Raw genomic sequence first — 288358 nt, 5'->3', positions numbered from 1 at the left:
AGAAGGCGAGAACGAGATCTACCGCCTAGCCAAAAGCAGACACAGGAAGACCCTGGACATTGACCAGTTTCATGGGATCAACGACGAAAGGGGAAATTTGATCGTCAACCCCAGAGACGCTGCGGAGAGGTGGCGGCAATACTTCGAGAAGATCTCCACCGAGGAGTTCCCACACCCACGAACCCCGCGAGGTGACCCAGTTGAAGGCCCAGTCTCAGGCATTTATGCCAGTGAGGTCGCCGACGCCATCAAGGCCATGAAAAACGGTAAGGCAACAGGACCAGACGACATCCCTGCCGACTTCTGGAAAAAGGCACTACCGGGCTCGGCATTGTGGCTGTGCGAGCTGTTCAACAACATCGTCTCCACGGGAAAAGTGCCACACGACTGGTACCGCAGCACCACTGTTCCGATCTGGAAGGAGAAAGGGCAGCCCAGCGGACTGCTCCAACTACAGACCGGTCAGGTTACTGTCACACACTATGAAGATCTTTGAACGCGTCCTTGATAAGCACATTCGGGACATCGTCGACATCAGCGTCAACCAGGCTGGATTCATCAAGAACTGCGGCACCACCGACGCCATCTTCGGTGTGCGGATGCTGATGGAGGCTCACAGAGAGAAGAAAATCCCGCTCCACACCGCCTTCCTAGACTTGGAAAAGGCCTTCGACCGAGTCCCGCACGATCTCATCTGGTACGCACTGCGAGATCACGGCGTGCCTGAGCTGCTCGTACAATGGGTCCAACTCCTATACAGATGTCACAAAAGCCGTGTAAAGCGGCAGCTGGGATATCAGAGGAGTTTAATATTACCGTCGGCGTACACCAGGGCTCTGCTCTCTCACCACTGCTGTTCATTCTGGTGATGGACACAATTACACACGACCTGTACACGCCCGCCCCATGGACGCTGCTCTACGCCGATGATGTGTTCCTGGCCAACCTGTGCAAGGCTGAACTCGAGCACCGAGTCCAACAGTGGCACGACCGCCTCGAGCAGTTCGGGCTCCGGCTGAACCTAAAGAAGTCCGAATACCTGACCACTGACAATGAAATGACAGGCTCCATCCACGTGAACGGGCAGGAGCTACCGCGCGCCTCCATCTTCAAGTACCTGGGAACTACTCTTGGGGAAGAAGGCCTACTACAAACTGAGGTGGCAGCCAGGATCAATGCAGCGTGGGGCAAATGGAAGTCCGTCACGGGCGTCCTCTGTGACAAGAAGATGCCGATGCGCCTGAAGGCGAAAATCTATAACTCTGTGGTGCGCCCGTGGCCATATACGGCGCAGAGTGCTGGCCGACGACCAAAGAAGTCGAAAGCAGACTCAGATAATGGAGATGCGAATGCTCCGATGGTCGGTAGGCCTCACCCTACTCGATCGCGTCAGGAACGAAGAAGTGCGTGAGCGGTTCAACGTCGTGCCCATCCCCACGGTCATGAGGCAGTCCCGGTTACGATGGTTCGGCCACGTGAGCCGCGCCAAGGAAGAATCCATCATCAAATCTGTAATGAAGGTGACTGTCGGAGGAGCGAGACCGCGTGGTAGACCTAAACAATGCTGGATGGACACGATCAAGGCCGATCTAGAGATCGCGAAGGCAGACCCGACACACGTGGCAGACAGAGAGGCGTGGAAGCAGTACTCAAGGACATTAGCGGACCTCGCCCGAGCGCGAGACAAACGCTGAAGAAAAAGAAGAAGAAGATACAATTATAAAATGGCATTTGTTTGCAAGTTTGCTTGTTTTGTCTAGCAGCAATTCTATTTGCAGCAATTCTATCTTGTTTCAAGTTGTGAGAATATTCTCCAAAAAAAGGACTAGCTATTAAAATTAACAAGTTGACTCATCTGTGGAGTTTGTCATTAAGTTAATCAGTAGGAAACGATTGTCTGTAAGCTTCAAAGAGAAAAATAATTCTCTAGAAAGTTCTAAGAGAATTGTTTGATCATTGTCAATATTGTGCTCTGAATTCAGAACAATCAACCAGATAATAAATATTACTGATTTGCTTCTGTGAAAAACAACTGTGCACTGTTAAGGTCCCCAAACTGTTGCAATCATGATAAACTTGAGAAGCAGTGAAAACTGGATAGCCTTCTAAGTAGTACAAGCTCCCACCAATACATCGTCCCATTGTATACAACAGGGCTGCAAAACTCCTGGCCCGCAGGCCAGATGTGTCATGTGCTGGCCACATGCCTGGCCAGTTTAGCGAAGGGGAAAAAAGTTCCGATACATCATATGACACCGCCGTGACGATGTGAGTTTGACACTCCTGGTAAACAAGCACGTGCTTCTGCAGTACTCCAAAACTGATCCCTTTGGGAATTGTGTATAAAATTGTGGAAGTGTTAGTATCCAGAGGAATAAAATTAATCTCCTTTATAGATTCTTCAACTCAATTTTGTCACCTGGAGATCATTTCCATCTTCACCATTCCAGTCCAAATGAATACAAGAAGACTTCTTGTTTTTGAAAAATCCACAACTTCTAAACAAAAAGGTAAAAGTTTCCCTGTACAGTCATGTACAAGTCTTAGGTGCAGGACTCATCTCTGTTTCTGAGCTGAGGGAGCCAGCATTGTCTGAAGACAGTTCTGTGGTCATGTGACCAGCATAGATAAGGAAATAAGGAGACACAGAACAGCATTTGTAAGGCCTGGAATCAAATGTGGATTTGAGGGCAAATAACTATGCTTCTATGTGCAGTTTTAGAAACATGGAACAGACTTGCATTTTGAATGCAAGTAAGAGTTTTGTGCTGATTTTTTTTATTGAACTGTCAATGCTGCCACAGGTCTTATTGCAGAATGCATTTTAACAATTTTTTCATTATCCAATTTTCTCTATGCTGAATTTTTTTTAAACTTCCGGTTTGAGCTTCTTTGGCGACAGACTGAAACTGCATCTCTGCGCAGTTTCGATCCGTGCTCGCCGCTGGAGCGCCCCGAGCCGGCTGGTTTCAGGGCTAAGCCACCCCGTAGAGGTGGTGAAGAAGGGGGAGACTGCCTGCAGGGTTGAGGAGAGCCACATCTCTCCTCCCCAGCTGGCCATTATTCTCTTTCCCGAAGGCGTTTGTAGCGGTGGTCAGAAATGGCCACCACAAAGAAGAACTCCACCTGAAAAGTATGTGCAGGAGGAAGATAAGAAGAGAAAGTTTTGGTTGACCGGGTCAAACAGCAAAAGCAACAAATAAGGTACCCTGGAACTGAAACTATTAAAAAAAAACAATAAAATTGTTCCCTAAGAAGATTTTAAAGCTGCGAAGGAGAGAGAAAAGGGAAAGGATTTGGTTTTTTTCTCCTCTTCCTATACTGACAGCTAAGAGACTTAAGCAAGAAATTGGAAAAAAATCCACTTTGACATTAATAGGCATTTAATGCTGAAAATAAAAAGTCAAAGGGATAATAAAGATTTCTGGATAATTAAAAGCTTTTGAAAACAGGAAAGGAGAGAAAAAGAATAAAATGGCCGGATCTGGAAGGGAGGAGATTGCCTGGAATTAAAAAGAACTTACAGCAAAATCTCAACAAGACTTCCAAAAAATACATCTTAACTGAAACATCGCAACAAAGTAGTAAAACCCCAGGAAGAGAAAGTGGAAAAAGAAATAAGAAGAAACAGCTTGGGACTATTTGGATTACTTGGTGATCTCTGGATTCTTGGTTATTGCATTTGAATGACTAAAATCAATCGGGTGGTTGTTTAAAACTGTTTAAAATGACTCCACTTTTAGAAGAACTGAAATTGGAACTTAAAAAGTACAAAGAAGATGCACAAGAAGGGAGAGGTTCTTTTGGCTTCGTATTTCAGTTCTTAGAAATGGAGATTTGGAACTATGAGAAACAACAAGAAATGCCTGCAGAACAAGAAGATTGCGACCAAGAAGAAGCCATCTTTAATGAACAAGTAATCTTAGGTGGGGGAAAAAAGGAAAGGGGGAAAAGAGAATGGAAAGTTTAAGATTGCGAAAAACAAACCCAAAAAAGAATAGAGTGAAAAATAAGTATAAAATCAGAAAGCAACAGAAGAGAGAAATGCAGAAGAGAGAATTAGAAGTAGAGAGACAAGGGGGTAAAAAGGGGAGAGAGAAGAAGAGAGGGAAGAAAGAAAGGAAAAGAAGTTATAAAGGACAGAAACAAAATATAGAGAAACAGGGCCTATTTAGAGATAATGGGTGAAAATCTAATGGAAAAAGGGATTCTGCAAAGGTACATAAGATAGTATTGTTATATTAGAAATAGAAATAATTTCAGAAAATATGAAACAATGTATGATTAAAATGTTTGATAAAATAGTTATTGTAACTTAGTGGAATGCTTATCAATAAATAAATGTAACAAAATGAATATTTAATGATTTACAAAACATGTGAAGAGAAATAAGAGAAATTAATTATGGAGATTATATGTGTCTTTAAAGAAGTATGATATTTAATTGAAAAGAAATGTTAAAGATGTTAAGATTTTAATGATTATTAATGATAGAACTGAATTGGAATGGAATGAGGGTTTATAATTACATATATTTATAATCCTTTTTTTTAAGAATATAGTGTGTATTATAAGAATGTACCAAGCAGAATTCAATTGGAAGTTATGTATTATGTATTATATTGAAGGTCATAACCTTAAGGTATATATTGAAGTTTAAATAAGAGTTGAATGGATATAATTAAAAGATATAAAGCTGTCATGCTCCAATTAGTAACTACAGGAGAAAATTTGTTTAATGAGAAAAGATAATATGAAATTGAAACAGAACAGACAAAAGTATAAATATAATGATTTGAATTGAGATGAGATAATCAAAATAAAATTGAGAAAATTAAAAGAGGGGAAAAACTATATAGAAAATGTAGAATAGTATAAGATATGGAATAGAACACAAAATGAGAATGAAATTGAGTTTGTGTCTATATAAAGAAGTTCAACCCAGGACCATGCTATTTTCAAAAAATATGGGTTTTGTGTGTGTGAAAACCCAGATAAAACTTTATTAAAAAAAAAAAAATCTTTTATTTTGGCAGCCAAACAATAATTTACAAGGCAACCTAAACATTTTGATCTTTGATTTTTTTGATTACCTGCCTCCCATGAAGATAAGGTAAAGTGGCCTTGAAGCCATTTCTGCTGGAATATCTTTCAGAACTTGAAAGAGGAATCATACTGAAGAGCATGGACCTCAAGCCAGCCAGGCAGTGCCTGCCTACACTACCTTTCTAATGCTTGCCACAGTAGCATATTATTACTTCCTGCACCATATTACCAAATAAGCACCAGGCCGCCAAATCTCCTCCATGGCTCAGAAGGTACAAAAGGCTATAAGAACAGCAAGACATTTGATATCTGGGATGCTAGTGCAAGTAGAGAAAGAAGGAAGATGACCCCCTCAAAATAATAAAAAGTGAACATGAAAAGCTGTAATGGATACCCCTTCATTTTAATGATCATTCTTTTTAAATACAATTAGTGCTTTATTTATTCATTTTACAGTTATTTGTATCCACCCTATCCAAATGGTTCTAGGTAGCTTACAAAAATTACATTCATGAAATCCACACCTCTTAAAATCTTCAAACTGTTAAAATCTCCTGCAGTCTTCCATTCCATCCCCTTTAAAATTCTGCAGAAGAGGATTGTTTTTACCTATGTCCTGAACAATAAAAGAATTGGGATCCATGACCCCTTCTACTGGCCCAATTGTCTTGGGTAGGCAGATTCTGCTTGGTGAAGATAGACCTGAAGGTAACTAGGACATAAGTCATATAGAGCTTTGTAAGTAATAATTAGATCCAGAAAACCTGCTGGCAAAAATAAATGCAGTGCTACTCAAGCTGATTTACCCATCTAATAAAAGTAATAATTTTCTGGTATTTCAAAGGACAATCTAGTTTGACATCTACTTTAAATATGGAATTATTTTTAAAGTCATATCAGTTTATATTATTCTAATATCCATATGTTAACCATGTATCCTAGATTTCCCAGCATGCCACAAATTCCTATTCACTTCTGTTCAAACTCTATCTGTTTGTTGCTTTTGAGTTATTGTTGACAGTTTTCTTGGCAAGATTTAGGAAGCAGTTTTCCATTGCCTTCTTTTTAGAGCTGAGAAAGTGACTGGCCGTCCAACTGGCTTTGTGACTAGGGACTAGAATTCTCAGTTTACTGCTTGTAGCTTAGCCACTACACTCAGTTTACTGTTTGTAGCTTAGTCACTACACTTGACTCTCTTCTTTATAATTATTCTGGAAAAACAGTTCTCATTTAATGACCGTTCATTCAATGATTATTCAAAGTTATGATGGTGCTGAACAAGTGGACTTACAACTGGTCCTCAAAGTTGTAGCCATCACATCACCCCCTTAGTCCCATGATGACAGGCATGCTAACAGATAACAGATAATCAGAGTAGAAGGTACTTTGTAGGCCATCTAGTCCAACCCCCCACCCAAGTGGGAGACCCTACACCATTTCTGACAAATGGCAGTCCAATCTCTTCTTGAAAATCTCAAGTGATGGCACTTCCACAACTTCCGAGGGCAAACTGTTCCATTGGTTGATTGTTCTCACTGTCAGAAAGTTTCTCCTTATTTCCAAGTTAAACAACTAGGCATGAAAAACTAGGTCTACACATCAGAGGTGGGATTTAAATATTTTTACCACCGGTTTGGTGGGCGTGGCTTGGTGGGCATGCTTTGCACATGTGCATACACTTTGCACATGCATGCCAAACGTGCCCTTTGCACAGGTGCACAGGCATTTGCACAGGTGCAGAGGAATTCTAACTCACCTCCTGCAAGACTGCAAAGCAGCTACGCTTCAAATTCAGAGGATAATGGTAAGTATGGGAGCCTAGGCAGGCGGGTGGGTCCAACAGCAGAGTGGTGGAGAGAACCAGTTTGGTCTCCGCTGCTCATCACTGCTGTCGGCTCTGCAGAACCAGGCCGAACTGGTTGAATACCACCACTGCTACACATGAACATTCAGTTTAATTGATTTGTTATTAAAAGACTATGTACAGGGATATTCTCAACTAACAATAAGCATCTGGTTAGAATTCGATTAGGGTCAATGACAATAAAGGAGGGTTGGATTAGTTCATTTTTAGCTATGTAACAATTCTAGGCTGATCCCTCGTTTTATCCCTCCACCTGGCTCTGCTACTCTTTCTCCTACGCATGAACTTGATTGGCAATCAGCTCACACTTACAATGGTTGCAGCATCCCATGGTCATATGATTGCTATTTGTGATGTTTCCTGCCAGTGTAACAGTATGTAAGAATGACCTTAAGGATTGAAGGGGAAAATGCTGCCTAGGAAACAGACAAGAGAGAAAGGAGCCCCAATGGTTTAATCGTCAGAGTAAAAAGCTCTGGAACTGACCATCCTAATTGGTCAGTTGGTTAAAAGTAATGGTGGAAGATTTGTACTTTCAGACTTGCAAGGTTCTGTTAATGTAGCTTTACAACAAAGTAGAATTAGTTCATCTGGTCATGTTTGCTGTCTGGTTTACCTGGGAGGATTGGTAACTGGCTTCCCATGAGCAATGTCAAAGGGGAAGCTACCAAGAAAGATTTCAAGTTGGTCCTGCTCATATTGCTTTTTTCTTCTGAGAAATCCCAGGAATCTCATATTCTGTAGTTTATGCATGCTTGCAGAATGACTCACCACACTTTGTAGTGCTTGCCTGTCAAGGTCATGCCAGGGTAGCACCCATCTATGCTCCTTCCAGAAATGCATAGTGCTCATCCTACCCACAGGGCCATGTTGGGCCGGGCCATAGCACCCACGTCCCACCCACTAGTCATTACTTCATGATACTGCAACCTTTTCCCCACCAAATTGCCCCCTGTAACACTCACCCAACTGCTGGCTTATAAATTACCTACAGAAAGGCCTGTCTTGATCAGGCTTGCAACTTCCTGTCAGCTTCCCTACTGATACTGCTTGTTAGAAGCTGGCAGAAAGTTGCAAGTCACAGTCCTGTGAGGTTCTCACTTAATGACACACAATCCTTAATAATGGCAAATTGCACAACAAAGCGATGCAGCCATATGATATTATTCCTTACAACAGAAATGGCAATTCCAACTGCCATTGTTAAGTGAGGACCTACATTTGACATGATGCCACATTGCGTTCTTAGAGATGAATGCACTACAATTAGGGGGGCTTATTCTTAGAAAAGAGCTCATTGAATTCTAGCTATAATCACTTTCCAGGCTGTACGATATATATTATATATATATAAGTCATACAAGCTCTCAAAATTTATTTCCTCTCTTTTTTTACAAAGTATTTTAATTTTGTATTGTCAGGAATATAAGCAGAAATAATTTAGGACTTAAAAGTAGTATCATATATCAAGAACAGAGTTTCTCAAATTTCTTTTTGTAAAACGGACACATATTTGGAAAGATTTTTTTGTCAAATATAACTGATGTAGTAAATTTAGGCAATTGAATGAAAGCTTTCAAACAAAAGTAGCAGCTCTGTCTGCAAACAAATATTCTGCCATGGAAGAATATATTTGAGAGTCAAATATACACTAAAAAATATGGACTATGATTTTCTGCTAATTGGGAGGAGAAAAAAGCTGTCATTTTTAAATATATTGAGAAGATGAAACGTTTATTGGATTTGACCTCCAGTTTCCAACAGTGGCCAACTAGGTTTTCCTTGCAGAAATTGAAGCCAGTAGTTCTTCCCTATTGTTTATCCCCAGCATCTGATTATCTAGTGGTATATTGATTCTAAACACATAAATTCCAATTAGCTATACTGTCTCAGTAGGCCTACCCTTTATGTGTAAGTCCCAATTAAAAATATCTATACCAATGCTATCGTTGCAAATTGTGTCAGTAGATTTAGCAAGTTAATTATGCATTATGTGAAGATGTAGTATCTATGTTAGTCTTCATTCTTCTGCTAATCAATTTCATTGAGTGCCTCTAGCTCTAATATAACAGGACAACTCCAAAAATGTAGATTTATTCTGCATGAAGCCAGGGTGTAGAATTATAAACAAGGAATTTGATTCAAAATGGAAAAAATAAAGTTATTCCATCCACCCCACTGCTGCCTTTCATATCCTTAATGTCAGTAATATAAAGTTGGGGGACCTTCCAAAAGACAGGCAAATAAAAAAATGCAAAGGGAGAATTCTTGTTATGCGAGAAGCCTTCTTGCACACTTTATTTTCAATATTCAGTCTCTAATTCTTCTTCAATCTCTTTCTTAATCATTGGAATTTGTATTTTTTATTGCCATCACACACTGAAAAAATATTTCACATAATTATCCACAAGAATACAGATGAGTTTTTCCAGGAAAATCCAAAGATGTTTTATTTTGATTGCCTCTGATAGTAACCTATCAGAGAGCTAGTCTGGTATAATGGTTAAGGTTCTGGCCTAGAAACTAGGAGACCATGAATTCTAGTCTCACCTTAAGCCCAAAAGCTGGCTGGTGATTTTGGGCCAGTCATCTCTCTCAGCTAAACCAACCACATATGGGAAAATATGAGGAGGTAGCAGTATTATATATTTGTAAAGTAAATAAAGTGTGGATAAAATGCAATAAATAAATACATGTACATGGAGGGTTTTAACTAATGTTATATCACCTAGTTTGAGAGTCCTAATGAATTTCCCGGTTATGAGTGAATAGTTCTTATAATCTGTATGCATTTACATGGATAATAGTTTCTATCAGTATTCATCTAATTGAAAACAATATGTTTTGACTTGTTGGGAAGTAGACATGTGTTTCTGAATGCTGTCAGTTTTGTCCATTTCTATTACTTGACAAGCTTAGACTATTTTGTATGGTTCCTAGTGCAGCACGGAGCCACTGGAGCCATCTTCGTTTACTTGGATGCATTTTTTCTTTACTTAAAAAAAAATCAAATGGTTTTGATATAAATTCATCCAGTCCTACATACTTCAAATGCCAGAATCCCTGCTCTCTGTCCTGAATATTAATAGCTCACTTGGCAGCATGGGGAATGGCTGCCATGCCAACCAGTTAGTTAGCATTTCATTTTCAATTGAGAACATTTTCCATTCTTTTGACTTTCCATCTTTTTCTATGAGAATAATTAGAAAGCAATATAGCAATTAAAGCCAAACCTTTCTTAGGCCCTACAACCTTCTTTTCAACATTATTTTTTGCAGAAACTTTTTCTTCCTGTCTACATATTTATAGCATCAGACTACAGTGTGGTTTTGCCTTTAATTAGTCCTGTGAGGTACAAAACTTTAGTTGCTTATATAAGATAAATGGAATTGTAAACATATAAGCACATGCTCCACTACATCTAGTCTGTCTTGTTTCTTAATTTACATGTTGCCTTGGGCTACAGGGAGGTTATCCAGAAATGTTGACCTAGAGAATTCCGATCATTTACTATTTCCCAGGTTGCCTCTATTTTCCTGATTTAAAAATGATTCAATGGTGTAAATCTTTGACCGTACATTTGTTTAGAAGATGAAATAAATATAATTGGATGGGTTCGGAAAAACATGAAGATACAGATTTTGAACATACATGAAGCATTAGAAGCTCAGTAAATACAAGTCATTTCAGAGTCAATACTTGCCCAATTGGTATTATGCTGTTCAGTCCTTAGAGGGGTGCCAAACAATTGAATGATACTACTAAATAAAAAATGTTTGCTGCAGTTATGTATATGTTAAGAGTCAAGTAGTTCAGGAAGAAGCTTAAAGAGTTCAAAGGCTGTTTACCAGGCATGAATCAACTCTGATTCAATTTACATTGGAAATTTAAATTGAGTTTGAGTTAGGAGAACAAAATGATTCAGTCTGAGCTGTTCCAAAATTTGATTAAATATAAAACAAAGAAAGAAAATTTCCATTGGCTATGATGAGAAAATGGCAAAATATACCCAATGAGCCATGGTGGCGCAGTGGTTAGAGTGGTTACTGTAGGCTACTTCTGCTGCCTGCCAGCTGCCTGCAATTTGGCAGTTCAAATCTCACCAGGCTCAAGGTTGACTCAGCCTTCCATCCTTCTGAAGTGGGTAAAATGCGGACCCAGATTGTTGGGGGAAGATGCTGACTCTGTGAATCAGTTTGATAGAGCTGAAAAGCACTGCAAAGTGGTATATAAATCTAAATGCTATTGCTATTGCTATTTGGGGGAGTGAATTGGGGTGGAAATATCAGGGATAATGACCATTTAGAGGACACTTGTCTTGCCAAGATTCAGTTGGATACTTGCAGGGATTTTACTGAAATGATTTTTTTGAAATGTTCTTTGGGATCTTCTGATAATTAGGCACAACTTGATTTTGTGGTTTGCTGGCAAGACTCCATTAATTAGCTGGCAGAGACATAGCGATAAAAAATGCACAGTCCACAGCACAAGTTAGAGACAGCAAAAGTCTCTACTTTACTGTGGCTCAGTAAAGAACTGTGAATTAAGAGAATGGCTGAAGAAGTCTGAAGTAGACCTAAACAACGGTAGACTTTAGGTAGACCTAAACAACGCTGGATGGACACGATCAAGGCCGATCTAGAGATCGCGAAGGCAGACCCGACACACGTGGCAGACAGAGAGGTGTGGAAGCAGTACTCAAGGACATTAGCGGACCTCGCCCGAGCGCGAGACAAACGCTGAAGAAAAAGAAGAAGAAGGCTGAAGAAGTCTGAAGTAAAAAATCGCCTTCTCACTTGTCCGCAAAGGGGAGTCAATTCATTAGCTGGTTATCCAGATTAATGTCAAAGTATGGATTAATGTTTGCTTTGCTACTCAGCTCAAATGTGACTCTGGATATTAGTGTTCTATCCAGATAAGATAAGATAAGATAAGATAAGATAAGATAAGATAAGATAAGATAAGATAAGATAAGATAAGATAAGGCCTTTATTGTCACTTTTTTCTGGCACACATTTAAAAATGAAATTTGGATGCCCACTGTCAAAATATATACATAAATAATACACACATACAGCATTCAGAAAGTATTCAGACCCCTGTACTTTTGTCAGTTTTGTTATGCAGCAGCCTGATTCTGCAGTACCTCATAATGACAAAGAGACAGAAGGGTAAAAGAGCTGATGGTGGGGAAGAACTCTCAGTGGAATCTGATGCAGAAATTTGATATTCCCTTAATTTAAAAAAAGAAAGGTTGTCACATAAGACTGTGTTCCATCTTGCAGTCAAAGTCAGCTAGCCAGAAAAGCACAGAGCTAGATGAGAAGAATAGACCCAAGAGTGAGCCAATTGGAGTCCTACTAGTCACTGATAGGCTGCCTCCTCTTTGTGACATAATAGAATAGTTGTATTTGAATGACACCAAAGGCTGAGAGAATCTCTTTAAGATAAGAACACTGATCTCCTCTCATGGTGAGACCTAGAATAGAAATAAGTTTAGACCAGCTTCACATCATCAACAAGTCCCTTGAGCCATCCATGTTACAGTCTTCTGATTGACCCCCCCATTCCCTGATGGCAGCAAGAGAATACTGGACAAATGTCCATAGGGAGTGGGGGAAAAAAGGGGGTGATGGTATATGTTGATTGATATAGCCTTGGTTTGGAGAGGGGCTTATTGGATTGCATCTTTGGTTTTGAAAAAGATATTATAATAGTGTGTTACTGAAATAAATATGTTGTGAGAAAAGCATAAATTTAGAGACCATTACAATGTCATTTAACAATGCAAAAGGGTGTGTGGGTGTGTATAAGTGTTAGGATATTCAGCCACCGGAATAAAAAAAATGTAACCAGAGCCTTCAGTGGTTGACCAATGAGACTCAACATTTCTGCTTTCATAAAGTTGAAAATACAATCCTTCTGGATCTTTACTATATGGGAAGAAAAGGGACACCCTAAGAAGTAAAATCTTTTTCTTTTCCAGTCATTTTGCTACTAGAAAAGAAGCATGTAATAAGATGTCACCTTTCATAATGTATCAGCTACTCAGGCACCAGAAGAGTTCAATACACAGTACTTACGAGAATATATCTTTTATACTTACCATGGCCTAGGAATTTTGCAGACCATCATGTATAGAATGCTTGCAATGGCCTTCAAGGACATACTACAAGCATTTTTTTTTTCCAAATGCTGTTATGTGGATAAAAGCAATTGAACCTTTAAAAATGCTGACCAAATGCATACAATACGGTCTTTTAGTCAAAGCTTCTCTGAATTCTCTTTAAATCTGAATCTATATCAAAAATGTTTTCCCCTAGTTCTGCTTTCTTTACTTTCTTCTTTACTATTTATTACAGATTAATGTAAGAAAGAGATTTTTAATCTGAAGCTTATTTAGCAGCAAAAATAATGTGAAACAAATTTAGGATTTGTTCTGTACAGACATTTGCATACTCAAAATCCGCAGCCCGGATTGGCCAAAGCGCACGGCCACCGGATTGGCTGAGTGCGCGGCACTGATTGGTCGTTCGGAATCGACCGCGATTGGCTGAGCCGATCGCGGGCGATTCAACGACCCCAATTAACCACAGCGCTTGGCGCAAAATGCTTTAAGCCGCGCTTCTTCCCGACAGCCCCACTTGTATTTTTCCCAAATAAATGAGCTGAACCAAGTCACTGCCTCGCGTCCTTTGTTCGTATGAGAGATACGACACTGGCGACGAGGTGGGATTTAAAACAAGTCCCACACCGCACGTGGCCACGGAACCGCAACCGGCAGCATGGCCAGCGGCACGTGCCACCCGCTCCCTTCAACCAAGCTACAGGAGGACTGGGAATCATACATAGACAGATTCCTCATGTTCTTGGAGAGTAGCAACCTCAGGGACGCGAATGGGCAGAGAAAACGAGCCGTTTTCCTCACGCACTGCGGGCCCGCAGTGTTTAAAATGGCAAAAGCCCTCGCCAAGCCTCTCGACGTGAAGGCCATGGACTGGGCCGATCTCGAACCGCTGCTGAGGAGCCACTATGCGCCCGCCGTGCCCACCCTCATCCGCCGGCACAAGTTCTACCGCCGCGACCAGAAGCAAGGCGAGAGTGTCAGCAACTTTGTGGCTGACCTCAGGGACCTCGGGGCCTGTGCGGGTTCACCGATCTCGATGAAGCCCCTGCGGGACCGCGTCGTCCTCGGCCTCAGGGACCCCGTCCTACAGAGTCGGATCATGGCAAGGGCGACATCTCCTCGCCGACGCTCTTGCCGAAGCCACCGCAGCAGAGGCGACCGGAAATCAGTGGCCCAATTGCGGCAAGCCAGCACCGCGGAGCGGCCCGCCACGGCCGAGACGACTGCGACCCCGAGAATCGCCCGAAATCAACCACCGAGCGGCCGCATCCACGCACCACGGCGACCTCGAATCCCCTCCGAATCGGGGAGGCAGCGAGGAAGACGTCTACTGGCTGCAGACGGGCGCGACCGGCGCGAACCACGGAACCGAAAATCAAAGTTTCAGTGTGCCGGCCGTGGCGGCGAGCAGCCGCGGTCGGAATGCCGGTTCTTCGATGCGATATGCCGGCATTGCGACAAGCGGGGCCACATCGCCAAGGTCTGCCGTTTCAAACGAAACCACAGCCCCCGACACCGAGACGGCAGCCCGAGGAGACGCGACAACACCAGACGCGACAACACCCCCGAGGAACCGCGACCGAGATCTCGAGAGCCGGTGGAGCCGGGAAGCAAGGAGCTGCCGTTTCAGTGAAAACCGCCAGCGCGAGGAAACGCACCAGACGATCGTCGTCGGCCAATCCTGATAATGCTAGATTTAGCTAAATTTCACTATGGTTCCATATGTTCTCTGATTTGTCTTTACATTAGTAGAGGTCCAATATTTCTTGTACAAAATAACTAGTATTAATAATTTTCATACAGTTCAAGAAGTTCATAGAAACTATATCAGTGCTCTTCTACAAAGAAAGAAGTTTCCTTTGGGATTTGTATTTTCAATAACTTCCTTGAAAGATCCATTAACATATGAAGTTAATTATAGAATCAAGTATTCAAACTTAGTTTTCACAATTTACCAAACACACCTTTCTTCCTGGAATTGGGAAGGTCTGAATTATCCACTATGGTGCATTCATGTTTTTGTACTTATGGTTTTTGTCATCCCAGTTTCATGCAGTCTGAAGTGTGCATTCTTTTGTCCCTTACTGTTGAGATGCAATCTTCCTTCCTTTCTCCCTCTCTCCCTCCCTTCACCCCCTCCCTTCTCCCTCTGTCCTCTCTCTCTTTCTTTTTTTTCTTTCTTCCTAGGATTTGCTGCAATTTTCTCCTTATCCAGAAACACCTTCCTAAGGTATTTAGAACTAGTGAGCTAAGGTGGTTCACTTACCATTGATCCATATAGCGAGTGAGGCTGTTTCCCCAAAGACACCTGCAAATCCCAGAAATAATGGAATGGCTGTCTCTCTTCCTCCGAACATAATTGTGCTAATAACAGGATCTGCCTCAACTAAGCCTGAGGTATGGCATGCCAAGAAATGGCATCAAAGCTGTCTGAAATCCAGAGAGGGGAGTGGTATCAGACATAATTTGATATGGACAAAAAGAACCCCCAAACATTAGGAAGTATATTGGCATTCTGAGGGGTGAAGGATTGGCAAATCCAAATAACTTCTGGATCATAATTAATGGGATACTTACATTTCTTACCAAGAGATTCTTTTTTTCCTGAAGAAGTTCCTTCTGAGGTTTATTTATTACACCTATTATTTAATGGCAGCTTTGACACATTTTTAAAATATAATACACACACACACATACACATATACAAATACTACACATATATGCATACACAAATATGCATCTACATTTGTTTGTTTTGTAAAAACTAATAAGATAATTACCATAGTTAAATAAAGAGCAATAGAAAACTAAATCATTTACATCGGATTTTTTTTTTTAAGCCAAAGCAAAGCAACCACCATTTAAAATCATGCATTTCTGTAGCTGGTCACTGAGGACTCTATTCTGGAAAACCGGGTGCCATTGTCAAATGGCAATTGATCTGTTTAGAGTAAACAGTCTCTATATCCTTTCCAAATCGTTGGGCAGCTATTAGAAGAACCATTGCTGGTGACTTTTGTAGCATTCAAAGAGGAGCTCTCCCATTAAAAACAGCATGAATAAGCATTTTATTTTCAACATGGTAGAAACCCAATCTTAAATGTTTTCTTTTTGTTGCTTAAGCCTGAAAAAGACCTGATTTATGGCATAGAACCATCCTGTTCAATTTTAACACAGATGTTTCCAGAACATCATTGTGGCAATCCTGGTGTTTGAGAATTCACTTCAAAGAAAAATAACCTATATGTGTTTGGAGTGTGTGCGTGACTGCTAAACTAATCCCTTCTTCCTAAATTCTGGTAAACGTTTGAGAGCAGGGATGAAAAACTGAATACAGGTAGTCCTTGACTTATGACCACAGTTGAGCCCAAAGTTTATGTTGTTAAGTAAGACATTTGTAAAGTGAGCTTTGTCCCAATTTTTATGACATTTCTTGCCTTAGTTGTTAAGGGAATCACTGCAATTGATAATTTCGTAACCAGTTGTTAAGTGAATCTGGCTTCCCCATTGACTTTGCTTGTCAGAAAGTTACAAAAGGGAATTTTTGTGACTTTCATAGCAACAATCACAAATTGAATGGCTACCTCAGATGCCAAGCATCTGAATTTTGATCATAGGGATGCTGCAAAGGTCATAACTGTGAAAAACAGTCATAAGTCACTTTTTTCAATGCCGTTGTAACTTTAAACGGTCACTAAATAAACTGTTGTAAGTTGAGGACTACCTGTAGTGAACATCTTATCCTGCTGACTGGAAACTGTGAGGGCCTGGATGGGGAACAACAGGCTTCAGCTGAACCTGTCAAGACTGAGTGGCATTAGATTTGGAGCACACTGGTCCTAGGATTGTGCCATCTTTGGAGCTGGATGGGTTTCCCTGGGCCCAGATGGACCGAGCATCTAATCTGTAATTGGGGGTTCCTCCTGGATTCATGACTCATGCCCAATGAACAGGTGGCGGCTGGGTGGGGGGGCTCTGCTCAACTTCATCTTGTGTGCCGGTTGTGCCCCCTTTTAGATTGGCAGGCCCTGCTTACAGTTACTTATGCCCTAGGTAAAGGTAAAGGTTCACCTCATACACATGTGCTAATCGTTTCTGGCTCTAGTGGGTGGTGCTCATCTCCATTACAAAGCCGAAGAGCCAGCTCAGTCCAAAGACATCTCCATGGTCATGTGGCTGGCATGACTAAACACTGAAGGTGCATGGAACACTATTACCTTCCCACCAAAGTGGTCCCTATTTTTCTAATTGCATTTTTACATGCTTTCGAACTGCTAGGTTGGCAAAAGCTGGGACAAGTAACAGGAGCTCACTCTGTTATGTGATGCTAGGGATTTTAACCGCCAAACTGCTGACCTTTCTGATCGACAAACTCAGCGTCTTAGCCACTGAGCCACCATGTCCCTACTTATGCCTGACTCTCCCCCAAATTGGACTTCCACTCTGTGCTCTACCTGAAGCAGACCTTGAAGAGTATCAGAAAACTTCAGCTGGCAGAGAAGGCAACCAATGTGTGCTCCAAGCTGCATTTCCTTTCAGGTCAGGTCAGGATGCTGGCTTTAATTTTTAAAACTGCAGTTGAAATAGTTTGCTACTTATCATTTGCCTCTAATTTCCACCACTATCCACACTTGACTCCCAAACAATAAAATGAGCAAAATATGTTGGTCTAGCCCTGCTTAATAATGGTTATATAGAGATGGCAAATGATAGACAATTTTTTCTTTGTTATCATAGCCATTCAGAGATTCTAGTTGATACTGTAATCTGATATTTCCAGACTGATGTTTATCTTGTGATATATCACTGTTATCACTTAACTTGAGCTTTTGTTTTTAAACTGCGTTGTATCATCACAGTCATCATCTCCGCCATTATCTGTGATTCCCAAATACCATCCTTTCAATGCTTAATGCAGGCTATGCATAGAGAAGCTAAGTTTTAATGGACAAATCTATATACTCCTGAAAGTCTCCAAGGCAAGGATCTTCAAACTTGGCAAGTTTAAGACTTGTGGACTTCAACTCCCAGAATTCCTGAGCTAACATGACTGGAGGAGGAATTCTGGGAGTTGAAGTCCACAAGTCTTAAAGCTGTCAAGTTTGAAGACCCCTGCTCCAAGGGAATGAAATTTGGGGAAGTTGTTGCCACTTTAATACTGCTGCCATGGTCAACCCCTGTCATATGATCTTTCTTTCCAAAGTTCCCTGACAGTTACCCACAAGTGAATGGAGAAACTGGAAGAACTTGATATATTGCAGATGTATTGCATCTTCCCAATCCTGCCAGGGAAGTTGCAATTAGCTCAGATAAAAATCCCCTTCTGCCAGTCCTCCTGCCAGTATTTCCAACCACTTAATGCACTCTTATTCTATCCCCTACCCAACAGCAGCCATTTACCTCCCGGCTGGGAAGGGAAGGGGAAAGAAAAGGGGAAGGGGAAGGGAAGAAGAGAAAGGGAGGGAGGGAGGGTGGGTGCGAGGGAGGAAAGAAGGAAGCAAGGAGGAGGAAGGGGAAAGGAAGTCGGGGGGAGAAGGAGGGAGAGAGGAAGGAACAGTAAGGATGTGGGAGGGAGGGTGGAAGAAAGGGAAAGGTAGAAAAGAAGGAAGAGAGAGGGAGGGAAGAAGGAAGGAACATTTCCAACATTTCTGCAAGCTTTCTACAAGCAATAGCAAAGCTGGTGTGGAAAGGGAACTTCACAAAGGCAGTAGTGTCACTCAAACAGGAAAAGCCCAAGGGGAACATCAGGCCAGCCATAAAACAAACTTACATAGGAAAAGGAATCAAATAAAAGGTATTAAAGAATCCCTATAGACAAAAGCTTAAGTAATTAAGAAAACTAGACAAATAAGAAAAGGAAACCCTTACAAACACAGGACATACCAAATAAGAAAAACAAACAGACAAAAGACACAAAAAAATATAAATTACAGACAGGAGATTGCCACAAAACAAATATGAAAAAAAACATTATAAAGCTAAAAGAGATTAGGAAAAAAAACCAATAATACAATCTAACCACCCCGCAGAGTTTGCCTTCTGTACCCCACGGAGTTTGCCCTCCGGCGGGAATAAAGACAAACTCAAACAGGATTTGAAACATTAAGCACAAATACAAACATTCACACGAAATCAACTCACAAAGGGAGAAAGGGAGAAAAGGGTATAAAAACCAGGGACTTAGCATAAGAAGCCAGCTAGCCAGGAACACAGACTTCTTGCTGTCCCTCGCCTTCCTGAAAAATAAAAAGACCCAGCTTTCAAGCAGTTGTCTGTATCCTTGCGCCGGAGCTCTCCCAGCAGGAAAATTGAATCCTCGAAGGAAAGGCATTTTGACACCTTTCAACACTGGTAGGAAGTCAGAAGCTACTTCTACTCCCAATGAAAAATGATGATGCAGTGATGGATGAATGGACTAGTTTTGATTAAATTTGATCACTGTTATTATTGCTAGCAATATGTTGACATGATATGGCATTGGTTTTTTTTTAAACAAATTTTATTAATTTTTAAAAACAATACACAAACAAACAAAACATAGAATATAATAACATACGACATCTTTTCTGAAAAACAAATAAAACATCTTATTTAAAGACAGGATAATTCCAAATTATCACATTTCCATACAAGCACAATTTAATATGTATATTTATCTTATCTGTTCAACTTCATATCTTTTCCCAACTTCTCTTTATTTCTCCCTTTCCTTCTATTCAATTATATTTCTTTTGCCTTAGATTGTATATATTCATTGTATCCATCTGTCTTATTTACAATTTCGTTATTCTCTTCCAACATTCTTCTAGAGTTTTATTAATTCAAACATAGACAAACAAACACAAAACATAAATACATAAAACTTCTTTTTGGAAAGCGGCTTACCCCAGGTTACATCTTTTTGTACAGACATAAATCAAATTCATGCTCAATTAATATACTATTTCATATCTTATTTAACATTCTATATTTTCTATATATTTTCTCTCTTCTATTCACTCTCTTAATTCTATTTTATTTATTTCATCTCAGTTTAAATAATTATACTTGCATCTTTTGTCCGTTCTCTTTCAATTATCTATTTATCTTTTCTTTCTAATACAATATTTCTCCTGTAATCGCTGGTTGAAGTATGACAACTTTTTATCTTTCCCCTAAATTTAACACTTAAAATAATACATAATTTCCATATTGATTCTGCTTAGTACATTCTAAGTACTACATTTTAGAATAATAAAACAAAAAAAGAGAATTAAGTTTATAATATAGTAAAAACAATATTCCATAGGAAGTTAAACTCTATTGTTAAATCTTAAACATTTTTATACATTCCCTTTAATGCAATATTAACTCATATAATATTTCAGTTTTCTAACTCGATTTCAAATACTAATATCTACAATACAGTCTTATGTACTTTTGCAGAATCATTTTTTAAAATTATATTTACCCTTTGTCTCTGAAAAAAACCTGTTTTTTAACATCTTGTTTTAAACCTTTATGACTTCTCTTTCCTTTTTCCCTTCCTTTCTTATCAATTCTAGCCTTTTTGCCCCCCCCCCCATCTCTCAAACTCCACTCTCTTAATCTTCCCTCTCTGTTGTATTTCTCTTTTCTGTTGCTTTCTGACATTGTATTGATTTTTCATCTTATTTTTCCCTTTCTTGGTTGCTTTTTTAAGTTCTGAGTTCTCCATTTTCTTTCCCCCCCTTTTTTTTCTTCCTCAACTAAGATTATTTGTCCATTAAAGATGGCTTCTTCTTCTTCATCCCAGCCTGCTTGTTGTTGTATTTCTTGGTAGGTAGAAATCGCCATTTCTAAAAAATGAAAAATAGATCCAGAAGAGCCCTTGCCTTCTTGTTCCTCTTCTTTTAGCTTTTGAAATTCCATTTGCAATTCTTCAACAGATAATGCCATTTTTTTTAAAGAACAACCCAAATGTTTTTAATCTTTCAAGAAATAGTTCCCAAAAATCCCAAAGTCACAAAGCAATCCAAATCAGAACAAACTGTTTCATTTAGCACTTTCTTCTTTTTATATTTTCTCTTCCCGGGGTAGAATTCAATTACACAGTTCCAAAGTAATTTTTTAGAAGTCTTATTGCCATTTATTTCTGGTCTTATAAACTCCAAGCAATCTCCTTCAGTACAATCTTAAAATAAGTTCTTTACCTCTTCCCTTCCACTTATAGCAAAAAAAAAAATTAATTTTTAATTCCAATGTTCAGAAATCTTTTATCCCCTTGGCTTTAAATTTCAAGTTTGTTACCTTCTGTGCCCAAGCAGGTTTTTCAGATTTCCATCTGCAATTTCCGTGGGGAGGGAGAGTGAGAGAAAATAACTTTCCCTTTCAAATTTTCTTCTGCAGCTTTTACAGTCTTCTTGGGAAACAATGTATCATTCAAGCCATTAAATTTCCAGGGTGTTTAAAGGTTCCTTGTTGTCCAGGTTCAGCCAAAAACTTTCACTTTCTCTGACTTCCTCCTGCACAATCTTACCCGGCTGCAGGCTTCTTTGTGGCGGCCATTGCTGATCGCCGCCCCACCGCCTTGGGAAAAAGGAGTTTAGCTGGCTGAGGAGGGGGTTTGCGATAGTCCCAAGCCCCTACCCAGATCTCCTCTATCTTCGGTTGCCTCTATGGGGCAACCATATCCTCCAGATCCAGCTGGATCGGAGGCACTTCGGCGGCGAGAGCAGCAGGAACCACGCACAATCGCGGATTCCTGCCACCGCCGAAGCCTTGCAAACCGGAAGCCAGGCGATATAGCATTGTTTTTATTAGACTACTGATCATACAGATGGAAGGTGAGTTTTATAGCCCTTGGTTATCAAGGACAAACATTTTTTTTTAAATAAGGAACTTCATAACATGGAGATTAAATGCAAAAGCCTACGGTTTCCAGAAAATTTTCTGTTTTTATCTCATCCCGGTCCCACCCCTTACATGTACAGGCAATCACCGGTGGGAAGGCCCTTGCTTCACATGGAGCCATGCAGACCTCTTTTGTTCTGCCCTTTGCTCAGTCCTACTGAGGACTGGGAGGAAGTCATATCCCTCATTGCTGCTTCCTGCTGCTCCAAGGCTCTACAACCAAGTCAGGCCCAGGCTCTCCCTGCTGATCTCTGAGGCAGGGTGCTGTTCCTTAGGGACTTATGAAGATACCTCCTCTTTCTCTGATCCTTCAAAGGTACAGAACAGCAGGCCGTGAATTCTGTCTTATTTTTAAATCAATATACATATAACATTTCTTTGCTTTGTTGACATGTACAGTTATGTTTTAATATCTTCTTTATTAAGGTCACAGGCCATTTTTGAAATAGGATTTCCAGAGAGTCAGATGGAAAAACAGGGACATTTCTGATTAAATTGGGGGAAAATAAAACAGCAAAATAAAGTATAAACAACTAGATTAAAAGTTAAATATTTGAGGCTAAATTATTTAAATATAAGATTACAGCTAGTCCCTGCTTAATAGTCCTAATTGGGGCCAGAATTTCCATCACTAAATAAAGCAATTGTTAAATGAGACTTTGCATGACCATACAATTTACCAATGGAAATTCCAGTAGTCCTGGCTGCAATTTTTTATTTTTTTAAATGTATTTATTTTTATTCCACCTTTATTATTTCTATAAATAATTCAAGTAGTGAAACTACCTAATATTCCTTCCTCCTCCTTTTTTCCCCATAACAACAACCAGGGGTGGGATTCTACCAGTTTGCACCTATTCGCTAGAACCGGTTGTTAACATTCTAAGCAGTTCAGAGTTGTTAGAAGAAATCATTGGCCTAACCCTGTAAGGAAGGCAGGAAGGAAACATTCTGGTGTTGCTTACAGAAACTGCCTCTCTGTTACCCTTATTACGTTCTTGGCAGGACTAGACTTCCCATCTCAGGAATGTCTCTGGAGTTTTTCCCCCCTCCTTTGTGGTACTTTGCTTGTGTGGAGTGACCATTCAAAGTTACAGTGGCACTGAAAAAAGTGACTTATGACCATTTTTCACACTTACAACTGCTGCAGCATCCCCACAGTCATGAGAGGCCAGGCGAGGAGATGCATGCCTCGATGTGAGTGATATTGAGTTGGCCACGCCCAGCCAATAACATGACCACCAAGCCATGTCCACCCAGTCACATGACCACCAAGCCACACCTACAGAACCAGTTGTTAAAAATTTTTGAATCCCACCCCTGACAACAACCCTATGAGTGAGTTGGGCTGACTGGCCCAAAGTCTCCCAGCTGGTTTTCATGTCTAAGGCAGGACTAGAACTCAGAGTGTCCTAGTTTCTAGCCTGGTGCCTTAACCACTAGACCAAGGGTCCCCAAACTTGGCAACTTTAAGACTTCAACTCCCAGAATTCTCCAGCCAGCATAGCATAGTTAAGTCCACCAGTCTTTTAAGTTGCCAAGTTTGGAGATCTCTGCATTAGACCAAACCAGCTCTAGATTTGTTAGATGTTGGGTGGGGATCTCCCACTTCTCCTAACTTGTTGCACTTGTCTCAACTCCCCCTGTCCACCTATCTTCTCCCAACTCTGTCCTCCTGGCCACCCTGCACTCTCCCATCTTGTTGTCCCCTGATTGTCCAGAAGGAAAATAGGAAGGAGATGGGTTGACTTTCCCCAGCAATGTTCTCTGTCCCCTGGAAGAGTTGGAATATGTTATGAATACAAATCAACAGTGAAGGTACAAATACTGTGGTCTTCTGTGTATTTTGATAACATGCATTTTATGCTATGAGTTGGTCTTTTAGTCTTGCAGCCTGCATGCAGTAAGTCAGCTGGAAATTGATAGGGTAAATTGTTCTCCCTTTGAAGCTGCTGCTGATAACATGAAAGAAAGAAAGTGAAATGATTATAAAAGTTTTATAATCAATAATGAATGACCAGGAATTATTTATTGGACAGTAAATCCATGGAAGCAAGCTTTTACTCATTTTTGTGTTGTCACAAACATAACAGATAACTAGGCATAATCAATAAGAAGCTAATTTCCACACTTTCTAAGAAATGATTGATTTTATGAACATTTATATGCTTTATATATTAAACTGGCAAAAACTCCTTTTGAGCAATTTCAGAACTTTGCTCTCCTGTGACTGTTTCAAGAGCATGGATAACCTATGCATTTTATGACTTTAAAGAAAATATTACTGTTCTCATTGAAGACCTTGGTATTCTGTTAACATTTTCAATTTATTGGAAGCTCTGTGCGCTTGAAAAAGATTCAAAGCAATAAACTTTAAAACTGTATTTTCCCATTTCATCAGTAATTATTTTATTCATCACATCTCTTTGGGGGTAGGGAGTTTCATATGTATGTATAACATATAACTGTATGTACACACATTGACTAATCAGGGAAAAGTATTATTAGTACATTTCTCTACAATTATAAAAAAGGCATCAGTAAAGATGCTTACTAAAAAGATTTTTCATTTAGGTAAAATTAAAGCTGATATATACTTCCTGCAAGTAAATGTAATTTATTTTTAAGGAGATATGTAGAAGATTGCATTATAAGCTTTGTTCTAATGTAAACAGTTCTGCAAATAGCTCAATGTCTTTCTTTAAAAATGAATTATATCAGGATCATTTACTGTTACTTGTAAGTACAATGAATTGCAGTTTCAAAATTCCTTGACACTTCCTTTTTGTTTTGTTTTGTTGCTTTTAATCCACAGATTTATGAATGCCAGAACTCAGCAAGAAATATAATTTGCATAGCAATATATGGTAGAGAATCATGATTTCTTTAATCCTGCTGTTTTATACCAATTTTACTGTACACATTTTATTAAGCCACCTACCAAGTAGTGATGATTTCATAGTAACTAGTCATATTTTCCAGGGTTTGTTTGTTTTCCTTTCCTTTCCTTTTTCCTTTTTCCTTTTCTTTCCCTTCATTTCTGTTTCTGCTACTTTTCTGGACTTTCATTGGAAGAATCTCATTAATGCTTATCTTCACTTTAGAGTTGTGATGAAACAGTACAAAGCATTAGTGTCATACTTTGAACATATTTTAGTGGGCGGCTGAGCATTTTTATTTATGTGTTCTTTGATTATCCAAAGACTTCTGTCCTTTAAAAAAAAATTAATTTCAAATTGCTTGGAACAACTCAAAAGTGCTCTACAGCCAAAGTTATAACATGAACCATGCAATGGCAATTCATCATTACCTGTGTCCCTTCTTTCATAATTAAATGGGAAAAAATATGGATGTCCCCAGGTGTGAAGGGGATTATCTTTTTGTTGTTGGTGTTATTTCTGCACCATATGACTAGTCAACTGTAGTATGGTTTTTATTTCTACAGATGTCTACAGAGAAATTAAATCTAATTGGAAACACAGAAAATGCTCTGCTGTGGAGAATCTACTCTGTAATTCCTGTGAGTTCAAATGGTTTATTGTTCTCCAGAGTGGGTTCTCCAGGTCATATATAAGCACCATTTTTGTTATTCTCTATTGTCTTCAGAATGGCTGGATGGCTGCAATGTATATTTTTGCTTTTTAATAAACAAAAGCCATGAAATAGGTTCACCAAACCTATCATGATGTTATTGTGATGCCCTGAGGTCATTTTTGAAATATACAGTGTGGTTTCTAGCTATGAAAAGTTGCCAATTCCTGCTGCACAAGTGTGTCCTTTGGATCAAAGGACTTAAACATTTTATTATGTTTTCTTCATGTATGTTAAGTTTAATGTGTATGCATGTATATGATGGGTATGGTTTCTGGAATGAAGCACGGGAATTATAAAGAAAGTATACTATAATAATTCAGAAAACTTTCTTAATAACGGCTTGATTGTCCAGAATATTTCCTTCCTTCCTTCCTTCCTTCCTTCCTTCCTTCCTTCCTTCCTTCCTTCCTTCCTTCCTTCCTTCCTTCCTTCCTTTCATCCCTCCCTCCCTCCCTCCCTCCATCTTAGCATCATTCCCCACTCTTACCATGTGAATTCTTTATTAAAAGGAAAGTGTGTATGTTAATTTAAACTAAATTTCAATAAATTCTTTTAAAATGTTTTATGAACACTAACAAAGTCAGTTAGTTTCATATGTTTTATGCTTTCTCCATCTCTGAAATAACCAATTTTTAAAAATGTCATATTTGAAATAATTTTGCTCTCATATTTTTTCTTCCTGCTGTTTTATCATATTAAGAGGTCATAACTCTTTGTTTATGATCTTGCAGTCTGTTAATTTGGAGCCTGTGATGTAGACTAGAGATTATGTATGATCATACTATCAAGTAAGACACATATTCTAAGATACAACAAATCTTGATAATGATTCCAAGTATTTCTCAAGAGAACTTAATGGAAATGGCAACAGATTCCACTTGACTTTATGTATCAAATTTCAACTGATCTCTGATGCCATTTAGTTTGAGATAGGTAGGTAGGTAAGTAGATAGGTAGATAGATGCTTATTCTTTTTTAATCAACACAATTTCTATTCTTTGAGTTTGAACTAGTTCTAAAATTGGTTTTCATCCCTGAAATGCTCAGTTTATCACCATTTTTAACTCTGAAATCTTGTTTGAACTTTAAGCTGCCATTAGAGAGGAAAAAAATAAAAATGGCAGTTGAAAGTGTCAGTTGTTAGTGGGAGCTCAAGTCTGATAATGTGTCTTGTTATATGTGCTTTCTAGGAATTTTGCACTCTGCAACTGCTGTGGTGCTACTTACTTCTTTGATCATTGGTGGGGATGGAAGGAGACTGGTATCTTACTTACCAAGCACCCCAGAATACCACAAAGTCCTAGAAGCACCTGGAGTCTTGGCAAGATCTGGGCCTGGAGTTGAAGCTGGGGTCAATCCATTGTGAGTTGTGATTTCAGTTGGCTTTGCCAATGGTGTCCCCAACTCAGGCAAGTCCCAGCAGAGCTGAAGTCAACAATAAAACCAAAACTAGGGAAAAAGCACGATATTTACTGGGCTATTAGGGGCTTCTTCAATGTGGCTGATGACCAGGTAAGATCCTTCCAATGATGATGGTGATGATTGGGACAGTTGCAATGCATTTTGCTCCATGGGGAAGTATGTTAGAGGACTGTTCTGGATAGATGTAATAAGTTATTAAGTAGTTCTTGGTAGCACCAGCCTGTAGAAAACCGCATTTATTTAAAAGTCTCATTCTGCAATCTGAAGATTTCTCCCAGCCTTGACTCATTTTGTCCTGCTGGGACCCTTCTTCTCGTTTCTAGCAGATGGTGCCTTTCTTGTTCATGTAGCTATTCTGGGTTGTGACCTATATCGCTATATGGAAAAGTGGCATTGTGGATTGTTGGCTGTATGTATCACAGGAGACCTAATTCCCTAGAGGCTACTAAGTCTTTGTTGTTGGAATGGCTGGGATGGTTGAGTGACTGGGGACAAATGGGTTGACTAGGGCAATTTCCTGTGGCTTACATGTGATATGTGTGGAGAGCTTTGGTGAATATGTATTCTGATTTGGAAGGAGGGATTGAAGGGGAGGAATGGGTGAGGGAGTGAAATGGCAAACAAGAATCTCATGCAAGAATCTCATACTGGTGACAAGAGAGGTAGAAATGATGGGAACCTGGCATTGGCTGCACCACAAGACCAACACCCTAGACACCGTTTATATAATATTGCTTTGTTTTAAAATGTGAACATTTGCATCAACTGATATTTAAATTCTCCAAAGTTTAAGATATAATAGAAATATTCTATTGAGAAACATCTGATTCATTATGTATGAGCCTTAATGACACAGTGGTTGGAATGCAGTACTGGAGGCTACTTCCACTAACTGTTGGCTGCCTGCAGTTCAGCAATTTGATTCTCACTGGCTCAGGGTTGACTCAGCCTTCCATCCCTCCAAGGTTGGTAAAATGAGGTCCCAGATTGTTAGGGGCAATATGCTGACTCTGTAAACCAATTACAGAGGGCTGTAAAGTACTGTGAAGTGGTACATAAGTCTAAGTGCTATTGCTATTATTTTACAGTTTTTGTATTTTAAGGGGATTAAAAAAAGTAGAAGCTATCAATAAATATACTCTTGAAAAAGATGAAGTTGTCAGTTAAAGCTATGGATTCAGTTTTTCCAAATATTGTCTTTAAAACAAACAAATAAATAAACAAATAAACAAACAAACAAACAAATAAATAAAATAATCTGACTAGCACTAAATTTTGAATTCAGTATAAAATCTCCTTATATATATTTTTTAGAATATCCCCTCATAGAATCTTTACTTAATTGGGCTGATCTGGGCTCGAAATGTAATCAGTTAGACATAAATGCTATCACTATGATATTGATTCAAATATTGTACTATATTATAACTAGAAAATTGCATTTTGACTCTTTTTTCAAGCCAAATTGTCACGATGGGGTAATCCAGAGTTTAAAAAAATAATTTAATGAACTGTTACATGGAAAATTTGGATAGATGTTGAGATATTTTTATGGTAGGCCATTAAATGATAATGATGACCTATCATCATTTTAATGCTAAAGGACAAATATAAATTATCCTTTGTTGTCCGCTGGCAATATTTAGAAAAACATCTATTGCCATCTCAATTTGGCCAAGTTACTTTCATCTTCAGAAATCCTGAAATTATTATATTTGTGTTGTGTTATGACACTAAAATTCCACAATTAGTTTTTATAAATCCTTCTTAATAAATTAACTGTTAATTAAAATTTACAGTTGATCTGTAAATTTTAAAGACCAGATAAAGTAAGTAATTAGAGATGCCAATTTTATCAAAATAATAGGGGACTGCCTTATAGCTATTCAACAAAAATAGTACCTTGGATTTATGAGAACACCCCTTCCCCCTTGACAAAAGACTTGTTCCCCAAGAGTGGAAAATACATTTATGCCTTCAATTACTCAATGGATAGAAGAGCTGATGTTATGAACTAGCTGTTTAGCAAACTTTGTATGGATGATTATAATAACTGTTTATTAAAATGTTAGATTCATAAATATTATTATTTGTTGTTATTACTGCTGCTGTTGTTAATAAACAATTTTGGAGATTTGGTGCTTCTGGATTCTTTCTAAGGACCTAAGATAGCTAAATATACCATTGTAATATGTACTATGCCAAGCAGTACAACTTTTTGTAATTGATGTTTTGAGATTCTATCCCTTTTATGTACATGGTTGTTTTTTTTCAGATCATTTGGTATTGGCACCATTATCAACATGATAATCATCATGTTCCTGAATGGTTCAGGCAGACACCTGCTCGATTCACTGACATATAATGGAGAGCTGGGGAGGTACCATATAATCATCTATGGAAGATTTGGTTTTTATAGCCAATTGTAATAAAAAGTATTTCCAGTCTTCCTGTGCAGTTGATTTTCTGGTTTAGTGTACCTAGTGTGTCTGACAGATGAACAAGCACACAAATAGAAGTGTACAAAGACTGATTTTTTGGATTAGCATACCTTAATTTCCCCGCTAGATTTCTGAAACAATGTCCTGACCCAATTTGAAAATCAATCCCAGCAACTATTAGCTAGGAAGAGCCAACTGTTTGTTATGTGGTGGCGCAGTGGTTAGAATGCAGTATTGCAGGCTAATACTGCCAACTCAGCAGTTCAATTCTGACCAGCTCAGGGCTGACTCAGCCTTCTATCCTTTCAAAGTTGGTAAAATGAGGATCCAGATAGCTGGCAAAAAGCTGACTTTGTAAATCACTTAGAAGGGCTGTAAATCACTGTGAAATAGTACATAAGTCTAAGTGCTATTGCTATTACTACTAACAGTTTGGAATTCTTCTTTACCCATATGATAGATGGCTGAAGAAGACTGGAAAAGTTAGCATTAAATGAATCAGCACTATATAACGAAGATGTTATCAAGACTCTTCTTTAATTCATACTTTTTGATAATATCTGCTTTTACAAAGTTGATCTGAATTCTTTGTGGGTGGAAGTTTCATTTTGCCTACTCATATATGCAGCATGCTAGTTCTTTACTACTCTACTTGTTATCCATTTGGGCAAAAAAGATTGCTTGCTCAAATGAAATCCCAGGAAGAATAGAAATAAATATTTAGCTTTTGTAGTCTGGAATAAAAATAGGGATGAAGGGCTAAAATCCAACTTAATTACTCAAACTATACAACTGTGTTTCTCTCTTGTGTGCCTGAATGCACACTCACATAGAGATCAAGTGTGGGGTTCTTATAACTAACTGGGAAGCAATTTAGGACTCTCCAAATAATTTGGACTACTGCTCCTCTAATTCCTTTCCTATAGAGGCTTATTGGCAGGTAAAATTTAAAAATATCTGGAGAACTCCAATTTATTTAATCTCCCAGTTTTGTGTTTGTCTCCAATTTCCTCCTCAAAATGCAGCTCTAGAGATTACTGATTGCTAATGCAAAAACTACTCGAAGGTTTGACCCTCAAAGCAGGAAACGCAGAAACTGATTCTAAAAAGGAAAGGAAATTATTCTCAGAAGAATATTTTCCAATTGAATCAGTGTCTTACTCATAATGCTCTTCTTCCAAAAGACCAAGACTTATTTTAGTAGCCGGCAATCCAGGAGGATTTTTAGCTTGATGATTTCTGAAATCTCCAACTGATGTCATCTGTATTTGTCACCATTTGTAAGAAAGTAGAAATGGAGCAGGGATTTGGATCCATTTAAAACTACTGCTTTTTTTAGTTGGAAACACAAGTGACTGGCAAAATAGACTACAAATCAAAATTTCATGGCTAAACCAAGCTGTTTAAACCTATTTAAATCCATACCCTTGGGTTCCTTTTATTCATTCCTAATGTTTTTAAAGACACCCTGCATCATCTATAGAAAGTGTTGTACAAACAATTAAGGAGTCTTTTTTTTCTGCTTGCAATAGTATAAAAAAGAGGGACCTGAAACAAAGGAAAACATAGACGGATTTTCATAGAAGTTGCGAGTTACAAAGCTGGGAATGGTAGAGATCTGATCTGCTGTGTAGTTCTGGTGGGGCTAGATGGATGCACATGTCCATTGTTGAGTCACCATGAACAGGTAAAAGCCGCACTTTGAAATGCAACAAGGGAGGCCTCTTCTTAGGGAATAGAACATTGAGATGATCAGATACTGGAATCTTTGCAGTTTTCTCACCTTGGTGCAAAATACATGTCCTTGTTAAGCTGCCCTCCAACTGAATTCAAAATAGAGGTTCCACTGTTTTAGGGTGATGTGATTTCAGATGACTATGCCTGTGAGTGGGGATAGTTTGCTTGAGATTGATCAGATTATTCAAAGGAGGAAAAATGAAATTCTAGGTCAAAGCAAGGAGGAAAATCTAAGTCAAGGTGTGTGTGTATATATATATATATATATTACATACGTATATACTGTATTATAGCCAGATGTTTTCAAATTTAGCAATGTTTAGTACGACTATGCAAATATCACCTAAAGAGATATGCCTGTACTGTGGAAAGTGGCAAGCTTACCAGTTGGATGTATCTTATTTTATCTCATTTCACTGTATACGACTTTATCTCATTTTATTGTATCTTACTGTGACTGTTCATGCTTTGATATGGTCAACTGATTAATCAATGAAGTATTCTACTACTGCTGTGACAAGTTGGATGTGCTATTCATCTCAGTTCACTCCCATGTGATAAGTCCAGGGTACCATATAATTAAATGTTTAGAATTGTTCACTTTTCTTTCAATTGGGATGAACCTTACAAACAATAAAGGCCATTATAAAAGATTGAAGCATGTTATCTTTTTCCCCCTTTCCCTGTAATCCCTTTTATCGGCATAGAGTTGGGGCAACTGGAGTGAGCTGGCCTTCCTGATGCCTACATCTTTGTGCCCTGATAGAGAAACATCTGTCGCTGCCTAGGATTGAACTCTGAACCTCCCAAGTATGGGATGAGCATCTTCATTTCTAGGCAACCATGTCACTCAGATCGAAGCATGTTATATATTCTACTTCTGGCTTGGTCTTTAAAAATTAAAGGGTTGAATTTCAAAAGATGGCGGCCAGCATGTTTTAGAATAGAAGTAAATAACTGGAATCCCAAACTTGGATGCATACATGACAGCTTTGGTCAAAGCCAGCCTCCCAAATACTCAACTGCTGTCAAATAATTTTTAGTCCTACAGAAATAAATTATTGAATGCCGGACTTGTGAATCTTTATAATAAATATAATTGTGAAGGAATATAAATACATAAGAATATGGAGTGTTATTTAAGACTTCATAATCATATGTATTTATACTTCATCACAGTTAGAGTGAACATGTAAGATATTATAATAATTTATGTATAAATATATAAACATAAATATAAAAGACTAACATGACTTTTTTCTTACAATGTCTATAAATATTTATGAAATCAAAATTAATTTTTGACCTTGCTGTACTTATTCATTTTAGAACTAATTTCCTGGGATACCAGTTAAAAATACCTAGCATGGCTCTTGACCCAGGAAAAAATGTGCATCCTTTTTTTTTAGGACAGGAAAAGATAAAAATGCAAGCTGATAAGGGGCTGCCAGTCAAAAGGGTACACTCTGCCTTAATAATTATTGTTGTTGAAGATAGACAGCAGATATAGCCATTCAACCATAAAGTTATTTTTCTTAAATTACATTCCAAAGAGTACATCACACTTTGGCAGGAGGGAGGATAACCTTAGATCAATATAACTATGGGAATGCAGGTGGCTATGCGATACATGCCTTGAAGTAAGACTGAATTGATCCAGGTTCTTAATTCATCCTCAATCATGGAAATTTCTGAGTATTTTGGTCCTTTCTTTCAACCCATTCTATAATACAAGATTGTGATTAGAGTGTGATTATTTAAAGATGGACATCATGAAGTAAGTTATGGTGCCATCCCGAAAGAAAGATAACATAGATATGCCTTGATTTCTCACCACAATTGGGAACGGAAGTTCTGTTGTAAGTAATTGTGATTGTAAATTGAGTTGGGTTTGAGTTTACAAAATTGTATAGCAGTCATTAAGTGAACATCTGTTCTTGAGTCAGTTGCCAAGCCTCTGAATTTTGATCACATGACCGTGGGGATGCTACAACAGTAGTAAGTGTGAAAAGTGGTCATAAGTCACCTTTTTCAGTGCTATTGTAACTTCAAAGAAATTGTTGTAAGTGGACAATTACCTGTACAACTTAAGACACTCTTTAAAGGGTTCTGATACTTTTTTAAAATCAACATTAATGAATTCAAATTATTCTTGTAACTATTAAAAATCAACAAAACTATATTTTGTAGAATGAAAGCTGTTACACCTATAAATCTTGCTAAGTCAGATTTTATGCATTCATAATGTTTATATGTTGTCTAATAATGAGCATGGTAGCTTTCAAAAAGTAAAACAATTACATGCAGCATTAAAATAAGAACATCTACACACATTATAAAACCAGTTGCTTGTATATGTATGTGCCTTTGAGTCTGTGCTGATTCCTGGTGACCACCAACAATCTTTGTAGTTTTCTTGGTAAGGTTTTTCAGAAGTGGACATCCAGCTGGCTTTCATGCCTAGTGCAGTGCTACAACTCACAGTCTCCCAGTTTCCAGCCTGATGTCTTCAACACCACACAAAACTGGCTCTCTGTAGATTAAATAACACAATTTAAAACTTGCAGCAACAGTAACAAAATTGTTAAACACCAAGCAAAAGACTATTAGTTGCTTCAAACTTCCATGACACAATGCTTTAGGTTTAATTACAAGAAGAGATCAAAAAGGATTTGGGAAGGCTTCTGGTTTGAGCTTCTTCAGCGACAGACCGAAATCTGTGATTGTGCGCAGTTTTGATCTGTGCTTGCTGCTAGAGCGGCCCAAGTCGGCTGGTTTCGGGGCTTAGCCCCCCTGTAGAGGTGGTGAAGAGAGGGGAGACTGCCAGCAGAGTTAAGGAGAGTTGCATCTCTCCTCCCCAGCTGGCCATTACTCCCTTTCCTGAAGGCAGTTGCAGCAGTGGTCAGAAATGGCCACCTCAAAGAAGAACTTGACTGGAAAAGAATGTGCAGGAGGAAGATAAGAAGAGAAAGCTTTGGCTGACTGGGTCGAACTGAAAAAGCAACAATATAAAGTACCTTGGAATTGAATTATAAAGAACAACATTGTTCCCAAAGAAGACTTTGAAGTGGAGAATGAGAGAGGAAAGGGAAAGGATTTGTTTTCTTTTTCTTTTCTTCCCTATACTGACAACTAAGAGATTTAAGCAAGAAACCGGCAAAAATTCTCTTTGACACTAACAGGTATTTAAGCTGAAAATAAAATGTCAAAGGGATAATAAAGATTTCTAGATTCTCAAAAACTTTTAAAAGAAGGAAAAAAACAAAAAGATGGGATCTGGAAAAATGGAGGAGACCACCTGGAAGTGAAAGGAATTAACAGTGAAACTTTAACAAGATTCCTAAAAGATACATTTTAACTGAAACTTTGTAACAAGATAAGAGAACCCCAGGAAGAGAAAGTGGAAAAAAGAAGCAAGAAGAAACAGCTTTGGATTATTTGGGTTACTTGGTGATTTTTGGATTTTTAGCTATTGGATCTAAAGGACTAAAATTAATCGGGTGGTTGTTTAAAAGTTTTTAAAATGGTATCACTCTTGGAAGAATTGAGAATGGAACTTAAAAAACAGAAAGAAGATGCACAAGAAGGAAGAGGTTCTTTTGGCTTTGTATTTCAATTTTTAGAAATGGAGATACTGAACTATGAGAAACAACAAGAAATCCCTGTAGAACAAGAAGGGTGGGACAAAGAAGAAGCCATCTTCAATGACCAAGTATTTCTATGTGGGGAAAAGAAAGGAAAGGGGAGAAAGAGAGTGAAAAATTTAAGATTTGAAAAAACAACCCCAAAAAAGAATAGTTTGAAAAGTAATTACAACATTCGGAAGAAATAGAAGAGAGGATTACAGAAAAGAGAATCAGAATTAGAGAGAGAAGGGGTCAACAAAGGAAGGGAGAAGAAGAGGGGGAAGAGGGAAAGGAAAAGAAATTATAAAGGACAGAAACAGAACAAAGAGAAACAGGGAAAACATACAAGGATTAAGGGTATAAACCTATTTAGAAGACACAGAGATAATGGGTGAAAACTTAATTGAAAGGGGGATTCTGCAAGGGTACGTAAGATAGCATTGTTATATTATAAATAGAAATGAACTTGACAATGTGAAACAAGTGTGATTAAAATGATAGATAAAATACTCATTATAATGTAATGTAATGTTTAATAAATAAATGAAATAAAGAGAATGAGAGAATGAAATTAGGAAAGGAGGGGAACATTTTCATTATTATCAATATGTTATAAAAATTTAAGTGAAGAGGAATATGAAAGAAACATGAAAAAATTATGGAAATATTATAAGTGTTCCTAGAAGTATGAAACCCTATTGAAAAGATATGTTAAAGATGTCAAAGATTATAACTAACATTAATGATAGAGCTGAATTGGAATAGAATAAGTATTTTATTTTTTTATATATATATATATATATATATATATATATATATATATATATATATATATATATATATATATATATATATATATAGCATTCAGCTTTGTTGGGTATTTTTCCACGTCATTGTAGTTGTGCTTTTAAAGTTGTAGCAGCGTTTCGGCAGAATCTTAGCTGCCATCATCAGGCTTCTGTATAGTGTTCTGAACACTATACAGAAGCCTGATGATGGCAGATGAGATTCTGCCAAAATGTTGCTACAACTTTAAAAGCACAACTACAATGACATGGGAAAATACCCGAACAGAGCTGAGTGCCATGCATGTAAGTACCCGCAAAAACTTAAGAAATATATATATATATATAATTGAATTTAGGAAAGAATGAGATAATTAAGATTGAGAAAACTAAGGGAAGGGAAAAATTATTGAGAAAATGTTAAAATAGTAATAAGATATGGAATAGAACACAAAGATGAATATGAAATTGAATTTGTGTCTGTATGGAGAAGTGATAACCCGGGACCATGCTATTCTCAAGAAAAGAAATTTTACTTGTGTTATGTTTGTGAAAACCCAAATAAAAATTTTTATAATAATAAAAAAAGGATTTGGGAACATAGCTATAAAACGTGTCTGCAGAACCTTGGAGCAACTGTGTCTTTTCCTGAATTTATGTTGCATCTGAATCCAACATGTAGAAGACTCAATCATCCAGGACAAAAGTATCTGAAAAGGTTAAATCATGGCAGTTTATTAAAACTGAGATGTTTTGTTACTCATTCAGGTAAATTCTTGAGTCAAAATGAAATTTTGGGTAGGCAGAGAATTGAACCAGGCATTGGAATGAATCAACCCTTGTCATACAGACTGCAGGGTTTTTTTCCCCCAAGATGAAAAGCAACATGATGACTGAATATTCATTTACATGTTGCTTTTTTATTTTTGGGGAAAAACCCCTTGCAGTCTGTATGGCAAGGGTTGGTTCGTTCCAATGCCTGGTTCATTCTCTGCCTACCCAAAATTTCATTTTGACTGAAGAAGTCATTTGGATGAGTAATGAAATGTCTCAGTTTTAATAAACTTTGGGCCAGGTGCCATTATTTAATCTTTTAAGAGACATTTGAATCCAAATTTATTTAGGGAGATCCATTCTCTTTCTTTCATTTTTGTTTCTGTCTCTTCTGGCTTACATTGTGTATTTGCATTTTTAAAGTTTTTTTCTTTTACACTTTAGAGCATATGTTGGCCAATTCTTCCATTATATTTTAAAAGCAAAATGTACTCACAAGATTTTGCTTGGGGCATAAGTTTAAAAATAGTTTCCCCCCATTGTGACACCCTTGATGAAAGAACCAGTATTGACACTGCTGCAAGTAAAATGAAGCACTAAGTGTCTTTTGTAGAAATTATGCTTCTACAGCCCATGGACAGTCACACTATCTTGTGCATTCTCTGTGCAGTGCCTGCCCTGTGGAAGAGTCCCAACCCTGAAAGTTTTTTTTTTTCAAAGCAATGAAGATCTGACTTAGTCAAGAAGGTTAAGTAAACTCTGCAGCTGCCAAGATTTTTTTTTTGCAATTGGGATTATTATTTAATCTTGGGCATTGTGAGACAGATGTTGTGGTTTGAGATTTAATCCTTTTACCCTGTTTAGAACCACTGTTGTGAGATATACAGCTGTATAAATATTTTAAAGAAATAAAAATAAATCAACAAAAGATAACATTCAGAGCGAAAGGGAGTAAGACAATTGGGAAGATGCTGGACTGTGCATTAGAAAATGTTTCCTTGCATTTCAAATGTTCTGTTTTAGATGAAGGATGTATTTTCCTTCAGGCTCCGACAGCAAATTACTTTCGTCTTCCTCTTATCTATTTCAGGCAGGCTAACACTAGAATTTCAGTGGCACCAGATAAAAGGGCCTTTTCTATCTTTCCTCCCCTGTACCATCTTGCCCATCTGTCAGCCAGTTTACCACATGGTCAGAAAAGTCAGAGCGGAGCATCATAATCTCCTCCCTGAATGCTTCAATTTCCTGGATGTGTTGAAGCGGAGGTTGGCAAACACATTTTGAGAAGGATTTAAGATGGTACAATCCACTCCCTGGAAGTTTGGTACAGTCCACTCCCTGGAAGTTTGGCTGGATTTATTTAAAGCAGAACAGGCTCAGTTGGGGCGAGAAGCTTTTGTGCATTAATGCTCTTGCCTGTGCCTCATCTCAACTTCCCGAGAAAAGAAAGGAAAAATGTGTATGCTTTCTTTTGAATTCACTGCTTGCTGCAGGCAATGTCGTTTTTAGAGCCTTGTTTTTTCCTCAAACTTCTTTTGTTACCGATGACTTGTTTTTTTATTATTGTTATTGTTGTTATTGTTGTTGTTATATTATTATTATTATTATTATTATTATTATTATTATTATTATTATTATTATTATTATTATTATTATTATTATTACAAGTGAGGTTTTAGTTTTCATGAGCTGTACTTTCCAGAACAGAATACTCCTTTTCTAGGTTGGAAGGTTAATAATTTACATGCACTTCATTCAGCTTCTCTTAACAATCACTATTTTTAAATGGGAAAGGCAAAGTAAACATAAGTTTAACAAACTGTTTTGTATTAATAAGCTTACATAGACTTGGGCTAGAAAACAATAACCCTAATCCTCAGCTCCCTTGATGCAAGCCAAGGTCAGGCTAAATTGTTCTAATGTAATTCCTAGGGCTGGCTGATTATTTTGAGCTTTTCTCTTCCAAGAGAAAAAAAATGGTGCACACAGAAGAACCGGCAGCACAATACGAGACATCTGGAGCCTGAAACAAGACCCACTGAATTAAACAGACTCTTTTACAAGTAAGGTTGATTAGGAAAGCTTATATAGCCTTTTGCCTTCAAGAGTACATCAGTATGTTTTTTAACTGCACCTCCAACCCTACCAAATTTCCTCCTTCTGTGCTGTTTGCAATTTCTGTCCTTTCTGTCTGTTTTAAAACTGAACAGCAATTGCAATATAGCACAATATTACATTTATATAGCACTAGCACTTAGATTTATACACCACTTCATAGTGCTTAGCACTCCTCTCTAAGCAGTTTATAGAGAAAACATATTGCTCCCAACAATCTGGGTTTTACTGATCTCGGAAAGATGAAAAGCTGAGTCTACCTTGAGCCTGGTGAGAACTCCTGGAATGAGCAGTGAATTAGCCTACAATACTGCATTCTAACCACTGCGCCACCACAGCTCTTCATTGTGCATTACAGCACTCTCTGAGTGGTTTACAGTGTCAGCATATTGCCCCCAATAATCTGGGTCATCATTTTACCATCCTCGGGAGGATAGATGATCTTAGTCAACCTAAGTCAACCTACCAAGATTGAACTCCTGGCTATGGGCAGAATTGCTTGTAATTCTGCATTCTAACCACTGTGCCACCATGGTTCCTGAAGAAGCTTCTTTGATGAGAAGCAAAACATTTTCAAGGGAAAAAGTCAAGAAAGTCCAGTTGTTTTTGGGGAAAAGTACCTTTGGGACAACTGTGACCTGAATGATTGAGAATCTCCATAGACATTTTTCCACTTTAAAAGTGGTTTTGCACTGGTCCTGACTCTAATTTCTAGTAACTATCTCCAGTTGTGGATGATAGTTGTAAAGGAGCTGAAGGAAGCAGGTATGTGAAAAACTATGTAGAAAAAGACATAGTACAAAGCCTCATTGACCTATTTATTTTTCCCTAGAATTTTTAGATGCTGGATGGGAAGTTTGGAAATATAGAGCAGAAGAAGGAATCACAAAGAAAGTAAGCGTGAGCTGCATCAGTCAGCAAAAATAAAATAAATCATTTAAAATGAAATGTTTTTAATAAAACTATGTTTATAAAGTAGTGGGTTTTTCCCCCTATGGTCTATTGACCTTTACAAAACAGTAAGAGCCTAAAGAAATCCATAAATATAAATATTGCATTAAAAAGCAAGATGTTTTAAATCTGGAATTCTATGTCTACTTATAGGGAAAAGGGCACAACTGAAAATTGAATTGACACAAACATATTGTGCTGCAACAGGAGCCTACAAGAAGATTGGTTCTTCTTTGTAAAGAATTTACTGTTACCATATTCCCACAATAGACAGACCTTCATTCTTCTTGATTTTAAAAATGGAGGATTATTTGAGTAATAAACCAGCCTTGCTGAACTTCCCAAAGCTGTAAATGATACATCCTCTCCCATCTCACACTTGCCTTATTTTATGACTTATTTTTTTTACACACACACACACACACACACACACACACACACACACACACCATATTCACTGTGCTGAACAGAAAGGTTTCTAAGCATTGAGGAATGTGAACTCTAAACAACCGGTTAGGAGAAAGTCCATATTCACGAGGCTTCTAATGAACACCAAGGACATATTTATGTATGTCTGCAGAAGAAGGTAAGAAATGAGAATTCCTTATATCCTCCTAAACCAGAAGTATCTAACCTTGGCAATGTTAAGACCTGTGGATTTCAACTCCCATGCTGGCTGAGGAATTCTGGGAGTTGAAGTCCATAAGTCTTAAAGTTACCAAGGTTGGACATCCCTGTCCTAAATAAAGAAAACCTGCATTCTCAAAGCAGGTGGCTAGCATGTCCCTTTATAGGAAGAGGTCAGTTTCAGAGTTTCAAGATAAGAGCTTCTTCTCTCCACTAGCTTATTTGGGAGAAGGGAGGACTGTCTGTGAGAATGACAACTTGATCCTGGAACTAGTTTTCTGCTCCAGATGTATTTTCAGAAAAAATCATTCAGAGGCAATAGCATTCTAATTTGTTTGCCTGATGAGCAGCTGTTCCATCATCTGATACCACAATTCAGGTGAAGCAGGACTGGACGGTTTTATTTTAGGATACTCAAGTAGAGGAATGTTCACTTCTTTGTGAGTAATAGCATTGACAAGAAGCAGCAACTAAGCAGAACATTCCTTTTGTGCCATTGCACGAGCAACAAGGGTTTCTTAGTCAAACAATGTTATCCCACAGGGATGCTTAATCCCTCCCCCTCCCACCTTTAAAAAGAGTTTATAAAACAAAACCACAGCAGGCATTTTGTGTGTTCCAAGACTGGATACGAACACCCATTCTAAAAGGGTGTTTGGTTGTTGCTAGTCACTTGAGCTGTGTTTGAATGGATAATTCACTTTGTTGCATATTTTTCATTAAATAATCTCTGTGTCGTAGAAGCCTACAGCAATGTTGTATCAAAATTACATGTGCTCTTAAATACTTGCATATCTTATGCCTGATTCAAATACATAAGACATGTGTTGTATTGAGAGAAGCTTCTTCTTGTTTCCCTTTGTTTTACTCATGCATGGCCATCTTGGGGCTTAGACAAAGAAAACTCTGTATCCATACTTGGTTGCTTCATTATTTTTTTCTCTACCCTTCTATTTCCCTCCCTGCTCTTCTATTGTTATTCTAGTGCATCCTCAGCATTATTGGATCTTTCCCCCAACCCCTGAATACATTAAGTCTCTCAGATGCAGCTCAATGAAAATTGACCTTTACCTGACCACAAGCCTATATGCCTTGACATTTTTCCTGTTTACACTTCTCAAGTTAAGTACCTATAACTCAATAAATTCTGTAAATCCTTGGGTCCAGCACTAGTCTTAATTGCTGTTAGTAGCTAACCCTCCTGACCACTAGAGTTCATCAGACGTACTTTCGGTCACTGTTATGATTTTCTCTCCTTTGTTTGTATTACCTTATTGATGGGGGAAAAACTTAATTATGTACAATAAATGCCTAAAAAACCATGCATGAAAATGCTGTAAAGAGAATGAGGAGGAGTAGCAAGGTAAGAAAAAGAGAATCCTGGACTGTCCACCTCCCAGTTCCAGACTTTAATATTGCTTTGACCCTGTCTACAGTGCAGGAGCATCTCTGCTCCTGATCTCATCTCCTAGGGTGGGGTGACCTTTGTATCAAAGGTTTAAACCAAGGGTCTTCAAATTTGGCAAGTTTAAGACTTGTGGAATTCAACTCCCAGAAATCCTGAGGTAACATGACTGGAGGAGGAATTCTTGGAGTTGAAGTCCACAAGTCTTGAAGACCCCTGGTTTGAACCAACTCTTGTAATCAATTCAGAGTATCAAATGGGAAGATTGGAACACTTTGGAGAGATTTGATAGTGACTCCTAGAAAGTGGACTTGCTAGCTTTGCATGGTAATGTTTTATCTTTCCTGACACTGATGGAGAAGGAAGAAGAAAGTAGAAATTTCCCAACAATTCACCTCACACAAGCCAATTTTTCTCTATTATCTAGGAGTCGGCAGTTTGGTCAGAGGACTTCATCATATTAGCCTTCAAACAGGAGAAGAGAAAGAATGTCCAAACAAGACACCTCTCTTCCTCTTCCTCCTCCTCCTCCTCCTCCGCTTCTTCCTCCTCCTCCCACACTGTGTTGTAGATTTTGTTTTAGGGTACCAATGGAATAGTGATAGTAGTCTATTGGTTCAGCTCGGTTCTACCGAGCCAGTAGCACCAATGAGCAGCAGAGACCAAATTGGTTCTCTCTGCTGTTTGGCCCACCCGGGCTCCCATAGTGACCTTTATTCTCTGCTTTTGAAGCACAGCTGCTTTGTGCAGCACAGCAGATTGCCGCGCATTAGCTGCTGAAGCGACAGGGAGAGTGCAGGAGTGAGTCGGTAAGTCTCTGCGCCTGCGCAAAGTGTGTGTTTGGCACATGCGTTCATGCAATGCGTGTGTATGTGGGCAAAGCGCTCCCAACAAGCCATGCCCACCGAACTGGTGGTAAAAAAATTTGAAACGTACCACTGCAATGGAAAAAGACATCCATGAATAGACTATATACTGCATTTTGTCATCTATAAACATGCTGTGTACCTTCTTCTCATTCCATGTAGCTTTTCCTATTTCATAAAGACTTTATGGTTATATGTAATATATACAGAGAGAACTTTGGTTAGCTAGGTGTGTGCAGTATATTATAACATCACAGAACTGCTTTCCTAACATAGACAGTCTCCTTGGATAGCAAGGAAGGAAGAGAAGAAAAGAAATGTTCTTTTGGGGGGTAAAATCAGCTTTGTCAATGTTGACTGAAAAAGGTGTGAAGAACTCCCTCAGGTCATCACTACGTAACTTCCAGTTTGCACAACAATTTTCCCCCTTGGAATTCACAGGGTGAGAGTGTATTGATATAAAACAGGTGGCTTGGATACAGCCAGGCTAGGAGACCTTGTTGCATTAAACATGTTTAATGAAGCAATTCCACCATTCAGTCTTGTAACTTTTCCGTGCAGAGAATTTGGCTGACCTTTTCTAGATGCAGACACAGTGTTCACAGGGCCATAAAACAGAAAGCAATTTTCACGAGCTGGGAAGCTGCTCCTTTTAGGCCTATTCAAATCCTATCAGTTCCCCTGCATGATTGATAGCTGCTAATTATCTTCAGCTGTAAGCCTGATGTAAATTCTAGCCATTGTAGAGAGGAATAAGCTAGCCATTGTAGAGAGGAATAAGAAAGTAAAACATTAAATATGCACTGCCTGTTTTTTTTAACTTCTGATATCATCTTTTTTGTATTTTCTATTTCAATATTTTTTAACTGACTTCCTACAAAAATCTATCCCATGCAAAATTATAAAATTCAAAATTGTCCAGAAGGGAATTTCTTATGTATCAGTGAAATAAATATGTGCATTTCCATTTTGAGCCTGTTCAAAATGGTTTCACAGATTCTGCCTAACTGAGAATTGGCTTCAGATGTTTCACAGGATATAACTGACATTGACAGACAATACTGTAATATTAGGGGGATAGAATGATAGGTTTGATAAAGCAAACCTGCTAAGTGGTAGGATGTCTTAGGTCAAACTTGCCTTTGTGAAAATAGGTGTTTGAGGATGTTTCTGCTTGCAAAGGGCCACTTGTATATCATGTGGCATGTGGCCTTTTCCCATGTAATTTCCAAATTATTCCATGTTCCCTACTTCCCTGTATATAAGTAAAAATACAATTATATAATCAATAATCCATTGGCATGTAATTGCAGCAAAGGTCATGCACCAGCCATGCGATTCAGCCTAGTCTGCATGGGGAAAAAAACAACAGTTTGACTAGACATGGTAGCTCTGATTCTGGACTGAATCTGAAACAAAACTTGAATATCTGTTCTGCTTCTTTCTGACACATTTTTAAATGCTGCAATTAGTACAAAACTGGAGAGCCAGTTTGGTCTAGTGGTTAAGGCACAAGATTAAAAACCAGGAGATGGTGAGTTCTAGACCAGCCTTAGGCATGAAAGCCAGCTTGGGTAACTTTGGGCCATTCACTCTCTCTCAGCCCAACTCACCTCACAGGGTTGTTGTGAGGAGAATAAGAGAAGGAAGGAATATTAGCTATGTTTGCTGCCTTGAGTGATTTATAAAAATAATAAATGTGGGATAAAAATAAATAATAATAATAATAAAATAAATAAATCAGATCTTTTTCCAGGGACTTCCCAATTTCAGCAGAACAAAAGAGTGCAAATACTTTACAACTACTTTAAATTTATTTTATGGCTACAGAAAAAGCATTTTAAACTTAATTATATATTTGTAAATGCTACAGTTTCTTTAGTAGACAATGATATCTTTCAAATATCAGAGAGATGCAGAGAGCATTATACAGTATATCCCTTCACAGAGCTTTACAGCCTTCTCTAAACGGTTTACAGAATCATCATATTGCCCCCAACAGTCTGGGTTCTCATTTTACCTACCTCAGAAGGATAAAAGGCTGAGTCAACCTTGAACTAGTCAGGATGGAACTCCTGATAGAGTCAGCCTGCAATAATGCATTCTGGCAATCTTGTCAGATACAAATTTCTTTCTCTGCCTTGTTACTTTTTCTCTAGAACCCCCACCCCCACCCCACCCACCCCCCCAAAAAATAAAGAAACAAGAAAGAGAAGGCATAACTTTGGTGCATCTTCATCTGTATTGGAATCACTGTCCAATGATGGAGTTTGATCTTGTCTGCGCATTTGCCCCACATTCAGCCTTTGTCATCTTCTAAGAGTTTTATCAGCCAGGCCCCTACGGATGAAAGAATGCCACTGACCTAACTTTAGAATAGTTTTCCACATTCCTGTAAAGTATGAGCAACTTGTCCTAGTTTTAATTTGAATTTTTGTACATAGCAGTATAAATGTCAGTTCCTCTCCCCCATGCTTCTAATGTGCCTTGTTTTTTCTTATGGTGGCATCCGTACAGCAGCTCTGAGACAGTTTTTAAACTACAAATTCATGTCAGATATTATGTTCTGAGTGGCTTGTATGTATTTTTAAATGCTGTTAAAACATTCATCACAGGAAGCATGTTTTGCAAAACTCTTACCAGTGCTGTACACTGGGATAGGGAGAAACTACAAGATTTCAAAAAGAAATTTTAATATTTTAATGTCCTCTTGTTCTTCTGTTGTATTTTTATTTTCTGAGTTTTGTTCAGCACTGCGTATTTAAATATTTCTTTAAATATTCTTTTAAAAAGTAAAATGATAAAACAGATGTGAAGCATTTAAACACAATGTGCAAGAAATTCCCAACGTCTCTTCTTTTGGATTAGCAAGCTTGCCACTGTTCTTCATTGCTCAACAATCAGGTACTTGTTTCTCCTTCTATAGAGTGAGAAAAATGAAGGCATTTGTCTATTCTATTTTATTATATTTCTAATTCAAACCTTTTGAAAGTTGAAGGTAACACTGTATATAGGAGAATCCCCATTACAGGTAGACTATGCTTAACAAATGGTTGTTTTACAATCATTCTGCAAGTGGGGTTAGTTCCAGAGGTGGTATTCAGCAGGTTCTGATCAGTTCTGGAGAACCAGTAGCAGAAATTTTGAGTAGTTTAGAGAACCAGCATATCCCACCTCTGATTGGAGATTTTACAGTATCCTTCCCCTGCCACGCCCACCAAGCTTTGCCCACAGAACCGGTAGTAAAAAAAATTTGAATCCCACCACTGTAGTTTGCCACCTGTGGTGCACCCCATAGCAAATGAACTTGAACCAAATTAACTAGCAGTCTTAGCCAGCCAAATTACTTTGTAATAACATTGTAGATTGCCTGACTTTCAATGTACAAATGCCATACTCTAAATAAATAACAAAAAGATAGCTGTATAAGTCTAAAGAAAAGAAGAAAAGTTTATTTTCTACTGAATTACTTGTCCTGGTAGGCAACCACTTCTGATGCTCTATCCAATGAAAGAAATATAGTAGAATATTTCCAGGGTCTAATATCAGACTTTGAAGATGTCAGTCTCCAACTCATGAGGGATCAGCCTTACCAGGCTAATGTTTCACATTTCCCTGTACACATTTTTTTCCAGGCCATAAGTGAAGTGCTTTGTTGTTGCTGTGGTTGTTTTTTTAAAGTTTCATTTTTATTCAGAATTGCTTTAGAAATAAAAGAGCTCAGGTGCTGTCTTGCTCATGCCATTTGCCAGCTGTGCAGACTTGGCATGGAGAATTTATGGGGGCTTTGGGTAAATAATCCTTGGCAGGACTTATCTGTAGCGTTGTAACAGTGTAGTTGTTTCTTGTTCACAAGCATCAATTTCCAAGCACCTGGGAACAAGGCAGGCTCTTCTCTTCTCTTCTCTTCTCTTCTCTTCTCTTCTCTTCTCTTCTCTTCTCTTCTCTTCTCCTCTCCTCTCCTCTCCTCTCCTCCTCTCCTCTCCTCTCCTCTCCTCTCCCTCCCCTCCCCTCCCCTCCCCTCCCCTCCCATCCTGTCCCCTCCCCTGTAAAGGAACAGAGTGCTCTGCTTCCACTTCCAACCTCCTTATAATTGTGTGGCTTTCATACAAGTTAGTCAAAGTTGGTCAAATGTAAGCCTTACTTTTAAAAATGATCTGTATGTTAATATTAAATGTTAACAAGGCAAATTTCTGATTTGGATCTAATGCCATCCTATTGTGGAAGTCTTTCATTTTCCAATTATATGTAGAAGAGAAAGCAATTTCACTTACAGCTCAATTTACTTTTATTTTCCTACAGTAATAGGGCCATTACAGTGTGCATACTTCATGAAGATGAGTAGATAGCCTGTTCAGCTTCTGAAAAGTACCTTTTAATGAAAAGCCTTACAGTATAGTTTGTTCCTGTCTTCCCCTACTTTGCTTTTTGCAAATTGAGTAGTTATCCCCATTTCTTGATATGTCTTGATGCATTCACACATGAAATGGATGCTTGCTTTGATTCACTAAAACAAACAGAAAAGTTTGCCTTTGATCAGATATTGTTTACACATCAGGCAGGCAGTGGTGGGGTTCATTTTTTTTTCGACTACCGGTTCTGTGGGCGTGGCTTGGTGGGTGTGGCAGGGAAAGGATACTGTAAAATCTCCAGTCAGAGGTGGTATTGGCTGGTTCTTCGAACTACTCAAAATTTCTGCTAGCAGTTCTCTAGAACTGGTCAGAACCTGCTGAATGCCACCTCTGCAGGCAGGTGATATTGCAAATCATATAACCAAGATACACATGCATGCTCATTTAATAGTTTCAAGAAAATCCTTGTTTTTACTAGATGCTTTGATTGGCCAGAGCGATGTAGAACTTTTCTTGTAGCCTGGATAAAAAAGTTTCATAGGATTGGCTCTTGAAATTGGAAAATGTATCATCACTGAAAACAGCTTTAGCTGCTGGAACAGAAAAATCCCTTTCCCTAGATTCTGCACATTCATCTTCAAAATCTTCAGAGTGTTCCCCAGTTTCCAACAGCAGATTTCATGGATGAATGGAGATACAGAAAGAAAAACAGAAAGAAGAACCTCAGTTGAACTAAAGGAAAACTACATTGGATGCTTAGGGAATGCTCATCCTGCTTCAAGGAGGGGGTGGATTTTGCGGGAAAAAAAATCTTAAAACACTTGTGAAATCAAGAGGAGGAGGAGATGATGATGATGGTGATAATGATGATCAAAAAACAACAGTATAGACAGCAAACAAGATAACTATGCTGGGTTTTGTATCACAAATCACTAGTCGAACACTTCCCAAGTGTTTAGGACTGCATGATGTATCGGCGGATAATGTGAGCAGATCCCAGTAAGGTGGCCTTCTGCACTTGACCAATGGTGATCTTGTCACTGGCAATAGTTTTTAAGTGCTTGCCTAGGTCTTTAAGCACAGCACCCAGTGTGCCGAGTACCACTGGAACCACCTGCACTGGTTTATGCCAGAGTGTCTGCAGTTCGATTTTTATTTTTTTTATTTTTTTGTAAATTTTATTTGAGTTTTCACAAAGAGAAAAAAAATACAAATAAAACATCTCTTTTGAAAGCAGCATAATCCCGGGTTACATTTCTTCGTACAGACACAAATTCAGGTTCATGCTCATTTTTATATTCTATTCCATATCTTATTACTATTTTACATTTTCTACATAGCTTCTCCCCTCTTTTAATTTTCTCAATTTTATTTTAATTATCTCATCTCAATTCAAATCGTTGTATTTATATTTTTTGTCTGTCCTGTTTCAATTATCTATTATCTTTTCTCATTAAACAAAATTTCTCCTGTAGTTACTGATTGGAGTATGACGCCTTTATATCTTTTCCCTAAAGTTGTAACATTCAATATAATAAATAACTTCCGTTCGGATTCTGCTTGTTACATTCTTAAAATACACACTGTATTCTTAAAAGAAGAAAAAAAATATAAATATATATAATTAAAACAACATTCAATTCCAATTCAATTTTACCATTAATATTAATATTCATTAAAGTCTTAACATCTTTAACATTACTTTTCAATTAAATATCATACTTCTAGGGGAACAATTATAAGCTTTCCATAGTTAATTTCCCCCCCTTCACTTATATTTTATAAAACATTAACTAATTAAAATGTTCCCGTTCCTTCCTAATTCAATTTTCTCATTTATTTTATTTCACTTATATTATTCACAAACATTTCACTAAATTACACTATTTTATCCCTCATTTTAATCATACATTGTTTCCAATTTTCTAAAGTTATTTCTATTACTAATATAACAATACAATCTTATGTACCTTTACAGAATCCCTTTTTCAGTTAGATTTTCACCCATTATCTCTAAGTAAGTCCTGTTTCTCTATATCTTGCTCCAGTCCTTTGCAACTTCTTTTCCTTTCCTTCTTCCCTCTCTTCTTCTCTCTCCCCTTTTTACCCCCTTGTCTCTCTACCTCTATTTCTCTCTTCTGTATTCCCCTTTTCTGTTGCTTTCCAGTATTATACTTATTTTTCAAATTATTTTTCTTTTCTTTGGTTGTTTTTTTAAGTCTTAAATTCTCCATTCTCTTTCCCCCCGTTTCCTTTTTCTTCCCCACATAGAATTACTTGTTCATTAAAGATGGCTTCTTCTTTGTCCCAGTCTTCTTGTTTTGCACTCTTTTCTTGTTGTTTCTCATAGTTCCAAATCTCCATTTCTAAGAATTGAAAGACGAAGCCAAAAGAACCCTTCCCTTCTTCTTTGTACTTTTTAAGTTCCATTTTCAATTTGTCCAGAAGTGGTGCCATTGTATAAATTTTTAAACAACCACCCGATTGATTTTAGTCATTCAAATATAATAACCAAAAATCCAAAGATCACCAAATAGTCCAAATACAGGCAAGCTGTTTCTTTTTTGCTCTTTTTTTCCCCCCACTTTCTCTTCCTGGGGTTACTATTTAGTTGCAAAGTTTCAGTTAAAATGTATCTTTTAGAAGTCTTGTTGAAGTTTTACTTTACATTCTTTTTAATTCCATGCAGTCTCCTCCCTCTCCAAGATCCTGCCCTTATTCTTTTTCACTCCCTTCCTTCCTATTAAAAAAATTTTTTTTTAATGTCCAGAAATCTTTATTATCCCTTTGGCATTTTGTTTTATTTTCAGCTTAATTGCCTATTGATGTCAAAGCAGATTTTTCCTATTTCTTATTTAAGTCTCTTAGTTGTCAGTATAGGGAAGGAAAGAGAAGGGGGAAAAAAGCCAAACCTTTCCCTTTTCACTTTCCTTCGCTGCTTCCGACTCTTCTTTGAGAGTGATGTTGTTTTTTGTAAGTTTAAATTCCAGGGTACCTTGGTTGTTGCTTTTACAATTTAACCCAGTCAGCCAAAACTTTCACTTCTTATCTTCCTCCCGCACATTCTTTTCCGGTCGAGTTCTTCTTTGCGGTGGCCATTTCTGACCACCACTGCAACCGCCTTTGGGAAAGGAAGTAATGGCCAGCTGAGGAGGAGAGATGCGGCTCTCCTCAACCCTGCTGGCGGTCTCCCCGCTCTTCACCACCTCTACGGGGTGGCTTAGCCCCGAAACCAGCCAGCTCGGGGAGCTCCAGCGGCGAGCCCAGACAGAAACTGTGCATGATTGCGGATTTCTGTCTGTTGCCGAAGCCCTTCAAACTGGAAGTCCCTGCAGTTTGATTTTCAAGTCCTAATATCTGGTGATTTTTTTCAAGTGGTTTCTTGTCAGTTCTGCTATCACTAGGTATGGCAATGTCGATGATCCACACTTTTTTCTTCTCCACAATCGTGATATCCGGGGTATTGTGTTCCAAAACTTTGTCAGTCTGTATTCAGAAGTCCCACAGTAGTTTTGCATGCTCATTTTCGACCACTTTTTCAGGCTGATGATCCTACCAGTTTTTTGCTACAGGCAGATGGTAGTTGTGACACAAGTCCCAATGGACCATCTGAGCTACTGAGCTACTTGTTTGTAGTCAGTTTGAGCAATTCTCGTGCAAAAGCTCAATATATGATTTATGGTTTCATCCGCTACTTTGCAGAGTCTGCATTTGGGGTCATCAGCAGATTTTTCTATTCTGGCTTTGATTGCATTTGTTCTAATGGCTTGTTCTTGGGCTGCAAGAATAAGGCCTTCTGTTTCTTTCTTCAGTGTTCTGTTGGTCAGCCATAACCAGACCTTTTCCTTATCTACTTTGCCTTGGATCTTTTCAAGAAACTGCCCATGCAGTGCTTCGTTACACCAGCTTTCAGCCCGAGTTTGCACCACTGTTTTCCTGTATTGATTCTTGGATTGCTGCACTTTGAGCAGCTTCCTCTTGTTGACCTCCATCAAAGCTGGTTCAACACTGTCTTTCACATAATCTGCCAGAGCATGCTTTTCTTCTTGGACTGTCTGCTTCACTTGCAAAGTCCTCTGTCACCTGCTTTTCTGGGCGAATACAGCCTGTCAACGTCACTACACAGGTGCAGTGCATAGAGTATGGTTATCAGTTTTCTTGTTTTCCTATCCAGGCTGTCCAGCTCTGCCTGTTTCCAGTTTATGATCCCAACAGTATATCTGATGATGGGTATGGCCCAGGTATTTATAGCCTTGATGGTATTACCACCATTCAGTTTGCTTTTTAGAAGTTTTCTGACCCTTTGTGTGTATTCTTTGCTGACCACATTTTTCACTTGCCCGTGCTTGATATTGTCCAGCTGCAGTATGCCCAGGTATTTGTAGGCTTTGGGTTGGTAGCACTTGATGGTTTGTCCATTGGGCATTTCAATTCCATCACTTTCTATGATTTTTTCTTTCTTCGGTGCCACTGTGGTGCATTTGTCCAGGCTGAACTCCATGCTGATGTCAGTGCTGAAAATTCAAACTGTATTGGTCAGTGACTGGATTTCGATTTCCAATTTTCCGTATAACTTCAGGTCATCCAATTATTATTATTGTTGTTGTTGTTGTTGTTGTTGTTGTTGTTGCTGCTGCTGCTGCTGCTGCTGCTGCTGCTGCTGTTATAATAATTCAGGTAGCAAATTAATTACATAAATGTGTTCTGTCTTACTTTTCTTCTTTCCAAAAAGATGAAAGAATACAAACTCACACAAACACAGGCAAGCTGGCTCGGACTTCACAGAGTTAATTCTTTGGAACTGATAATATCCTTGGCATTCCAACACCCTCTGCCTGCCAAGTCCGAACTGATAACAAATAAAAATCTACTCAGAGAAAATTACAAGGCAGTCCACAAAAATCATTCACGAAGAAAATCTGAAGTAAGATTAAACTTTGTCCCGTACAAAGTTCCAGCCGAAAACACACCCACTTTTATCCCCTGTGGGGTGTGGCCCAATGACTCAGCTCACTCTCTGACCCTCCCACACCTCCTACGTTGCTGCTCACGTTTCTCCCTATGGCGCTGCTTAGGATCAAGCCAACACTCTTCCTCTTTACTCCCTGTCAGGGGCTGCTCCGATATGCCTTCCTCCTGATTAATCTCAGGCTGTTCCTCTCGGTTGTCTGATGGAACCTGAGGCATTATCAGGGAGGAAGGTCCTGGGGAGGAAGGCATTGCCAGAGAGGAAGGTCCTGGGGAGAAAGGCATTCCCAGTTCCTCCTCCTCATCTTCCAGGTCTTCTTCCTCTGACAGCATAGGCTCGGGAATCGGGGCCACAACATAAATGTATTTTCAATTTCTTTACAGTACTATGCATGATGATCTCACTTATCTTCATCCTCACAACAGCAATCCTCCGAAGTAGTTTAAAGTGAGATGGAATGATTTGTTCAGTCAGTCATGAATTTCCACAACTGAAGATGGGTATGAACCTGAATCTTCCCAATCCTAGTTCTTAACAGTTTCAAATTTAGTCAGTGGCTCTGAGTCTATAGAATCTGTGTTTCACATATAGAAATTAATTAATTTTAGTATAAATGATTAAAAGACCATCTTAGTGAGTTAAGCCCATAGCTTTTTCCCCATAAGGAGATTTGTAAAGATTCTCATTTTGGGGAAGTTCCTTTTCAGAACAAGTTCTTAACCTCACCCATTTTTATATTTTCTTTGAAATTTTATTTCTTTGAAATAAAATTTTGCTGACTGGAATTAGAATTCAATTGTTTTTTATTTTTATTTTTTTTAGGAAAACATGAAGATACCTTTAGTTTTGCAACATTTTCAAGTATTTAGATTTCCAAACTGTTTTAGGGATGTGAATGATCATTGGGATTCATTAAAAGGAAAGTCAGTTGTCAATAGGATTCTGAAACTAAAGAAATGTGCTTGGAACAAAATCTTTGAACTGTCTCCAACTGTTTGTTCCTATCACAAACATCATGGATGGCTGTCAGATTCTTAGCTAGTAAGATGTGGCCAAGAGCAGTGAGCAAACGTTCTACCTTTCATTGTACCATCATATCTTTACCAGATCAATACCCCTGGTTTCTGATACTTCAATAAAAACTCCACAGAAGGACGTCAGGAGGTTACTCTGCCAAAGGCATTTTTAGATCAAGGCAATGTTGGCACCCCAGGTGACAGTAGAATTAAGGAAACATGTGTAACTGCAAAAACACAAGAATATCAGGATCTCAGCCATCTCACAATGGCAACATATCATTGAAAACATGACAGACGTTTTTAATAATGGGTGTTAGGAACAGCAACAGAAACCTTTTCAAAGGGGAAGCACTCTGGAGAAAAAATTAGAAGAGCTTTCACTTGTATTAAATCTGAATATTAAGAGGACCATTTTTCAATGGTTTACCTCAGTATGAATCTGTCTGTAGTAGTTATTGAGATCCTATAGATGGCGGTAACGCTAGCAGCAAACTGCAGTGTCTAAAACCTATATAGGGCCTCTTGGCTACTTGCATGATCTCATTCCCTATCTTGGTGAAGGTGGAAAGTCCCAGACTTTCCAGACATGTAGGTGAGCTCATTTACTAACATCACCACTAGTCTTAAGGATTGGTTGGGAGGTTGTACCAATGTGGTTGGGAGGTTTCACCCATGTGGGATCTATTCTCCAATCCAAATACTGTATCTATGCTACTTTTCTTTGCTTGTAAAAATAGTATAAAATAATAAACACCACTTATGTGGTCAGACATCTTTGGGCCCTGAAATGACTGGTTATTGAATTCCCACATCTGTCTATGTAGGAGGTGCGAGTGGAATAGTTTGGAAGTCAGAAAAGCAGGGAGAACAAATATGAAATAAACATGAAACTTTTGCTACTTACTTCTTCATGCATATATACATGTATGCAGCTATTTTTTTCTAGGCATCTGAGTTGCCCTATAACTTTTTAAAATGTTTATAAGCCAAATCCTGTAAAAAACTTTATTCCATTCAGGTGTTGACAACAATGATATTCAGATGTTCATGTATGTAAAGCAAAGATGTTCTTATTTAACAAGCATCTGAGGAGATGCAAGATGTTTTAAAGCCATTCTTATTCAAATGGAATAAAAAAGACATTTTAATGTTTATTCATATCCTGCAATTGCCATTATTACAGATTCTCCTGTTTTCAGATCAAATTTCTTTTAAATCACAATTAAGTGAAGAGTCCACCAGGAATTTATTTGCAAGCAAATCAGTACAAACCCAAACAAATTTGTTCCAGCATGAATGTGCAGTTAATTATCATGAACTATTTCTTGGTTTAGAGCTTATATTCAAAACATTTTGCATTACTGGGACACTCAATTATTTTTATTGTTACGTTTGTTTGATTTATTGACATCTTATTGTAGATACTTTTGTTACTTGCAGTTAGACACTCAGGTTTCATATGTACGATGGATGATCATATATATTTTCAAAATAATAAAATAAAATAATAGATGTGTTGGGGAATCCAAACTCAAGAAATGTTCTACCTGGAAAGATGCATAGAGAATGTGAACAATGCAGAACATTATGGGATTCTTTTGAATTGTCAGTGTTTAGTTGTTGTTCAGCTCTCAACTTATTTACATGTTTTAACTTGGTTCTCTCTCTTCTGCTAATCAACTTCACTTGTCAACTCTACTCTGAGCAACCTGAATAACTTTTGAAGGCTGACCAATCCAGTGATGAACCTTACTTTTAAATATCACACAATTGGAACAATTGTCCACTATTTTTAAGGGAACTGACCACTTAAGAATGCTGCTTATACTGTGCACCAGCCTCTGTCCTGGGGACTCTTGGGCACTGAATCTTACTGTGTCAACTTGCTTCTGCTACCTCAACTAACTGTTGGCCACAAGGCACAAAACTGAGTTATGTTGGTGATGAGGAAGACTTCCCTACAAAGGGCCAAGCTAGTCAACTAGATCAGTGGCCCCCAACCTTTTTTGTGCCACGGCCCGGTACTGGCATCACAAAATGATCCGCGGCCCGGTACTGGCATCAGCATGCATGACAAGGCAAGGCAAGCCGAGTGACCAGCCAGCCAGCCGTCCCCTGCTTCTCCCTGCCACCTTCAACTCCTCCTTTGTACCTTTGTTGATGGGCTTCGCTTTGGGACAGCTTTGGGACGGTCGCGCGGCTCACCTTGCCTCGGGTGCTGAAAGAATCCTTGCGCCTTAGTTTTGTTCAAAGCTCCCCCCTTCGATGAAACTAAGGCGCAAGGATTCTTTCAGCACCCAAATGCCGCTTTCCAACCGGAAAAGCTCACCCGGAAGCACTTTCTCGTCAAACAAGATGGTGGCACCCAGCAAACCGGTGGTCTGGTAGGAAATGTTCCACGGCCCGGTGGTTGGGAACCCCTGAACTAGATCACTCTCCAAAGTTCAGAGTTGCAAAGTTGTACTCTGGCATTCCACCAAAGCTTCTTAAGAGGGTCACATTTGACAGGTGGCTATGCAAACCTTTTATAGTTGGCATGCCAGGAAAGCCATTTTTTATTTATTTTTTAATTTGTACAAAAAACAAAGGAAAATATATAAAATTATAAACAAAAAACAAACATAGAAACCATATTTATAGGCATATCAACATCAATAAACTGAGCCCATGATTCATTGCAGTTATCCATAGCTGATAGATATAATTCAATTTTTGAAACCATTGAGTAGTTGAGGCCATTTGTTCACATTTCTGATTTTGAATAATAATTCTTTTGGTTGTAAGTGCATTTTTATTTGTCCAGAAGTCAACTTCCATGCAGTTGAGTTAGGGTATTCAGGTTTGTAGCACTCTTCAACGTCATGCAGCTGGCAAACAAGAAAGAAAGGGAAATACACAAAGAAGACTTCAAACATATTTTTGAAAGTTGTTGTTTGCAAGTGGTGTCTAACCAAACTTGCATTGGTTCTATAGATTCTTTTCTGGATGGTTCAAAAATAGTTGCACTGTCATTTGTTTATCTCTCTTTCTGCTTGAAAAGATTACAGGGGGATATTTTAATTTTTTATTGCAATGCAACCCATGACGGCTGACACTTTCTGAAGTAAATCTCTAGTGAAAGACCTGCCATATCTGCTGTTTTCTTGTCATTCTACCTAAACCTGTAGTCATTGTGATTCTTTCCCATTTGTCTATATAGACAAACCATTTACTGAATTAAATCTCAAAACAATTCAGATCAAACGTCTTTAAATGTTGAATACTGAATTAAAATTAAATCTTGTTTCTAGCCTAGGGACTAATCTTTGTTTTCCAACTCAGGCTTCAAAATGAATGAGTTTGCACCTGAATCACACTCAAATCTAGTTACATTTGAAATTCCAACCTTCAATTCAGACTGAATCAGGGCTGATACAAACAGTATTAATTTACTGGCTGAATTATTGTTGATTTTTTTTCATGAAATTGCATTATCGCCCTTCCACTGTTTCCTTTCATGAATGGAACTGGCCCAAGAAACTGACTGATAAATAGTGAAATGAATGCTTTGAATCCCCAAGAAATTAATACCACATGCTCCTTTTAAGCCTCTCGATGGCATTTTAGCTACAGATCTGGAACAAGATAAATGGATTGCTAAACACACATTGCCAATAACAGTGATGTCACTGAAAACACAGACACAATTCTTGTTATGAATCCAGGGAAGCTAAAATACATATTGACTTCGAGTGACACACATTAAGATTAATTCTGATTTGTGTGAAACAGACTGTGCAAAACACTATAGAGCATATATTTCTTCTGTAGATAGTCTATCACTTAAGGAAATAAGTCATGAGCAATTTTCTGATGGAAACGGTTAGTAGTGGTTTATAACTATATATGGCCTAAAAATAAAATAAAATAACATTGAATACAATCATCTATTACAATTTGTTATATTAGAATATAAAATAGGGCATCTCCAAGCTCACAATGGCCAATGGTATGTGATATTAACTTACAGTATATACACATTAAGAATTACATAACAGTTAGGATTCATGGCATTAATGAATTTTAAACTGATAGAATATCTGTACAACAATAAAAATCTCTCTCCCTCCCTCCCTCTCTCTTTCTGTGTGTGTTTGTGAGGTCTCCATAGCTTCCCCCTTGCAAGAATTCCAAGTTAGCCAGTGTTTTTACTTACTTACTTACTAACTAACTAACTGTTAGATGCTCAGAGTTGCTTGAAAAGTGGACAGTTATATAGATTGAATAATTAATGAAAACATAGATGAATAAACAAACCTAAAATAAAATGTTTCTGTGATTTCATAAGGTCCTTATCCTCATCACAACTAGCATGAACCTTTTTATTTTTATTTTTAAATGACTCAAGTAATACACATGATGGCTATATGAACCAGAGGATTTAACTCTCTGCCCCACTACTCACTTTCATCTCTTTCACAGTTAGTCTCATTCAGGGTATCATTTGTAAAAAAGAAAAGGAAAGGAAAAAACTAACACAGCAAAGACCCTTATTTCACTTGAATTCTTCTTCCTTCTTCTTCTCATTGCCCTTTGTTTATAAGCCAAAGGGCAAGGACTATCTCAATGCCTGATGATTTGCAGGGTGGGATGGGGAGAGAAGGTACCACTGGCAATCTTTTCAAGGGAGACTCAGAAGAAAAATCCCATTAAATAAACAAAAATTCATTGTCTTCTGCCAAACTCTATTTCATGGTTGCCATAGTTACTTGCTTCTATATAAAGAAACACCACTTTCTTTTCTTCACCCCACTAGAGCCAGAAAAGTATTCATGCATATTATGTATATGTCTTGTCAGTGGCAGGAAAGATGTATTTTTACAGCAGCTCTGAACTTCTCTACTCTGGCCCAAGCCAGAGCTCAGAATGAACTTGACTATAAGCAAGATTTAACTAATTCAAGGATGCCAAGGGAGCAAATCAGCACAGCATTGAACAGGCCATTAAGGCACCTTGCTCACCCACCCTGCATTTCTTAAAGGGACACCATCATGACTTACTTCCTAGTTTGCAGAGCTGCAAGATATTTGCATAAAAGATTCATTTAAAAAAATGAATGCCTATGAATGTTTCCGGGAGTTCACAGAACACTTCTTTTATGTAGTCATTTATAAATTAAATTTAAGCATAACATTTGATTGCCATACTTTACGGAACCCCAATTATTACATTGTTTAAAAAAATCCTGTAAGACTTTGAAAATGTTTAATTAGTTGTTTTAGAGAGCTAGGTCTGTGAACATATGAATTTGTCAAATGGCACGCTGACACTTCCCCAGATCTGAAGAAATAGTTATGGAAGCTTTTGTTTTGTCTTGTGTTGTTATTTTCCTGGGAGCAGACATGCAAGAATTTTGTCCTGTTAAATGTCATATAATAATTATTCCACACAATTGTCAGTATGTGTTCATCTGTTAATCTTCTAATCGGTGCATTTTTATCTGACTTTCCAGATTTTATTCTCTATTCACACAACTCATAACATATTGATCTATGCCTTTTTTTTTTTAAAGGAAGGTAACTTTTTGGGAATTTTGAGAGCATATGATATATCCACATAAAATGGCTTCACTATAAAACTGTATATACATCTGACATAATGGCCATGGCCTATCATAAAATACCTACTCGTCCCATAACCCCAGAATTCCCTTTATCATTCCAATGGGACCCAATAGCACTTTTTTTTAAAAAAAGTAGGGTCTTGAAGGCTGACAGCATAGCTTCTTCTATTTCTTCTCTCTCAGGCTTGTGCACAGCTTTGATTCAGGGGTGTCCAATCTTGGCAACTTTAAGACTTCTGGACTTCCAATCCCAGAATTCTGACATGCTGGCTGGGGAATTTTTGGAGTTGAAGTCCACAAGTCTTAAAGTTGCTCAGATTGGATATCCCTGGTCTAAATGTCATACAACTTTGTCAAGGTCTCCTCCAAGCCTTCGTCAACACCTCCAATAGTTAGAAAGGGGCGGGGGTGTCTCCACCTGTGCTATAGAGGCATAGAAACCTCCTTCCATACTTATTGTACCTATACAGATAGAAAAAAAACTTCTGCATGTACAAAATCTTTGCCACAAGTTGGATGGTGGTTGAGGTTTGCAAGGCAACATGGTATGTCAACAATGCAGAGGTATTTCTTTTATTTGAAAACTCTTAGAAAGATTAAATGTCACCCAACTGTAATATTTAATGAAAGCTGGAATCAAATTGTATAATGTATATAATCTATGCTATGAAAACACACGTATACAAAAATGTTTCAATATAAAATGTTGGTATATCTACCTTCTAGGTAAGTATAAGAGAACCAAAAATCGTACCCTAGTGATAAAGTCTCCAGGCTGGAAAGCAGGAGACTATTAATTCAAGTCCTGCTTTAGCCATAAAAGCCATCTGGATCACTTTGGGGCAGTTACTTTCAGCCCAATTCACCTGGGTTGTTCCTATGGGCAAAATAGGAGGAGGGAAGGTGTGTTAGAAATGTATGGCATCTTGAGTTATTTGCGGGGGGGGGGGACGATCTCAAAATAAATGAGTATAAAATGGTCTATATTGCCCATTGTAATGAAAAATGAAGGTGGCAATCAAGAGAGAAGTAACATTCACACTTATGCCTATGTGCTTATCAATTAAATTTGTTGAATGCTTCCCAACTCTTTGTTATATTGTGTTACTATAAATGATATCTGATTAAGTAATTACCTTAAGTAATTACAAAAGTCCCAATGAAGAAGAAAACAGCCTCCTATACATTTTTTGCAGAAGACAAACTTTAGAGAGATAGTAATCAAATTTGGATTTAATTCTTCCAATAATAATAAAGTATAATTCTTCAAATAGCTGTGAGACAAACAATAATAATATCATCATCATCATCATCATCATCATCATCATCATCATCTTACATACATAAAAGTCAAGTACCACTCACTCATCACTAAATCTCTAGAACCGTAAAACCTACAAACTTGAAATTTGGCATGTATGTTCCTCTTGGCTTCTAAGTGCTCACTAAGAAAGGATTTTTCAAAATGACCATCAGATCATTACTATTTCTTAATACAGTAATTAATATGCTCTGATGCTAAGGAGCTCTAGTCCCCCTCCCCACCTAAAAAGAAATCTGTTCCAACTGCCAGTTGCCTTCAATTAACATGCTCTGATGCTAAGGAGTTAAACATTCTACTTCCCCACACCTTAAAAGTGTTCCAACTGCCAGTTGCCTTCTGGACTCAAGTCGGCGGGAGCAATATTCCATTGTGTTTCAATCACTGACCACCACTGAGCCAGCGGATTGTAAACTGGATTTCTTCTGCATAGCCCAATCACATAGTGTTGTCGCAAAGCACGGGTATCCAGCTAGTAATAATAATATGGTAAAGATCCATCATTTGGAACACAACATGTCAGATATAGTTATTGAAAACTGAAGCATAAAATTTCTTGATATTTCTGTACCAGGAACTCCACAATCAAGAAAAAGAACTGGAAAAAATCATGAAATATCATGTCCTCACCATCGAAACTACACGAATATGGATGGAATGTGTAACAGTGATACCCATTGTCATCACGGCATTTAGTACCATGTCCAATAATTTTATAAAATACATCAAGAAATTGCAACTTCCTGCAATAACACCAACAAAAAACTGTGCTACTAGGAACATCATACATCTTAAGAAAATACTTAGTTGATACCTAGGATGCTGGCAGCAACCCATATCAACCATTAGTGCCAGTCAGTTATATTTGTGATACTGGGATACATTTTCAAATGCTCAGTTGACTGAATTTCAGGTTTAATGAATAAAGGAGATCATCATCATCATCATCATCATGGCTAGAAACTAAAGTGCTCTGGGACTTTAGAATTCAGACAGGCACCAGCTGTATAACACCCAGATTTAACAGTTGTTGATAAGAAAGACAAAAATGTCTGGATAATTAATGTAGCAGTACGAAGTGGAAAAGATAACAAAATACAAAGATCCACAAATAGAAATACTGTGACAAAAGAAAGCAAAAGTATTGCCAATAATACTTCCAAAGCAACTGGAGTACCATTTGAATATGATCGGCATTGACAAAATCCCCACCAGTCAATTGCAAAAGGCAGCTTTACTCAAATAGCTTACATACTGGAACAATACCTCTAACACCATCAACATTCACACATGCCCATCCCAGGTTCTTCTGAAGGTCTCAGTAGGTGGATAAAAATATCAAATCCAGTCTGAACACCTGGCTGATTTTGTGATGAACTAAATTTAAAGCTTCAATTACACGCATACTTAGCTGGAGGAAACCCCAATTCACTCCCTAGGATTAAATTCTGAGTAAGTGTAATAGGATATGCATATTCATGAATGGAGGGTGGTGGTAGATCCCCGCTGATTTTCACAAGGGAATCTCTTCACACAACCCTTTCCAGGATGAACATTAGTGGTTCATTAAAAAAAAAATTTTTTAAAGAAAATATGCAACAAGATCAGAGACTTAGTGTGAAGTTGAAAAGAAAAAAAATGGAGCAAATAAGAGGTTGATCTTAATTTCTGATGAACTGAGGTCTAGATGCAAATACAGAATAAGGATTCCTCATGGGTGCACACATATGCAAGCAAACAAGCTAACACACACGCTCACACACAGATGTTCACAGAAGTCTTAATTCATGAATTTAAAAACCAGAGTATATAACAGAGAAGAAGGCACCCCCTACTGATTGTTGATCTGTGTTTTCACATCTGAGGCTGGCTGAAAGCAAGGTAATGTGAAAGCTTGCAACCACAGTCCAGGATCCAAGATGAGAGAGAGATCCAAGATAGACATAGAGAGGGAGGGAAGGTGGAAGGGAAGGTGGGGGACAGAGAGAATTTTTTGCTTTTAGCCAGCCTCAGAAAAGAAAACACAGATCAACGAACAGTCAATAGAGAATAAAATAAAAGAATACCAGAGCTGGAGGGGACCTTGGAGGTCTTCTAGTCCAATCTCCACTCAAGCAGGAACTCTATACTATTCTTGACAAATGATTGTTCAATCTCTTCTCAGGAACCTTCAGTGATGGAGCACACATAACTGTTCCACTGGTTAATTGTTTTCACTGCCAGGAAATTTCTCCTTAGTTCTAGGTTGGATCTCTCTTTAATGATTTTTCATCCATTACTTCTGGTCTTGCTTTGGAGAATAGGTCTACCACTTCTTTTCCCAGGGGTGGGATGCTACTGGTTCTGCCTGGCTCTATAGAACCGGTAGCTCTGAAGAGCAGCAGACACGGAACAGGTTCCGTGTCTGCTGATGTTTGGCCCACCGGCCTGCCCGGGCTCTTACCTGACCTTTATTTCCTGCTTTTTTAACCTCAGCTGCTTTGCGCGGCACAGCTGAGGTTGAAAAAGCAGTAAAAAGGTGCTTTTAGAAACACTGCGCACATGCAGCGCTTTTCAGCTGTCTGGGTGGCTTAGCTAATAGTGTAGTACACACGCGAGCAGTGCACGCATGTGCAAAATGTAAATATTGAACCGGTAGTAATACTGGTTGAATCCCACCCCTGGTGACAGCCCCTCAAGTACTGGAAGACTGCTATTATGTCACCCCTAATCCTTCTCTCCTGTATTTTTAGAAGCCCACTTGACATGTGAAACATACTCTTCTGGTTGACTTTTGATATTTGATCCTCATGGGCTTTTGTTTTCTCTTCCTGTTACCTGGATGGCTTGGTCACACTGCATGAATCTGTTAGCTTTCTCTGTGTTCACTATACTAAGCATTGCACTATACAAATTGCTTTAGGTTTTGTAAGTGTAGCTTTTTAAAATTCCTTTTGCAGACTTGATGACTTACATTTGTCCTACTGTAGTTAAAACCCTGGCAAAAATTCAGCCTTGGAATGAAAATGACAGGCAATCTGTTTACTTTACAGTTTTGGGGTAAAACCTAATTTGGCATTTATAAAATCTATATCTACATCATCTATGTCAGGATGAAAAGAATTGCTTTCTCTTCCCATCACTAAGTTGAAGGAAAGCTTTTAAATTTACAAAATAAACTATCATGTCAGTCTGGTGATTTCGTTTTATTAAATATTTTATCTGGAATACTTAGAATATAGCTATTTTGGCTATAAATGGAAAAGAATAAATGTCCTCAAAGTAAATTTTGACAGATTTTCTAGAATCATTAGGGTCTATTGTGTTGCTAACTTTGAAAATGCTTTTTAAGATCTTATTGGCCAGATAGTAATGGATCCCTGCCATATTTCTTTAAAGTTTAGGTGATATGAAATCAAAAAGGAAATAATTCCCAAGTCAAACTGTGAAAGAAATCACACAGATATATACACGGGGACAAAGAATTTTCTTTAAAACTCTCTCTCTCTCTTCTCCTTCCATCTCTCCCTCCCTCTCTCTACCTCCCTCCATCCTTCCTTCCCTCCCTCCCTCCCTCTCTTCCTCTTTCCTGAAAGTACTTCTCTCACACACACACCATCCTCTTTACAGATCTCAAACTATTCTGAGCTACTTTCCCCACTCACATTCCTAAACTAAGCTGCCTCTTATCTGATTGATCACTTGGTTGTGTCTTGTTGTCTTATCTCCCAAAATTATTCTCACATAACATTACACCCATTGTGTGTCACCCTCAAAATTCTTTACCAGGATAGCACCCTGGTATACCTCTGCAAACGCATCATAATATCTATAGCCAGACACACCTTTATCCTTTGCTACAATAATTGTACATATCAGACACCAAGTTCCATTTCTGGTGGATTTCATCTCATACAAATCTTTGGTGAATTCATTTCTCATCTGTAATGTAGAGGTGACTGGGTTTCATCTATCCCTCACTACATTTCTGCTCACTTTTAAATCATTAGCATTTGAAAAAGGGGTGGGAATACATGGAGAAACACATTCATTGATTCAGGGACTCGAGAGTTGATTTCATTTCCATCTTTTATGATTCTCTCTGCATTTTAATTAATTCTGATTTGCTACTCTAACATTAATTTACAAGTTGTTAAATAATAGGAGTTCAACTGATGAAGTAAAAAATGGAGGCAAGCAATTAAGAAATCATTTTCCAGTTATTTTTAAAAAGTTGATTTGTTTAAGTGTGCATATATTTAATAACAACAGATTAAAATTCTACTCCAGCTTGAAGAGACTAAGAACCCTTAGTCAAGCTTCTTTATTGAGAAACTATTAAACTACACACAGCTATCTAGATAGGTTTCTGTCACAATTCCAAGCACAATTGGGGCAGCACTTACATTTTGGGGCATCCAAAGGCTATTGTGAGAAAGACAGATGATGATGAGTAGATGTTATGCTATAACTTCAGCCCAGAATTTTGGTTGGAGGTAGGGGGCCAGTAGCCATTCAGGGGGATTTTAGGCAGGACCTGAATGACCTCCTCTGTGTTAATGTCAGGCACAAACAACCAGATCCACATGTAAGGTTTTCCAGGAGACCACTTTATTGTATTCTATTCATCCTATTTGTATTCTACCTATAATATAAGAATCTCCACAGACTGCTCCCTTCTCTTGGAACAAATAGAGAGAACAGAGAACTTTGTGGAGACATAAGAGTCCTGGATCTATTGTGGTGCAATGACTCAAGGCTAATTGCCTGCTTGACTCCTCCTCCTTGTCTGGCTGGCAGTTTCTCAACAGTTAACAAACAGTGGTTATTATTTGGATTAAGACATAGGCTGAGCCAATTTGATATAGTGTTAAGGAATCCTGGTAGATACCAGGAGACTGTGACTTCTAGCCCTGCTTATTTTTATGATGTATTCTGAATGAATCTAGGGGATGCCTGTCAATGATTGTTGACAATGTAGTTGAACACGATCATTTTTGTAAAATGGCTTTAGTGGTCACATGCAGCCCATTGAGTGCATATTGCTCATTCCTGCAGCTGTCATATCCACATAACTACATTTGCTGCATCAGAAGCTGTTTATATGCTTTTTATACCTTTCCATTTACTGTATGACTATGATTTTGATAGGTTTTAAAGTTTTACAGTATTCATCAAAGTGCATTAAGACAGAGATAAGCAATATATATCCTCTTGATATAGATGCCCTTCAAAACAAGCTAACCTTTTTAAAAAATATAAAATAAGAGATTGGACTACGAACACCTGGAATTTTTGGCCAAATTGTCAGTGCCAATTTGAAGAAATGCTGTTGTAAACCAAGGCAGCAGTATCAACAAATTTTACCAAGTGTATGCTTGATATCTGCTAGAAAAGCAATTGTTGACTTCTCTCTGCCTGCTTGCTTGGTTCAAAGTGTTTGCAGTGGGATCTGATTATAACACATTGATAGAAAATACTTTTGCAATGCCAACTGGAAAAGTTGGACATGGAATTGCTTAAAAAATTCAGGGCAAATCACAATTAAGGAGAGTTATGGTTTTCAGTGTTGTTATCCAAGATAGTGATGTCATTTTACCATGCCCTTTGGAATACTTCAGTTTTGTATAGCCTTCCAAAACTTACCCCCTGAAGATTGGAGAAGTTAGATCTTTGCTGAAGCTGAAGATCATTTTCATGTGAAAATGAAATGAGTAAAACATGAAATTTGAATGTGGATGGAGACTGCTTTATCATTTCTAGCAACAAGTGCCTTGGGTAGCATCAACTAGTTTATGTGCCTTATAAAACTGCTTGTTATTTGTCATGGGTCAGTTGGTTGCATTTTTAAAGCCCATCAAAATAAAAAAAAAAATACCACCACATTCCCTAAACCAGCATTCAACAATGCTAAGAAGCAATTCCTTGAATCTCCTGACAACGTGGCCTAATTGGAGAGTTGGATGTCACATCTGGGCATTATCAGATTGGAGAAAGCCAATATAGAGAAATTAAGACTGAAGCACTTCATATTTGGTAGCATCCATAGTATTCATGTTTAGTATGTGGAATGACTTTGAACAGTCAAAAATCATGCCATGTTGAACAATATTGGTGAGCTACTCCTAGGATTCCCTTCTTCTCTTTCTGTACCTCCTGATGTGATTGAAAATAGAAGCATGTCTTCGCATGCAATCATTGGTAAGTCTTCCACAAAGAAATTTGGCACTCAGTAAAAATTGTTCACACCACTTAACTACCATAAATGCATCTTTGGAATATGATCATGTAAATGTAAGTCTTTGGAATGTGAATGGGTAAAAGTAAACCACTTAAATATGTGGCTCTGTTGTACACAAATTATTAGAACTCCATCTACCAAATCAGCCTAGCCGTTACCCTGAATTTGGTTCTCGTTAAATATTTGGTAGCAAATGTGAAAGTGTCACTTTTCAGTAAATATTGTGGTAATATTAAACCAATGGTTTTGTGAAATTTAATTACAAAAGTCTTCCATTTCAAATAAGTCTCATTGATTTTCTGCCAGAAAAAGATTCTTCATGGGAAAAAGTCACTATTCTAGTGTTCATCTCAATTGGGTTAAATGACTGTGTGCTTTATAGACTTAAGATCAATTTCCCCACAAGATAAAAGAAAATGTTGTGGTTTTATTCCCCCATTTTATATTTTTAAAAGTATTGTATGACATATCCCTGATACTGTGTAAGCAGATCTATGCCAGAAGTGGTTTATGGAACAAAGGCTATATAGATGAAGAAATTTGTGTCTCCCAGTTTACTGATTTCTGGCTTCAGTCTGAAAGAGACTGTTTCCACATGGATAAGATGTTGTTGTGTTTTCTCCAGGATGATGGGAATGCTGATCAATAGGTTTTTCTCTCCACTTATGAGAAATCCTACATGACTAGAAAGTAACTCCTTAAACTAATGTCTACTAAAATGACAGGAAATTTTTTAATAGCCACTGGCCAGGCTCTCCCACTTCCTTCCTTCCTTCCTTCCTTCCTTCCTTCCTTCCTTCCTTCCTTCCTTCCTTCCTTCCTTCCTTCCTTTCTTCTTTCTTTCTTTCTTTCTTTCTTTCTTTCTTTCTTTCTTTCTTTCTTTCTTTCTTTCTTTCTTTCTTTCTTTCTGTTTCCTATCATCTTTCTATCATCATGTAAGTGGGTTGGTGGCAATGCAGTGTCATTGGTCTTTTGAGATTTTGAAGGATTTTTGAGGGGAGATTTTATTTATTTATTTTCCTATACTAAGTTGGAGAGGCATAAGGTAACATTGCAGTATATACATGGTCTGAGCATGAGTTTGGACATGTGGTTGACTCATGTTGGCATCCCAATGGTGGGATTGATCCCATTTTTTTTCTCACTAGCCTTTTGGTGATTGTGGACTATATGCCTGATCTCAGTGATTGCCTCTTATTTTAGGATGGGTATCACTATAATTTTGGGATGGGTATCACTATAATCTGACTCAGAATCAAATATCAGGATAACTGAACAAGCTTCAACAAAATAGGTACTGAGTGTTGCTACTCGTTTTTTCTGCCATACCCAGCAGCAGGACAACAGATCATACATGGTTCAGATGCCACCTGAAAAACTTGGCTGACAAAGTAGTTATTTTCATTCGCTTGATAATTCACCACAGCTACTCTCGTCCCTCAAAAAAAAAAAAAAGTCAAGTGTTGGAAATGTAATCAGGTGGACATGTGCAAAAGCAAAAAAATATTTGACAAAAATACATACATGGTTAGAAAAAATGTTAAAGCAGCATATAGATTATAAATCAGAAATATTTTTGTTAGCTATAGTACCAGATAAGTATTATAAAGGGAATATATATTTAATATTACATGTTTTGACAGCAGCAAGAATTGTATATGCACCGCACTGGAAAAATGAAGAAACACCTACAGAAGAAGATATAATTAAAAAAATACTAGATTGTGCAGAAATTGACAGATTGACATTAAATATAAAAGAAAACAAAGATATGGAATATTTTCAATCATGGGACTTGTTTTATCAATGGTTGGATAATAGAGAAGAAATTAGGAACTGGAAAAGTATTATGTAAGCAAAATGATGCAGACAATATGCTGTTCACAAAGTACTTATGTATGTAAAAAGAAAATGTATAAATAAACTCTTTACATATGTGTGTGTATGTGTGATTTGCTTTGATCTGTGTACACTACACCTAGACAAATGTTGAAGTCAGGTTTGATTTTTTTTTTAAAAAAAAAAACATCAAACATTTACAACACCTGATGTTTTAAATGATTATTTGAGCATCACCCACAATGTAAATGGTACTTCACCTGTAAAGAAAATATCACCCATCTGAAACACCTGTTTCCTGCTTCAAGAAACATCTGGCTTTATCTGACTCTGTTTTATTCCTGCAGAATTAAACTCTTCTTTCAAGTATGCTCCGAAGTGTTTGTTAATCCTCAGTAAATTAATAAGAAGGTTGCCACTTCACTTAATCTTGGAGCTGAATTAGCAAAATTAACATTTATAGCCATCATTAAAGTTGATTATAAGTAAGCATATATCTCACATTTCTACAGATCACATTTTCAAATCAAATTATCTTTGTCTTATTTAGTTTCAACTAATTGGCACTTTTATAAAGTCAATGTGTATATAAAAAGTGAGTTCTGCTTGATTTAACTACAGTAATTAGCGTGCAACATTAAGGCCTCTTTCCCACCATTGAAAGAAACCATAGTATGAATTTTAAAACCAACAGCTTCCTAATAAAAGAATAAAAGCCCAGCATATCAATATATTATTGTATTATTCATGTTCAAAATAGACAGCATTTCTCTTTGGATCTAAAATATCATAATTTCTATTAGGAAAGCATTGGTAACCAGAATCTTATAATTGCTGTGAAGGCTCAATTGTTAGATTTCATATCATTTTCATTGCTCCATATTCATTCTAAACCATGGGTGTCAAACTCAATTTCATTGAGGGCCACATCAGGATCGTGTTTGACCTCAGGTGTCAGGATGGTGTGGCCAGGGTGGGCATGGCCAGTTTGACATCATTTGTACTGGTGAGGCTGTGGTGGCCCAAGCCCTCTGCCAGCAAAAACATGCTCCTGAGATCCATTTTTGGCTGCGATGGCCTCCTGCAGCCCTCTGCTGGCAAACATGGAGCTCGGGTGGCCACATGTGCCCACCTGGGCCCTATTTTCAGCAACAATGGCCTACTGCAACCCTCTACCAGTCAAACAGAGCTCTATTTTTGCTGGCAGAGAGCTACCAGAGGCCATTGTGGCCAAAACTGGGGCCTGGGAGGGCCACATGCTGCCCTCCCAAGCTCGTTTTTTGGGGTAGAAGCACCACAGGCCAGTTCTTCACTGTTTCCAGGATGGCCCCATGGGCCAGATCTAAGCACCCCGTGGGCAGATCCGAGTCGCAAGCCTTGAGTTTGATACCCCTGTTCTAAACACTCATTTATTTAAAAAAATGATGTTATGACTATAGAAAAGAAATGAACAAAGTCACCAGCTGAAGAAAAGAGGCCTCTAGGAAGAGTAAGGTGACTTTCTATCTTGGAGTCTGTTCAGGGGAGGAAATATCTGAAATCATATCCTTAGGTCTAAATCTGCCATTTCACAAGGAAAGGAAGTCTGGTAAGATTCTTGTAATATGGGTGATCAACAATAAAATATCTATGTGAGCTTATCTATGAATGGTTCTAGTTGCTTGCATCAGATGATTCCACACCTTAAATAAAAACTCCAGCTGTAAGCTTTGATTTAAAAGAAAATTTCAGTTAAACTTGAGATGGTTGGTTTCTTACCACATCAAAACTCTCCAATCAAATTTCCAAGCAATTTTGTTGTATGATCTGCTTACCTAGGAAGAACACAGTCCTATATCTTATCATTAAAAAAGAATTCTGAGATCTAAGTTTATTCTTTTCAGCCCACAATACAGAAGTGATTTGCCTTCTCAGTTGCAGTTCTTAGACCAGAAGGACAGGCCCCCTCCTTACTTTCTAACTTTTAAATCATTGTTGTGGAGGCTTTCATTTTTAAGAATTCTTTATCCTTCACTGAATGTCTTTTGCTGGCCTGCCCCCAATAAAGTAACTTAATGTTATTATTGATTTTTTTAAAAAAAATGGTTTATATTGGGGTGTTTTTATTGAGAAAGTTTACATAACCAGTTAAACCACTCTGGGTGTTTAGTGTGAACTTCTGTATCACCTTCTTATTCCTGTTTGATGTGATTCTTTAACTATATGGTGGCGTTGTTGTTGTTTTTTACAGCACCAGCCTCTTTTGCCTAGGAATAAAAAGAATGGAAAGCTAGGAATTTAGCATGGTTTCAAATTGCAGCTGCTCTGGATTCAGATGAAACATTTATAATATGATTTATAATATAAATTTAATAAATAAATATAATTATAGAAAAGACACTGAGAATGGCTAATGAGCTAGATAAGATAAGTTTTTCCTCTTATATACATGTACATATATGTCAAAGGATGTAATACTTCCTTTATTCAATATTTTGTTTGTATCTGACCTGAAGGCAGTAATATGATTTTGATTTTTTGGACAGGATGAAGCAATATACATACCAACCATGTCAAAGATACCTGCTCATTGACGTACCATCAAATCGTTTCTCAGATGGAGAAGCAGTATCTGTACAGACACTGATTTAAAAGAGAGATTATCCCAACAGCACCAAGTCATATAAGCATTATATTAATATATTATTATAATTAAACAGTTCCTGATTGAAAGATTGGGTAAAAATAGAATAGTTACACTTCATCAACTAATTAATAGTAATAGTTTGTTTTCTGAAAACCTACAAAAAGAATATAATTTGCAAAGGTCAGCAGGATGGCAAAACATTCACTTAAAACATTTGTTTTGTCTGCTCCTATGGCCTCAGAATCCCAGTGATTTTGAATTCATTAAAAAAAAGTGTTTAGATGCTAAACCAACTATTTAGCTTAGTCAGAAACTTTACTGAAACTTTATTGAAGCAAATATGAATAATATATAAGAAATCTAGAATGAAAAATAGTAGTTTGCTTTTTTACAAAATGAAAGGTCTCAGATTATTATTATTTTTAAGTTAAACATGTTCATTACCTTAAATCAAAGTAAATTCATCAAAGATATCTGAGGGATGAATAGATTCCTTAATGGTTGTGAGAGGATAGGCTGCCTACGACATGGCCAGCACTTCATCTCGCTTTGTAAAGATTTCTGTGCCCTAGCATAAAACCAGACTGAATTTTAATGAAAATGATATGCAAATGTGTACATAAAATTATATACACATCAAATACATACCTAATACATTGCTATAATCTACTGAAGTGAATATGAATAAAGTAACAGGAATATAGGGGTGGCACTGTGGTTAAGATGCTGGGCTTGTCGGCTGGAAAGCCGGCAATCCAGGTTCAAGACCCGAGCTCCATGCGATGGGATGAGCTCCCACCCTTGCACTACCTCCTGCCAACCTAGCAGCTCGAAAGCATGCAAATTTGAGTAGATAAATAGGTATTGCTATGTGGGAAAGTAACAACACTTTGTGCTGTCATACTGGACACATGACCATGGAAATATCTTCAAACAATGCTGGCTCAGTGATTGAAATGGAGATGACCACTGCTTTCTATAGTTGTCAATGACTAGCCGAGTAAAGTCTGCAGAGACTCCACTGAAAATTTAGGAAAGATGGTAGTATTGGAAAATCTTGCCCCGCTATACCAAAAGCATATGGCAGAGGTGGGGGGAATTCATTTTCATCATGCATCTTTTTCAATATAGACTAATCAATATATTGATTGAATTTGTTGAATAAATTGAAGGTCACACATAACTTTTTTATATAGTGGAACTTCGGGTCGTGAACACTTCTGTTCATGACCAAATTGGATGACAACCAGAATTTTCAGCAAAGTTTTGTTTCTGTTGCGAATACATCTTCAGGTGGCAACCAGACACAGCTGCGATGATTTTCCCTGCAACAATTTCCCCTTCTATGGCAATTATTTTTCTGCGCATGCACAGATGGTCTTGCTTCCAGTCACGATCAAATCACGTAGTCCTGGAAAGGATTACGGTCGCGACCTGAGGTTCCACTGTATTCTTAAAACTGGTGAAAAAATATTTTCCTCATATATACCTGCATATTCTAGAGCATTTCTTTTAGCTATATGGACAAAAGGACTATCATTTGCAAACATTTATATAAATCCTATAAATATTTGAAATAAAGGAAACTTAATTTGGATATGTTGATAGAAGGGACCAGGTCCTTTTAGATTCTTAAGTGGCTCCCAATGTGTAAAATGAATTTTCAGTCCCCAGTGAAGTTACTAGAATTTTCAAGTAGATTATCTTTTTCCTGGATATTCAAAGACTTGAGAACATCAGCCTTTCAATACCTTTATTGTGGCTTGGTAGATTTCTTTCCTTTATTGACCTTTATTTGCTTTTCAGGATAAATTAGGATTTATTTGCATGCCAGCTGGCTTAAGATCTACTCTGTTCTTTTGTACTTAGCATTAAATGCAATTGGACAGATCTTAATGGGCCTTTCTATTAATTAATCCACTAAACTAGGTATTTTTCTAGGGATAAATGTCTGGTGTTGCCACAAATCCTTGAAGGTGATCCAGTAATAAATATGCCACCACTGCAGTCCCTTGAGTGTATGTACTATTTGCACTCAGGTTACAATAAGTCTAAATTAATGGTATTGGAAATAAGAACAAATTCTCCAGGAAAAGGGCATTGTTGTTCCCTAGTACCTTTTTTCTTTACTTAGCTCCTTTTCTATGCGTTTGGAAGTATCAAAGCTAGCCAAAATATTTCATTTTACCCTTAGGATGCATTTGAGGACTTACCTGATAATATAGGTACCATTGATTTTCTTCCATGTACTTGGTGGCGATCAAGTTCCCTTCAACAGATGAATCCTAAACATTCTCTTTTTATGTGCAACACCAACTTTAGATGAAAATGGTACAGAGAAAATAAGGGGAAATTTCTCTGAAGTACTAGATAATGCGCTTCTCTTTTTCTCAAATATCTTCTCTGTTCTGAATCTAAGAAATGCATGAACTTGCTGGTTATAATAATGCTGTTCACAATATCTTATAGTAATGAGGTGCTTTCTTATGAAGGAGGAAGAGCAGGGAAGAGCAGGGAAGCCCAGCCCCATCTCTTATAGATATCAATACTCTTATAGATGTAGCACTCTTGTGAACATCAATTCAATAAATGATCAATAGTTTGATTTATGGTTGGGCTTAGAATCTCCAGGTCTTTCTGTATCATGTAAATTTTATTGTAACATTATAGCTTTAATGAGAAACCTATAAGCTTGATGAGTTCTGATTTTACATGGGAAGAAAAGAACGTTGTTTAGTTTTGTTGTTGTTGTTGTTGTTGCTCTATTCCACTCACTGAATCTGTGCAGTATTCAAATCTAGCACTTAATGTGGTGTTCTGTGAAAATGGCTGTGAACAAGTTATAGGAAATTAAGAAGAAAAGTTGGCAGTCACTGAAATTACATATTTAATGCATGTTTTTCTTATCCTCTTTCTTTTTTTAGCAACAATGTTTTATCGGGTTCCCCAAATGTTGGTGGTGTTTTACATAATTTTAATGATACACATAAATCAACTAATGATGACATTGAAAAAAAAACCCAACAACTCGAAACTATTTTGTAGATTATTATTTCACAAGTGGACTACATACCAGTAGTAACAAGTGAAGCATCATTTTATTTACAGCAATTCTGTTTCTCCCGCTCTCTGTGAACACTGCTCTAGAAATAATCTATCCTCTAGGTATTTCCAGCTTCTTCAAGCTTAAAGAACTCATTTTCTTCTAAGATGCCAGACTATCACTTTTGTCTGAGTTTTCCTTTCTTTTCCTACTTCTTTGCTTCATCGGAGATTGTCTGCCCTGGTTAAAAAAAACAAGTTCTGATTTTGAAAATTGACACAAAGTCCGCCAGCATCTTAACTTTTGATAACTGCACTGGATTATTTACTCTATTTTTCAATTATTTGGGTTTGTAAAAGTTTGTAAAAGTTCTAAGGAAGAAGTGCGTGGAGAAAGGACGATGAGACACAATAATAATTAAGAGACATCATAATTATCATCCAATGGCAATTAAGTGGGTTTGAATTAAATTTGAAGACATTAGACAGACCTACAATTTCTGCTTCAGGCAGAAACACATAATTTCTCAAGGGCAACAATGGATGCATGGCATTGTCTTCTTCCTGTCCCCAGCTCATGAGGAAAGCAACATTAACCTTCTATGTATCGGCTCAGTAGAGTGCCGGCTCAGAGGGTGCTCCCTGGTTCTTTAGTAAAGTTTCACACTCTTATCAGGTTATCCCTCCATTCTGATTGGCTTTTGTGCCAATCAGAAAATGTCTGCTGCAAAAATTAAATGGTGCCCTGTACAGCTTTTGGTCCTTGGATCTTGGGCTCTCTGGACCATCCTAAATGTATTGGTTCACTCTATTTTTCTAGTTCATCTTCTTATCTATTTAAGTCATGTAAGTTTCAACTGATAGTCATAACCCAGAGTTTTCTGAGGGAGGGAAATGGAGGATTCTCTTTGACTAGGTCTACCAGGAAATTTGGGTGTGATGGCTGAGCAATTAAGATGCTGGTCTTGTTGACCAGAAAGTTGGCAGTTTGAAACCCAAGCACTGTGTGACAAACCGACTCCCAGTCTTGTCTCAGTTTCTGCCAACTGAGCAGATGAAAAGGATGCAAGTAGATAAATGGGTACCACTTTAGTGGGAAGGTTACAGTGTTCTGTGCACCTCGGCATGTAGTCATGCTGGTCACATGACCATGATAGCATCTTCAGACAATTCTGGCTCCCTCGGCTAGGAAACACAAATGAGGACTGTCTCCCAGACATAACTGGCAGGAGAAACTTTGTATTTTTTTTTAACCAGGAGATTTAGAGAATGGGGTTATGACTTTTATACTAAGTATCTTAGAGGCAGGGCATGTTACACATATTGCAAATATTGTACTATTATAAATAGAGGTTTCTAGTTCATTGAAAAGAATCATTCTCTATTTCTTGGGCTTAGAGGGTCATAACGCTCCATTGTAAGCCACACACACACTTTTATTTGACAGTTCTTTCCTTCCTGTGCTTTAAGTAGGCAGTAGTCTTAAGTTTGTTTCTCTCTCTGTCTGGCTAATAGTGCTGTATTTGGAGACATCTCTGCATATGATGGTTCAATCTTCCAGTGATCTTTGTCCATCTTACACCACCATGTCATGATTGTCCCAAAGGTGCTTTTTCAAGAAGCAACCGGACTTTCTTGGTTTTTCAGCGGGTTCTCTGCTATCTTTACATTTTAAAAAAACTGAACATGGTAATGAATGGAAAGGGAAAACCTTTTTCATTTGATCCTTTCTGTTTCTGTTTGTAACCTTCCTGGAGGATGGCCTCAAAATCTGGATTATTGCTTTATTAAATGCGTTTATTTTTAATCACTCAGAATTTGGCTTTCCATGTTTCCCTCTTTCTTTTATGGATTTTAAAAATACAATAAAAGAGAAGATGCTTAATTACAGGCAGCACCACAGGAACGGTATGATCTCTAACATCTTCCTGCTGTCCTAATGAACTTCCTTAGGGCTGAGTGGAGGAAGCTGGTGAGATGGGAGGTCTTATGAATTCTCACCAAAGAGTCAGAAGGCAACTTCAAAAAAAGGGGGTGGGTGGGTGGAATCATGACTTGTTGTGTGAGTGGAAAACAGCTTTTAATGAAGTATAAGGAGCCATTTAATAAGTCTGCTGTTGAAAAAGAAAATAGCATTTATTGTCTTTGTGACATTTTGGGAAAACAACACAATCAGATTTGAGGATTGGAGTGGCTTCCTAAGTTCTATTCATCATAGTTCTGAAGCATAAACCCATTTCATATCACTTGGGGAGGTAGAAATTGTACCAGGATAGACTGGGTTACTAGTCTTCATGGCATCTTTAAAATTAGTTAAAGTTATTAGTTAGTTATTCGCTTGTCATGTGAAAGTAAAGGTAGTCCTTGACTTACAAGACTAGTAACACCTTAGATCACTGGAGATTTTAAAGAAGAGACTAGACAGTCACTTGTCTGAAATGCTATAGGTTCTCTTGCTTGAGCAGGGGGGTGGACTAAAAGAGCTCCAAGATCCTTTTCAGATTCTATTCTATTCTATTCTATTCTATTCTATTCTATTCTATTCTATTCTATTCTATTCTATTCTATTCCATTCCATTCCATTCCACTCCACTCCACTCCACTCCACTCTACTCAATTCTAGATTCCCAGTCTAAGTGATTAAATGGCCATTTAGTGATCATTTAAAGTTACAATGGCAATGAAAAAGTGACTTAGGACCCTTTTTCACACTTATGACTGTTGCAGCAGTCCCATGATTATGTGAACAAAATTTGGATGCCTGGCAACAATATTTATCATGGTTGCAGGGTCCTGGGGTCATGTGATCAACTTTTGTGACCTTCTGACAAGCAAAGTCAATGGGGAAGTCAGATTCATTTAACAAGTCTTTGACTAACTGAACAACTGTAATGATTCACTTAACCATGGTGGTAAGAAAGATCGTAAAATGGGGCAAAACTCACTTAGCCACTGTCTCACTTAGCAATAGAGGTTTGGGGCTTAGTTGTGGTTGTAAGCAGAGGACTACTTGTACTTCTATTACAACAAACTTTCAAAGAAATTAAATACAAAGTCTAGGGAATTGCATAATTTGCTTCCGAATTTGTGATATAGTCATAGCAGGGGATCAGGTTGGATCCTTGAGTCCAGAGTAGGGGGCATCAAACACAAGGCCTGTGGGCTGGATTAAGCCCACAATGTGGTTGAATCAGCCTGTGAAGCTGTTCTGGAAAATGAAAGGGGCCGGCCCGTGTCACTTCAGCCCAGTCTACCCAATGCAAAGAGGAAATGTGCCAGCAGTTTGGGGAGTGGAGTCATGCTTGCCGTGCCCACCCAGTTGGCCATGCCTGCCTGGCCCCACAAGGTCAACCACAGCCCTGATGCAGCCCTCAATGAAATTGTGTTTGACACCCCAGGTCCAGAAGATGACCAACTGAATTGTGGAACATTGTGAAGTGAATGGTGCTTATGCATGGAATTTGATGACTTGTTGAGGAGTAGTGGAAAGAGGGAGAAAGAAGGACAGAGGTTACGGCAAACCTGGAGGAAGAACTGGTAGTGCAGAATAATTGGCAGCTTAACTTGCTGGATAGTCCATAGCTGGTGAGAGGTGGCAGCCTTATTATGAGGAGGAGCTTCATCATTGGAGGCTTTCAAGAAGAGATTGGACTGCCATTTGTCAGAAATGGTGTAGGGTCTACTGCTTGGGTGGGGAGTTGGACTAGATGACCTACAAGGTCCCTTCCAACTCTGTTAATCTGTTAGGGATATTCAGTGGTGGGATTCAAAAAATTTTTTTATCCGGTTGTATGGGTGTGGCTTGATGGGCGTGGCAGAAGAAGGATACTGTAAAATCTCCAGTCAGAGGTGATATTTGCCTGTTCTCCGAACTACTCAAAATTTCCACTCCAGAACTGGTCAGAACCTGCCGAATATCACCTCTGGGCATATTGTGTTTGGCTTCACTGTATAAGGGGTTTTCTTTTCTGTGTAATTGTACAATGAAGACATCAGAAAATACAAACCCAGCATGGGACCTTAGATGTTTCTCTTAAACACCAGGGCCATGCAAAACAGTGCCAAGTAACCTTAAACACTGAACATAAAGGACTCCCTCCTGAGGAATGAGATTTAATCCACTGTTTATAAGATCTCAGTTCTAAGCACTGCCTAATCAAAAGATACTTGCTGTGCTAAACTGTTAGATAGAGAAGATCTGTGATATAAATTCTCTTCTAAGTACTAGGCAGACAACATCAGGTCTAATTATGGTAGGATTTTATATATAGGATTGAATATATGGTTTCTAAAAGTGTGAACTAGTAAACCAATATATTTAGGCCACAAATTAAAATAATGTCTGTAAGGTAAACCAACAGTGGAAAAAGTCTCTTTTTTTTCATACAATGAAATTTTCCATACAGTTCAATAAGGTAAAAAATAGATTGTGACAACAGTGTCTTCCACATATGCAACTCCTAATGAGCATTCTCCAACCAATAATCTTCCAAAAACCTTGGAAGTTTCTCTCTGTCCAACTCACCTCTCAGGGTTGTTGTGAGGAAAATAAGAGGAGGGGGTATTAGGTATGTTTGAGAATGGTTGAGAACGTATAAAGAATGGTTGCTGGAATTGGGTATGTCTAGTTTAATGAAAAGAAGGACTACGGGTGACATCAGTGGTGGGATTCAAAAATTTTTACTACTGCTTCTGTGGGCATGGCTTGGTGGGCATGGCAGGGGAAGGATACTGTAAAATCTCCAGTCAGAGGTAATATTTGTCAGTTCTCTGAACTACTCAAAATTTCTGCTACTGGTTCTCCAGAACTGGTCAGAACCTGCTGAATACCACCTCTGGGTGACATGATAGCAGTGTTCCAAATATCTCAGGGGTTGCCATAAAGAAGAGAGAGTCAAGCTATTCTACAAAGCACCTGAAGGCAGGACAAGAAGCAATGGATGGAAACTGAACAAAGAGAGAAGAAATCTAGAACTAAGGAGAAATTAATCAACGGCATGACCTGCTTCCAGAAATTGTGGGTACTCCACAACACTAGAGGTTTTCAAGAAGAGATCAGACAACAATTTGTATGAAATGGTATAGGGTTTCCTCCTGAACAGGAGGTTGAACTAGAAGACTTCCAATGTTCTGTCCAACTCTGTTATTCTGAGTTATTTATAAAAATAATAAATACAGTATATAAATAAAAATAAATAAACAAGCTTCCAAAATATCTACTAAGCATGACAATAACTCCCCCATGTTTCTAGAATCTGGAGAGTTAAAATCCCTTGGGAAAGACAAACCATCTCAAGATCTTCAAGAACCAAACAAAATTCTCAGCATATTCAGGTTTTCTTCAGTTCTATAAAATCATAGCAGCTGGCTCGCAGGTAGCACCAGGAAGTATTCTTCTTTTCATTGTGAGGAATGTGAGCACAGCACTGTTCAATTTGTCTGCAAAGGTATTCAGAGGGTTTCCTTAGTGTCACAGAATGGATATACTTGTGCAGTTTAATTAAAAAGAGCAGCATCAATATTATATGGCAATCTCATCCCCAAAATGATACCACTTGGGAAGCAATGATAAAGAAGGGTCCCAGTAGTTGGTATTTCCAAGTGTGAGACTAGCGTCTGCTGTTTTGGTTTTCAGGGTTCTTTATTAGCATTGTCGGTAGCATGACAGACTTAAGAAAAATGTCTATATTATGCTCCATAATGCTCTCAGACACTTGTGCACAATAAAGAGTTGGAAAAACAGAGCTTTGTCAAGAATTGCCTTGACAACTTAGATAGTGAAGTTCTTTGTGGAATATTTTGTGTTGCTGCCAAGACCCACAGGTGGCAAAGAAAATATATTGGCTTAAAACATTCTTTTTTTTCCTTATTAAATTGTTCCAAAGATATTTCCTACAATGTCATCATTTTTTATATTTAAAAAAAACTTTAAAAGAAAATTACAGTCTTTACTTATAGGATACTAGCTTTCAATAAGAGACACTGACAGGAACCATTTAATGCAATGGATTATGCAATTTATTTCTTTTGTTTTCACTGCTTTGGGGCTTCACTGTGTTTTTCTAAATCAAGATGGGCTAAGACGAATGAGTAAATGTTTTTTCTGAGTTTGTGGCACTGCTGGGTTAAAGCACTTTCTTCAAGTGTACATCAGTAAATTTATTTTGCCCTATACTCAAATTAAGCTTCTATTTAGTTAAAACTTTAACCCCATATGCATTTTAAGACATATTTTTAAAAATATGCATAAAAGTTAGGAATGCACAAAAATCCCTTATGTGGGGCCTGCAGTTTTTGAGGAATGTTAAAATATTATGAAGAACTCCATAATTGTCCAAACCTTTCGCAACCCAAGCCAGTTTGGTCCAAAAATATTGGAAGCACCCTGTGATGATTGGATTATTCAGTGTTTTTATTTATGTGTATCCCATCAACAAACCTTCCTCCTGCTTTTTTCCCCAACAACAACAACTCTGTGATGTGAGTTGGGAGGAAAGAGAGAATAACTGGCCAAAAGTCACTCATCTGGCTTTCATGGCTAAGGCAGGATTTGAACTTATGGCCTTCTACTTTATAGCCTGGTGCCTTGAGCAGCAGACCAAACTGGCTATTATATATTTTCAATTCCAATAGATTTAATTCCAATAGATTTAAAACTGCGGGATCACCCAGGATCATCCATACTGCTGTGATTTGATGAAAGGCTGACGCGCGACAGAGTTCTTCAGCATATTCTATTCAGACTTAATCAAAACGTGTGTTTCTAAACATATTTCTTCCCAAATATGGTTTTTAAAATAGATTTGCTTCCTTAAATTCCAACTCATTTCATTTCAGAAGAAAATAATAGACAATACCCAGAATGCAAAACAACAACAACCCCACCCTGAAAATGTATTTCAGTTCTACATTATTTCAGCCTTAGATAAATGTTTTCATAAAAGACAATAATTAAAAATGCAAAATTGCTTTCAGAGCTTTCCAAACTAATAGGATATAACTTATTTGTGCATAGCTGCTTATTTTATTGCAATAACTGGAATGAAGGAACTCAGTTTTTCTTCTTGCTCTCAATTTTAGGGGTAAGTTTGATATACAAGTATATCATCTTGACCTATCACCATTCCTTAATGATAGCGGTTCAGTGGTTCAAAGTGGACTCTGTCCACTGCCAGGAGTTCAATCCTGACTGGATCAAGGTTGATTCAGCCTTCCATCCTTCTGAAAATGACAACCCAGATAATTGGGAGTCTGTAAACTACTTAGAGAGGGCTGTAAATCACTTGAAGCAGTATATAAGTCTAAGTGCTATTGTTAAGTGCTATAGTTCAAAGTTACAACTTGGGAAAAGTGATTTGCAACTTGCACTTTCCCTTATGAATGTGATACCACCCCCACAGTGACATGATTACAATTCAAGCCCTTGGGAACCAGTTCATATTAATGACTGGTTGCACCATTTTAGAGTCACATTATGATTTGTTACCTTTTCGAAAATTTTTGGCCAAAAAATGCCCATTGGGGAAGCTTAACAATCACAGTCATTCACTTAATGTCTACCATTATTACTAAAATTATTTCAAAATCTGGTCCAGATTTCAAAACCTGCGACTTATGACCAAATATGACAGAAATTCCACTTTCAATTGTTATCATAAATCAAGGACTATCTGTAAATCAACCTCTAAGGATGTTTTTCTGCTATCTGCCGGGGTTCAGACTAATTTCTAGGAGGACAAATACAAAAAAAAGAAGCTGAAAAAAATCTGTTTGCAGGGCAATCTGACAAGGGATGTGGTGGCTCAGTGGCTGAGACACTGAGCTTGTTAATCAGAAAGGTTGGCAGGTCAGCAGCTCAAATCCTTAGCACCATGTAACAGAGAGAGCTCCCATTACTTGTCCCAGCTTCTGCCAACCTAGCAGTTCAAAAGCATGTAAAAATGCAAATAGAAAAATAGGGATCACTTTGGTGGGAAGGTAACAGCGTTCCATGTGCCTTCAGAGTTTAGTCCTGTCAGCCACATGATCACAGAGACATCTTTGGAAAGCGCTGGCTCTTCGGCTTTGTAACGGAAATGAACACTGCCCCCTAGAGCCGGAAATGACTAGCACGTATGTGCGAGGGGAACCTTTTCCTTTTCCTTTATTGACTTGTATATATTCAAAAAAGGCATAGAAAAATATGTGGATTTAACTTTTCTTAGACACCCATTGTTTTCTATTCATTAACACATTTGTTAAATTTTGCTGGTGAAATAATAAAAAACAAAATGAATATGTTAGTCTCTGCTATTGATCTATGCTATTCCCAGCAAGGAGATAACCATGCTGTGGGTATTTTCCATGTAGCTGTTAAATACAAAGATATTTTTTTTAAAACAAATATAAACATGGCAACCATAATTCAGTTGCCAGAAGCATAACCAGATATAAAAGGATTCAACTTCAGACATTCTAAAGCTAGGGATTTAAAGTGTTAGTACGCTGACATAAGAATTTGTGTCCCCCCCCCCCATATTTGTTTACAAAAAACATTCATGAATTTGAGTAAAAATGTCAAAAGTATTGTGTTTCTCATAAAATAAGGCCGGGTCTTATATTTTTTTGAGCCCCGAAAAAACGGCTATGCCGTCTTTTCGGGGGTGACTTAATTCCCCCCCTTGCATCCTCACCTAGAGCGCCCCGCGGGCAGCCTTGCCACCAGCTGCTCCTAACGGGTGATCATGGCAAAACGCAGAGAGCTCCCTACTCCCACCAAACACCTTTGCTGCAGACCCAAGACCTATGGCACCTGCTGCTGTTGCTTTCCCTTCTGCCCATTCCGCTGCCACGTTTGGAGCTGCCACTTCCGTGTTTGAAGTGCTGCTGCCATTTGGAGTGCTGCCGCCACTTGGAGCACTGCCATCATGTTTCGAGCTGCCACTTCCGTGTTTGGAGCTGCCGCCGTGTTTGGAGTGGCGGCGGCACTCCAAATGGTGGTGATGCTCCAAACAGCGGCAGTGCTCCAAACATGGCAGCAACTCCAAATGCAGACATGGCAACTCCAAACAGCGGCAGTGCTCCAAACAGTGGTGGGGCTCCAAACACGGAAGTGGCAGCTCCAAATGTGGCGGCAGCTCCAAATGTGGAAGCGGCAGCTCCAAATGCAGCGGCAGCTCCAAATGCAGAAGCAGCAGCTCCAAACGACAGCAGTGCTCCAAACAGCAGTGGTGCTCCAAACATGGAAGTGGCAGCTCCAAATGCAGTGGCAGCATGGGCAGAAGGGAAATCAACAGCGGCGGGTGCTGAAGGTCTTGGGTCTGCTGCAAAGGTGCTTGGCAGGAGTAGGGAGCTCTCCACGCTCTGCCATGATTGCCCATTAGGAGCAGCTGGTGGCGAGGAATTGCTGCCCGCAGGGCTCTCGTAACGGCAAGTCCCCCTGCCCTTCCCCCCATTTTGCATGTTTTAAAATAGGCCTAAATTTGGGGGGAGGGGCTTAATTTCATTTTATGCCTAGAAAACATGCTGGGTCTTCCTATTGGGGGAGGTCGTATTGTTGGAGAAACACAGTAGGATATGTTGAATCTGCTATTTGGGCCGCAAGAGAAAACTCTAGGTTGATTTATTTGATGGTAAAGAATAATAGAATTATAGGAATGGGAAGGGACCTTGGAGGTCTTCTAGTCTAACCTCCTGCCCAAGGCAGGACTCTTCATTCTATCCCATACAAATGCTTGTCCAATCTTTTTTTGAAAACCTCCAGTGATGGAGCAGCCACAACTCCAGAAGGCAAGCTTTTTCACTGATTATTTGTTCTCCATGTCAGGAAATTCTTCTTTAGTTCCAGGTTGGATCTCTTTTTAATGAGCTTCCTATCCTGCCCTCAGGTGCTACAGAGAATAGGTTGATCCCCTCTTCCCTGTGACCACCCTTCATGTATGGAAAGATTGCTACCATGTCTCCCCTAAGTCCTCTCTTTGTTAGGTCTTTATCATAGGGGTGATAAAGGACCCTTTATCAAAGGACCCTTTATCACAGGGGTGTCAAACTCAAGGCCTTCGGTCCAGATCCAGCCCACGGGGTGCTTAGATCTGACCTGGGGCCACCCTGGAAACAGTGAAGGATGGGCCTGTGGTGCCTCTGCCAGTGAAAATAGAGCTCAGTAGGCTCTGTTTTCAATGGCAGAGGGTTGCAGGAGCCCATGTTTACTGGCAGAGCACTTGGGCCACCAGAGGTGCCCTTGACTCAAGAGGTGTTGAGGTGGCCATGCCCCCTGGCCACATACCCCCCCACCCTCCCCCCTGAGGTGAAACACAACCCTGAGGCGGCCCTCAATGAAATTGAGTTTGACATCCCTGCTTTATCATATTTCTAGAGCTGTTTGTTTCTTTCTGTTTGTTTTCTTAATTTTAAATGTACATATACATATGATTTTAAATACACCTATACTCCTTCATTTCCTTCTTATTTTTTTGATAACAGTGGGACAACTGGTTTTTCCTTCCATTCTGAATTAGGCTGCTAAGCAAAGCTTATGAAAATAATGAGGATGCAGGTGGGTTTTTGTATGGATTTGTCAGTCCTGTTACTAAAAACAAATTCCTAGTTTGAGCCAGATGCTCAAAGAAATGCTATTGCTTAATTCTGGGTATTTATGTATACCCTGTAGATGTTATTTTGAGTGTGGATCTCATTGGGGAACCTTGACATTCTTGTAGGAATAAAATTAGATTCTGAAAGCTGGAGATCTGCCCATTCCTCCACTGAAAGATAAGATACAAAGGCTTCAGTTGTTAATTGCAAATGCCAGGGTCAGCAAAGTAAAAATGGAATGAAAATGGAATAAAAGACTGAATGTGTGTGTTGCTTTGAGTTTCAAACTTCTGGTTCACACTGAGAATATAATTGCACTGTTAGCACTCCGATCAAGCCATTGACTTTGACCAGACACGCTTTCAAGCAAACCTACAGTGATGTAATAACACCTTCGCCCTCAGATGATTATCCATCAGAAAAATTCCAGGTGCCCAAGAATGATAGCGTCTGATCTATGTCTTTATCTGAACTCAAGAGATTTTTTGGCTTATCTGGAATGAACTATTTTTTCTTTTTCTCTGGGTCCTTGAAGGAAAATAAAAGTGGGATCTGTGGTAAAGTACAGAATAAATAATCTCAGGGAAGCTTTCTCTTCAAAGGACTCGAAGAATAGACGGAGGAGGTCATGCACTCATCTTGAATTTTCAAAGATAAGCCTGGTTTTCAGCTGAGCCTAAGCTTGTATAAGATGCTGTACAAAAATGGTCTTCAAGGTGCATTGAGGAGTAAAGAGGAAGATAAAGGCAACCTAGGTGCTTTATAAACAGGAGGCTCTCCTCTGTGTGCACATGCGGTCATGCAGTCATTTTGTTTTCTGCACGTCTCCTGGCTTTTGTTTTCTGCAGAGTCCCTGGCTGCCCTTTCTCTCCTGAGGATCTTTAAAACAGACCACCCGAGAAGAGGCTAATGGGGGCAACTGTTCAAGTAAATTGTTCCGCGGGAGAGCAGGGATATTTGTTTCCAAATGCTAAGCATTTAGGAGAACAGCTACTACCTCGTTCCCCAGAGAGAGCACGCCACACAGCCTGTTAGTCTTGAGAAAGAGTTTTTTTTAAAAAAAAAAGATTCTGAAGATTTTGTAGCAGTCTCAAGTTGAGAATTAAGAATTTGTTCAAAATCGTTACATATACTTTGAGGGTTGGAAGAAGTATTCTAGTTCTTTCTTTCTTTCTTTCTTTCTTTCTTTCTTTCTTTCTTTCTTTCTTTCTTTCTTTCTTTCTTTCTTTCTTTCTTTCTTTCTTTCCTTCCTTCCTTCCTTCCTTCCTTCCTTCCTTCCTTCCTTCTTTCTTTTTCTTTTTCTTTTTCTTTTTCTTTTTCTTTCTCTTTCTCTCTCTCTCTCTCTCTTTCTCTCTCTCTCTCTCTCTCTCTCTCCATCCCTCCCTCTTTCCCTCCCTTCCTCTTGATTTTTTGTGGACCAGCATTTTTCTCCAATGATTTATAACAGGGGTCTTCAAACTTGTCAGCTTTAAGACTTATGGACTTCAACTCCCAGAATTCCTCCTCCAGTCATGTTAGCTCAGGAATTCTGGGAGTTGAAGTCCACAAGTCTTAAACTTGCCAAATTGAAGACCCTTGATTTATAACATAGAGTCAGTATTTTTATCTCACAAAATAACAAAATAACAGAGTTGGAAGGGACCTTGGAGGTCTTCTTGTCTAACCTCCTGGTCAGACAGGAAACTCTATACCATTTCAGACAAATGGTTGTCCAATTTCTTGTTGGAGCACCTACAACTTCTGGAGGCAAGTTGTTCCATTGATTAATATTTTTAATTATCAGGAAACTTTTCCTTAGTTCCAGGTTTCTTCTCTCCTTGATTAGTTTCCATCCATTGCTTCTTGTTTTCCCTTCTAGTGCTTTAGAAAATACACCCCCTCCTTCTTAGTGGTAGCCCCTTAAAGATTAGAACAGTGTTACTCTTAGCCCTTCTTTTCATTAGAGTAGACATACTCAATTCCTGCAACTGTTCTTTATATGTTTTAGTTTCCCATCCCCTAATCATCTTTGTTGCTTTTCTCTACACTCTTTCTACAGTCTCAACCTCTTTTTTATATTGTGGCCAAAACTGGGCACAATATTCCAAATGTGGTCTTACCAAGGCATGATAAAGTGGTACTAACACTTCAAGTGATCTTGATTCTATCCCTTTGTTAATGAAGCCTAGGATTGCATTGGCTCTTTTGGTAGCTGTAGCACTGCTGGCTCATATTTAAGTGATTGGGTTTGAGAGCTAGTGTCCTTTAGTGGTCAAAAGATTTGAGTTAGGAACAAGACAAACTAGGTTCAAGTTCACCTAGAACTAGATTCAAGTTATGAAAGTTCAGCAATATTCAGACTGACTTCTCGCCTAGAACTGAGATAGAAAAGAAGTGGAAGAGCCATCTTGGGACCACAAAGAAAAGTGACCAATGTAACAAACAGCTTGCTGAATTTCCAGCAGAGTTGATGAGTCAAGAAATCTGTGCTGCACAATTCACCCGTCACTATACGACCTTGGAGTGAGACTTATCCAAAAGTGCACAGCCATAGCATTGACAGCTATTCTCTTTCACATTGTATTCAGGTACTGAAGACAGCTGCTGAAAATGTGCATTATATAATAGGACATTTCTAAGAAAGAACTGACATCACAATAAATCATTCTTCAATAGCTTCATTTAAATTAATTTGGTTGACTATTACCCTAAACATTTAATGAAGAAGATAAAGTGGAACCTACTGAACAGAAAGCCCCATTTTTAGGGGAAAATTTTACTAAGTAAAGAAATCCAGAAATAAAATACAAAGATAACTGAAGCATGTAAACAGCTATATCTAGCCATATATTTCTTTCTTTCTTGGCTATGATATTCCATCGTTATTCAGGATGTATTGCATTTATTGTTGTAAGCCACTTAGAGTCTCATATGTGAGGTGGACCACTGTATAAAATAGATTGATTGAATAAATAAATAAACCAAAAGCCAAATAGATTGAATTAAAATGATACCTTTCTTTAAAGTCCCAAACTGCATTTTTCCCCATCTGCAAGATGATAAAACTGTCGATTTGCACCCAGGAAGAAAATAACTCTGCTGCACAGACGCTTGCCGAGAATGCTAGTTTCAAAAGTTAAAAAAAAGAAAAAAGAGGTTGTCTCCAAGGAGAAATGAGTGGCAAGAAGAGAAGGATGGCACATGAATTCAAAGAAAGATCAAATTATCCAGGGTACAAAGTCATAGTCAGATAGACAGGCTTGAAAGTTCTTCAAAATAGCACACTTTCACCTCGGGACTTGTTATATACCATCTGGGAGTCATAGAGATAGCTAGGAGGAAAAAATTCCTGCCATAAATCAGTGTGAAAGAAAGCCTGTTGATAGCACTCTGTGACTGATCTTTTCTTATTCATTATCACACACCTCTGCTAGGTGCCAGATAATTAAAATGAACTGTGGCAAGATCACTTTTAGGAGGCACTTTTACTAAGTGATATCCATATCAGCCTTTATTAAACAGCAAAACTGTCTCTGAAGAGTTGTATTTTCTTATTTGCTCATCGTAAGCAAAGCTATTATTCTCTGATGCTCCTTGGTTGCCATGCTGCTTGAAATCAGACCACTTGGTCAGACAATATAATCCCTCGTGGAAAAAAGAAAAAAAAAAGAAAGAACTAAATTGTTGTGCTAAGCCTTGTTTTATTCTCATTAGGCTGTGCAAAAACCCACTTTGTTGAAGAATTCTCCCACTGATGTAGGAGGTTTGGCATTCCGACACATTTCTGAATCTGAAGGACAAAGGAAGAAACAATATCAGTCCCTTTCCATTATCTAGCACCAGAAAGATCTATGTGGTTTTTTGTGTGTGTGCTTGTGTGTCTCTGCCAGGGGTGGGATTCAAAATTTTTAACAACTGGTTCTGTGGGTGTGGCTTAGGTGGTGGGCATGGCTTGGTGGTCATGTTATTGGCTGGGCGTGGCCAACTCAATATCACTCACATTGAGGTACACATCTCTTTGCCTGGCCTCTCATGACTGTGAGGATGCTGCAACAGTCGTAAGTGTCAAAAAATGGTCCTAAGTCACTTTTTTCAGTGCCATAATAACATTGAATGGTCACTCCACACAAGCAAAGTACCAGAAAAGGAGGGGAAAAAAACTCCAGAGATGTTCCTGAGACAGGAAGTCTAGTCCTGCCAAGAATGTAATAAGGGTTAATGGGCAGGCAGTTTCTGCAAGCAACACCAGAATGTTTCCTTCCTGCCTTCCTTACAGGGTTAGGTCAGTAATTTCTTCTAACAACAAGTTCTCTGAACTGCTTAGAATGTTAACAACCGGATTCTAGTGAATAGGTGCAAGCTGGTAGAATCCCACCCCTGGTCTCTGCGTGTTTGTATCTGTGTTTGTCTATGAGGGTGGTGGTGGCTGTTGATAAACATCAGAAGAAATTTGCAGAAAAAGTAGATGTTAGGGCACAGATCTCCAAACTTGGCAACTTTAAGACTTGTGGACTTCAGCTCCCAGAATTCCTCAGAAACTGGCTGAGGAATTTTGGGAGTTCAAGTCCACAAGTGTTGAAATTGCCAACTTTGGGGACCCCTGTGCTAGGGCAAGAGAAAAATATACCAAATGTTGTGGATATTAATGCAAAGTTTTTAAAATGTCTATGGTCTTCTGATCATAATAGTCAAGTATTTTTATCATGTTCACATGGCACAGTTTGACTGAACACTACACCGCTCTCTGTGTCTGTGTCTGTGTCTGTGTCTGTCTGTCTGTCTGTCTGTCTCTCTCTCTCTCTCTCTCTCATAGTGACTAATATTTTAGAATGCATATTTCTGAGGAAGATCATTTTTTTATTATTTATTTTATGTTTTTCACATTTTTCAACTGCCCTCAGAGAGAGACTCTGGTATACAATAAAATATTAAAATATAGAAATGATTTATAAAAGATAAAAGTTTGGAAAGAGGAAAGGATGATTTCACACTATCAAAATTAATTAAATTACAAAATTAATTGTAAGGCAATTAAGGGCACAAGCCAGCCCCACAGAGGCTGGTCCTCAGGGCTTTTGATTCCTTTCCAAGAGTGAAAGTCTTCCTCACCTCTGGGAGGAGAATATTTTACAAGGCAGAGGAAATGGCCGCCTTCCTGGAGCCTACCAGTCAAAGTTCTTTAACTGATGGGATCTGCAACATACTTTTCCTGCAACATATGTTCCCAATGAATGACCTGGGAAGAGGGTACTTATGAAAATCAGTGCTGCCACAGACATCCCAGTTTTTCTGTCCCATTCATTTTTTAACAATGCCTCTTTTAAATACAAATAAGAAACCAGAGTGTATCAAGCACAACCCTATCCTTGGTGTTGACAAAGGCCCCATATTGATGTGGAAGGTCACATTAGGCTGAATGCTGTTGTAGCATGTTACGGAAATCCTTATATTCAGGTTCCAAGTTATGCTAAATTCAGTTGAATATAGTGGTATGATCCTTGTCAAACATGCCTATTCAATCTGTGAGGATCAGGACAGGAACTGATATGATCCATGACATGTCTTCCAACATTTGCCAAATTCCTGAAGAAAGCTCTGCTATATTTGAAGGGATTAGCGGAAATGTCACCCATTCGTTTTACCTACATAAAGATTTGATGTGTAATATGTTTCATATCTTACTTAGCACATTTGAAATCTTTGATAATTTCAAAAAATCTTACATGGAAATCACAGGAACTGTGGTATTATATAGTAATTGTCCACATTATAATTCATGCTTTCTCTTCTAAAATTGATTAAAGCTGTATTTGGCATACATTTGCAGGGCATATGCTTTTTCATAATTTGCCTTGTACAATTAACTTGTATCCAGTAAAATTGTATAATTATATATGGCATTACACAACAAAGCAATAAGAGGAAAAATAGCATTCGTGCTTACTTGAAATTTTTGTCCTAATTTATTATTAAAACAAACTTTTGCTTTATTGCAATTCCCTTTTGTATTTTCTTAGACAAATGTCTACAGAGATTCTCAGCCATTCAGATCATGTTTGTCACGAAGGTACTTTTTCAAAAGGCAATTGGACTTCCTTTGTTTTCTTAGACATTTAAAGAGACGTTTAAGGAGAAACTTCTAGGCATCATGGATTTGTTCATATCTTTCCTTCCAAGATGAGTAAAAAAGCTCTAGACTTTGAAGGGCTCAAATGACATTGGAATCCCTTCCTTCCATACTGAAAAGCATCTGGGATTTTCTGAGACAAGGGGAAATTGCACTATGTATAAGAAAAAAATGGGATTTGTGTCTATCAATTAGAAAGCATTGAGAAAGGAGAAGATTTCGCCCATCAAGGCTCTCCAAACTTGTTAATTTTAAGATTTGTGGACTTCGACTCCTAGAATTCCTCAGCCAATCCTGCTGACTGAGGAATTGAAATCCACAAATGTTAAAGTTGCCACATTTAATGATCCTTGATCTACATGGTTGTACATCAACCCCAGAGCTTCATAAAATATGTCTTCAAACAACAGCAGCAGCAGAAACCACCATCACAATTTGTTTTGTGTGATAAGGTAGTGTGATAAGGATGAAAAGCATAGTTTTTATAAAATGGGGGCAAAAAGCTAGGCTAGGTAGACAAAAAAAGGACTTTTAACTGGGTAACCTTTTTCCCTTTTAGATAATCTGAAGTATTTTGGTAATAGTATTCTGTAAGAACTGTTTGTGCACAGAGGGGAAAAAATATAAAGAATGTGCCTCTTTGCAAATTGGATTAAACCAACCATGTTGTCTTTCTTTTGAAAAGTTGTTTGACTTGGTATTATAAAATCCTCCACCATTTCCATGAAGCCAAAGCACAATTAGGGTCAGAATGATGACTTTTTCTCAGTGTCAGTATTCATAACTGGGATGTCAGAGTGTTTGCAGCGTGACTACTATTGTGAGATAACCCAGAAGCAAAACACAGCACACAGAGGCTTTGTCTTTTAACAGTGGTTTATGTACAGGACAGCTATATACATACATATAAGTGGTAGGTAAATACCTGGCAAGCAAGCAATCCTCTTTACTCTGGAGAGAGAGAGAGAGAGAGAGAGAGAGAGAGAGAGAGAGAGAGAGAAATTGGCCCAAAGTCCATACAGCTGGCTTTGTGCTTAAGGCAGAACTAAAACTCAAGTCTCCTGGTTTCTAGTCTGATGCTTTTACTACTGTATCAAACTGTCTCTCACATGGTGTTTACAGTAGTACAGTATGGAGTGGTGTTGTGTGGTGGCATGATGTGAGGTAATATGATGTGGTATAATTCAGTATATAGTACATATGCACACATACATACATAAGTCTTCTAGGCCAGAGATATCCTCTCTTCTAGGCCAGAGATGTCATCATGATTTATTACTTCACTACATTACTGTCAAGGGATTCAAACTCCTTAGGAATGATAGATGACTGCAGACAGCAACATTTTAGATTCTTAGCATGCTCCCTTCTTTTATATTCTTCCATATAATGTCATGAATGGGTTTTGCCCTTTCTCCCCACCTCACTCCTCCTTTGCTATGGAATCCCTTGCTATGGAATAATTCAGTTGACTGACTCTTCAGTGTAGTAGAGTTTCCATAAAAATAAACGCTCATATTTAGTACAAAGAAAAACCAGGCAAGAGGCCAGATGGAAAACAAACAAACAAACCAACCAACCTAGATCTTCAATGCAACAGCCATTCCTTGATTTAGCACGCTTGGGGGCTCTTGCAAATCCTTTTCATTTTCTTCCATTATAGAAATTACCGGTGCAGAAAGAAACAAATAGAGAAACAAAATGTTGGGCCTCTTTGCACAATGAGCAACATCTGTATCTACCTTTGTTTGGTTAGATAGCTGTAAAGTCAGTGGCTTTCTCTAAGCCACTTTGATCTGGCTGCTTCATAATACTGATGAATTACTGATGGGAAATATTCTGTCTTTCCTATGAGCAGAATCGAAGAGTGAAACTGAACTACGGAGTGACTCATTAAACGAAAAGGTAAAATTAAATGCACAAGCGGTGCTTTCACCATCAACAGATTGACAGTCTAGTAGGAAATTTTGTGCTCACAGCCAAGCCCTTTTCTCTTACTGACAGAGTTTGTCCATCAAAGGCACAGCTTCCAAAGGGCACAGTGTCAACCTGGCACAATCTTGTGAGGAATTAAGCTCACCCACACAGCTCATTGTTTCCTCTTGACAAAATCATTAAGCAGATCCTGTAAAGAAATCCAAGTAACAATCTTCCCAGGGGAATACCTTTATTCGAAACATGCTTTGATAGGAACTTTGATAATGGTCTGAATATGCTTCATGCATTCTTTTGAATTAGGGTGTGCAAAGATACATTTAAACCCCCAAATCACATGCCATTCCCAAACTTTTGGCTGTGTCTCTCAGGTGCCACACATTTGAAAAAAAAATGTATGGTGATGCTAAAGAAATTATAATGAAAGGTTGAAGCCCAATACAAATAAAAAGAATAAAACATCATCCCCAACCTCCTTGTAATTGTCCTTTCCTATAATTGTACTTCACCTCCCAGGTTATTTTCTTGTGAGGGACTATTAACTTTTCTGTTATTTTTTGTTAAGTAATAGACATTTTAATGTTCCAAAACATTAGCTTGGCAACTTTAAGACTTGTAGACTTCAACTCCCAGAACTCTCAGCCAGCATTAAAATTTCCAAGTTCTAAAATTGCCCTGTTCAAAAATTTCATTCAGCAACCTATGATCTGTTGGCTATCTCATCCATCACCCACTCAATTTGTGTCATGATCATGCTGGTAAAATTCAGTGGTAAATTGGTGAATTTAATCAGTGTTGTTTCAAAATGGATGTTATAGGTGGTTAGTATCTAAGGACATCCTGAAACCATTTAAAAATGGATCAAAAATACTTCTTCTGCTGTTTCCATTGACATCATACCATTATCCGCTAGCCCCTTGCAACCCTTTGAAAGGTCAGGAAGCTAGGTTGCTCTCATAACCTCCAAATATTGTCCCTCTGTGGTTTCAAATTGTGTTGAAGCCAAGAGTGCAGCGATTAAGAGTCCAAGGAATGATCAAAAATGCAGTCTGTCTTAAGCTTAACAGTGCAGTTTGGGAAGTTTAGAACTGCAGCTCATTAGAAGTACAGCCAGAGAGTGAGTTCAGAAGAACTGCTGGACAAAAAGAAACATGTGATTAATTGGACACACAGTCATCCTTTGCCAAAACATGCCTTATGGTCGAATGATGTGGAGGAAGCTTCCGGAGCAGAAAACTAAAAGGGCATAAGTTGTAGACATAACTAAGGGAACAACATCAACCTGCAGAGACTAAAGGATAGAAAAGAAAGAAAGGTTGACATGAATTGAAATACACGAATTCTTCTAAAGAAAACTTCTGTATTAAGGTAGCTGTAGGAAACAAGGCTGTTGTTGGAAACAAAGCTGTAGGCTGTTCTACACATTCCAAGTTTTGTGGGGAATGATCAGCCAGGTAATGTGCTTTAATGTGCTAATATTTTTCCCCTTTTCCCTATTTCCCCCCACATTTCAGATATTGCATTAATTAATAATTGAATTTAACTAAAGGTTACTGATAAATATTTGGATTTGGTTTTACAGCTAAACATTGAGAATACTTTATGATTCACCTCAGGCCTTTGAACTTTATTAAAGCCAATCAAACTGACATAGAAGAATGGTGTTAAGTGGACATCATTATAAAGGAGAATATTTGTAGCTCAAGATTAATAAGAGGGTGTCCTTGGTGGTCTCTAAGCTTGCTTGTTTTCTTGCAGATGTTTCATTACCCAAACTAGGTTACATAATCAGTGCTAGTAAAGAGTGCAGTTTGTTTGGTGGCTTGCCTGTTGTTGGGGGTGGTCTTAGAGATTCTTTGGTTGGGCTGTTTGCTGTTGGTTTCTTTGGCAGTTTCTTGATTGGGGTATTGTTTACTTGATTTGTTTATCACCAACACTGACAGGTAAGCCACCAGAATATAAAGCTGACAGCAAACTGCATTCCTTACTAGCATTGTTGATGTCACCTAGTTTGGGTAATGAAATGTCTGCAAGAAAACAAGCAAGCTCAGAAAACACCAAGGACACCTCGGGACAACATTGTCTATCAGACAGTGATAGGAGGAAAAACAGGAAGACACATAGGAAAGGTAGTCCTTTCCCCATAGGCTTTTGCCATCTGTCTTGCATCTGTCTGTAACTTTGAATAGCAAGATGGGTGGCATATAAATTTAATAATTAATTAGCAATAGCAATAGCACTTAGATTTATATAACACTTCACACAGTGGTGGGATTCAAAAATTGTTACTACCAGTTCTGTGGGTTATTTGATGGGTGTGGCTTGGTGGCCATGTGACTGGGTAGACATGGCTTGGTGGTCATGTGACTGAGTGGGTGTGGCCAACTTAATGTCACTCACGTCAAGGACTGCCTCGCCTGGCCCGTCCCTTCCCAACCATTCCTTGTCACACCCAGCCTCAACTTATCTATAGTTCTATAAAAATGTTGTTCACCTTTTTTGACTTTATTATCTACATACTATAGATGTACTTACATGGACCACTGAAAGGAGGAAATGGCTCACATATTTTACCCAAGAGTATGATATGCAACAGGCTTTTAAGGGGCTGTCAGAAAGAAAGTGGGGGAGAATGTATTTTCCAAAGCACCAGAAGGCAAACAAGAAGCAATGGATGGAAACTGAACAAAGAGAAATTCATAAAATTGATAGTGTAACTTCAGAGCAATTGGTATTTTCAGAAACATGAATCTTTTCCTTGGCTATATTCCTAGGGTTTGAAATTTATTTAGGCATCAAAATTTATGGGGCCTGTGAGTATGGCAGAATAACCAAAAATATTATCATATTACTTTGGAAAGAAGAAAGAAAAACAAATCTATACTAATTGTCCAGATGGATTGCTGATCTGGGGTATTTGTCAGTATTTGAATTAGTTATTTTTCAAAAGAAGGAAAAGATAGAGTACTTTAGAATAATGTGATCAAATTTTCTAGCCTTCTTTCATCTTTGATTAAATGTCCAAGACAATTACATTTTTTCCTTAAAAAATGTATTATACGTGGAGTTTATACTGTCTATATATTACTAGAAAGGGAAGATAACCTTGAAAATATATTGCGAATACTAATTATTAATTGTTCTTCAACACAACAATACCTGCCTTCAGAAATAAGACCTCAACAGAGAAAGATTGAGACAAAATGCACAACTTGCTTGATGTAACATTTTTGCTGATGTTGGTGCCATGGCCATGCTTTTCCTGGCATGTCTTCCAGTGGTGGGATTCACAAAAATTTACTACTGGTTCTGTGGGTGTGGCTTAGTGGGTGTGGCATGGCTTGGTGGGTGTGAAGTTGTGAGTGGAGCATGAACCAGGCGAAATACATGGACATTAAGGTACCCAGGAATTAAGAAACAAAGAACTATTTTGGATGAGTGTGTAGAAGCAGCAATCAGAGAGAGAGAGAGAAGGAAATTGGAACTTATAAAACTGGCTTTGAATATTGAAATGAATTAATTTGGAGGTGAAAATTCAGAGGAAAATATTTGATCACAAAAGGCTTGGAAACTAAATTGGATAATTATTGGACTTTTGGCACTAAATAGGCATAAGTAAATGCTGGAATTGAATGTGTTAAAAAGAAATAATAGAAATAAGAACTGGAAATAATGTACTTAATAAAGTTTTTTTTAAAAAAAGGAAAAAGTGAAAGAAAGGATGGAATGTGGAAATAGAACTGATGCCGCCACCTAATGGTAAAGGAAAAATTTCAAGGACTTTTTGAAAAGTGTTTGGTCTTTTTAAAATTGGATCTTGGAACTTAAAAAAAAAAGAGGAACTCCATTATAATAAAATAAAAACCTTGAAAAGTGAAATACTAGAATATTACAAGGTGAAAGGATATTTGAAGAAAGTGCTTTGGGACTACCTGGAAACTCTGGGAAAAAGTTGGAAAAGGAATTAATAGAAGGAATCTGGAAACAAAGACTTATGGACATTGATTGTTGAAATTAAATATAAAAGACGCTGGTTGAAACAACTTACTGGACATTTGGATTGGATATAATTTTCAAGGAAGAGGGGGAAAAGGACCAGCATATAAAATGGGAGAATTATTTGTGGAAATGAGACTGGATTTACAAGACATGAAGGAAATGATGAAAGTAAGTTTGGAAATGTGCAACAAAATACTACAAAAACTAGAAATGTTGATTCAGATTGAAGAACAAAGAGAACCAGAGGGGGAGGAGTTAAATAAAGAGGAAACCAGTCTTGAAGATCAAGTGGAACAATGAACATTTAAACAGGGGAAAAGGGAATTAAAATTAAAAATCTGTGGTTTGATGTGATAATGAAAGGGGAAATGGTTTTGAAAGTTAAACAAAGGAAAAGGGAAAAGCAGAAAAGGGAATTAAAGAAGAAACATCAAGAGAGGGAGGAGGGTAAAATAAATAACTGGAATGAGAAATGGAGGGAAATAATAAAGGGAAAAAGAGGAATTAAGAGAAAGGACCAGAAAATAAAGAGAGGCAGGAAGCAAACAAGAATGAAAAGAAATTACATAGTTAGGAGGATGAGAGACAATGGATAAAAGAAGGATAGGGAAAGAGATATTGCAAGGTAATGTGTTGTGATATATAAGAAAAAGAATTTGAAAAGAGATAAGATTGGAACTGATTTTTTTTTCTTTTTAAGGATTATCATTATACCAAATAGATATGGAAAAGGGAATTTATTATAAAATATTAATTTATAATTAGCGATGAATAAAATTAAAATAAATTATGAGAATTGTAATGGAAAGATTAATATTAGTTTCTTTAATTAATTGAATAAATTAATATTTTTGAAATATATAGGTGATTTATAAGGCAATTGAGAAAAAGAATACCATGCAGAATCTGACTTAAAATATATATGTATATGTGATATGTACTAGATAGGAGAATATAGTTATTAAGGTGGAATGAGGTAATTTTAAAAAATGACTATGCTATGGTGAATTTTTATAATGAATTAAAGGGAATAAATGGAGGGAAAGTAAAAGGTAAATAGGTGGTAAGCTTGAATTGACAACTAAAATTTTCAATACTTTTATTACTGGTTCTGTGGGCATGGTTTGGTGGGTGTGGTGTGGCTTGGTGGGCATGGCAGGGGAAGGATACTCTAAAATCTCCATTCCCACCCCATTCCAGGAGAAGAATGCTGTAAAATCCCATTCCCTTCCCACCCCACTAACACGCTTTCCAGCTCTGTTCTCCTGTGAAGGCAACAAAAGAAGACCCAGCCGATAGCTGGGACTTGAGAGGCAGAGAATAGATGGCAGCAGGGCCAGTCAGAGGTGGTATTTGCTGGTTCTTTGAACTACTCAAATTTTCCGCTATCAGTTCTCCAGAACTGGTCAGAACCTGCTGAATGCCACCTCTGCTTATATGCATATGTTTCCTCCCAAACTAGTATAGAATATATGCATTCTAAATTTGGTTCAGAGTGGTTCAGAAAACGGTTCTAAATTTGGTTCAGAAAATTTCAGAGTTTCTTTAATATTCTTTTCCATGTATTTTTCTCATTAAAAAAAGAAAGCTGGAAGTTTTATGACTTATAATTTCCCTCCAACATACATAGTTTTATATATACAATTTATCTTGCCTTCTTAAATAAATAAAAATAATAATAAATGAAAAAAGATGCAAATGTCAATGTTATGTTTTACAAATATAATAACCAAGTAGACAACCTGTGACCCATTGGGTCATTCTTTCAGAAAGATTAACCACAGGCGAATTTTTATTATTTGATATAATGACAGCTACTTTGTTGACAATGTATGCATTAAATCTTCTCTTATGTTAAAATGCTGGTCTCTGATCAGGATCAATAACAATAGAGGTTTCTGACATGTTTGAATTTGTTCTTTTGCAAGTCAAAGAGACAGAGTGTATGAACTTTGCTATCATGGTAGTTTCAAAATTATTCCCCAATCTCATGTTGAATTCCATTATTGGGGAGTAAACTCATTCTCAATTCTTTGATGATCCATGAAATTAATTTCAATAAATTTGGTTTGCTGGCTGAGGTCTGGCATTAAATGTCCCATGTAATGATGATAAATTTGGCCTTGAATAACCACAGTGGGATTTCATCTGTTCCTTGGGGGAATTACTTCCTTGGGTACAAAAAAATATCATTTGGAAGATGCAGTTATATTGTCTGATGTTCTTCTTGAATTTGTTTGCAATCATTTCACCCTGGTGATATAAATTGACGACTTTATTTAGGTAGAGGTTGCAAAGAGTCCATCCTGACCAGCAGAAATTGGCTGTTTATTCAGGGAACAGGAATGCATCAGAGCTGGCATTCAACAGGTCCTGACCAGTTGTGAAGAACAGGTAGCAGACATTTTGAGTAGTTCGGAGAACCAGCAAATGTCACCTCTGACTGGCCGCCATTTATTCTCTGCCTCCTGAATCCCAGCTATAGGCTGGGTCTTCTTTTGTTGCCCTGCACAGGAGAACGGAGCTGGAAAGCAGGTTAGTGGGGTTGGGAGGGAATGGGATTTTACAGTATCCTTCCCCTGGAGTGGGGTGGGAATGGACATTTTGCAGTATTCTTTCCCTGCCATGCCCACCAAGCCATGCGATGCCCACCATGCCCACAGAACCGGTAGTAAAAATTTTGAATCCCACCACTGCATATAAGTCTTGATGATGCCTACATGTGGTTGCTTTTGTTCTAAGATAGCACAAGTTGAAACAGATTTTTTTTTGTTTTTACTGGAGATAGCCAATGTAATCTCCAGTCATATTTTGTTTAAGATAAGATAACTTTATTGTCTTTTTATTTTACTGTGAGCACACTGGCCCACATTAAAAATAAAATTCTGTCACCTGCTCTCAAGAGAAAGTGTATTTCTACCCAAACCCATACATAACACACATATACACATACTATATACATACATAAATAAATATATAGCTCACACACACACTCACACATCATTGTCCATTTTGAATATGTAGCAGAAAGATGAAACTTGAGAGTTCACAAAGTTGATGCTATATATAGAACAAAAGTGTGACTAAATCTAGATGTTCTGCTTTGGATACCACGAAACCTCCTCCCAGAAGGTAACAAGGAAAACAGGTCATGAAGAGGATGTGTAATGTCCTAGACAATCCTGCAGACTCTCACTTATGTGCAGTGATCTGAATAGAAGGAAATGAACTACTAATCTTTTATGCCATCCTAATCACTCTCTGCATCGCCTTCTTGTCTGAAGCATTAGTTCTTCCAAACCAAGCAGTAATGCAATATGACAGGATGCTCTCGATCGTCCCTCTATAGAAAGTGGTAAGGACAGGAGGAAGGAAGGTGTACTTTTCTCATGCGATGCAGAAAATGCAGGTGCTGCTTACTGTATTTCATTCATTGTCATTCATTTATGGTAACTATATCCTTCACCATCTTAGTTGCATTAATACATCATTCAGAGGACTTATCCACCGTCTAAAAACGATGAGGCTGATACTATGGAAAGGAAAAATAGAATGTACTAATTAGTACATGAATGTACTCAAGTACTAATCCCAAAGGACTATGACATATGAATCCCACATAGAACACATGTACACCATGAAAAAACATATATATGGGCACATAGTGCTAACTGTCACAAAGGAAATGCCTTTCACAGTGGTAAATAAATATGAATCATTCAGGGGAGGAGTAAACCAGGGTGTCACTTAAGGTTGTATCAGCTCCAAGAATCTTTTCCCATATTGTACAACAGATGACAATCCAACCAACCAAGCAACTAACCAATCATCCAACCAAAATTAATCTAACACGAACAGGAAGAAATTCCAGAAGTTCCTAATTCATTGATGTTGGTTTTGAAAAAATAATAGAGGAAAAAGATTGGTCTCCTACCATGTTGATTAAAAAGGACTGCATACAAGCCTTGTAAACCTAGTTATTGCGGTTACTATATCTGCAGATTATATTTGCTGCAGTTACCCTATATCAATAAAACCAGCTATTAGATTGTATCAGAAAAATCCGTTAAAATCCTCATTCACATCTAAAAACAATTATAAAATTTTCTTCTACTGCATTTTCTCTATCCCCCCTGTAATTTCCTTAAAAAGATCTCCATAATTAATTCGAATAAGTATTTCATCAGTAGTAGTATTTAAAATGCTTAACATGCTAGACAATCTAAGGTTATTTTTACAAGAATACATCACCAAAGGGAGTCTGGATGCAGAGAATATTATAAGAGCTAAAAAAACAAACATTTTTTTAAACTTTCCTAACATTGTCACAGTGGGATGATTTAAAAGACAACAATTCTGGCAATTAAATAGTAGAATTACAAAACCTCTTTTGACTTTGAACCACTGAATAATAGCCAAAATGCATTTTAATTTCTTCTGATATTGAAATAGATTGATTACTTTTGAAATCAAACAAGAAATATTTTCAGTTTCCCCTGTACTTTCCGTTCTCAATCTTTGATTTGGTGTTTTTAGAATGAAAAATAACTCTATGTGTATAAAAATCTTGTGATGATCACTAAACCCACTTTTTGTAGTCTACTAAGAATCACATATCTCAAATTCCCAGTCAGTTGCTTCCCAATAAGGTATATTCTCCTTTAGAAGTGCCAAATTTGAATAATGCCAATAATCAGAAACAGAGACATCCAGGACACAAGGGGACAAAATGTTATAGTGGATGATGTGTTGCTGTTCAAAGCAAGTTTGAAATGGGATGGTCATGTCTACTATTTTGATACTGTACACACACACACACACACACACACACACACACACACAGTAAACTCCCATGGTTTGAAATCTGAAGGTATACCCAGGGGTGAGTTTCAAAAATTTTAGCAATGAGTTATCTGCCTGGTTGCTGGGTGGGTGTGGCCATGGAGGGTGGGGCCTAGTCAGCCTCTTGCACCATGGTGTGGGTGGGCATTTTTGCCCTCCTGGCTCTGGACACTTTCCTCGAGCCTCCAGGAGGGCAAAAACATCCTCCCCGGGCTCTGGAGGCTCTTTCGAAGCTGGAAACAGGCCCATTTCCGGCCTCCCTGAACTTACGGGAGGCCCATATTTCACCCTCCCTGAGCCTCCAAATATGCCCTGCACTTACCTGCATCCAAAACAGGGAGTGTGTGGACTCCTGGGAGGGGCAGGGCAGGGTGGACAGCCAGGAGTGGGATTTGGGGGTACTCTGAACTGCACAGAATCTTAGCTAGAGGCTCTCCTGAACCTCTGCGAATCCCCAGCAGCCCATCACTGGGTATACCATGACTTTCTTTGCTAAAGAAAGAAGAAACTCTGGTAATGTTTCAGCACAGTGTCATATCCAAAGGAAACACAGTTTGAGTCATGTTTAGAGAATGAATGGATTGCCTCTAGAATATTAACTGATAAGCTCATACTATGAAGTCAGATTCGGCTTTTCTCCATCTCTTTCTACTATATCTATCTATCTATGAATCTGCATGGAGGAGTGTACAAATCAAGTCTGGATTGATTGGGATGTCCAAAGTGATAAATATTGAATTGAATCTGAACTAATACAGGCCACTGAAATGCTGCCATGGATTTGCACAAAGGTTCCTAATTGGTTCTGAGCACTGGATATTTATTTACACAGGGCTACTAAAAACGTCAAGAGCTGAAGAATGGATATGCACACAAAGGGCTGTGCACACTTTGAAAAGGACATGGAGGAATTTCTTTGGATCTTGCATGATCACTGTGTTCCTCTGCTATTTGTTAAAGCCATCTGATTGATCATTTTAGGCTTCTGAGCCTGTCTGAAGACAGGATGCCACCATTTTAAGGAATTCACTCATTAAAGTCAAGGCACAATATAAAGCAGCAACAATAATATTTTGGAGCTGCAGAAATTACCACTCGATGGCAGCCAAGAGATAAAAGAAATTCCATTGCCATCTGATGTAGCTTTGATCAGGTAGCCATTTTTAAAGCAAGTATTCAATTATAAGTCCCTGTAATATTTGGTGGAGCTACAGCAGGAGAGAGAAATCTAGACCTATTAAACTTGAAAAATCTAGGTGGCCTCAAGAGGGCAGCAAAAGGAGGCAGAAAACACAAACTCTTTATTGCCATCTGGTGTCATGTAGATGTCTGCAGTTTGGTAGCCTTAAAGAAGGCCCTGTCTCTCCAGATGTTGCTAAAGTATAATTCTCTATCTCTTCCTTCCACTGTTAGGAACTAAATTCCAAATCCCAAAGAGCAAAATAATCAATGCAGTGATACAAAAACTAAAGTTCTCTTTCTGTGGTGGTTTTCTCTTCTATATAGATCTATACTTCTCCAATAAAAGCAAAGCTCAATGTTACCCTGTATACTTAATAATCTATGACAGGGCTGTCAAACTCTTGGTCCATGGGACAGATGTGTGATGCACTGACCACACCCATGCCCAGTTTAGCAAAGTGGAAAAAAGTCCCAATACATCACGTGACACCGCAGTGATGCTGTGAGTTTGACACCCCTGATCTATGAAGAATAATTCAACTAGTGAATTAATTGGATTTAGTATCAACTTAAAACAGTATTTAAATCATCATTATTGTTTTCGTAGTATGAGTTTGCAATCTTTATGGCATTGAGGTCATGGTTTGCTAGAATTACTTGCATTGAGGTCGTGGTTTGCTAGAGAGAACTGAACCCCCCAAAGTGTAGTTTTTTAAAAAAAAATCTATAATAGACATGTATACATACTGTCAATGAGGAAGTAATGGCATTATTTTAGCCTACAATTTTTACAAGGAAACCTGATCATTTAATTGGCATTAAATTAAAAGCATTAAACTACCAGCAGAACTCTTATTTCAAGTAGACTGGTCAGAGATGAAATCTGCCATCTTGTTAGCCCTTTCTAGTACTAATCTATTCATTTAAAAATGGACTGTAAACTGCAGCAATGATATGATTTAAAGATAGTTCTTCTAATATGTTCATATATATTATGCTGAACAATTTTAATGTTACAGCTGTTGCTGCATTATCTTGATTACAAAAATGAAGTAAAATCATGTTGTTTATTTAAGGCTTTTGGATTCACAGTATCTAAATGTCTAATTGAAAATGCCAACAAGCTTCTATGCTTAACCACACATGCCTTCACTTGGACTGACCTGGCTTAGTATAATATTCTGTTAGAATTAAGGATCTATTCAAATTTGCAAGTTTTTTTTAAACTAAGTATTAACACTATCAGCTTGGAGTAGTGGTTAAGGCATCAGGCTAGAGACCCAGAGACCTTGAGTTCAAATCCCTCCTTAGGCACAAGGTCAGCTTGGGCTCTTTCTTTCAGCCTTAGGAAGGAAGCAATGGCAAACCAATTCTGAAAAATCTTGCCGAGAAAATCTTGCAAAGATTCATTCAGGGAATCTCTGAGGATCAGACATGATTGAACAAAAGAAGCAAAAAAATAAAAAAGATGAAGGTATTTTTAAACTGGTTCTAGACTCCATTTTATGTTTCAAGATCAAACTATATTCTTTTCCATTTTATTCAAATTTTATCCATAAAAAGAAGTGAATGTTGATGTGCCAGAAATAATCAGTGCTTGGATAATCAATAAGTTTTGTAGATCTGACCTTCCACAAGATAAATGTGTAAACAAGTCTAAGCCAATTGTCTAAATTCCCCTATCTCTTTTTTTTCAATTCGAAAGTTAATACAGTGATAATGGCACTTAGCATCTCATCTCATCTGTGAATTTCTCCTGTGTTACTCTGAGGAAAGGTATTTAATTCCAGAGTTTATCTAGTACATTTAGGAAGGCAGGAAAAATGTTATCCTGAGATAATTACCCAATGTAAATGTGGATATTGCAGCGTATATTCTCAAACGACAGAAACAAAACACATCAGGCATTCATTTCCCAAAGATAACACAAAGAATGTACTCCAATTATTCAGAAAAGGTAACATTTAAGGGACTTTCTGTTTCAAGTGACAAAACAACTTGGCCAGATCTTGAAACTCTCTGTGTACCATTTTTTGATTCGTGGCTTCAGCTCAAGCAGCCACATCTGACTCAGATTAACACTTTTCTCTAAGAGTCAAATTCCTACTTCCAACTTTAAAATGGTGAAATATCACTTTATTGCTAATATTTTATTGATTTCAGTGAAAAACCAAACTGAAATTTGACCGTGAAATCACTAAATAAATTTAACTCGTGTATGTCAAGGCTGCAGGGCTGAAAACAACATAACCATCATTCTATTAATAAAATAATTATGCCCAAGATAACTGACACCACCTATAATGATAGCTAGCAGTTGTGCATTAATTCCGATTATGTGTGACTGATTTGAAAGCACATAAAATTGTGAGAGTGTATTCTTAACTACTCAACTATTATCCTTTGCTATACTCAGGTCACCTATCAACCAATAGCAAAGGAAATTGATTGCTTTGTCTTCTAGAATGGAATAAATGTCTATTTTTCCCCTGTCTTTACTTTTTCCCTTTAATTTCCACATATTACCTCTTAGCATGTTTCTTGAAGTGTTTTGAGAAAGGGGGAGAGGAAGAGAGAAGAAGGGAGGAAAGAGAGAGGAAGAGGGGGAGAGGTAGAGAGGTAGAAGGGAGAGGCAGAGAGAGAGGATGAGAGCTGGGAGAATATGAGAGGGTGGAAGGGAGACAGAAAGAGAGGGGGAGAGAGAGGGAAAGAGGGAGAGATGGAGGCAGAGGGAGAGAAGAAGGGAAGAAAGAGAGCAGGAGAAGGAGGGGGAGAGGGAGAGAAAGAGAGAGGGAGAGGGAGGAGACAGAAAGATACACACAGAAAGAGAAAGTGCTATAGAGTGGATCATATCTTTAGCAAAATAGGAAAGGAAATAAGTAATTTGTGTAGCTGAATGCAATGATGGAAAGACAGCACCAAATTGCATATATTAAAAAAAGATATTTTCCAGTAGTACAGGTGTGAGTGCATTTTGTTTTGCACTTTAATAGAATTTTGGTAAATATGACCAGATATTTCATTGTCTATCGTACCAATTCACATAAGTTATAGAAATGGCATTTCTAATACCCAACTTTTCCCAAAGATAGACGTCCTTTCTTTACAACCCAAGAAAAAAGAATGCTCCAGGCCAAAGTAATTACTTCTTACTTGGGAGGGGGCAGCATTTAAAAGAGGAAGTCAGAGAGTAGGTTAACAATTTGCCTTGTTAAAGATACATGGAAACTTATAGTATCTTGTGGCTATGAGCCCCTATAGATAATGTGTCCCCCCCCCCCAGCACCTCATTAAGTGTGACTCAGGAACTAAGTCCTTTCATTACCAAATATAAGGAAGAGGTTACAGCACTTTGGGGATAAATGGCACTTGACACAAACTTACATTCCATATTTTATCATTAATGCCTTTCACTGAGATTAGTGTTGACCTCAGTAATAGTAGTGTTTCATACCAAACCAGTGAAAATCTAAGTTGGACATTTCATTCATATTGACCCTTCCCCTGTTAGTAATATTATTTGTTAGAAAACAGCAAATAAGTACTTCCATATAGCCTTTTTCTAATAAATTACATATGGTTATAGACTATAATGACAAGCCATTCAAGAGGATTTCAATATTAGATTTAAAATGATCTTATTAAATTGCAAGGCTTATCTTCAAGGGGAAACAATCTTTTTAAAGGTGACTTTGTCACTTTTCCTTTCTCCCCCAAGTTAAAGTTTTATTCTACTGGAACCTAATAAGTTTTGGATTTTAAATTTGTTGAAATAAGATGCGGTATCGTACATTTGTTTAAAGAAGCAAACAATTAAAAAGCTTCCAGTTTTTAATTTGTTTTTCTTCCAGACTACCGAATTAACAAAAATATTATGCTGAAAACATGGATTCACACATACACCCAAAGCAACTTGCTCTTGGTAAAATCAGAAATTATCACTTTCTGTCAAACTGTACCTCTTCTTTCCTGAATTACCCTCCTTAGCACATTCTTATAAAGAGAACTTGAAGGAATTTCATATTCCTTCCAATTTCTGGAATAGACCTACAGCTCCATAAAAGACTTATCAACTTATTCAAGATGATTTGAAAGACATCAACGTCACTCTAGTTAGATCATCATTCCAAATTCAAAAATCTCTCCCAATTGGCCAGCTATAGTTAAGGTTCAGGATTTGTCAGAAGCAAATGCATGCTTTGCACATGACACCTTTCCTTTATGTGACATGAAACATTAGCACACCTTATGATTTGCTAGTAAAAAATTCACCGCACAGGATTTGGAGATAGATTTTTCTGCTGCTTCTGCAATTCTAATAGAAAACATACAATGTTTTCTATGATGTACAACACACAGCCTTCAGCCTAGGATTGAAGAAAAAACAACTGCAACCAGCTTGCCTTCCATTGAGGATGTGTGTACTGCACAAGCCAGAAAGAGGGCTGAGAAAATATCTATAGATCCTCATATCCTGAATACAAAGTGTTTAAATTTCTTTCCTCAGGATGACACTACAGGGCATTACATGCCAAAACAATTAAACACAGTTTCTTCCCTGTGCCATCACTCTGTTGAACAAGTAATTCCAAGCACTGTCTTATGCCTAAGGATATTTAGCCATATAGTAAGGCTGTATTGATATTATCTTTGTTATTATCTTCACCTATTATACCACTTTGTTGTTTGTATGTACACTGAGATCTTATGCACCAGAGACAAATTTCTTGTGTATCCAATCACACTTGGCCAATAAAGAATTCTATTCTATTCTATATTCAGTTCCATGAGTAAAGAACAATAAGGAAGGCTAAGCAACGTGACAGACTCTCTAACCGTTATGTAAATAGCTGGTCAATGACTTTTGACACCTGAATAAATTTCACCTTTCATGATGCCACTGCTATTAAAGGTCTGTAGAGATTCTCAGTCATCCAGGTCATGGTTCTCCCAATTATGCTTTCTCAGGAGGCAGCTGGACTTCTTTGTTTTTTTTCTTTTGAAGACATTTTGCTTCTCATCCAAGAAGCTTCTTCAGCTCTAATGACAGAATCCTTCCATTCCCCACTATCGTGTCAGAGCTGAAGAAGCTTCTTGGATGAGAAGCAAAATGTCTTCAAAAGAAAAAAAACAAGGAAATCCAATTGCCACCTGAAAAAGCACCTTTGGGATGATGGTATTAAAGGTTTTGTCACAGAATGTAAACTGTTCCAAAGAAAGCTCCCTTATGCAATTGACCGATGGTGATTTTGTCAATGCCAATGATGTTCAAGTGGTGCTTCAGATGTTTTGGGATTGCACTCAAGGTATCTATTACTATGGGCACTACCTTTGTTTTCTCTTGTCTCGGTATTTTGCAATTTTAAGTTTATATTGCTATTATTAATTCAAAGTCCCGTGGTTTAGGTTTCTTTAAAATAAAAATCCTCCATCTCAAATATATGAATAGTGAGCAGCCTCAATATTATTTCTGGGAATGGGGCAGTCCAACTCAGAACTTGCCAAACTGACTTTAAAAAAAAAATGAAGATAGCACAAGAAAGCCCAGTAAGCTTGTTCAAAATTAAAGTCAGCATTAAGAGAGAAGGATGTTCCTTTTGTGTCCCTGGAAAAGATATAAAATTCTCAATAATGAGCAAATGCCTGGGTGATATCCCTTAATGGATATTGTTCCTGATATACAAAGTGTGATAAGTGTGAACTGTAAAGAGCCTTTGCTAATGAATGCTGAAAAGTTTGCATTTCTTTTTTCTTTCTTTTTTAAACAGTTAGGCCTTTCAAAATCTTTATCTCTTTGCTGTTATCTAGCAGTTATCCAGATGTGTGCAGTCCATCTATATATGGACACTAAATATAGGCTGCAAAAATATGTAAAACAACTAGATGAATATTGGGATGAATGTTTTCTGTATCTCTTTGTTGCCATTGAGAGGCAATAGTATTACAGTCCAGATCAAATTGTCCTATATTTGCCACTCCTGATGTGTGGCAAGAAATATTGTTACTGGGGGAGTGGGAAATCATTTGTTTTGCAACAGCCTCTTTGCTCTGCCCAGCCTATCTCTATGGTACTATCTCTCACACCAAACACACACACACTTTCTGTCTCTGTCTCTTTCTCTCTCTGTGTCTTTGTCTTTCTCTCTGTCTCTGTCTCTCTGTCTCTGTCTTTCTCTCTCTCTAATTTTGTGTACATTACATCTGAGCTGCAACTCTAATGCAGTAATAAAATGAAAAAAGTGCAAAGCCATTTCTTAAAATGGTTTTAAAGTTTTTTTTTTAAAGCATGGTTTTAATTTTGCACAAGTATGCATTATTAACTTGGCATTAGACCCTGCATTGGAGCAGAGACTACCTCAGTTGCAAGTTCTCTCCAATGAATTTATTTATTTGTTAAATAACGTGCTTTACAAACTTCACCAGGTCACATATCTGTAGCATCAGGTAGGAAGATAATCTTTAAAGCCAATGAAAATGCTAAACTCCTGGAAGCTCAGTTTCATTCTTTAAAAATGAGATTGTTTCTTTATTTCTTTTTTCTTTTTTAAAAAAGAAGCCATCCATCAGAACATAAATAGTGGGAGCTCATCCTGTGAAGTAAAAACTTATTGTATTGATAGGAAGCTTTAGTATACTCTAGTGTTGCTCAGATTCACAAAGCAATTAGCCAATAATGTTTAAAAGTTATGGCTAATTTAACTAATGGTTAATAGAGCTTAGTAAAACTGTCAGAGTTGATGAGCCCTGAGAGATTTTGTGGAAGAACACACATTAAACTTAGGATCCTCATCTAATTTTGGCAGCTTAATCGCATTCTGAATAATAATCTGTCTAGTGATATGGAAAAAAAAACATGCTTTTTGAAACATTCTTTTTAACATTTAAGTGCACCCAATTATAACAAAGTTTGTCTTGAAGGCAACTGTCTGGGTCATATTTAGGAAGAAGCTCACCTATAAACTTGGTTTATTTTTTTCTCTCTATCAAAGATCTTCAGTTTTTATAAAGTAGGAACAGATAACTATTGAGTTGCTGAGGACTGAAGATCACCTCCTGATCTGCCTGGACATTTGAATAAGGACCACGATTACTCCTCCAAATGATGGACATTTTTTCTCTAAATTTGGTAGCATAATCATGAACTGCTGGGAAGTGGGAGAACTTTCAAATAGCTTAACATCCCTATTATAAGCAATGGAACACATCAATTCAAACAAGAGGTTGCATTCACAATACCTGGAGCTTGTTGAAGCTAATTTCAGATACTGTAGACACTGAAATGATCAAAACCAAAATATCCTACAATCCTACAAATGAAGAAGGCTCCTGCTTCTTTCAGGAAAGGGTCACAAAACTTTGAGGAAAGACCTATTAGGAATTCCACTAGATTAAAAATACAAATATTTAAGTAATTGGCAATGCAATAAATAGGCGGGCCTGAAGACATACTAAGATTGACAAAGTCAAACAAGTGGCAGTTAATGTATCATCAATGTACTCTGGCGAAAGTAACATGAAAGTGATGTGATTCTCTCTTTTGAGGTACAAACAAAGACAATGTGAACTACCTTGGCAAAGTGCTTCCTGCCACTTCAAAAGTTCCCAAAGCTGCCTCCTATCTCTTTCAAACCCCAGAAGTGGTTTCTGTGCTAAAGAGGAGCTGAAAAACAGTGCACAGAGGGACATGGATTCTGGTGGAAACAGATTTGCTAGAGCACTTTGCTCAAACAGCATTAAACACCATTCAGAGATCTGTACAGCTACAGCAGCCCTGCTGGACACCTTGGTGCATGGTATCTGAAACTTCAGGTGCATTTTGGGGGATGCACATCTTTAGAAAGTTCCAAACACAGACACATAGTAAACAAAAAACATGTATTGCAGGAAGTTATGTGCTAAATAAATGAAAAAGATGATTTTTAAAAAATGAAATGAAGGCCAATGACTGTATTTATAACCAGTGGTATAACCAGTGGAACAGGTTGCCTTCCAAAGATGTGGGTGCTTTATCACTGAAGATTTTTAAGAAGAGACTGGACATTCACCTGTCTAAAATGGTATAGGGTCCCTTGCTTGAGCAGGGGGTTGGACTAACTAAAAGATCTCCAAGGTCCCTTCTAGTTCTAGTCTGATTGATTTATTGGTTTTACAGAAAAAGTCCCCCTAATTGTATGTAGCTATAACCAACAGCAATGGGACCATGACTGAATATATACAAAATGGAGAGAGGCTGGTTGAGTATATTCTTATTTAGCTTACATATGCCATGTTACTCAAACTTGGAACCAAGCCCAAAGAATGCATAACCTACGACTGGGGCAAACATCTATAGTTTGAAACATAAAGACATGAATAAATGGATGATTTTAGACCAGAATTCTCAAACACGGTTGGCTCAAAATTTGCAAACAGGCCTTTGGTGGTGTTTGCATCTCTATGGTCAATTAGGAGATAGTGACAGCCCTTTCTAGGAGAAGGAGAAATGTGTGCCTTAGACCAGGGGTCTCCAACCTTGGCAACTTTAAGCCTGGTGGACTTCAACTCCCATAAACCCCTGGGAGTTGAATTCTGCCAGGCTTAACATTGCCAAGATTGGAGACCCCTGCCTTACAGAACAGAACCCTACTTTGCTTCTAGAAATGCCTAGAAATCCCTGACCTCCCTCTAAATAAGCCCATCCATTTTGGACATAAGGCTACATTTTTGTAGCCTTCTCTTGGGCTATTCTCTTTTTTTAAACCTGTTGTACAAGTTGTCCTTGAGGCACAACACAACCACAGTTGAGACCAAAGGTACAGTTGTGAACTAACATGATCATTAAGCAAGTCACCACATGAGCAAACCCAATTTTACTGCAATTGTTAACTGAACGACGTGGTTGTTAAATGGATCACATTGTCAATAAGTGAATTCAGCTTCCCCAATGGACATTGCTTGTTGGATGCCAGCCGAGGAGGTTGCAAATTGTGATCACATGACTGCAAGACACTGCAACTGTCTTAAATGCAAACTGGTTGCAAGGTACCTGAATTGCAATCATATGACTCTGTGTGTGTGTGTGTGTTGTGTGTGTGTGTGTGAGAGAGAGAGAGAGAGAGAGAGATGCAATGGTCATAACTTTGAGGACAGGTTGTAAATCACCTTTTCCAAGGCTGTGGTAACTTTGAACAAACTGTCATAAGTCATAGACTAGATATGGGCTGGTGCCTCTGCAATCAAATTGATCTGGAGACATTGTCCCAAAAATGTATAAGAAACTTTGTAACAAAAGCCCCCAAGGGCCTTTAAAAATAAATCTAACAACTAAACAAAAGGGCTTTCTGTGAAGGTAATCTGTGCTATATTTCCTTTCCCTTCCCCAATGTGGAATAGCAAAATGACAACGTGAGCTTATGAGCGGCATTTGGATGCCCCTTGTGTGAAGGAAATGAGTTTTTGTGGACGAGTTTCATGTTTTATTCATGCCACATTGTGAACTTTTACAAGCTGTTGTGTCTTCCACAAAACTCATGTGACAGAATAGATTTCCTTACCTTCAGAAGGCTCTGCACCCCACTGTGAGAAGGATAGTAACTTCCGAAGCCTACAAATGCAAGGCATAAGGAATGCATCAGGTAATTCCACTTGCGGAAGGAAAAAAAAAACTTTTCAGCTAGAAATAACAACCACCAAACTTCAATCGACAGAGCGTTGCCTCTAAGGAAACACTTTCAATTAAATAGATATGACAAAATTATGAGACTTTCCTGTTTGTAGAAGTGGGGAATTTCAAGAAAGAAAATATATCTTTTTTATTTTTAATTGTGTTTTCAGAATACTTGACTCCCACCACACGTAAGATTGTTTTAGAATATATTATCTTGGCTTTTATTTTTATTATTTATGTAGTTATTTCAAATTACATATGTAGAGAGCTGCACACCTTTGGGTTACTCAAACAGCCTATAACTTTGTTGCTGGAAGATACCATGGGTAGGCAAGAACACAAACAAATGAAATACAGAATAAACCAAATCCCCTGTTCTCCCTTGAGGCACCAATAACCAGGCTCAAATGATCAGAGTTTGGACACTATGTAAGAAGCATGACTCTTTGGAGAAGAGTCTTTTCATTAGGAATACCTAGAAGTGTTAACATTTATTTGTTCAGTTACTGCCTCTGTTCTATGGAACATCCATAGAAGAGCACAGAAATGGGGCAACTCACCATGGCTAACTCACTGTAGGACAACTAGCCATGGCTGGAATATATATATTCTTCATGGCAAGTTGTCCAGGAGCAAGTTGGCCAAAACAAGTTGGCCAAAACAAGTTGGCCATGGTGAATTATCATAGACCGGAATGGCATGTTGGAATTCTATTCTATGGATGCTCTATGGAAGACCCATAGAATATCATGTTGGCAACCCTGCCAATCTTCTAGAATGCCCTTAAATAGCAATACCACCTAGATTTATATACTACAGAGTCAGCATATTGCCCCCAACTATCTGGGTTCTCATTTTACCCACCTTGGAAGGATGGAAGGCTGAGTCAACCTTAAGCCTGGTGGGTTTCGATCTGCCAAATTGCAAGCTTGGTTATGTTCCCAGGCATGGAAGTTGAAACCTTAATGAGGGCCTGTGATGTGCTACATTGTTTAGATTGGTTTGGTCTCTTAGCAGCCATATGTCTTGTTAAGTTTTTTCTATATTTTCTATTGCTGGTTTTTTTGTAGTGTAAGCCATGCAGAATTGCTCTCTGAGATAGGTGACTATTTAAATTGAGTAATTAAGTAAATATGTAAGTAATGCTATACTATGCACTTAATACCTAAAATTGTGATTTTGGAGATTTGATTATAAGATAATCTTTCATAAATGCATGACCATGGGGTCATTTCTTCAGAAAAAGCAAAGGGAAAAAGAAGGAACGTGAATACAGTGAACATTGAATTAGATTTGCCATGATTATGCCTTATTATTCTGGACCTTATTAAAATGTGTATGGGTAATTTTAAGTTTCTTATGCCTTCTGTCCCTTCAAATGTTTATAGAAGCTCTAAGGTTTTCCACGTAAAGGCCCATCATTTCCACAGAAAAGAAAGAAAGCCTACTCTGAACAGATGGAGCCTTGAAAATAAACACAATAGAAAATTATTATTATTTGAATTCAGCTTAAACCAATGAAAATGGCACTTTAGGCACCAGGCTCATTTCTCATTCAGCAACATCAAAAGATGGGTTGCTTTATTTTCATATAACAGGGATCTGAAGAACAAAAAAGAGATAAAGGAAGACCCCCTCCTAACCTGGGTTGTTCTTTAAGAAAGAATGAAGAAAGAATGAAGAAATTAGGGACAGCATAGTATTACAGGAAAAACAATGGCAAGTTATAAAACATTTTTTCCCCTGGAAGAAATGACATTGAGCTCCATGCTGCAGAATTTTAATATCTAAATACTTAACAAAGAACACTGGAAAGCTGCCTATAAAGAATTTATGTCTCTGTATAATTGAAAGATCAACACGTAAAGGTTTGCACTTTATTAAAATAAACTATCTACATGACTGCAAAAACAGACTGCTCTCAATTGGATTTTGACTTCTAGAGCAAAATTGTCTATCTCTTTATCCTTTTCTGAGTTGCATTTTAAGTACACCCTCTCTTCTCCAGGACCTAACAGAAGAGCTGTGTGAAAGCACAGTGTTTAGAATGCAGTGTTGCAGGCTGACTCTGCCATCTGCCAGGAGTTCGATCCTGACCAGCTCAAGGTTGACTCAACATTCCATCCTTCCGAGGTTAGTAAAATGAGAACCTAGATTGGTGAGGGCAATATGCTGACATTTGTAAGCCACTTAGAGAGGGCTGTAAAACATGGTGAAACTGTATATAAGTGTAAGTGCTATTGCTATTGCTAAGCAGAGCCAATATGCATTCTCAGCAAAATTCAGATCACAGCCTATGGCACAACTATATGCATAAAATAGTTCTGAGAATTCTACAAACAGCTAATATTATAGTTCTAGATACCCTTCCTTAATAATAAGGCTGCAAGAATACGAACCAGGGGTTTACTCCTGTGGCAACTGATTGTTGTGTAAATACAGATCCATTATATTTAGATGGTATCTATGTGTATGTGTGTGTTATTTTTGAGTAAATACCCTGAGGATCAGACTCCACGAATTCTCAGTTAAGCAAGTGATAAAGTGATCCCATGCTGAATATCCTGGATGGATGGCATTTTGCTTTTGTTTCCCAGTGTGGTATCTGTCATCTAATGCCATCTAAACAAAGACAGAACTGTTGAAAACTGGACTGTGTGTCTTTATAATTCTTTGAGGACTCAATAAATAGATGGGTTTATCGAGTGCCTGAGTTATTTCTGATTTGCTGGCTAGACACAGGACATCAGAGATGGAAAGGTGCATGCTTTGATTCAGCAAAGTTTAATCAGTTTCCCAAGGAGGGTATCTCCCACATTCTAAAATAAAAAATAAAAAATAGGGCAATGCTGTGAAAAGAATGCAAGAAAAAGAAGAAATGAAGAAGGAACAAGAGGAGGCCCCATTATGAATTTCTGCCTCCAACTACCTTCCAGGCAGGGAACATCTATTGAAACTTAAGCATTTAATCAAGGAGGTAATAAGTAGCTAAACTGACTGTATTGAGCTGTGTGGGTGAGTGTGATTATTGTCTTGCAAGGGAGTCCATAGGGAAAGTCAACAATGTCCAAATGGCAAGCATAATTGAAGATCCACCATTTTTAAATGTCCATGTGATGCATGTTTAAAAGGCGCAGAGCTTTGACTGCCTGATTATGTCCACCTGTTGATGTTGTGATCTCCTCTGCAAATACTCACATCGCTTTTCCTTGGTCTTAAAAGGGAATGTCTGCTGAAAAGTTTCCCTGTGAGCAAGACTGCATGGTTACATGGCTCTTGTGTTTCTGGATTGGTACAACTGTTATGGGATCAAGTAGGATAGGGGTGTCAAACTGGATTTCTTCGAGGGCCGGATCAGCATTATAGTTCTCCTCCACAGGTCAGCTTGGGGGGGGGGGGGAAACACACGGGACAGACATGTCCTGCAGGACCCTGCTGGCCATAATGGGGGGGGGCAGGTGCAGCCCCCCATGGTCCTTTTTTGGCCTGGACAGCCTCCTGCAGCATTTTGCCAGCCAAAACAGGATGAAGGGGGGGGCACACTCAGTCCCTCCACACCCCTTTTTGACTGGCAGAGGCATCACGGGCCAGTCACTTGCAATTTCCAGGCTGGCCCTGTGGGCCAGATTTAAGTAAGCTGCGGGCCAGATCTGGCCCATGTGCCTTGAGTTTGACATCTGTGAAGTAAGATAATCTTTTTTATTTCCTTTGATCTGAGAGGAAAGAGGAAGTCCATCTTGAGGGTGCCAAAAGATTTATTTACTTACTCATTTATTATTTATTTATTAAATAGCCACCAATCTCATCTCACTCTGCAAAGCGATTCTGGGCTTTGATTCAGTTGTCATGGCTGTCTTTTACCAGGGAATTCTTGGAAGAAGCAAACTTCCTGGGTGGTTTCAAACTGCCCCTTCTCCTGGTTTTTAACTCTCAGTTTTTCCTGGTCATGCCTATTTTGTCACTGATCACACGCTGTCCTATTTACAGCCAATTGATTTCTCTGCCCCAATCTTTTCCTGCTGTGATACACATCTTAGAAGGCAGTTCCCATCATCTCTGGCATCAATGTTTCACAAGCTGTGGATGGTGGGAATTGATATCCAGCACATCCAGAATACCAGATAGGGAATTTTATTTAAAATCAACAGCAAGTTATATGTACTCAACTCTTTCCAGTAGTTCCAACTTTCTCTTCAAGGTTTGTGCATAACTTTTATTTCCTTTTTAGAGGTGGCATTTTTTTTTATTTTGACTGATCTCTGACATGTTACTTTATGGAATGGAAAAATGTAATTTTATAGCAGGTGTTTCATATAAACAGTGGAAATAGTTAACTTAGCTTCCTTTGGAAGGAATATTCCATTTGAACTTCAAACCTTGGGAAACCTCCTTATTATGCTTTAAAATGATGATTATAAATAACAATAGGTTACCACTTGTAATTGTTGTGGCCCGCCAGTGGAGCTGGAGGCAGACTCGGATAATGAGGAGGTTGGGGAGGAACATGGGCCAGTCGTGGAGTCTGAGGAAGGCTCCTATGAGTGCTCTGCATTGGAGGCAGAGATGGGGCCAGGGCCGTCTGACAGTTATCAGCTGCCTTTGGAGTTGCAGATCAGTGGGGCAGAAGAACAGCTGGAGCCTGTTCCCGATGTGTGCATGCGCAGAGCTGCCAGGAGAAGGGAACAGTGAAGGAACAATGGTCAACTCGGGAGTAAAGGCACAGGTGGATGGTGAATGGCCCCTCCCATAGGGATTAAAGAGGAGCGATAGGGGAGTGGTGTTTGCAGGAGACAATTAATTCATTTAATTAGTGTGAAGATTTGTTTGTGACTCTCAGAGACTCCTTGCCAAGTATTTTCTTGTACAGCATTGTGCTTGGAAGCTATCGGCCTGGCAACTCTCCTAGCCTGATAGGGTCTGTAGTTGTAAGACCCTTGAAAGACTGTTTGCAGGGACTTTGCTGGGTGTGAATTATAGGAATTCACATTAACCTAATAAAAGGGGGTTTTGACAGGACAAGAAGTCTGTTTCGTGATTTTATGAAGCCTAGGTCAGAACAGTAATTTATGCCTGTTTGCATGAACACATGAAATCAATAATTAAAAACAGGTACCAAGCTTAAGCTTTGCCTCCCAAGTATAAGGATAGTGGAGGAATCTTTCCAGTTAAGAAAAAAAATGTCAGACTTCACAGGGAAAGAAATGCCAACATATAGCTCAAGTTACATCAGGTGATTTGCAAAACGGAGACACAGTATGTAAGAGTCTGTACCAACTATTTTTGTTGTTTGGGAAAACTACTTGCTCTTCCTTGGATTGATACAGAAGTCTCCCAAGTTGGCCTCAACTCAAAATTTCATTTTATCCAATCCCAAAATAGCCATAATTTATGTTTCATTTTTTTTAAATGGGTTTTTTTAAGGGAATCATAAACGCTTGGGAGTGCAAATAATTTCGGGGACATAGGTATATGGAAACTTCTACTACTGCCTCAACTAAATGACACCCATAAAATATCTTGAGCAGCTTTGCTGGTGCTGATGCTGAAGAAATGGGCTGAACAAGCAGCTGTTTCAGTTAAATGATGAAAAACAAAAACGATTGCGGATCCTGCCAGACCTTGACTTAACAAGTGTGATTTATCTTGCAGCTGGTCCCTAGGAAGTGGCTGAGAAAGCATCAAGATGGATCTTTGAGAGAAAGAAAAATGCCATCCTACTCTATCTTTCATCTTATAGCTGGTTTTGCATCTCTCTGGAAGCCTGGACACTGTGATTCTATGATGGAGGTTCTTTAAAACACTACATAAGGAAAATCCCCTCTCTACCAGTTAGAATAGAGCTCTGTTTTCCTGAATAATATCCTCAATTTAAGTGGAGTGAGTCAGGATGAATTACTTTCCTACTGAATTACAGCAGGATTTAGAAATTTCAGACCATTACTGTAGACTTGATTCTAGAGGTCATCAGGTGGCTCTATAGCTCTTGGTGAATCTATGCTAGCTACAGACATGTAGCTTCCATTTGCATACAGATAGTCCTCAACCTGGGATCACAATTGAGCCCAAAATTTATGTTGCTAAGTGAGAAATTTGTAAAGTGAGTTTTGCCCCCATTTTATGACTTTTCTTGCCACAATTGTTAAGTGAATCACTGCGGTTATTCAACTGGTAACATGGTTGTTAAGTGAATCCGGCTTCCCTATTCGCTTTGCTTGTCAGAAGGTTGCAAAAGGGGACCATGTGACCTTGGGACACAGCAATGGTGATAATTATGAACGAGTTGCCAAGCATCTGAATTTTGATCACATGACCATGGGGATACTGCAAAGATTGTAACTGTGAAAAACGGTCATAAGTCACTTTTTTCAGTGCTGTTGTAAGTTCGAACAGTCACTAAATGGACTTTTGTAAGCTGAGAACTACCTGTATATGAAATATGATAATCATGCTGACTGTAAAATACTGTGCAGCTAAGACTGATGGAGTTTTGTAGAAGTGCCCAAATACTGCAATTTCCACAGACACAGCACATTTATTTAGAATAATGGTCCTGAAATGTTCAGTCTAAGAGAAGCAACCAGTTTGGCTCAGAATTATCTGATACAATTGAGAGCTTGTTGAAAACCAGTTGAAGAACTGAAGGGATGTAAAATTAGAACTTTAAAGAGTGGCAAACAATTAAGATCTTTGGGAAAAATAGAGCAGATTTGATAGAGGCTAATGTATAAACCATCAATAAACATTTATCCATCCTGAAGTGTAGGCTCTGATTCCCTCAGTTATTTAGCCAGGTTTTTGTTACTCCAGGATAAACACAGAAAAGAGACAGAGAGAAAGGCGATATCAAATTATTCAGTGTTGAGTGAATGCTTTTCCTCTCATTAAACAAGAAATGAGCAAACACAAGGCAAGCCTTTCTGTTTACAGAAACCAGTCAATAGAATTTGCAGTTTATGTAGTGGAAGATGAATTAGTATATCACATACCTTTACCTCCCTAAAATTACTGCCATGCTCATTCTGTTACTCTTGAATAACTCTTCTGTTTAAACAAACACAACACATGCTGCAACCCAGCACCTAGTTTTACTAACAGTGATTTTCAGGCTAGCTAGAAAGCTCATTTTTTTAAACGCTCCCAAAATGGAACATTTGCACACTGGCTTTTGAGATACTTTGCCATGGGTTTATGAGGAAATGGGTGACCGAGGATGTGGACAACAGATTTTTCTTTTGTTTTCACTCTGAGCATGAAGCTGCCATAAATTATTACTTTCAGGGGAAGCGTGCTAGTCATTTTCCCAGTGTTTCCCAGACATTTTCCCAGAAACTATTTTCAGTCCAGAAAAAAGAAAATGGGATAAATTGGGCATTTGGGAACTTTATTTTACCAAAGAACCAGTGATATATGGGAAAGGTGGTTAGAGCGCAGTACTGCAAACTACTTCTACTGACAGCCAGCTGCCTGCAATTTGTCAGATCAAATCCCACCAGGATCCAAGTTGACTGAGCCTTCCATCCTTCTGAGGTGGGTAAAATGAGGACCCAGATTGTTGGGAGCAATATGCTGACTCTATAAACCACTTAGGGCTGTAAAGCACTGTGAAGCGGTATATAAGTCTAAGTGCTATTGCTATTGCTAAAGGGCAGGAGACAAAGATGGATTAAAATGAGTTGATCCATGTGGGCCCTGTTTGTTTATATTCTTTGTTCAATACTACTTTGAATGGAATCATTACTTGAATTCTAGAAACCTTTTAGCTTCAAGAACATTTGTGGAGCATCTCAAAAACTTAAGATACATGTCATCCACTGAACCTCACCCTGTACATGTCACCTCCAAATCCCAGCCAGTTCTTCCCAGACTACAAACTTTTTACAGAATGTAGTTCAGCATTATTTGTACATTTTTTTACACTCATGTCTTCCTCCTCTGTGCACCAGGGAGAAAGGTGGAACTTCAATTATTCAATCAATCTTCCTAGTCAGAATACAAGAGGCCCAAATATGTAACGTTTTCTACCCAAATGGATCACTAGTCTGGAAAATATCCTTGCTTCAATACCTATCTTCGGACCTTCACAAGTCTGTTTCAAATTTCATATTCTTATTTCCAGTGAATTCTAACAATATTGTCTACATGGATCCATTCTGTTTCAAGCAATGTCTCATCAGCCTGCTTAGATATCATTATAGATTATTTCACATAAACTGCTGAAATGTATCCAAAACTGTAACTGGGAACTGGATATCTCTAATTTGATGAAAAGAAGGAATAGAATAGAATAGAATAGAATAGAATAGAATAGAATAGAATAGAATAGAATAGAATACTTTATTGGCCAAGTGTGAATGGACACACAAGGAATTTGTCTTGGTGTAAATACTCTCATTATACATAAAGAAAAGGTACATTCATTAAGAATCAAGAATCATAATGTACAACACTTAATAATAGTCATAGGGTACAATCAACAATCAAATCATACTAGGAAACAGTCAATATAAATCGTACGGATACAAGCAACAAAGTTACAGTCCTACAATCACAAGTGGGAGGGGATGGCTGATAAGGAATGATGAGAAGATTAACAGTAACAGTAGTGTACACTTTGTAAATAGTTGAACATTGTTGATGGAATTATTTTTTTAGCAGAGTGATGGCTTTCAGGAAAAAACTGTTCTTGTGTCTAGTTGTTCTGGAGTGCAGTGCTCTATAGCAGGGGTCCCCAACCACCAGGCCCCGGACCGGTAGCGGTCCGTGGAACATTTTCTACTGGGCCACCAATTTGCTGGGCGCTGCCATCTTGTTTTGATGAGAAAGTGCTTCCGGTGAGCTTTTCCGGTTGGAAAGCGGCATTTGGGTCCTAAAGGAATCCTCGCGCCTTAGTTTCATTGAAGGTGGGGGGGCGGCTTCGAACAAAACTAAGGCACGAGGATTCTTTCAGCACCCAAGGCAAGGCGAGCCGAGCGACTGTCCCGAAGCCCTCCCGAAGCCCATCAACAAAGATACAAAGGAGGAGTTGAAGGTGGCGGGGAGAAGCGAGGGATGGCTGGCTGGCCGGTCGCTCGGCTTGCCTTGCCATGCATGCTGATGCTGGTACCGGGCCGCGGATCATTTTGTAATGCCGATACCAGGCCGTGGCACAAAAAAGGTTGGGGGCCACTGCTCTATAGCATCGTTTGGAGGGAAGGAGTTGAAACAGTTTATGTCCAGGATGTGAGGGGTCTGTAAATATTTTCACAGCCCTCTTTTTGACTCACGCAGTGTACAGGTCCTCAATTGAAGGCAGGTGGGTAGTAATTGTTTTATCTGCAGTCCTAATTATACTCTGAATTCTGTGTCTGTCCTGTTGGGTTGCAGAAGCAAACCAGACAGTTATAGAGGTGCAGATGATAGACTCAACAATTCCTCTGTAGAACTGTATCAGCAGCTCCTTGGGCAGTTTGAGCTTTCTGAGTTGGTGCAGAAAGAACATTCTTTGTTGTGCTTTTTTGATGATGTTTTTGATATTAGGTGTCCATTTTAGGTCATGTGATATAGTAGAACCTAGAAATTTGAAGGTCTCTACTGTTGATACTGTGTTGTCTAGTATTGTAAGAGGTGGTAGTATAGGAGGGTTTCTTCTAAAGTCTACCACCATTTCTATGGCTTTGAGTGTGTTCAGTTCCAGATTGTTCTGGTTAAACCACGAGGCAAGTTGTAAAACCTCCTGTCTGTACACAGATTCATCGTTGTCTCGAATGAGACCAATCACTGTTGTGTCATGATCAAACTTCAGTATTTTAACAAATGGATCGTTTGAGATGCAGTCATTGGTATATAGGGAGAAGAGAAGTGGAGATAGCACACAGCCTTGGGGACCCCCTTTGCTGATTGTACAGGTATCAGATGTGATTCCGCCTAGCTTCACCTGCTGCTTCCTGTCTGTTAGGAAGCTTATGATCCACTTACAAGTGTATTCAGGTACCGCTAATTGGTTTAATTTACTTAAAAGAGTGTCTGGAATGATGGTATTGAATGCTGAACTGAAGTCTACAAAGAGGACCCTTGCGTAGGTATTTGGAGATTCAAGGTGTTGTAAGATGTAATGCAGAGCCATGTTAACAGCATCATCTGTTGATCTATTTGCTCGGTATGCAAACTGCATGGGATCTAAAAGCGGATCCATGATGGTTTTCAGGTGGGACAGCACAAGCATTTCAAAGATGTTCATAACTACAGATGTTAGAGCAACTGGTCTGTAGTCATTCAGTTCCTTGATGGAGGGCTTCTTTGGCACTGGGATGATGGTAGAACATTTGAAGCAGGAAGGAACTTAGCACATCTCTAGTGATCTATTGAAGATTTGGGTGAAGATGGGGGCCAATTGGTCAGCACAGACTTTTAAGCAAGAAGGAGTTATCTTGTCTGGCCCTGGTGCTTTTCCTGGCTTCTGTCTGTGTAATAGATTTTGCACTTCTTTTTCTGTGATCACTGGAGGTTGTGAGTCCAATGGATTGGGGCCAGTTGTAGGAGGCTGGCTGTTGTTGGTGTGTTTGAGATGTGGGTTGTGGAGATAGATGGCTGTAGTTTCTTTTCAAACCTGCAGTAAAATACATTCCGGTCATCTGCTAGTTGTTGATTTCCTTCTGCCTGGGAAGGAGGTTTGCTGAAGCCAGTGATGTTTTTAAGAGTTTTCTACATGTTTGCTAGTTCATTTGTTGAGAAATGATTCCTTAACTTTTCAGAGTAGCTTCTTTTTGCTACTTTGATCTGTCTTGTTAATATGTTTCTGGCCTGGCTGTATAGCATTCTGTCACCTTTTCTGTAGGCTTTCTCTTTGGAACGATGTAGCTGCTTAAGTTTAGCTGTGAACCAAGGTTTATTGTTACTATATATTTGCAGGTTCCTTGTTGGTACACATAAGTCTTTGCAGAAGCTAATATATGATGTTACAGTATCTGTGAGCTCATCTAGGTCTGCAGAGGCATCTTCAAAAACATTCCAATCAGTGCAATCAAGGCAGGCCTGGAGTTTCAGCTTTGCCTCATTTGACCAAGTCTTCACTGATTTAATTGTTGGTTTAATGGTTTTAAGTCTTTGTCTGTAGGCAGGTACGAGGTGAATCATGCAGTGGTCAGAGTGTCCCACAGCTGCTCATGGTAAAGACCTATAAGCATCTTTTACTGTTATGTAGCAGTGGTCTAAAGTATTTTTGCCTCTGGTGTGACAATTTACATGCTGAAAATATTTTGGGAGCTCTTTCCTTAAATTTGCTTGATTGAAATCTCCTAAAATGATGGGAAGGGAATCTGGGTGTTTGGCTTCAGCCTCCATAATTTGATCAGCAACAGGTTGTAATGCCTTGTTTACACAGGCTTGTGGAGGAACATACACAAATATTAGGAGAAATGAGAACTCATGTGGAGAATAAAATGGCTTGCAGTTGATATGTAAATACTAAGTTTTCATCACAAAACTTATATATTATAGTTATATCCTGAGACCAGCTGTTGTTGATATATACACCTAATCCCCCGCCGTTTGTTTTACCTGATGTCTCTTCAATTCTGTCTGATCTAAATGTCTGAAATCCTGGGATGTATATGGTGTTGTCCCCATGAATTTGTGGATTAAGCCAAGTTTCAATAAAACAAAGAACAGCTGAATTATGAAAATCAGAAATCCATCTATTTAAGAGATGAATTTCATCCATCTTGTTAGCCAGTGAGCATAAATTAGTCAGAAAGATTGAAGGGAGAGGAATTCTTTCCCCCCTATTCCTTAGTCTATTTAAAATTCCCGCTCGTTTACCTCATTTCTTTTTTTGGTGCTGCCGCTTCTTTGCTTTCTTTGTTGCAATCCATATCACCGGGGAATTGGTTACAATCTCCTCCACGTTTGCAAAGACAGGTGGGGGTGGGGAATCAGAAAGCTGCTCCTTAAAGAAACATTGCCTAATTCTTAGCAGTTGGTCTTGTGAGTATGAAATCTGTAGTGAATTGGAGATAATAATAGGGAATAAAGAAATCATTAGAGAGCATTTCACCGAGGCAGCTGTTGTCCTCGCCATCTTGGGTGACATGATGACATGATGGCAGTGTTCCAATATCCCAGGGGCTGCCACAAAAAAGAGGGAGTCAAGCTATTCTCCAAAGCACCTGGGGGCAGGACAGGAAGCAATGGATGGAAACTAAACGAGGAGAGAAGCAACCTAGAACTAAGGAGAAATTTCCTGACAGTTAGAACAATGAATCAGTGGAACAACTTGCCTCCAGAAGTTGTGAATGCTCCAACACTGGAAGTTTTTAAGAAGAGATTGGATAACCATTTGTCTGAAATGGCATAGGGTTTTTGGCCTAAGTAGGGGGTTGGACTAGAAGACCTCCAATGTTCCTTCCAACTCTGTTAATCTAATTCTAATGTATGCTCAGAAAAATTCTATGAGGAAATGATAATATCAATATATTTATCATTTAGTTCAAATCTAGTCACACTTTCTCTATAGCTTGTCTTGTTCTTTCATTCTTTGGTAAATAAAAAGCTATTCTGCTCTCATTATTTTATACAGATAATTTTACTTCTCCTGTAGTATTTAGACAAATGTGACTTCCAATTGCCTCTAAGAACCATATCTAGTATTCTGAATATTGATGCTAGAACATCAATATTCCTCTGTATTTGTGGATGGCCACCTACTGAGTTCTCAATTTACTGTGCTGTTGATGCCAACATCATAGTGTGTTTTGTTTCCACTGCTGGGCTCCAGGTTTCTTACAAGATGGAAATAGTATCCCACCATGGTGCTGAGTAGCTATGGGATTACCAATCATTGATTGTGCCAGATGTTGATCAGTTAGCCAACTGAGAAATGCTGCTAAGCTGCCAAAATAACATGCCATTTAGATGGTTTGGGGGGGAAAGTAACATGAATAGATTTGTCATCACGGTGATAAGTTATGGGCTAATGACAGGGAAATATAGCTTAGGCTTTCGTGAAAATACAATAAATAGGAGTAATTTTCATGACAATAATTTAGCATCCATCATTTTTTGTGCTTCTACTTTAAAAACTATGTGACCCTTTTCCAGACATCTCATTATGATATGAAACACACACACACACACACACATACATGGATATGTATGTATGTACACTTATACATGTGTGTGTGTATGTGTGTGCATACACATGCACGCACACACACATACATCTTGAGATGTTTGTGTTTTTCCCCTTTGGATTCTTTTTTTGGGGGGGGTTCTATATTAAGTATTTTAATCTTGCTTTGAACAAAATAAAATATATTAAAAAAACAAAATACATTGGATCAAAAAGGAAAATATTTAATTATTTCAATATATTGTTGATTTTAGAAGTGCTTATTTATCTAAAAGAAGAGGTAGATAACTGGTCATTTTATAAAGATAGTTTGGCTTTAGATACGCAGACTCTGGACTGGAAATCCCTTTCCTAATGTCTCTGGTTATCTTTGTTCACTTGTAAAAACTTGATTCCCTCCATGAGACAAGGAGGATAAACTGATTTGAAACTCAGAGGATGAATACAGAGATGATCTATTATGCAGGTGCCTGTCTGTGAATGAACAGTTTTACTCATTAACTTCTTCATGCTCAAATAACTTCATTTAATACAATTAGAGCCAAAAGGGTTCTCAAGAGGTCATCTTGTCCAAACCCCAAGCTCCCATATCAAGGCACTATTAATTCTAGCTAAACTATCCCTGGCAGATGTTTATCTGATCTATTTTTAAATACTTCCAAAGTTGGGGATCCCTGTAGTAATTTATTCCACCAGCAGTTACACTTGAAACTAGAGCTGTTCATAATATGCAGCTTTAATCAATCATTCCAAAACTTAACCCCACAGCATTAAAAAAAAATCCGCACACCTTCCAACCGTTTTTTTTTTTTTAATCAATTTTCAACACAGTCTGCAAAGTTGTTTTCCCCATGTTTTGGTAGCATACCAATCACCCCCAAATCTTTTGCAATACTACATTTTTAAAATGCACACTCCTTTGTGGTTTTTTAAAAACTAATTTGGGCAGGCACAGTTAAGACAATTCAATATTTTACTAAGGGGATAATGTTACAACTGAGAGCACTATTAATTCAGAATATGCAGGGTTTCATGTTGTCAGCTCTTGGAAGAAAACCTGTTGAAAAGATGAACTCAGAAGATTAATAACTGTTTTCATTTAGATTGGCAAGAGTGACATAATCATCTTTTCCCCCTACTCTTTTTTAAAATAACAATTAGAACTGATAGAAGGGAATAGTTGTAGTTTAGGATTGAACTGTAGGCTTCCCCTTGCTCTCTGTGCTTAGTTGTTTTCTTGCAGATGTTTCATTACAAAACTAGGTAACATCATCAGGGATAGCTACATCATCTACAGTTAGAATTAATGATGTTCTGTCTGAGATGTTTGAACACATTTTCCACAATATTAATCTATGTTTTCCTTCTTTCTCATCTCCCCTTCTCTTTCTCAAGGCCAATCACTTTACTCTCTACAGCTGCCACCTATTGTATTTTTCTTTCTGCCATTCCTCCCCCTCCCCAAAGACCATCAGTATGCAGCACAAAGATATTACGAACTTTGATAAAGCTTCATATCACAAGTTTATGTCCAGCTAATTTCAAGATAATGATGCCTATCTATGATATGTAATCATACACATCCACACAGGGTCTCTCTCTCTCTCTCTCTTTCCCTCTCTCTTTCCCTCCCTCCCACTTCCCTCCCTCCTCTCCTTATCTTGTGACATAATACACATACAATTATATAATGGTATGATCTGGTATCTCATTGTTAGGAAAGGTGTATATGCTAACAATGGACCTTTTTTATTTAAGTGATATAATCTTATTGCCAGAACTGCAGCCAGGAAAGCAATTCATATCAGACTGGCCTTTGAATATCTATAGAAAGGGAGGTAAAATGCTGTGTGTGTGAATTTGAAGGCCCTAATTTGATCTTCCTTGAGCAATAATCCCTTTTCCACAGTCCAAATCTCTATAATATTTAGGTCATTTTCCCACTAATATTTTTTCTCCTTCTTTGTCAGACTGTAGCTGGAAGGATTTAATACAAACACAATTATTTTGGAGTATTCTGAATCCAAGATAGGATTTGTCAGATATCAAAAATGATATATAATTAAATTAAACAATGTTTGTGTGTGAAAGTGGCACAGAGAGAGTGGGGGGAGAGGGAGAGGGAGAGGGAGAGAGAGAGAGAGCATCAGATCAGATTTTGGGCAGATAGAGAGTGAAGTCCATCTGTTTTTCTTTGCTTCTGACTATCAGTGTCTTCCTGCCTAGCCTACTTTAACAAAAATAATATTTTTATCTTTTCTAGTCTTCTCCTGCATTTTCCTGGTAAGCAAATTAGAAGAATAGAATAGAATAGAATAGAATAGGTTCCCATAAAATTAGATAAAAATTTCTTTAGAGTTAAATAAAATAACCATGAATTTAAGATTTGACGATATATATTATTACAGCAGCAAGAACTGCACTAGCATAAGATTGGAAAATGTCTAACATACCGTCAGATTGTTTAATAATCTGAAAATTTTTCAAATGTGCAGAAATGGATAGATTCACCACAGAACTGAATATCAGGGAAGACTCAGAGTATTATGCAACTTGGAACAATTGGTATCAATGGATAGACAGTAGAAATATGAAAGTTATAAGTTAAAAATAAGTTTAATTTTTTCTCTTTTCTCTCATGTTGTATATGTATATGATTAATGAGAACCTGTTGAAATGGATGAACATTTGGAATTTATGAATATAGCCAATATTTATTTTTGTACTATCAGAGAATGATGGTAAATTGTACCAACTTATTTTCTTTTTATATATATGTTTGTATTTTAATATTTTAATTTCAATAAAAGTTTTTAAAATTAAAAAAAGAAAGAATAGAATAGAGTAGAGTAGAGTAGATAGAGTGGAGTGGAGTGGAGTGGAGTGGAGTGGAGTGGAATAGAATAGAATAGAATAGAATAGAATAGAATAGAATAGAATAGAATAGAATAGAATAGAATAGAATAGAATAGGATGTTCTATATTGGTCAAGTGGGATTGGACACATAAGGAATTTGTCTCCAGTGCACAACCTCTCCATATATATACAACCAACGAAGTGATAAATATAAATCATAAGATACAATCATTGTAAAATACAACAACAAAGTGATAGCAATAAGATAAAAATGGGAGGAGGTAACAGGAAAGGTAGAAAGATAATAGTTATACAGTCCCACTACATGGTTAGAAATCCTTAGGCATAAGATAGTGCTGTTGGAATTACGTATTTAGTAGAATGATGGGAGAGAGGAAAAACTGTCCCTGTATCTAGTTGTTTTGGCATGCAATGCTGTATAGCAGCATCCTGAGAGGAGGAGCCATATCAACTACATCAACTATACCCCATATTAATATATGGGATATATAATCAAACACAGTCTTTTTTTTTTTGCCAAACTGCTGAGAGTACCATGGTGCCATAGTACGCTGGCAAAACAGTTGATGCTTATGCTATTGCTGATATTATCTATCTAGAGCAGGGCTGTCAAACTCCTGTTCTGAGAGCTGGATGCACCATGTGCTGGTCACATCCATACTTGGTTTAGTGAAGGGGAAAAAAGTCTCAATACGTCATGTGATGCCACCATGATAATGTGAGTTTGACATCCCTGATCTAGAGATAAAAATATTCCCAGGTAGCTTTTGATTATGAGTAATTCTGAGAATTGCAGCTCTCAGGAAACCAATGAACTGTGCTTAGATATTCCACACAAGTTAACAACAACACAGGGTGGAGTAAATGAATGATCTAGACTACTCGCTCAATAAATCATGATTAACCCAGGAGCAGAATGTATTACAATTTGAGATGTTGCTTCTTTCTCATTATGCATTGGAACTGAGGAACCTTGCATGAACTTGCATTCAACTCCCTTCCATTTTGATCACCCTAAAAATGCTTTTTCAAAAAGCAATTGGACTTTGTTTTTCCTTGAAGATATTTTGCTTCTCATCCAAGAAGCTTCTGCTTCAGAACTAGAAGAAGCTCCTTGGATGAGAAGCAAAACATCTTCAAGAAAAACAAAGTCCAGTTGCCTTTTGAAAAAGCACTTTTGGAACAACTATGACTTGGATGACTGAGAATCTCCATAGACCCTTCCATTTTGATATTTCCAAAATGAAAGCCGTAGTAACTTGATGGTGTTGCAAGCATGCCAGCAACCTTCTTGTAGCTCAGTGAAATTATTCACAAGGCTTTCTGAACATCCTCATTTGAACTGGTCATTTTTTTTCTCTCCACCTTGGAGCCACCAGATCAATCGTCAATGGACTGTTTTGGTTCAGGATCTTGAATTCAGTCTCATACATTTATCATCTCTAATTAATCCCATCCCAGCATCTTTTTGAACAATGAGTTGGATTCAATTTTCATTAAACCAACCAGTGTTTTTGTTACTGAAGAGAGAGAGAGAGAGAGAGAGAGAGAGAGAGAGAGGTGGGCTGCTGCCAGTTCTGATTGGTTCTAGCAAACCGGTAGTTCCGACAATCAGCTGGTCCGCCTCTGTCCTATCCTGTCCTATATTTCCATCTTTTTCAGCTCAGCTGATTTGCATGGCACAGTGGAATTCGTGGGCTTTAGCTGTTCTACTTATCGGGGCTGCCCTGTAGAGCTTCAAATTGATATTTTTTGAATGCTGTGCACGTGCACTCACAGAACCTGTTGTTAAATCAGTTGCTGCCCACCACTGTAATATAGATAAAGATATATAATATCTAAAGCTTGGGACTTCAAAACTTTTCCTTGTATTCTTTGCTGACAAACCTCTCAAATGCCAGAGGGGGTTCTCATTCTAGAAAAGAAAAGAAAATGCTGCATATACATAGAAAGTTTGTGACATTGAAATGTTCTCTCTTGTCTCATTTAATGGTGCAGGTAGCAAATGCTCTTTCTTCTTATTAGCTTTGTCTCCGGGCTGTAGTACTTTGTTAAACCTCTTGCTAATTGAGTCCCATTTTATTCAACAATTTTGTTGCTGATTCATTAAAGCTATCACCTGGATTGTCCATCACACATACCATCTCTCAGTAATTATATTGGTCTGTCTCCTTCATTCTCTACAAGAGCTCCAGCTTAAGGTCAAGGGGAACGTGGTGATTCTTCAGTTTTGATATTATCTCCTTGACATTGATTTATATGAAAAGCTTCAGTCTAAAATTAGGCCGTGTCAGAGTGCTGGGGCTGCACAGCAACAGGAAACTGTGGGCAGATTACTTGCTGCCACAGTTTCAGGTGGGGATGAATTAGTGCTTCACCCTCTTACATTTGGAGAAGGGATTAAAATGAATCCTTTCTTTGTCAATGAATCCTCCAATGGAATTACTCCCCCCCCCCTAATTTAAGTAGACTCCCAATGATTCAGCCTGTGTAAAGTCACATTCTCGATTCACTTTAATCAAGGCTTTAGTGAAATGCCTCTCGGCCAAGACTTGACAAACGAACATGGGCTTCTAGCAAAGACCCCATGCTACATGGAAGAAGACACTGTGCTGGCCTTTGGTGGCCTACTGCACATGTGCTTTCCTTGAAGCGAAGGGGCTGGTCCCAGCTTTTCCACTGATGGTGTCAGAGCGGAATAAGGTCTACTCTTTTCTATCACAATCCCAGGGGAATTAAGGTCATTCGAAAAAGCAAAGTTGATTCACACAGATTTAATGATGATTGTTCACAACTTCTTCCCACTCTGCCTTAAAGCTGATAGTGGATAGATATGAGAGGTTTGTGGTCTGTAACATATTCCTTATGGAGGATTCTCTCCCCTCTCGAAGATTAGAATGGCCCCTGTGGGCTTTTCACAAGGCTTTAAAACCTTGACTGTCTACCTGGGCCTGGGGCTCAGAATATGCTAAAGGTCTTGCTACTTGGTTTTACTATTAGTTTATTAATCATCAGGAGTGCTGTTTAAACTCATTCATTTTGTGGGTGTGTTTATTGTTCAATACCTTTTAAATTGTTTTGTTTTAAACTTTTAGAATTGTAAACAACCCAGAGTAACTTGGTTGAGTTGGACAGTTGTAAAAATTCAACGAATGAATGAATGTTATTTTGGTTTATACTAGAAGGTTCATGTATGTGTTAGGCTTAGGGATAACAACAACATCGAACAACATTGAACAAATCAGGACGGGCTATCAAACACCAGAAACATCAGCTAGTTTATTCTACCTATTTTATGGAAGATCTGAAGCTGAATGGAAAAACACCATATGAAATAGAATCACTGCTCAACATTGTCCATATAAAAGCCAAGATATTGCAGTAGAGCTTGGACTGGACAAATATGCCATCCTTACCAGTGATGGGATTCATTTATTTGTTTTACTACTAGGTCTGTGGACGTGGCTTGGGGGGTGTGGCAGGGGAAGGATACTGTAAAATCTCCAGTCAGAGATGGTATTTGCTGGTTCTCTGAACTGCTCAAAATTTCCACTACCGGTTCTCCAGAACCTGCTGAACACCACCTCTGATCCTTACCCTAAACAATGGAAACATAATGAACACTGAATGAATCAAGATATCTTATGACAGCATGTCAATGACAGTTAAATAGGAGACAAAGAACTGGAGAAGATCATACATAGCAAGAATTGAAAATCAAAACTGAAAGATTATTAAAGATTATAAACCAGTCATGGAGGTCCCAATTAGCATACTGGGTGGCATATCAAAAAGTCTTGGACAGCACTTAGAAAATCTGCACATTAACAAAATTTCCATCTGCCAATTACAAAAGGCCACATTGCTTGGAACCAGACATATAGTATAGTACATCGACACATTATGAGATCCTAGGTTCTTGGGAAGAATTCAATAAGCATGAAATCCATCCCCAGCTAAAAAAGCTGGCAGCTCTTTTTGTGTCTATAATAACAATAATAAAAAACATGCACCACCTGATTCTCAGCGACTCTTCATAGAGAATTAGTGTGAAGGTAAAACTTATGAATCCTAACCCAAGTACCTAGAAAAGGAGGATAAAACAAAAACACCTAGACTTTTTCCCTCTTAATCTGATTTAAGGCATACAGTATCACAGAGGGAGTGAATTCCACTGAAACCAAAATGAGAAAAACAAGAAAAAAGGGGAAAAAAGAAATATAATCCTGTGGTAGTGCTAAAATGTTCAACTTCTTCCATTACATTGAGAATTCAGAATTCACTCTTATCTTTCTGGTACACAAAGAATAAAAGTGTTTTTTAAGGATTTGTGCTCAAACTCCTTTAAGCCCTTTTCAACTACACAACGCTTATGTCAAAAAACTGTCAGCAACAGAGATTATTTAGTGGAAATAAATATTTTATTTATTGAGCTTTAGAAACATGTAGAAGAAGCAATGCTTTCACCCATTAGCTGCAAAAACACAAACCCATCTTAAAAGCAAACAATACCCTTACAAAGTATCAGCCAGACCCAGCATCTTGCTCTAAAAATCCTTCCTGGGAGAAGAGATCACCAATTCTGAAAAAGGATGCTTTTTCTATTGCTGGTTTCAAAGTTATTTGGCAAGGCAATGAGGTCAGGAATTCTTTTCTTAAATCAACAGAGTCTTTTGGGCTTTCTGTAAATCATAGAGACCCTCTGATTTATAGTGAAGGTAATAGTCCCTGTGGGTTTTATTCCACAAATGGTTGCTATCTCTAGGGGGCGATGCTTATTTCTGTTTCAAGGCTATTGAACCAGCACTGTCCGAAGACATTTCTGTGGTCATGTGGCCAGCATGACATCATGAAGCATCGTTAACTTCCCAGCAAAGTGGTACCTATTTATCTACTTATATCTGAATGCTTTCAAACTGCTAGGTTGGCAGGAGCTGGGGCGAGGATAGAAGCTCATCCCATCATGTGGTGCTTGGGTCTCAACACTGGGCTGTCTGTCTGCCTGGACTGCCAGCTGACAAGCCCAGAGTTTTAACCAATGAGCCACCTTGCCATCCCTGATTTATGATAGGAAACATATATTCTGATGATATACCTTCTCCTTCTTCTCTGTCTCCTCCTCCTTGCTAGAATAGTGCATCAGAAAGAGTGTCAGCATTCCAAAGAAACTCTTCATATCCATTCAACACTCAGAGACAAAGTTCATCCAAATAAGAATTTATTAAAGATAAATATTCCATATTTTTCCATTTTTTGGAACAGGGAAGAGATGTTAAAGAAAAAAAAATGAAATTCAAGGTTAGTATTAGAGGTAGTCCTTGACTTACAGAAATTCATTCAATGACTGTTTAAAATTATGACACTGAACAAAGTGACTTATGACTATTTTTCACACTTACAATCATTGCAGCATCCCCATGGTCACCTGATCAAAATCCAGACACTTGGCTACTGCATGCATTTATGATAGTTGCAGTGTCCTGGGGTCATGCCATCACCTTTTATGACCTTCTGACAAGCAAAGTCCATGGAGAATTCTGAGTCACTAAACAACTGTGTTACTATCTTAACAACTGCAGTGATTCACTTAACAATTGTGGCAAGAAAAGTCGTAAAATGAGGCGAAACTCATTTAGCAACTGTCTTGCTTAGCATTAGAAATGTTAGGCTCAACTTTCATCCTTAAGTCGATGATAAGTAGCCCTTGACTTGTAATGGGACAGTTTTCTGTTCAACATTTTCACAGTGCTGAAAAATAAATCCCACTGAATTCAGTAATCTTATAACATGGCAAGAAATGTGACCTAAGCTTCGTGTTCATGTGGAACCACTTCATAAATTCCATCAGAAACTTTGGCATAAGGCCACTGATAAAGATTAAACATAAAAAACTGTTATTGATTTTGTGTGTGTGTGTGTGTGTGTGTGTGTGTGTGTGTGTGTGCGTGTGGTGTGGGAGGGCTAAAAGAGCAAAAGAAAATGGCCGCCTTCACATAGGTCACCAGATCACAATTTGTCTTTATCGTGGTTTTCTGATAGCCACAAATAATGACTAAAAGAAAATGAAATAGCTTGATAAACCAATATCTTATTTGTTTTCCTGGTTTCTTCGACCTATATCTAAAATTACAAATATAAAAGTTCTGATTAAATTAACAACAATAATAATTCATTTTAATTTTTGTTTGCTAGAAAACGAAACAATAGCAGTTTTATTCTGGAATGGAATTAAGCATATATTTCAGGTCTGTGAAACTTTACCACACACCCAGGCAGACTTTGCAAGGATTTGTCCAGTTACAGGTAATTTAACAGTCACAATTTTTACACTAAATGCTAAGACAGAAGTGTTCCACTAGTCAAAATGTATTGACTAAAATTGTTTGCAAACACTACTATCTTGGATTAGTTGTGGCCAATTATTTAGTTAGTATGTGTATTCTTCCATTATTTATCAATTAGAATAGAATAGAGCTGGAAGGGATCTTGGAGGTCTTCTAGTCCAACCCCTTGCTCAAGCAGGAGAACCTATACCATCTCAGCAAAATGACTGTCCAGTGTCTTCTTAAAAGCTTCCAGTGATGGATCACCCACAATTTCTGAAGGCAAGCTGTTCCACTGGTTAATTGTCCTCACTGTTAGGAAGTTTGTCATTTTAGTTGTCTCTTTTGCCCAGAATCACGTGAGGTGGGCAGCTATATAAATGTAATAAATAGTTTATTTTGTGCCCAATTTTATGACCTTTTTTAGTCACAGATCTTAAGCAAATCACTGCAGGTTTTCAGCGAATCATGCAGTTACTAAGTAAATCTGGCTTTGCTTGTCAGAATCCCCATGGAAAGTTCACAAAATGATGATCACATGATCCTGGAACATGGCAATAACCATAAATATAGGAGCCAAGTGCTCAAATTTTGATCACGTGACCATGGGGATGCCATGATGATTGTAAATGTAAAGACAAGTTGTAAATTACTTTTTTTAGCATGTACAACTTTGAACAGTGACTGAACAAATGGTTGCAAGTCAAGGTCTACCTGTAAATGGTAAAATTTAAAACAAATGATAAATGTAACAAAGAGAATAATTCAAAATCCACCCACCAACAGCACTATTGGTGCTACATTCATCAAGTGACAAAGGTTTCTGAAACAACCAAACTTTCACAAACTTCCTTAACAGACATTCACTAACTGAATATCAAAAGCTAGCTCCTATTAATGTCATAAATATTTCCACCAGGATCTTTGGGTGATTTTCAGCAGCTTTAAGGCTGCTGCTGTTTTTTTTTTTTTAATGAAGCAATGACAAAAGTAACCCCTTTGGCCACATTAGCTAATCCCTTCAAACATTCCTCAAAAATTAGTCAACCTGCCTCTAGCTGCAGCAGCTGCCGCTATGTGGCCCCTACTGATAAGCAGGCTAGATGTTTAATCCATTGATCGTGGCTTATGTAAATGTTTTCAGAGTTTGCTTATGTTACATAATGTCTCTCTCAAATAAAGCTCCGTTTGTGGTGAAGCACATGTACACATCTACATGGTTTTCTTGACAACAACATGGAAGATGTTTGCAATTTCAACCTTTTAGAATTTCTCAGCTAGCCTACAATCTCCTTGTTGGTCCACCAATTCAAGTGCGAACAAGACTTGGACCTAAGGCAGGGGTGGGATTCTGCTGGTTTGGGCCCGTTCAGGTGAACCCCTGGGTCCGAAGGTCAACTGGGAGCGAACTGGTTTTCTCTGACAATCAGGTGGGCCCGCCCGCCCCTGCACTGTATTGATCTTTATTGTCACCGCGGAAGAGCGGATTGCTGTTCCTCAATTGTATTACTCCCCCGAAATAACATAGCAGGTAAGGATTTTCGCATTGCTATTCATGTGCGCAAAGTGTGTGATCACCGAACTAGTTGTTATACTGGCAGCACCCCATCCCTGACCTAAGGCCAGATAAAGACAGCCACATTTTGCCTCTGCTGAGAGTTGTATATGTTGCCTCTCTGAAAATGCTCAATAAAGCTATGATACTACTTTTGACCAATATGAGTGACAATTATCAACCTATATAACAATTGACATCTGCAGTTGTCTTCCATCATGCTTACAATTAACCAAAGAGCAGCTTAATTTGTGGTTTTGAGTAGGCAGTGGGTTTTGCATTTCCTTTAGAAAGACAAAGTCAATGCACATTTAACTACTTATATGTGCATAAATGTCAAAGGAAGTACAGAACAATAAATCATCTCCTTCACTATGGAGGGTTGGTGTTTTTTTATAATCATCAAACAGCCAAAAAAGGCAAGAAGTAGAAAATATATTCCTGTTGTTTCTAATTTACTGAAGGCAGTGGATAAAGATCTGAGGATTGATACCAAAATTGACATGCAAGTGCCACCATTAGATACTTAAGTCTGATGTGTGGTGCAGACACAGATGAAATAGGACTTTAAATCATGAAGCCTAGAATTGCTCTGCAAATTGCTATTAAGATTTGTCTACCATTTTTATTTGCCTTGTTAAGCAATACTTTGCATTAAATAGCATCAATAAATATTAATAATACTTATTCATGTTTTTTTTAATGAAGATTATTTATGAATCTCAATATTAGCAACTGGGAAAGAGATCCAGGTGTCCTATTACACCACCATTTAAGTATGAGCTACTAGTGTGCTGCAGTTGCCAAAAAAGCCAATGCGGTCCTAGGCTGCATCAACAGAAGGGTAATTTCAAGGTCACATGAAGTGATGGTGCCACTTTATACTGCACTGGTGAGACCACACTTGAAATAGTGCATCCAATTCTGGTCACTCCGATACAAAAATGATCCTGAGACCCAAGAAAATGTTCAGAGAAAAGGAACAAAGATGACAAGGGATCTGGAGGCTAAATCATATTCTGAATGATTGAGGGAATTAGATATGTCTAGTCTAACAAAGTGGGATGTGGTGGCTCAATGGCTAAGATGCTGAGCTTGTTGATCAGAAGGTTGGCAGTTCAGCAATTCAAATCCCTAGTGCCACATAATGGAGTGAGCTCCCGTTACTTGTTCCAGCTTCTGCCAACCTAGCAGTTCGAAAGCAAGTAAAAAGGCAAGTAGAAAAATAGGAAACACTTTGGTGGGAAAGTAATAGCGTTCCGTGCACCTTCGGCGTTTAGTCAGGCAGACAACATGACAACAAAGACGTCTTCAGACAGTGCTGGCTCTTTGGCTTTGTAACAGAGATGAGCACTGCCCCCTAGAGCTGGAAACAACTAGCACGTATGCGTGAGGGGAACCTTTATCTTTAGACTAACAAAGAAGAAGGACTAAGAATGATATGATAACAGTGTTCCAGCACATGAGGGGCTGTCATAGAGAAGAAGGGATTGACCTATTCTCCACCTGAGGGCAAGACAAGAACATGGAAGATCATTAAATAGAGATCCAACCTAGAACTAAGGAGAAATTTTTTGACACTGAAAACAATCAGTGGAAAGGTTTATCTCTGGAAATTGTGGGTACTCCATTACTGAAGTTTTCAAGAAGATACTGGACCATTTGTCCAGCCATTTGTCCAGAATGGTACAGAGTCTCCTGTTTAAGCAGGGGGTTGGACTAGAAGACCTCCAAGTTCCCTTCCAAGTTCCAACCCTATTATTCCATGTTATGTATTCTAAATGATTCATATCGAAACATTATCTTGGTAAGAGGAAAAAATCTCATGGAAAGACTCTCAACATTTTGTAAGGAAAGGCCTAAGCTTGATTGACCAATGACTTGACACTGAATGAGGCAGAATTCCTGGGATACTGAATGCTTATCAAAAGCAACTAATATGAACTCAAATGATTTCTGTCATGGCTTACTGACTCAGTTTCATGTTGTTCAGTTAACAGCTTGAATGATTGTTCTTCATGTCTGGCAGGGGAATTCTGGGAGTTGAAGTCCAGTCTTCTTAAAGTTGTTGAGGTTGACAAAAAACTACTCTTTCAGTTGGCAAGGATGTTTAAAGATAAATCGGCTAAATGCTGGAAGTGCCACCAGATACTAGGGTCATATTATCATATGTGGTGGACTTGCCTAAAAGCAAAACAAATACTGGACAAAAATACATGCGTGGTTGGAAAAAATGATAAAACAACATATTGATTTAAAACCAGAAATATTTCTGTTGGGGATTCTACCCAAAAAATATAGTAAGGAAAATGCATATTTAGTTATTCATACATTAACTGCTACTAGAATTGTATTTGCACAAAATCGGGAAAGTGAAGAGATACCTACAGATGGGAATGGGATTAGGAAAATATTAGAATGTTCGGAAATGAATAGATTAACGCTGGCAATTAAGGAGGAAGACCAAACTGAATACTATATGGTATAGGATCTATTTTACTAATGTAAACAAGTAAGTAATAAAAATGGAAGTTAGAAACAGAGAAATAAAATAAGGAAGATATGTTAAAAGAGATAAGCAAATATTATGACTAGTATGCTGAATATTATTACGTTAATATTGTAGAATTAATAAGTGAAATATTATGTTAAAGATTGCTGAGTCAATATTAATTTAATGAAGGATGTTGTAATTCTGACTATTGTTTAACAAACCTATTTGTACCCAGACAACACACTGTCCAAGTGAAGATGGAATGATTAGATTAAAAATTTTAAAAAATACTATTAAAAAAAAAGAAAAAGAAAAAGCTGCTTTGGAATATTTAGAAGACCCCATTTTCCTAAAACTCACAGGACCTAGACTTGCTCTTGGAGTGGCCTAATAGACCAGCCTGAGAGTGAAACTGCCTTTAACCCTTGGACTTACACCAGTGATGCTATTGTACCAGTTTAGTCAGGTTCTAGTGCCGAAGACCAGCTGAGACCGAAACGGTTTTCTGACAAACTGCTGTTGGGCCTGCCCTACTGACCTTTATTCCCTACTTTTGAAGTCCAGCTGCTTTGTGTGGCACAGAATTGCGAGAAGTGAATCGGAAAGCCTCTGTGTGTGCGCAAACTGCACATTTGGTGTGCGCGCACAAAAGTGTGTGCGCATGCGCAAAGCACGCCCACCAAGCCACACCCACCAAACTGGTGGTAAACCTCTTTGAAACCCACCACTGACTTACCCATTGATGTTAATAGGAAAATACTCAAATAAACCAAAAGAAGGGAGAGAATTAGATGCTGAAGAGACCAGTGGGAGAAAAGAGAAGTCTGAGAATAAAATTACAGCTCAAGATGAAAGAAAACAAAAAATTGACAACCTGTGGCCCTCCTGAGTATTTTGAATGAGAGCTCCCAATGTCTCTTAACATCAGCCCTGTAGGCCGTTGCCAGTGGGGACTGTAACTCAGCAACATATTGAGGCCGTAGCTTTTCCACCTTTGAACCATAATGGTGGCTTTATATTTGAAGTCTGCATTTGGAATCCAGTGAACTTCATATTCGATCTTTCCAAAATATACATTTTGGATGAAGTTCCTAATCTTAAAATGGAACAGGCTAAAGTGCAATCTACTCCATTCCCTGCAGAGCCACTGAGCAGAGAAAAATCACTTTCTCCTATGTGAATGGTTCATAACCTCTGTCTTCACAAATGGCCTTCCTCATACAGGAGAAAGAAACAGCACATGAAAGTAAACTTTCTTTGCAATGTGCCAAAATTAATACAGGACGACTTTCAGCAATATTCAGACAGTAAGAAGTAGTTGGTATTTTTGAACTACGAAAAAAAAGTTGGCATAATGAACTAAAATCTCTTGGCAGTGACTAAATAGACTAGACAGAGAAAGAATCTTAAAACAACTCATTTATTTTCTCTTTCAGGTTTAAGTAATTGATTAAAATAAAGGAGTTAAAGTGCAATTTAATATTGTTTCATCCATTGATTTTTTTTAAAAAAATGGAATCACTTCCGGTCAGATGGATGGCATTCCAGAACCATGCAGACAAATATACTAAATAAATTTATTCCTACTCTAAATATAAGAGTAGGAATAAATATATCTGTAGGTTTACAGGCAGGGATTCAACTCAATAGGTGCTATGTACATTTACTTTAACACTATTTCAGCTGTGGCTATTGCTTGCATTGCATTAAATGGATCAAAGATCAATTTGCTAATCTTAACCGTCAAATTTACATTTGGGATTACATACATTTAAATTCAGGGGAATATTTTGAGACAGATCCGTTGCATTGCACAGTTAAACATCTTTTTGAGTTATGACAATAATTTGTTCTTCCATTATTAATTTTCATCTCCATTCCATCTCTATTTTCACCCTGCATATCCTTTTGTTTCAATAAAAAATGAAATAAAATTAAATTAAAATAGTAAAAGAATAAAATCCCCACAAAGTGGGAAAAGTTGCTATCACAAGGTGGGAAAAACTGACTTGGTTGTATATATAAACATTATAATGGAACATTATTGCAGAGAAGGGGGAAAAAACTATATTTGTAGTCCGTATCTCATTCAGGCCTCTGCTTGATCGAATTATTCCAGCTCAGGATTGCAGTGGCTCATGTGGTTAGGATGCTGGGTTAACAATTTGCAAGCCTGGGTTCAAAGTCTGAGTGCTGCTGTGTGTTGGGGTGAGCTCCCATCATTTGCTCTAGCTCCTCCCCACCTAGAGTTCGAAAGTGTGCAAATCCAAGTACATAAATAGCTACCTCTTTAGTGGGATCATTAATGGGGACCTGAAAGGAATTACCAACTGGGTGTCCCTTGGCAACGGTGATGATACCGGCTAATCCTTTCACCACAAAACTGCCTCAATGCTTCTGACACACAAGAAGTAGTAGTAGCTCAGGAAGTTAACCATTGAGCTAGATGGGGATATGGAACATCTGTCTTTTGTTCTCACAAAATCACATTTAAAAGCAAAGATAAATTATTATATTTCACATAGAGGTGATAAGGTTGATTGGAATTAATAATTCAATAACAATCCATTATTTAATCACCAACTGTATGCTAATCACCTTATTTGTGCAAGAAGATTCATGTTGCACTTATCGATTGCTTCTCAAATGATTCAATGGAAAATATGGTTCATATGGAATAAACAGAACCTTTTTCCATTCTTATATTGTACATTCTTTTTTGTCAGTGGTAATTGCATTATACGTGCACTAGGATTTTTTACTGTATATTTTACTCCAGAAAGCAAACAGAGAAAAATAACTCTGTTACTTTGTGAAGAAATTTCAAGAAAGTGTTCAAGAGAGAACCTTTGTTTCATTAAAAAATATTTAGAATATGATATTTGCTTCAACTGAAGCATCCCTTCAAACTGCTCCATGCTCTATGCATTCAAGGAACACAGAAAATCTGTTTCTAAAAACATTGAAATGTTCAGATGACCCCTTCCAGAAGATCTAGTAGATAAAAGATACTTCCTAAGAGTTTTCTATGGATACCTAGAAGTTTTTTTCAGCTGCTATAGAGCAGACATAGTGGTGTTGACAAGATGAATGTGCCTCAGTGAGATGAATAGCAGCCTCCTGGCACAACATTTATATTTCCTATATGGATATTTCAAATTATTGTATTAAAATGGATCTGTCATCCCTTAAAAGTATATTGCCTATGGATTCTTTCCAGAGGCCTCAAAACTTTAGAAAGCATATGAAATCACAAACAAATGCAAGTACAGCTGTTTTGCCAATAGAACCTGTTGGATCTCCAAGTCCACAAGTTAAACTGGTAGAATGATCAGAAGACTCAAGCAAAGGGGATCCACTTGCTGATGTTTTCTATTCCCCTGACACCAGATAATCAAGAGTGTTGAGGTTCCAGTAGACTTCATGCAGTTAATGTTCCATGTACATGCAGATAGATTTCATGTGGTAAAAATTGAACCCAGTGTGCTAACCAAGGAGAGAAGCAACTTAGAATTAAGGAGAAATGTCCTAATGGTAAGAGCAATCAACCAATGGAATAGCTTTCCTTCAGAACTTGTGGGTACTCCACCATGAAGGTTTTCAAAAAGAGACTGGACAACTATTTATCTGAAATAAAACAGGGTCTTCTGCTTGAATAGGGGAATGGACTAGAATTACCTCCAAGGTCCCTTCCAACTCTATTCTCTCTGTGTTCTATGTTCCAAATTTTGGTCTTAGTTAATTCATGCCGATGTCCATTTGCCCCACCAACTACTTTGTGCGCATCAGCTACAAACTTTAGAATGCAAACTGCTTTAAAAAAAAAATCAACAGCTTGAAAGGCTTTGCTCTTAATGCCACAGAGTATGACTCAGAGGAACATTAACAGCTTTCTCACAAAATAATTGCTGATGAGTTAAGTACAAGCTTGAGAAATGTCACCGAAAGGGTAATTTTCAAGAAAGTTGAAAATGCTGAGAAAAACAGGGGAGCAGATGAAAATGTCTCCTCAGTGACAGCTACCCCAGTCACCATAGCAATGTTACAATTATTCGTTGATTAAATGTGAAATTACAATGAATTGGGACTTTTTCCTACTCCCACATGAGCATCATGGGTATCTGTTAGTACATATACTAATCCCATTGTATACTTGTCACAATGGCACAAATTTATTTTATTTTTTATTTTTTATTTTGGAACATGCTGCTTCACTCAGGAGAAAAAGCTCATTTGACAAGCAGCAAGATCCGGAGTGCTAAATAAGGGAGCATAGCTAATGTTATTTAATGTAAAAGTTCATTATTAACTCTGAGCAATGAGGGAACAACTGTTGGAAATAAAGTAATTTTCTTCTCGCAAGTGGTACTTGTATAAAGGGCATCTATTATCAATTATGTACTTTCAGTCGTGGAATAAAATAATGTTAGTTATTATTATAATAACTACTGAGATTAGAACTGCAATCATATATATAAAGTGCCCTTGAAGACCACACAAAAACTTCTAGTCATTCAGAATGCAGCAACAAGGAAATCCTTAGGCCTCCTTTAGCATGCTCACATAATACCCTCTGCTTTGCAAGCTAAACTGAGTGCAAGTTGCCTAGGATTATCACCTGAAAAGCCCAAATGTACCATAGAGCCCAGTTATTTGACAGACTGTCTATCTCCTAGTCAACTACATTCTGGATTGCCTTGACCAAACAGTGATCTTTGGAGGCTCAAGAAACATGCCTTCTCTACCATGAGATCTGCCTTCTGGATAAGGTTGTTCCTGAGATCAGGAGAACTCCTATCCTGATGGCATCCCATAAATCCTAAAGATCTGTCTGTACTTCCAGGTCCTAGGATACTATGCATAAATCTCTCCTTAATAAAGACGTTGTCTATGTTTTCATGTGACTTACCTTATCATGTGACTTCACCTTATCGCATTTTGTTTTTATTTATTTAATCAATTTCTATAGCTGCCCAACTCAACCAAGTGACTTTGGGCAGTTTACGATTCTAAAATGATAAGACAATTAAAACAATAAAAAGCACACACAAAGTAAGTAAGTACAAATAGCACCCATGCTGATTAATAAACTATTGATGAAGCCAAGTCATAGGGTCCTTAACATGTTCTGAGACCTAGGCCCAGGTACATAGACCTAGGCCCAGGTACATAACCAAGTTTTAAAACTTTGTAAAAAGTCAACAGGATTGTAGATATATTTCATATTGTGTGTTGTCTAAGTTGGTTTGGAATTGAGGGTCACTGAAATAAAAATAAAAGTATTACTGTATAGTGTGGAGCCTTTAGTGCTCTCTGAGCTTTGGTCTTTAGTGCTAGAAGAGAGTGATGTTTGGTCTTTATTTACATACAGTTGTTTGCCCTGACAGTGTTGGTGGGGGTGTTGATTTCTCCTTGTAAGTTCTTTGATTAGATTGTTGTTTGCTGCTTGTTTGTTTATCTTAATTGGTAATTCCTTGAATAAGGTATTATTTACAGCTTGTTTGTCTGGTGTTAATCCTGATGTTGATCTCTGCTTATCTGGGTGTTGATTGCAAGAAAAATGTTGCAGTCTTTTTGTTTCCCCTTCTTTTTCTATTTCTCTTTTGAATGGTGCTTAAATGTTGTTTCTCTCTATGTGCCTGTTAATGGCTGATTTGTCTGAGTGCCAAGCTTCCAGGAATTCCCCAGCATTTGTTTGGATTTAGCTTGGTCTATCACACTCAGTTTCTCTGTTGAAACTAACTAAAACTGTCTATGTATGTGTTGTGAGATTAAGGACTTTTTCTCATGTCTCATGACTTCTAGTTGGTTTTCATGGATTTAGCCTGCTAATCTTCTGCCTGATTATCCTACTTAGTGGCAGTCTCAGTCTCTCTCTCTCCACCACATATGATAGAAGGTACCATCTTTTTGTCCACACTTCCAACAATTTGGCTTTGTGTTAGGATATATCTTGGCCAGTCTCATTGGGGACAGGTGCCACCGATAAAACATTTTATATAAATTTTCCTTGTATGCCATGAAGGTTGTTAATTTGTAATTTCTAATCCATAATTTCTCCCATTCATCTAAATCAATATTATAGCTGAAATTTTAAGCCCATGCTATCGTATTTCCTTTCACAATTTCTTCTTCCATTTTAAATCCCAATAGGTATTTATATGTTTTAGATATAAATTTTTCCTCTGTTCCAACTAGAATTTTATCTAACTGATTCTGTGGGTTTCTCTAGTCTTAATTCAGCACTTTAACCATTTCATTATATTAGCTCTTCACAAGCATTGCACTATAAAAGGTCCCTTTAAATGAAAAAAGAATAATCTTTAGAAAAGAATCCCTAGTACTATGCATTCATAAAAGGACTAAGTACTGAAATGTGTTGTTTTCCAAAGGATGCATGTCAGATCATATTACTTCAATCCTCTTTGTAGCTGTTCTGAGCCCAGATACAATCTGCCTATGAAATGATGTTCAAAATACAGAAACACTCTCCAAGGGACGTATGAAACAAATAGTAAATGGGAGTACTATTGTTTGGCCTATTTTTCTAGGCCTTCAAAATAAAAACTTATGCAGATGAATTCATACATACTTAATTACTGTCACTGGAAGAAGATATGGCAACTGAGCTGGAAGACAGATGTGAAAATCTGCAGCTCAGGAATATAGATGTTCCTCTTTCTTTAACCAAGCCACAATGGGGATTCTGTTCTTATAGTGAACATTACATTTTATTCTTGAAACACTGGAATCTTAGAAAAAAGCAATTTATTACCAGGCAAGAAAATTAAATTATATCTGGAAGTTGTAGTTGGATCATACATCTGTTATTATGTGGAAGAAATGGATATTTTATTAACATTAGTTGAATGGGACTGTGATTTGGTTTTAGATTTTGCCTTGATTTCAGCTAGTTCTCATGCTCATCTTCCATTTTTGGAGTTCATCTCCTTCCATATCACTCAAAAATTCAATGGGACTTCCATTCTCCAAAACCTACTCACTTCCAATTACCTTTACATCTTTCTATAATCCTGTGTCCCTAAACTTGTTTTGAAGTGTAACCCCAACCCTGGTCTCAAAAAATAGGAAAAATTTCAAAGAAGATATAAACATAGAAGTGAATATTTGTGGCCTAGGGTTGAACTATGTGGTCCTTAGTGCTCTCTGAGCTTGGCGGTTTTCTTTCAGATGTTTCATTATCAAACTAGGTAACATCATCATACTGATTGTCAAGCTTCAAAAGGTGGTTTTACTGTTGCAACTATTTTTTGTAATTTTTTTAAAAAAAATTTAAGCATACATCAATATCATTTCATGGACAGTGTGGCGTCTGAGTGTCATTCATTTTGATACAAAAGTAATATTAATACAATGAGAATTAATCAGACTTACGTGGTCTAATGTCATTACACATATCGATATCAGCATACAATCCTTCAATTTTCAATTATTCAATATTTGCTACTTCCTTCAAATAATAATATTATTTTTGAGCATACCTAATAACATCCTTTTTCAAATTCTTGTGCTACTAGTTTTGCAACTACTATTGCTTCTCAGCTTGCCAATGAACTAAGGTGGGGAGAGAAGGGGGAGATGGAATGTAGGTTCCAGACATCAAGGAACCAGCCATGTGAACCAAGGACACTTTGGCAGATGTTTACCAGAGTCAAAAAGACTTTCCCATAACAATACTATAAGACATAATTGAACAATGTGACCTGGGGAGAGAAAGAAATGAAACTTTAACTATGTGGGTTCACACGGGAATTGGTTAGATCTGGTTTTGCCTCACCTGTGCTGAAATGATGTATTCAATGAAGTTTTGCATTAAGAGATTGGATCATCTTGACCGTGCTTGCTTTGGTTGGGTTCACCAGTCGGAACCTTGACACTGATGATGTTACCTACTTTGGCAACATAACATAATGTAACATAATGAAATGTCTGCAAGGAAATCATGTAACTGAGAGAACACTAGGGATGCTCCAATAGATAGATTTTGCATTTGCTTTTTTTTTCTTGATTTATTTTTCAAGCATTTACTAATCCTCAAGTTATATAAGATTTAGCAAAAGAGAAAAATATTTTTCATTACACCTATTAAGTTTTTGTTTAGACCACTTAGCTATTTCATCTAATGCTTTAATGTCTATGCAAACAAGAGGTGAACCGCATTGCATTGTTAGATTATTGGTCAATTGACAGTAGAAACTCTGAGAAATATGTGAAGTATCCTATTCTAATCTGATCCAGTAACTTAGTAAACTCTCCAATAGTGTATCTGTTGATGGATAATCCAATCACCATAAAATAGAAAGAGCCAGAAAATATGTATACATCTATTCATTATTAAAATGTGAAATTCAACATTAAAAGGTGTTCTTTGTCCATTGGATCAATGTTTGAATATATCTACCCTTCCATCCACACAAACAGAAATCATATCTCATTCTTTCTGCTGTGGGTTTGTTGAAAGCATGTTCCAGTTTTACTTTACATCTACTGAAACTGCAATAGTATTTCTAAAGCGAAGCTTCCACATATAGCTATATTGTTTGCAACTATCTCATGCTTTCAGTAACAGTTTTCAGAAATCTGGAAAAAATAGCAAGAAGTCATCCAAGCTATAAAAATCCACAGGTACCTTATGATATGCAACTCACCCACATAAATTATGAAGGTCCAGTTCTCCCACAAATGTATTTTGAATGATCCTCAATAGCACAATATCAGCCTATATTTGATAATGTTGAAAGCATGGTTCTATTTAATTTGTCAACCGATTCAGGTAAATATATGATCTGTTGAAAAAACAACAACAAAGAGTGTGTTAGCTTCTTAAAGACTGACACTTGAGTGTTTAATGGCTCCATCTACAAAAGGAAATACATGCCTTATTAAATTTCCTCAATCATGAGATTAAAAGGGGGAAATCCTTCACCTCTGTGGTTTCACAACAAAAGAACAAGATTAAACCACTTTGTAAATCATTTTTAACTCAAAAAGAATGCTGCCTAAGATATGTCTTCATACCAATCAGAAGGCTGGACCCCTTCATTTAATCTAAGATCTGATTGTGGTAGAATAATCATTAATAAATCCAACACTCTCCCATAATGAATGAAATTTAATACTTGAACTGAATAGTTTTGTTTATAGTTGAGCATATACTTAATCACCAAAATTTTGATATTAATTATAATGAAGTATAACCCACACCACTTTACATAAGCTATATGACAGGACATCACAAAGCATTTTCTGAACTTTCCTGAGGATGAAGGAATGAAAGTGAATTACAGAAAAGTGTTCTTCACTCTCTTTCTAATAAACTCTTGTAGACCAACTGTCAGAGTTCACTACAGTGTGTCTAAGATTCTCCTAGCATTGTTTCAGGTAGTACATGATTTATAATGTCCACCTCCCTATTACTAGGCTCTTTCCTGATCTTACGAGTTAAAATTGTCTGTAACAAACAAAAAAATAATGATGGGTTTAGCAATGCTGAACAAAGGAACATTCTGTCAGCTGACTGCAAAAGAAGGATTCAATCAATACATATCAGCCAGTGTAAGAAAAAAAAAGATATAAGCTTCGCATTGGGAGTTTAAAAATCACCACATTTTTTTTATTAGCCTGCACAAGAATATAGCACAGAAAAATGAGTTTAATGGGCTTCAGTTTAGCTGACTCCAGGTCTACTGTGGCATTTATAAGTACTTCTATATACTCTTTCTGTTTGATCTTGATCTCATTTAGGCCTAGCTTGATAATGCTTCTTGGCAGATCAAAGATGCATAGCACTTTATGCCTTCTTAACAATGTTTTCTTTCTGAAGTCTGAAAAAAAAATATGGACAGCAGGAGATTTAGCTTCATCCTTAAAAAAAGAAAATGATAATAATAAAAAGGAATAACTTGTCTGATGGTTAACTTTGACTGAGCTGTGAGGGTTTTTTGGTTCCTTTCGAACCAAGGGCATAATTGTATTGAAGCTGATTGCATAATATTTTACAGAAACATTATTCTGGAAATTGAAAATATTATTTGTAGAATTTACTTGTATCATTATACTTGCAGTTCTTTGTTTTTAAGATTAATGCTGTTTGACTCTGGAAGTCTGATAATTCCAACAAATGTGGCATCATCGATGCCATAGAAGAGACATATTATAAACTCTACTTTATATATATGGTTAGTATGCAAAATTCCCTTTGTCCTAATATATTTGTGTATTATCATCCTCAATATATACGCAACATTCTGTTCATTAATTTCAACTGAGACGTCAATTTTATATCTGCAAAGGAGTGGGCAGGTAGAATACCAAAATGGAAACTAGCTGGGATGTTCATGCCTTCAGAAGGTTATTGATTGAAGCAATGGGATTCTATTAAAAAATCCAGAATACGTCCTAGTTTAAATAATTTCCCCATCTTTAGATTTGCAATGATGGATTTGGATTCATCAACAGATTAGATCTTTTCTTTCAAAACTGTCATGAAGAAAACTTCAGTTATTTAACAGTTAAACTTTCTTTTGTAAAGCTGACACAACATCATTAAATTCTGTAAAAAGAAGACTTAACATAGATTAATTAATAATTGATAATTTTTAAACTATAAAAAGCGATATTTAGCAAAGTGAATGTGCAATTAATACATGGAAGCTAGATCCTCTTAACAATGGTAAATCTTAATTATCTTGTGGTATGTCATTTATATTCAACATGTAACATCCACTCTTGTCTTGCTGTTCAGATATCATGGGTGAATTTGTCACTTGCATTTTTAAAGTGTTGTTAACTAAGCCTCAGAGGAAGAAATAAAATGCTTTAAAAAGCATTCTTAGCAGCTCTCTAGACTACATAAGAACACAAGCTTTCAACTCCTATGAAAGACTTTAGCTCTTTATAGTGTCTAAATATTACATTTAACATTTGGTGCAACCCAAGCATATTTAAACACCTTTGAGATTTTTTTTCAATCTAAAACATTATTTAATCTAACTTTCCTCCGATGAACAGCTAACGACTAAAATATTTGAATATTATTTTGTTTCTTTTTTCTACTTAATAAAAGAAGCACTTCTGAAAGTAGTAATGCAGCATGATTTGAAAAAAAATATTCACAGAACAATCTGATTCCTCTATCAGAGATCTTTGAAAACCTATGTTTTCTAAAAAAAAAAAAAGGGGGGGGGTTGTACCACATATAAAATCAAAAACAACCTACAGTACAGTACATAGGATATTGAATTGAGTATTGGAAGGCTACAATTCTATAGGGACAGTTAACAGTGATTATTGGGTTTGCTCAACTACCTAAGGAAATAAGATTTAGCACAAAACTGGTCCAATCTTGAAAACTGCATCATCTGTAGCAGTAAATCAATTTGTCAGCCATGGTATGGGAACATTAAAACAGACAACTGACCCATATTTGCATATTTGCATATGTCATTTTGAAATAAAAAGGAGATTGGGAAACAAAAACCAAGTAAACAAACATCTCATTATCAAACTTAATGGCAAACAGGGTATTTTCTCAATATTCTTTGTGGGCACAAGCCATACCTGCTGCTGCCAGCTTGGCAATAGGGATTAATGGTATATTGAAGTTCTAATAGGATTCTCCTATGTCTCTCCATCAGCAAAGATTCTGTGAGTGCAGGGACTTCCTGGAGAAACTGCTTGTGAATTTTATTTTATTTTATTTATTTGATTTGTCTATTGCTTACAAGATAACAGGTATAAATATAAACATAGTTATGAATACATGAGATGGATACGTATAAGAAAAATAAAAAGAAACAATAGAACAGGGACGGTAGGCACCATTGGTGCGCTTATGCATGCCCCCTACAGGCCTCTTAGGAAAGGGGTGAGGTCAATAGTAGAAAGTCTAAGGTTAAAGTTTTTGGGGTTTGGGGAAGAAACCACAGAGTCAGGTAGAGTATTCCAGACATTGACCACTCTGTTGCTGAAGTCGTATTTCCTGCAATCAAGTTTGGTGCAGTTAACCTTGAGTTTGTATCTATTGTGTGCTCCTGTATTGTTATGATTGAAGCTGAAGTATTCATTGACAGGTAGGATTTTGTTCCCAAATGTTGCCTTTTGACCCAAGTAGTCTAACTGTGGGCTTCTAGATCAGCCAGTTAGAAGATGTGATTGGATTTGTGTCAGGAACAAATAATTAAAAGGAATCATTGGGTTCAAAACACAGAAGAGCTTATTACTGACACCTATTTACAATAATTTAGTCAACTAATGGTCTGTGCTGAATTGGCACTAGAAAAGGATCAATGGAATTCATGGAGGGCTTTTGTGGCAGTACAATGACTCCAAACTGATGACACATTTAACTCCACCCTCCAGCTCTGCCTGCTCTTCTACAGTTTGTGAGTGACTGGATGGAAGAAAATATCAGCTGAAAGTACAAGAGACTTTGAGCCGACTTTTGCTGATTCCATGGAAACACTCTGAATAAGCATACAGAATACCACAAAGAAACTTTTCTGGTGTTTGACCTGAAGATTTTGGATTGTATGAGCACCTCTTTCCCTTGATTTTAACTTACATGGAGTACCAAAAAATACAATCCCTTTTAGCGAATACATACATATACACATGCACATGCACATAGACACAGTCACTTTTGTTCTAGAGGGTCAGGGGATAGGCAAATATTCCATTCTGAATTCCACTTTCTTTCTGCATCTTGTGTGTGAGCGAATAACTTGACTGCTTCAAACCATGTTTCAGCAAGCAGGACACTAAGCAGCACTAAGCAGAAAAAAAATGAATCCAAGCCATCATGCTAATAGCATTTGCCATTCTTTTTTATGATCTATATTATTTTAGATAAATGTATAATGGATTCACTGCAGTGGAAAATTACTATCCAAACAGATATGTCCTGTCCAGAGGTGGGATTCAAATTTTTTAACAACCGGTTCTGTGGGTGTGGCTTAGTTGATGGGTGTGGCTTGGTGGTCATGTTATTGGCTGGGCATGGCCAACTCAATATCACTCACATCAAGGCATGCATCTCCTTGCCTGGCCTCTCATGACTGTGGGGATGCTGCAGCAGTAGTAAGTGTCAAAAAATGGTCATAAGTCACTTTTTTCAGTGCCACTGTAACTTTGAATGGTCACTCCACACAAGCAAAGTACCAGCAAGGAGGGACAAAAAACTCCAGAGAAGTTTCAGAGACAGGAAGTCTAGTCCTGCCAAGAACGTAATAAAGGTTAATGGAGAGGCAGTTTCTGTAAGCAACACCAGAATGTTTCCTTTCTGCCTTCCTTACAGGATTAGGCCAGTAATTTCTTCTAACAACCGGTTCTCCGAACTGCTTAGAATGTTAACAACTGGGTTCTAGTGAATAGGTGCAAACTGGTAGAATCCCACCCCTGGTCCTGTCACTTAAACACTGGCCTTATTTGTTTATATATCTATATCATCATGGGAGTTGAATTCTAGGAGTTGAAATCCACAAGTCTTAACATTTTCAATGGTGGACATTCTGATCTAGATCTCCTTCGTATTGAATTTTTCATAGACAGGTTTTTTTCAGTCTCTAACAAAATATTCCAGATGGGGAAAAAGCCATCCAATCACTACTTTGAAAAGATGTTTGAAGGAATACATATACACATATAGCAGCAAATTGTGAGTTTTAACTATGGGGAAACTTTGACTTCAATTTTCATCTTAATTGCCCCTTGATGATTCTATTAACATGATAAATTGCCATTGGAACCAATTGTACCTGAGATAATACATCAGATTTCTTATTTTTAAGTCCCATGTTATCTATCAAAAGAAAGAGAAGGTACATTTAGAAGATGAATACTGAAAAAAGTGTAATCTCTTTAAGGCATTCTAAATGCTAATGATCTTAGTCTGCACCTTAATAAATTTGTAAACACAAAGAAAATTCAGCAGAAAAATTCCTGGAGGCACAAGACAATGTAGATCTTAATTTATTATAATAGGCTGGTTAAATAGAGAAGAAAATATAAAAATACTAAATATCACTGTTTATTTTTTAAAAAAATAAGAAAACATTATCAGAAACTATTCTCAGTATAAGGGCATTACTATTGATATGTATTAGCAATGAGAAAAATATATCTGACACCATTTACTTTTAAATTGAGAACATGTCAAAAATGATATTTTTTTCATCTCATTGGATTCATTCTCAAATTCGATTCTCACTACATTCAACATGATATCCAGAAAAGTTGGGTTTCATTCCCAATTTCTATAAAATCATGATTTGTATCCAAGAGGCTAGCAATCTTCAAAATCTATTCAGTTTACTTTAAAATCTCTTTATCCTCTCACTTCCCAAATCTTCTTGCAGAGGGAGAGAGGGAGGGAGAGGGAAGGAGAGAGAGATTACTGAAATATGTGGTTCTCTACCCAAAATTCTGAAAACACTTTACCAGCTACCACTTACCAGTTGTCACTCACACTTATAAGTATAAAAATTGTTTACACTATTGAGATACCTATCGAGATATCAGATAATTTTCTTTTGACTGTATTTTCAAATAATCTCATGTACTTTACACAATTCCCCAAACTCTCCTTTAGTTCTTTGCTCACTGAATTTTGGAATCCAATCCTATTCAAAAATCCTAAATAATGTACATATTGGGGAAGTATATGTACTTGTGTATATTAAGGAATGTTATGAATAAAATCAACACAGGAATTATAAGATAGAGTAGGAAATCTCATTAAGCAAGAATATGAATGGATTTTCTCCCTGCGTTCTGTCCCTAACCTGGTCCTTCCAGTTTTCTAATGGTGCATCTGTTGCCACTATAATGGAATCCATCCATCTTACTGCTGGTCATCTTCTTTTCTCTTTTCTCCCACCTGCATTGAGTTCTTTGCAAGACTTTAGTATATCACAATTGATCAATATAATATATGTATAGATCCAAGTGTTGTTGTTGTTATTGTTATTCACAAAAATGACAATATACACAGCAAACGAGATAGCCATGCTGGGTTTCATATCACAAATCACTAGTTGAACACTTCCCAAGCGTTTAGGACTGCATGATGTATCAGCGGATTATGCAAGCAGTAAGGTGGCCTCCTGCAGCTGACCAATGGTGATCTTGTCAGCACCAATTCTTTTTAAGTGCTTGCTTAGGTCTTTAGGCACAGCACCCAATGTGCCGAGTACCACTGAAACCACCTGCACTGGTTTATGCCAGAGTCTCTGCAGTTCGATTCTCAAATCTTGATATCTGGTGACTTTTTCAAGTTGTTTCTCGATGATTCTTCTGTCACCAGGTATGGCAATGTCAACAATCCACACTTTTTTCTTCTCCACAATCATAATATCCAGGGTATTGTGTTCCAAAACTTTGTCAGTCTGTATTCGGAAATCCCACAGTAGTTTTGCATGCTCATTTTCAACCACTTTTTCAGGCTTATGATCCCACCAGTTCTTTGCTATAGGCAGATGGTAGTTGTGACACAAGTTCCAGTGGACCATCTGAGCAGCTGTGTTGTGACATTGTTTGTAGTCAGTCTGAGCTATTGTTTTGCAACAGCTCAGTATGTGATCAATGGTTTCATCCGCTTCTTTGCAGAATCTGCTTTTGTGGTCATCAACAGATTTTTTTTTTATTCTGGCTTTGATTACATTGATTACATTCGTTCTGATGGCTTATTCTTGGACTGCAAGAATCAGGCCTTCTGTTTCTTCAGTGTTCCGTTGGTCAGCCATATCCAGATCTTTTCCTTATCTACTTTTCCTTGGATCTTTTCAAGGAACTGTCCATGCAGTGCTTTGTTACACCAGCTGTCAGCCCAAGTTTGCATCACTGTTTTTCTATATTGATTCTTGGTTTGCTGCACTTTGAGCAGCTTCCTCTTGTAGACCTCCATCAAAGCTGGTTCAACACTGTCTTTCACATAATCTGCCAGAGCCTGCTTCTCTTCTTCAACTGCCTACTTCACTTGCAAAAGTCCTCTGCCACCTGCTTTTCTGGGCAAATATAGTCTGTCAATGTCACTACACGGATGCAGCGCATAGTGTATGGTCATCAGTTTTCTTGTTTTCCTATCCAAGCTGTCCAGCTCTGCCTGTGTCCAATTTATGATCCCAGCAGTATATCTGATGATGGGTATGGCCCAGGTATTTATAGCCTTGATGGTATTGCCACCATTCAGTTTGCTTTTTAGAAGTGTTCTGACCCTTTGTGTGTATTCTTTGCTGACCACATTTTTCACTTGCCCATGCTTGATATTGTCCAGCTGCAGTATACCCATGTACTTGTAGGCTTCAGGTTGGTGGCACTTGATGGTTTGTCCATTGGGCATTTCAATTCCATCACTTTCTATGATCTTCCCTTTCTTCAGTGCCACTATGGCACGTGGATTTCAAGTTCTGATTTTCCATATAACTTCAGATCATCCATGTACAGCAGGTGAGATATTTTCTGTGAATTTTTAGCAGGTTAGTTTTCTGTAAAATTGTTGACAGGGGGTCATGGCAATGATGAAGAGCAGAGGTGACAAAGAATCACCCTGGAAAATCCCTCTTTTGATGTTGACCAGTCCGTAGCTTTTACTTTCAATAAACAGTTCTGTTTTCCAGTGCTTCATCACATTTGCAGTGAAAGTACCAATGCACTTGCATATTCCAATGACATTCAGGTACTTGATGATCCAGCTGTGCGGTAGTGAATCAAATGCTTTCTTGTAGTCAATCCAAGTTGTATGCAGATTTGTTTTTCGGCTTTTGCAGTTCTCTAAAATAATTTTGTCGATCAGGAGCTGATCTTTTGTGCCTCTGCTTCCTCGTTTGTTTACTTTCTGCTCTACTGGCAAGATGTTATTTGCTTCTAAGTAGTCCTGGATCCTGTCAGCTATGATGCCAGTCAGCAGCTTGAACATGGTTGGCAGACATGTTATTGGCCTGTAATTTGCAGGTGTTGCCCCTTTTGCTGGATCCTTCTGTATCAGGTAGGTTTTCCCAGCTGTTAACCATTCACTGATGTTTCCTGTCTGCAGCATCTCATTGAATTGTTTGGCCATTTTTCTGTGCAGGCTGATCAGGTATTTGAGCCAAAAGCCATGCAGCTGATCATTGCCAGGCGATGTCCAGTTCCTGACTTTTTCACCCTGTTGCTTATCATTTCAGTAGTTATTTCCAGTTGGTCCATTTTGTTATTGGAGAATTTCATCTCAAGTCTCTGATCCACCCAGCATTTTTGTTGTAACATTTCTCGGTCTCCCATAGGTCTTTCCAAAACTGAGTCGTTGACATTTTTTCAGGTTTTTCAACTTTCGTATTCCCTGTCTAATTCAGACTCTGATAGAACTGACTTTGGTCTGATTGGAACAATTGATTTTGTTTGTACTGGATGACTCTGGCTTCGTATCTTTCAATTTTTCTTGCTGTTGCTGTTATCTGCTGCTTCACAATTTCCAATGCTTTGTCAATTTTTCTTGTGCTGAGTCCATTTTTTTATCAGATGTTTCTTGATTTTGCTGTTCTTCAGCTTTTTCTCCTGCAAATGCTTCAAGTTACTTGCATCTGCTCACAGGCTCTCGATTTTCAACTCCAACCTGATTTTCCACTGCAGTTTTCCAGTTGATTTTCTTGGGGGCTGCGGCTGTTGAATCCCCAGTTCTTCTGTTACTATGACTGCTGTACTGTAGGGAAGCTGATTTGTTTGTTCAATTGATATTATCTGGACTGCTGCAAGTGCATAGTTCGCATCTATCATCAATGGAGCCAAATATTTTCTAGGCAGTTGGAAGCCTTCTTCTTTCTGCATTTGTTGCAGCATGTGGCAACAAAGATTTTAGCTTTCAGTTTTTGCTGCCTGGCATTGAGTACTCCTGGTGTTTCAATGATGACTTCAGGCCCTTGCTGATCCTGTTTTTGCAAAATATCTGCATTTTCTTCAAATTCAGGCTGTTCAGTTGCTCCAGATGTTATTGATGTATTTTCTACTGACACTTCAGCAGTCTGCTGTTCAGCAGTCTGTGTTCCCGTTTCACATTTTTTCCATATTTCTTCAAGTTTGACTTCACTGAGCACTTTGTTCTGAGTGATGAATCATTGTTGATCGGCTAATCATAATTCAGTTATCCTTGAGTCTGGGTATTCTTGTTTCCATAACTTGTACATCCTTTTTTGATAGCCTCGTTTTTCTGGTTCTGCTTTGTAGTAGCATTTCATTACAGTGTGGATATCTGACATGGTGTATTTCTGCTGCTTCTGAGGTTGTTCAGCTTCCAGTAGCCCTGCAGGCCCATGCCCTGGTTGCTTAGCTATTGGACCCATGGCCTGTAGCCCACTTGTCAATGGAAGCCCAGGTTCCCCAACACCCGATGCAGTCCTTGTTAACCCAGGTGATGTCTGAACCGGTATAGGCTTTGTTCGGTTGTGTTTCACCATGATTCATTGCATAGGTTGTTGGGTGCACTCAGTTCTGCTCCTTGGCCTAGACCTCTCTGACATGGTTGGAACTGTTGGCAGTATGCACTACTGCCAGCACAGCTCTCAGGTTCATTGGAACATTTAAGACCCCCACCACGCCAAGGAGGCACCTCATGGGAGATGATGATGATGATGATGATGATGATGATGATGATGATGATGATGTCTGACTGTCAACAATTCTGGGTGGTTCACCTTCTCCTCCTCTTCCATTATAATCCAGCCATTCACATTCCAGCCAGTTTATCTATACTTGAACCTTCTTGCCAAGGCAGATTTATTTACAGGAAATAATGTGAGCTTTGATTATGCTTCCTTAAAGGTAAAGGTTCCCCTGCACATATGTCAGAGGTAATATTCAGTAGGTTCTGATCAGTTCTGGAGAACCAGTAGTGAAAATTTTGAGTAGTTCAGAGAACCAGCAAATACCACCTCTGACTGGCCCTGCTCCCATCTATTCTCTGCCTCCTGAGTCCCAGCTGATTGGCTGGGTCTTCTTTTGTTGTCCTACACAGGAGAACAGAGCTGGGAAGAGGTTAGTGGGGTGGGAAGGGAATGGGATTTTGCAGTGACCTTCCCCTGGAGTGGGGTGGGAATGGAGATTTTACAGTATCCTTCCCCTGCAACGCCCACCAAGCCACACCATGCCCACCAAGCCACACTCACAGAACCAGTAGTAAAAAAATTTGAATCCCACCACTGCCACATGTTGTTTCCAGCTCTAGGGAGCGGTGCTCAACTCCATTTCATAGCCGAAGAGCTAGCACTGTCCAAAGATGACTCTGTGGTCATGTGGCTGGCATGATTAAACTTTTGGCACATGACTGAACACCGAAGGCACTCGGAACGTTGTTACTTTCCTGCCAAAGTGGTCCCTATTTTTCTACTTACATGCTTTTAAACTGCTAGGTTGGCAGAAGCTGGGCAAGTAACAGGAGCTCATTCCGTTATGCGGCGTTAGGGAACTGCTAATGAAGTTTGAACTGCTAATCTTTCCAATTGACAAGCTCAACGTCTTAGCTACTAAGCCACCGTATCTTTTATGCTCCCTTAGCTATGTGTATTTCACAGATCTATAAAATAATTTATTTCTGGTCAGTCCAAACAGCTCACCCCGTTTCATCCTTTTTCTCAGAGGAACCTTTGTAGTTTGGTTATTCTTTTATACTATGCCTCATAACACCATGAAAACCTGTTTTATATGTACTCTTCCTCAAATTATCTCTCAGTTGAGATAACATTTGCAAAGGTTCCCTTGTCTTAAGAGCCACTGACTGCCCATTGTAAATTGCTGTTTTCTGCTCAGAAAGCAAAGTTTGCTGGAAAGAAGATGGGAATTGTACATTCTTTATTTATTAAACAGACTGTCTTCAAGGTTTTTTCCCCCCTACAGTATGACTTTAGAGCAAAGTTTGTTGATGAATATAAAGTAGCAAATTTCCAGGGAGTGAGAAAACACAGTATGCATGTCAGAGATCCAGCAGACCTTTGGCAAGGGATATCACGTTTTCTAACACATTCTTTTTCTTCTAAGCAAGCAAGATATGGAGGTAGGGTATTGAGGCTGAAAAGGTCTGAATGACTTTTAGATGGCACAAAAGGTAACCCTTCTGGAACCCAGTTGGCTTGAAACCTTATAAAAGTGTAGAAAGGAATAAAAAACTTTTCTACTGATGGAAGATTAATGGACAGGACTTTGCAGCATGGCTTACAATACCTGTGGCATGTTTCTGTGTTTGCCAGAAGACAATCTGGCAGATATTTATGTAAGAACAAGCTTTTGACAGTGCTTGAAGAAAAAGTGTGAGGAATGAAGCATCAATTACCTACTGCTGTATTGCATGCAGAAAGAAATAAAAATCAGATAGCAAATCATAGAAATATATCTGGAGATTGGTGTTTATCTTTAAAAAGGAAGAGAATCTTGTATTTAGATAGAAAATATAAACTTTTAATCTGTTTTTAGAAAAAGGGTGAAAGGCCATGTAGTGTGTTAGACCATGTGAATCTACTTCATTACTAGGGTTGGGCTTGGGGAGAGAGAGGGGGGAGAGAGAGAGGAAGGAAGGAAGGAAGGAAGGAAGGAAAGAAAGAAAGAAAGAAAGAAAGAAAGAAAGAAAGAAAGAAAGAGGAGGAGGAGGAGGAGGAGGAGGAGGAGGAGGAGGAGGAGAAGGAGAAGAAGAAGAAGAAGAAGAAGAAGAAGAAGAAGAAGAAGAAGAAGAAGAAGAAGAAGAAGAAGAAGAAGAAGAAGAAGAAGAAGAAGAAGAAGAAGAAGAAGAAGAAGAAGAAGAAGAAAAGGAAAACAGGCATAGATAAAGAGAGAGAGAAAGGGAAAGAGAAAGGGGAAAAGAACAAATATCTAGGCATAAGGAACAGGAATTGAAAAATACAAGAGCTCTGAGAACATCACTTTAACCAATTATAGGTCTTATGGATAGAAAGAAAGAGGGAATTGCAAAGAAGTCATTGAAAGGAGTCCCTGCAGTAACTGACAGCACCTGTTGTTCCTAATTTCAAGAAAGGAAACGCATACAGAAGTGGATTTTTCAGCATACACCTCAGCTAATACATAAAGGAAGATTTTTAGAACCAACAAAAGGAGCATGACAGCAAGGTGCCACAGAGAAAGTGCTTCTCTATAAACAAGTAAAGGAGTAACACAGTAGATAAAACTGCTAACCTGAATCAAGGCACATCGAAGATACTCTGCACTACTGGAACACAGAAACTGTTTTCCAGTTTTGGCAAAAGAAATAGTTCTTTCTTTGTGGGAACTAAAAAGATACATCAGGAGAATGGCCTCCCTAAGGACTAAAATGAAAGTGCAGGGTGCTAAAAGATACCTCCTACTTCATCCTCAAAAATAGATAAGTGCACTATAGGAAGAAGTGAGGTAGAAGAAGAGAGAGAAAGAGAGAAAAAAAAAGGATGACCAACAAAAGGTAGATGGAATTAATTATTGTGGCAATGAAAGACATGAAGGATCAGATCAGGGATAGATTGTCATGGAGAAAAACTTATCTGTGTGGTTGCTAGAAGTCAACATCAACTTAGTGGTGCATAATCAATTAACTCAAAATCAACTTGCAATTGACTAGTAGATCATAAGCTACTTTATGTCCATACCTTTTAGACAGAGAGCCTAAAAGCAGAAAGATCACCACAGTTAACTGCTGAGGACCTGTTTTAATGAAGAGAGCTAGGTAATTTTGTGATGTTCGGTGTCATAGGTAGTAGGATAGTGAAGTATTGTAGGATAGTAGGTAACAGTGGAGAGTGGAGAGTGATGAAATAACGGAGGAATGCAGCCAACTTTGGAGAGTGATTTATCTCCCAAGGGGGTGAAATTGAGAAGATTTTTTACTGATACACAAATAATTATATTTGTTGCCTACACAATCTACTGGAGATGGCACCATCAGTTCTCAGTATTTTAAGGGACTTGTTAATTGAAAAAAAATATGGAATTGGAAGTGATCTTCAAAATCTTCTAGCCCAAGAATCTTTTATCCCTTAAAATACTGAGAACTGCTGGTACCATTTCCAGTAGTTTGTGTAGGCAACAAATATAATTACCACTTGCTTAGGTCAGATTCCACTAGAGTAGAGGTTCTAAACCCCTGGTCCACAGACCAGTGCCAGTCCATGATGCACCGGAAACCAGGCCACGGGAATAAGTAAGCCCCATCTGCACAGGTGCAGGATGCAGGTAGCATGTGAAACCACACCCCCTCTGGTCCGCGGAAAACCTTTCTCCATGGCATCAGTCCCTGATTGGGGCTACTACACTACAGCATTTCTGATCTAGTCTCTATTAAAAAAATTCAGCCTTACTTTGCCTTGCCTTTCATACACCATTACTTAGATCAGTTCCTATTTCCCCCACACATTCCAGCAGAATATTCTACTACTTTCAGGATTGATTTGCTATGGCAATTTAGTATTGAAGAGCAAGATTTCATTTCAGAGATCTACTACCCCCTTTCTATTCCCTCCAAAGAGATGAAAGTTCAGGAACTCTGTCGAAAGGAAGTTGATTACTATGAACAACTTCAAAATTAGAGATCCCTTGCCTATACCCTTAATGGCTTTCTTGGTGACATCTGGTCACTTTCATTATGTCCAGAAAGCTGGCTAAGCAGCCACTTGAGCATGTTTAGTTTCTCAGTTTCATCCGACAGTGAGCCACTGCTTTTAGCATTGTTGCAGAGACGTCTTCAGAAAGATGATGAGGCAAAGATTGGCTGTAGTTATGCTGACTAACCAATTTAAAGAATCCCAACAGGGCAACAAGAAGATGCTGCAGATTATTACTTGACAGAGGACAAAGGTCAGCTTTTATTTGCTTGCTACATTTGATAAACATTTCAGTTAACAGGCACTGAAATAAACATGAACACATAAAACATTTACTTTCAGCCAGGGGATCACTGATAAAAGGAACTCAGTGTGTCAACTCCTTTTAGGAGGTCAAACATTTTGGCAGTATTAGCAGAATAAACTAACATTAATATTTCTGGAGGTTAGCATCTCAGAAGTGAAGCAGAATGATGGCTACCTTAATGCTTCCTGGATGCACATCTCCAAATGACCTAAACAAGTGTTTGCTGAAAACATACATAATTAATTACTTATTATGAGATAGAAATAAGGGGAATTCATAGCTGTGAGGATATACAATCAGATGCATTTTTGAATATTGTGCCCGGTTTTGGGTGCTGCAGTATTAGAAAACTTTAGACAATGTTTAGAGGAGAGCAGTAAGGGTGATCGGGAACCCTGGAGAAACAGACTGAGGACCTTGTGTAAGTTTAGTATTGAGGAGATAATATTTATTAACTGTAGGGCTTTAATCACAGAGAAGCCAAAAGTTTCCTTATGTGTTCCTCAGAGTGAAAGCCAAAGGTTGTGATTCTTCAATTATAGCAAGGAAGGGTCTAGAAGAATTATAGGAAACATTTTCTAACAGTAAGAGCAGTGTGATTCTGGAACCCATTTCCTTGTGATATGGTGGTTTGTTTTCATTTAACATGTTGAAGAAGAAGCTGAATGATGATCTGTTGGAATGAAGAAGCCAACCACCACATTGCCAGAACACAAGTGAATGGTCAGATGAGGAAACCCAAACTCATTGGAAGTCTCCCATTGCAATGAACAAGGACATACATTCAATTTCACAGCTAGATAAGATAAGAAGAACTTTATTGTCATTGTACAAGTACAATGAAACTGTGGATGCACCCCAGCAACTGTTCACAATACAATAAAACCAGAGCACTTAAAAATGAAGATAAGAAAAATAGAGTACACACGTCTCCATTTGCAATTTGAGAGTACAATATCTATGAATATACACAAAATATACATCTAACACTGACTGTGATGCTTTGCTGAGGGTAATATACAAGAGATGGATTGTACTGTAATATGTTGTTATACATCTGAATGAGGTATTGTGATTTCACATCTTTTCACATCTTAATAAGGTAGTGACTTTGTATTTATTTGTGGTTCAGATGCCCCGGGGAAAGAATCTATTTGTTAGTCTAGTGGTGTGGGATTTTATTGACCTAAAGCGCCATCCAGACAGTAGCAGGTCAAAAAGATAATTGCCAGGGTGTGAGGGATCTTCTATGATGGCCTTGATTCTGCTTTGGCAGCGGGACCTGGTTAAGTCTTCCAGGGAAGGCAGGGGGCAACCAATGATCTTTTGAGCTGTGTTTATCACCCTCTGTACAGTTTTCCTGTCCTCAGCTGAGGAGCCTGCATACCACACACCCAGACAATATGTCAGAGTGCTCTCCACAGAGGCTTTATAGAAAGCCAGCAACAGCTTCTCATCCAGATTGTTTTTCCTGAGAACCTGCAGGAAGTGCAGCTGCTGCTGAGCCTTCTTCACTATGGCCTTGGTGTTAGGGGACCAGGAGATATCAGCTGAAGTATGGATGCCAAGGAATCTGATCGTAGGGATAGTTTCCACTCGTTCTCCATTGATGATGAGTGGGGCATGGTCCTGTCCATGTTTCCTGAAATCCATAATCAGTTCTTTGGATTTATGGACATTCAGTGACACATTGTTCTGTGAACACCAGACAGACAGTTTCTCTACTTCTGCCTATATGCCATCTCAATATTGTTGGCCGAGCAGGTATAAAGATAGCCAGGGAGATGATTGAAGCCATGAAACGGGCCCCTTTGTCAGGAGTGCTGATTTATCATAAACTTATCAGGACCCAAGGACGTGGCAGCACAAGGAAACAACAACCAATGGTTTAATAGTTGGCCATCAACACCCAATCAACAATTTTTTAAAAAAAGTTGCACCTGACCAGGCACCACATAAATACTAGCATGAGTCTGAAAGCTCAGGAGACAAAAATTTCTGGTCTTGATGACTGACCCAAACTAGATCTGTTAGAATGCTTTAAGATGCGCCCTTGCATTAGATGAGAGCTTGGAGTCCTTTTATAATTCTGAACCCAGACACTGGTGTGCTTTCCTGCCATTCTGACTCAACAGCATATAATTGCTCTCAAGATGTACTGGATTACAATAATTTCCAGGGCTTATTTGGCATGGCTACTTCCAAAGCAGGCTAGAGAAGACTGGAGTTGGCTATCTAACAGCTTAGGAAAAAGCCTTTTTTTAACATAACATTTACATTTTAAAATCAGAAGCTTTTTCTTAAAAAGCAGAAAAGTTAATTTCAGTCCGCCCTCCCCTCAAAATAGAAATGAATGTTGCTTGAATGTTGCAAATAAGTACATAATTTGGAAGGGGGATAAGTTGATAAAGGAATACATGCAGATGAACATGCAATTGGAAGCAGAAAATTCTTAGTAGATGTCCATAGACATAATTAAATTCTTGAACGCAGTAGCTGACTTAACCATTGGTATCCTCCTAATAACTGTGAAAATATTAATAATGTGAAAACAGCAAATGCTTGAGATAGCCGCGAGCATAATTGCATTTGGATATTTTCTTTAAAAAAAAATAATGTATGTTATAATGGCTTAAATAAACCTGAAAAATGGCCAAGATTTTAGAGTACGTATTGTGCTAACATTTCCCAGTTTATAGTCCAAAGAAACATGATACAGCAATTTTGCTGCTATTATTAACCATTGATCAAACAGGAAACTATTTGTGAGTCTGACAAACATTCTTTCATAAAACACAGAATAATGAGAGTGAGATAGGACCTTGGATGTTGTCTTGTCCAACCTCCTGCTTGAGCAGGAGAGTCTATACCATTTCAGACAAATGGTTGTTCAGTCTCTTCTTGAAAGCTTTCCATGATGGGGCACCCTTAACTTTTGAAGGGTTCTACTGGTTGATTGTTCTCACTGTTAGGAAATTTCTCCTTCATTCTAAGTTGCTTCTCTCCTTGATTTGTTTCCACCCATTGCTTCTTGTCCTGCCCTCAGGTGTTTTGGAGAACAGCTTGACTCCCTCTTCTTTGTGGCAGCCCCTGAGATATTGGAACACTGCTATCATGTCACCCTTAGTCCTTCTTTTCATTAAACTAGACATACCCAGTTCCCAGTTAGTTTTTGATACATTTCAGCAGTTTATTATTTTCTTATATCCCATCTTTATCTTATATCCCATGGGTGTAATCATTAGGTCTGCGTGAAATTATTTGGTTTCACCTAAACAAGATGCTTTCCCTTGTAGGTACAATATAGTACCCCTTCTTGAAGCAAAGAGGCTATATTGTTTGTTCCGGCTGTCCTGATATCACACTTCTAATAACAGAAGAAGATTTGGGCATAAAAGGTACTGGAGGAGAGAGATGGAACAGGTAAGTAAAGCAATGTTGCTGCTTTGCCTTGCTCTGAGAAGTAAAGGAGCCATGATGCTTCCTGAAGCAACATCAAGGGAATATTTTCTGCAAGGAAATCAAACAGGATTGATTTATGTATATCTACCGAAGTGTTTGAATGATAACTCACCCTGTTCTGGATATGTAAGCAAACTATGTGCTTCAAGGTATATAGGTGGATTGCTGTTTTTATTTTTACTTACTTACTTATTTATTTATCAAACTTAGAGACCACCATCATTCACAGAGTGACTTTATATGCTCCTTTCCTACCTCCTTCTCAAGAATTAAATAAGGGATAATTGTATTGACTATGCATGACTATGCATAGGTGTGCCTGTGTGTGTGTGTTGTTTCAGAATGGCATTTTCTCAATTTGGAAAGCTCCTTTCTGTCTTCTTTGCTTCCCATGAAAAGAAGAGTAATGAAGGGCAGCTCTACTCCTTGTAAATTAAGGAGTAGAGCTGCCCTTCATTACTCTTCTTTTTCCTTCAGCAGGTCTTCTATAGAACTTCCACACACCTTCATTTTCAGAGTCTTACATTATGCTCTGTTGTAAACTATGTGTCTTCCACAACCAATGGCGTTTCCAATCCATTTTGGTTTACCACTCTTCCTTGTCCTCTTTCCCAGAAGATCTTCTTATGGTGCAATTTGCTGTCTCTTCTATTCTCAGGGTTTGCTGCCAGCTAAAGTGAACTACAGGTCCATCTAGGTGAAAGGATAAACTGTGGGTGACTGCATGATCTCACACATCTTTTTTGAATTTCAGCATATCATAGCAATAAAGTTTCCTGTTTTTTTTGCTCCTGGAATTCTGAAACTTCCCACTTTGAACACAATTCTTCTGTTGACTCTATTCTCTGATGTATTTCCTTTTCTAAGAATTACGATAGAATAGAATATAATTCTTTATTGGCCAAGTAGAATAAAATAGAATAGAATTCTTTATTGGTCAAGTAGAATAAAATAGAATAGAATTCTTTATTGGCCAAGTGTGATTGGACACACAAAGAATTTGCCTTTGGTTCATAAGCTCTCAGTGTACACAAAGAAAAAATAAAGTACATTCATCAAGAATCATAAGATACAACACTTAGTCATACATAGGTTATGAATAAGAAATCAAATCATGCTGGGGAACAAATAAAACAATACAAATTGTAAAAATACAAGCAACACGGTTATAGTTATAAGTTAATGATGTCATCAATTACCAAACATATAGGAATATGAGAAGAAATGTGCCAATTAAATGTCCTGATTAATAAGAGATACAGATGAGGCAGTTCTTTGTGATGCTTAATCAGGTTATTGGCAGAAAAATATTTTTGAACTATTGAACTTTGTACAATTATAGGAATTTCTACGCACACATCCTACAAGACATGCACACTAATCTTCTGGAAAACTGGTCCATAAATTAGTTCCTGCTCAACTCTTATCACCAATCAGATTTGACCAGCATTGAATAAAAAGAACAAAACGTAGATGTGATTTATAGGAGAAATACTGTATATGGTAAAGTATAGCAATGCAATGGCCATAGCTTTCTTTTTAGTTTTCTGGGCATTGCTGTAGCTCCCCACCTAATTACTTGCTTTTTTCTTTGCTATTGGAGACATTTCTCCTCCTTCCATCCATTGGATTTCTTCAAGGGCAGGTTGTGGTTCTCCTCTGTGGGCCTGCTGGAGGTGGAAACAGGACAGACACCCTCCTGCAGCACTGTGCCTGCCAAAATGGGGCACAGGGAGGTTCAGCCTCCATTTTGGCCAGCAGAGTGTGCTGCAGGAGAATGTCCAGGGCAAAAATCTCTATTGTCCCATGTGCCCTGAGCAAGTTCTGAACAAAATGGAGCCCTTTGGCATGAAACTTTTGGTTCACAAAATATTTTATGTAAAGTTAATCCATAGGAAGAATAATAACAAGAGACCACACAAACCTTGTGTGGCTCTTAGCTGTCTGAAACAACTTTGGAAGCATTTAAGACTAATTATTTATTTTATTTTAATTTATTCACACACACACAAACACTAAAATTGCAACATAATACATGACTACATAACTACATAACTAAAGATAATAGCACAGAGAATTATATACAAGCTGCAGAATACTTGGCAAACACAGGCCCAAGCATCAGAACTAATCATTACAATCTAGATTTACAGAAGGTAAGAGAAAAGGAACAGTAATGAATCCAAGGAGACAATGAAAAGGTAATTATGTTAGGCCAAATAAATAAATGTGCTTTTGTACTATTGGAACGTAATTTGTTCCATGTATTTAACATATTGCTTGACTTATATACCAACATTTAGATATAGTCAGAATGATCCATTGCCTGAACCCAGTGAAAGAAATCTCACTTAAAATAAGTTGATGTTGCCTGCAATTGTACTAGTGATCTATTATGAACATTAAAAAAAAGCAAAGTTAAGACAGCTGAACTTTCAGTTAATTATCCAGTTGGGTTTGCAAACAGATCAAGTCTCCCAATTTGTGATATTTATTCTGAAAGCATATATTATAAAATGACTAAGTCCTATGTTGCATGCCAGCTGTAATCAATCCTGGATTTAGGGTTTCTGTTTTGGGAATAGGGTTATTTTAAGTATCTATTCCTAGCAGAACTAGGAATATCCACACTTGGATTGAGCCACTGACTAGCTGAGGATTTTTGTAGGTGGAGTAATAAATATACAAGTCACTGGGCTGCAATTATGAAATCCAGCCCACTGGTTCTCAATTTTGGGAGAATGTTGTGGCTATAAAAAGGACAGAGCAGTTTTATTCTAAGAATGCAAGCTTGTGTCTACATAGCACCCTATTGCAATTCCATATATTTCAATATATTGCAAATTGCAAATATATAATGTGTATATTGCAATAGCAACAGACCCCACCTACTCCCCATGCACACTTTGATCCCTTCTTTTCCATCGTGATTAACTGCTTTTTAACTGAATTTTAAATATATGGTTCTTATTTATTGTCTTAATGTTTTATCTGGTATATTAATTGTAAGACTGTAAGCCACCTAGAGTCGCCTTGGTAAGATGGGCAGTACACAGAGATAGTATTCAACCGGTCTGTACCAGTTCAGGAGAACTGGTAGCAGTGATTTGGCGTGGGTTGCCGAACCAGTAGTAACTTCTGGCTGGCCATGCCCCTGATCTGGTCACCTGCACATCGCTCGCTCACTTGCCCCACCCACCTGATGCTCACTCGCACGCCCACCGCTCACCCTGCCCAGTCACTCCTCTCCTCCTATGCAGCATGCTGGGTCCTTGTGGCTTGCCTTTCTAACCTGCCTTCCCCACATGGTGCCTGAGCCCAAACTGAGCAGCCCTGATCTACCTGCTCACAGGTAAGCCTGCGAGTCATGCTAGCCCCTCCTTCGCTGCCCCATGGCCTTACCGGACCTTCCCCACCTCTCGGGGATTTACTGAACCTCCCCCTGCTGCCTGGGGCCTTGCTGGGCCTCCCCCCACTGCTCGGGGCCTTACCGAACCTTCTCCCAACTGACCACCGGATTCTTGACGTGAGCAGAGGCTGCTGGCTGGAGCGAGGGGAACCGCAGTGCTGGGTTCCCGCGGTGGCAAGTGCCAAGGGCATAGCTAGAATTGGAATAAAAGACTGTGCAGCTGTGGCAGAAAGAACCAGAGCTTCTTGACATGAGAGTAGCTGCTGCCATGCCCGTGCCTGCTTATCCAAGCTGCCAGGTGTTGCCCCGGTTCTTTCCACCACAGCCGTACATTCTAGCTATGCCCTTGGCACTCGCCGCCACTGGAAGCCAGCACGGTTCCCCTCGCTCCAACCAGCAGCCTCTGCTCATGTCAAGAAACTGGTGGTCAGGCGGGAGGAGGCCAAGGTGGGGCACCATTTCCAGGCCAGTCTGGCCAGTGAATAGGCGAGCAGGTGACCCTCAGGGTGATGCAGCTATGGTGGTGGCTGGAGCGTGCCATGGCTGTTAGCTTTCTCTACTGCGCTGGGGCTATGCTGGGGCTGAGAGGGGTGCCCCGAAAGGGAGGGCAGGAACTCCTGGGACCGCTTCCTGCAGCTGCACCGCCACTGCTGCTGCACCCCCCTGCCATTGTGCTCCAAAAGGGAGGGCGGATGGATGTTCCAGGACTGCTGCTTTCTTGGTTCTCCTGATGCCTACTGCTCTGGAGCTCGCCGGATCAGTTCTTCCCAGACCAGGTGTGCAAAGGTGGTATTCAGCAGGTTCTGACCAGTTCTGGAGAACCGGTTGCTGAAATTTTGAGTAGTTCGGAGAACCATCAAATACCACCTCTGACTGGATATTTTACAGTATCCTTCCCCTGCCATGCCCACCAAGCCACGCCCACAGAACTGGTAGTAAAAAAATTTGAATCCCACCACTGCAGGTGTGTGTGTGTGTCATGAGAGAGAGTTTTATGTGTGTGAGAGATAGAGACAAGAAAGGAAGGAAGGAAGGAAGGAAGGAAGGAAGGAAGGAAGGAAGGAAGGAAGGAAGGAAAACAAGAAAAAGCAAGAAAAAGCAAGAAAGAAAGAAAGAAAGAAAGAGGAAGAAAGAAAGAGGAAGAAAGAAAGAAAAAGAAATAGGAAGGAAAGGAGTGAGTGTGGGTTGTGTGTGTGTGTGTGAGAGAGAGAGAGAGAGAGAGAGAGAGAGAAGAAAAAGAGCAAGAAAGAAAGAGGAAGGGAGAAAGAAATAAAGACAAAAAGAAAGAGAAAGAAAGAAACAGAAACAGAAATAGGAAGAAAGAAATAGGAAGAAAGAAAGAGCAAGAAAGAAAGGAAAGGAGAGAGAGAAAGAAAGAGAGAAAGAGAAAAAAAGAAAAACAAATAGGCAGAAAGAAAGAAAGAAAGAAAGAAAGAAAGAAAGAAAGAAAGAAAGAAAGAAAAAGAAATCAGAAGAGAGAGAGAGAGAGAGAGAGAGAGAAATAATGTGCTATTATTTTTAATTGTTCCATTATTTATCATATTATAATATTTTACAGTGTCGCTACACCTAGAGTGATTTTACTGCCTTTCTTTTGCCCAGGTATTTTTCAGGGTTTACATGTCTCTAGTCCAGAGTATAAATACATGTGTGTTTAACCGAGTTGAAAGGGACCTTGGAGGTCTTCTAGTCCAACTTTCTGCTCAGGCAGGAAAACTGAGGATGCCAAACTCTGAGTAGAGGTCCTGGGAACGGTGTCAGAATAATACTTAGAAGGGACCTTGGGGGAACCCTTACCATTTCAGAGGAATGGCTATCCAGTCTTTTCTGAAAAACTTCCAGTGATTGAGCACCCAGAACTTCTGGAGACAGGCAGTTCCACTGGTTAATTGTTCTCACTGTCAGGAAATTTCTCCTTAGTTTTAGGTTGCTTCTCTCTTTGTTCAGTTTCCATCCACTGCTTCTTGTTTGCCTTCTGGTGCTTTGGAAAATACATTGTCCCCCCCCTCTTTCTGGCAGCCACTTAAAAGCCTGTTGCCTATCATACTCTTGAGCAAAGCACATGAGCCATTTTCTCCTTTCAGTGGTCCATGAAAGTACATCTATAGTACGTAGATAATAAAGTCAAAAAAAAGGTGAACATTTTTACAGAACTATAGATATGTTGAGGTTGGGTGTGACAAGGAATGGCTGGAAAGGGAGGGGCCAGGTGAGGCACCCCTTGATGTGAGTGACATTGAGTTGGCCATGCCCACCCAGTCACATGACCACCAAGCATGACCACCCAGTCACATGACCACCAAGCCACACCCATCAAATAAGCCATGCCCAAAGAACCGGTGGTAAAAAAAATTTGAATCCCACCACTGGTAGTATAGTTTAATAATGAATAAAAAAAATAACAAGCTAGTGACCATCACATTGTACAATATTCTATACATACCTAAAGATGTTTTGGGTGTGCTTGAATATGCTTATATTTGGAAGAAGTATCTTTGAGTGCTAAACTTTGATAGAGGTGAACAATGACTGTAACACCCAAAGGTGCTTTTTCCAAGAGGCAACTAGACTTCCTTGTTTTTCTTTGAAGATGTTTCGCTTCTCATCCAAAGAGCTTCTTCAGCTCTGACTGGATGGTGGGGAATAGAAGGATGGAGCCAGAGCTGAAGAAACTTCTTGGATGAGAAGTGAAACATCTTCAAAGAAAAACAAGTCAGAGACAACCATGACCTGGATGACTGAGAATCTCCATAGACAATTACTGTAACACTTAGAAATACAGCTCACCCTTTGTTTGATGATTTGATGATTAAGCATAATATCTAGCATCATCATTATGCCTAATTAATTCCAGTGGTGTTATATAGTATTGTTATTTTAAAAGCTAAAGAAGGAAGTACTTAGATGCTAATCAAATCAGTAAAAGCTTTATAAGTTACTTCAAAATCAAATAGAAATCTGGGTGTCAACTATCCATAGACTTTTTTCTTTTTCATACATTCCATATTTACATCAAATCAAGCTTATAGGGGCTCAGTTCAATACCATGCAACTACACATTTAAAATAGTCTCAGACAATTAAGAATGAGAAGACAATATCAATGCTTGGGCGAATCATGCCTATTTTTATAAACTAGGCAATCTTTAGAATGGTTACAATCTACATCAATAGTTTTCCAAAGGACTTAATTAATCTGATGAAAGAAATTGATCATTTGATTAAGTATAACATTGTTGACATGGTGAGAATCATCCATGTGGAGTTGGAAAGACTTTTTATAGAGGACTATGGTACCCAAAGAGTTAATAACACATGATGGGCCAACTTGGTCCATCCACTTAAGGGTGTAGTTATTCTGGGAAAGGCCTGTATTAGAACATAGAATAATAGACTTGGAAGGGACCTCGGAAGTCTTCTAGTCCATCCCCTGTTCAAGCAGGAGACCCTATACTATTGCAAACAAATAGCTGTCCAGTCTCTTCTTGAAAACCTCCAGTGATGGAGCACCCACAATTTCTGAAGGCAAGTAGTTCCATTGGTTGATTGCTCTCACCATTAGGACATTTCTCCTTAGTTCTAGATTGCTTCTCTCCTTGGTTAGTTTCCAACCATTGTTTCTTGTTTTGCTTTTTGCTGCTTGTTAAATAGTTTGGCCCTCTCATCTTTGTAGTAGCCCCTCAAATATTGGAACAGTATTATCATGTCACCCCTAATCCTTCTTTTCATTAGACAAGACATACCCAATTCCTGTAACCGTTCTTCGTATATTTTAGCCTCCAGCCCCCTAATTATTTTTTGTTGGTTAGATAGCCTATCTCAGATGCTAGAAACAAAACACTTTTATGAGGGTTGTTCATAAATCCAATCTTTCAAAGTTTTAATAAGGGTAAATCAAGTTTCCAACTTCAACAATCCTTGCTGATCCATTTGACTGTTTTTTTCTTCACTTTAAACAGTTACTTATGTCTTATTTCATTAGTCTTGCTTGTTTGCTCTATACCAGTCAGAGAGTATAACACTCATATCAATATAGCTCTGAATTTTTGAAGAAAAATCTTATTATGCCTGTTTCAACCATCAACGGAACACAAGATTTAAATGATGCTTGCAAAGAATACATTATAAAAAGAACCAAGCCACTACAAGTTACTACATTTCATTCTTCATGTGCAAAAAATGAATAGAAATAGATAAATATTCAGAAATCAAATTGTGGGTGACAGTTTGTGGGAAAAGAAAAACAGTTGTTCAATTCCACAGACTATGTATGTTCAAAGATGGTCAGCTCAGATCCACCATATGGTTGAATTCACTGGAGTATGTGTAATTAAAGGTTGATGATATAATTAATAATTTCTGTATGATCTAGATCATGCAAAAGAGAAAAAAGAAGTTACAAAAAAGCCTTCTGTTCCATATAATCCAGGGGTATCAATGATGGGATTTTAAAAAATCAAGATCATTGGTATGATAATATATCAAAGCCCCTCATTTTAAAAATATGTAGTCCCTTTGCAGATGCTCTGATATCCTCTTGATGAAGTCCTTGATGATACTAAAGGTATCAGAAACAAACATGGAATAATTTTACTATTTGACAAGTGGAGGTAACTTTTTAGATTCTACATCGAAAGCAAGATGCATCACTCTTCTCTCAAAAATGCAGAATGCCCTGCCTTAAAGAAGATGTTGGTATGTCCTTTGCAGGAAAATTTTGCTGAACCTAACTGTTCTGAACAATTTCTTGAGAAGGTTGTTGGCTTGCAGTTTTAGATGACAATGGAAGATAGGGATTATTAAGACCTTTTTCAGTCTTTTTCGGACTAGGGAACTGCATTTATCTCTTTTGTTAATAACCACTGGTGGAGAAAATATGGAGATACCACTGTTGATCTCTCATGGCTTTCAATACCATCAACTACTGAAAATTTCTGGACCAACTGCTGGATTAGAGGGAGGAGCAAGATGTCCTGGCAGTTCTTTTTTCTTTGTGTGTAGATCCACTTGATCTTGATGTTGGGACAGAGATCAAACCACTGACCCCTGTTATATAAAGTGTCTCGGGCTTTGATTCTCTCATTCCTCTTGGAATATCTACATGAAGTTGTTGGGTGAGGTTATTCATTGATTTGGGATCCAGTTTCCTTAGTAGTTTTAATTTATTAGATTTTTGTGCCACCCATCTTGTCAAGGTGGTAGTGCTGTCACAATATTCTTAGTCAGATCTAAATAATAATAATTTTTTTTTAAAGTGACTGAACACTCCATGGGTCTGGATGTGGAGGAACAAGCTTAGACTCAAATGTAACAAAAACTGAATAACTTGTTGGATCTTCTGAGTCTATAGCAGTCTCATATTTTGGTTTTGAATGAGATTGCACTCTTGTCCTCAGGACTGCTGGGCAGCTAATTTATTTATTTATTCCTATAATGTCCATCTCACTAATACAGCAACTCTGGGCAGCTTACAATATAAGATCAGGATTCCTATCAGAGTTGTCTGGAGGCTACTTGGATAAAGATTTAACCAACAGCTATCCTAGTGCGTTGTCAAAAGCAGAAATGGCTGAAAAGGAGAGAACAGATGTTCTTATTGCCACAATTTTGTTCCCATATTCATTATTCCTTTAATGAGAGATAAGCATATTTTTGGGTAGTACATTTTCCAACTGCTGCTTTTCATGAGGAACATTTTGAAGGAAAATGTATCAGTTTTATTGTTCCGAACTAGTTTCTTATTATGTTGATTTTTCTCTCAGAACCAGCATTGTCAGAGAAATACATTTTACTCAACTATTATTACAGTGATATTTTGTACCACTATGCTTGGCAGTCTCACTTCCCTACCTCAGATTGTATGTTTCCTTAAACATCTTTCTCTTTCTGGGGTTGAAAAATCAGATGAGAACAACTGCTTAGAAGAAAATTGGTATTTGGCATGCTACTAATTTCTGAACAGGAAATACATAATGTTCTTATTGCCTTAATTGCAATTGCTGCTCTGGGAACATCCACAAGATTCAATGTTGCATATCTTTGTATTTGCTTTGTGAAGTTCTCATAAACCTCACATGACATCATGATTAGGTTTGATGAGTTCACTAAGATTCTGTATACAACTCATTTTCATTTACAGGTGTATGGGGGCACGATGACAAAATACAGCATCAGATCTGAGAGGTCACATGTACAATGGCCAAACAATTAGGTACAGGTACAACCATACATTTCTCTCTATGGGAATGGCTACCTCATTGGGACCTATCCAAATTCAGCCTCTTTAAGGATTCCCAGAATCAGCAGACCTCTGTTTACCCCACATGATTCCTCTTTCCCTCTGCATCTGCTTTAACTGGAGCAGACTGCATTGACTATCAGAAGACATTTCTGTGCTGCTGAACACATATTTCAAATAATTTGACTGTATCCTTCAGGAAACCTTCCCATCTGGGAGGAGGAGGAGGAAGAATTTTTTTTTTCTGTAAATGGCTATTTTTATTATTTTCATAAGTTCTGTGTGTGCCTGCTGTAGATTCTGTTAATCAGAATGATGGCTATTTAACAAGTAAGACTACTGTTTATTGTATTGAGGTGAGAACATTATCAGTAGGGATAGCAGGTGGTTGTGGATGAAGAACCTACTTCCTGACAGTCTCTCCTTGCAAGAGAAATGGATTTTTTAAAAAATACCAGGCCAAGTAAATTTGCCTGGGCATTGCATTGAAAAAGTTTACTATATAATTTCCATCCTGATTTTAAGAGCTAGTAATAACAGCACCTATGTAAGGTCAATCCTGCTTAGTATTTGGATAGAAAAGCACTGGGAAATCTTGCAGTTCTAGATTAGATTGGGTGGTAGAACAAAATCAAAACAAATGGCACCCACCTGGTTGGCAATTCCAAGCTACTTCCCAGTGGTGAGATTCAAATATTTTTTACTACTGGTTCTGTGGGCATGGCTTGATGGGTGTAGCAGGAGAAAGATACTGTAAAATCTCCATTCTCTCCCCACTAACCTGCTTTCCAACTCCATTCTCCTATGCAGGGCAACAAAAGAAGACCCAGCCAACCAGCTGGGATTTGGGAGGCAGAGAATAGATGGGGGCAGGGTCAGTCAGAGGTGGTATTTGTTGATTCTCTGAACTACTCAAAATTTCCGCTACTGGTTCTTCAGAACTAGTCAGAACCTGATGAATGCACCTCTGCTACTTCCCTGTAGCTGATAAGAAAGCAACATGAATATATATATATATATATATATATATATATATATATATATATATATATATATATATATATATATATATATATATATATATATATATAGTACTTACATGTATGGCATTCAGCTTTGTTCAGGTATTTTCCACATCATTGTAGTTGTGCTTTTAAACTTGTAGCAACGTTTCAGCAGAATCTCATCTGCCATCATCAGATGAGAGAAGCCTGATGATGGCAGATGAGATTATGCCAAAATGTTGCTACAAGTTTAAAAGCACAACTACAATGATGTGAGAAAATACCCGAACAAAGCTGAATGCCATATATATATATATATATATTCAAGAGAAATTGAGCTTATCTTAAGACTTTACCTTTATTTTATTAGTGTCAACACCAGTCCCATAAACCCAAAGTCTGCTTAACTCCAATCCCTTGTGTCTGACAACATTTTTTTTTCTTCTGTGATGACCATTATTTCATATTTATTTTTGGCAGCAAGGAGAATCATCAGAACTTTCTCTCAACTGGCTTTTGATGCACTGGTGCTTTTTATTCCAACTCTTGCATTTTATGTCATGAGAATTGTCTAGTCCAGCAGCATATCGAATTTGATAAGCCACAGACCTCATGAGTAGCTGATTCAGAAAAAGTTTTCAAGGGTGAAATGAGGCAACTCCTGTCTCTGGATGATCTTTTGATTCTAAGGAAACACAAAGCTGCATTTTATAAGAGCTAATGGATTATGCACTCCATCCTTGTTTGTGCTTTATATCAGGGGTCCCCAACCACCGGTCCGTGGAACATTTCCTACCGGGCCGCTGGTTTGCTGGGTGCCGCCATCTTGTTTGACAAGAAAGTGCTTCCGGGTGAGCTTTTCCGGTTGGAAAGCGGTGTTTGGGTCCTGAAGGAATCCTTGCGTCTTAGTTTCATCGAAGGGGGGGGGCTTCAAATGAAACTAAGGTGCGAGGATTCTTTCAGCACCCAAGGCAAGGTGAGCCGAGTGACCGTCCCGAAGCCGCCCCGAAGCGAAGCCCATCGACAAAGGTACAAAGGAGGAGTTGAAGGTGGCGGGGAGAAGCGGGGGACGGCTGGCTGGCTGGTCGCTCGGCTCACCTTGCCTTGTCATGCGTGCTGATGCCGGTACCGGGCCGCAGATCATTTTGTGATGCCGGTACCGGGCCGTGGCGCAAAAAAGGTTGGGGACCACTGCTTTATATGATCCAAGTCAGATTTTGGCTATTACAAAATTTGCCTTTTTATATGTTTGTTAACCATCATTTTGATGTTCTTTTTAATGCATGACCAGATGTTCATTCAACATAGAAGAAACAGTATTCTTTCCCTCCTAACTGTTCTGCAAAATCTTGTAATAATCTCATATTTGCCTATTAATGTGATTTTCATCATAGCACAGAACAGCAGCTTACATTGCAGTATAACTGATAGGAATGTCCTCAGATTGTTTTATAGAATAAAATCCATGCATGTTTACTGCTCTCATGCAACTGTGCCTAAAAGAGCTATAGTTAATATTTCCCAAAGTTTAAAAATTGTTATTATATTGTATTATGGTAATATAGGATGCAAGGGAAAATTCCAGAGAGGATATTGCTCAGAAAATGATACAATGATTCAGAACTGTTAGAGATCTAATTGGGTTTTTCAAACCACAATATAGGATAATTAAATAATTCTATCACAAAGTACTTCTGTCAAAAATTAGAATCCTACATTATTCCCTCGACAGCAGAAAAATTCAAGTTAGTTCTATGATGGTCTGTGACAAAACCTGCTTTCAGTAAATAATATCATGCTCTGACATTAGAAAGAGATTAAAACAATCTAGACCATTAGATTATTTAGAACAACTTGCTCATTTACAAGGTGCAGAACAGAATATATGGAGATCTTAGAATTAATGTCAATGACAAAAGTTGTACTGCAGAATTTTAATAGCAATAACAATAACACTTAGGCTTATATACCATTTCATACTGCTTTACCTCCCTCTCTAAGTAGTTTACAGTCAACCATTACCCCAAATAGTCCTCATTTTACTGTTCTCAGAAGAATGGAAGGCTGAGTCAATCTTGAGTCCTTCAGGATCGAACTCCTGGCAGTCATCAGAGTTAGTCTGCAATACTGTATTCTAACCACTGTGTCACCATGGCTGTTCTTAATATTCTTAATACATTTATATGTTAATTTACTGTGTTTAGTTTAAATGGCCATAATCTTGCACAAGCAACGCTGAACGCTAAATATGATATACACAAAATTGTATCTCCCTGGGTAATACTACAGTTCTTTTGATGACCACAGAAAACAGATAGGTAAAAATAAATTGATCTGCTTGTGAAGTGTACAAATATTTTTGCAAACTTCGACTCCTGAATTCACTCACAGCAGAGCTCTAGAGAAGCAGAAAGCCATATGAGAAACTGGGTGTAAATAACACTGAAAAAAATAATCATTCCTATTCTGCAGGATTATATTTGATCCATCAATTGTCTTCTGCAGATCTCTCCTTGTATCAGAAAAACAAATTTTAATAAAAGAAAACAATTAATTGTAATATTCTATTCTATAGTCACAAAGTACAATATCTTTCAGCAGCAACATACTAAACTAACATGAAATGGAAAAAGGAATTGTCATATCTTTCAGAATGGTACACAAGATACCGATAAAACAATATTAATTCTAGCACAGATTTAAGAACTTCTTTATTGGTGAACAAAGATTTTACACATTTGTCAATAAATCCTTTTTATCTGCATGTTGGATTTGACAGGGCTAGAGAGGAAAAGGAATTTTGTAAATTGTTTTAAAATACAGTCTGATGTTGATTTCATGGTGGACTTCCCAATCCAAAAAAAGAAATGAAAAGAAAGAAAAGAAAAAACAAGCCATTCAATTTTTCTGCCTATCACAAATTTGAGTTTTCTGGTGGAAACATGGCAAGTTAAACATATCTCTGAGAGAGCAGATACAACCACAGAAGAATCGGTGGGGAAAGCAGTTCTGCAGAACCTCTCAGAACAAGGAGAGGATGGGAGATTGCCCATATGTGCTCCAGATAGTTGTTCCTGGCAGAGACCACAAGATAGTGGTTTCCCATAGGGTTGAATGCCAGAAGACCAAGAGATCAATTATCAAGCTCACAGCCATGGTGGAACCTTTGAAAGGACGCCAAATTCACAAACTTTGCTTCTAATCACTTTGGGAAATTGCTTAGCTAATCATTTTATAAGAGCCTTGGTGGCACAGTGGTTAGAGTGCTGTACTGCAGGCCACTTCTGCTGACTATCAGCTGCCTGCAATTTGGCAGTTCAAATCCCACCAGGCTCAGAGTTGACTCAGCCTCCCACCCTCCTGAGGTGGGTAAAATGAGAACCCAGATTGTTGGAGGCAATAGGCTAACTCTGTAAAAACCACTTAGAGAGGGCTGTAAAGCACTATAAAGGAGTATATAAGTCTAAGTGCTATTGCTATTGCTATCTTAAAGCTATTAGAGATCTAATTAATTTGAATGTGGATATAAATGTTGCCACAAATGAGAAAACATATTGAACATGCAAAGAAAAGCAGTTGATATTTTATTGCCTAAAGGAAATATACAACTACTAAACAGAAGATATATTTGGATAACTTTTTCTTTCTAGGTTTACAAATGAGAGAAGTGACAAAAAGGACACATTTGTCTTATAGATGTACAAAAGAAGTCTGCTAAAGATTTAAATATAAAATTTTGAAAGATTTGTTTAGAAAGGACAAAGAAAAAAGACAACAAATCAAGCTATGAAACTTTATCAGAAGGAGTTACAATCAAGATTGATAAAAATAATGAAAAGGAATACAGTACTGGCTTATTGGGTCAATGTTAATATAGGCAATTAGTTATATCTCAATGTCTTATTGGACATTTGCTGATAAGAAACAAATAATGAGACTCAAGGTAAGAGATGGGGTGAAGAGAGCATATGTTGAATCTTTAGGATACCTGTACATTACCAAAATTATATTGTGATTAATGGGGAAATGTCAAGCCTCTTGGTGCTTTTGATTGTAATATTGGCATGCATTTTCCCCTGGTATGCTGGCTGATGGAAGCTGAAGAATAGAATATTTGAGGAGAATCAGATTGTTCTATTCATAATTGGTCCATGACCTGTCTTAAAGCTGGCAGGCACATCAGATTCATCTGAATCTGATTTTCATTTTCTTCTGTGGTAGCAGGGGTGGAATTCAATTTTTTTAACAACCGGTTCTGTGGGCGTAGCTTAGTTGGTGGGCATGGCTTGGATGGTCATGTGACTGGGTGGACGTGGCTTGGTGGTCACATTATTGGCTGGGTGTGGCCAACTCAATATCACTCACATCGAGGCATGAATCTCCTCGCCTGACCTCTCATGACTGTGGGGGTGCTGCAACAATCATAAGTGTGAAAAATGGTCATAAGTCACTTTTTACAGTGCCATTGTAACTTTGAATGGTCACTCCACACAAGCAAAGTACCAGCAAAGGAGGGAAAAAAACTCCAGAGAAGTTCCTGAGACAGGAAGTCTAGTCCTGCCAAGTATGTAATAAGGGTTAAAGGAGAGGCAGTTTCTGTAAGCAACCCCAGAATGTTTCCTTCCTGCCTTCCTTACAGGATTAGGCCAGTAATTTCTTCTAACAACCGGTTCTCCGAACTGCTTAGAGTGTTAACAACCGGTTCTAGCGAATAGGTGTGAACTGGTAGAATCCCACCCCTGTGTGGTAGACTCTGTCAGCCTGGACCAATTATGTTGCTATTTTAGGCTTCTGCAAAGCTCTAATACCATTCTATTTAACTGTAGAGATGAAACACTGAAATTTGGTAATTTGGCACATTTTCTCCATTCATAAAGACCTGACTTTCTGGCAAATTCCATCCTGCTCTTTTGGAAATATCCAAAGGCATTGTGCTTTTAAAAAAAATATACCATGGATGACTTATATTATTTTTCTAAGTCTTGCTTCAGATCCAGACATTCAGCCATAATTGGTATTAGACTTTTTCCATATTGGTTACTGATCTCCTGAACCAAATCAAGTAGTTTGTGCCCATTCCTACTTATAATGGCTGTATAATATTTTCAGATGGTATTACAATTTGTTGTTCTTTTAATATCTGTTAGTCTGGAGGTTCAAAATGATAGATCTTACCAATAAAAAACATGTCATTGTAATACTTTATCCCTCCTTGTTATATCTCTTAATGAAATTGCATTATGAACCCAGCAGGCATATCAATAAGTGTATTCAAGTGGAGAAAACTGCAGCATAGAACTACTGAGTATGGCATCACTTATTATATGGAGTGTCCTATTGCATGTGACATATGAAAATGAAGTGATGATGATGTTCTCTAGTCAGTAATGTCCAACTCTTGGTAACTCTATGGACCAGGTCTTTCCCCACATCTTCCGATCTTGCACTACTTCTTTGAGTTATTTTATGCTTTGGCTGGTGTCAGCTTTGATGGTGTCCAGCCCCCATGTTCTTTGTTGCCTGGTTTCCTTCTACTGCTAACTCCTCCAAATATAATTGTTTTCTCCAATGAACTCCTCCATATGACGTAGCCAAAATAAGTGAGACACTGAAATGAAATAGAATCTACAAAACACTAAAATATTGTGATGAGTGTCTCCCAAGTTTTGCTCTTAGGGTTGGTAATAGAATAGATAGATTATTATCATCTAGTAGCATTTTATTGATACTGATTTAACAGATTGGGAAAGTAGTGTAGAATTCCTGATATCATATGCACTTTAAACACTTATGGAGAATCAGCTTAATTGAAATTAATGTGATTTATCTCTGACTAAAAGGATTATGCTTTGCAGTAAAATCCCAGCTTAATTTATTACTACTTTATGGCTGTTGCTGTTGTATCCTTTCCCCTGTCAAACTTAATACATATAGGATGACTATGGAACTATTCCAATCAAATTGTCTTCCATTTGTGTGGATGCTTTTGTCCAAGGAAAACCAAGGATAGATAGATAGATGATAGACAAATGATATATAGATAGATCATAGATAGATCATAGAGCTACGATGTAGATAAATATAGATATAACTAAAGATCATATAGATAGATATAGGTATGGATTACATTTAGTTAAGTTTGTACTTCTGAGGACAGTTATAGTACAGTTTATTGAAATAAAATGATATTCATACTAGATATTGATGGTACAAGGCATCACTGGTATCACTGCATCTTGACAGTTCTTATTTAATTATGTTGAAACTAAACAATGTGGATGATTCAAATACATGGTTGTACTTCATATACTCGCTACAAAGCTTCAGTGAAGAAAAATCTCTGGTATTGCTAAGTGGCAGGTACCCTCAGAGGTGGATAAATTGGAATGCACAAATAACTCATGCAAAGGAAGGAACTGACCATTTATTCCAGAGGTCATGCAGATAGTTCTGTTTCTGCAAAGATGGGTTTCCTACCCATTATGTCCCATTGCCCAGAAATGGCCACGTTTATCCACGTTTATGTATAATTAGCCACCTAAAAACTAGATACTTTTCAACAAATAAAAATAAAAATGAGAATAGCCAGGTCCTGAAGCATAACATCCCAATCAACCTATAAAACAGAAGTCCTATTAGCTGAAAATATGTTTATTCTGCATTTGGCTAACACAACAGTTGAAAGATGTAAGGCAAAATGTCAATGACCAGTAAGAAATTTATTGTGCTGAGCTGGCTTCTTATCTTATTTGTATGAAACCCACTTATCTGTGCATGTATGTAACTAAACTATGCAACTGGAAAAAAACATAGATCCCTGGAAAGAAAAACAAGGGTTAACAGAAGAGAATTTTACATCAAAAAACCCCAGTGAAATCCACTGCTTTAGTTATGCTGCTTCTCTATATTCAAGCCTGCAACATTCATTTTATTGCAAGAAGCGAACCACATGCTTTGCCATCTGTTGGATCCTCTACTAATTTCTACTAAATGAATAGACCAACATTTAAAATACTGTATTCATAAAACACACTACTCGCATAAAGAGTGTTGTTATATAGTCTGTAATTTGTTGCTTTACATTTTTGAAGTATTAATTGTGTCTATGTGTGTTTGTGTTTGTGTCTGTCTGTCTGGGTTAGCATTAGAGATAGACTGCCTCAACACACCAAAGGAGATGGAACATATGATAGATTTGTTAGTGCATCATTCTAAATAATGTTTTGGACTATGCAAAGGCTATCAGGTATGATGTTTAAACCATGGTTTATATTTTAACATTAGATAAGCAATTATAGCTTATATGAAACTGGGCATTTATAGTTTATTCAGTAAAACATATATAAGTAAAATGTAGCTTAGTATGATATGTTAACACAGAAAATCTATATGAATGGATTGGATAGTTTCTGGGTGATAAAATGTTTACATAAGTAGGATGTCTTTCTCTCTCACTAGGGAATGCATCTCTAGGTGAGGAAGCAAACCATTTTAATCTGGGAAAATATCTACATCTATATCTATATTTATTGATCTGGGCAGGAATCATCTACATTCTGGCAGTTCAAGGCCAGGTCTGTGAGTTGGGGTAAGCTCCTGTTATTCACTCCTTAGCTCCTACCCACCTAGCTGTTTGAAAACATATAATATTATGAGTAGATAAATGGGTACCATTTAAGAAAAACCTAGCTTCATTCATGCATGCAGACAGCAGAAGCTGGCACTGGACCTGGTCAGATATGTGGCATTGCAACATGAGGTGAGGTGAGACAAGGCCAGTGGAGGACCCAGCAACCCAATTTGGGAGGAACAGATTTTTGCTGATTAGTGCTTTGAAAGTGATGCAATCCCTTCTTTGACTGAAGGAACATTTATGATAAAGTCATTAGGCTTAAATTATAAAATTTTGCATAAATATAGAGTTAAAATTATGTGAAAATAAACAGAATGCTTAGTGAATGGTTCAATAATTAAACAGAGGTATGGTTTAGTATCTCTTATTGCTTTACTGCACTTTACATGTTTCCTACTTTGAAAAGGGGTAATGTGATGGGTAAGGGATATGCATGTACATAATACAATATGTACATAATATGCAGAATATACTCCCTGAAATGGAAAAGTTTGTGAGCTTCCTCCTGTATTGTATGAGCAGCTTAACAATCAAAACAGAGCTCTCTAATTCAATCATCATCCAACTCATTCATCTTTGTTTTTTTTATCCTGTGAAGACACTTTTGAGAAATTCAGTGAATTCTGGAGATAGCTACCACTTATACAGAAGAATGAAATATGTGTCTATTGGAATATTTTCTAAATTTACAACATTTGCTCCCAGAATTGCAGGAGGACTTGATGCAGCTTTGCCCTCAAATCTGCAGTTTTTCAAAGACTGAGATGCAATTTACAACTAAAAAAAAAAAAATGTAGATAGTGTCCTTCAGTGAACTTCATTACAATTGAATGGACACTGTCTGCAAAAATGTGTTCATTGGGAATAGTATGCTCAAAATGCTCGTGAATTTTCAAACAATTTTTCAAATGGCTTTTCATTTTTTAATGCGTATTTCAGACGCAATTAGTTCTTACAGTGTCATTTTCCTAGTACATTTTCCTAGTTTAAATTGCCAATCCCCCAAATAATAGATCTGTAAAGCCATTGATTCAGGGATTATGGCCAAAAAACTTCTCTGGACACAGAAAAGGAGTTGCATATCAAATCTATTCATTATCTCCAGACTCTATCATCTCAGCACATGGTCAGAGATGTAATGATTGAAGAGTTTTCATAGGCAATGGAAGACATTAATCTGTTTTTAACTCCCTCCTTTTTTTTGGTTAGAGAGTTAACAGTCTGTCTGAGGTGTTCTTTAGGAATCAGTGAATTGCAATAATGGTTTCCAGTTTGATGGGAAATTGTTTTATTTAAGTTGATTCAAAATTGTAACAAATAATAAGAGGACTGTCCTTCATGACCTTGTCTTTTGTCTTCAGTCTCTTTAAATATTTGTATATTATCTCTGAAATCCAAATTTCATGTTTATTTAACAATAGCTGTTCATCATTACAATTATCTTCCAAGTGCTTGTCTACCCTTTTCCTGAAATGAGTTAAGCCAGTGGCTATTCATTAGTAGTATTTGTTTTAATTATTGATTGTGAGGCAAACTACTTTTATATCTTAAATTTACTACGAATCAATTTAACTGGATTCCTCTGAATTGTACCATCAAAATAAAGGCATAATGTTTCTCTACTACATTTATAATCTCTGCTGCATTTCCTCAATTTTTTTCCCCCAGCTGAATATGTTTCTCATAATGAATATGTTCTTTCTTCATAACCTATTATATTCTTGCTTTAATTTCCCATTATGGAACTTTATGTTTCTTGCTTTAAGTTATCATTATGAACGTAAATAGATGTAGACAATATGACTGCACCACAGAGTCATAAAATGGTATGATTGTATTGGCGTTTATGAAATATCTTAGATTCAGTTGCTGATTCTAAATTTAACTTTCCCCCTACTTATGCCATAGATACCAGTGTAATACCAGCAAACCATCATTTGAAAGTGCTCCAAGCATGTATTTAACAATTCCAGAATACTTTACATAATTACGTGATATAATCCAGTTCATGCACCATTTTTTAAATAGATACATAATCATGAAAGCCAATTGGATAGGAGGAAGCCAGTTATTATCTCTCAGCCCACCCCAACTTCACAGAATTGTTATTAAAGAGAAAATAACTTGCAGGAGCATTAGGTAGGTTCACTGCCTTCAGTTACATATTAAAAATGATGGGATAAAATATAATTAAATAATAATAATTTTAAATAAAGTTCTTCAAAATTGTGGCATATAAAATGTCTACTGTATTTGGCAAAAGAGAAGAGTGTCTCTTCTGCCGTCATGTTAGTTTCATTAAGAATATGGTGATGAAGGTGAACTTTTTTCTTATTCTTCTTTTCATGAATGGAGAAGTGCCTTTAAAATTCAGAGTTTATTTTCCTGCAACATAAATAAGTACACATCATCCTCAATTTATAACAGTTCATTTAGTGACCATTCAAAGTTATAACAGCACTGGAAAAAGTGACTTCTGGCCATTTTTCACGCTAATGACAATTGCAGTGCCTCCGTGGTCACGTGATGGTCAAAATTCAGAAGCTTGGCAACTGACTCATATTTATGACAGTTGCAGTGCCTTGTGTCTTGTGATCACCATTTGTGACCTTCTGACAAGCAAAGCCAATGTGGAAACCAGGTTCACTTAACAACCATGTTACTGACTTAATAACTGCAGTGATTCACTTAACAGCAGTGGCAAGAAAGGTTGTAAAATGGGGCCAAATTCACTTAACACATGTTTCACTTAGCAATTTCACTTAGACATTTTGGGCTCAATTGTGGGTTGTAAGTCAAGGACTACCTGTAGTTCTAGGATATCAGTAATCTTTAACCTTAGACTGTCTACTATTGACCTCACCCCCTTCCTAAGAGGCTTGTAGGGGGCATGCATAAGCACACAATCGCGCCTACCGTCCCAGTCCTATTGTTTCTTTTTATTTTTCTTATAAGAATCTATCTCTTGTATTCAAAACTATATTTATTCTTATACCTGTATCTTGTAAGCGATTGACAAATCAAATAAATATTAAATGCTAAATACTAAATCTCTGCTGAGCTATACAAGGTCAAAATCTCTGGATGAATATTCCAATGTAATGTCTTTGTGATTAGCCATGGTGGTGCAGTGATTAGAGTGCAGTACTGCAGGCTACTTCTGCTGACTGCCAGCTGACTGCAATTTGGCAGTTCGAATTTCACCAGGCTCAAGGTTGACTCAGCCTCCCATCCTTCTGAGGTGGGTAAAATTAGGGCCCAGATTGTTGGGGCAATATGCTGACTCTGCAAACTGCTTAGACAGGGCTGTAAAAGCACTGTGAAGCGGTATATAAGTCTAAGTTCAATTGCTATTGCTCTATGTAGAAAGGTTTGTATCTTACACATCTTTCAAATTTATTTATTTTTTTACTATATGTCTATACTGCCAAGAACTATAATGGTGGTAATTATTTCCCCCATTTTCTTTTCTTTTGTTCTGATGTATCACCATCGGCATAAGATTTTGCTGTTAAGGCTTGCAGCTCTTGTATTACCTATTACCAACACAGCAATTGATCCAAGACAAAATAATCATCCCAGCGATCAAAGGCTTTCTTTAGGCTTATTTATTTAATTATTAAGATGAACAGCACTCCATTCCCTATAAATGATAGCCTGCTCGGAGGTAAAAGAATAAAAAGAAGGGCTAGAGTAAACGTAAGTTATTGTGTTTAATGTGTAGAATGGGTTTTGAATTAGGGAAGTATTATAATTAATGTTTTGGGCCATTTCACAATCATTCCTCAGGGTAAAATAATGAACTCAAAAGCTTTCAAGAAAAGCTCATTCGAGAGAGTTATTTTTGTGTTAAATATAAGCAGGCGCATTTCACAATATGGAAATGAAGCTATGAGAAAAGATTTTATAAGCAGAGCTACATCAGGTTCTGACTGTAGAATTCCAAATTATGACAAATAATACTGCATTATTCAATAAGCATTCATGTTTAATAAGATATTGACTTTATTAATTTACTTGGTAAAATAATAGATTAATTTGTCATTTCATCAAGTTTTGTGAAATGATTGAAATACTGAGCGTGAACTATGATGCCATTTGCAAAATAAATTGCAATTTAAAATATATTCAAGTTTCACTATCTTGGTTTTGTTACCCTTTGTTTTAAGATTAAATAGGTCAAAGGAAGGCCAAGGATTGTTTATTAGAAATGCTGCTATATAGAATCATTACATTGGTAAAAGTATTACAGACAATCAAACGGCTTTGGAAGAAAAAAAAATCAAATATTTGGGATTTTTTTTGGTAATTCTTGCTTTTTGGAGTGCAATCTTTTCATCCCATGCCTTTGCCACTGGGAGAGATGTTTTAAAACATTGATGGGTGGCTCATTTTCATGGAAAGCAGGAGCTGCTTTCAGTGAAAATTATGAATAGAACGTCCAATCTACTCTCACAGAGAAAGGATGCTATGTGACACATCTGTGGAGGGAAGATGAAATAGCAAATCCAAAGTGTTGTTCCCTAGGGCTATTCAAGGCCCCTGCTCTGCCATTTTGTTGACTTTGTCGTCATCCATCAGATAGTAGGTGTGGAATCTTATGATGGAATTCATCCTAATCATCTGGAAGCTAAGTGCTAGAATTTTCTCTCTACCATCTCACATTTTTTTCCTTTGCCAAGCCAGAGATAGACATTTGTGTAGCCTATGTGCTGCCCAGCCCTTTAAGACAACCCTAGACCTGGCCTAAACGTTGCAATTTAATCAAGTGTCAGAAGAAGAAAAAGTGCATTTAATTACATTTAACATTAATGAAGACCAAATTTAATTTTAATCAAATTTAGGCTTTGCCCTAGCTCCACACATTTCATGAAGTGCATGATCCCACCATGCCTGTTTAGAAGACTGGGAGATTCTCAATTATTAATTTATAGAACAACAATAAAAAGAAGTTGAGCAGTACATAGAATACATGAAATCATCTTTCTGATGAAATTAAATAACTTATGATCTTTGAAGAATGTTCTTTCTGAGTTCTAGGTGCTGGGCTTGGTCCCAGATTTCTCCTCAGTTCTTAGTGGTTCTAGTTTGATTCATCCTCCCTCTCATATTAACCCCACTAACCTGTAATGTGCCTGATGCACATATTGAAATACACTATCTGTTTTATGTCCTCCAAGTCTTTCTTTCAGAATGTCTCTAGTGAACCAAGGAATAGGAGACCTCCTATGCATTTTACAAATGGAAAAGCAAAGTTGTAGAAAGGTAAGACATATACCATAGACTGAATTACTGTGAATCATTTCCTTAGTCTTCTGAGTGTTGGATAAATCCAAACAAGTTCACTTTCTTTGAGATGGAAGTATTCTAGGTTACTCATTCAGACTTTACAATGTCTATCTTAGCTTTTAAAAGAAGATTCAGGTAGAACATAATGGAAGAAAAAAAGCATTCAGAGTGAGAGGAAGAAACCCCCCCCTCCCCGCAAACACCCCAATCCTACAGGAAGACCAGTGATGATATGCTGCCAGTTCTCACCGGTTCTAGCGATCCGGTAGCACCAGTGAGCAGTTGGCACCGCCCACCTGCTCCCACCATTTCCTGTCCTATATTTCCTTTGTTTGTAGCTTAGCTGATAGGCGTGACAGAGCAGATTGCTGCACCTCAGCTGTTTTACTCACCAGTGCTGACAGCAAGTTTTCATGCTTAAAATTGTCCATTTTAGAACCCTCTGCATACACCCACAAAAACGGTAGTAAAATATTTTGAATTCCACCACTGAGGAAGACCTTCAGAACAAAGTTGTAATTCCACATCCCTTGTTCTTCTCCTTCTTAATGGTTTTTGTTTTGATTTTTCACTTAATTTAAGAACTTCTCTCTCTCTCCTGTCCATCTTCCAGTGAGGGAAGCCTTTCCATTTCCCCCCTTAAATTCTTTTGCAAAATACTGGTTTTAGCCTCTTAAATCTGTAGGCAATTTTCTCATTCAGGAAAAGAGTTTAATTCTCTGTAAGGAAATATCAGTGAATTTGCCCACATTTTAGCAAGTAATCAGTTTAACAAGAGAATAGTGACCCTTCTGTAATACTTTAATCTCAAAATGTTAAGGGAATTACTGCCCTATCCTCAGAAAGAAATGTTGTACAAAAAGAAAGATCTTGATTACTTCATGCCCTCTCTGCATGACTTTTACAAACCCCTGGAGACAAGGCAAGATCCAAATCTACATTTCTTACCAGCAGGTATTTTTGCATTAGCATTTAATAACACCTTCCAAATGCTACTATAAGCAATGCAGCTAACAGATTTTATGTTGCTGCAGCAGTGACTGGGTGATGTAATGTGAGGAGAAGTTTATTATATACATAGTCCGCTCTTACTCCAACTGGTATATCTAATCCTCATGAATCACATCTTATTTTCACAAAATTCCTGTCAGATAGATCACACTGAGCAGTGGTGATTGGTTTAAGATCACATATTTTAATGGTTGGATTGGGTTTGACCCTGGGCCCCTACAATCACTTCATTACTGCATTGTATTATTATTAGCATGTGTATGAAATCATTTGTTGCTGTCCTTGAAACATGTACACTAAAGAAAAAAGGGAGGAGGAGGAGGAAGAGCAGATGAAGCAAAAGCTGAAGAGGAAGAGGAGGAGGAAGAGGAGGAGGGGGAGGAAGAAGCAACAGCAGCAACTTGGTAATCCTATCCTATTACACCTAATAGGATATACATGTCATCTCAGTACTCTTTATATGAACGAGCATTTTGTTTCACTGATCAATGTGGCCTTACTGGTTCTTGAATGCTTAATACAACAAGCATCTGGGTGTTTTTTTCTCTTCTTGAATGAACTCTGCTGCAATTGTCAGCTTGAACTGCAGAGGTGATGTGCTGTCAATCTGGTCTTCAAACAGGGATCATGTCACACAGTAAATCTCTTTCATCCCCCATTCTGTCCTCCTTGAACTAAGTTGACCACCTGATTTTTTTTCCTGATACTTTTCCTCTGCAGGGCAGACAAGCAATAGGCATAGTGCTTCTTTTACATAAATTATGTAAAAATTCTCCTGATGAATTTGCTGTGTTACCCACACAGCAGAATCCTACTTTTGTTGAGTGTTTTCAACATGCAAGAGAATACATAGATACACACACTTCAAGGGCTGACCCTTATGCTAGCATTTATATTTTATGATGGATTAGATTCTTAGCTTGTGAATACTCCACAGAAATGTGAAAGACTTACAAGGCAGCACTGTTACATTGCTCCAGAGGACAGGCCAAAAATGTAATAAATAGGAGTAGCACTTAGACTTATATAGCACTTCATAGTGCTTCACAGAGTACTATAAGAAGTTTACGGAGTCAACATATTGACATTAGCTGTAGGCTAGAAAAAAGGTGCTGTGCTATTAAGTCCTATGTGTAATTGTCACATCAATGTGAAAATTGCAACCAGAAGTTCTCCTTTTCCTCCAGCCAATCTGGAGCAGAGGTGGTGTTCAGCCAGTTCTGAGAGGTAGAAATTTTGAGTAGTTAGGTGAACTGGTAAATATTACTTCTGGTTGGCCCCAACCCAATCTATTCACTGCCTGTCAAGTCCCAGCTGATTAGAATCCCAGCTGATCGGCTGGGTCTTCTTTTGTTGCCCTGCACAGAAAAATGGAGCTGGAAAGCAGGTTAGTGGGGTGGAGGGGGAATAGGGATTTTATAGTATCCTTCCCCTGGAGTGGGTTGGAAATGGATCCTTCCCCCGCTACACCCATCAAACCATGCTCACTAAGTCATGTCACACCCACCAAGCCACGCCCACAGAACCGGTAGTAAAAAAAATATTGAATACCACCATTGATCCATAGCAGGGGTTTTCATTCATGTTTTTGAAGACATTGATGAAAGCAGGAAAGCTCGTTTAGTTGTAAGTTTCTCACCAAGACAAAAAAACTACTTTCCTTTTTAAAAAAAAAATTATTCTAGAAAAAACATTTATTTGACATATATTTAAAACAGGTAAATCAATATATATACACATATATATATATTTTACAGCATATATTGAGCAATGGTTAATTTTTTTTTCTTTATCTTTATCATTGACGTGATCTGCCTTGTTACCTAACTCCTTCGTTCTGTTAATGTTTTAATTTCTCTATATAGTTTACGATTAAATGCACATCTTCTGTCATTTCCATAACTTATCCAAATATCAAATATTACTTTTTCCTTTAACCACTCATACCAAATGTTCCATATTCATAACATTCACTATCTTGTTTATTTTTTAACAGTTTGGTTAGGCGATCCATCTCAGCGCATTCATGTATTTTTTTAATTACCATATCCTCTGAAGCAATGGAAGACAGTTTCCAGTTTTGTGCATAGGTTATTCTGGCTGCATAAAAAACTACTTTCCTAATAGCTTTCTTGAGCAGAGACCAGCCATCATGGCCTTCCTTTGACAGGCATGGCCATTGATCTTCTTGGGGGGGGGGGGGGGAAACTCCCGAGAAATACAGTGAATTATCCCTGGAGTAGCCTGTAGGTTGTTAGGATTTGATACAAACTGAGTGCAGACTCAACTTCAGATCTCTTTTCTTGATTTTTTTTTAATTCCTTTAAATGAGAAGCATGAGCAAATGTATATTCATAGTTGACCTTGATGAGAAAACTCACTCCATTAATTATCAGTTCCTTCTTTCACATTTTAGGTGCTAGCACAAGCAAAGCTAGTTGACTCTTAAACTGTAAGGTGGAAACATTTTTTGTAGCCAAGATTTCAGCCTAAAGCATCTCTAAGCATCTCTATTTGAAAGTTATGATGTGAAATTAATTTATGTGTGTATTCCTCTATTTCTAACAACTTCCTAATTCTGATAGAAAAGAAAGGCTTGCTTAGACTTTTGGAAATGTAAACTTTGCAGCAGATAGGCTGACAGCTGGCTTTTCTCTAGCTAGTAAAAATTTCAGCTCCTCTGAGCATTGTCTTGGGTGAAGTTTGGGTAGACACATCATCATAGCACCTCTCCTATACAGCTTTTCAGCACATGTCTCCAGATCTTAGGCAACAATTCTTTTCAGCAAATTTCTCCAGACCTTCTTTAAATCAACCATGCTTCAGTAGTGCAAACATTCCCATCTACAGTATGATTAATGTTTGCTAGGCTATATTGTTCTAAAAATAAAAACATAGATTATCATGTCCCAACATACAATTTTTATATACTGTTGTTGGTCTCTAGCCTCATCTAGTGATCAGAGGGACAAATATTAATTATATTATTTGAAGCTGACCCAACCCTTTACCCATCAGCCCCCATTCTCAAAACAAGTGCATGCTGGGAAGCTAGACTCCATTTTCCTTTAACATTTGGAGGAGGCAGAAGCACAAAGAGGAATCCATCTTAATCTGTGTCACATGGTCATCCAAGGACAAACCACATCCCACACAAAGAGCATTGCTGGTGAGATTTAGATTGCTTGCATTAATTAATTGTTATATTCAGCACTGACTCAGTACTGTCTAACTTGTATTTGGTTCTCATTGTATCTATTCCTATTTTCCTTAGTTTCACCATATCCTGTTCTTCCAATAAAACATCTACACATACAGTCTGTTTTATTGGAGGATAAGTGTGTTTTGCTGCATGTTGAGCTGCACACAGACTAATGTGTTGTGAGGACAGAACATAGATTTTGAATAGTCAATTGATTTTAGTTGCCAGCCATTGCTTCCAATTCAGATTTCTCTCTGGAAATCATGTCTAATGATTTTTAAGTGCTCCTATCAAGAACCTCCTTGCCTGCAATCCTCCTTTTCTTTCCTAAGGAAATTAAAATTTCTCTTCTGCCTTTATCAGAGAAAGTGCTTATTTGGGTATATGCATGACAATATGGATTCAGAAAGAACCTCCTCAAATCCATTTTGATTTCATCACAATCTCATTCCACTAACCTTTTTTAAAAACTGAACATTTTAAAGATGACATTCAAACAAGCAAGAAAAAGAATGCAAGAAAGAAGTTATAAAATAGAGTATAAATGAATAAAAAAGGGATTTGCCAATGTCATGGAAGTTAACTTTCCAATACATCTACTTGAAAACTTGTGTGGATTGCATTTACTGTAGTTTATAATCTCATTCAGTTATACTGTTCTGATCATGTTGATTGATATTAATGTATTGCTTTGACCGTAATCATTATTTGTAGCTTTAAAAAAAGTGTGATACACCCAGGGATTATGGGATTAACTCTTTTGACTGTTAGGAAGTATGAAGAGGAAAACATTTCATCCTCCCTTTTGCAATAAAGGGACTAATATTTTTATTATTAATAGTAGGTCTGTACAATTAAAATAATGAATGGAAGACCCTTGGAATTGTTTTTCTAAAAAAAACACCCTCAATAATAAAAGTCATGAAGACATGCCTTCATCTACAACTTCATATATCTGGTGTATAGATAAATATTTGAGGATAATATAATTATAGAAGAGCTTTGTTTCTACTTCTGAATAATTGATTTTCACCTCACAATCTGAAAATAATTAATAAGATGCCACTTCAGGGTTTTTTAAAAAAAATATTTATATTTTCTTCTGCGGGCAAAATAGACCTTTTCTTTGTAATGATATTCAAGGCATTTTCTTCAGTCAAGATCAACTAAATTAATGAAGATGTTAGTGGATTAGGAAAGCACCAACGATAGATTATTTCACCTGAGTCAATTAATATCCTGGAGACTTAATTAAAACCAAAACAAGACCAGTTATGTTCCTGGTTCTGTTAAAATAACATTGCCTAATCAGCAGCATTATGGAAACCTTTGAACTCAGTTCATTTTACTTACTGTGAGTTCAAGGGAAAAAAGTGAGCCTTTCCAATAAAACTTGGCAGTTCAAAGCAGACTTTCCAAATTTGCTGCAATGATCAAAATACACCTGACTGCTGTCAATCTGGCAAATGGGGAAGGAAGTAGGAATGTCAAGAACCTTGCCAGTACAGGTGGTCCTCGTTTAGCAACCACAATTGTCACCAGCAATTTGGTTGTTAAGTGAAGCAGTTGCTAAGTGAAAGTGTACCTCTGCTTACAATCTTACTTCATCTTTTTTATACTCTCCACACCTGAAAATTGGTCACAAAGTTATTATTTCATCACTGTTATGTCAGCAAATGGTTGGTAAATGAGACAGTTGCTAAACAAGGAGTGCTGTATACATATAGCAATAGCACTTAGATCTGGGTCCTCATTTTACCCACCTCGGAAGGATGGAAGGCTGAGTCAACCTTGAGCTGGGACTTGTTAGTTTCTGTGCTCTCTCTCCCTCCCTCCCTCCCTCCCTCTCTCTCTCTCTTGTGTGATAATTGATGATTTCATACTAGACCAGAGTCAGATAGTATGAAGAATAATTGAAACCCTAATATATAACAGGAAATCAATTTCTTCAGATGAAATTGGAATCCACTAATAATCAATAAATGAAACCTACCATGATCTGGTTTCATTTTATAACTGGTGAATCTGCACTGCTATAGCAAAGCCTAAAGATGAAACTTGGACTTTGACATTTTTTTCTTTGTATGCTGTTTGTTAAATTATTTCCATATTTAAAGACGATAACAAATTAAATAGGAAAAAAACACCATCATTCTATGTTTCAACCTAGTTTTTCCCCCCACACCATACAAAATAATCTCATCCTAAACAATATAGAAAAAAAGGATACATTGGTCAGAGCTAAGTTAGATCTGTCTGAATGGTTGCTTTTTTAAAACAATCCTATATTTGCAATGTGTAGTGGGGGGGGGGGGAAGCATATAATGTATAAGATTGGATATCTATTTAGATAGAATATTGGTAATTTCTGCGCCCAAAATATGTGTATTAGGAAATATATGTATGGAAACATATTATGAAAACATGGATGCAAAATGTCATAGGAAAAGTATGCGCAAGAACAATAGTGGGGTAGATTGGGAATTTTGTAAACATTGACAGAAAATGTAATTAAATATACTAATATTGGAGTATATATCCTGAGGAGCCAAAAGCTCTGTCTACAAACCTGGAAATAGCATTTAGCAATAGCAATAGCACTTAAATTTATATATACCATTTCACAGTGCTTTACAGTCCTCTATAAGAGATTTTACAGAATCAGCATATTTCCCCCCAACAACCTGGGTCCTCATTTTACTGACCTCAGAAGGATTGAAGGCTGAGTCAACTTTGAGCCAGTCAGGACTGAACTCTTGGCTGTGGCAGAGTTAGCCTTTCAATACTGCGTTCTAACACAGGGCTTTCAGGGCTTTTGTTCTATCCCACCCTTTACTTTTTAACAAAATTGCCTACTTTTTCTTTTTAAAAAGATATTAAATAGTATGAGTGTAATTTTTCCCTATTCTTGCTAGGGTTTGTCATCATGGACTGGCTATGAATCTGCTATCAAAAGGTTTGATTTCATTTTGCAATGCAAGACCAATGGAATTTCTTCATCTTCTCTCAGGGTAGAAAAAAGGCCTTGTTATTCTTTCATTGGCCAACACTCTCATCATACTTAATATCTCTGTAATTTAATTAAAGCTGCTTATAACTGTAGCACGGCATCAAAACAAAAGGACAATATCCAAAACTACAGTTTGATTTCTGAAGTTTTATATAAAAGTTATATACCCAGGGAACTAAAATAAGAAACAACCTGCCTTTCTTTGTTTATTTTGCAAATAAACAGAGTAAGCTGTAGTAGTTAATGGATGGTGACAAATGTGTGTTCAGTTTTTCTATTACTTCTGTCAATAAACCGAATTAGTGCTTTAATTACTATTAAAAAGAAAGAACTAAAATCATTCTCACAGAGGATTTTCTGAATGTTCAGTTCTTGCAACAGAAGTGAAACATCCTGCAAAGAAAAATATGGGATTTAAGTAAAATGTTTGGAGAGAAGAAAGAGCTACCTGTAACCCAGAAAGGATAAGTAGGAGGAAAAACAACTGATCTATTCTTTTTCATATTGTGTATGCTAGTGACAGTTCAGTGGTTTGAAAATCTTTACTTTTATAGCTGAAAACAAAACAGCTACAAAGAAGGCTGTAATAACAGTTCTCAGTTAGAACCTGAAGTTTTTCAATAATAAAAATATATATAAAAAGTGCATTTGAACCTCTGCAGTAAAAATTGAGTGTGGCCAGAATCTAGACTGAGTTGATCATTGGAAGGAAAGAAAGAAGAAAGTAGAATTAATTGATATCAGTAAGAAAAAAAAGAAAAGAAAGCCAGACAGAACAAATTAATCATGTGCAATTATTTCATGGTTCTCACTGAAAATCTATTATAAATGCCAGAGGATTCAGCAGAGATCTGTCCAGAGAAATCAATGGAGAAATCTAAAACATTAATGTTCCTGGAACTGGATACAAATACATTCATCACACAAATTCTCCCCTTCAAAATACAGAAACAACCTCCAAAGGGAAGGAAGAGCCCCCAAATATAAGACTAAGTATTCTCAATCTGAAATGCTAATTATTGAGCAGAATCAAGAAATTGTGCTTTACGAAAGTTGCCATATCTGGGATGAAGAATCTGGATGATTGGTAGATGTCAGGAACAAGTTTAAGAATTTAATGCATCTGTGATCTCTTTTTCATGACCATAATGTGCTCCAATGCTTGATTAGGTGTGTTGACATGAATTATGTTATCCTGATGGTTCAATTATATTCTGCTTCAATAATGAGTATGCTGACTTGTGCAATTCTTATAGTTTTAATGTGGGACAATTTATGGATTGCAGTTGGTAAATCCTCTTGGCTCTTTATATTATCTTGACCAAAGTAACTTGCTGGTAGGAAAAGGAAGCACTAATTGCTGCTATTAATGTATTTCATAATCTAGGAGAATGGTGGATAGTTATCTGGGATAGAAGCTGCATTCGCTTTCAAGTTGCCTGAGTGTTATGATATAAGGGTGAAGCTATGACTGAACTAGAATCTAGAGGACAAATGCCAATTTAAAACTGGAAGAACTAAATGTGTATTATTAAGGTGCCTCTTGTGTTGGCTCAAAACAAGACAAAAGTTATATCATGAAGAAGTGTCCTCTAAAAATGGTTACCACAGCATTTTTTAGCTATAGTGTGGGGCATGAAGATAAACCTTATATTTACTTTACTTTATTTATTTATATCCCGCTTTTACAAATAATTCAAGGTGGCAAACATGTCCAAAACACCTTCTTCCCCCTATTTTTTCCACAACAACAACTCAGTGAAGCTGGGCCAAGCAAAAAAAAAAAAAAAAAAAGACTGGCCCAAGGTTACCCAGCTGCCTAAGAAGGGACCTGAATTCATGGTGCCCCAGTTTCTAGCCTGGTGCCTTAGCCATTAGACCATGGATCTACAGACCTTGTGGACTTCATCTTTCAGATTGGTGCGTGCATAAGCGCACCAATTGTGCCTATCGTCCCTGTACAATTGTTTCTTTTAATTTTTCTTATAAGTATCTATCTCATGTATTCAAAACTATGTTTATTCTTATACCTGTATGTTGTAAGCGGTTGACAAATCAAATAAATGGAAATATAAATACAAAGAATTCCTCAGCTGGCCATTTGGGGAGTTGAAATTCACAAGTCTGAAAATTGCCAAGTTTGCTTCATCCCAAACTGATTCTCTATTGTCTGTTTTGACCAATGAAGCAGAACTGAAAAGTGAAAAGATGAAGTGCCTGAAAAATCTTGAGTAAAATAGATTTCTGCAGGTTACCATTTTCATGGCAGCATCTTGGCAGTTTTTAGTTTGGCCCATCTTCACAGACTTCTTTGTTGTCTATAGTCTGTATACTTGAAGTTTAAATGCACAGTTTTAGAAGACTCTACAGTGAAGCTTTCTGATTATCTGTAAAATTAAAATTCAAGCATTATGCATCCTTAGAGAGAGCCAAAATATATTTGTCAGGCTCCATATTCTATTCTATTTTGGTAAGATTCTGGCTAGTTGATTATTAAAATTGCTTCATGCAGTTAAAAACCCCTGTCTTTTGTGATGAAATATGATAGTTATATGTGGCTTTTACTGAACTAATTTCTCCAGCTTATATGCATAGGAAATGTAACATCTAGAAAGAATACAGGAATGCTAAGGGCACCATAAATTCCCAAACTCCCTTGTTTGATCCTGCTTTTTGGTTTCTTATAAAATTTTATAGCATCTGCTCAGGCTACCTTTTTGTTCCATTTCATTTCTAGCTCTCTGTTTATCTCCTTTCTCCCTTGCTGTTAAGGCTTTGAACAAGACTATTTTCTCTTTTTTGTGAATACTAATATGGGATTTTGCTATCACTAACCCTCTGAACTTTGAAAAAATATTTCCTTCCTTCCTGTAGATATTTCAAGTCACTAGCTAGATAAAATACATCAAAGAGAAAAGAGATTTGCAAGTTATAAAATTAAGTTTTAAGTATAAAATTAATTTAAAATTTCTAGCTAATGTTAGGGTACTCAATATTAAAGATTTATTATATTAAATGAAATTTCAAACCATTATGTAATAAAAATCATTTTTTAAAAAAATAATGAGCAATATAATATGAATCATGTCACATCAAACTATTAAGAAATGTTTCTGTTCTGTCTAAAATAATCCATATTTATTGATTCAAGCAATATTTAATATATTAAACACCAAGTTAAAAGAAATCCAAATTTTAGATGCAATACAAGTCCATATGTAGACTATATATTTTAAATATAATTATAATAATAAATGTCGAATTAAGTATCATGCCAGTTTTTTTAAGGTAGTTATTTTGTACATTCATATGCAATTAACCATTTTCTAAAGAGAGAATTAAAAGCATAAAAGGTCCTGTCAATATATAGATCTAACTTGGAAACTCTGTAGGGATATAAAGTTTGGTAAATTTTAACAACACTAACAGCTGGGAAGAAAGAGAATTTGACCTGAAATACTTAGATCAGTACAATCAGAGTGAAGAAATATCCTATCATTCACACTAGATGGACCAGACCATAAAATCACCTCCAAAGGATAACTGCAACTACTTTTATAGAGGTATGATATAACAGCATAATTTTGCAAGTCTAGTTTTGCTGTATATCTGAACCACTTCTGAATATTGTGGAATTTAAAAAAAAACCTGTTGTCTTGATAATAAAGTCTTTTTATCTCCATCATGGTTATCTTTCTTATTCTCTACATTTTTTTTACTCTTTACATAAACCAAGATATTGTATCAGTTTTCTCTAAGTGTAATATTTACAGTGAATTTAATATTTTCCCATTCCCATTGTTGCATATCAACAATGTCCAAAATGTTATTCGGCTATAAAGGAATATAATCCAATCTGTCATCCCAATTAAGTAGCTGGCTGGATAGTATCATTTGAAATTCCTACTGCCAGTTCATGTCATTCTTTCAAGTTTTGTAAAATCATGGGTTTAATTTTTGATTTCGAATTTGACCATATTTGGTTAGCTATTTCTCTCTGCCACTCATTTAATACTTTCTCTTATATTTTTACTGGGTTCATTTAAAATACAATATCTCACTGAAAGATTCTATTTACCTGCTGCTAGTCTTCCTAGACAAGTTTAACTTTCTCTATTTTACTTTTTCAAGTCTCTGAATATTTTTTTCTTAACTTTAAATTTGTTTTGGTTAAGTGAATCCCCAGGTACTTAAACATAACAGTGATAGTGAATTCTGCTATTTATAGCAGATACTCTTCTTTAAGGCAAATTCCATGAAATGATTAGACTCTTATTCTAATTAATCTGAGACACTGATACCAAACCATACTGCTATATATGTTGCATATTTAATTGTAGAGATTATTTGGATGAGCAACTGTAAATATAACAACATATGCATAAAATATCAGTGTTCTTGATTTTCTAGTTTCATTTCTCCAATTATATTTTTGTGTTGTATCTTCCTTGTGAAAGTTTTTACTGCTAATTGAAATAAGGAAGGAGAGAGAGGGAGGGGGAGGGAGAGAGGGAGAGAGAGAGAGAGAGAGATTGAGATTGAAGACAACCTATCATAAAAGTTCTTTTATTATTATTTTGGTTACTTATTCTTTATAATTGTTCCATATCCATATATGAAAATTCAAGCCACCACCATGCTTTTCAGAGTTGTGAATATAAAAGCCTATTCCAAATAAATTATCAAGTGCTCTCTCTATGTCAAAAAACAACAACCCCATAGCTCTTTTTTTTCTTTTGATTTCTAAACATACCTGATCTTGTCCCTTATGCATTATTTGGGACAAATCCATTCTGATCATGCTACAGTAAGTCACGTAAAATGTCATTAAATCTTTTTGCAAGTATTGCTATAAAAGGTTTGTAATCTACATTCAACAGAAAGATGAGTCTGGGTGAGCTGGTTCATTCTCCTTTTAATATATCAAGACTCTAAAGGCTTTTGCAATCAAAAAGGAAGTATCTGATGGTGAATGTAATTTATTTCCTGAGTAAATGGTTTAATCAACTTTTCTTAGAAGGTCTATAAAATATTTCATAAAAACCATCTAGTCTGAGGGATATTTTTTCAATATTAATATTGTTTCTTTTGTTTCATCTTTTGTAATTGATTTATTGAGTGCCTGTAAGAGAAGGGACAGCAGAACCTGAGGGCAGAGTGAAATGGGAGCTCAACCTAGAATCCTAACGTAGCCGCAAGAGAACTAAATCCAACCCTCCTTGATTGTTGTTGACTCTTACCTAACTTTAAGCAGGAGCTGTTAGTTGAGAAGATTTCTATGCAGGTTAAGTTAAACTTATTGCATAAGCAATAAGTTTAACTTAACCTTCATGTGTGGACCTGGCTTCCATTTATTGATCTATGAATTCCTTCTTATAAATTTGCAATAACAGACCATTCAGGCTCAACTTTTCCAGACTAGCAGTTCCACTAATTAATCTTTCCAAATTTAATAAATACAAATAACCTTACAATTATTCAATTATGATCTCTATAAATAAGAGTTGCACATGAGACAGATGTTCATTACTGAGTAAGTTCTATGAATGGAAGAATAGGCAAGTTTTTTTCCTCCAAAGATTATTTTCTCTTTCTTTCTCTGTCTAGTCCTTTGGGCCTGAAAAGGCCCATTTTGTTTATCTGTTGCCAGATATTTAGAGATCCAGGAGTTCTACAGAGATGTCTAGCTGCCAACTGTCATTAACTGCCAAAAGGTGCCAGATTTTGACCTTCCTCGCCCACATTGCTCAACTCTGAATAGGATCCGCACCTACTCATCTCAAATGACCTAAGTGCTAGAGCCCACTGCAACTACATAGCCAAAAAGGCATTAAGAGTTGTTAACCTAATCCTACATAGCTTTTTCTCTGGCAATATCACACTACTAACTAGAGCATACAAAACATTTGCTAGACCAATACTTGAATACAGCTCATCAGTCTGGAACCCACATCACATATCTGATATTAGCACAATTGAGAAAGTCCAGAAATATTTCACAAGAAGAGTTCTCCACTCCTCTACTCGTTGTAGAATACCTTATGCCACCAGACTTGAAATTCTAGAACTAGAAAACCTTGAATTACGCCGTCTTCGGTCTGATTTAAGCATGGTATATAAAGGCATACATTGCAATGTCCTACCTGTCAATGAATACTTCAGCTTCAACCATAACAACACAAGAGCACACAATAGATACAAACTCAAGGTTAACCGTACCAAGCTTGATTGCAGGAAATACGACTTCAGCAACAGAGTGATCAATGTCTGGAATACTCTACCCGACTCTGTAGTTTCTTCCCCAAACCCCAAAAACTTTAACCTTAGACTGTCTACTATTGACCTCACCCCTTTCCTAAGAGGTCTCTAGGGGGCGTGCATAAGCGCACCAACGTGCCTACTGTCCCTGTCCTATTGTTTCTTTTATTTTTCTTTTATTTTTCTTATATGTACCCATTTCATGTATTCAAAACTATGTATACACTTATACTTATTATCTTGTAAACAATTGACAAATCAAATAAATAAATAAATAAATAAACATGGTGTCTGCCAGGACTCATTGTTTAAGTGGGGTCTTGTCTCTACCCCTCAGTGTGACTATGATGCTCCTTGGCAAAATATCCATCACATTGTATCCAAATGTCCATCAAGCGCTTACACCATCCCAATGTCTGATTTTTTTCAACATAGATCACCCTATCCTTGAATAGCTAGGTAGACTGGACATTAACATTTGAACCACTATAAGTTCATGTATTTGCCATATGCTAAATAAGTAAATATGCTTTCTCCTTTTAAAAAAAAGAAATGGTGATAACGTATTACCCAAGACATCTTTTGAAAAGAACACATTTCATCAGTAGTCACAAGCTCCCCTCTGTTTCTTGATGAAGCTACCTAGGCACACCCAAGCTAATTTGAAAGAATGCTAAAGTCTACCCTCTCTGATTTTGCATATGTTACTTTCTGATCATTTGGCCTAATTAAAGTGTTTGATAATAGGATAAAACTTTCTGAAATTTTATGCAATGATGGGGGGCAAATAAAAGGGAACTCAGTGATAAAGTAATTAAAAACAACAAAGAATGCATCAAAGTCCTGCAGAATTCACATGTCTATTTGTAATAGCCACGCACCTCTCTTTTAGAAGAACTCAAGTAAGACATCATTTAACACTCTTGATTTTTATTCCCAGCACTTTGTATTCAGAGACTGAATACCTTTGATAATGAAAACAACATAAAAGTAATCATCGATAGCTTTATTCTTCAGGATGGTATATTTTAACTATCATTCAAATGGTGAATAGTTTTAACATATCCTTTCAGCATAACAGCTTTTCCTTCAACCAAAATTAGTCAGTTTATGCCTATTTGTAAAATGTCTCATATACTCCCCACATTTATCATAGGAATAAGTATATTGGTTGTGAAAAGTGAAATTTTATTTGAGGTAGAGCTTAAAATGAATGACTTTAGTTAACAGTAAAAGACTTTCCTGTGGGGAGAGGAGGAGGGTAAGTTTGAATTTAAAAAAAAATCTCAGCATTAGTTCATTTCAGTAATAACATACTTTCTAGTACTAATTTAAAGTAGACATTTACTAATGATAACTATAGGATTTTCAGAAGAGTGCAGGTTTTACAGTTGTATGCAGGGCTGTGCTCATTAGTATAAAGCTATCCATGTATAAAATCAATAGTTAAATTCAGTTGTCTGGTTCATCATAGTTAAAATAAAACAACAATAACAAAAAGGAACAGATTTTAAAATAAAACTCTAAGGAGAACTCTGTATCTCTGTTTCTCTTTAGTACTATGGCCTTTCTTTGACAAAGAAGACTAGCACAATACAAGACAGTGAACATTAACAGAATGCAAAAACAAGACAACCAGATCAAGACAACTTTCAGCAACCTCACTAAGAAAAACCAAATTACCAAAAGAGGAATAGTGGCAGATGAGAAGCATCTTCCCACACATCTATGGACACCCCAAAAGGGTCATGAGAATGAAATCATTTGATATCAAAATCCTTTTCACATCCATAGATCTGGAATTAGCCACATAATCTATGACCGCATTGCTCCACATCACACCTGACTTAACCAAATACACGAAGATAGAAACTCCCAAGATTATGGATCTCATAAACCTCTGCCTAACGACATACTTCCAATCTTATGGACAAATTAACCAACAAATTAAAGGGACCTCTTTGGGATCAGTGCATTCAGGACTTAGGGATTGTCAGCTATTTTGGGGTTATATAAACCAGCTAGTCCTGGATTTTGTTCTTGTACAAAGGAAACTAGAGGTAGGTTGTCTGTATGAAATCTTGTGCAAATTGTTGATCAGAAACAGTTAATGGGCAAAACCCTAATTTAGGCACAAAATGCAGACAGATGAAAGAGCAATCAAACAGGAGGTTGGACTTTCATATCCATATGTATACGTTTTTATACTTGTATAATTGAAAGATCTAACGGCAATAATAAGAATTAATACAAATGGAAATAAAACAAAAAAGAAAGAGGAATAAAAGGGAAAGCTAAAAGGACAATAAGAATACAAGCACAGGAAACTAGGAAAAGAAGAGAAATATATGAAAGGTATAAAGTAGTTTCTGTTATTCTTCACAGCACTTATCAGTACAATTATATTGTAACCTCTCTTTCTCTCTGTAAAGTTATATCATGGCTCTATCTTTCTGTAAGCTATCCTGCCTAATACTCAGAAACCTAAATCACAAATTCATCTTTTATGTGAAAAGTCCATAAGGGCTTTCCAGTCACTGCCCAATGTAAAGATAGTCCTTTCTCTATTCAGAAAAATTAGTTTGTAGAAAGTTGTGTTTCTTATCCACTCCTTAAGGTGCAATTCATAATGTGGCATGAGGGTGGGGTGTGGGGTGGGATGTATAAATGTTTTAAATAAATAAAATATTTCAATATTTCTTTTCATCACTAACAATTAAAAACCATAACAATTGTTTAATTAACTTACTATAGAAAAGGTTACCAATTTGAAATCTGGCAGATAATATTTCTTTAAGGAACTTTTTTTTTTCTGGAGTAGTTAACCCAAAGGTTTGCCATCCTATCAGGTTACCTGAGATAGAAGGATTTCTTCTTTGGCTATCAGATAGCCCCTAGACCAAGTCCTATTTTAATACTGTATAACTGGGGCATTTTTTCAATGCAAATCTGTTTCTTTTTCTGACACATCCTCTCCTTCCTAATTTCATTATGAAATAAATGTGTTATATTTTGCTACATTTAGAAATCTATTTATTGATTAGAGTTTCATCCCGGCTTTATTACTTTATAAGTAATTCAAGGCTGCAGGCATACATAATACTCCTTCCTCCTATTTTCCCCCCCACAACAATCCTGTGAGGTGGGTTGGGCTGAGAGAGAAGGACTGGCCCAAAGACATCTAGCTGCATTACATGCCTAAGGCAGAATTAGAATTTATAGCCTCCTGTGAAATATTTAGGAATTTGGCTAACCCCACACTGTAAGACACTTAAAGAAAACAATTATGATAAGCTGATACATCAGGTAAAGAAAGATTTAGAATTGTGGGGGAAACTTCAAATTTCACTACTAGGCCGAATTGCTACTATTAAAATGAACATTCTCCCTAAATTTTTGTATTTATTCCAAACGATCCCAATTAAATTACATAAAAAGTTTTTTGAAGAACTCAATAGAACAACTCTGAAATTTATTTGGCAAGGGAAAAAACCCAGAATAAATGTAAAAGCAATGCAGGATATGAAGAGCAGGGGAGGGTTAGCATTTCCAAACTGGGAGTTATACCATATGGCCACCTCATTAGTTTGGTTGAAGGATTGGGTGAGTTTAACCAATAAAAGAATACTATTTCTAGAAGGCCATGATTTACAAAGGGGTGGCACGCCTTTCTATGGGACGTAGGGAAAACCAGTCAAAAATATTTCCATAGACATTTAATTAGAGACGCACTATTAACAATTTGGAGGAAAATAAGGAAAAAACATTATACAAAAGTACCAGTATGGATTTCAACAATGGAGGCAATGATTCACCCAAACAATTTGGAGCTTACTAAAATGATTAAATACAAAGACTTATTAGACCCACAAGGAAATTTGAAACCGAGGCTGGATCTTCAAGAGCAAGGACATAAAATTGATCAATGGGTTTATCTTCAGATTCAAAGCAGATATAAACAAGACAAAAAGAATTCGGAATTAATAACAAACTACAACAGTTAGATAAAATTTTATTAGGATCAAATAAAAAAAACATAACAAAATTTTATAACTACTTATTAGAAACAGAATTAGAAGAAGAAATCGTAAAAGGAAATATGATTGCTTGGAGTAAGAATGTAGGGCGTAGCATCACATTAGCGGAATGGGAGAAAGTTTGGGGCAGAAACAATAAGATTACCAAATCGGCAGCATACAAGGAAAATCTTTATAAAATGTTCTATAGATGGCATCTCCCCTTCGAGGTTAGCGAAGATGCACCCCAACATGAGTCCGCATTGCTGGAAGTGTAGGAAAAAGAAGGAACCTTTTTCCATATGTGGTGGTCCTGTGCAGAAACCCAAAAGTATTGGAAGAAAATCAAAACTTGGTTGGAAGAAATCACCAAAGAGCAGATCGAATACAAACCAGAGTCCTTCCTACTAGGGATTTTTGATAAGCAAATTTCCAAAAACTAAATACATAACAATACACATTTTAACAGCGGCCAGATTAGCCTTCGCTCAACATTGGAAACAACACCAAATTCCATCAGAAGAAATGATTATTGAAAAATCTCAAGATGCGCAGAAATGGATAAATTGACTTTGGCGCTAAAAAACAAAGACACTTCACTATACTATGACAGCTGGAATTGTTGGTATAATTGGATTGACCAAAGATAAATAATATATTATAAGGCATAAAAGGAAAGTACCAATACATAACAACGAGGTAGCGATATAAGTTAAAAACAGGTGTGGTTATATGACACAAGTTAAGGTGATGAAAACAAAAGAAGATCTTGCAAACTGTTAAATAAGAATACTTTTAATCCTGTAACCTCTTTCTTTCTTTTCTTAAAATTCTTTCCCTCTCTTCCTCTTCTCTTTTCTTTCTTTTCTTTCTTTCTTTCTTTTGCTTATTTGTGTATGTATTGTGACTGGTTTTAATTGTAAAAATTAATAAACTATATTTAAAAAAAAAAGAATTTATAGCCTCCTAGTTTTTACCCTGGTGCCTTATTCACTAGATCAAACATCAGACATATGTCATAATTATTTTTCTGCTTTGATAAGGACTGAGGCCAGCCATTCTAGATGCTACAGGACTGTTTAGCCACATCAGAATTATCTGGTTCATTCTAGAAGTTTCTGGGAGATAGATAGATAGATAGATAGATAGATAGATAGATAGATAGATAGATAGATAGATAGATAAGGATAGGGACAGAAATAGATAGAGCTAGAGCTTAAGGTACCGTATGCATGAGTTTTATTAAATTGTTTGGCTAATAAAAGGACTAACCCTTTATAAATCCTTGCTGGAAACACAAAAGCAACAATAAACTTAAAAAAATGAAAAAAGCTTTTCAGCCTGTTATTGCCTACACTGTTCTTCCAAGTTTTTATGCAGATATAAGTAGCTGGCTTTAGGAGTCAATGGACCTTGTTGCTTCTCTCTGGGTTTCCTTTTTAAACAGTAGGAGATTGCTCTGTTTCCATACAAAACTTTGTAGGCAGCAGCTATCTGCTCTTAGAATTCTAAATGAGTCGCTTTATACTCCTCTACAGCTGGCTTCGGCAAAGCCTTTTTTTGAAGAGGGGAGAGAGAAAAAGTTCCTGCTGATTCACATGAGGAGCCCCAGGACTCCAGGGTTAGCTTGACTCATGAAAATGATCATCTTGCTCCACAGTATAGGAAGTTGATCAATACTGATGATCGATAGAGGCACTTAGTAAACAGGCACTTTGTTTCTTGGAAGGGGAAATAACTGCATCCCAGTTGTTATTATTAATAATATATGAATGGAAGCATGTTTGTAATTCAGAAAATTGGGTAATTTCTAGTTTAGTTTCCACTCAGCACTCTCAGTTAATCCCTTTGTTCAAATTATAGTAAACACACTGTTACTCTGTTCAGAAAGATAGACAGACAGACAGACAGACAGTCAGACAGACAGATAGATGAGATAGAAATATAGTGAAATATAGAGATCAAGATAGAGATTCAGAGAGATCTGTATATACTAAGAGGATATATACTGTGGATATGTTGATGTTTATTTATTTAATATTAGCAAACACTAAAACAATTTACATGTGGTGGATAAAAAGTAGGTGAAAGCAGGTAAGCAGAGATATGAGTAATGGCCAGTCTCTGTCTGTCTGTCTCCCTCTTTGTGTCTGTCTGTCTGTCTGTCTGTCTGTCTGTCTATCTATCTATCTATCTATCTATCTATCTATCTATCTATCTATCTATCTATCATCTACCTCTATTTGTCCCCACCACCCCCTTTCATCTGCCACTGTTCAGTTTCCATGCATGACCTCAGTTCTAGAATTGTGTGTGTGTGAAGAAAAAATAACATTTCAGCATTCATTATACCCATATACTACACATTCTCAGATCTCAAGGAACAAGATTCATTGAATCCCACACCTTAATAATTTCAGTCAAATTTTATAACAGACAGGCTGCAGAGATACTACATAATACCCTGATTTTCAACGTAGCCTTCTCCATGGTGGCTCCTTCACATATAAGAATGAATGTCACTGCTGAACTTGTAAAAGGAAATGAAAACTGAAGGAATGTGAGGGGCTTTTTTAATAATCTAATTTCAATGGTTAATATTATTGTCATATCTATTCATTGTCACTATTTTGACGTTTTTAACCTTTATTTCTGATGTATACCACTTGGAGCCAATTTGAAGTAGAGTGGCATAAAAATGCCAGTAACAAACAAAAAGAATTCCAGTAGCCAGGCTGACATTTGTAGTATTTAATAGTGGAAGTTTGAATCTCCTGATCTATTCATCCATTTCCTTTGATTCTTTGTTCCATCATAACTTTGTTAGGTTTGATAGCTCCAATGTTCTTCCAACTTCTACTTCAGGAAGTTAAATTAAGAAGATATATTTCTTGCTTGGTGCTTGACTTGTGGATTTATTTAGTTCCCATTCTGCATCAACTGGGATCATTCCTTTTGCTTATAAAGTGGAGCCATAGAAGGAAGGCAAAAATAAATTCTTGGTACACCTGTGATCCAAAATATTCCTTCAACACAAAACAACAAGGTAGGTATATCACACGCACATGTACATCTTCATAGAAGTGGCTGCTACATTATTTAAGAAAACTTCCTCATTTATTCCTTTCTTCTTCTTTGACTGCCTGAAACCAGTTCTGAACTTTTACCAAAATAATAGTAATAGTAACACCATTATTAAGCAACATCTGAGAAGGACTCAACGTGTGGACAAAAAAGCCAATTCTAATATCCTAATAATATAGTAACAAAAACTGTATTTCAAAGCCATGGTACAGGTAGTCCTCGACTTACAACCACAATTGAGCCCAACATTTCTGTTGCTCAGTGAAACATTTGTTAAGTGAATTTTGCTCCATTTTATGATCATTCTTGCCACAATTATTAAGTGAATCTACTTTAAGTGAATCTACCATTTACTTTGCTTATCAGAAAATCACAAAAGGGGTCACATGGCCCTGGGACACTGCAACCATCATAAATATGAGTCAGTGGCCAAGTGTCCAAATTTTGATCACATGACCATGGGATGTTACAATGGTTGTAAGTGTGAACAATACTCATAAGCAGGGTGGGATTCTACTGGTTTTGTCTGGCTCTACAGAACTGGTAACTCTGAAGAGCAGCAGACACAGAACTGGTTTTGGCCTGCCCACCCACCTGGGCTCTTACCTGTCCTTTATTTCCTGCTTTTTGCATGGCACAGCTGCGGTTGAAAAAGCAGGAAAAAAAAGGGCTTTTCCAACCACTGCGCACCCACACGCAGCACTGCTCAGCTGTCCGGGCAGCTCAGCAGGTCGTAAATTGCACTCCTGCGACTCGTGCATGCACGCATGACGCGAGCAACAGAACCGGTAGTTATACTGGTTGAATCCCATCCCTGCTCATAAATCACTTTTTTCAGTGCCGTTGCAAGTGTAAATGGTCACTAAGTGAACTGTTGTAAGTCAAGGACTATCTGTACTTTGTGATTCAATAAGATGTTTTTAGTCTCGTTTTGTTTTGTATTTTTACTTTTCTATTTCTTATCTACAAAATTATCAAAGAAGACAGTGTAAACTTTCCACTTTTTATCTTTTACTTTCTCTACAAAAATGTAGCTCTGGCTTTTCCCGCTTTGCTCAATCCACTGCTTTAATATGACCACTGATAGACAATAGCAGCGTAATGCATTAGCTGTTCTGTCCATTGTGATCTAATGGCAGCAGCTAAGGGTTACAGTCTCATCTCTAATTGACACTTAAGGGAGATTGTGTGTATCATTCCCAGCACATGAAATGAGAATATGCTCCCTTGATTCCACGTTCTTCCTCTGATTAATCGGTTATGCATTGTGCTTCTGCTGTATTCATTTATTCTGAATGTTTTAAAGTTCTGCAGCTGATATGCTCTATATTTTTAGCTCCATAAATTTAGCCCACCTTCAGTCAAAAGAAAATAAATTGCTGGTAACTTTCTTTGAAGCTGATGTAACTATGTTCCTTCATGCATTTTTGTTTTACTTATGTGAAAGATAATGTCGGCCATTCTTGATTAAACCTGAACTGATTGAAAAACTCAATCAATGTTTTGTAAAGAATATCCCCTGTGATAAATATTGGGATGCTAAAAATAACAGTCCTACATAATGCAATTCAAGTAAAAGAATCACCAATTTTCAGCTGTTTGGTTCCCCTTTGTTTTTCAAGAATTTGATCAAAACCGGTAATATCTTGAAATAATGCCGGAATCTGTTAGCAGTGGGCTGACTTCTAAATCTAGCACCATGCTCAGACAGCACATTTATCAGCATGCTGAAATCATATTTATCCATGCTTCCTCCACTTTTAAAAAAATGAACACCTATCCCGGATAAATAGATAAAAATAGCAGTTTTTCAATTGCAAGCTTTTTATTCTTTTTTTTTCCCATGGCAACTTTTGAGAATTAATAATAAAAACACAACTGAACTATTCAGGCTCAGTGTGAAGAAAAGGACTTGGTTGATTGTGCATGCTTTCCAATCCAAAATGAACTGTGTGCAGCTCAGTAGACTAACTCAGTAGAATTAGAGACTGCCGATGCATTTTTTGCTGATGGGTGGATGGATGGATATGTTGTGGTTCACTGGCAGCCGGTGCAGACGGCAGCGGAGTCGGACAGTGAGGAAGAAAGGGGACCAGTCAGGGAGTCTGGAAAGTACTTGGATGAGGGTCCTGTTTCCGATACAGGAATGGGGCTAGGACCATCTGGGAGTGGGGTACTGCCTTCGGAGCCTTCAGAATCTGGCAGCAGTGAAGCAGAAGACCCAGGGGAGCCTGTTCCCAGTGTGCATGTGCACAGAGCTACTAGAAGGTGAAAGCAGCTGAAACAAAAGGGGTGACTCAGGAGTAAGACTGAGAGGTGATTGCCCCTCCCATAAAGGATAAAAATCAGACCTCAATGATGAAAGCTTTGCAGGAAGCAAAGTAGTTTGATAGATTCCAAGTCTTCCTTAAAGCTCTGGTTGGTTTTTTTCTGGTATTTCAGTTGGTTTCTTCTGGATACTTCTGTTTTTGGCAGCATTCCATAGCACTGGAAGGTGTATGCTTATCTTGGGGAACTGTTTATAATTAGTTCTGGCTGCGAATGAAAGTAATTCCCAACGTTGCAATAAAATAGGTTTTGCTTTTAAAACAAGTTTGCGTTTAATTACGTTTAATGAAGTCTGGGTCAGAACAGGATAGATGATAGATAGGTGATAGGTAATAGATCAAGAGATAGCAATAGAACTTATACTTATTTACCACTTCATAGTGTTTTACAATCCTTTCTAAGTGGTTTTAAGGATCAGCATATTGACCCCAACAATCTGGGTTGTCATTTTACTGATCTCAGAGGGATGGAAGGCTGAGTCAACCTTCAGCTGGGCAGAATCGAACTCCTAGCAGTTGGCAGAATTAACCTGCAATACTGCATTCTAAACACTGTGCCACCATGGCTCCTTGAGATAGAGATAGACAGGGAAAGATGATAGCTAGCAAGGGAGCTAGCTAGATAGGCAGGCAGGCAGGCAGGCAGATGATAGATACTGTAGATAGATAATCCCCAATAGTCTGGAAACAGATCATCAGGTTGAAATGGACTATGGATAAGTGTAAACACAACAGATAACAGGTATGGTTGATTATTTTTTCCACTCTACTCCCATAAAGTGCTTCCTGTTTACTTTGGGCAGATGGATTTGAGTCCAGATAAGTCTACCCACCATTAATGTAGCTCTGCGTTTACCAATGGATCATGTTGACAGGGTTTTCAGATAGACTTGATTAACAGATATAGATTGAACCAGTTTATTTTTTTCTAGCACAATTGCATACTGGGTTCTGCATCTTTTTCATGAAGTTTGAATTTTTAGTTATGACAGTAGTCCCAGATTTCTGTCTTGAACTTCAAGAGTTTTCATATTTCAGTTTGTGGGAATTCATCTGCTGTCTGAATCTAGGTTTGAGTGGGATCTCCATATGTAGTGGTGCAAGAGGCCCTAGTTATTTAAACAGATCTAGGATGGACTGATGTTTGTTTCCAGAGACATTGGACCTTGAAACAAATTGATCTCATATTTACACTAAGGTTTTTGCCTCAATAAAATGAAGGAAGGAAAGTGAGACAGTATTCAGAAGGAATTGGAAACCTAAACTGGAAAAGATTCTATCCCTGAAGAAATATGAAGGAATATTTTGGCATGATTTAGGAAACAGGCTGGGTCATGAAAAGAAAAACAAACCAGTAGGAGAATGGGCCACAAGAAAAGAAGAAACAAAATTTTACAATATCTATATTTCATCCTTGCCTCTCACGATGCACACAATAATATTTTGCCCTATTTCTAGACTAAAGATGATTTCATAATTCAAGCTTCCCTGAACATATATACATTTTAATGTGTTTCGGGTTACAGAGGTCTATCTATCTAACATCTACCTACCTACCTACCTACCTACCTATTATCTGTCTAACTGGTCTGTTTGTCTATCTGTCTGTCTGTCTATTGTATTTCTATAGCCACCTTAAATATAGCTTCAGTTGTAGAACTGGTAAAATATTAGTCAAATCCCAGCCTAACAGGACCATTTTTCATACCCGTATGGGTGCTGTTCTTTTAATTTAATTAGGATACCCTAATTGATTTATTAATGTTGTGCCTCTTTTACATTTATAATAGTTGGCATAAATCAATAATGAACAATGTGATTAGAGCTAAGTTAATGGGAGTATGTTTACCGGCCACAAACAATTATCCCTAGCAGTCCATATCTGTCCAGGTACATGCAGTGAATTTAAATGTTAAAAATTAACTGTCATTCTCACAACCTAAGTACATTCCTGAAGCAAGCCGCCATTTATGTAGTCCACCATTTTTGTACCTTATAGTATCCAACTGTACTTGGAAGTGCTTTGGGTGCCTTAAGGCAGCAATTTGTAACCTGAACTCTCATACAAAAGTCATTCACCATGCTATTTGACCAAAGGGAGAAACACGTTATAGGTTCGTTCCATTTCCCTTTTAAGAATCTGCTGAATGATTGATTCAGCATCAACCATTTGCAGAGAAGACACGAGAGATACGAAATGTTTCATTTTGAGCAAATGATTTTGAGATGCCTGCAGTCCTGGATATCCACAGGGATCTCTTTGTATGCCCCCCCCCAGCCCTCCCTGTGCTAGAGAGAGATGAAAAGATAGGCAAAGTGGCCAAATATCCCTTCTGTTTTCATCCAAATCTTGATGTGGACTGTGAGGCATTCTGCTTTTGATTTCTTTGTATTGCTTTTTAATGTAAACTGTAACAACTTTCTCAGGGAGATTTCTACAAAGTCCTATTAATATTCTTGAAATTATTTGACAGACAGAGTGAGACTGGAAACAGTAAGTTCAATTGGATGGACCATGGTCATGCTGTGTGCACTGCTTTCTGTCTGTCTGTTTCCAGCAACTTAAACAAACCCTGAGACGATGGATTTTCTGTTTTGATGGTTTGCTGAAGCCTTTCTCCATCTTCAAAAGGAGACTTCCAGTGTGATGGTAACAGGCGAGGGTACTGGTTGGTGAGCTATTGTCTGAATTTCAAATTCTTTACCATGAGCATTGGGATTGGAGTTTTCAATTGAAGCCCTTGGCATTAGTTTTGATTTGTCCTTAATGAGGTAAACTACTCCAGAATTTATGATAGTGGTGTACCATTATCAAACAATGCAAAGCATATTTAAAACTGTCTTATTATATAAAGGCAAAAAGATGAGAATATTTCACAGAACTATTCTAAGAAGGAGAGTGTTCTGACCAAGGCTTCATGAGACAGTAACAATCAATCACAAGCTGATCCCAAAAACCTTTTTAAAAATTATTTCAATGGCTGTGAATGATATGCATTCACAGTCCGTAATGAGTCCCAAACAGTTTATGAATAGTCCAGCAGATGTCTGCCACCATCTTTCGGGATAAGGCTGATAAGTACCCACCTTTATCTCCCTTGAAATGCTGCCAACAACTAAATTACCAATTAGCTGTACAAGGCCAAAGGGAGCACAAAGTCAACATGGAGCTTCAGAGTTTAAACCGACCAGAACGAACAACGTTGCTTCCTGCAAAGGCTCACTCTCCCCTTTTGTCTTAACTGTTCTTGCCCTCTGGCAGCTCTGCACAAGTGCGTACTGGGAACAGGCTCCCCCATTCCTCTGCCTTGCTGATGTCAGATTCTGGAGGCTCCAAAGTCAGTACACAGCTTTCAGATGGCCTTGGCCCCATCTCTGTGTTGGACAGAAATTCCTCATCCAAGCCCTCCCCAGACTGGCCCATGTTCCTTCCCACTGTCTGACTCTGCTGCCAATTCCACAGGCTTCCAGTGGACCACAACAGGGAGAAATTAAGTTCTTGGTCATTTTTATGGGCTTACAAAATATGAATCTGAAATATTTCATAGATGAGGGGCAAGAATGCATGTCTTAGTAGTTGACTATTCAATTTTAGGGAGTGACCTGAGATGCCCCTTAGTCTCTCAAAATAACCCAGACCCCAAAACATATATGAAAGTCTGGTAAAACCTTCAATTTAACTTCACTGTTTTATTAGGCACAGTTTAAAGTCATAAAAGTAAATAATGAGTCAAACAGAAAACCAAAACAAACCGCATTGATGAGAATTCTGAAGCAAACCAAGATAACTAATTATAAACTCCGGGAAAATAACCGAGAAAAGTCCATGGGAAGAACACCAGCAAAGATAAGCCTCTTTCAAGGTGAACACTAATTGACTTCAGCAATTCTAACTGCGCAGTTGCAAACTTATATACATAGCTCCCACCTGCAAGCCACGAGGAGGATCATGGTAATCTCCTCTTGAGTAGACCTCACTTTTCCCTGATCCTCTCCTCCCTGCGTGACCTAGGATGGATAGGGGATGGGCCTGGATCCTCCTCTGACTGCTCAGCCAGCCTCTGCCCTTCCCCAGCCTCCTCCACCACCTCTCGAGCCACACTCCCACTCCCTGTTGGCTGTTCCTCCTCTTCCTCAGAGTCAGTCTTCACCAGGGGCATGACATGACCTGAACATTTTGATAGATGTAAAAATGGATAGATGTATGGCATTCACTTCTCTCCTGGAATTTTCTTCTTATGCTCATACAATTAAATTTAATTTATCTAGGTTATTATTATTTATTTCTTCATTTCCTCTTCAATAATGGAGTATGTTTTAGTCTCTTCTAGCCTATAGTTCTATAGTGCCATGCTCATATTATATAACCCTATTGTTTAAAAAATTTAAACCAGTTAATGGAAGATGTTATTTAAGTGATATTAGACAATTAACTTTAGCTTTTAAAAAAAATAATAGTAATTCATCCACTCTGCAGAATGTATAGGATTCCTATAACGCTTGTATGCAAAGTTATGTTTTAGCATAGTGGTTCCCAACTTTTTTGGTACCAGACACTGGTTCTGGAAAAAAAATATTCTTCCATCGATCAGCAGGTGGATGGTTTCATGTGCTACTTGAATTCTGTGCATGTGCAGATGAAGCTTTGCTCGCTTCCCCACTACATATCCAACCCACAGTTGGTGCTAACAAGCCACAGTTAGGTAGGAATCTGTGGCCTGGAGATTGAGGGACTCTGTTTTAGGCATGCTTCTTAGAGAAACCAATAAAAAATTATTTTGCTCAAAGAGTTAGGATTTGGGTCAGAGAATGATTGTTAGATTATTATTTCAGCACTTTTTAGCTACAATGTGGCACTTGATAGGGCAGCTTACTTTCACTCTTGCTATTTAATTTGATCCTTGAACTTTTGGCTTCCAATGTTAAGGCCATCTTTAGACATTAAGGGTATTACATTGGCAGGATATAAGCATAAATTATTTTTATATGTTGATGATATGCTGATATTTTTTATCTATGTTCTACTCCTTTATCTAGTTTTATAAAGGTAGTATAATATTTTGGAATGTATCCTGCTTAAAAAATTTATTGGAATAAAACTTTTTTTTTTAACTGCCCTTGGGCCCTAACATATGAAGACAATTATTTAAAGAGCTGGATTTTGTCATTTCTACTGATTGTATTAAATCTTTGGGATTTTGTATATTTAAAACTATAAATATGTGGAAATAAATATATTTGAAGTTTTAGAAACGATTGAGTTGAGTGGTAATACATGGTTAAAATTCCCTTAAGCTTGTTAAATTAAGGTAATTAAAATGAATATTATCCCACATTTGATTGATGCTACTACCAAATATTTTCTTCAAATTGATAGACTATTTAGGAAATGTATATGGAAACAGAGAACTACCAAAGTTTTCCTTACCTAAATTGAGAGTGACATTTGAAGAAGATGGTTGTAATTTATCTGATTTGCAAAGATATCATTAGGTAGTATTTCATCAGTCATGAGCAAATGGAAAAAAAAGATATGGTGAAATATTGCCCTTTATGAAATATGTGGGAAAGTTGTTATTTATTCCCTTAGCAATCATGGCAAGTGCTTGGAACAAAATTTGATTGAAAATGTGTTTTATTTCCAGAAATGGTTGTAGTAAGAAATCTTTGGCCCATATGTGCATGTATAATTTTGATAATGAGAAGTTTTTTAAAAAAAAATACTTTGAAAATGGATGGTAAAATGTTCTATTGGACAGTTTGGGTGAAGGCTGAAGATTGCTTAAAGGATTTTTCTTGACATCAAATTGAATTTGTTCTTCCTAGTTTGCAGCAATAGTAGTATCCTGGCGGCACAGTGGTTAGAATGCAGCATTGCAGGCTAACTGCACATAGCCTAGAGTTTGATCCTGACAGGGCTCATGGTTGACTCAACCTTCCATCTAGGGGTGGGATTCTACCAGTTCACACCTATTCGCTAGAACCAGTTGTTAACATTCTAAGCAGTTCGGAGAACCGGTTGTCTGAAGAAATTACTGGCCTAATCCTGTAAGGAAGGCAGGAAGGAAGCATTCTGGGGTTGCTTACAGAAACTGCCTCTCCTTTAACCCTTATTACATACTTGGCAGGACTAGACTTCCTGTCTCAGGAACTTCTCTGGAGGTTTTTTCCCCTCCTTTGCTGATACTTTGCTTGTGTGGAGTGATCATTCAAAGTTACAATGGTACTGAAAAAAGTGACTTATAACCATTTTTCATACTTGCAACTGTTGCAGCATCCCCACAGTCATGAGAGGCTAGGCGAGGAGATGCATGCCTCAATGTGAGTGATATTGAGTTGGCCATGCCCAGCCAATAACATGATCAAGCCACGCCCACCAGTCACATGACCACCAAGACACACCCACCAACTAAGCCATGCCCACAGAACCAGTTGTTAAAAAATTTGAATCCCACCCCTGCTTCCATCCTTTCCATTGCTAAAATGCTAAAATTATTGGGGTCAATATGCTGACTCTATAATCCTCTCAGAGAGTGCTGTAAAGCAGGGGTTGCCAACCTTTTGGACCTCAGGGATCACCAAACTCATGCTTTTAAATTCTGAGGCCCACTAATATGTTTTTTTTTAAAAAAAAGATAATATATTTAATATAAAAAATAATTGTTATATTAAACATAAATTTAATATTAAAAATATATTTTAATATATATTTATTTAATTATAACAAAATTATAAATGCTTGATTATAACAAAATGTTTATTGTAACAAAATTATTAAAGTTAGTGCAATTATTACAAAATATTGAAACATTTCCACTCCATTTTCATTCCAGTCATTACAGGACAAACATTTGAATGCACAGTACTATCTAACATTTTCCTGATATAGGTCACCTCTGTAACAGTCAAGCCATGCACATTTCTCCCCATGAATTCAATTCTCCAGCAGCATTGGATTGCTCCCTCCTCTCTCTCTCTCTCTCTTCCTTCCACCGCCACCCCCGCCCACCTGGAGGCAATGGGTAGTTGCTGCAGCTATCCGGCAGAAGCATGAGCAGCAGCTGCTGCCTTTCTTCCCAGGTCTTTAATGCCTGGCTTGCTTCTCCACTACTGCCGCCTCCTCCTCCAGTACCCCCTTCTCCAGGTAGGACGATTATGAACTAACTGAATGGCTACACTGATACTCCTTAGTTCATAATTGCCTTTCAGCAAGCCACCCCGTGGCGGATTTCCCTCCCCCATCGTTGGTCTTATTTTCAAGTTCCAGCTTGTGTGGCTCTCTGCTGCTCAGTCTCAGTTAAAGGAAATTTTGCACTGGCCATGTTGGTGGAGCAGCCTTATTTTCCTGTGCAGTCCAGATTAATTGCTTTCAGGAACCATTTCTTCTGCAGCCCACCAATGTTTTGCCATGACCCACTGGTTGGCAACCGCTGCTGTAAAGCACTATGGGGAAGTATACTCTAAGTGCTGCTGCTGTAGCTGTCTTCAATTTAAGCATATTCTAATAAAGCAATGTGGGCCAGATGCTTTGGCCACTTAAACTGCACCTCAAATGCCTTCTTCGTTGTCTGAATCCAGGACAGAACTAAAATGGACAATATAACTTTATCAAAAAGTCAATAACATTTGTTTGGGATATTCCAAACATCAGCTAAAGAAGCAGAATTTCTGATAATGTCTAATTCATACATTCAAGTTTTTTAAAATGTTAAACTATCAACAGATTCTTTGATTAAGCAAAAATTGCACTTAGAGCATAACTGGACTCCCCCAAGAGAATGTATTTAATAGTATGAACATCAGCTTTTCTATGGTGGAGATATAAAAATATTGAGTGTTCAGCGTAGAGGTGGTATTCAGCAGGTTCTGACCAGTTCTGGAGAACCAGTAACGGAAATTTTGAGTAGTTTGGAGAACCGGCAAACACCACCCTCTGACTGGAGATTTTACAGTATCCTTCCTCTGCCACACCCACCAAGCCACGCCCACAGAACCGGTAGTAGAAAAATTTGAATCCCACCACTGGTTCAGTGACCCATATCATATGATCATGTAATGATTTGCTATCTTTTTGGGACAAAGTAGGTTTATGACAAAATTTTAAAGATGTTAATGTAATGCTGAATTATATTAGAACAATTAATGAGTGGAATGATTTGCTTTCAGTAGTTGTGGATGTTTCAGCACTGGAAGTTTTTAAGAAGTGATTGGATATTTGTCTGAAATGGTGTCAGGTTTCCAGCCTGAGCAGGGGGTTGGACTAGAAGACCTCCAAGGTCCCTTCCAGCTTTGTTATTCTGTTATATACCTAAGTTTTAGAATGTGACTGCTTATGAGAATTATGGTTATATTGAGCATGAGGTGCGGCTAAAAGAATCAATTGCAATACTGGAAAAGTCATATCATTCCAGATGTTAAGGAACGACTTTCAGAAATGTGTCGTCTATTTCAGGCAGTATGTTCTACTAATCCAAGGATACAGAAATATATGTTACTATGACAAAGGTTATATGATATTTTACAGTAATATTTTATACTGATTATATTGACATGCTGTATTTTAGTAGTGTCTATTGATTAACTGTGTGTGTGTGTGTGTGTGTGTTTAGGATTGTTTTTTTCCCCACATTTCTATTTTTTTCTTTTTCTTTAAGTTTAAAGATTGGCTAGTTAATTGTGTATGTTTTTTTGAATATTAAAAAAAATAAAGGGGAAAAATTAATCAACAAATTTCCTGATGATGGGACTCATCTGTAGGAAAGAAAGTTACAGCATTTATTTATTTTTAAAGAAGTTTTATTTTGTTTTGTTTTGCTACTGGCAGCCTGGCCACCATTTTGCTCCTTTTTCAATCCCTGGGTCTAGTATCATGGCAGAAAAGAGGAAACAAATGGCTGATGTACTCATATACGATTATGATGAAGAATATGCACAAAAACTTCTGCAAAATTACCTTCATTTCTTGGGAGCTGGGGATTGAAGGAGGGAGGGAGGGTGGGAAGTATCTCAGAAGTTTTCTCAAAGAAATACCTTCTGGGAAATTTTAATTTTAATAACATTTGAAGACCTTTTCTGCCAAACAAATTATATAAGCTTCACCAGAGTTCAGTGTGGTAAGTAAAGAACCAATTCTTTAAACTGCTATGTAAGAAAGGGTTTCCACACAGCATTTTTGTCTATAAATGGGAATTGACTTACAGCCAACTATAAATGTATAATTTGCAATTTATTTATTTTTAAGTTGAGAACGAGACTACTGGAAGACATTGCTGAGAGAACTAAATAAAATTTTAAGATACCAATTATGCCAGATGGTATTAAATAATTGATACATTTTTTTTCTCGCTTGCAAAAAAGTACTGTGTCATAAAGCAGGAGAGCTTGGTAACTGACTGCTTATATGACATAATGTTCTATAAGAACTGCTAGTTCTTGTTACATTATTTGACATTTAGCTTGAGACTGATACACTCTCAAAATAATGCCTGTGTTTAAAAGATATTAACAAGTTTCTATAAAATCTGAGCAACCAGATTGCAGTGCTGGAGGGTTTTTGACTCTGCAGCAATCTGTTTGTCTCTTGACAATAAAAAAGACACAAATTCAATGTTTTGGGGCACTGCATTCTGTCATGGAATAAATACTTTGTGTTGGAGCAGAAAAAAAAACATTAGCCATTGAGCATCATTACATATCTCAGGGGAAATAAAACAGCTGGTATTGAGCCATGCTGTCTAAAAAACCGCTTGAAGGTAGTTAAAGTGGTAAGGCTTTTCTCGGATTGTGTCTTGCAAGTCCTAGATATTTTTTTTCTTTTAATATTCTTCTATTCAACATCATCATCTCTGTTTTTCCTAGAAACATGAAGTTGGAAATGAAGACTAGTGAATGAATATGGAAAATGGAATACAAATGCTTGTAATGTGTAGATTTCATTTACCTGATATTGATACAACAGATTCCACATGAAACAAATGAAATGTGCCATCAATTGGATAATTCTAATGGATTACACTCCAGAGTTTTGAAGGAGCTGGCAGATGTGATCTCGAACCATTCAACCATATCTTTCAATGATCTTGGAGCACCGGAGAACTACCAGAAGACTCGAAAAGAACTGATGTGGCTCCCATCTTCAAAAAAGGAAGGAAAAAAAACAGATCCAGGAAACTACAAATCAATTAGCCTGTCATCATTACCTGGGAAGATTCTGGAAAAGATAATCAAACAGATCTGTGAACACCTAGAAGCAACTGGTTATAACTTTTTATAACCAGAAGTCAATACAGGTTTGTCAAAAACAATTCATGCCAAACAAATCCTATGTAAATTAAGTCATTTTACCCCAGTTTAAGCCCTTTGTGTCATGATATTACAATACACAGGATGCAATTCACACATATAGTATAAAATGATGGAAATGATGGAAACCCAAGAGATGACATATATATATATATATATATATATATATATATATATATATATATATATATATATATATATATATATGTATATATTTAACAGACAGTAGGGAATTATGGATACTTCTTTCTCTCAGCTAGCCTGTTAATATCAGGTTTTTACTGTAGAATACATATATTTTAAAAAAAAAAAAAATTAAAAAAAAAAAAATTAAAAAAAAAAAGTAAAAAAAAAAAAAAAAAGAACTACACCTCACCAACGCCTACGATGGATTGCATATACTTATCGACAGAGAACAAGAAAACGCAAAGCCCTCCTCCCATTATAAAAGGCAAAAAATTAAGAAACCTCCAAACACAACATCAAAACAGCATTCTGCACAAAAGAAAATATCCTAGAAGATCCAACCCCCCAGCGCCCACACTACATTGACAGACTAACAGTAAGAATAAGGCATTTCAGAACCTAAAACTAAAGAAGAACCTTTCATTATAAAGCACAGAGAATGAGAAAAAAGGGAAGCTCCTTTTTTTTTTTTTTGCGGTGGGGGGGGTGGGGGGGGGGGGGGGGGGGGGGGTGGTGTTGTGGGGGGGGGGGGGGGGGGGGGGGGGGGGGGGGGGGGGGGGGGGTGGGGGTGGGGGGGGGGGGGGGGTGGGGGGTTTTTTGTTGGGGGGGGGAGGAGGTGATATGAAAAAAGTGTGTTTTTTTTTTTTTTTTTTTTTTTTTTTTTTTTTTTTTTTTTTTTTTTTTTTTTTTTTTTTTTTTTTTTTTTTTTTTTTTTGGGGGGGGGGGTGGTGGGGGTTGTTTTTTTTTTTTTGAAAAAGGTTCCCATTAGAGAGCTTCATCCAGTTCTGGAGACTCTGAGACAAACTCAAGAGACTTCTGCACTGAGATGTTCCTTGTGTGGAAAGGTAATGATGCGAGCTAAGTATAGTTATTTCTATTCTTGTTATTCAACTTTTCTATGACAATTTGAGCCACAGGCTCACTATACCCACATTAGATTATCCCAATAATGTTGTCCATATTTGGATGACCCTGGAAAATTTTGGAAACTTAAATTAATTGTGGTTGCTTTAAAGTTTTGAAACTAATCTTTTACCCTAAATGTTTCAGGATCAGAAACATGCCTCCAACATTTGAGGTTCAGGACTCAAGTTCCTTTGTTTTCAGAAGTGAGACAGGTATCCAAGGAAGACAGGTGGTCTTCTCTATTACATTATGCAGGATCTTTACAAGAATTCTTTGCTCAAAAGTACATCAAAGCAGAACATTGCTTATAGCATCTCGGTGAACACTACCAACTTCTGTTCATCAAAATAGCTATGCTGATTGATTTCACTTAGTAACAATGACTCCTGCAAGTTCATAAAATGCATGCACAGAAGTCACTTATTACAAACCGAATCAACTGATAGTGGCAGATAGGCCATGCTTCAATTCTTTCTTGTGACATGCCCACTTCTGAATCATCAGCAATCTTATCCTAATGGACCATTTCATCTCAGTTTCTATGAACCTCTTTTCGTGAACTGGTGTCCCCATGTCGTCTACCTTTATGATGTGTCATGTCCACCTTTAAAAAAAAAAAGGTCTTTTAAGTTATATGGAGACTTTTTAAGATCATTTATCTGATATTTGGCATGCAAGCCAGCAAGGTACTTGAAGCTATTAAATGGCTTATTACATAAGAAAAACTAGTAAAGCAATACTACTTTTTCAAACAGAAAATCACAATGCATCCACACGTGAAGCTTAAAAAAGTTTTCACCATTTAATACACAAATGTCAGTATTTGAGAATCTTCTCCCTTCCTGCTCCACCCCTTTTCAAATTCGCAATCAGAATATTACAATAAAATTAAGTAATGGCCTGAACAAATACAGCCAAGAAAGCATGATAAATGGCAGTTCAGATTGGCAGGAGCTTAGTGGCCCGTGCCAAGAAAGCTTCTTTCTAGTGAAAGGAAATTACATCCTGAGAATCTCATCTGGACATAGATTATCATAGAATGATCTGGCTCCATTCATTTCACCAACGAAGGATCATTTTATCTGAAGGAATTCAGCACTGACAATGTTAGCAAATTCTTTCTTTATAACTTAAAATATATCATCTGGAACATAGTTAAGCTATGTTGTTAAAAATGATGGAGGGATGACACACACAATGTGCTCCTAAAAATAGAAAGCGCCTTCTCCAAAAGACAAATCATTGATCCATCTAATTCAGCAAAGTCTACATTGATTGACAGTAGTGCCCCATCCTTGCCTGGAGACACTGACAATTTCAGCATGCAAAGGAAGTACAGATCCCTTATTGTGAGAAGCTTTGGAAGGCAATCACATTTAATTTGAATGTCTCCCTTTCTCTTCCTTTTGTTGTATTTCTTTCCCTCCTGTTTCTTGGATTCAGCTTTTATTTCTGCAAAGACCCATATGGACTAATTAAGCTACACAAAGAAAACAACATTGGAGGTGGGCTAGCAGGAGATGATGAGCCAGGAACCAGAAGCTTTAGATGAAGCTGGGGATCCTGACTGAACTAAAGGATCAGAGGACAGCCAAAGGATCCAGGAGGAGCTCAGAAAAATGTTATCCAAAAAGAAGGATTTTGTTAAATATTCATGACTAATACATATTCATGTATTACATATTCATGAGAGAGGAGTCTGACATCAGACTCCACTCATTGGACCAGCCACTGGCAGGAGAAATAGAGCCCCATCAGTGGCTGAAATGTTGGACAGTGCCGGGTTTAAAAAACCCGGCACAGGCTGTGACTCTGCCGCTTTTCTTTTTGGGATTTTCAAAATAAAGACATTTAAAGAATTGGCATGTCCTGACTCTCTCTTCTGCCCACAAACATAACAGATTTAATGATCAACTTTAATGAATGGGGATCAATCCAGATTATGAGAGAATTGTTGCATAGGGTTAATATTCTACGTCTCAGTCCATGGGCCAAAATCAAAAATATCATAATTCAAGCTTCAGCATCTTACGATAAACAATATTCAATGCTGTCAACAAGCCTGTATTATATCTGCATGTAATCTTTTCTTTACCACTGACATGAGGAATGGGATGAACTAACATTCTAGGGTTGAGTGCTCTGTTTCTCTTACTTCATGGCTTCCAAAGATTCCTTTAACCATAGTAACCATAGTTGCCCCATTTCTCAGAACAATTCTATGTGGTAGCTGTAAGCTGGTTGTCTCCTTTCTACTACAAGCTGGAAATGAAGTCATCTTTTAAAAGGTAAAGGAAAAGGAAAAGAAATGCTGTCTTTCCACATTTATGTTGGGGTTGGAAGCACCAATCAGATATGCAAATTAATCTAATTGTGATTATTGTGTCTGTAGGTCATACTTATAGGCAGCCCTTTGTTGTAAGGCCAGTTAGGGAAACAGATATAGGTAATCCTCAACTTATCACCACAATTGAGCCTAAAATTTCTGTGGCTAAGCATGACAATTGTTAAGTGAATGTTGTCTTGCCACATCGATTGTTAAGCAAATCATTGCAGTTGTTAAGATAGTAACATGGCTGTTAAGTGAAGCTGGCTTTCCCAATGACTATGCTTGTCAGAAGATTTGCAACTGTCAAAAATATGAATCAGTCAGAAGTGTGAAAAATGGTCATAAATCACCCTGTTGTAACTTCAAACGGTCACTAAATGAACTGTTGTGGGTCGAGGACTATCTATACAGCAAGGATTCCAGGAATTGCTAATTTATTGTTATAGGGTATAGTAATTGAATCTTGAATGCCCAACAAAATATCCCTGTTCTCTCCTTATACTAGCAGTGGCTAAACTTTTTGGGCTCCTATGCCCCCAAAACTGTATGTGTGCTTGTACGCTCGTGTGCCAGCATCCAGAAGGATGCGTGTCCCCCATACCCCTATGCATAATCATTCACCCATCCACCCACCCCCGCCGCCCCCTTACCTGCACTGCGCCTCACAGCTGATTTTTGGCTGGTTTGAGGCCTTTTTTGGCCTCCCAAAGGCTTGAGGAAGGCTTCTGCAGGCTTCTGCAAGCTTTATAGACCAAAAACTAGCCCCATTTTGTCACTTCCCATTTTTTTTTGAAAATACCAGAAGTGATGAAACGGGGCTATTTTTGGCCTACAAAACTTGCAGAAGCCTGCAGAAGCCTTCCTCAAGCCTTTGGGAGGCTGAAGAAGGCCTCAAACTAGCCAAAACTCAGCTGTGAGGTGCAGTGCAGGTAAGTTTTCCTGCAGCTCACGTGCCAGCACAAATGGCTCTGTGTGCCACCTGTGGCACATGTGCCATAGGTTCACCATCAAGGCCTTATACCAAAAAGAATCAAAATTGAGGGTTTTTAAAATTTCTTTCTCGTGCTTTTTGGTTTCATGAGACGGAGTTGTCATTTTTCCTAAATGACTCATCCAGTCCTTCCTCAAGGTTATTTCCATATTCCTTTACAATGGTTCGTGTTAACCTAGAGATTGAATGTGTAATCCTATCCCTCAAAGCACTATTCCAACAAAAGGACCTGGTCTTCAGATGCTATTTCTGAGTCTGGATGGACAGAAAGAAGATGAAGGGGGAAATCCTTGTTCTCATAAACACTGTCCCCTATTTTTGTGTTTTGATCTTCAAATCTAATAATACAAGGAGTGACTGCATAAGAATTAACCTGCTGGTGATTCAACTCTGAGGAAGCAGCGAAGAGAGGAGCAAGCAGCGCATAAACTTTAATCCATCTTGATTGCTCTGCAACTTCTGGCATACTACATTAACTAATGTCTCTAGCTCATCCATAAAGATGTAGTTATCTCCAAACACAGGGCTAGAGTGGGTGCTACTCTAGTAATCCCATTATGAAGCCAAGGTACTGGGGGGAGGGGGGTTGATCCTTTTTTGCATAGCTCATTTATAGCAGTAAAGTTCTTTTAGGCCTTTTCAGGATTGCATGGCAGCTGTCAAAGGAAGTGGGGAATTTCATTATTCATATACCTCTCACACTGATGAGCTGAGAAATATTAATTTCAATCAAAGCCCAACATGAATGAAAGCAAGCTGAAGCAGCCTTCTTTGAAAGGAATCTTACTATGATCTTTCTCATGGTTCCTCTTGGGCCAAACTATATTTTTACTATCCCTGCTAAAAATTCCATTAATGCCCTAATTTATCCAGAGATCCATATGCATGCTGTTCATAGCTGGCATCTATTCTTCAAGGAGACAGCCAACCAGTGTCTATATACAGTATATTTGCAGACATATCTTTAATCCTTCTGTTGACATGAATGAGAAATCTCTTGTGAGTGAGAGAAAGAGGGGTGGGGAGATTGTCACAAGAAGCTGTGGGATTATTTCATGGGGCTATGAAAAAAATATGTAGCAATTTGGGTCTTGACTGTTGTGGAATGGGCATCAAAGAAAACAATGCAACAGTGAGTATAATGTGACCTCACTGGAGATCACTAAGAATAGAATATTATTTATTGGCCAAGTGTGATTGGACACATGACCAATTTGTCTCTGGTGCATAAGCTCTCAATGTACATACAAGCAACAAAGTGATAAATCATAAATCATATGATACAATCATAAATCATAAGATACAACCAACAAAATGATAGTTGTAAGAACAGGAGTAGGTAACAGAAAAGATGAGAAGGATAATAGAAATCCAGTCCTACTACATGATTAAATATCCTTAAGCATAAAACAATGCTGTGGGAATTAGGTGTTTAGCAGAGTGTAATGTTGTGGTATGTTCATATATAGATATATCATAGTTAATTTTTGTGTGTGCAGCTTAGGCATAGAATGGTACATTGCATAGAATGCTTTGGATGTTAGGATAAAGAGAAGCAACAGAAGCACATTTCTCAGAAAGAGATAAGGAGATTTTACAGATTTTTGTTAAGGGCTTCTGCTGCCACAACACTTTCTGCTATGTGTTGTCAAAGAGATAGGGCAGCAGCCCTTGAGAACAACAACAGCCGTGGGCAATAGGATTTTGGTTAGGAATACTCTCCGTGGCCTGCATCTACATTCTTCAGAAGAGGGACAAAAGGTTTAATGGGTATTTACGAAATCTTCCTGAGTTAGCATTGGCATCTGCAGAGCTAAGATTTTAAGCTTCTCAAAGATCAGACAAGAAAGTGTAATGAAATTAATATGAATCAAATTCTCAGCAGATAAAGCAAGGGTTTTTCCTCCCTCCCTCCCTCCCTCCCTCCCTCCCTTCCTTCCTTCCTTCCTTCCTTCCTTCCTTCCTTCCTTCACAGACAACTAGAATACCAGCCTTGCATTTGTTTTTTAATCCTGAAGGGGAATAGAAAATCCAAAAACTAAGAAAGAAACAGGTATTTGTGCATTCTTTCTCTTAAATAAAATGTACCTCAGCTTTTTCTTAGTTGAATGTAAGACAATTGGCAAGAATGCAATAAAATAGTTTTTAAAAGTGTAACATGATATGCTAAAAAATTAAAATAAAGCGGTGAGATGCAGAATTTTTTTAAACGATTGAAACAACCACAGGTGGTAGTAGAGGTGGCGATTACCACACACTTGAAGTGTACATCAGGGGACCCCAAACTTAACAAATTTAAGACTTGTGGACTTCAACTCCCAGAATTCCTATGCTATGATGGCTGAGGAATTCTGGGAGTTGAACTCCACAGGTCTTAAAGTTGTCAAGTTTGGAGACCTCTGGTGCAGAGCTTTGTTTGCTCAGTCACTTGCCATCTTTTGGGCCAACTCTAGACACTTCTGAAGACCTCTGTTAAGACAGATTAACCAGATATTTTCTATGAAGTTGCAAGAATTTGGATCCAATTCATGACCTTAATGCCTTCTGGAAAAAGAAGGCTCTAATGTCCTGTGACAAACTGTATTTTTCTCAGATGTAGCTAAGGACCACAAGGGAAGAAACCCTCTCCTTGATTTTAAATTAGTATATTTCTAGAGATGGAGATGGCCTGTACAAAATCACTTTGTGTATTAGAAGGTAATTAAGGAATGTGGAAAAACCAGGATGAGAGAAACTAAAAAAAAAACCTTTTATTTTTTATTACAATTACAAAAATATAATACTGGTTCTTCTAATTACTCAGTAACAGTTGGGGACCTATATTTTAAACTTTGTAAATGAAGACAAACAAATGCAATGTTAAGCATAATTAATCACAATATAGTCCTTATGCCACTTGTAAGTTTGAATGGAAAATATTTTATATTGAGGTTAAATGTTATGTTCCACATTTGTTCCTGCATTACTGTTGTTATTATATGCTATCTGTAGAACTTGAGGTGCTGGTTTTTATATTTCTTAATTTTACTTTCTTAAGTGTTGCTTTATTCAGTATATTTAACAAATTTATCTTCTTTTCCTGACCTTTTTAGCAGTCAGTTCAGATAATCAAAGAAGGTACATCCAATATCCATTCTGTAGGAACAATAGCTAAAGATGACACACTTCACTGCAGTATTTTAACAAGGGATGGCATAGAGTAGGTGTATCAAACTCAATTTCATTGGGGGCCACATCAGGGTTATGTTTGACCTTGGGCAGGGTATGTGTAACCAAGGGACGTGGCCAGCATGATTCACTTGTGTCAGGGGCACCTGGAGCAGCCCAAGCACTCTGCCAATGAAAACAAGCTCCTGAGCTCCATTTTTGGCTGCAACAACTTCCTGCAACCCTTTGCCAGTGAGAATGGAGCTCAGGGGGGCACAGGCAGCTCTCGCAAGCTCCATTTTCAGCTGGGCAGCTTCCTGCAACTCTGCCAGTGAAAACGAAGCTCAAGAGGGACGCATGCAGGCCTTGTAAGCTCTGTTTTTACTGGCAGATGCACTGTGGCCCAATCCTTTGCTATTTCCAGGGTGACCCTGCAGGCCAGATATATAAGCACCCCACGGGCCAGATCCTTGGCATAGAGGAAGCTCTTTGTAAAAGTTGAACTGGCCAGAGCTAGGTCAAATAATGGCAAGTTAGGCCAAGAAATATTAAAAAAAAATGAAAGCAGATTAAAAATTGTCTATAAAGTATTAAGAAACTAATAAATCTATGCATCTAAAAATTCTTGTGGTACAGCCTCCTTTGTTCCTCCCCAGTGAATCTTTCTTTGAATTTTTTTGATGGAAAAAAAAGACAGAAACATGTTCAATGATTATTTTTCAGAATAGTTTTGCCCTTTCTTATTTCTAAGGTTTGGATGCAAGCTTAGTCATTACTAGTTGTATCAGACTTGTCACTAACTGAAGTTCTATTGATATTTATCCCATATTTCATGTTGATGAAACAGTTACATGGTTGGGGTTTTTTTTGAAGGTCCTTTAATTGAAGCACATTGTGTATAGACATAAGTAAGTTATTTTCTGGGGGGGGGGGATGAGACTTCTTTGTTTCTACAATCCTAGAGAAAGAAAGCCCTTTCAAAGGAATTTTCCCTAAATATCTCCCACTTTTAGGGGACTGGTGGGTTCAGAGACAGTTATCATCTCTCTTAATATATTCCTCTTCTTGTGCCATACCATCTGACATTGGCGATCATGTTGGCGATCCTATTTTTTTTATCAACCTTAATATATTTACACAAAAGGTTTGAAGGGCTTCGGTGACAGAGAGAAATCCGCGATCGTGCATGGTTTCTGTCTAGGCTCGCCACTGGAGCACCCCGGGCTGGCTGGTTTCAGGGATAAGCCACCCCGTAGAGGTGGTGAAGAGGGGGGAGACCACCAGCAGGGTCGAGGAGAGCCACATCTCTCCTCCTCAGCTGGCCATTACTCCCTTTCCCGAAGGCGGTTGCAGCGGTGGTCAGAAATGGCCACCACAAAGAACTCGACCAGAAAAGAATGTGCAGGAGGAAGATAAGAAGTGAAAGTTTTGGCTGACTGGGTTAAATTGTAAAAGCAACAACCAAGGTACCCTGGAATTTAAACTTACAAAAAATAACATTGCTCCCAAAGAAGAGTCGGAAGCAGCGAAGGAAAGTGAAAAGGGAAAGGTTTGGCTTTTTTCCCCCTTCTCTCTCCTTCCCTATACTGACAGCTAAGAGACTTAAATAAGAAATAGGAAAAATCTGCTTTGACATCAATAGGCAATTAAGCTGAAAATAAAACAAAATGCCAAAGGGATAATAAAGAGTTCTGGACACTATTTTTTTTTTTCATAAGCAGGAAGGGAGAGAAAAAGTATAAGGGCAGGATCTGGAAGAGGGAGGAGACTGCCTGGAATTAAAAAGAATCTAAAGTAAAATTTCAACAAGACTTCTAAAAGATACATTTTAACTGAAACTTTGCAACTAAATAGTAACCCCAGGAAGAGAAAGTGGAAAAAAAGAGCAAAAAAGAAACAGCTTGCCTGTATTTGGACTATTTGGTGATCTTTGGATTTTTGGTTATTATATTTGAATGACTAAAATCAATCGGGTGGTTGTTTAAAAATTTATACAATGGCACCACTTCTGGACAAAATGGAACTAAAAAAGTACAAAGAAGATGCACAAGAAGGGAAGGGTTCTTTTGGCTTCGTCTTTCAATTCTTAGAAATGGAGATTTGGAACTATGAGAAACAACAAAAAAAGAGTGCAAAACAAGAAGACTGGGACAAAGAAGAAGCCATCTTTAATGAACAAGTAATTCTATGTGGGGAAGAAAAAGGAAAGGGGGGAAAGAGAATGGAGAATTTAAGACTTAAAAAACAACCAAAGAAAAGAAAAATAATTTGAAAAATAAGTATAATACTGGAAAGCAACAGAAAAGGGGAATACAGAAGAGAGAAATAGAGGTAGAGAGACAAGGGGGTAAAAAGGGGAGAGAGAAGAAGAGAGGGAAGAAGGAAAGGAAAAGAAGTTGCAAAGGACTGGAGCAAGATATAGAGAAACAGGACCTACTTAGAGATAATGGGTGAAAATCTAACTGAAAAGGGGATTCTGTAAAGGTACATAAGATTGTATTGTTATATTAGTAATAGAAATAACTTTAGAAAATTGGAAACAATGTATGATTAAAATGAGGGATAAAATAGTGTAATTTAGTGAAATGTTTGTGAATAAAGTAAGTGAAATAAAATAAATGAGAAAATTGAATTAGGAAGGAACGGGAACATTTTAATTAGTTAATGTTTTAAAAATATAAGTGGAGGGGGGGAATTAATTATGGAAAGCTTATAATTGTTCCCATAGAAGTATGATATTTAATTGAAAAATAATGTTAAAGATGTTAAGACTTTAATGAATATTAATATTAATGATAGAATTGAATTGGAATGGAATGTTGTTTTAATTATATACATTTATAATTTTTTTTCTTTTTTTAAGAATACAGTGTATATTTTAAGAATGTACCAAGCAGAATCTGAATGGAAGTTATGTATTATATTGAATGTTACAACTTTAGGGAAAAGATATAAAGGTGTCATACTCCAATCAGTAACTACAGGAGAAATTTTGTTTAATGAGAAAAGATAATGTATAATTGAAACAGGACAGACAAAAAATATAAATACAATGATTTGAATTGAGATGAGATAATTAAAATAAAATTGAGAAAATTAAAAGAGGGGAGAAGCTATGCAGAAAATGTAAAATAGTAATAAGATATGGAATAGAATATAAAAATGAGCATGAACCTGAATTTGTGTCTGTACAAAGAAATGTAACCCAGGATTATGTTGCTTTCAAAAAAGATGTTTTATTTGTATTGTTTTTTCTCTTTGTGAAAACTCAAATAAAATTTACTATACATATACATATACATATACATATACATATACATATACATACATACATACATACATATATATATTACACAAAAGGCAAAATAAGACTGGGTGTCAACACAGTTGCTGCCCTTATAAGGTACAGAAAAACAGCCATAGGAAAGCTTTGCTACTGTACTGTTAGATGCACCGTCCACTATACCACTTTGTGGTATAGAACAGAAAGGGAGGTGTGGGTGCGGACAAAAAAGGGTTAAAGGTTTAAAACTAGAATAACTAAAGGCCATTCACTTTGGAATGGCTCAGGTTTATTATCCACAATATTATTTTCAGTTTCTTTGGAAAGTTTTGCTGATATATAGATACAAATAATGTAAATCATTGCATAGTGTTCTCGCTCTCCTTTTCCTCCCCTCTTCTCTCTTTCTCTTCCCTCTCCCCCTTCCTCAGTTTTGCCTACCATTTCTTTCTGTCTGTTTTGCTAATTGATTATTTTTGATATTTCCTCATGTTTTGTGTCACTAAACTATATTTCGCTAGCTATAATGAGCACACCATATACTTGTTGTGATCCAGGATCCAGATTGATTGGGAGTATTCAGCCTGGTCTTCTTGAAAAAACCAGTGAAATATCTCTTTATAACACTGGTCTACAAGGAGAAAGCCTTGGAAATGAAAGTAGCTTAATTTTACCAGAATTAGGTCACTCATAAAGGAAAATGAAGTCCTGAGTATTAATTGGTCCCAGTTTCCAAGATGCAGCTTCAGGTCAAAATTGCATCAAAATAATTCAAAATTATGAGAGGGATGTGAAATTATGCTGCATATCTTTTCTGAAAAATGTGATATTTGCAATGAGAATGGTTCCCACATGAAACGTTATAAATTCATCTTTTTACTGATACCAGTAGCATAATTTTCCATTCATTTATTGATTTTTCATGTAACATTTTCATGCTTTTTGCATGAAAAACTGACAAGCTCTAACATCAGATTAAATGACAAGGTTCCATCTTAATTCGGTATCTAAACTGTGCTTTTTGGCTTTTCTCTTGTGAACTGAAATAGGATCGTCCCTGGGGAGATTTCAGCAAAATCTTTATTGTGAAATATCTTGAAAACTTTAGCCAACCAGCACTTTTAACACCTATCTAATTTATCTAATCAAAATATGTAAAATTAACACTTTTTATCTTGGAAGTCGATAATTTTCCAAAATTTGTAGACCAGTGTAATTTGCATCCATGAAAATTTATACCCATGCACAACTCTTAAGAGAATAATTAGTACACCTGTAGTTATGTTATAACTATTCTATAGGGATTTTCTTTTAGCCATTGGCTTGTAGATGACATTTCCTTCCTTTGTAGACCTTCATTGGGTACTGTATTGGATGAAAGCAGGCTTTTGTTATGCATTGATAGTAACAACAAATATGATTTCTATGTCTGCATAGTGTTCTATTTATTCAAATGTTAGCTGTCTTCTAGAATCTAGATTATAGGGAAGTATAAAACACAAAGAGGAAACTGCCCTAGAATCCCTAAAATAGATGAATCGATATGAACAAGATCAATATGAAAAGTTAGATGAAATAAAAGAATTTACTTTGTTGGGGTTTAAAATCATCAATCAACAAAAATGAGGAACTATGTAGCTATGTTAAGAGGCAAATCAATATGCTGCCTTTTAGCTTAATCAAGATAGAAAGAAAGTGGGAATCAATGCTTCTCTAGCAACTGTCTATGTGCCTCATTTTATAACCTATCTTACTTATATTGGGATGATTATAATTCTAGTCATGGCAAAGAGATCATCATCATAAATGAGATCTGTCTTCTTAAAAATATAGATAAATATGACTATCCTTGGCTTATTGCTTTGAATTTTGAATTTAATATTTTAAATATAAAGTAACTCTATATGAAATACTGGAAGATGGCCATCTCTGTTTGTTACATGCATGTTATTTTTAATGGAGGAGTAGGAAATAGAATACATCTATAAATTACATGCTCTGGCATTCCATTGACTTGGAAATATTTAGGAAGAAAAATATGATTACTATGGAATAGGATAGAATTCTTTATTGGCCAAGTGTGATCGGACACACAAGGAATTTATCTTGGTGCATATGTTCTCAGTGTACATAAAAGAAAAGATACATTCATCAAGAGTCAAGAATCATAAGGTACAACATTTAATAATAGTCATAGGGTACAATAAGCAATCAAATCATACTAGGAAACAGTCAATATAAATTGTAAGGATACAAACGACAAGTTACAGTCATATAGTCACAAGTGGGAAGAGATGGGTGATTAGGAGTGATGAGAAGATTAATAGACTTTGTAAATAATATGGAGTAAGATTCTTCTGAAACTGCAACTACACTGTCTGCTTATTTGTATGGGTTATTTATGAATCATTTTGGCTCATTTCTAAAGAAGAAGTCATATTTCAGGGACATTCTACTGGAGCTGATGGGAAATAGCTTGCAAACCAAATGTAAACATTTCACATTTACTGACAATCATTTATATGTCAATGTCTGTAGTTAATTTTGTTTCATCTTCAATATGCCTTTCTAATTCGGAGAAGACAATTTCTTTATATAGGATCTGAACTTGAGATCAACTCAACAAATTGAAGGTCTCTTCAGCTGAACTAATTTTTGGTTCTCTTAAAAATAAAAAAGCTGCTTTCAATGCCCTCTGTTTAATAACATTCAAGCAATAATTATATGATGAATATATATCATATAGACATATACACAGAAGTTTGAGGCTCCAGGCTATATTTATATGACTAGATTATCAAGGAGGAAAAAATAAAAACAACTAACAGCAAAAGAAAATTATGTGTTGTATCCTTTCCAACCAATTCCTCTCTTTGCTTTAACTTTTACAAAGTTTTATTTTAATGTTTGGTGAAATTAAATCTAATTTATCTTGTTAGATCTTTTCCTGTAATCGCAGTTGCAAATGAGAAACTACATTAAGTGAGTTACTTAGATGAAGAAAAGAGAAGTCCCGAAAGAAATTTTACTTGATGTATATAATTAAGTGCCTTGTTAAAGTCAACGCAAAAGATTCTTTCTCGTTAAGACAATATTTTCTGCTAATTTATTCTAATTAAGCAATATGTCATAAGGTCATTTGTTTAGCTGCTTGTCTCACTTTTGAACTTTTTAAAAAGCTAAATATCAAGTGGAATAAATAAGATGTTATGAGAAGCCCAAGACCTATTCCCATCAAAGAAGTCTCCCTTATTAATGCATCCAGCATTCTTTCAAGCTCATTCCAAGAACTAATTTTCCGTTCGTTGGAGTTGGCTCTAAAATTCTTATCACCTCGAGATCTTATCGAAGAAATGATAGCATTTCCTTTTCTAAATATTTGACACATTTTTATTCATTTTAAAAAAATCAGTGCTATTTTTGAATAAAACATTTGGAGAAAACATAAAATCCCAGAAGGAAAAGTGCTTTGGAAATATGCCTTGGACCCATTGTTCAGTTCATTCCCTGTCAACTCACCTCTGAGTAATTGTGGGGATAAATGAAAGCATAACCCCATGTACGTATCTTCTTGAGTGCTTGGAGAAAAAGTCGTTTATCAATTCAATATACAAAAGTCTAAATAAATAATGTCCCCAATTTTTTTTAATGTTCCATGATTCTGAAATGTCATCCAGCATGATAGAAGACCAGAAGTTAGAAACAAGAGCATGAAATCAGAGAATAATGCATGTCTAGTGGGGCTTTCTTTGAATTATGTATGGTTTAATAAACTTAAAATATTTAGTTAAAATATTTTCAGCAGTATTTCTTCTTCTGATAGGATTGCTGAGCAGATCTTTGGAAATACAAGTATAGTGCTGTAGCTCTTTGGACACCACCACCACCACCCAACTATTGCTATGATGTAGCCTGCATTGACTTTTCCAATTATTATTTTTTTAAAGACCTGAATTTATACAAAGCTTCAAGTTCAGCCTGGGATCGATGCTCTTCCATCACTAATGCCGTTTTGCTTAGAAAGAAATCACTAACCATAAAAAGAACAAACCACATGATTTTAAATGTTTCAGCATGACTTACATGATGCAATTGGCCAATGCATAATGCAAGTTATCAGAGAATTTGTTAGTGTTGTTATATGAAATCATTTAATATATTTTATAAAATCACGTGAAAATTGATGCCTTTCAGCTATCTGGAAATACTTCAAAGCATTGTAAAAAGGATGTTATTCAATGAAAGCCAGGAGTCTAAAAAAATCTTCTTATTAAAGCAAAATTATCATTTTGTTGGAATCTTCGGTTAGAACCTCTTTTAATTATTTCAGAACTGAAGAGTAGAATATGGAATGGAATAAACAAAGCTATATATGAGTAGGACGAGTGAAATAATTTTAGCTTTAAGGTGGTGTGACACATAAAGGTAACTCTCTACCTTGTGGAAGAGAACCCTCATTTGGTTCTGTTGGTTTATTGGAGGAGGTAGCAATGGCCTCTTTTTCTTTGAGAATTGGCTACCTAGATTGGCTCAATTAGACTTTTCTGGTGGCTAAAGAATCAGAGAATGAGCAGGGTAAGAACCTATTTTTAGCTTACACCTGTGTAGATCTTTTGTGTGTAGTTATGTGACACTGCAGTTTGCAAACAAAAGTATTTTAGAAGGCTGAAAAAATCTTACAAAATGAAATATTAAAGTTGCAATTGTAAACAATCGCAACATGAAGGAGACCTGGGAAGGATGTAAAGGCCTCAATATGAATACAGAGTTCTTGAAAATGTTGAATGGAAAGAGGAACACATAACCAAAGAAGAATAGAAGGTAATCTACAGAAACTGTAAGAACTATGTCAGAAAGGCTAAAACTTAGAATGGCCCCAGGCTTGCAATAGATACCAAAATCTATGAAAACAGTGCTATTGTGTACATTAAAAACAAAAGGGAAACAAAAAAGGATCTAGATCCATGATGGCCAACCTATGGCACGCATGCCGGAAATGGCTCATAGAGCCATCTCTACCGGCATGCAGGCCGTCACCCCAGCTCAGTTTTACTGCACATGCTTGCTTGCACCTCCCACCAGCCAGCTGATTTTTGGGTATATACCATGCATGCATGGGGGGGGGCCAGGGTGCTTCTGGGAGATGGCAGGGGGTGGGGGGAGTGCAGGGATCACACATGCATGTTCAGGGGGCAAGGGGAACGCGGGGGATCATGCACGCATGTGCAGGGGGCAAGGGGAGCATGTGAGGATTGCGGGTGCATTGAATTATGGGTGCAGGTGTGTGTGTGCGCACACGCATGCACACGCACACTTTCGGCATGCGACGACAAAAAGGTTAGTCATCACTGATCTAGATCCATTGTGAGGAGAAAGTGCCAGGCATTTGAGGTGAGCAAGATCACGAAAGAAACACATCAGGATTCCAGGAATATTCTTGATTTTTTTTTTCAGGGGACAGTTACAGAATCTTGAAAGCATGTCAAGGTTTGTTTCACTTTATTATGAAATAAAATCAAGGTGAGGTTATCTTCAGATTCTTTCTTAGACCTTTTTCTTTCTTTCTGGGGACTAAGTTATCTTTAAAAAAAAAAAATCCCACCTCAAAGTTTACTCTCATTCTTTCCCATTGTCACAGACAGATCCACAATCCTTCACAACTGGTAATTGGGGATGGGGGGAAGGCAGGATGTCTAACTGAACCATATCTTGCAGCTGTCTTGTCTCAAATGAGAAATGGAGTCTTAGCTGGTGATTATTATGTGACAGAGGAAGGAGAGGAGTTCTTCTTAGAACAAGGAAGGCAATAAAACCCCTCTCACTATTCTTTGAGAGTTTCAGGAGAACTGGTGAGATTACAGAAGACCGAAGGAGAAAAATTATCTTTATTTTCAAAAGGAAAAGACAAACCCAAGGATACCGCAGAACGATTAGCTTGACATCAATGCTGGCAAAGGATCTTGAAGAGATTAAGAAATGTTATATTTGTAAGCACTTAGGTAAGTATAGTGCAATTAGCAGAAGCCAGCATAGGTTTGTCAAAAACAAATTGTGTCACACTAATGTTATTTCCTTCTTAGAAAGAGTTGGTGGTTTGGAGATCAGGGGAACACTACAGACATAAAGTATTTGGACTTCATCAAAGCTTTCAACAAACTCCATCGGTGTATCCTCTTTCCAGCTGCATAAGTGCAGTACACAGGGATGGGATTCAAACCTTTTAACAACTGGTTCTGTGGGCATGGCTTAATTTGTGGGTGTGGCTTGGTGGTCATGTGACTGGGTGGGCATGGCCATATGGCCATATGACTGGCAAACCAAATACAAGTGGTCCTCGCTTAATGGCTGGTGTTCTAATTTATGACTAACCTCCACAGAACTACTTGACCTGTTTTTGGAGTTTTGACAGCCATGCACACACACACACACACACACACACACACACACACACACACTCCCTTCTAATCCTGCTATTCTATGATTCTGTAAGGATCTCCTGCTGGAGCAAGGGATTGGACTAGAAGATGACTTCCAAGATCCCTTCCAGGCAAGCCCTGGATTGCTGTGCTATTTCAAAGGGTTTATGTCCTATCTTCCTCTGCTTTTTTTCCTCTCCCCCTCCCTCCCTCCTTCCATGTATCTATCTATCCATCCATTTATCTCATTCACTTTCTCCTCTCTCCCTCTCTTTCTTTCTCTTTCTTTCTGTACCTTCCTTCCATCCCCTCTTTGTCTATCCCTTTTCTTCCTTTCTCTGTCCCATTTTCTTTTTTTCCTTTTTCTTTTTTCTTGTCTCTTCCTTCTCTTTCCTCTCTTTCTTTCCCTCTCTCTTTCCCTCTCTCTTCCTCTTTCTTTCTCTCTCTTCCCCTCTTCCCCTCTCTCTTTCTCTCTCTCTTCCCTCTTTCCCTCTCTCTTTCTCTCTCTCTTCCCCATTCTGTTTCCCTCTCTCTTTCTCTCTTCCTTTCTCTCTTCCTCTCTCTCTTCCTCTTTCTCTCTCTCTATCCCTGGAAGCGATTGCGGTGGGTGGTAAAATGTGGGAAGCAATGTAGCGCACATGCACTATAAGGAGTGACTGGGCAGGGCGGGCGGGAGGAGAATGCCATCAGTTATTGTTGCACATGCATGCAATGTCGCACATGCACAATAAAGACTGACTGGGCAGGGAACGGAGGAACAGGCGAAGATGGGTGGGGCCAGCCAGGAGCCCATTTTACTGGTTCCCTGAAGTACTGGGAATCATAACAACCAGTTCTATAGAACTGGGCCGAACCAGTAGTATCCCATCCCGGCAGTACATCATTTGTGTTATGGAAAGTTGTCTATGAACTGGGAGGTCTTGTGATGTACTACAATGATGAAGCAGTTTTCTAAAAGAGAAGGAGCACCTTCCAAGAAGGGGGCACAAAACAAGAGACAGCCCAGTCCAGAGCTGGATTGTAGGAAAAGGAAGAGATTAAGAGTAGCCATTCCCTGGAATCTTCAAATGTATATCCATTAGGTTAGGGTTTAATCTGGCAAGATTCTGTTTATATAGTGTGGGCAAATAAAGAAATAAACTTTATCTTGATTGTTTTATGTTTTTATTGAGCAAGGCAGGACAATTTATTCTCAAATTAACTGAAATATATTCAAATATTGAGGTTGAATGTGATGCTCAAACATGACTAGAAGAATAGGGATAAAAATAATAGCTGTGAAAATTTAAGCATTGTATAGTGAGTACATAAAGAGAAGGAAGAAACATCCAATTATTCAACTAGATTATTTCCTGGGTTCACAGTGAGAATCTATTTTAAGTACCCTGAATGATGGACCTGTCAGTAGAAAATCTAATGTTTTATTGAAGTGAAGATTTGGCACCAAATTATACATCCTCCCAGGTGTCCAATAGAAAACTCAGTCTCCCATTCTACCACAAAACAGACTAATGAGGTTTCACTATTCATGTTAGGAATATTGACTGAACTTTGTGCAGAGAGTAGCAATCGTAATAGCACTTAGACTTATATATTGCCCCATAGTACTTTAAAGCACCCCTGGGTGGTTTACAATGTCACCATATGGCCCACAACGAACTGGGTCCTCATTTTATCAACCTCAGAAGGATGGAGGATCTGAGTCAACTTTGAACCCCAACAGGATTGAACTCCAGGCTGTTTGCAGAGTTTACCTGCAATACTGCACCACCAGGGCTCCAGAGAGTAGCTAAAGTCCAAAGAATTCCTAAAGAGATATTGCTCTAATCACTTCCCCACTTGTTTTAAGCAAAATGGTAACTTCTTATCCCATTTCTATCCACTAATTTATCTATTTTTCCCTTAAAAAAAGAAAGCTCCCTGTGCTGGAAGATTATGGCACCATAGACATTATGCTGCCATTGTTTCATTCCTTTGTTATAACTTTATTTTATGATAATACAGGGGATTTAGTACCTGATCTTTTCTATCTTTACCTTCATCCAGACAATGTAACACAAGAATTTTGTCAGTAGTTCCTTTACTGAAAGTGGTGGTGGGACTCAGTCTTAGCAGTTGTCAAAAATCAATGGGGAAACATAACAGCAGTAGAATAGAACATTATTAATATTGGAGAAAGATTAGTTGTCATTGCAAGAATTATGGAAGTGAACTCAATGCATTTCAGAGGCCATTTCTTTATAATGATGAAACCAAGACCAGACAAATAACTTGTGCTCTCTTTCTCTCTCTGGTGTATATTTAGGCCTGTATGTGTTTGTGTATATATTACATTTTGATGAATTCCAGAAATGGTGTGGCTCATACTTCAAGTCATTCAAATTACATGCTGCCACTCTTTAATTTAGACTCCTTATAGCATTTGCTGAAAACAACAAGCTAATCCAGCTATATCTACACAGTATGGTTCCTTTGAGATTTAAACATGATTGAACATTCTCTACATTTTCTCTTGCCTGCTTGCTTGTACAGGAGAAACAACTTCTACGCCATAGCAAACAAAGACATGCTAATATTTTAAGTACGATACTCATTTCAAATAAGTTATTGTATAACTCTGTAACTAGATATATCCTTTAAAAAGGACCTAATTTGAAAATGATACTTGTAATATGAAAATGTTGTTCTGATTTTCACATGGAAAGTGTGAACTGGAAAAAATAGTAATTCTCAAATCCTAATTGAACAAAATTTCCTCCCATCAGAATTTTTTTCAGACACACGAATACAATAAGGCTGAGTTTTTTTCTTCGGCAATTCTATAAATGTAAATTGAACATTGTAAAATCTAGACTCTAGTTGGTTCAGTTTATTATATAGTCATGTTTAGGAAACCAGAAGTGATTTTTAGCAGGTTCTGACCAGTTCTGGAGAACCGGTAGTAGAAATTTTGAGTAGTTTGGAGAACTGGCAAATACCACTTCTGACTGGCCCTGTCCACATCTATTCTCTGCCTCCCAAGTCCCAGCTGATTGGCTGGGTCTTCTTTTGTTGCCCTGCACAGGAGAACGGAGCTGGAAAGCAGGTTAGTGGGGTGGGGAGAGAATGGGGATTTTGCAGTATCTATCCCCTGCTATGCCCACCAAGCCATGGCCACCAAGCCACGGCCATAGAACCGATAGTAAATTTTTTTGAATCCCACCAGTGTAGGGAAGGGTTATGAGTTGGGTCAAGACAATAGAAAAGATCTTGTTCTAGTTTCACAATCAGTTTTTGCTTGGTGTGTAATAAGAGATACCCAACTGCTTAATGAATTCATATTAGGTTTAATTTGATTTGATTTGCTGCAGCTGAATTCTCCCAGGAAAGTTCCACTAGGATTGTGTGAGACTTTGAGATCAGTGCAGTTGTTCATAAAGTCTACTCCCCACCTTGCTCCAAAATAATCATCTAGAAGGATCCTGTCTTTGGTGGCACTCATTCCATATCCTGCTGCCATACAAAGTAGAAACTCTGCACAACTATGATAACTTAGTCTTTCTCTGCAGGATCATATTAGGCATTCCCTTTCTGCGCTCTGCTACAACAGAACTGTTATAAGTTAATGTCTGCAATATTGCTTCTCCCAAACATAGTGTCAAGTCTACAGATCTGAAGTATTGGGAAAGCACTGTAAGTACGGAGGGGGGTTCAAAACAGAACAACAGAGAAAAGTACCACCCAACAGCTTCTTTTAGGTTGTCCTGCTGCTTTGGGAGCTGATTCAAATGCTTATTGATGACAAGATGGCTTTTCAACTTGAAAAACTTAATACTTGAAACTAGCCACCTGTCATGATCTACTGAGCAGACATCAGTTGCGATGTCAAGAATTAAAAACAATAGGAGGGAATGGATGTGGAGCTAAAAATGAGAAGAAAAACATATCAAGACAGAGTCAGGGGGAAATTTACAATTGATTTGAAACTGCTTATGTCTCCTGTCTGACTTATTAAAAATGCACATGCACATACATATATGCAATATACTATTATTTTCAGAAAAGGATTACAGTACAGAGGTGAACAGTGAAATACTGTACCTGTGTATTTTTGTTAATTTATATGGTTTTACAAGACTGTGTGTATTGAAGGCTCACCTAATTGTGTTCTCCTAAAAGATTGACAGAGAAAGAGTGCTCCAAAGTCACTTACTAAACTTTGTAGCTTAGTGGAATCTCCAGTTTGTGGCCCTGGCTTCTAGTTCTCTGGCTCAAATCTTGTATCTCAACCAAATTCTGCATGTGGATCTATGTAATATAAATGAATGGAGTTCTGTAATTATATAGATGAGTGCATGGCACCTCCCTATCAGTGGTGCGTTTAAAAAAAAATATTACCAGTTCGGTGGGCATGGCTTGGTGGGCACACTTTGTGTGCGTGCACACATTTGCATGTGTGTGCACACCAAATACGCATTTTGCACAGGCACTTAGGCTTTCCAACTCACCTCCTGCAATCCTGCACTCTCCCTATCTCTTTGGCAGCTGATGCAAAGCAGCAAAGCAGCTGTGCTTCAAAAACAGGGAATAAAGATTAGGTGGGCGGGCCCAACAGCAGAGCATTGGAGAAAACCGGTTCGGTCTCCATTGCTCATCAGTGCTACCAGCTCGGCAGAACCAGGGTGAACTGGCAGAATACCACCACTGCTCCCTATGTATACAACACTAAAACATTAGTGCCTGTTTCATAATTTGTAACCTTCAACTGGATGAAATGGTACATCATAAAGTAACAATTTTTGAATCAACATACCTCGAATGGGCTAACTAACAGAATGTGTCCAAAACTGGAGATTCATGACTAACGTGGGATTGAAATTTGGAAAAATCCAATGCTGTCATGCCTTCCAAGTACACTTCTCAGAAACCCGAAGGTTCTATGCTGCAAGGAAAGATGAGAGGAGTATCACCATCCTCCGCCCTGCCTCCCACTGAGCCTTGTGCCCAGAAGTGCCAACAGGTGAATGGCCATTGGCTGCTTTGTTACTGAGGTCAAAATTTTGAAATCTCTTAACAACAGTGGCCATTGAGGGAATAATGAAGGCATATCTGACATGCCTTCTGCAAAGATGATTAGAATGGAACACTAAAACAGTCCTGGAAAAAAGCAGTCACAAGCTACTTCTCTACTATTACCAAGAACATAATCTCCATGCGATGACCTGGGATTACATTTGACTCTGAGAAAACTTTTGATTTCCTACATTGTGGTAAAATGCAGACATAACAGCTTTAAGATCACCAATTGTAACTTGGAAGCAGTTCAGCTAGATTTTGTTTCTCTTTTCTTTCAGGATCAGTCTTTCTTGGTCAATAAACAGTAATAGACCATTGAGAACTATGTAGAAAATAAACAAGGGTAGTTCATTAAAAAAATATATGTCATCCAACTCCCAGTGACTCTTTACAAATTGTTCAAAACATTGAAAAACAAGGAACTGCGCAAAGAAACACAGAACAAAGAAACAAAAATGGCAGAGAAAGCAAATCCTGATGCAGACAAAGATCAGGAAGAAAAGAACATAAATCATTACAAGGTTGTGTGAAGTGCCATGTTTTTGGGGTCCTTCAAAATGCTACTAGAATGGGGGCCACTTGAATCTAATGGGGTTCTATTGTAAAGGTTTTAAAACAATAAAACAAAACACAGCACAGCATAATACAATATAACGTTTACTCAAAATAGTACCTCCTCTACCTATTTAGTGGAATAAATACATTCCATAGATTGCTGCTTAAATATTAAGGTTACTCATTTATTAAGTTGATTAAATCACTTCAAAGCCTTTAGGGATAAGATGGTGAAAAGTATACAGGTGAAACTTGAAAAATTAGAATATCATGCAAAAGTTCATTTAATTCAGTAATGCAACTTAAAAGGTGAAACTAATATATGAGATAGACTCATTACATGCAAAGCAAGATAGTTCAAGCTGTGATTTGTCATAATTGTGATGATTATGGCTTACAGCTCATGAAAACCCCGAATCCACAATCTCAGAAAATTATAATATTGTGAAAAGGTTCAATATTCTAGGCTCAAAGTGTCCCACTCTAATCAGCTAATGAAGCCATAACACCTGCAAAGGGTTCCTGAGCCTTGAAATGGTCTCTTAGTCTGGTTCAGTAGGAATCACAATCATGGGACAGACTGCTGACCTGACAGTTGTGCAGAAAACCATCATTGACACCCTCCATAAGGAGGAAAAGCCTCAAAAGGTAATTGCAAAAGGTAATCCCAAAGTGCTGTATCAAAGCACATTAATAGAAAGTTATGCGGAAGGGAAAAGTGTGGAAGAAAAAGGTGCGCAAGCAGCAGGGCTGACCGCAGTCTGGAGAGGATTGTCAGGAAAAGGCCATTCAAAAGTGTTGGGGACTTTCACAAGGAGTGGACTGAGGCTGGAGTCTGTGCATCAAGAGCCACCACACACAGACGGATCCTGGACATGGGCTTCAAATGTCGTATTCCTCTTGTCAAGCCGCTCCTGAACAACAAATAACGTCAGAAGTGTCTTACCTGGGCTAAAGAAAAACAGAAGTGGTCTGTTGCTCAGTGGTCCAAAGTCCTCTTTTCTGATGAGAGCAACTTTTGCAATTCATTTGGAAACCAAGGACCCAGAGTCTGGAGGAAGAATGGAGAGGCACACACTGCAAGATGCTTGGAGTCCACTGTGAAGTTTCCACAGTCTGTGTTGATTTGGGGAGCCATGTCATCTGCTGGCGTTGGTCCACTGTGCTTCATTAAGTCCAGGGTCAACGCAGCCGTCTATCAGGAGATTTTGGAGCACTTTATGCTTCCTTCCACAGATGAGCTGTATGGGGATGCTGACTTCATTTTCCAGCAGGACTTGGCACCTGCCCACACTGCCAAAAGCACCAAAACCCGGTTCAATGAGCGTGGGATTACTATGCTTCATTGGCCAGCAAAGTCGCCTGACCTGAACCTCATAGAGAATCTATGGGGCATTGCCAAGAGAAAGATGAGAGACATGAGACCGAACAATGCACAAGAGCTGAAGGCCGCTATTGAAGCATCCTGGTCTTCCATAACACCTCAGCAGTGTCACAGGCTGATAGCTTCCATGTCATGCCGCATTGAAGCAGTAATTGCTGCAAAAGGGGCCCAAACCAAGTACTGAGTACATATGCATGCTTATACTTTTCAGAGGTCTGATATTGTTCTATGTACAATCCTTGTTTTATTGATTGCATGTAATATTCTAATTTTCTGAGATTGTGGATTTGGGGTTTTCATGAGCTGTAAGCCATAATCATCACAATTATGACAAATCCCGGCTTGCACTATCTTGCTTTGCATGTAATGAATCTCTCACATATTTGTTTACTAATTGCATTACTGAAATAAATGAACTTTTGCACGATATTCTAATTTTTCGAGTTTCACCTGTACATTCTTTAATCTCATGGTCACCTACCATCTTGACATTTTTGAGCCAACATTCCACAAGTTCGCTCCTTTCTCCTATATCTGCATGTGTTTGTATCCCCAGTAGTGTGGAGCTCTGTGTGGTTTTTATAACATTTTCAAATTCTTAAATCTTGTTTTTTCCTTTTAAATCTTCCCTATAAATGTCTCTTCTCAACTTGAAAGTTTCTTTTTTACATGAAGGAATGAACCCTGTTTACCCTATTTTCTCTGATAAGCCCCTCAATTGGGTCGTTGTTGTAGTAGTAGTAGTAATAGTAGTAGTAGTAGTAGTAGTAGTAGTAGTAGTAGTAGTAGTAGTAGTTCTTCTTCCTCTTCCTCGTCTTCTTCTTCCTTTTCCTTTTCCTCCTCCTCCTCCTCTGCCTTTGTCTTTATCTATCTGCTGCAGGATGAAGGCCTCCTCCACATTTTTCAACCAATACGGTCCTGAACTTTCTTTTGCCAACTGGTACCCCTCTTTACTTATTCATACTCTTTCTTGTTTTCTATATTCTGCTGAAATACAATCCCCCAGGAAGTAGTTGTTTGCAAATCCTTATACATTTGCAGCAGCTTCATTCTTTTCCTCAGCTTTGCTGGAGCATCCTGATCACACATGCTTCAAATACTGTTTTTAGGTTGAATTGGCACTGATTTGACTTGATACCTTTTATGCAGAGGTAGAAGTAAACACAGTTCCTAACTTCAATGAATTTATAAGCCAAGAATTGTAGGCTTACATGATGTTAGCTAAGCAATTACAGACCCTCTGAAGTCTATTTCCTGCAGCTAATTCCACTCTGCTCTTTCCTAATTCACAAGAAAATGCCATATGCTGAGAGCCTATTCGCTCAGCCAGGTAGTGCAAATTGGACTTGAAGGTCAGACTAACACCAACTGAACAAGTGTGTATGGTTTTTTCATTAGAAGGCAAAGCCAAAGCTGTTCTGAGTATTAAGCTTTACTGCTGGAATCTATATCTATACATACAGAGAGAGAGAGACACACATATACATTTGCTGACTTATATATTTATTAATTAAAATATTTGCAATACAACACAAAAACACACTGTAGATCTATCCAACAAACTGATAAAATAAAGAATAGGCAGTTCAAGTCAGAACAATAATTTAATCTCATTTGTATGAGCAGATAATTACCCGCCATTCCATGTCTTGCAAATATAACTTACCATTTCTGAAATAAATACTTCACGATCATTTTTAATACATTAACCAGAAAGTTTTCTAAATGAAAAGATTACAGTAAAAGCCCTGTTGCAAATGATTTTCAAGATGTTCCATTCTTAAATACAGAAATGGCTGTCCCAGCTTACTAATACGTTTTCCAGCATTTTACTGTTCCTTTGCTTGCAGCCAAACTACATTGTTTTGTTTTTCATTTGCTCTCTGTATAGTACAATGGCCTGCCGCTCGGTGAAAATTATCCTTGAATAACAGAAGAGTGTCCATGAATATTCATAGGGAAGTTAATTATCTGTCTTTTCCTTCAATTGTTTGGCGAACTGTGGGAAAGCTTGCACTTGCCAAATAAAATGTGAAAACGTAGGTGGTAGGCAGCATCAGTCCTATGGTTTTTGTGCATAAGGAGTGTCATGTCCTATAAGTGTCGGGGAGAGCAAATATCAAGAAAATGAAAGATTTAGACAAAATAATGATCAGCACAGTGGGTGTCAGAAGCAAACACTAATAGTTTTATATAGAACCTTGAGATCTTTCACACGGCCTGTCGTATGGCTAGCACTCTACACAGAATATTTAAAGGGTCAAGAAGCAGGGCCTTTGTTTGGCAATATGATGAAGGTGACTTACCAAGTGATTGTTATGGCTGTGCTTGAGAATCCGCCTCTCCTCATCCTGTTTAAAGTAACTAAGCAGGAGAGCCAACTTACGTCATGGGTTATTTGCCAGGATTTGTAGCCAAGAGACATAGAATGAAATGGATAGGAAAGAGGCTTACAAAGAGATGTTTAGGCTTACAAAATAGAAGCTGCTATTAAGACATGGGAGAAAAAAAATGGCTAAGAATAAGGAGAAGACTTAGGATTGGGAAGTCCCGCTGAGGCCCTAAAGGGGGAGCTGGCAGTGACAGAAACATTTGAAATATTTGGCAAGTGAGATTTGAGGCTAGATGATAAAAGGTATTTTTTCACAACTTTGTTTTTTCAGAACTGTCTGTTGATTCTAATTTTATTATATATCGCTAAAATATATGGACTTGGATATGGCCTCTGGTAATCTATTGGACGGGAAGTTTGGAGTTTTAAGTTAGGGTAGCAGTGAAAATTTCTGAGCAGAGGAGGTATGAATTAGATGCATCTCTGTAAACATTCAGACTAAATTGATTTATTTTTCTTTCTCATCTCCAATTCCTACACATTAAGCAATCACACTACAGTTAGCAGGGCTGATGACAAAGAAAAACTTATTTTTAGAAATAACTCAAGGCAGCAAACATATCCAGCACTCCTTCCTCCTCCTATTTTCCCCACAACAACCCTATGAGATTAATGTCCTGCATGGCATTGATTGGGTTATTGGTAAGGACTCCCTCTTCCCAATTTCGTATACCTGTCTGACCAGATCCACTAGAATGGGTAAGTTATGGTGTCTGTCATCCAGGGAACAAGATTTGGTGGGCACTTATGGAGTGGACTTTTTCTGCTGTGTTCCCCACAGCAGAAAAATCTTCTCCCCACAGAGATAAGGTTGGCCTTATCACTCCTGAGCTTTTGAACGTCTCCCCAAACCTGCTTATGCTAGCAAGCCTGGGGACACCAGGGGACAGGTGAACTTGTGAAGTGGCTCCATTATTATTAATATCCCATTTGTCTATTATTCTCTTTTTCCTGTTTTAGTTCTGCTTTTATAGTTTTTCATGCTTTTAAAATAATTATTATATAAAGGTTAGGATTGTTTTATTTATTTTAGTGTTTTCGCTGGATTGTTGTACAATGCTCAGAGTTACTTTCCATGAGATGGATAACCATATAAATTTGATTCATAATAAATCAATAAAATGATGGAGTAAGAAACAATACAGTATAGGTAGTCCTTGACTTAAAATGTTGACTTGAATCTAAATTCCCCATTGATTTTGCTGGTCAGAAGTTTGCAAAAGGGGGAATTGCATGACTCTGGGGCACTGCAACCATCAAAAATATAGTTACAGAAAATGCCACAGAAAAAGGACATTAAGTTAAAAATGGATATAACTAAACAAAAAATGGGATTAATGGAAAAAGAAGAATTAGCACAGAAAATCAGAGCTGCGGAGCAGAACTATTTTGAAGATGCAAATAAACCAGGTAGATGGTTAGCATATAAACTGAGAAAGGAGAGAGAATCAAGGAAAATTTTGCAATTAATAGATGATCATGGCCAAGCTTGCTATGGAAGTAAAGAGAAGAAGAAAATCATACGAGATTATTATGGGAAACTATACACACAAGAGAATATTGATGATGAAAGAGTTAAACAGTACTTACAGAATGCTAACCTACCCCAGATATCTAAAGAGATTGAAATAATGTTAGAAAGTAATATAACGATGATGGAGCACTTAAGAAGCAAAATAATGGCACTAGGCCCAGATGGACTTCCAGCAGGATTTTACAAGACATGACAAGAATTGTTGAATCTCCCATTGTCAGAAGTTATGAATGAAGTTATGTCAAAGAAGAGGATATCCAAATCATGGTCAGAAGCTTACATTATACTTGTTCCAAAAGAGGACGCCGACCCATTACAAATTAAGAACGATAGACCTATTTCCCTACTAAACTCAAGATTATAAAATCTTTGCTTCAATATTGGCAGAAAGACTCAAAAAATACTTAAATAACTTTATCCACCCCAATCAAAATGGATTTCTGCCAAAGAGACAAATCAAAGACAATATGAGAGTAATTCTGGACACTTTGGAATATTACAAGGCACACCCTGAAAAACAAATGGCTTTGATATTTTTAGATGCACAGAAGGCCTTTGACAATGTGAATTGGCAATTTATGTTATTACAGCTGGAACAGATGGGCTTTGGTAAAAAATTTATCCATGCAATAGAAGCTATATATCATAAACAAACAGCAAAGGTAATGATAGAGGGAGAATTGATGGATTCTATTGATATAAGAAAAGGAACAAGACAAGGGTGCCCACTGTCACCTCTGTTGTTTGTGTTAACCTTGGAAGTGCTAGATAGAAATATTAGAGAAGAAAAGGATATAAAAGGGATAAAAATTAAGAAGGAAGAATTTAAACTGCAAGCATTTGCAGATAATCTGGTTTTCATTTTAAAAGATCCACTAGAAATAGCATTAAAACTGATAGAAAAGATAGAGGTATATGGAAAGGTGGCTGGTTTGAAAATAAATAAAGATAAAAAAAAAGATTTTGACAAAGAATATGTTATTAAGACAAAAGGAAGAGTTGGCGGATGTATTGAAAATTCAGGTCACGAATAAGATCAAGTACTTGGGGATACATTTGAGAGCAAGATGTAGCACACTTAAAGAGAATAATTATATTAAACTCAAGCAACAGATAGCATTAGATTTGGCGAAATGGGAAAACTTACAATTGTCATTAATAGGGAGAATATCAACAATCAAGGTGAATATATTACTCAGAATTTTATATTTGTTCCAAACAATTCCAATTAGGCTTGGAAAAGATTATTTTGAAGACTTAAAATAAAATTGTGTTTAAATATATATGGCAAGGTAAGAAAGCGAGAATAAAACTAAAACTCTTGCAAGATGCTAGAATAATTGGAGGATTTGGTTTGCCTAATTGGGAGTTGTATTACTAAGCTACAAATCTGATGTGGGTTAAGGAATGGATAACATTAAGAAATGCTAGATTGTTGACTCTAGAAGGACATGATGGTTGGGGTGGCATGCCTTCCTATGGTGTAAAGGAACTAAAACACAGGGATACTTTAGAAGACATTATATACAGGAGTCTCTGTGGTTAAATTGGGAGAAGACTAAAAGACAATGTTATTTGAAAATTCCAGTCTGGCTATTGACTATTGAAGCATTTTCTTATCCTATAATATACAAAAAGGAACAAACAGATATGGTGAAATATTGAATGAAAAGGGTGAACTTAAATCTATGCAAAAGCTAGAGGAACAAGGTATAAAGATGAATTGGTTTTCATATGCGCAAATACATTCAAGGTATGATAAAGATTCTAAAACAGAAGGTTTCTATGATAAATTGGCTGATTTAGATAAGATTTTGACAGGTACTGATGAAAAGGTGATTAAAAAATTGTATGGATATTTATTAGAAATTAAGCTAGAAGAAGAACAAGTCAAAGAAACAATGTCTGCTTGGGGGGGAAATTTTGGATATGGGATTGATTTAGAGAAGTGGCAAAAAATGTGGTCTCAAAATTATAAAATGACAATGTCAACAGCATATAAAGAAAATTTGTATAAGATGTTTTACAGGTGGCATCTTCCCCCAACAAGAATAGCAAGAATGTTCAAGAACAAATCTGAAAAATGTTGGCAATGTCATCAGATACCTGGCTCATATTACCGTATGTGGTGGACGTGCGCAGATGCTAAAAAATATTGCACTAAAATCCACACATGGTTGGAAAAAATGACAAAAATGCATGTAGACTTGAAACCAGAGATATTTTTATTGGGAATTTTACCTGAAATATATAGTAAGGAATTGAAATATTTGATTGTAAATGTATTAACTGCAGCTAGGATTGTATTTGCTAAAAACTGGAAAAATGAGAAAATACCAACGCAGGAGGAAGTTATTCAGAAAATAATGGAATGTGCTGAAATGAGTAGATTGACATTTGAAATTAGAGAACAAGAGGATAAACAATTTTATAAGATTTGGGATTTATTTTATCAATGGTTAGACAATAAAACATGGTAATGAAATACGTAGATTTTCAGAATATAATGAATATATAAAGATGTATTATTTTTTATCATAATCACAATATAATTATAGGGTAGATTTGGGATGATAATATGAATTGTCATAAAATAAATCAAATAAAATATGGATTATCTTGTAAAACATGAATGAATAATAGTATAGTCAAATGATTAACAATGATATTAATGTATTTAGAAATATTTGATTGACAATATGAGAACATATACAATGTAATTCTAAGTGATGACTGGATATGTATGAAGTGGATACACAAAACAATTTGTAAACCAATCAACACACTGTATGTATATATGTGGAAGATGGCTTGATGTTTTATGTTGTGTTTGTCCATGTTTGTCTAAAAAAAAACACCATTTTTTTTCAAAAAAAAAAAAGGAACCAGTTGCCAAGCATCCAAATGTTGGTCACATGACCACGGGGATGCTGCAACAGTCATGTGTGAAAGATGGTGATCGGTGCTGTTGTAACTTTGAATAGTTACTAAGCAAATGGTTGTAAGTGGAGAACTACCTGTATAATGTCTGCTAGATAGAGGGTCTGAAAGGACAATCAAATATACCAACATGATGGGTGTAAATGAGTGATTAAACTTACCCTTTTTACATGTGTGTAATGCATGAAGCACATGTTTAAATGGATGGGACCATACTGATGGTGTGATTCAAAATATTTTACTACCGGCTTGCTGGGCGTGGTGTGGCTTGGTGGGTGTGGCAGGGGAAGGATACTGTAAAATCTCCATTCCCTCCCCACCCCACTAACCTGCTTTCCAGCTCCATTCTCCTATGCAGGGCAACAAAAGAAGACAATCAGCTGGGACTTGGGGGGCAGAGAATAGATGGGGGGCAAGGCCAGTCAGAGGTGATATTTGCCGATTCTCTGAACTACTCAAAATTTCTGCTACCGGCTCTCCAGAACTGGTCAGAACCTGCTGAATACCACCTCTGGACCATACTTGTCATTTTCACTTTACAAATACCCCTGGCTACAATTCTATAGTCACATCTCCCTTTAGAAAGATTTATTTTTAATTTGACACAAACAGGATTCTGCTTGTAGGATTTATGTTCTATCTCGTTATCTATTCACATTTTCCTCTCCAGCTTTGCTCCTAGACAAACATTAGCAAAGTTTAGGTCACCAATATATAATGGTTTGCAAGTCCACTGATACACAATCTAGCCCTAGCTATTTAATTTGGAGAATGACTCCTTGTATTATAGTTTCACAAATGTCATGCAGGAAGATGAGCAGGGTAAAATTTCATCTCCTTTGTTAGTATCCTTGTCACCTTTTCAAATTTGCCTACAGCTCAGTTTAATTAAAATTCTATTCATAAACAATTTCCTTCTTCCTTGGACTCTTCTCCTTAGAAAAGGCATGGAAAGTTATGAAACTTTCCTTAGGTGATTTACCTGTATTTGGTTTATATAAAATTGCTTGCTTCCAATATTCATTATTTCTATGTGATATCTTGCTTTTTTAAAATCACAATGAAAGAATAGAGTAAGTATATACCTAGAGTAGTCAGTGTTTCTCACTCGGGCTGAAGAATTCTGGAAGTTAAAATCCACACATCTGAAAGGTATTGAGGTTGACAAACACTGCCCTAAACTTGCATTGTTCCTTTCTCCAAGAATTGAAACGCTTACAACCAACAGAAAATGCTTAATAGAACTATGTAGCCTTCAAAAAGTATCTCTATAAGACTGTTCCATTCAGAAAATCCAGCCATAGGTGTGTTTTCCTTCTATCCCAAATGCAATAATTTTAAGGAGTTGTTAACACAACTCTTGAAGTTGACACGTTGTTGTTGTTTTGCTTATATGAAAGTCTGGAAAATGAATTCATGAAGACCAGAAAGGTGATGTGCTCCTACAAGGTTTAATACAGTTCTGAATCATTTTTTAAAAGACTATTGTTGAATATAATGATAATAATTACAAGAATGGTAATGATAATTAAATTGCTTTCCAATTGAAGCAGCCTGATTCACATATAATACAAGCATATAATATGGCTTGTCAGTTTTTGGTTTATTGGATTATGTAAACCCAATTATTATGCCTTGGCATGATGTTTGAACTTGACTACTTTGCCTGATAAACAAAGTAGGATGAGAAGGAAGGAAGGAAGGAAGGAAGGAAGGAAGGAAGGAAGGAAGGAAGGAAGGAAGGAAGGAAGGAAAAAGAAGGGAAATAGCTATTGCATGGTATTGATAAGGTCTATGGATGTTCAATAAACACACACACACACAAATACTTTTTTTTAGTCCCTCAAAGCCTCTTTTGTACATTTTAATATCTCATACATGAATCTGATTTCTACTGCCCTATAGACAATGTAGAATATACTTTTCAAAGTTTTTAACATTTTAAATCTTCTGTGGATCATTCCTTTGTTGCGACTTGTATTTTTGCTATTTTGTTTCTCAATTATAATGGAATTTATGTGTATAAGTAGATATCATCATCATCATCGTCATCATCGTTGTCGTCGTCGTCATTGTCCCAGTCATTGTCTGCAGGAGGAAGACCTCTTCTCTATATTTCCAACCAATGCCATCTTGAGCTTTCTTTTGCCAATTGGTCCTCAATACTTGCTGATGTTGTCACTCCATCTTCTTTTAGGTCTCTTTTGTGGATACTTTTTATCAAGTGGAATCCATTTTATCACTGCTTTGGTCCACCTGCCATCAGTTCTTCTTGCTATATAAGCAGATCTATAACAGTGTTGCTTATTTATTGTGACAAGCCTTCTCACCACCCCTGACTTTCAGGACAAACTCAAGGTTAATTGCACCAAACTTGACTTCACCAAATACGACTTCAGCAACAGAGTGGTTAATGTCTGGAATACTCTTCCTGACTCTGTGATTTCTTCCCCAAACCCTAAAAACTTTAACCTTAGACTGTCTACTATTGACCTCACCCCCTTCCTAAGAGCTCTGTAGCGGGCGTGCATAAGCACACTAATGTGCCTACCGTCCCTGTCCTATTGTTTCTTTTATTTTTCTTATATGTATCCATGTATTCATAACTATGTTTTTACTTATACCTATTATCTTGTAAGCAATTGAGAAACCAAATAAAATAAATAAAAAATAAACAAAAGATTGTAGTGTGTAAAAGCTGAATGTTTGGACAGTTTTGTGCTGCCAAAATAATGTAACCACCTTTGGTGACATGGAACCAGTTGTGTGTGATATTGGGTTATCGTCTGGGCTTTCATCAAAATGCTAGACTGTCATATCAGGGGTTTTCAATTCAACGTGAAGGATGTGTTTATTTTCATAGTCATAATGTACACTGAAGATGGTATTTAATTTCATTGCATGAGGTACAGTGACAATAAACTAAACTAAAATAAACTGTAGGACATAAAGGGTGGCTTATGTTTGGGTCTGCAAAGCAGGATCAATGGCATCAAAAAGGTGTGGTCACCAAGGAATTAGAGGCCCATCCTTTCTTAGATCTGAAGTAAATGGCACATATTAAAAAGGGAGGGGTTTTAATAACCTGATCATACCTGCTCTTTGACATTATTGATCACCATCCTACTGTCCTGCTGTCCTGCTGCAAAGACTATATATTGACAGCAATTAATATGTATTATCTAAATGTCTTTGCACTATTCAGTTACTTCCAAAAAATGAAACTGATTCCAAATGGTTGATCAAAAAGAAACTTGGTGAGCAATGGTGGAATTCAATTTCTTTTACTACCGGTTCTGTGGGCGTGGCTTATTTGGTGGGTGTGGCTTGTGGTCATGTGACTGGTGGGTGTGGCTTAGTGGCCATGTGACTGGGTGGGCATGCTTGGTGGTCATGTGACTGGGTGGGCATGGTCAACTGAATGTCACTCACATCAAGGGGTGCCTCACCTGGCCCCTCCCCTCCCAGCCATTCCTTGTCACGCAGCCTCAACTTATCTATAGTTCTGTAAAAATGTTGTTCACCTTTTTTGACTTTATTATCTCCATACTATAGATGTACTTTCAAGGACCTCTGAAAGGAGGAAATGGCTCACATGCTTTACTCAAGAGTGTGATAGGCAACAGGCTTTTAAGGGGCTGTCAGAAAGAAAGTGGGGGAGAATGTATTTTCCAAAGAAGCAGAATGCAAACAAGAAGCAATGGATGGAAAATGAACAAAGAGGAGCAACCTAAAACTAAGAAGAAACTTCCTGTGAGTGAGAACAATTAACCAGTGGAACTGCCTGTCTCCAGAAGTTGTGGGTGCTCAATCACTGGAAGTTTTTCAGAAAAGATTGGACAGCCATTTCTCTGAAATGGTAAGGGTTCCCCCAAGGTCCCTTCTAAGTATTATTCTGAGGCCTTTCCCAGGATTTCTACTCAGTTTGGCATCCTCAGTTTTCTCGCCTGAGCTGGGGGTTGGACTAGAAGACCTCCAAGGTCCCTTTCAACTCTTGTTAAGCACATGTGTATTTTATGCTCTGGACTATTGACATTGAATGCACAAAAACCCTGAAAAATACGTGGTAGCCCTGGGCAAAAGAAAGGCAGAAAAATCACTCTAGATGTAGGGACAGTGTAAAATATTAACACATGATAAATAATGGATAACTAAAAATAATAGCACAGAGTTTTATCTCTTTATCTCTCTTCCTATTATTTTTCTTTCTCTACCTTCCTCTTTCTTTCTTTCTTTCTTTCTTTCTTTCTCTCTCTCTCTCTCTCTCTCTCTCTCTCTCACACACACACACACACACAGAGGGAGAGAGAGAGAGAGAGAGAGAGGGGGGTGGGGGGGCACTTAACAGACAAGCATTTTGGAAACAACTCCTTTAAATTTCTCCAAGGCTTGAGTGGATTTCCCCACCCCCTCTGTCAGACCGCAGTCCTTCTCACTCCAGCACTTTAATTCACACGGGGAAAGTGATACTTGCAGTGTCCATGCCTTTCTTCCTTTTCCCCAGGGAGAAAGAGGACGTGGGGAACGGAAAGCTAGGAGAGCGATCGCAAGTGAGCGATTGGTTTGGGGGCATGGCCAGCCAGGGGTTGCCATCGGTTCGGTGACCCATGCCAAATAACTGCTACTGGTTTTCCCGAATAGGTGCGAACTGGTCGAATAGCACCTCTGTTGGCGAGGCTGTAAATTCCTGAAAATTAAGAAGGTGAGGATGGGCTAAAGCTTGTTTAATAAGGCACTCAGTTTCTCATATTTGAATGAGTACAGCCTGACAATAAAGAGTGATGGGGTGTTATACACTGAATTTACCTATAAATTATATGTGGCACAAAGATCAGCATCACCAGTAGTTAAATATATCCCTCCATCCTAGCTTTATTATTTAGCAGTTCTTATTGAGTCATAACCCTTATTTCAGGAGCTTTCCTGCTCGTGATTGGTATAAATATTCTGGGAGCTGGGAAACTGACAAGGTAATAGATCTGCTTGAATCATACAACCAGGAAAGGGTGGTACTCGTTACAAGGGATAAAGATTGCCATTCACTTTACCATCAAAACTTCTCTTTATAGATTCTTCTTTAAGATGGGCACGGTGACTTAAAAGTGGGGTGAACATTAAAACACAAATTATTTGTTGGCTCCTATTTTTGCGTGTGCTGAAGAAAAATTACTTCTTATACTCAAGCCAGCCTCAGAACAATTTCCTAAATAATCCATCATAGAAGTGGCATTGAAATCCCATTTTTTTGGTCTCCCTTCTCAGTTCCATTTATTGATGGCCTCTTTTGAATAAAGTATGGAAGCATACAGACTCTTTGGAGAGAAGGCTAGTAGCCAATACCAATTTTGGGAACTGCACAGAAATGATCCAACATTTCTTTTCCATACATTATGTATACTAGAGTCATATTTTCTCAGAAGCATAAAGTCAGGCTCTTAGAAGTGACAAGAAACTTTTTTTAAAAAAAAAGCGCAGATGACTTCATTCTCTTAGGAGAGAGCCAGTAGAGGTACATTCAAGATGGTGTGATATCACTGGGGTTACAATTTATTTATTTATTTATTTGATTTGTCAATTGCTTACAAGATAATAGGTATAAGTATAAACATAGTTATGAATACATGAAATGGATACATATAAGAAAAATAAAAAGAAACAATAGGACAGGAATGGTAGGCACTTTGGTGTGCTTATGCACGCCCCCTACAGACCTCTTAGGAAAGGGGTGAGGTCAATAGTAGAAGTCATCTGGTCATTAGCACTCTTTCTGAGAGTCGTTGAGGTCACTTGGAAGTTTTTTGTGCCCTCAGCAAGGGTGGGATGCTACTGGTTCGGCCTGGTTCTATAGAGCCAGTAGCTCTGAACAGCAGCAGACACCGGACCAGTTCGATGTCTGCTGCTCTGTTTGGCCCAGCCGTCCACCCAAACTCTTGGCTGTCCTTTATTTACTGCTTTTTCAACCTTAACTGCTTTGCATGGCACAGCTGAGGTTGAAAAATCAGGAAAAAAGAGGATTTTGCAATGCTGCACACCCACGTGCAGCGCTTGTCAGCTGTCCGGGCGGCACAGCTGAGATTTTTTGGAAATGGTCTACACACACATGCAAAATGCACTCTCACCAGGGGTGGGATTCTACCTGCCAGAGAACTAGCAAATCGCACCACTGGCTGGCCCCTCCCCTCCCACTCACTCATTACCTGGCAAACTTGCCTGCTAAGTTGCTGTTTTTCCTTTTTTTCCCCTTGACCATCAGCTGTTCTGCTGTGCCAGGAGATTTAGATTAGCTAGAAATCAGGAAATCATTGGATTTCTTGCTTTTTAGCTAATCTAAAAGCAGAGCTGAACCTTCTAGGACTGAAGCTTCTATTATTCAGTGCAGATTCAGGGAGCAGATGGCAGAAACACAGATCTTTAAGTGAATCTGTGATTCTGTGAGCAACTCAATCCGCCTGCCTGTTCTGCCTGATTTGGGGTAAAAGTTGCTCTTTTTTAAAAATAAAAAATTCAATATTTACATACATAGTGTGCTATGAGTTAATTTCGTGAGTTTGCTTGCAAGCAAATTTTATGTGACAGACTTAGGTAGCCCATGTAAGAAAAATAGATCTCTGAATGAATCTGTGATTCTGATTGGGTGAGCAACTCAATCTGCCTGCCTGCTTTGCCTGATTTTGGCTAAAAGTTGCTCTTTTTAAATAAAAAATACAATATTTACATAAATATTTATAATATTTCCATACAAGCCATGCCCAGCCAGTCACATGATCACCAAGCCACACCCACAAATTAGGCCACACCCACAGAATCAGTTGTTAAGAAATTTGAATCCCACCCCTGGCCCTCAGGGTCACCTGTATTGTGCAAATGGGCGTGGAACCTTCTTGGAACTGCTGAAAGGATGATAGGACAGGAGATAGGTTGGTGTCATATCCCTCTCCCTCTGTTGAGAGTGGGCTGTTCAATCTTAATGTAGATGGCCTGTTTGACCAGTTTTGGTCAAAGCACCTTTGGACCACAATGAGCTGGATGACTGAGAATCTTCATAGACATTAGGCTCTAAATATGTGTGTGAAAACATGCCATTTCTCATTCTTTGCTCCCTATTTTTTTTTTTTTTAAGATTACTCTTTGTTACATGCCTGACTGCTTACGAGTTGAGTTCCATGTCTTTCACCCTCTGTTAGCATTTTGCAGTATTTTTGCTTTTTTAGAGACTCCAGCTTCCCAGCACCAGTGGCTGATATCTACTGTGGCTAATAGAGCAAGGAACCTGTCTGCAATTAAGCCAGAAGGATCAAAGAAGTCAAGATTCTCTGCTGGGTATAAATCCAAGCCAGAATTCATTGGCTTATATGCACTAAGGTAATTAACTTCTCACCCACACAAAATAGATCCATGTAAACACATACCTATTGCCATCACCAGTTGCTATCACCTCCATTTTTCAACACACACACCCCCCCGGCTTACTTCAAAGTGTACCTCCACGGAAGTCTCCTATCCCAGGAAGGAAAAGAGATATAGGGAAGACAAAATAGTCATAAGGAAATAAAAACATAAAATAAGAACAAACAAGAATAATGATATGTCAGCAGCAGGACTCATCAGAAGGTGAATCAGAATGTCACCACCCACGCTGGAGGCATGGATGGTAAAGATGATGGCACTCGGTGAGATGGGTCAATTGATGTCTTCCCTACAACTGCCCTCATCACATCTGATTAATTGAGGGGCTCTCTGATGTAGTAATTATTTGAACTTCATTAATAAAACTTTATTAATTCTAATCATTAATTATTAATGATTGTAGCTATGATTTATGATCTATAGCCTATCCCTTTGTTATTTGTATTACACTGAGGGTTTATGTACCAGAGACAAATTTCTTCTGTGTCTAATCACACTTGACCAATAAAGAATGTTCTTTTCTTTTCTTTTCTTTTCTTTTCTTTTCTTTTCTTTTCTTTTCTTTTCTTTTCTTTTCTTTTCTACTCTACTCTACTCTACTCTACTCTACTCTACTCTACTCTACTCTACTCTACTCTACTCTACTCTACTCTACTGGAATTTCTCCTTTGGTATTTGACCTGCAAATGCTGGAGCTAGCAATAATATTCCCTGACTATGTTTTTGTCAAACACAAGATTCAATCCTATCTTTTTATCATATGCTTCCCAACTGCTTTATAAATTCACAATATTCAGAATAGCGGTTTCAGTATTTTCTTTCTAACCTCTCTCCATTTTCAATAAATAACTGATAAAATTATTCAGTTCTAATTCTTTTAATCTGAAGGATTCCTGAAGAAACCGTTCTTGTTTTTCCTTTGTTTCTTATTCCGAGCTTTAACTTTGACACAATTTCAACAGTAATAAGCTATTTTTATGTACTTTTTCTTGGCAACTTGTCTCTTTTCCTATATATGTTTAGATCTTCACTAAGGTTTTTGTGTAGCCACTTCTCATTCTGTCTTCCATTACTGGGATTGTTTGCAGTTTGTGCTTTTAATATCTTCCTTTTCAGGAACTCCTCTGCATTTTGAAATACTTTTTCCATTAGCTTCTCTGGCCATAAAATGTTGTTACCATGTTCTGACTTTATTAAAACATACTTCACTTTTTTAAGTGCAAGATACACGTTGGAATACATTAGTCTTTATTTTGTCTTGTCAAAGTAAGGATCACAACCCTGGACCTTGGCAATGGCTCAAGATCAGGGGTGTCCCAACGAGGCAACTGTAAGACTCATGGATTTCAAATTCCAGAATTTCCCAGCCAGCATTTTCATAAAAGTGGTCAAGAATGTGGTAGGCAAATCAATTACAGAGGATTCTATTTTCTGAATTCTTTCCTGTTAGTACTGAGATCTGGTCATTCTGGACAGATATTGTCGTTTTGCTTTGGTTTATCCCCTCCTATGTAATTTTGAGGTGGAGAGTGTGCCCCTACTCCCAACCCCCGGTCCTATTAAACCCAACAATAACATTTGATACCATTAAGTATAGTGTCCTTATGGATTACCAGCAGAAGCTGAGGTATATTTTAATGGTGATTCCATTTCTCCCTTGGGGGTTTTTCCAGTTTGTGGTCATGGGGAAGCAGTACTCAAGCCCTTGGGAATCGCAGTGTGTGGATCCTTAGGTCTCAGTGTTCCCCCCAATATCAGTTGACATCTATCTGAGAGTTTAGTCATGATACCTAGTTATACCTTGCCACTATGAGTTAAGAGGGGATGCTGTTAAAGCCCTGAAAAAGTTTCTAGAAGTTGTAAATATATCACAATTTTGTAACATATGCCCTGTTAGTCTGGATGAGATAGTTGGTTCATGACTCCTGCTTAAATAACATTTATAAGTTATGGCAAAGTAGCCTTCACATGCTTCAGCTGATGCTTCAGTTTATAATTGTAATTGTACCAAGATGCACTGGCAATGGTACTTCAGTTCTAATTGCACTGGTCTTTGTGACCTTTTACTGGAAAGCATCAGAATACATTGCCAAAGTCAATTTTGCATATCTAGTTGGACCATTTAGAAAAGAATGTTGTAGATCTCCCCTCCTTACACATTCATCTGATGTGGACCAGGTGACAGAACTTCTCAGTGGGGCCCTGATTCTTCATTCTGAAATGGAGGCTGAATTTCTGCAAATACATATTCATTTTTACTTAAATTAAAATTTAAATGAATGTTTCCTTTGATGTACTGGTTTCTTATGGTTAATTTCTTAAGATAGATAGATAGATAGATAGATAGATAGATAGATAGATAGATAGAGGATAAGGTAGGGTAGGGTAAGGTAATGTAGAGTAGGATAAGATACGATAGGATAGGGTAGAATAGGATAGGACAGGACAGGACAGGTCAAGTCAAGTCAAGTCAAGACAAGGCAAGACAAGACAAAATAAGATAGTATATGTGTGTGTTTCAGTGGTGGGATTCAAATTTTTTTACTACCGGTTCTGTGGGTGTGGCTTGGTGGGTGTGGCAGGGGAAGGACTCTCCAGTCAGAGGTGATATTTGCCGGTTCTTCGAACTACTCAAAATTTCCGCTACCAGTTCTCCAGAACTGATAAGAACCTGCTGAATACCACCTCTGGTGTGTTTAATATATAAAAATGTATGTATCCTGTCCAGAGTCCACTAGGATTGATGGAAGCTACAAATATTGTGAAAATGTACAGAATAAACAAATGCAGTATATTTAGCATTACATGGTCACTTTCCCTCCATATTCTATTACTTCTTGCTGAACAGTCTTCCCTCTCGGTTATCATCAAGAAAAGTATAGCTGACCCTCTTATAGCCACAAGCTGTTAGCAGTAAATGCTAAAAAAATTGTTTGAAGGATCATGCTTGCCAGCCTTCTTCCAACAGATGGTGGAATAATTAAAGTCTCCTATCTAGTGATTTCATGCTTCTTGGAAATATCTGTGACTTGATTCTGAAAGCATCATGACCTCCTTGGTTGGATGAGCAATAGTGGACACGGATGACTTTGTGATATTACTTTAAATTGCTCTTCTATTTGTTTTGACCCTGTGGGTCTCTCCTAATATAGAGATTCAAGTTCATTGTCATGAATTGTTCAGAGGAGGTGTGGGTTCATTTAATATTCAGCGCAATGCAGTCTTCTTTTCTATTCCTTCTGTTCTTTTTCAGGAAGTTCTTCCAGACAAGGTTGGCATTATACAGTAGAAATAGGAAATATAACAGCAACAGGCACATGCTGCAACAGATCCTAGCCACAGATGGCAATTTCAAATGAATCACAGTATTGCATACATCACTTCACAGACAGGAGGGTTTATTGGGGAAAGGAAAAGCACATGTGGGTTATGGATAGGTGTGTTTGGTCTCTCTGCCCCCCAAAAAGCTCTACACCCAACTGACAATGGAAGAAAATAGCTTCCTTTTTCAATGTTCATTTGGAAAAGGGCCACAAAATGACAAATCTGGAGAAGGGAAAAGGCTGCAGGTTATTTAGGTTGGCATTTGGCCTACAGGATACAGGTTTCCCATCCTGGCTCAAAAGTTATAATCATAAGGCTTTGTATGAGTTAGAAATACATATCAATCCATTAACTTATCTCAGAATAAAGACTAGCAAACAAAGCATCTGCAACTAGCATTCAGGTCATTATTACAGCACTCAGCATTTGGAAATAATGCAGACTGATACTAAATTGGTGGGCAAAGAGGCCTAATGTATATAATTTTTTAAGTGAAATTTGGTAATATTTACGAATGATAAATGGATTGCAATGTGGCCTTCTTTTGCTTTTATGTTTGTTCCTGGACTGGAAAGTTAAACAAGAAACATTAGCAATTAAAAAGAAAATGCTGCAATGCGTTTTTGCAAAGCAGAAGTCAATGTGATTGAGTTATAATAGATAGGATAAATAAACTACATGCACTCGAAAATGCTGAGGAAGATAACAGCCTATTGATCTACAATGCTTAATAAAGAAAAGTTGCAGACAAAGGCTGGTTATGCACTTGATATAAGTAGAACATCATAATGGAATGTAAGTATCTGGGGTAATGATACGCCATCTTGGTAAGGTCAATTCCATAGTCAAAGATCAGGCAAGATAATATGGCATTACAGATTAAATATTTCCCTTGTTTACATCCTCCTTTCTTTTTTAAATTTCTGCTTCTGTGAGTGTTCCTCAGTATTAATTCATATCTATCTATCTATCTATCTATCTATCTATCTATCTATCTATCTATCTATCATCTATCTATCATCTATCTATCATCTATCTATCATCTCTCTAGGTTCACCCACACCCAAATCCCAGCTAAATATATAGTCTCCAGTGTTGCAACCCCAACATAGTGATGTGTGAAGAGCAATCATCACAGATTTGTTAGATGATGTAATAATTGATCTTCAAGAAAGGTGAGAGGATTGACTGTAAAAGCTGAAGGGAGAAGTGGTGCTCCAAGGTGCACTTAGAGGAGCAGATCTGATAGTTTTTGTGAAGCCCAAACTTTATTTCCCCATTTTATTGTTCACCCTCATTGAATGTTCATTACTGATCCCAAATGATAACATGTTAAATGGATTCCGCACTAAAATTCTATGAAGCTTTACAAAGTTAATGTAGTGGTCCCATATTGTTAAAATTTCAGGAACTGTTAGCACCATTGTGTAATTAAAATAAACTGCAGGCATCTAAACTATTTTTCCCCTTCACTTATAGAAAAATGCACTAATGTTTTATGCTAGGATTATAGAAATAAAATTGAGATGTAGATAACATTGGTAAATCTAATCTTCTACAGCAGGAAGATAAGTCTAAGAGCAAGTGTTGTGAAATAGTTCAGAGCATGGGTCCCCCTTGGCATCAAACTTCATTAGATGTTGCTAAAAACTGGTTGCCATACAGCGTGTTCCAACAGGGATTCTACCCTTAGAGCTCCTTTTTAACTCCTGTATCACTGGAGTAATAAGAGAAAGGGTTAGTAATGGAGTCAAACTACAACTTCTACATATAATAATAAGTTTTATTACAAAACAGAGAATGATAACCTGGAGAAAAAGTACAGCAAATCTTAAGGCAATAGGGCCTGATCTTCAAGTTTTTGTAAAAACCTAAAAAAAAAAGGGTCAGGCTATGTGCTAGCTTTTTGCTTAGGATCATCCAATGCAGATTACAAGCCTATGTGGAAATAATGGTGCAAGATGTTTGAGCTGCTGTTAGAAAAACAAAACAAAACTGGGGAATCCAAGACATTATTGAGAATATCTACAGATTTTTAGTTATAAAATTTGGGATGAACACCCTTTGAATGGTGTAGAAGTAGGAATGGATTTCCAGAGGGGAAAAATTGCAGACTACAGGAGCCAGGTGCACTACTCAGGTGACTCTGAGGACACAGATAAGCCTCCAAGTGTTTCAATGACCCTTTAAAATGACCCTCTAAAACAGGGGTGCCAAACTCATGTCGTCATGTGACATATCAGGATTTTTTTTTCTCCCTTCCCTAAACTGGGCAAGGGCGTGGCCAGCACATGACACATCTGGCCCATGGAGATTGACAACCATGCTCTAAAAGGATGCAAATGACCAGCTCTCTGCAATTAATATAAATTCTTCCATTCCCCACCATCCAGTCAGAGCTGAAGAAGCTTCTTGGATGAGAAATGGAATGTCTTCCAAGAAAAAAACAAGAAAGTCCAGTTGCTTCCTGAAAAAGGACCTTTGGGACAACCATGACCTGCATGATTGAGAATCTCTACAGATTCCAAGACATTATTGTTCATGCATGCTGAATAGCTGAGAAAGCCAACAAAGAAGCCCAACAAAAAAAAATCACTATGTGTTTTATTGGTTATAAAAAGGCCTTTGATTGGGACAATTACATCAAGCAGTGGAAAATGCTCAGAAAAATGGGAATTCTAGGATTTCTCATAGTGCTCTGGGACATTGCAACCATCATAAGTAAAAGTCAGTTGCCAAGCATCCAAATTTTGAACATGTGACCATGGGGATGCTGCAATGGTCATAAGTGTGAAAAGTCATCTCAACGGCATGTTTTTCAGTCATGTAACTTCAAACAGTCATTAAATGAACTATTGTAAGACGAGGACTACCTATATACAGATTTTCAAATTCTCACTTTAAAGAAAATTAAATATTACATTATTCCCATATGATACTACTGTATACATAAAGATGCAAGCATAAATTCATGAATACAGCACATTTTAAAATAACAATGGATTTTTGCAATTTTTGTTTCCTTTCCTATATATTCACAAAGTTTTTGGAAGGTCCATCTACATTTTATCACTAGTTTAATGCTTGTTTTGAGCCTCAAATATGCTGTAAAATTATGACAGTAAACAGGATTATTACTCAGGCCATAAAACTGCCATCAGACTAGCACTTTCATTTATTGAAAGTAATGATTGTATGTTTACTGCTGTCCTCATTGCTTTGTCTGTGGGTTTGCCAATTTATGCTTTGAGTTGTCCCTGGATGTATCCTGAAGGAAATTCTCAGCACTAAATTTGAAAATTCTTGCCTCTCTGTAGAAATATTGTCATGACCAAGTTACTAAAAATATTACGTATTCATATATATGTTCAACATTTAATCAATTGAATGATTTGCCTCCAGAAATTCTGGTGTTCTATTGCTGGAAATTTTTAAGAAGAAATTGGACAATCATTTGTCTGAAATGGTATAGGGCCTGTGATGATGAACCTATGGCACAGGTGGCACACAGAGCCATTTGTGCTGGTGCACGAGCTGCAGGCAAACTTACCTCACTGTGCATGTGTGTGCCTCACAACTGATTTTTGGCCTCCCAAAGGCTTGAGAAAGGCTTCTGCAGGCTTTGCAGGCCGAAAACTAGCCCCGTTTTGTCACTTCCTATTTTTCCAAAAATACTGGAAGTGACAAAACGGGGCTAGTTTTCGGCCTGCAAAGTGTTATGTCCCTGGACCTTGAAGAAGTTCCCACCCAGGTCCGTTCTCGCTGCAGGGCGGCTGCCCTTCTCATTGGCTGGGTTTCCCCAGCAGCCTGCTATAAAGCAGGCTGCTGGGTCCAGCCCTTTCGCTGTTCGCTGCGAGCCAGTTCCAGGCTGAGCAAGCACGTTCAGTCCTTGTAAATAAACCTTGTTGCACTAAGCCCTGGTTCAGCCTCTTATTTCCCATACTTAATACTGGCGACGAGGATGGGATGGCTACCAGAGGCAAGCTGCAACGCTGAATCACTAAAACGCTGATCCGCAGCCCAGAGAGAGAGCGATCAGCCAAAATAAGGCAAACGCTGACCGCAACTCCAGAGAGAGCGATCAGCCCAAATGAGAACGAACGCTGAATCACTAAAACGCTGATCCGCAGCCCAGAGAGAGAGCGATCAGCCAAAATAGGCAACGCTGATCGCAACCCAGAGAGAAAGCGATCAGCAAACAAGCTAGTGAAAGTGAGAAGCGCCTGTAGCCGCTTGTTAGCATAAGCTACAGAGGAAGTGTGGCGCTGCAGCCGCAGCCGCTCGTGCCGTTTAGGCGCGAAATTCAAACAGCTGTCAGCTGAAGCACATTCAAATGCAACACAGCGTTGTATTAGGAAATCGCTAACGCCCACACAGGCGCGAATTTCAAAAGACGCTGCCAATGACCGTTGCAGTCTAAACACCTTCTGATCCCCAGAGAGAGAGAAGGGAATTGCGAAACTTCCCAGAGCTGAAGTCACTTGCCTAGCACAGGCACTAAACCTCTACTGCTACCCCAGAGAGAGAGAGAGCACTTGCCTAGCACAGGCACTAAACCTCTACTGCTACCCAGAGAGAAAGCATTTTATCCAACAGGTTAACCAGTAGACCCACAACATGAACTCCAATCCAGCCTTCCCAGCGTTCAAGCCAGATGAGGAGAAGTGGGAATCATACAAGAATCGGTTTAATCATTACATCGATGCCATCGGATTGGCTGATGCAGGGGAACACCGAAAGAAAGCATATTTCCTGACCTACTGTGGAGCCATCGTCTTCGATACAGCCACAGCTCTTGTGGCTCCATGTGAGTTAAAGAATGTCCCCTGGACAGAACTGTTAGAAATCCTTACTAACCACTATTCTCCTAGACCTTCACAGATTGCCAGACGCTTCACCTTCAGAATGAGGAAGCAGGGGACAAAGAGAGCATCAATCAGTACATGGCTGCTCTCAGGACTGCAGCACTCCATTGTGGGTTTGGCAGCTATCTTGATGACATGCTCCTAGACCAGCTGGTCTGCGGGGTCAAGGACCTGCACCTACAAAGACGGCTGCTCGCCAAAAAGACCTTAACCTCGCTCAAGCCATCGAGGTAGCCCTGGCAGAGGAGCTGGCATCTCATTCAGCCACCGAGATCCAAGGTCCTGTCACCAAGCAAACAGCAGTTCCCGTCCACTCAGAAGAGGTGGTCAACGAGGAAGACCCAAGTGACGAGGCCGACATTCACCGCCTCACAAACGCCAGGCGCCCGCAGGCAGGAACCAGACAAGATAACACCGGGCCATCCAAGCACATCACCCTGTGCTCTTTCCTGTGGTGGACCTCACCTGAGGACCACATGCAAATTCAAAGGAGCCACTTGCAACAACTGCCATAAGAAGGGGCACATTGCAAGAGTATGCCAAGCCTCACACAACGTAGCACAAAGGGCATCTTCATTCGCACATGCCGGGCCCCAAAGGCAAGTATTAAACTGTCGCACACACCTCTGCGCTAATCACACTTGCTATTCTATTAGTAAAATCTCTCTTTCCGTCTTATTAGAAGGTAAACCTTGCAACATGGAGGTTGACACGGGGTCAGCGCTCTCCATTATTTCCTGGAACACCCTCAAGGAGCTTCAACCCAGCCTATCAAGAAACCGACTCCAGAAGTGCCAGCTTAGCCTAAAGGACTACCAGGGGAAGACCATTCCTGTAATCGGCAGAGGCAAGTTTTTTGTTAATTTTAAAACCTTTAAGGGCCACCTACCTCTAGTGGTAGTGAGCGGCAACCTCCCTACACTTTTGGGACTTGATTGGTTTCCCACCTCGGTTTAGGGCTAACAGGAGTCCATGCTACCTCAACCTCTGACACGGACTCCCTGTTTGCTGATTACTCAGACGTATTCAGTGATGAGTTAGGGTGTTATAACGGCACCCTATCTCATTTTCAGTCGATCCCCAGGCAGTCCCAATTCGGTTAAAACCTCGCAGAGTTCCATTCGCCATTCGGCCTAAATTAGACCTTGAATTAGATAAATTACTAAAACAAGGGATCCTGGAGCCTACAGACTTCGCCAAATGGGAGACGCCCATCGTCACACCCTCAAAAAGATGGTAGCCTGAGAATTTGCTCAGACTACAAGACCACAATCAATAAATTCTGCAAGTTAGCGCTTATCCAGTACCTGTCATTCAGCATTTATTACATACTTTTGAACCTGGCACCATCTTTGCCAAATTGGACATGTCTCAAGCATATCAACAGTTCCCTGTTGATGACCAAATGGCAGAACTTCAGACCATTGTCACCCACAGGGTGCCTTCCGGTGCAAGCGCTCCAGTTTGGCGTAAGTGTTGCCCCAGGCATTTTTCAATCCCTCATGGAGCGGATTTTACAGGGCCTTCCTGGAGTAGTACCCTACTTCGATGACATCTTAGTCTCGGCCAGGAACAGACCCCAACTCTTCCAGAGAGTTCGAGCAGTCCTAGAGAGGTTCAGGCAGCATGGCCTCAAGTTAAAAAAGAAAATGTGCCATTGCCACTAGACAGGTGGACTTTCTGGGTTATAAAATTGACGCCTCAGGCATTCACCCCCTGGAGTCCAAGGTTAAGGCAATACACGAGGCACCCACTCCAACCTCCAAAGCGGAACTGCAGGCCTTTTGGGGCTCTTGAACTTTTACGCGTTGTTCCTGCCCCATAAAGCCTCTGTGGCAGAACCCTCCACAGACTTCTGGATAAAAACGGTTTGGCATTGGGGACACAAAGAAGACTCCGCTTTCCGCGCAGTCAAGTCGCTTACTCACATCAGAGGCAGTGCTTATCCAGTTTGACCCCAACCTTCCATTAGTACTGGCAGCAGACGCATCTCCCTTCGGAATTGGGGCAGTCTTAAGCCACAGGCTCCCCAACGGCTCCGAGGCCCCTATCGCTTTTTTTTCCAGGACGCTCTCTGCAACAGAGCGCAATTACAGTCAGATCGATAAAGAAGCCTTGGCAGCTGTTGCAGCGGTGAAGAAATTTCACAATTTCTCTTTGGCCACTTTTTCGAGCTAGTCACGGACCACAAACCGCTCTTAGGGTTACTAGCAGGTGACAAGCAGACCCCTCAAATTCTGTCCCCCAGAATGACCAGATGGACCCTTTTCTAGCAGCATACTGTATAGACTCGTGCACCGCCCAGGTAAAACATTGTCCCACGCAGACGCCCTCAGCCGCTGCCCCCTGCCTGCCCCAGCTGAAGACCCTGCCCGGTCAACGCCATTTTTGAAGTCACCCAACTGGACCTCCCAATCACTGCCCTTGATATTGCCAATAAATCCAAAGCGGACAAAACGATCGCCCAGGTACTGGACTGGGTGAGAGAGGGGTGGCGGGCAGTGACATTGAAGCTAAATTCACTCCATTTAAGACCCGCTTACAGGAACTATCGAGCTTACAGGGCTGCCTGCTGTGGGGCACTCGAGTGGTCATCCCGACATCTCTGCGCACCGAGTGCTGGAGGCGTTGCACGAGGCCACCCGGCATCGTCAGAATGAAGGCGTTGGCGCGAAGCTACATTTGGTGGCCCGGCCTCGACGCGAGGACATCAACAAATGGGTAAGCTCCTGCCATCCCTGCCAGGTTTCCGTCCATCCTCCAATTGCCACCCCCACCAAGTGGGAAAGTGCCAACGCACCCTGGTCCAGGATTCACATCGATCTCGCAGGCCCATTGCATGGCAAAATGTTCCTCGTGGTCGTAGACTCTTACTCAAAGTGGATTGATGTGGCACAACTATCCACGACCACTTCACAAGCAGTCATCAAGGCGTTGACTCGCCTGTTCGTTACGCACGGTCTACCAGACTCCATTGTTTCCGACAATGGTCCCCAATCGCGCCAACCGAATTCAGTCGCTTTACGGCCAACCTGGGCATTCGTCACATCTTCACGGCCCCTTTCATCCTGCCAGTAACGGGCTGGCAGAGAGAGCCGTTAGGACCACTAAAGAAGCCCTGGCCAGGTTCAACAAGGATGACTGGCACCACAGACTATCCTGTTTCCTGTTAAGCCAGCATTCAACCCCTTGCACGGTAACCAACAAGTCCCCGGCCGAGCTTCTGATGGGCAGACGCCTGCGAACTGTATTGGACAGGCTTCACCCACATTACTGCCCTGACTCTCCTCTCGCTTCCACATCGGGAGTAGGCATTTTGTCTTGCAGGAACCCGTGTTCGCGAGAAACTTCGCTGGCGACCCATTGTGGATCCCGGGAGAAATCGTAGCCATCACAGGACCCAGATCATACCGGGTTAAGCTGGAAGATGGCCGGGTCTGGAGACGACATCTGGACCAGCTTCGAGACGCCAGGGGACCTCGTCAGCCGTGACTCGTGGGCACAGACTGGTGAGAGTCCGCTGCAACTACCACACAGCAACATCTACCCGATGACCTGCTAACACCTTCAGCCGGACCAGAGAATCCAAATGCTGACTGCGGCGACCTAGCGTCCAACCCATCCGAGCCAGACGGCGTGAGGACACTCCCAGCGCTCCAGCCCTTCTAGCCCCGGACCTGCTCCGACCGAGGGTGGTACTCAGGACTCATCATCGAGCCAACAGTCACCGACGGACTCTGATCCACCAAACAGCACACCAGAGTTGCGCCGCTCTGGACGTCAGCACAAACCTCCCGTATACCTCAAGGACTATGCGTGTTCGCATCTGGGGGAAGGGGTGTTATGTCCCTGGACCTTGAAGAAGTTCCCACCCAGGTCCGTTCTCGCTGCAGGGCGGCTGCCCCTTCTCATTGGCTGGTTTCCCAGCAGCCTGCTATAAAAGCAGGCTGCTGGGTCCAGCCCTTTCGCTGTTCGCTGCGAGCCAGTTCCAGGCTGAGCAAGCACGTTCAGTCCTTGTAAATAAACCTTGTTGCACTAAGCCCTGGTTCAGCCTCTTATTTCCCATACTTAATACAAAGCCTACACAAGCCTTCCTCAAGCCTTTAGGAGGCCAAAAAAGGCCTCAAACTGGCTGAAAATCAGCTGTGAGGCTCAGTGCAGGTAAGGGGGTGGCGGGGGTGGGTGGGGATTGCATGCATATGCGTAGGGATCATGGGGACGTGCACATTGCCTTCTGGGTGCTGGCACATGAGTGCGAGCGTGCAAGCGCGTGTGCAATTTTTGGCACAGGAGCTCAAAAAGGTTAGCCACCACTGGTATAGGACATCTTGTTTGAGCAGGAGGTTGGACTAGAAGACCTCCAAGGTCCCTTCCTACTTTGTTTTTTTTTCCTGTTATTCATTTCTCCAAATTTTGAAAATATGATTTTATGTTTTATATGGTGTAAAATTAGGCAGGATAAGGAAAAGACAGGCAGAGTAGAGAGTTTACCTTGTCTTCCTGGGCTTGTTGACTTTATGCCGTGAACATACAAAGACTTTGATGACTTTGTAACATTCCTCATAGCAACCCACTCATTTATTGATTTGTTTTAGGTGAATCACCAGACTAGGGATGAGATGGCACCCAGGCATCTTTCCAGTACATTGTAGAAGTATATTAGTCCAAAAGACTGTGCAAGACAACACACCAATTGCTACATTTTCCCTCTTTTAAATCATATGGTGGAGTGGGGGTGTTAGCTCAAATAGGTAGCAACCTCCTCTTGAAAACACACTTAGGCCAAGATAGACTTTTGTCTGCCTCTGAACTGGAGAACAGAAGAATGTCTGGTTTAAAAAGAGGCAAGGAAGTGAAATATGGGGAATGTTTTTATGAATTTCTGTTTGTTTGATGTTAGCATTATGTGAATGTGAATGGGGGCTTTGTTTAACAGCACATGGTAGTAAGTGTGGTAAGATCTCTAGGTACTCTGGCTCAGTGGTGCGATTCAATTTTTTTTTACTACCGGTTCTGTGGGTGTGGCTTGGTGGGTGTGGCAAGGGAAGAATACTATAAAATCTCCAGTCAGAGGTGGTATTTGCCGGTTCTCCGAACTACTCAAAATTTTTGCTACTGGTTCTCCAGAACTGGTCAGAACCTGCTGAATACCACCTCTGCTCTGGCTGTGTATCTAAACATGGTCAAGCATTTTGACCACTTAGGCAAGATGACCACTTTGTTGTGCATATTCCTTTGAGCATCTTACTTATTTTTAAAAAAGTTATCTTGCTGTATATACATTATTTTGCTTCTGTGCACACTCTTATTAGTTTTATTAATGATATAATGCATTTTTTTCTTTATCTGAGCATATTACTATTATTTTATACAGAAAACTATGAAATCACAGTTGCCAAATGTTTGGCTAGTATTGGCATTTATATGTAATGAGTCCTTCCCAAGAGCCTAGGATATTGTACTGCGACAGCACAGTATATCTTCAGATTCAAATGTAATTGACAGATGGAAATTTTTATCAATGTGCAGATTTTATCCTTTTCAAGCACAGTTAAATCTGGTGTGTTATGAGCCAAGACTTTATCAGTTTGTATTCTGAAATTCCATAATATTTTAACTTACTCATTTTCAGCTCTATGTTCCCATCAAGTTTTCATCACTGGCATGTGATAATTTTTACAAATGTACCAGTGAACCATTTTTTCTTGCATCATTATTTATAATCAATTTGTACAATCTCCTTGCATGAGCTGGATATATGATCTACTTTTTCTTCTCCTTCTCTGCACTTTGAATCATGTGATGATTTTTTTTCAAGTCTGATTACCTTTATTTGAAAAGCTTGCTCTTGAATAGCCAAAATCAAGCCTTTGCTTTCTTTTTTAATGTTTTAATTGTAAGCCATTGACATGCTTTATCTTTATTCACTTTTCCTTTGGTCTTTTATAAAAATTAACCATGTAATGCTTTTCCTTGCCAGCATTTTGCTCTTATTACTATTCTTATTCTTATTGCAAACCAATCCACTGCAAGATGAAGGCCTTGTCATTGATCCAAGCATTAGTTGGCAGGTAGAGATTTTCTGACTTCCCAGTCTAAGGCTGTAAAAAGATAGTGACTGGCCCAAACATATTTTTTTGGCTATTCATGCCAAAGAAAACACTAGAACTTCTCCACTCCTAGTCCAGCACTTTAACCATTGCACCACATGTAGAACTAGAAGAATCAAGTACCTGTATTTTGTAAAACTGCTTTAATAACGCCAGTAAAGACTGAAGTATAGCAAACTGGAGTTCATTAGCTTCTATTATTTTGCACATTAAAATAATTGCAGGCAGCACTTATTTAAGGTAAAATAAATGCTGCTTAAAAGTAATGTGTGAAAATTAATTTTCACTAGGGTTGCACTTTCGAATACCTAGCTTTCTAGCAAGGTTTTAGCTAATCTGTGAGATCCGTTTCTCAGCTCTGCTCAGTCTCCCACCTTACTTACAGTTTTTTTCTGATAACTTCCTGGGGATAAAAAGAAATATATAGAGAGAACAATGAAAAAGAGAATAGTACATAGGGCTGTATGTATATCCTTCCTGAGAAAAATGTTTTGTAAAATGTTGATGCCAGAAATTTTGGGGAAGCTTCTTATTCAGAATAATCCATATGGAATTGTTCAATCACAATACTGGGTGGTGTAAGTAGGCATCAGGTCGGATATTAAATGCTGTGATGCAAAGGTACCTGTGTAATTGACACCAAATGGAAGCATTTTATTATTTAGCAAATGAATCTGCCGGTGTAAACAGTCTTTCAATGTCCTGTTACAAGTGACATCAAGGAGCCATTTCCTGCAGATTCAGTTTATTGTAGCCATGCCTTCCAAGCTGTCCCTGTCATTTGGTTACATTGATTTTCCAGTAATTTGCAGGAGTTTGGGGCAATGGAGGAATAAAGTTAGGAGCCCTACAAGAATTTGGTAAGTGGTTCCTCACTTCTTTTTAGCCATCTCTAAGAATTAGATAATAATTCAGTACTAATTGTTTAAAATGAAGACCAATAACTCAAAGTCAGAGTTATATCAGTGGGGTACTGCAAGGATATCACACTCCCACGACATATTAATAAATGCTAAGACTGAAGGGATATTCTTATTTCTTACTTTCCCAGATTGTAAGATTCAGAAGCATAAAAATAATCTATATGTAGTCAATGTAAGACAGGGGTAGGCTGCACATACTTTAAGAACTGGTTCGCTGACAATGTGAGTGCATGCATGCATGCCCCCTTCTAGGAAATCCTGTGCGCTGCAGCCAGGGTGAGTAGATCAGGTGAGGCGCACAAAGCAGCTGGGCTGCAAGGGTGGGGCATGTGAGCAAAAAGGTGAGATATATAGGACAGGATAGTGTGTAGGTAGGTGGGCGGGCCCAACTGGTGCTCATAACTATTAGTATGGGTGAGCCAGTCCAAACTGGCAGCAGCCTACCACTGGTGTAAAATATACTCAAACCCAGGTCAGGGATGGCATGAGGAGGCAAACATACACACACACACACACACACAAACAAACACAAACACACACACACTAGTTGTCACAACTACAAATCAAAGCCTATTACATTTGTATTTGTATTGACATAAAAAGTACATGCAAAGGATTTTCACACACAATCATGACCCCCCATCTTAAATTTTTTGAGCCACCTCGCAGAAACCACTGTTCAAAAACTGTGGTCTAGCACATGGGTGTCCAACTTGTGTCATCACGGCGGCATCATGTGACGTATCGGGACTTTTTTCCCCTTCGCTAAACCAGACATGGGCATGGCCAGCACACGATGCGTTCGGTCTGGAACCTGGGAGTTTGACAGTCCTGCTCTAACAAGAAGTTTGAAGTTCACAATGAAATCCTCAGCAACTAAGCACATCATCAAGATGACAGAACACAATTCTATGCCTGCATTATATGATCAGTCTTTCATAAAGCTGATGAGCTTTAACACTTAAATTAATTCTGATCCTTTGCCTTCTGAAACAGGATAGGAGCTATATATCAGAGTTAGTGGTTATTGGCATATGATTAAAATTTCTCTTTATGATTAATTTTTCACTTTAAGCTTCTAATACAGGATAGTGCTTCCTCCCTTTTATTTCAGAAAGCCTTTGGCAATTTAATAGTCTATTACTTTGTGCCTGGTATTTAAATTTCTATATTCTCCTTTGATCCTCATGTAACATTTGCTGTTGTCATGATTGTTGCCGTCATTATTTTTATTTTGTAGTATTAGCATTTGAAATAGCTGGATAAAATATATTTGACAGGAAAAGAGAAGAACAGATAAGCAGAAGCCTTCTCTATTTTGTATTTTTTCTTCTTTGACTATATACTACAATACTTTTTCCATAACTTTTAACTGGATGAAACGATCCATAATAAGGTAAAACCTTTTCAAGCAAGGTACCTCAAATGGGCTGTCTTATAGAATGCTGTGACCATAACACCCAAGGGGATAGAATTTGGAGAAATTATGGTTCTTTAAACATGGCTACTGCAAGGCCATAGTCAGTTGTGCTTATGTGGACTTCTTTTTCAACATTCCTCACAAGTCCATGGGAGTGCCAATTTATTGGCATTCATACCACACTCCCTTGGTTCTTCCCCACTTATCTGCCTACTGGGAAGGGAAGGGATGGAGAAAGGGAAAAGGAAAGAGGAAGGGGAAGGGAAGGGGAAAGGGAAGGAAAGAGGGGAGGAGAGGGAAAAGGGAAAGAGGAAGGGAGAAAGAAAGGGGGTAGGGAAGGGGAACACGAAGGGAAAGGGAAAGGAAAGGGGAAAGGGAAGGGAAGAGAAAGAAAAAGGGAAGGGAAGAAAAGGAAGGGAAAGGAAAGGGGAGTGAAATGGAGGAGAAGGAAAAGGAAGGGGAAAGGGGAAAGGAAAGGGAAGAGAAAGAAAAAGGAAAGGGAAAGGAGAAGGGAAGAGAAGAGAAGGGAGGAAAGAAGGAAAGAAGGAAAGAAGGAAAGGAAGGAGGGAAGAAAGGAAGGGTTAATATCTCAGTCTGAGTAACTCTGGAAAGTTTACAGATGCAAATCATAAAATCACATAAAAAAGACATAATTGAAATATGTATCTACACAGGTGGCCCCATCATGAAATTGGACCACCAGCCTTTTCTGGAAAGTGAGAATGGACATCATCCACCATGAATATAAGCTTAGTATTTTCCTGCTCCATATTCATAGCAGTGATTTGATCCAGCTCAAGTGTTCTTGTCTGCTTTGATGCAGCATTTCACCTTCTTTTTGAACAGGCCCTCACATACACGTACTATAAAAGTATAGGCATCCAATAAGACCTACCTGCAGAAAAGGAAAACCATTGATGTTGCCTATCTAGGAATGGACTTTGGGTGGTACACAGCAGAGGAATTGTCCAATGAGACCATTGTAGCCAGCAGCCTGGATTAAACCACTGGCAACTTGCTGCTAAAGAATGTCAGTCTGGGCATGTTTTTCATTATATACCTCAGAGTTAAGTCAACTTCAGCGAAGGACAGGGACATTTTAGGAAAGCCATGTTTTCTGGTTAAATGATGCAACATTTTAAACCATCTTTTGATCATCAAAAAACTTGAAGATAAGCCTTAGTCATAGGCATAACTTCTTTGTTGCATTCGGCTTTTTGTGTTACAAACAATTCAAATCCACAGAAACTGAGGAATCAACTGTGCAAATCACAAGATTTTTTTGGTGGTGGCTCCAGAAACGCCTTTTGCAGTTTTTCCCACACACAGAATATAAAGGAGCAGATGGCTTTTCTATTTTATGCATTCTATATTTTTCCATTTCTTTTGTGGAATCCTTGCTGCTCTCTGATCTTGGTGATTTTTTTTGCAGATGTTTAATTACCACAGTAGGTAACATCATCAGGGCTAGTAGGGTATTTCTTTTCTTCCTTCCTTTATTTTATTTGTATTTTCTGAGGCCCTTTCCTTTGTATACCCCCAATGTCACTGAGGGAAAGCCAGAATGCTCAATTAATATATTTTGACTGCTAATCCTAAGAACTCCTATTTGGAAATGGCATTATATTCATTTTTTTGGCCCAATTTCAGTTTAAGCAAGGACAGTTTGGCATTATAAGGCTTGCCTGGTGAAATAATAATAATAAAAAAAAAACAGGCAAGACATCACAGAATACCTGATGACTTGAAAACAAACAGGTATTACTGATGCTAGGTAAACTGATACTCTGAAGTTAAATATGTTTTAAAATAGATTTTAGGGCTTATTTGCATTGTAGAGATAAGAACTCTTCAAAAGAAAGGACTCATTATATTAATTCAGAACAGATTTCCAGGAATAGGACATCTAATCAATTGATTGCCGGTCTCCTTTCAACTGTATACTGATTGCTAGTTAGGTGGTCTGCATCTTCATAGTAAAATGTTAGCAAATTTGATAGCAGCAGATCAAGATTCAGAGAAGGCTTCCCTTTACGTGGAATGCTTTCTTATTCAAACTGGGACAACAGAAATAAGAGATAAGGAACCAATAAATGAGAATATTTGTAGCTCAGGGTTGAAATGAGGAGTCCTTGGTGCTATCTGAGCTTGTTCTTTTGCAGACATTTCATTACCCATACTAGGTAACAACATCAGTGCTAGTAAGGAGTAAACAGCAAAAAGCACTCCTTATTAACACTGATGATGTTACCTAGTTAGGGTAATGAAACATCTGCAAGAGAACAAGCAAACTCAGAGAGCACTAAGGACCCCTCAAAGATAAGGAAATCAATTTTGTATTAGATTGCATATTCTTGGAATAATTTGGGGGGACTGCACAGAAGTTGTAGATAAATAGATCTAAAGTAGGGAATGTAAAACTTGTCCAGATGTGTCACATTCAGGTGATACCCACCCCAGCTCCGCAAAGGGAAAAAACATTATGAAACATCATGAAACCTGATGCCACGAGTTTGACACTGTGATCTAAGAAGTCTTTGATGGTACCAGAATAGACTTTCTCTGCCACATTCTGTACCAGCTGCAGTTTCTAGGCTCTGCTCTTTGAGGGCAGCAGACACTTAAGTCCTGCTACAATATTTTATCGTGAAATCTTCCTGTTAATTTCACTAATATGATTCTTCCAACCCCACCAGCCTCTTAATTTTTGTAGGCTATGCTGAAGAGCTCACATTGCATTAAATATTCAAGCGCTGGGCAATATTTAGCTGAAGTCCCTAATCCCATCCATCAGTACATGATGGTACTCATAATCCCCCTCAACATTTTTCTTCAAAACCCAAACCTGATAGTTTACATTCTTTGTGGAGATCTTAGAGTTTGAATTAATGAATTTGTTTTAGACCTTTCCCTTTTGAACAATAATGTGTTTGACGATTGTGTTGTGAAAGTAAAAGAACGTGTTAACATTCAACAGCTACATTTTATTCTAGCTGCTAATTGATGTGTATGGCTTAAATTGCTTAAATGAGAATGCATGTGTGGGCATTGTATGAATGTAAAATGTGATGCTACAGCAAACTGTGGACACATCATTATAATACGCTTGCATAATTGGAAAGTAGGGATATTAAAACTGATATCGGGATAGAGAATGTACAGACCTCCACAGACAAATTTTGTTTCTAGATACGGACAAAACAGAAAAGACACTTGAGAAATTCACTTATCCTTTCCTGATTCATATGGATGATATTCCATATATTTTAAATCTTGATAGCTATACATATTTTCTATGGAAAATATCCTTCAAGTGTAAGCCCTTTTTCCCCCTCAATCCTCTGAGGTCATACCAAACGGTACATTTAAATCCCCAGAAATCTACTGATTCTCATTATTTTCTCTATCTTGCTGCCAATTAAGATGGTGCAGAGAAAATCAATTTCCTGAATCAACATTGAGTTTGCAGATCCTCCAAGCAGCGACTTTGTGCGTGAAGGATTAGTTGACATTAGGACTGTGCTCCAGCTTAGCATTAACTGTAGACTGAATGCAGGTTGGAACAATTCAGTATGTTTTTAAAACTCTGTCAAGGCAGTTCCCATGATTGATTCAAAATCCTTTCCATATTACATATGCTATATAGTTTGGGGACTTAGTTTATTTATTGAATTTATATTGCCATCTAGTCACCCATGGTGACTCAAGGCGTCTTGCAGAATCTAAAACCACATTTAAAACAATAAAACTATCAAAAAGAATCAAATAAATTAATATAGTACAATATAACAAAATCACCCCCACCCCCCACTAACAACAGCAGACCACATGAGCCATTTAATGGGCTCCATCCCCCTCTGCGTTCCCCAGGCCCACTGACAGAACCAGGTCTTCAACGCCTTCTGGAAGAGTATCAGAGTGGGGGACATTCTAATCTCTGGGGGAATGATTTCCAGAGAAAGGGAGCCACCATGGAGAAGGCCCTTCTTCTGGTCCCACCCTCAAAGATGGAACCCGCAGCATTGTTAGTTACAAAGACTGGAGTGATTACAAAGAGTAGAGAATGTATGACCACAATTCAGCTACCTATTGTGAACCTTCAAACTATTTAGGAAAATATTTATCTATGTGCATCCCAAATTGTGCACCTTTTAGAATGCTGTGATGTGATTTGCAGCAGGAGAAAAAAGAAATACATGTCAAATGGGAAATGACTTCATGAAGATCTTAATAGTCATAAAGATCTTTACCTTCCTAAAAAAGTGCCTCATGTTGAAATCCCCACAGAATGTTTAATCGGTTTAAAAAAAGCTATTATAGTTGATAAGGTTAATTAAAGCAGTCAGGCTGATCATATATAGGCGGTCAGTAGAGATGATATTTAAAGTAAATCATCAATCAAGGATCACTTAGAGATAACTTTCTTCAGTTATTCAGGCTGTTAAAATAGTTGAGATGACAAGACACATTCAAAAACTCAGCTGTTCAAATTTGTATATGCAGGTTAGAAAAGGGTGAAGTTTCACACATGGCCCTGACTGTCTCTTTTTCTTTTTTTTACCATCCTGCTGGAGATACCCCATTCAGAACCTTGTCTGGCGTCTAAATTAGTCAGTTGAAACTGCTTTACTAAATAGCAGATAAGTGCTGTGGTTTCCTATGGTCTAAAGCACTTTTTCCTCATCTTTTCTGAAGCATGCACAGATCTAGTAAACATTAGGATCAGGTTTGGCTTCATACATTTATGAATGCTAGATAGCCCTTTCTTCTACTGATAAATAAGGTCCTGGGTCTGTTTTGCCAAGTGTCTTTATATCACTGTGGAATTTCTGAATATAAAAGCAGCTAATGCATTTAAAGGTCTGGATCTGAAGCCATTCAGCCATGTTTGAAGAAACAGTCATGCAAATTAGGATTTTCCTTTTCCAGTACTGTTTTCTTACTTACCTGGATGAAGAAAAAAAATTGACAATTGAAAATTTAAATCAATTGGCTGGAATATTTTAAATATTTGGATCCCTCCCATGTCTTCTCTTTGTAGAATTTGGTTCAGCCTGCATCCTTAATTTAAGAACCCAAAAAATAGGATTAAATAATGTTGCGAATGAGAAAAATATTCTCTGCCCCTATATTTCTCTCTCTGCGTGTGTAGGTACATGTATGTGTGCATGCATGCATGTGTTTTTCTTTCTTTCTTTCTTTCTTTCTTTCTTTCTTTCTTTCTTTCTTTCTTTCTTTCTTTCTTTCTTTCTTTCTTTCTTTCTTTCTTTCTTTCTTTTTTTTTACATTTATTTGCTGCCGATCTTGTGTATTTCTCTTTCATTGAAAAGAAAAAAAGTACAGCTTGAGATGGCCAAAGTGCAGAATAATTCCATGTTAGACATGCCAAATTCACTTTGTTGAAGACCATGCACAAAAACACAAATTTTGTTCTGTATTTATAGCATTAGCAAATTACACATTAATATGTCTTACTCCCAACATTAACATACAATCATTTTCCTACAAGTAGTTGTCAACCATGCTGGCTCAGTCTTCTAGGCATCATGTCACTGAAAACTGAAGCAAGTGTAGCACCAGTTTCTTAAAGTTTAAGATACTTTTAGTACATTTCTGTTTTGGCCCATGCAGATGTCCATTTTCTATTAGGATTAAGTGGTTCAAAAGTCTCTTGCTGAATGTTGCCAATCCTATTTATTAGTTTTTTTTTTCTCAAAAGCCTGGTACACCAACACAGGAAATCACTTACACCACTGGAGCACAACAGCACATAAAGTGATTTTAGGCATCATGGCAGTTTCCAGCAGACCAGCACATGACAGAAAGCAAGGCATTTGGTCTTTGTACAGTTACTTGACTGACAAATGACTGTGGAAAACATTACACGGGCTTCTTCTTGCAGGAACAGAAGCATGTCTGCTCTGAAACTCTTTATAGATAGCTTTGGAGAAATAGTTCAGAAGTAACCACAGAGTTGATATCATTTTCTGCTCTGCCTCTTTCTTACTTTACAGGTAGTATTTCCTTGTGTAGCAATTTACATTGCGCTGTGGCTTTGAATGTTGCTCCTTTCTTTCATGCTTACCGTTTATACCATACCAAAGGCAAAAATGATTCTAAAAACACATTCCAGAATTGTAGTTCTTTTTCGATATTTTTTTTTCATTGAAATTATTGTTCATAAAATACAAATACAAATAAAAAGGAAACTGGGAAAAGGAAAGAGATGGAAAGAGAAAGTGAAGGATAAGAGGGAATTTTTTTTTGACTTCCACCTTTTTTCAGGGCAGTAAAGTAAAAGAACAACAACATATTACAACCTTAACCTTTTAATTGGCCTACTTGATAAGTACTAGAAATTTCTATAACAACAAACTAACTGAATCTGCAGAACCTGAAGTCAAGATTTCATTTTTTTTTCTGTCTCAAGCACAAATAGAACAAGAGACTGCTACTGTTATAGTAGACTATAGTTAGTACGATACTCCATTTGATGATTTGCATATACTTTTGCCTGGATTTTTAACTACCTTAGCAGGAACTTTTCTTCCTTACCTTGCCAGATCAGGAAAGCCAAGGTAATAAAGAAAACTCATAAGAGACGTCTGTGGAGATTCTCAGTCATCCAGGTCCTGGTTGTCCCAAAAGTGCCTTTCCGACTGAGTCAGAACTGAAGAAGCTTCTTGGAGGACAAGTGAAATGTCTTTAAGGAAAAACAAAGAAAGTCTATTTGCCTCTTGAAAAATCACATTTAAGTCATGATAGATATTGTCAGGATACCTTAATAATTCCTAGCCTAATGAAAAGACTGAATAATTTACTGACTAGAAGGCAATTAATTATGTCTGGCCAAAACAGCTGGATTCCTCAGTGACAGAGCCTTACATCTAAGCCAGGAGAGTAATCATATTTATCAAACGTATCTTAGAATCTGCATCCACATCTAAATAACTGGATTTAGGAACAGGCTGAAGAAAATTCAGCAAGCAATAAACAGGAAATGTGAACATTCAGTCAAAAATGAAGTTCATGATAATGGCTATAAGTTAAGAATGTGATTTTTGGTTAGCAAAACCAAGATTTTTGTGTAATCAGGAGAGGAAATTATATCTCGCATACATATTCCTTCTAAATACCTCCAGGGCATTAGCACTGAGAGCTATCAAGGGTCATCATTAAACTGATTTTCTGAATTCATGATGGCCAAAAGGCTATTTAAATAAAATTCTGGTTCATACCAATCTTGGTTTAAGAGTCCCCCAGGCCTTTCAGCAATGTGATGTTGTTTGGTTGCATATTAAGGCAGTATTAATAACTCTAGCTCAAAGGGAGCTAGAGGCAGACCAAAGATATGACTGCTCTGCAAGATTTTATAGATTTTATATTTTAAAGTTTATAAGCTTCCACATTTCATTGTCTAGTATTTATTAGAGGAGGATTAGAAGAGGAGCCTTTGTCAGTGGCTCTTCTCAAGCTCCAGAATGGTGGGTCAAATTGAAACCGGCAGATATTTCTATTTAGAAAGGCTGTTTGTGTCTAAGATGATTAGTACCAGTCAAGTAGCTGCTATTGTTTATTTCAATTTAAAAAAAATAGATCTTTCTTACTGCATCTACATTTATAATTAGTTATCTTGGAAATGATTTGGAAAATAAGTGCTGCATATCAATAAATTTTTTACAAACCTTAGAAACATCTTTATTAATGGATTGCAGTTAGATTTCATACTCCGCAACATTGGATTTTGCTCTCTTTTTTGTTAGGTGTTATGTCCTCGGGGCTGACACCAGTTCCCCATCAGGTCCGCAATTCCTGCGGGGGCGTTCTTAGTCCCCATTGGCTGGCTCCCTTCGACAGTCGGCTATAAAAGCCAGCTGCTAGGTTGAGCCAGCTGCTGTTCGCTGGCAGGTCTGCTGTTAGCTGCAGACGCGACAGCCCCTTTATTCCCAGAATAAAGCGTGTTATGAGAAATGCTCTGGTGTGGCCTCCCTTCTTCTCCGAACCTAACATTAGGGGTATCATAAGTCACCACTGGACAGTATTCAAAGTTCAGGAGAACAAAGGTGGAAATATTTGATCTACTCTATCTTGCTAATGCTGCAGAATCAAAGGGTTGAGAAAAAGTGAAAGGGAAGATCCATCTGCAGAATCCTGCCCTTTCAGTAAAATGTATGAAATTCTACATCTGTGATGCTATCTATGTATTAAACATTAAAGGTATTAAACTTTTAGCAAAACATCCCTTCTAATGCCATAGATCACAGGTGTCAAACTCACCATGTCATGTTGCTGTCACTTGATGTTTCATGATGTTTTTCCCATAGCTGAGATGGGTGTGCCTGCATGTGACACATCTGGTCCGTGGGCCACCAGTTTGACACTCCTGCCATAGATTAAAAATAGAAACAGATTAGGACTAATCATACTATTCTCCTAAAATTCATTGTCTAAGTCCCCTTCCTTACTTATCTTCAGTAACGGAAGGTTGCCCTCCAGCTTTTCTCTGATTGATCAAAACATTTCAAATGGAAAAACTCTGATCAAAACAGGAATAATAATTCATGAGGAAAAGTTTACGGGTGTATAGGGACTCTATCATTATTGCACAGGAGCAAAGGGAATATTTGAAGTTTAAATTAAGTATTGTACATCCATTTCTTAGAAAATATAAATAGCAACAGCAATGCATGCAGCTATATTTATTATAAATACACTCTGTTTAGCACTCTAACATCTTTTCTTTAAAAAAAAAAAAAACACCTGGGTAGATATAGCTAGCTGAGAGAGAGATGAGAGGGGGGAGGGAGGGAGAGATGGATAGATATGTGTGTGTGTGTGTGTGTGAAGAGAGAGAGAGAGAGAGAGAGAGAGAGAGACGAGAGAGAGAGAGGAATGATAGACAAAGACAGAAACAGAGACAGACAGACATGACAGACATATCTCTCTCTCTCTCTCTCTCTCTCTCTCTCTCTCTCACACACACACACACACACAGTGAGCTATTTTACTGGCTCTTGTTTAAAAATGATCTGTGAAAATTTCTAATTTGCTAAATTCTTGTTTATCATAGATTTGTTAATAAAATAACACAAATGGATTTGCTGAACTAATTTGATGAGTTGAGATACATTGATCTTTGCTTACTTTAGCAATTAAACTTTTAGGATAAATCCTACTTTCTCTCCTGCAGTTCTCAGATAGCATTTTGGTGATAAGTTTGAAGGGATCTTTCCTGCTGAGGCCATTTTCTCAGGAAATGACCTCTTGTTTGTGACAGGTCAGTTCCCAGCTCTAGTGCCTTTAGAATATTGTAAAAACATGCATTTTTATGACAGTCCTTCCCCATGTTAGTTCTCCCCAAGAGTTGACTTTTTAATGGATTTGGGTGTGTCTCAGTCTGTGTGTATTCTTAAATCATAAGGGTTTTTATATTGTGAAATATTTATGTATACATAAATAAATATATTGAGATTGCTTTAATCAAATTTGCAGCAAAAATAGTTGAAAAAAAAAACAATGTTTCCCTGTAACTGACAACAACTGTGAAAGACAGTAATTATGAATTAGGAAACTGTATGGAATAATCAAGCATGATAAAAATATATTTATTTCCCTTAGCACAAATCTGATTTCTAAGCCCTTCAGGGAGATACAGAGAGAGTGAAAAAAAGCAGTCTAAATTGTGAAACCTGAACAAATTAAATGGCAACCTGAAAAATAAATATCTTGCCAGTTTTCTTAAGATTACTTTTTTTCAAGGTAGGCTGCCATTAGTTCCACTCTGCAGGTGTGCAGTGCAGGTGTGCAGTAAAAATGTACAATAGTGGAATACCTGAGGCTACCCAGTGAATGCCAAGCTTTATGAGCAGCAGAAATGTGTGATGCAGCTTTTGATAGATGGGTGCTTTAGGCCACAGAACAGTATATGTTTGAAATGGCACATTCTATAAAAATAAACTGCATGTCCACTGAAACCTCAGCATTGTAGTAGAAAGGATAAGTATGGTTACTTTGAATGGATGACTGTAACTATCAATCTGATACTGAGCATATCATCAGAATGTATTTTTCTTTATCCTGGACTATGTTGAAATAAGGAGATTTTCTAAGATGAGAGGCCTCAATTATGCTCTACCTCCATAATTGTACAATCAACCCCTCCTTCTCCTTCTCCTTCTCCTTCTCCTTTTTCCTTCCTCCTGTACAATCAATCCCTCCTTCTCCTTCTCCTTCTCCTTTTTCCTTCCTCCTTCTTCCTTCCTTCTCCTCCTCCTCCTCTTTCACCATCAACTGCAGCCATAAATCTCCCGATCATCTGTCTATTCTCCACCTCAAACACCCAATTTCAGTTATTACCCTGTCCAATCCATAATACTTTCTGCATTGATTTGCCTACAAATAAATTAAGGAAGTTGGGGTAACAGATTGCTCAGAGAATTGCAAGAAATTCTCTCATAGTGTTTAATTATATATAATCGTTCTGTGTATATATTATCTTCTAAATCTCTCCAATCACTGTTTCCTGGACAGATTACGGTGATTGGAATACAAAGATCTGTAAAGATAAGTTGATTATGGCCCCATTTGGATGTGAATTTAGATTGGAAGCTAAACTTTATACTTCACTTCCAGTTGTGAAGCATAAGATACAATGAATGCTAAAACTTGACCAAAGATCCAGTAATAGTTCACAATGAAGTGCCATTGGAATCCTATTTTTCTTTTTATTAATTTCCTAAATGCTTTACAAACTATCAAAAAATGAATTGCAGTACTCTTTAATAAGCAATGCTATACCCAAAGTGAGTAGATACATTAGTAGCATTTATTGGTATAAAAATGATCGACAGAGGTAAAGGAAAAGTGACTTGCTCATGGCTGCTGAGGCAGAAGACATTTAAGACAGTTTCAGTCCTAACTTGACTTACTAGAACCAAGGCTTTCTTGAACTTAGCAGTGAACAGATCACACAGGTAGTCCTCATTTAGTGCTGTCCTGGGTAGCAATCATCCACAATTATGACAGTGATGAAAAAGTAACTTTGTGATTAATGGCTGTACTTAGGGCAACAAAGGTCTTCAGAGTGAAGCTGGTTAAAGTCCCATCAGTGTCAGGCAGCAGCTGCAGCAGGAGGAAAGGTCCTAATCAATGAATTAAGATCACAGAGCTCAGCTTGTCAACTTGTGGTTAGCTCTTTTTAGGGACACATTGTGTGGTAGAGAAAAGCAGTTCAGGAAGAAATAGCTTACTGATTTCCAGAGAAGAAATAGAGGACTGAAGAAGACTGCAGTGGAAAAAGGAGCCAGTGAATAGACCATCTCCTCAGAATACTCCAGAGCAAGGAGGATGGCACAACTGCCCACACATACTCCATATAGAGCAGATGTATCAAATACAGCCCATGGTGGGCCAAATCAAGCCCATGGTAGGGCCAGAGATGGTGAGGTACCGGCCCGTGCCACCCCAGCCTCGTCCCACCCTGGCTTCCCAAACAAAATCCTGATACAGCCCGCAATGGAATTGAGTTTGACACCCCTGATATACAGGGTCCCATAAGAAGATACAAGGTTGCATTTTCTGGTGGGCTTTGGCCCTCTAGGAGCCAGAGGAAAATAATCTTGCCTAAGCTGCAGTTTTGCACCTGCATCCGGATACTTCCTCTTGTAACCCTCTTAGGAATTGTTTGTTAATGGCTTTTTGGATGTTAAGAATCTTCAGAAAGACAGGTTTCATTACACTGGGTCAGTTTCTTTCTATCCTCATTGAAAGAAATTTTGTACAACTTTAAGAACTTTAAAGGGGAAAATATTTCTGAATAAACAGCAAAAGGGTAACTACAATATTGAAATTATAAACAGATTAAAGGGGTCAGATGGACTTGAAATAATATTTCCTGTGAGTTGTTTAAAATTTTGCAATAAAGAGAATTTTGAAACAAATGGTAAGAAATCATTTGATGGAAAAGTGCTGATTAGGGAAAAAACAAACAAACAAATGATAGGAGAAGACCTGGGTGGATTAGAGGGAAACAGATAGAACTAAAAATTACATTTAAAAGACAAGAGATCCATTAATACAATGGAGTAATATTATTTGTCTGTGGAAGAATTTAAGGATATTTGGGAACAATAAATTCAAAAAGTATTATCTTCTCTATGAAAATGTGAGTTTTAAAAAGTCTATAGAAAAAGAACACA

The 288358-nt window shown here is 38.0% G+C and overlaps 1 pseudogene; it reads right to left on the bottom strand.

Moving 5' to 3' along the window:
* Positions 1-47509: 47509 nt before the first annotated feature.
* Positions 47510-167891, bottom strand: LOC148127785 (uncharacterized; annotated as a pseudogene).
* Between the last annotated feature and the right edge of the window lie 120467 nt (positions 167892-288358).

The sequence above is a fragment of the Pseudonaja textilis genome, chromosome 1, assembly GCF_049901715.1.
Source record: "Pseudonaja textilis isolate UNSWEBS1 chromosome 1, rPseTex1.2, whole genome shotgun sequence".
Taxonomy (NCBI): Eukaryota; Metazoa; Chordata; class Lepidosauria; order Squamata; family Elapidae; genus Pseudonaja; species Pseudonaja textilis.
The sequence above is the reverse complement of the archived record's forward strand: the minus strand, read 5'-3'. Positions and strand labels throughout refer to the sequence as shown.